We start from the raw sequence: 237897 nt of genomic DNA on the forward strand, positions 1-237897 counted from the left end.
GTGTGACATCTTGGACTCCTGGCGCCTTGATGGTCTTCTGCAATACCTGGACGACTGGGAGGGATATGGACCAGAAGAACACTCATGGGTCCCCAGAGATGGTATCCTTGATCCCACACTACTTGCTACCCAGATCGTCCCGCGCCCCATGAAAGAGGTAGACCACCACGATGCACTGTCACGGATCTGCCATGCTCTCACCTCAGCCAATCACAGCGCACTCCCTCACCAAAATACTAACCACCCACACCTGCACTCTCATCAAGCCAGCCATAAAAGCACACACCTCATCGCAGCTCGTTGTCCTGTCTCGTTTTCACAAAGTGGATTACTTACCTGTTCTGTACTCCAGTGATTCCCTCCAGCGATCATTCTCCTGTGTCTTCCTCTTCCTTGTGTCTCCTGTGTTCACCTGCAAGTAACCAAACCATCATACTTACCAACTGAGACGAGGTGTGTGCGCATTCCACCAGCAACCTGTCCATCCATCCACAATCTCCTGAACCTGTAAGACAAGAAGTCATCATTACCAAGTTTGTACTGACTGTTTGTAAGATTGTGCTGTGAATAAAGCTCACCATATACTGCATTTCTCTGTGTCTGAGTCTATATTCCGTAACAATCAGACACAATATAGTTACTTTGTCTATTTTTGCTGTGAATGCAAATAGTTCCAAATGAAATCACCGCAGAATTCCTTGTTGCGTGTCTCAAGGTGTCACGGGTAGCTGTGTAGTTTGTATCCAAAGATGGGATGCGTGACACAGAATGAACAAATAGATAATGTTAATGAACACCAAAATATCAAAGTACACAACACAACTATGATTAAAAAAAACACTTGACAAAGAACTTAATTATTTAAGGATTCACTTATAAACAGTCACCTGCTGAAACCTACTGGGCATAACGATGTAATGTGCAAAAAGAGTCCACCACTCAGGCACAGACTGACAGTCTGTCTAGATTTTGCAATCATACAGCCTATATTTCCATTTCATATGCCAAGAAGTCCTATCATGAGGTTTGAGTTTGCGTGAAAATGATTATTTTATATTTACTTAGACTAGTTTACTTAAATGATTCATTTCTCCCCACAGATCCACATATCTTCATCTCAGACAGATGTGCCATAAAGACACCACTGTTTTACAAAGCAAAGAAGAGGGAAGAGTGTCTCTAAGTATTTCACTGGCTTTTAAAAGACACATTAGTCACTGCTTGCGTGAGCCTTTGTACAAATGTTATTGTGTGAACTATCAAAAGACTTGTTTTTCCACAAATATATCAATGCTAAAGGGAGGTGCTATTCCGTGAGATCCCTGGATGTTTCAAAATTCAAGACAACTGGGAATGCTCAGAAGTAAGTTGCAGTCAGGACAGCCTGTCATTTTTAGCGTTTGAGTTGGATTCACAAGAGCCGATTGAAAGATGGTTTCAGATGCAATGTGGTTCTAATTCACACAGCCTGGATTTGGTCATGTCTGAGAATGGCCTTTATCACACACAGTATTCAAAGCCTTTGCATGCCAGACATGCCCTTCCAAATGTGGTCCAACAATTTCTTGGAGGACTGTGGGTAATTTTGATACCTTTAATCAACTGTGTTACAATTTAACCCTGTCTTGACTCTCTCGACTGATTTTATCAGCAATCTCAATACATGGACTTTAAAAAGATTTGGGCACAACCTTTTCAGACCTGTTCTAGTTCTTCATGGATGAAAGCAAAACCATATGTTTCTCACATTTCAACCTGGAGCTATTTCACTTTACAACAAATGTGCTAGACTAGTCCCACATAACCATTTCATCCACTGTGTATCAAGTAAATGTAAACTTCTTGAGGAGATAAGTTGTCATATATATATATATATATGTTGTGTATTTCGTACCCTAATTGATTTCCTGAAAAGTGGGATCTTGTCCACTTGGACACCGTTTGAATCACTCCACTTTTCTGTGACTTCTGCAGGTTACATCACTACGCCAGTTGGTGGCAACAAGTGACCATATTTATGAGTGATTATTAAATCATTCATTCCACAGATTCGTTCAATCACACTTATTTATAACCCACTTTAGAAAAAAACAAGTGACTTTCTCTTATGAGTAAGTCACTGAATAATTAACTCAACTGATTCATTTAAATCCATAATGCAAGCGTTTTACATTAAAGAAACTGTTTTATGTTCCCCGTGTCCTGTTTGGACTTTTATGTTACTTCCTGTCTTGAGTGCCATGTTTGTAGTTTTCTCAATGATTAATCTCATTGTTTCCAGGTTTGTCTTAATTGCCATTTAGCTGCCTGTGTGTATATATAGCACTTGTGTTGATGTGTTGATGAGTGTAGATTGTCCGTGTCTCTGCTCACCGTGCTCCCTTGTTTCCGGTTCTTGCGTTTGTTATTTTGCTTTATATTCAAATAAAATCCTTGGGATTTAATCGATGGGATGGGATGGCTATGCACATATACCTTCATGACTCCAGCCACTGGATCTGTCTCGAGGTAGACAAGACTAGCATCCAGTGTGGTGGATCCTCTGCTGTTGGTGGCGAGTGGCGGCATCCCAAGCCCGGTGCTCTCGCTGTTCCCGAGCCCAGTGGTCCCAGCGCACTCTAGCACGGTGGTCCCAGCACTCTCTAGCCCGGTGGTCTTTCCCGTCCCTAGCACTTCCAGTAATGACTACTGCCATTTTGTGTGTCTGAGCTGCACACACTTCCCTTAAGTTGGTGGCATCTGCCATGGCCAAGGAGGCCAATTCTGATAGCTCTACGTCCTCTGTCAACTCTGTTATGGACATGGAGACAGACTCTGAACTCCCTGTACCCCTTATTGGCTTTGCTATGGTCACAGAGGCCAACTCTGAACTCTCTGTGCTCCCTGACATGGCCTCAGAGGTCATTGCCTCTTTCTGTCATGGCCACCGAGGCTGCCCCCAAACTTTGTATGCTCCTTGTTTCTGCTTCGCCATAGTTCCCGTGACCCCCCTCATTGTCTTCTGTTCCACTGTGGTGCCCAGATCTGCTGGCTCCTCCATGGTGATCTCCAGATCTGCCAGCTCCTCCGTGGTGAGTTACAGCTATTTCCTCCTCATAGCCCTGGCCCTCCATCACTCCCCCGGGTCCACCTCCGCTCCACCACCCACCTGGACTTTTGTTGTTGTTCACTAGGGAGCCAATTAGTTCCCTGTGTATATATATAGCTCTTCTGTTTCCTTTGTTCCTCGTCAGTCAGTGTTTGCTATAGATGGGTGCGTGTCTCTTCTCCCTGTGCTCCCTTGTTTCTGGTTCTTTTGTTTGTTGTTTTGCTTTGTTCAAATAAAACCCCTGTACCTAGATCCGCATTACCACCCTGCATCTCTTTAGCACCTTTCTTGTTACAGAAATGACATCTCATGTGTTTTTATATGGTTAAAAAAATATGCCCTCATAAAGATAAAAAGGCAAATATGCAAAAAGGGCAAATTGAAATTTAGCAAAAAGGCAAACATTGCATATAAAAAAAAAAAAAAAAAAAAATCATTTTTTTAATTTATCCTAAGTGTACCCCACTCAATATAGTTTTGTTTATTAATAATAATAATAATAATAATAATAATGGTTTGATGCATTTGTTCATAATAATGTCATGTCAACAAGAAAAAAAGTTAACAGGAATCAAAACCTGTAAAAAAGTTTGTTTGTTTAAGCTGAGTGGCAATTCAGCATACAAAGAGAGACAGCAAAATTGCTGTTAAATATGAAATAAGACAAAGATTAATTTAGTAAAGGTAAAAATGTCAGTCCACATCTTACAAAGTACTGTTTTTTTTCTTTTGGCTACTGACTTTGAGGTTAATTGCAACAAGTTGCAAGACAAATTTAAACCATCTTCATTCTCTCTTTCAAGAGGCCTAATTCTAACATTGTGTGCTGGACAGACACCAAAATATGACAGGGCTTGCTCAAAGTTTAAACGCAATCTATATAGCTTATTATTTTGCTGAAGTTGTATAGTAATGAAAACATTTAAGCCTTATGTATTTGTTCATGGAGGTGCGCTAATTTGGACCACGCTGGCCAATATGTTTCCATTTTCAGTACAGCTAGATGGCTCAGTTAAAACAGAGAATTCCAGAAAAACCATAACAGGTGTATTTGTAGAGGCAAACCTGCCTATCATCTTATTTCCACAGGGATGTGTGGCCCAGATTTTTCCAGCCTTCTTCATCATGGTCCGCACGCAAAAGTCAAATCCTCTTATATCGAAAAGGATCTTGAGAGTAGTAAAATGAGAGGTCAGACACCCAACCTGATATCTGAGAGTCTGCCTATTGGCTCCCAAGATTAGCCGCCCATTAACTGGCACACGGATCCCTTTAGGCCAAATATGTCAGTTCAGATTTCATTTTTCCTTTTGACAGCACTTTAATCTTCACTTTTAAGTATACTGCAGCATTTTTACAAGGGCTGCTTGGAACCACATTTATTTGCACTTTTAATAAAACAAATCAGAGGTGGAAATTCAACAACTTTGATTTAAAAACAATGTAAAATTATTTTATTGGCTATGAGTTGACCAAACATTGTTATTGTCGCAACACTCTTGAAAGCTTTTTTGTCCAAATGACCTTTCAATAGGAAGGAATGCAAAACTTCCTTTGACTGACAGAAATAGGCACTACTTTCTGCCCTGAAGCTAATCTATGCCAACCTCAAATTCCCTTTTGATTGCGTACAGGTGCCAGAGTCTCTGGCCTGGGAGCCATCCTGCTTTAACACGATCAGAACCAGAGGATCAAAGATCAGAGATAAAAGCGTTTGTTGGAAGTCACTGCACGATTGCAACAAACAATCACCCCGGTGCCCCTTAAAACCATCAAGCCTGGTGCAATCAATTAAAACTTGGGCACAACAGGTCCCTACTTCTTGTGACTTCTGATATATATATATATATTTTTTAAAGCCACAAAAATCAATGGAGCTGCCAATGACACACACACACACACAAAAAAAATCTCAGTATGGCCTGAATGCTAATTGGAAAATTATCAGCATGATGTTTGGTTGCCACCAGCTGGGCGGCTCATTGTGTGTTTCGGATCAGGTGTGTTGTGAGGACACCCAAGCGGGGTGAGAGGTTTAAGCCGACATTTCAATGTTAGTGTTTGTCGGCCGTGTGTGTTATGTATAGGAAACGCGTCATTACCACAGATTACCGTTAAAGACCATCTAGAGACTGTTTATTTTCCATCATAAATCACAATGCAATTCACTTCAGTTCATTTCAAGCTTTTCGTTAATTGAGAAGTCTGGCTGAGGTTCCAAACGTTGAAGTCTGCTAAAACACAGCCAGGTTTCTCACTTGATCTCCCTTACAAGTGCTTTCCTCTTGACGTGCTAAGCCAAGCATGGCTAAAACCTGAATAAACAATCTTCCATCCAGTTAATCATTTAAGCCAAGAGCAGGGAAATGAGCAATATAAGGGGATTAATTGTATGGATTAATGAGATATAATTGCACCACTTAAAGCTGATCAGATATTCCAGACAGGGAAAATATGTTTCTTCTGCCAGCCATCTGAGAGTAACCACAAAATGCGTAAGCAGACTCACGTGTACCCTGTCTATACCACATTGACCTCACAGTATCAGTTCAATATTTACACAAATTCATCACAAAGGAAACCCCCCAGGGTAGGGCTGGGCGATTTGACAAAAAAATTAAATCTCGTTTTTTTTCAGAACGGTTGACCGATTCACAATTTCAATTTCGATTTTTTTAATTATTTTTTTTAACTAGTCAGCTTAAAAACTTAACTACAGTATGATTCAAGTAACATTCTCTTTATTAACCATCTGGTTAAGAAAAAGTTCTATTCCAAGTGCACCACCCCTGAAGTGATCAACATGCTGTAAATGTAAAACAAATGACTTATTTGTTAAACATCTTTGCAGAAAATATGCATTAAATATGAAGGCAAATGTTGTACAAACTTATCTTAAACATATCCTATATACGCAGAAATAATTTTAAAATAAGAAAAATGCAAAATATTTCTTAGCCAAAAAGTAATGGTAATAAATAACACCAGTAATAGGCTATTATTAACAGCAAATGCTTTCTAAAAACAGAAAATAACAGCAGCTTTCAGCCTGTCACCTTAATGCAAACATAAAATATATAAAAAATACAGTAGTAGTTCTTTACAGGTTTTTGCATTCCACTGCGCTATTTTTCCTGTTGTTTTTATGTTTGGCAGACGTGTTTGGGTGTTGCACTTGTGTCTTGCGTCCTTTGCAGCGTCTCACCCATGAAACGGCATTCTGAAAAAGCGGCGGTCAAGTTAAAAAAAAGTTCAACTTGCATTTAAAAACTTTGCTTTTTTTCCCATTCCACTGCCCGTGTCTCATTTTTTCAATGCAATAACGCATTTCTGAGTGAACAGCTGCTTAAGGGGCCGTTCACATATTGCGTCTAAAAACACGAGGAAAGCGGGGCCATGTCGCTTTCTCCGCCTTTCCACAAGCGCTTGCGCTCCTGTGGCGTCTGTCGTTGCTATGCAACCATGAACTGTGCTCTCCACGATGACGAGGAAGTATCAGCAAAGGATTAATTGATTTGCATTAGCTTTACTACTAGATATATTTACGGAGATGAGAAATAAAAACCCACCCTGTACAGCTATGTTCAGCTATTCGGCTGAGCTTTCAATGTTGTTGCGGAAAGGCCAAAGCTGATCGGTTGGTTCTTGTCACATGACCTGCAGTGCGCTTGCGGCATTCTGAAAAGTTGAGATGTTTTCAAGACTAGTGATGTGTTCTATGTTCACAGAGCATCACAAGAGAATGGTTAATCAGGAGCAGAATCGTGAGGTCGGATCATTTTCTTCTTTTAACGGTTATCATTGCTTGTATTGTCAACATGTCTAATTGTAATGTTTGCTAACATTTTTATTCAGAAAAGAAGAAAAAAAATCGAGGCAAAACTAGGGCTGGGCGATATGGCTGAAAACTGTATCACGATATCAGTGTTTCATATCGGTCGATATCGATAATTATTGATATTTTTTCTGACCCATTTAAAATAAGGACCAGGAGAAAAATATATTACATTTAAACATTTTTATTTTAAACTTAACCTTCCTCTGATCATAATCCCCTCAGTTATTAAGACAGAAATGTCAACAACCATGGAAAACTCAAATAATTAAAATGTTGTGCGGTGTTGCAGCTACAGATGTTGTTGGTTGAATACGGCTGTGCTCCAAAGGGTGAGCGCGGCTAAGGTGGTACATCAAGTTCGTGGTATTACCAGTCTTGGCGGGGACGACGGTCTTGCATAATTTGCAGACGACATTGGTCTGACTACGGTCAGACTTATAATATCCAAAAAACTGCCATACTGGCGAGCTGACTTTTCCTCTTTTATTTACAATTTCCTCGCTCGCTGCGGCACTCATTTTCTGCTTATCAGTTGCCGGTTACTGAAGAGGAATCCAGCAGACCAGCACGAGACAACGATATGGCGCAACCATACATGATACTGTTACACGATTGGCTGTTAGCGTGTCACTCCCTACGTTGCTAGGTTACCAGAGAGCGAGTGCCTTTGTTAATGCAACCAAACTTGCTTTGCAACCTCTGTTTTCTTCCGACGAAGGATAAAAAAAAATTGAACGTTTTATCGAACACATTTTTTATAGATATCGATCACGTGTCTATCGCGATACATATCGTTATCGTTTTATCGCCCAGCCCTAGGCAAAACATTAAATTCGAATTAATCGAGAAAAAAAAAAAAAAAAAAAATCGGAAAAATCGCCCAGCCCTAAAGGATGCCTGTGTTACACGTAATGAGCTTTTTTGTCTACAGGAGCCGTTAATGTCTAGCAAGTGGAAGGAAAGTGGAAGCACGAGTTTCAGGAAGTGAGTAGGGATGGGCATTTTTCCAAAATATTGTATCGAATATTTGGGCTCGTAAAAAACGAATATTCGAATATTCGTTTATTTAAACGATGTTAAACGAGAAAGACGTTATTTTTTTAATATTCATCAATATTTTGTAACCATTTCTGAACAAGCTTACGATTAGGCAATGTACACAACAAGCTTACGTTATATCTTAAGGTTTTCTTTTAGTTCAAAGCATTAAACAATATGTGCAAACAAAAAAAATATAAAAGAACAGAAGCATTTAAGCTCAAGCAGCGCAAACAGGAAAAACACTAATAAAGCAGACAGCAACAGTTATCGAACAAAACGTAACGTACATAATACACTCTAGTCAGTATATGGTTATCGTGTTTATGTTGTTTCACATGTTCATGTTGAGAAAAACAATAATATCCACAAGCTCGGGTGAGAAGACGAGCTGCGCTGACAGACGTTGCAGAGACACAGAGATATTGATAATACATAACGGTGTGCTAAGCTAAGTTTCTAACAGCAGCACTTTGTTTTCTGTACGTAAATATATCTCACTCGACGAAACTTAAAGGAAGCATATGTCTCGAGATCATTTCGCTATTACATAAGTTATCTTCTCGGCTCACTCGGAGTTAGCTATAGCTGTGCTTACCTCTCGTGAATGCTGTGATGGACAGCTGTCTTTCCTCATTCGACCTGTGTTTTGATTTCATGTGCTTTCTCATTATGGTGGTGGTGATATTATGATAACTCAGTTTAATTAATTTATTTGATCAAAAGTAAATTCCATTTTGTAAAATCATTTTCATCTAAGTAATTCCAAACTTCGTGAGGCAGGCGACAACATTTTGTGACAATCAAATAAAATAAACTTTTTAAACACGCTCCACAGCGCCACCAGGTGCATTTAGTTATATCTGCGAGTTTTAGTGCTTTATCATGGATTTACTGCATTTACGGCCAACAAAGCAACATAGTAAAATTCGAATAGTATTTTTATTTTTCGAATATTCGACTATTTGTGCACACCAGAAGCTGGATCATCTGGATCTTCACAGTGAGGTGAAGAAGTTTTGGAAGAATCCATATTTAGCTCACATATTTCCCTTTCAACATTCAAATTACACGAATGTGGAGGGATTGTGTGAGCGAGGATATGTGAAGATACCCCCTGTAGAAGAGATGGTAGCTAGACATCTCTCACAGAGTGAGATATCCTCATTGAAGGCTACAGTCTTGCTGACAAAGCCGTGCCAGACCACCTTGTGGCTTGTTGGTGAGGTGTATGTGGCAGTATGTCAGGCTGGTGGTGCCCTGCATACGATGGCGGTTTTGCAGGCATACCAGGCTGACCCGCTCAAGGACTTGGACCAGGGGCAGGGATTGTCTGCTGAGGCAGTTGCTGAACTGTGCCACACCACAGATTTAGTCCTCTGTGCAACCCGTTCCGATGGCGGCAATGGTGGTTACGAAGAGGCAATAAGAAAACTTTCCTCCTTGATGCTCCGATCTCACCCTCTGGACTCTTCAGTGCCTCCGTTGAGACAGTGGTGGAAAGATTCAGAGAGGCAAGGGCGCAGTCGGCGACATCCAGGAAGTACATCCCACACGGGTTCAGGTTGCCTCCTAAAATGGCCAGAATCTGGACTGATGATGTAAAGCGTTCCAGGGCAATGCTTGACGAGCACTGCTGAGGATAAGCCCAGATTTAATAAGGGTTGTTGCGGTGAGATTATGTGACCTCTACTTGCTGTGGCGAAATGATCCGACTCCTTCTCTTTGTTTATCTTCTTTCCTCCATCATAGCTGGCTGGTAAAAAATAATATTGAAGAAGTGATTAAAGAACGATCCTTCGTTTTTTTTGGAACTCCTCCCTCCATTGAGCAGCCGACCATGAGTCTTAGGGATTGGTGAGACAATGTGGTGAAAAAGAGAAATTATCATTTCTCATCAGTTCCCCTTTAGCATATTGGCTGAGACGTGGCGTGAAGATTGTCATATTGATAGAATGTGGGGACTTCACTATACAAACCCACATCATCATTCGAGGCCCCTCATTCGAGGAGGGTGTTGAATTTATTACACTTCCTTGTTGACTCATGGTATTTAGGCTTGGAGATAGAGCAGGTTATCGCTTTTGAAACAAGAAGCAGAAACCACTCTCTCTGTCACATTTCTTTATTCACTGAGAACACTGCTTATTTATGTAATGCATTGCTTTATTTTTATGTCTAATGATGTCCTGCTCCCTTCACCTGTCCCTCCAGGTTATGGACTGGCATTTGGAGTTGGAGGACTGATGAAGCAGAGGTAGATTGCCCCTCTTGCTGCCTAGGTCAGTCAGTCAGTTCAAGTTTTAAGTAGGGCTAAACGCTTCCCTCTAGATAGGTACCTACTTAGGGCTGATGCAAGGTGAACGTAATGTTGATTGGCAGTCCGCAAAGTATCCCTCTGTCTCGTTTACCCCCGTTCCCAACTATTTGGGGTTTGAAGTAGGGAATATGCTCCCCTTTGGATTGGTGCTCTCAATAGACCTCTTCTAGTATGATGAGTGCATAGAAGGGAGTAGATCATCTGAAAGTGTCCGTCTCTTTTAGTCTGCCGCCTACATTGGTGTAGCGCTGGAGATTGCTAGCCATAACAGGTCTCTGGAGAGTGCCTTTACTCAAGTCAGGGTATTAGCTTGGTAAATGAGAGAGTTATGGGGGGACTGTATAAGCGTTTCATTCTCTTTTTTACCGCTCTCCCCAGTTATTTATTGGGGTTTTCAGTAGGGTACAAGCTCCTCTACAATTACCTTGGGGAATAGAGCCTAGTAAATGAGAGTTATTTTGGGTGAACTGCAATGTGTCCCATTCTCTTGTTTGCCTCCATACCTGATGATTTTCTCTTGTAAGGGCCATATGCTCCCCCTTAGATGAGTGGCAATACTGAAGTTTGTAGCATGGGCACATAGGCAGAGTAGAGATGGACTGTATCATAGCGGTAGCTGTCCACTCCTCGACCTTTCTCGGTACTCTCAGGCTGGAGGTACTGGTTACTGAAGTTTTAAGCACCCTGCATGCTAGCTTCAGTAGGCTGCTCCCTAAGAGCCTCTCAGTTAATACTTACCGAGTAGGGGTGTATCGATTCACTTGTTTTCCCAATGCATAGTCAGGATTTGTAATCAATGCATTGATCTTGAAACGTATTTTTGAATTATTTATTTCAGTCAATAATAGGTTTAAAATGCTAAGAATCGAATTAATCACATTCGATAGAGATTCAGTGCTTTAAAATATATAAACATTAAATTACTACATTGTGCGCCGTAATTCGCGCCCTCACAGCTCTCCTTCACAGATATGCGCCGCACTCTTTCACTGGACCGTAGCTCTCACTGACACATTTTTGAGCAGCCCATGTTTGAGCTCTCCTCAGGATGGCCACTGCTACTCGTTTGATTGACATGTAACGCAACCAATCACAGTTCGTTTTGTTCTGCGTCATGTTTAGGGGCGTGAAAATGTAAAGTCGATGTCCCTACAATAACAGACCGGTGTGCATCTAATAAATTATTAATTCAAGAATGTTATGCAAGTTTACTGCAACAGTGGAGCCACAAACTTCACATACTTTTGAAAATCCAGCGTTTAGTTGATCCTGGTAAGTGCTCATTTTCACAGTTGTAAACACAACAGCGTTCTTCCACAAGCGAGTTTGGTGTCACAGCATTTGTTTCCAGGCGGACCGTGCACGACACACTTCTCCCAGACATCCTGTAGAATTCAACCAACCAGATGACGACTTTGAAAATCCTGAAGTGTTTCCAGTTAAGTGTGCCATATGCATCAGACGTTTAGCCAACGTTCCGTGGGTGTGACGTCTGAGGCTGAGACTATCGAGCCGTTAACAAAGCACACTGGAGCATAACTAAGGCTATGTTGTGTATCCCCCTTATAGCTCTGCTCTTGGGGCTCAAGGCTAAAGCCTGTCCTGTAAGAGGGAGTAAGGATGGACTAGCCTGAACTTTACTCATTTGAGGTAAGCATTACATGGAGCATACAAGCTTTCGGGTTTTTACCTAGCACCTGTGGACTCTGGCTTTAGGGAGCAGGGCCACTGTCTAACTTTTTGCACAAGTTGCACAGGATGCACCCTTGGGTATTAATGCGCTTTTTTGACTCCGGCTTAGATCCATGGAGTCGCTTAAGTGCTATGCCCAATCTGTTTGTGCACAGGCATTTCTTCAGCATGGCTTAATGGGTATTGCATTCCCCAAACACCAAGATTTCTTACATCTATCCATGTCCTATGTAGGATGGCCAATGTTACAGTGTCCAAATCATGCATATCTTTGGATTGTAGGGGGGAAACTGGAGAACCAGAGGTGACTGTGTACACGCCGATCCACATTTCTTGCAACAAAAATAATATGTTTTTGCAAACATTATGAAAATACCTTAGTATTACCTTAGTATAGGGGTATTTACTGATCGGACAGCAAATCTGTTCACACAACAAGCAATGTACCAGAACTGCCTGGTAACGTGGCAGTAAATTGTCATTATTCATATTATGTTCAATTTTCCATAACTTTATGAAAGAGACATTCTGAATGGGCACACAATGTTGTAAATTTCTCACTTGTGGGGCAAAATGCAGAAAAGGTAGCAGAAAATGCAGAAAAGCTAGCAACCTAAACCTAAACCTATCTCTCTAAACCACTTTGAGCTAAGTATTTAGATCTGTCAGTTTGTGGATTAATTCTGTTCATCACATCTAATTAATCTCTTGAAAATGCAATAAAACATTCTTAATAACAGTCCTTCAGGATGTATTACCATCTGCTATGTCCCATTCACTGCATAACAAATCAAGATGACATATAGACCTCTGAAATGTTAAAATATGAAGAAGCTACAGAAGCAGCGAATGTAATTGCTCCACAGATGTTTCCAAGTTGATGACAAATAATCTTTGAACAAATATTTCCACATCTGGTTTAAGCTGATACAATTGCAAACAGTATAACATGTACTAGTGTGAACATTGTGAACATATTAGCTTAGTATATTTTAGCATGTATTGCTTCCAAGTCTTTTTCCATTGTATGTGCGTGCGTTGGTTGATAGACAGATTACATAAAGATGTTGAAGAGCTCTGGCTTTTCAGAAAGTTTTTAGCTCTGGAAAAAGTTGTTATATCTCATATATCTATATCGATATCTATTATTTATTTTATTTTATAATCACTAAGAATTGTCAAAGCTGACAAAATCCAGATCACCTGAAATATTGTGGGTATTACTGAACAAAATATACCATGGGGATCTTTCAAGATCTTTCAGGCAGGGATCGTGACGGAGGAGGCTGAACAGAATAAAGTCTTTTACAAGCAGTTCCTGCTGCTGCAGCGTCTTTGTGACGGGAAACTCTGTCTTTTCATGCTGAAAAAAAGGAGACTGTACACACTGAATCTCTTTGAAAAGCACCTGTAGTGGCCAGACATATTTCCACCCACAGCTGTGACATTTGTACAGATGTGAAAGCAAAAGAAAAAGAAAAAATACACAGTCTCCCAGCCCTCATCATGCCATAATACATTCCAGGACCTATTCCACCACACCTTTCATATAGATACCACTGGATACTGTTATAAGGTATCTGTTTGACTGAAGCCTAAAAACAGAAACTGGAAAAACTACAGATTTATTGAAAGCACTACCCATATGATGTCCTGAGAAAGGTCGCTATCCATAGGTTGGCATGCAATTCACATAGGCCTACTGTAATTTGCTTTGTAAACATGACAAAAATGTTTGTACCTTGCACCTAGGAACACTATTAAGACAGAATTGTTCTTTATGACTCTGACAATGTAATTAGTTCAGAACAATTTAATTGTCAAATGAAAAACAAGCACATGCAGGACATTTCTCCATTTACAATTTTGCATTTGAATAAACTATTTAACCAGCTTCAATTATGTTTGACTGTTCTAACCCTGGAACGAAAGCCAAATGTTATCTTTCATTGCACATTCTCAAGGGAGTTGTGGTGTCATCAGTAAACCACCACAGAGCTGTGTATTGTGTTGTGAAATGCGTGGGCACTTTCATAACCATCCAAAATTATGGATGACACATGCAAGAGACCACAAAGGGTGTTCATAAAGCACATACAGTGACGCCAAAAAGTATTTGGACACATTTGAACACTTAAGTCACACTTTAAAATGCCTTAATGTCATTGCATTATATATATTTCATACATGATATTGCATAAATGCATATATACACACTACTGGTCAAAGGTTTTTGAATGGTAAGATTTTTTTTTAATGTTTCTAAAAGAAGTCTCTTCTGCTCACCAATGCTTCATTTATTTGATCCAAAATACAGCAAAAACAGTAATATTGTGAAATATTTAAAATACCTGTGTGTGTGTGTGTGTGTGTGTGTGTGTGTGTGTGTGTGTGTGTGTGTGTGCAATGCAAAGACATTGTGTGGCTTAAGTGTCTAAATATTTTTTTTAGGGGCCACAGTATTTATTTTAGTGCAGAAGTTATAAAGTTATAATAGTTTTAAAGTTGATACGGGTGTGGAAAATCCATAGAAAGTCCATAGTTTCTTCAATAACAAGTCTTTTTTTTTGTTCTCTGTAAGTGGCCATTATGGTGTGTGATACAACCAAGCTTAAATGTCCACTAAAATGCATATGATTGTAGTTGACAGAAAAAAAAACAATGTGTAATGTCGGGTTAAATTTTAACGGCATGTGTCACCTTGATTCATTGGAAACTGGTAATGTTTTAGGAGAAACTTTTGTAACTTCTATAAAGAAAAAAGATTTGGACAGGGAATTTTCCCACATGATGTTCTCACATTTATAATGTCAACACATGCACAGGGCTGTTCATTTCCTTGCACTTAGAGGCAAAGTGTAGGGATGAGGAAACGGAAAAAAGAGCTCCATTCAGACGTCTTATCTCAATTGCTTCCTGAAAACAGGTTAGAGGACCAATCAGTGTAGAGCTGGGGAGTCAGGTTGTTGCTGTCTAAATAGGAAGCGCTGTAAATTGCCAAAACACCAAGGACTTGCAGGCCTGAGACAGCAGACTTTAAGGTCCATGTTTCCTCTATATTCCTGTTTAACAAGCCAGCAATCCATCAACTCTATCTCAAGCTCTCTTCCTTTAGCAAGTTTTGTGTTTGCTTACAACAAGTAGTAATTTATCAGGGAAACTTCAATCCAAGCCCAAGATAAACATGAATTGTTTTGGATTTATTTATATTTATTCGCATTTGAAGAAAATACAATGTGATAAAATGTTCCTGGCTATCAGTTTATGAGCACCTCTATGCGCATACACAGCGCCTCTATGCACATGCATAATGCATCTGACTGTCGCCTGCCCATATGTGTGGATTTGACAGTACTAAATCAGTTTGACCACTAGGTGGCAACACACATTGTTCTTCCCTTGCATAAGAACTAGCTGAAGGCAGCGCGCTGGACAGTGCAAGAGATGGAAAAGAAGCATATTCTTGGCTTTACAACACATTACTGATTTCATAATCTTTTCTGCAAAATTTTGCCGGCAAAAAAGATCCATTGTCAATTGTCAATAGTGTAGCGGAGCTCAAACATAAGTCATAAGCCAAGCATCATTCTGTTAGTTAACGCGGCAAATATGCGTGACCAACTAGAACCAGTTGAAAAATCTGCAAAATGTGACCACACCTTATCACGCCATATTCAGTTCTGTAAAAGAGTGATGGCACCATAGAAAGCATAATAGTCTATCCTCTTCTAAATTATGATTAACAGTGACTGTATCTGACTTCTCAATTGGTGAAAGAATTTATTTGCCTTGTGTGAAGTGTGATATGAAACCTAATTTCTAAGAAAATGTCATTACTCAACTGAGATTTCTGGATTTCAAAAGAACTCAGCAGTCATTTAGCTATGGGACATTGCATGTGACATTAGCAGGGTTCTTGTGTCCTGCAGGTTTATGGACTGATGCCAGACTAGCAGCGCTCGTGTTTAATTTACAACCTCTAACAGCTTTTAACACAGACAGCCAGACTCAAGCACCTAAACTCACCTCCAGAATTAATGCATCTCTGAGAGCTCTCCAACCTTTAGAGCCATAAGCACTTCCAGGAAAAGGTGGTAATTGCAGAAGGTGCTGAAATCCGCTTTCACCTCTCTTGCTTACAGAAAGTGTCACAGCTCTCTAAATCTTCCCATTTACATTCTGTAAAAAAAAAAAAAAAAAATGGTGACAGATTTATGAAAAAGGGGGTACAGGTGTGAAAGATTGCTGACATATATGTTAACAGCATTTTCTGGGATCGTTCTGTCTCTGCTTTACTGTATGTGTCCTCCCACATAACACCATAATGCACACGCTTGTATGCTGCTTTGGTGTAAATGTTGAGAGAACTTGATTTACTGAAGCTTATTTTAAATTATAATGATTTTATTGCTTGAAACTAGTGGAAGAAAGAGAACAGTGAGAGAATTATTGAAATATTTTTCAAATTTTATGGCTTTCATCAGTTGTTTAATTAGATCTTAGCAATGATCCATCCATCCATCCATCCATCCATTCATCAACAGCAGTAGCCTTATGACCCTTGAGATGATGAGTGCAGTTAAGTGTGCTGAACAGAATAAAAAATGCCATATGATTTTCCATAAGAACATCAGAAAGGCTCTGTGTAATTATACATCTTGCTGATTAGAGCAATATCCTCAGCCGAATCCCTTTGACCTGAAGTATATACTTGAAGTAATCCCTGATTTTGAGTTAATATTTCAATAATTTAACTACACATTTGCATGTTTAAAGTTCTTTGATGTTGGTTAATGGTCACATAACATGCAGGTAGGTGAACAAATAAAATTGTTTTTGAAATATAAGTGTTTTTTTAGTTGTTGTTGTTTTTTTTTATTACCCTATTGTAATTGTTAAAATTTCCAAGTATCAGCATTCTCCCCTAAAAGTGATTGGGCAGACCAAACTGTAAGTCATAGAGACCTGAAACTTCGAGGGCTGGTAGTACTCACACAGTCTACAACGTCACTGAGGCTTGTCCCGATCGGCCTGACGGGGGCACTACAGCAGTGAAAAGTATGAAATCACTCATAACTCCTTAATCGTGTCTTATGTCATTGGAATCTTTGGCTCAAGACGGACAAACTGTTTTGAAAAACTACTTTTGCGAACTAGGTTTTTGACTCAATGGGAACCAAACTAGTGCAGCAAAATTCTCTTGAGTCTGATTGTCAATAATTATAAAAAAAGTTGAAATTTTGATTCACGGTCTCTAAGGGCTGCAAAAATGTTTGAAGTAGGCGGAGCCACTTTTACTATAATGGCTATAACTCGTGAACGGAATCAGATATTTTTACCAAACTCAGCAAAAATATGTAAGAGCCCATTCTGTGGTCGCGTGAAAAAGGACATGGCAACTGGCCACTTGGTGGTGCTATAACATGGAAAAAACCTAAAAAATGTCTGTAACTACGCAACCGTAAGTCTGATTGACTTGAAAATTGGCATGCGGTGTCTTTTAGGTGCCAAGACTGCCTTTGAAGACAATACACGGCCGGCAGAGGCGAATGAAGTTTGAGCAGCTATTAGACAAGGTTAATGGAGGCCAATTGGAACAAAACTCGTTGAGCGTGTTTGACTCCCTTGAAGCCCTAGAGGCCTGTGAGAAATTTGAAAGAAACTGACCACCGGGGGGTGCCTTCGTATTTTTTATGTACGTAGAGGATTGTGTATCTCGAGATTTTTCGCACACACCCACGACAAATATTTTATTTATTCGACATATTTTGTGATTTATATTCCGCAAAAAAATAACCCAGATTTAAGAGATATCCAGTTATTTTTAGATTTAGTTTTTTAGACTAGGTTTAAGCGTAGTCCCAGACTAAAATGCATGTTTGAGCTATTTTAACATATCTTAAAACTTATCTTTGATATTTGACATATCTAAAAAAAAATATGTCACTGCAATCGTTTTGTCTCAAGGTGCACACTAATGTTTTTTTTTCTAAGGCACGTTTATAAAAGCTACTTAAATGCCCTAATTGAACTAAGGCCTAATCCTGGCTTAATCCAGGCCATAGACTATTTACAGTCACATTTAACTTTATCTGAACTATACAATGCATTAATAAAAATACCAAATAATAAAGCACCAGGTCTAGATGGATTTCCCTCAGAATTTATAAAACATTTTTGGAATATAATGGCTCCACTGTTTTTTTAGAATGGTTACGGAAATAAAAGCTAATAGTCAGATTTTGTCCCACACAAATACGTCTCTAACAAGACTATTACCAAAACTGGATAAATATCCAACTTTGCCACCTAGCTATCGCCCACTATCTTAATAAACTCCAACATTATAATAATTTCTAAAGCTCTGGCATGCTGGTTGTATACAATAATTCCCACAATTATTAGGAGGTAAAACTGGTCTGTATTCCCTATTATGCATTTCGAATACATAGAGGTGTTAACAGATACTTGTATGTGGAAAGCAAAAAATAGACAAGCATCTATCCACAGGCAGCTGTCATGCTTCAGATTCAGCCCACATACAGGTTCGACTATACACGTACTGTAACTGTCTACATCTCCCTCACAGCCCCACTGATTTAGATCTTAATCACAAATAGGGAGCTTTTAGCTTGTGTTCCAGAATGATGAAGGAAATCATCTAGAGAGAGACCATGTGCAGGGCTGAATAATGACAGATCCCCTTAATATCCATGAGAGGGAGATAAATCATATGGTCTCTTAGCTCTAAGTGGTTTGTTAGCTGCATGAATAAATATCTGACACATCAAGTAGGAAAGCACATAATTTAATGAGACTATGTCACCCACTTGAAAAGCTGACAGATTGTGTAGCTGAAAACAATGACAGTGTTTGAAGCTTTGGTCTGTTTTCTTCTGAGGAGCAGAATTATGGTCTTAGCACTCTGCAACAAATAAATGTGACATCTTTGACATAAACACATTCAGGCAGCTGTAGAATGCTATGTGGTCACACATCATCAGTGGTGAAACATTTTGACCGTGCAATAACCAGGTCCATCTGCTTGAAAGCCTTTGGCCTCTCTGGTTCAGATGCCAAACGATTCTCTAAAGCAGCCTGACTAGCCAGTCAAGTGACTTCTTTTCATTCTCTTTCCTCATGGTAAAACTTAGTACATAGTCTTTAACTATGTTTGGAATAGGAAACTACTACACAACTCATAATATTTTTGCAGTATGTAAAATGTATATGTATTTTTAGTATTCATGGAATACCCAGTTAACCTAAAAAGTAGGGTCCAATGTACATGTGTTAATAATTTCCGTATTGATTCCCTGAATTTTGAATTATGCATTGTATTGTGTTGTGTTTTAAGGTTAAAGGAAATGTGAGTAAAATTAACGGAAAATGTCCAGCAATTTTCTACTGATTTGTTTTCCAAAAATTCTTTATTTCTGCACTCTTTGGACTGATATGCTCATCATCACATGAATCCAAGATTCACTGAATTTTAAGACAGAGCCATTTTATGGAAAAAATTAACAAAGTATGCTCATTTAAAGATGCACTTTGAAACTCTTGGCCCTCATGTGAAAAAATAAAACGGCATTCATCTTGCGAAAGTAGCTTGTTTTGGTTGCAAATGAATGTGGTTGGAAGTACCGGTGTAAACATAAATACAGAATATTTTATCAGAGCCGAGAGACAATTATATATAACGATGAATAACGGTGAATAGCTGGTGATTTACTTGAGTTTTTGCCATTTTGATCAGTGGTCAAATTTTTTTTTCTTTGTTATTTGTAGCAACAAATAGCAAGTGTTAAGCTTCACGCTACTCTTGCACCACATGTACCGCAGTAGTCAGAGCTACATTTCTCTGTGTATGGATGACATTACATGCACAAGTGAATGTCCTAATTATGCAATTTCCCACTAAATCTGTTGTGACAGCTTTAAAAAATAAATCATAGTATATCAAAGTGTATTTGAGTAAAGTAATAGTTTGAATGATGGATTTTTTTTTTTTTAAATCAAACAATTTCATATTAGCTTTAAAATGCCATCATGTTTTAATGAATTATTGTTTCAGGTGAAGAAAATGCTCAAACTATAGCTATCCCTGCATCCCAATGTGCACACTATCCATCCTAATAGCAGGGCTCAACGCTAAGGATTTTTTCTACTGGCCCGATTGGGCCAGTGGTTCAAATTTTTACTCGCCCCGCCAAGATTTTCACTGGCCCCACAACAAAAAATTAATAAAGTAAAAGAAAAGAAAATGGGCCTATAAAATAAGCCCAGTTAATGTTTTTGTTGTCTTTGTTACATTTAACCTTAATAAATAAGGTTATGACACCAAAAGCTACTAGATTAACTCACTTAAATTTTAAATAGGCCTATTGTTATTTGACAAATAAACAGTAAGTAATAAAATAGTAACAAATAATCAAATTACGAGTAATAGCACAAATAAATACAACAGAACTAACATATAAATGAAATAAACAGCGCTTTTCAAGTTTTTCATGTAGGTTTAAACAGGAGATTTTCAGGTACAGAAATTGTAATCTAATGTATAACTATTTAGCTATAGATTAAACTTTATTAAAGTTTATCAGTCAAGAGCAGTTACAGATGCATAAATAATGTTTTGAAATGTTGAAAATATAAAACGTTGACTAGCCTACTGTTATTTGAAATTATTTAAAAAATAAAGACACTTTAAATGTGAAATTAAACCCGCCAGTAGGTGGCAGCGAATCACTGTTAATGAGCGAGTCATTGAGATTCAACCGATTCTTTCAAACGGCTGATTCATTCAGGAAGTGTTGCTCAGAGACGCAAAACAATTCTGTGGACTTTGTTTGGAACTATTTTCGTTGTAAGTCACTTGATATTAAGTTCTTGTTTATTAAACTGTACGCTGTATAAAATCAATATCACATTTGTAATCATGCTGATATTTGGAGAAAAACAGCGCTCTGTGTAATATTGGTTAACTATATTAAATTATATAAATATAAAAGATATACAGGGTCATTTTTGCCCCTTATCTTGAATTCTGGGTTATTCTAAAGGCATTTTAGGAGACTAAATCACGCAGTGAAAGCGTGCACTCTAAATATGCACGCGCACTAGTCTAACCTAGACTACGTCACGTAGTGCATCCGTGCACTCACTGGATGTTTTTGTTGTTTTTTTGTAAAGTGAGGGACACACTCGATCATTTCATATCGTTAAATCAACAATTACGATATCATAGATGATATATATCGCACACCCTACAGCACTGGCCCGATCGGGCAAGTGACGGTTCCGTCTACTGTCCCGAGCATCGTTCACACTGGCCCCGGGCCATCGGGCAGTCCTTATTGTCGAGCCCTGTAATAGTATATGAGATTAGAATAAGTGTGTCTCAAAGCATAGTATGTTGAAAAGAGTATGCCATAAGTCTCTGTGTCCGAAAGCTTAAAGCAGATTGGGATGAGATCTGATGAGGATGTGTAAAAAGCGCCAGTGATCGAATGCAATAACAGCATCTTTAATAGCATTTTTTAATCCACTACATCCTGAAAAGTGAAGCCAAAGCATTTCGATTGCCCCCTGGTGACTGGCTGCAGTATAGGTCTTAAACCCTGAGCCAAACTAAAAAAAACCCAATTATATGTCAATTAATAAATAAAAAAAAAAAAAGAAGTTTCTATCATTTCAGGTAGTTCTCATCACACAGACGTAGTTCAAGTTTTCGTCTTCCCAATAAGTTTGCTTTTAGTTGTAGTTAGTTCTTTAGTTTTAATTTCACTACAGTGGAAGGAAGTGGAGAGAGCTGTCCATTTTTTAAATTTTTTTATGTGCCACCTACAGCCCTATTAAGTGTAGGCTGTTAGTAAAGAAGACGTGATATGTGAAATGACTCCTCTTGATATAAACATATATACACATATTATATAAACACTGCTTAACATTCCTGTTATTGCATTTGATCACTGGCGCTTTTTACACATCCTCATCAGATCTCATCCCAATCTGCTTCCAAGGATACTATGTAGTACGCTAAAACACTGAGTGCTGTGTTGTAGACCGGTTACTTAGACAACAAGAATTGCAATTAGCTGTGAACTAACCTGAAGAACCCAGTGAGGGTTTGCACTGCTTAGTTCCAGTAATGTTCAACTGCAAGAATGTGCTGTGTGATGTTGCCATCGCAAATCAAACAGCTCCCTTCCCGCCCTTGTTTAATTAGTTTGTCTTGTCTGAAACCTGCAATAACCTTGTTTCCAGGCAGCATTTCATTATAATCCTGACATATATATGTACACTGCCATATAAAACTAGTGTTCCTGAACGACAAGGTCTCAGTAAGAGATATGTCACATTTCCTCTTCATGAAAAGCCCTTACAATACTTGTCAGGTTTGTAAAATGTTGAAACCTTCATGAAATCCTTTAAAAAGTGTTTTATTGGCTGAGGAGACAAAAGAAGCAACAGTTAGGCAGTTATTTTTGCTGAATATCTAGTCAATATTTAACTAATACTAAAGGGAGCATTTCTATACCCCATGTCTATCATCAGAATTGCATTTGCCCATGTGTAATGCAGATTTAGAGTTGAAACATATGCCCCTGTTTTGTAAACTTTGTTTCCATAAAACCACAGGGGGACTCAGTGCTGGGCTACGAAACCTCTATTGAGAGTCATAAAGAGCTCCATTGTCATGAAAAAGGCAAATAGTTTGGAGAGGACTCACTGAAGTCAGCGACATAATGCTTGAGGGTATATGGGCTTGCTCGCAAACACTTATCATTTTAGACGGTTCATGCACAACCTGTGCCGTGCCGGACTACAGGTGGACCAGAGAAGCATCAGACTAGGATTATCTCAGTTCAGGATCAGCTCCAGATGTGCACGGTTTGCATTTATAAATGGCCTCCAGACGAATGCTCTTTATTAAACCGATTACCTCCACGTGGGATAAATTTGTTTCCGCAATGATTAGCTAGAAACGACCTGTGTTTACAGCAACATGGGTAGTGGTAGTGCAGGCTAATGTTTCTGTTGACAATACACTTTATTTGAGGGACGATTGTTCTGGTTTCGTCAAGTTCCAGCACTGAGCTCTGTAGTTACTGCATAGGCCCACATGTGTTTGAATGGGATCCAGAGCACCACATATTCCTACTCTATAAACCAGCTGACATTGCCTGACGTGAAATCACATCATTCTTGTTTGCTTTATTCTGAATATTCCACAGGGTGTTGTATGGAGTTCCGAAAGTATTGCATATCACTGCCCAATTTTCCAGATTTATTTCAAACAAATGTCAAAAGAGACTAGATTTTGAAAGATAAATATTAAATCACATTACAAAAAGATAAATATTAAATCTACATCTACATTTTCCATATCAATCAAAATGGTACATCTAAACGTTATATAAAGTACCCATTTAAAATGTAAATCTATAGCTAAATATTTAACAAATATTCACATTTGTGATGCCCTAAATTGAAAACCGGTGAAAACGTAACTGGGGTATTTTTCTCAGACACTTGTGGGATTGAATGAGTGCACTCGATAATGTCCACTATGGTTTTGGACACCATTACAAATGGTTGTCCCTTCAAATAGTGCCTTGTTTAAGAGTATAGGAGGCGATTTTGGACACAGCAAATGAAAAATATCAATATTTCGTTATGTATCGATACTGAAAAATCTGGAACAATTCCAATACTCCTTTCTTTGCAGTATCGATACCAGCTGCGCATTCTCACTTTCTCTTCTCTCCGACGACGAAGTGACACACCCGCCTCCTGTGCGTGTCCACTGGCGCGGTGCAGAAGGAGCTTTTTCAATTCATCCCTATGTAAGTTGAGCCTCACACTCTCGTGAGAAAATTAGTTTGAATGTCCGCAGAGGAATGCGATATCTTTGTCTTTGTCCTTTTAAAAGATTTCCCTTGACAGCGCTAAAACAACTTCCTTGTTTACAACCAGTCCCTTTCAATTTGCTACTGACTCACTCATAAAGACAGCCTTTGCTGCCATCTAATGGTGTAATAATGTGACTTTCACTGAAGTCGAAATCACAATCACTAACGGACCCTTTCTCACTACCAAATAAGGCATATTATTTATAAAAAATAATATTTATTGAACAATAATATTTAAATGAACAACAATAGCCATTAGACAATATTAAACACAAGCAAAACAATTCAGTCAAACACAAAAGCACCGGTCTAGAACAGCATCTAAATTAGCCTAAATATAAAGTTATGAAAATTAATTTTCCCCTTAACCCAAACCGATTTGCATCTGGAACAAGTAATAGATTAATAAGACCAAGGATTGCCCATTTGATATACCCCAAACAAATTATATCTCATGTTTAACCACTATGAGCCAGTGGCAAATTCCCAAAGGACTGGCCGAGATTAAGCTGTTCTCTGCGGGTACATGAGCGCTGAATGGCCGCTGACTGCCTGGAGCTCACATCTGCGAAAGCATCTAAACAAATTGTAAAATAAGCACTATGTTTATATATGAGTCACACCAGAATTCATACATCCACTAAATCAATTTGAGACCAGTTGGTTTAATGCAGTGACATTCATAATTTTTTACATTTAAAATTAAGTGTCTAATTTACATTTGACCCCAGTAAACAATGAATTACTGAATTCAAAGCAGGGCGGTCAATCACCCAAGTATACAGAAGCAGTTACCTTAATCAAACTGTGTCTTTTCTTAAAACGACTATAAGGCACTCAATGTATTTAACAACATTTAGAGGGCAGAGTAGTCAGTTACACCCCATAATCATTTGGCACTGCATGGCAATCGAATGAGATCAAGTAACAATACAGGTGCTGAACGGTTTGGCCGGTCTGAGCGCATCTATTGAGTGCCAGCAGTTTGTGAGATCATCAGGGGAAATAAAGCAAATACAATGAAAAGGCCTAAATGATGGCAGTACCTGTTTTGAGGGGCACATCTGACTTTTATTAAAAGCACTTTGAGAGGAAATAATAACAATAATCATAATCAAGGCAAGATGTTCGCTGCCCTATGTTGCGTCACTCACACTAAAAGCTAAGTGAGACAATCTGCTCTGTGCAAATCTCTTGAGACTGAGGCTATTCGCAGTGTTGCTTTGCAATGAAATTAATACTCAACACTGACACAAAGATACGTTAAAAATGCTAATATCTCTAATACACTGATACGGGTGCTGTGCAAGTCTACATCAAGCACTCTGTTAACAACACTTTTTCCCAGAGGAGTTTACCACAATCTCTTGTTTCTTGACTTGTTTCTTCCTGTTTTTATTTATTTATTTATTTTTTATCCCAATTAAAAAAAACAAAAAAAAAAACATAAATGTTAAGGGTCCTCATCAACATTGTTCTGTGGCTTTTTTAACAAGAAACTATTTAATACAGGCAATGAAGCTGTTGTATCCCAGTCTTGGCATGAGCTATGCACAAATGATCACAAGGGAAGCACTATTAGATGCAACATCCTTTTCAGAAAGAGATCTATTAAATTGAAATACTACCACTAGGACTAAAAGCACATTAATATTGATTTAGTTTGGCTTGATTTTTCCAATCTACTGGAAATGAATATGCAGGCAGTGCATTATTTCGAAGTAAGTTTTTGATTTGACAGATTTAGGCAGATGTGTATGCCATTACTGTTGTATCTAATTTATCTGAATTAAAAAAATGCAAAAAAAAAAAAAACATTTGTCTCTGACTCACGCTGATATTGAGGGTTAAAAGCCAAAGCCGCTCTGCTCTCTGGCCTGTTTAAATAGAGGTACATGCTTTCAATCACTCGACATGTTCAGACTCTTCTGCGTGGGGGATGCTGGTACTCCACAGGGGCTGAGGGCCTTGAGTTTGTCGGTGAGAGACAGAGAGAGAGCGCTTATCAGACACATTCCCATCGTCCCACTGCAACAGACACTGTCCATGGTTTCAGTATGTTTGTTTTCCTTGAGAAAGTTTGGGAATATAGTAAATCACGGAAGCCTATAATAGCGGTTTCTGTTTGTTTGTCAGATTTGTTTGAAATCTGACCTCTTTAGAACAGAATCATCTAATTTGTTTAGCTGTCCTAGATGGGTTGATAGAGTCGTCTTTGGCAAGAATGTCAATAGAAGGGCCTGTATAATAATAATAATGATGATGATTAATATTCACCATAACTGCAGTATATTATGTTTTCTGATTAGAGTAAAGAAGAAATTGTACATTCTACAACATTGTTGGAATGCTGCTTGACTAAGGACTAACAGTTACTGTTAGTCTTTGGTCGAACAGCGTTCCAACAGTGTTTATATACAGTTCAACAGCACTGGGACTTTTCACTGTTTGGATCATCGCTTGTCTGTGTTTAGGATTTTTCACTGACTCTTTCCTCAGGTTACATCAATATGCCAGTAGGTGGCAACAATGACTATGTTTTTAATTGAGTCAATGATTCAATAGATTTGTTCAAAACCACTGTTTCATTCAGAAACGAAAGCTGTCTTTAATGAACAAGTCATTGAATCTCTCACTCAAATGATTTGTTTATAAACATTGATTCATTCAGGAAAGCCACTACTGTGTAGTAGTACAAATTTGGTAGCATCCAAAGTGAAAACAAGTTTAAGCATCTAAGCATACCTAATGCATTAATATTTGGAAAAAACATCACAATATTTTTGTTTTGGAGATTTGCCCTTAATGTAAATCTTACTGATTATATCACCAACTTCATACTGATTATCCGTGTTACCTGGACTAAGAAATTCACATTTATTTGTCAGTAAAAGTCTGCCAGATGCAACAATATGTGTCATATGGCAGACTTTTGACAGATCCATGGCTTATGGGAAAACAATGAGTGCTTCTCAAATGGAAGGCTGCATCCTAGTGAGGCTGTATCCTCCAGTGCTTCGGAGACTTGTAGGCTAGCATTAAGGCTGAGAAGAAGACGGTCTAGTAAGGGTGCATGACTATGTCATGAATGTTTCTGCCCACACGGTCATAGCATGAAAATACTATTACAATTATAATTTGAAAAAAACTTTATATTAAAAACCTTTATGTTACCTGCCTTTCTAGTAATGCGGTAATGACAGGTAATGACAACTATCTGTGGTCTCCCAGTAGTTTACATTTTGCACAATTTAGCATTATGTGATTAATTTACAACAAAACAAAAGAAAACAATGACTTTATCTCCAAAATCTTCTTTTTTTTTTTCTTGCATTACATAATGAAATTGGACAAGCTCAGGGCCGATTTATTTTCTGTGAATTGTTTTTTGTGAGTTGGAATGTGTGCAAAGGACTGTGGGTAATTGGAGGACGCAAAGGATCAAGTGGTACTCACTGCAGAGTCTAGGATTGTTTGACTGCATGCAATCACGTGCGTTTCGTGTTTATTCTGAAACCTTCAGTTCCAATAATGTTCACAAATCTGTATTTTTATAACAGTAAAAGGTCTTTTCATGTAGTCGCGATGTTATATTGTGTCATGTTTATCAAAATTAAACTGATAAAAACGTACCACTTCTTTGGTATTTAAAGGTGCAATGTGTACATTTTAGGAGGATCTATTGAGAGAAATGCAATATAATATACATAACTATGTTTTCAGTGGTCTATAAAGATATTACATAATGAACCGTTATGTTGTTATGTTTTTATTACCTTAGAATGAGCCATTTCTATCACATACACCGCGGGTCCCGTTACATGCTGTTAAGTCACCATTTCGTGCCGGCATGTTTCAGTAGCCCTAAACAGATAAACTGCTCTACAGAGCGCGTTTGCTTGACTGGCAACTCTGCTGTCTCATACGACAACATCTTTGTCCTGTGTTGGCCACCGTAGCTTCTCTATATTGCAATTCACAACCTCACCGCTAGATGCTGCTAAAATGTACACACTGCACCTTTAAATAGAATATGCTTATGTTGAAATTTATTCTTGTACAAACAGACACTGTAAGCAGTAGACTACATAAAGTATTGAATGAAAATTCCAGAATTGTCAGCAAGCTTACTATCTAGATAGCATGGGGAATGTTTATATATTGTTGTCAATGAATGGGATGTCAAATATAATTTTATCTTTATCCACCTGTTTCCGCGGGGCGCTACTGTAAAAAAGAACGTGGGTACAACTTCCGGTGAGGCGGCGGAAGTAGCATACCAATGGTATTTTGTGTGCTAATTAGCAAAGAGGCTAAGTGTTTTTCGGATCATTGTTTACTTTGTAAAGTTGCAAACCTTTGTGAGAGATGTCGTTATGGCACTCAGGGACAACATTTCAGTCTAGTACATTTATTAGTTAATAATATCACAATACAACAAACAGTTTTCGTGCCCTTAATTGTCCTTTACTTTACTGACCTTCCACAAAAGTGCTGCTGCATGACTACAAGAGCATCTGAGCACTGCAATACATGAACAACCCGCTGTCTGTTCTTCACCTGTCACTGATGCTAGCTAGCACCAAAGCCTTATGATGTGATGTTTTACTCCTACTGGTGTCATGCGTGCCAGAGCCAGTCGCGTTTCCACTGTCATATATGCGATGCTAAAGGCTACTTATGTTAACCATTGCGATAATTAATACACATGTTTATGGAAACAATTCTTATATGATTATAATCGTGTATTTATTTGGTTTAATGTTTTATCTGTCTCTTCCCTGTGCCTTTGTTGATAGCGGACAAATGCATATGCGTCTTTCACAGATTCACACACTCCGGTTAACACGTATAACTCATAACTCCTGTTTTATTCTCATGAGCTCCCTCTGTTGCTCTGGCTGAAAGGATAACAGTATAGTGAGAAGGAGAGATCACTCAAACATCCTCTGAGCGCAATCACATAATTTACAGGAAAATTAATAGAAAAGCTCAGAAAAGTGACGTAAACATAGGGCATGTTATCAATATATTTCTAAATGTGTAAGCCTTGGACTTAAAAGCCTTAATGGAGTTGTTTTGTGCATTCTTGTGATCGTAAATAAATGGAAGCAGGTGCAACTGAATAGGTACGTGTTTTCTTTTTATGTCAATATAAATATAAGTTAGATTCAGCATGATTGATGTGCATTCCTGACATAAATAATAAATTACTGTTACTGTAACATTTTTTTATTGTAAAACATTGTTCAAATATTGATACTGGAATCTTAAATCTTTAAGTAAAAGCCAAACGTTTGCAAGTTTGGATCGCTAAATCTTGAATGACTGTCAACAGTTGAATAAATGAGTGTCAGGTATCGCTTGTTTACTTCGAACCAGAAGACACTCCCACTTTTGACACAAGGCCTCATGGGGCGTAGGAAACTTGTGGATAAGATTTTTTCAATAAATAGGCAAGAATAAACCTCCATGATTCCTGTTCTTTCTGACAACAAATCACTTGAATGTGACAGCCCATAATCACTTCAGAAGTGGTAAGTAGGAAATTTCGATAGCAAGTGAAGCATTACAGTTACTGTGCGTGTAGGTTTATCACTGAAAAATGTATCATGCTTTGTCTAACGTTACTCTTTAGACAACATAATTTATGGTTAAAAAATAAATAAATAAATGGAACAATATGGCAACAGCTTTCTTACCTGTAACTTATGCTCCGGCGTTTTGCTTCGGGATGGGGGTTGGCATTTTCTTTCAGTTTTCGTTAGTGGTAATCCAGTTTGAAATGTTGACTACAAACATGGAAGTTTTTCAGATTTTCCGTCGGGGTGTTCTCTCCATATTTTCAACTCTTTGCAGCCTTTAGCTACTGCCTACAACGCGCTGAATACTCGTTTAAGCTGCGGTCTAGACTTTGAATGTGCGAAATTTCATGCGGCAACGGTCGTGATATGACGTCACGGTCTACAGCAGCTTTTTTTTATAAACATGAATTCAACATATACGTTAACATATAGTAATACATTCAAAATGTAAAAATATACAACCTACTGGACTTTACTGCAAAAATATAATTTTTATTTCAGAGGTCATGCCGTGACGAATCGATCTGGTCGCACGTCTTCACCTGATGCGAATTCGCAGGTCAGAGTTCACCAAACTTGAACTTCGGAACGTAGAGAAATGCGAAACCAGAGTTCGTATTATTATAGTGAGATAAGAGGGTCTGTGTCTCTTACCATTGGAGAAAGCGTAACGGCTAACTTAATCACGTGCGGCACCTCTCAGCCTATCGTGTCGCCGTTCAAAACTCCTCCCTGCGTACCCCCAGTGCGTACCACCCGTACCGCCAGTTAGCATTAGCCGTTACGCTTTTTTGGCTAAAGGTTGCAGGCTTGTCTTCCAGTGGCTTTGGCAAAACTTTTCGCACGAGCTTGCGTTTCTGCATTCGCTTGCATATGAATGGAAGTCAATGGGACGAAAAGTGCAGTGTGACAGCACCTTTAAGGTCTTTGCACACCAGTCCGAAATTTTCGCACATTGAAAAATAAATACGACCTCATGTTGTGTCAATCACGTTTACACACTGCCTCCTAAACTTTTGTCCGTCATAAAAAAAAAATCGGATCAGGTACAATTTTCTGCATTTTTCGCATCCGTTTTTTTTTTTTTTTTTTTTTTTTTTTTTTTTTTGCTTTTTTACTCTATAGATAGCCACGTTTAATTGAAAGCCTATTTTGCCAGTGGTGAAGTACCTCTTTAACAAATCATTCAGGCCTCACACAGTGTTCAGGATTATGGCTGCCTGAAAGTGACATTCCATCTTCCAGTTGATCATCAGTTTGTGCCCCTTGTAGTTCATTTTTGAGCCACAATTATGTTGATAACAATCCGAATACCTCTGGGAATATGATGTTCAGCTGTGTTGCTCTGTGCAATAAATTTCCCTTTTGTATTTTGTAGATTCAAGTTTACCATAATAAAAACACCTTTGTTTTTCTGCCATTTAAGAGTGAATCAATCAATAGATGTTACCCTGTAATAAGATGAGATATAGTGAAGGTTAAGAGTTTCGTCTTGTTTTCAGGAACTTTGTTGGACACACATTGGTGAGCACATACTGTATACAGACATTCACCACAAAGCGAAAGTCTGGGAAATGTCAACAAACGCTAGACTTCTCAATAGTTACTGGAAAGGCCACCACTACAGTGATGTTTCCAAGCATTTCATTGAAGGCGCCAGTGTCACACTTTCAGTGCCATTCGTTTGAAATCCAGGACCTTTGCACAACAAGAGACAACCACTTTTCTGAAAGTCGTAAATTCCATTACAAAAGTTGTTCTGATTGAAGTCCTGACAGGGGCAAAAGCCTGTTGAGATACTTGTTAAGATTTTGTTGCAGATTACGGTTTATTTTATTCATATTGAAGAGTGTTATGTGATAAAATAATGATGATGTGAATGAGCAGATGTGTGTTTCAACAGAACTATGAGAAATCAGGAGGTCATGACAGCAAACAGCGCCGCTCACTCACATTTAATAGCTTGAATACTTTGGCAACATAAGATCAAATGACATTGCATGTGAAACAAGAATTTGATTTGTGTTTGCTTGGTTAACTGCAATAAGGATCAACTTAAAAATGTTTCAGCCAAAGCTGGTAGGATCATTTTCACATATGGGTCAAACAAACAATGGGTTGCCATGATATCTTGACATATTCACTTGAAGCCAAGTGCTCATGATGACATTTAACATCATTTGGCTGCATCATCCATTTTCACACCCAGTCATTGTGTCACGAATGAGCACAATGAAACATTTGCTGAGGAAACTGGAAAACAAAAAAGGTCAGTATAATATACATAAAATCATTTTCGAACCACGTTTTCACATAATTTAAAGATGTTTCATTTTCTCCCTGTACTAGCCTAAATTAACTTAAATTACCTTTAAAACACCATGGAAATTGATGCTTGTGATTTCTCTAACAAAAGTAATCTTTTTGTTTTTTACTGGATTGAACCACATTACTTTAACTAGCTGCTGTTCAGGACAGAAAGTAACAGTGATAAGTAACTCTTGGTCAAAATATGTGTCACTGTCTCTATAAAATATCTTAATATGTGTGTTTTATGTGTCTGGACAAGCCCCTCTCCACACAGCCAGACTTCCCTCATCATTAGACCTTATTTGAGCTGGACTGAGTTGACTGGAGCTGCTTTCTCTGGTTCATTTACACTCCTCATGAAGCATCACAAATCAGAGAAGACACATGTGCCGCCACTTTTGTTCTACACTTTGACAAACATATAGAAAGAGATTTACTTACTTTTTAGAGTATTTTTCTACTTTTGTATTCTATTAATTTTACTCTTAGGGATACACAATTTGTTGTAACCATATGGATTATCAGAAAATATTAGAGATTTTTTAATTTATCCGCATCGGCCGGTATTTGGATATATTGTACTTGCTCATTTCCCCTTTTTTTACATTTAGATTACCTTCGGGTTATCTAAATTTCATTTAAAGTTACTTAATATCTTTAATAACACTAATAATTCAACACAAATGTCTAAATCCACACAACACCATTTATAGAAAAGTTGGGACATTTTGTAAAATGCAATCAAATCAATAATCTGTGATTTGTTAATTATCTTCAACCTTTATTTAACTGACAAAACTACAAATAAAATATTTCCTATGTTTTCACTGACCAACTTAATTGTATTTTGTAAATATAAACAAATTCTGATTTTAATGGCTGCAACACACTCCAAAAAAGTTGGGACAGAGGCATGTTTACCACTGTGTCACATCACCTTTCCTTGTAATTACACTTTTTAATCATTTAGGAATTTTATCAAGTAGAATTTTTGCCCATTCTCGCCTGATACAAGAAAGCTACTCAACAGTCCATGATCATTGTTGTCTGATTTTCCTTTTCATGATGAATGATACATTTTCAAAAGGAGACAGATGTGGGCTGCGGGCAGGTCAATCAAGCACATCCACTCTACGGTGTAGAGTGTCTACAAAACCACTGCACTGCATGGGTAGATTGTTTGTCTTGCATTGTCTCGCTTCCCACGAAAGATATAATCTTGATGGCAGTATATGTCTCTGTACAATCCCAAAATACTCCTCCTTGTCAATGGTACTTTCACACATATGCAAGTCACCCTTGTTGTTTTTGTCTCAGAATTAACAAATCACAGATTCTTGATTTTATTGCATTTTACAAAATGTCCCAACTTTTCTGGAAATGGGGTTGTACTTCACAAATAACAAAAACTTTATGTAATTGTGAATTTGTAAGTTACAAATGAGATTGCTTCAGTCTCACTGCATGACTAATTCAGATGTTATGGACGCACATGAAATAGCTTGAATAATTCAAAGTCCATGAAAGACTGCTTGAGACTGTTTAGGACAACAGCAAATACAGAAATGTCCTCCTCAGTGTTACTGTATGATCTGTAAAATGCTGTAGGACATGTGTTAAAGTTACAAACACTTATCCAGGTGCTCATCAATGTCCCTGTCAGAGTTATGTTCTGTTTTGGTGATGTTTCTTTGTGTCTTTGTTTCTGTCATGTTTGCCTGTGTGTCCACTTAGGGCACGTTTACACGACAACGATATGGTTAAAACGGTTACGTTTTTCCTTTGAGTTTTCCGCGTACAGACGACACCATTGTCAAAACGATCCCCATTCATACAAATCCGTGAAAATGACTAAAAACGCTGTATTCTGCTGGCAGGCCATTAGATGGCGATGAAACACGAACATGTATTGCGCATGTGCGTGAGGTCATCGTTTTCACAGATTCGCGTTTTTGTTGTTTTACACGGAGACCGTTTTCAAAACCTTGCACTTTAAAACCCGTTTTCAAAAGTTTTGCAGGCAGTTGTCGTGTAAATGAAAGGCCAAAATGCATAAGTTTTCCGTTTTTAGTTGAAAATGGTGTCGTGTAAACGGCCCCTCATTTGACCCAGTTTCCCAGTGTGTCTGATTGTTGTATTCGATTCACCTGTTGTCTAGTTAATTATCTCATTAGTTCCTATATTCATGCTCCTTGTGCAGTCTTTGTCCAGTTTACATCTGTTTATCGTGGTTGTGCTATTTTGCCTGCCTTCATTTGTGTTTGCTTGTGGATTTACTATTAAAGTCTATTTTGATTCTTTATCTTCCTCATCATGCTCTTGACTGCAACCGAGCGTGACAGTACCCTGATTCAGAGAAAAATGAATGTGACGGAAGTCTCTTGGGAGTTTTAGCTCAGCATGACATGCAGAGGGAGAGGCACCTGTTCTGATTGGATCCGCTGCTCTTTTTAGCTTGTGTCATCTGAGTTAAACCAAATGTCTTATGCTACATTAGGTGGGAAATTCATCCTTTATCACCTAAAATACACAGCTAAAGATCCACCGTAACAGGAACTGAATTCTGGTGTGAGTGATTCTGATTCTCAGACATTTTGTCAATGTATAAAAATATTTAAGTCCGCTTCATTATGACTATCTAAAGAAGACTTAGAGCATATGATGTCCATGAGTGATACAGCTGAATGAATCACCCTAGTGATATATCAGGTGGTTTTTATCCAAACAATAGCAGAGTTTAAAAAACTAAAGGAAGAAATCTTTATTTCAGACCTGTTATGGATGAACAGAGATAGATTGAATTGAATAATATGACATTTTACAATTTAAACAAAAACTCTTCATACTCTTTAAGTTCTTTAAATTCTAAAATAACTTCAGCATCAGTGACATGTTGAATTAGGGTCCTGAGAATAATGAGCTATGTAAATTGGTGCACAAAATACCAGAGGTGCAAGTGTCATCAAATATGTGAACACATACATAGCAACATTTCACTTTCACACTCTTTCCCTGATGTGACTGGAATGCAAATATCCAAAGACAGGTACCGGGGAGACGGCATGAGCTATGTTTTAAAGAGTTGAGTTTCATGTTTTGAAAATATTTAACACATACAGAGTGCATTCTTCAATCTGGCCCCTCACAGCGCTGGATGTTTGGCCTTGTTGTACAGCAGACACCCCCTGTTGTTTCGTTCCTCTTCCTCTCAGAGCAATCTACAGTATGGGGTAACACATTTGGCAACATTCCTGTTTCCTTTTAAAAGAGGCCATGGCAGCGAACACATATGCATGTAAAAACAAACTCTCAGGGACAGGTTAATAGGACCCACAGTCCTCATAGGGATTAGAAGAGGCACTGTGCCCTCAAGTCTGGAAGTCAACTAGTCCACAGTCCAATATCCAATAATGGCTCATACGGACAGGCATTTGATTTTAGTAACAAAACCCAAGATACGGACACCTAGTAAGCGTAAGAGATGTTTTTAAAGCAGTTGAACGAGACTCTATAAAATTCAATCATAATAGACGTGTAAAACACATGGTGATTTTTATACAAAGCAAACAAAGTTGTTTCCCTTCAGCATTTGTATCTGTCACCTATGTGCAAATCAGTAACCGAATAGGCCCCAACCAGGAGTAAAGAGAAATATAAGTCCACTTGAGTCCAAATAAAATGAAGAATGTGACATCGTAAAAGTAATGATTTTCGGAACAAAATAATAACACGACCCAAGTCCATTACTTCAAATTGTGCTGCAGACATTCCACTAAACTTCCTTTCACCTCCGAAGAGCAAACGCAGCCTCCTTTCCCCTGGAGGACACATTAAAAATCCCTCCAAGTCGTTAGGGGTTTGTTGAAATCCAAAATATTCCATTTATTAAAGCTTTTAAAAGAGATGGAAATGTGAAGTGTAGAATAATGTTATAAATGGGGCTTGTGACTTAATTAAGTGTAGTGAGGCTTGCCTCTGGGCAGTGAATGACTTAATGGCCCGGCATGAGAGTGTGACTGACTGCCTACATTTCTTCTCACTGCTAACTGAATTAGTCAGCAATTAGTATTAGTGGATTAGGCAATCTCACATTAAGACGTTCCAAGCTAACAAGGAACATTCCCAGAACGTTCTTTCAAACTTGTGTGTGTGTGTGTGTGTGTGTGTGTATATGTATATATATATATATATATATATATATATATATATATGTATGTATGTGGGTCATTGACGAATAAGGTTTTTAAAAGTGTAAAAAAACATAATGGAGATATAATTAATTTTGATGTTTCATTACATGTTAACAATGTGATTATGTGGTTTTTATAATCAATTAACACTGTTTTTGTCATTTTTTACAAGATGAACAAAATTTTTCACCAAAAAAGTCAGTCAGTTTAACCAAAATTTCAGTTTTACCGAATGACACTTTTGGTTATACCGAATGACGATATTTTCAAACAGTGCTAACAGGCTGATATCTAGCTAGCTAGCTAGCAAAAGGACAATCAAACATTTTATGTTTAGTACAAATTTTTAAAATATTGCAACATTTTCCATGTTTTATAGCGGTTGTACCGAATGACCTGATGTTTCAGGACGTGTATGAGCAAGTGAAAATATGAATTTTTCAAGAGGTTAAGAGAGTTAATTACTTTGCTTCACGACCATGTGGTCCTTTGCAGGTGTCTGAATGATGTCACATCCTGTCACATGATACGGTTAAACTGAATGACCTTTTGACACTTCAAAATCTTTAAATACCTTTATATGTAGCAAAATATCATTAAAACCTTTTGATTCAATAAAAGAGATCTAGTTGTACTACCTTACATTCTTTGGATGTCATATCTTTGTTTTTATTATTATTAAGGCCTTTGGACAAAAAAATTACCTGTCTCATCATTAACCCATTTATAAAGCATCCTTAGAACATACAATTGTTAGTTGGGGTATTGTTTTTGGTTGTTTTTGCACTTTCATTGCAAACTGCTGCTTCATTTCATTGATATTTTGGAGCAGTAATGCAAGGATACGTATATGTATTAGCCTTATTCCATGTTTCTAATGATACTTTTGAGAATAAACCCATCCAAAAGAAAGGATTCAGAGTTACGGTTCTCCAGTATAATGAGGAGACCGGTCCAAACAGGGCTTGTCCTGGAATTCTTGTGGTCTGAGCGGCAGATAGGCTAGAGCAAAGAGACGAGCAGATCTCTGTTTAAACATCCTCCAAATGGCATGCTCTGACGTCCCACGGTTGAAGAGAAACACTACATGTTGACACTGCGTGTGCGGTAGATGCTTTTACGTCAAGAGATTCTCTACGTCTTTTTTTGCCTCTTCTGCAAATCTTTGTTTATTTGAATGGTGTATTACTGCTTCCCATTGTCTGGTCATGTCTACATTCTGTCCATGCTAGAAGAGAGACAGTGGGCAGACGGAGTGGTGTGAGGTCTGAAAAAGAGAGAACTGAACAAAAAAAACAAAAAAATCAGTTCTTACTGAGCACACGATCTGAAGTTAGTTAGATTGTGGTATTATGTGATCAATAAGTATCTTTCATGTCCCAAGTAATAAAGTTTTATATCTCTAAAGGGAATTGCAGAGCCATCTGATACAAATCTGTTAATTGGATCACAGTGTGAACACCACCGAAGCACATTTAATTTGATTTTTAAAAATTGATCTTCGCACTTTCATATGTGGAAATAAATCAGATACTCAACTGATTTTTTTTCTAAAGTAGCTTTAGTATGAATAGCCACAAATGTGGCCATTTGACTGCTGCATTCGTCACCTGTTCTGAGAAGTGTCTGATATGGGCCATATTTAAAAGGTCATGTGAACAGCTTCACCAAAAAATGGATTTGAGCAGGAAATTACATTTAGGCCACATTCAGCTGCACCCAAAAGCGGGTTTCTCATTAATAAGCAGGGAATGGACATTATGGAAAATGCCATGGAACCATTTCTGTTGAGAAAAATAAGTAATAAGTCAAATTTTGTATATAAAAGCAATATCATACTTACAATAGTGCTGGTCTCGGCCTCAGGCCTGCAGTCGAATCGTAGCCGTGCTGATTCAGTACTACAGCATGATTGTTTGTGTGATATTGCTTAAGAAAATCAGACTAAGCATGGCACAGATATATATATATATTTTCATATAGTCTGTAATGAAACAATACAGCTGGGGGCACCTAATGTAATGAGGAATTTTTAGTGTCCTTCGAGTCTTTAAGCTGGAAAAAGGGGGAAAAACAGGATATGAACAGGTCAAGTGGAAAACCCTCATCCCCGAAGTGATTTAACATAACCCAGCGCAAACACGGGAAGCACGACCATGAATATTTAATGACTGCACTATTCCAAAAACTTTTTTCCCTCATTAATCACAGTGAATTTTTCTCCAGTGCTACCTAGAGTCTTTCAGTTGATTGTATTTTCCACTATTAATGCAAACTAAGTGAGAGATGTGTGATATCATTATCTGAAGTCTGCACAGTTTGTTTGTTTATTAATAATTCAATCTGGATTGATCCTCTATAAGAAATTCCACTGTGGATACACCCAGGCACATAACAAGATGATTTGCTACAGAGACCGTGTTGTGTACACTAGATAAATGAGACATGACTCCTTGTATTTCCCCCCTTTGGCAAGACATTTCTCCGCCTGTGAGCACATTTGGACCGCTGCGTCAAAATTACAACCATGACTATCTTAATTGTGTCCGTGGGGAATCAAAGGAATTAAAGTATGGCTCAAGTTATGGCATTGCATAATGCTTTGCCACACAGCCATTTGCTGCAGCACACTGAGGGAGCATATTGGCGCACAGGCGGAATCAGTCCTCCCTGGGATGCAACTTTCTGTCCTGCTGTGTAGCATGCAGGTGTGGGAAATCTGGCTTATGTAAGGCATAATGTACTGTTTATTATATAAAACTCACCAAATAAATAAATATGTGGGTATGAAATAAGTACAGCTCAAAAAAAGTCATCCAAGTACAGCTCAATCTCTTTGAATAAGGAAACATCAAATTCTCCAAAGCTGTTCACCAAGTTTACAATTAAATTTTATATTTGAAATCACCAATAAAATCTGACAACAACTGTCTCATACATTTTCTGTATTTTTCAGGCAGTGCAGTCTTAAGGCCAATTCACACTGCACCGACAGACGCAGACTAATTGCGACCAGATTGCAGCACGTCACATCTCAGACATTATAATTCCAATTCAGCATGTTTAATTGGAGAAAACAAGCTCAGATAGATGCCAACAGACCTGACAAAACATGACAAAATGTCTGTTGCCGTCTGTCAGTGCGGTGTGAATTGGCCTCTAACCAGGCGACTCAGAACACTGACTGTTTCTTTAACAACTGGACCCACAGCTGCAGTGATGTGATGACTTTACCAATCGGCAATTGGCTCTTTTATTTAGAAGGCGGGACTTATTCTTCCAAATTGCGAGTTGCTCTTTCTCCCATTCATAGTAATATGAGTGCACTGTCTTTGTATATCTAAAGTCTTTGTATGAAATAAGAGAAAGCAAGTCAATGGTATGATATGAGAGACATGAAAGTAGTCTGTCCACTGGCACAGAGTGAGCGGAGTAGAGCGGGTGTTTTCCATTTATTCTTATAGGAGCCAAGGGGGATTGTGGGATTGACAGTAGGTGTACCATACACTGCCATAGCTCTGCTCAATGTCGCTCAAAATGCTACAACTCCTCCTCTTTGGGGTGTGTCTGTAGCGAGTGCGTTTAATAAATGTTTTTTTCAGCATGTGGCCACTATAATTATCATATAAACACACAATTACAATTAGAAAGATGCAAGCTTTGTATCTGAATTCCCAAGTCAAGATAAAGTTGTCAATAGGGGTTATGCGCAATCTAACTTCCGTATTCTGTAAAACAGATCAGATCGCTTACGGTTTAGGTCTTTTGTATGTGCTTCATGAAAAAATTAGCTGTTTTATACAATATAACTTAAAAGGAGTGAGCAAAGATGAGCATAACTGATGTCCCCCGCATATGCATTTTTTCATTTTTCTTCTTCACACTAACGTTTAGATATTTAATAGAATAAAACAGCTATAACAATGTGAACTAGGCAGTTTCGCTGATTACCTTAAAAGTCCATAGATATGCCATTAGTTCATACTGCTGTTAACACTTTCTCTGACAAGCAGATGCAATGAGACCAGTTGTCCGGTTTGGTCATGTGACTTTCGACATATACCCTATTTAATCAACTTTTGTAAGCTAGTCTTTTCACAATAAAAGTGTCCAAACAAGTGCAAATATCTCCTTGTTTGCATAATCTTTTTGATACTTCTCGGCTCCAACAGGAATTATTCCGCTCGCTCCATTTCAGCGTTAAGTGCATCATTGAAGTTAAAGTTGGGATGAAACTGCGTTAGTCTTTTCTTTCCTATTGTGATATATATGTGGTTTCTTGAAAAAGCAAAAAGGGCAGGACTTGATTTTGTCCATCGGGAATTGATTTGATGGTTGGATCCTTGTCATTTGCTATTGCTGCGATCTCATGTGAGTGACCGGCTGTCCCTTTTTTTAAGAGGGAGGGAAAGCTACTTTGATTAAAGGTGCAGTAAGCAATTTCTGAGAATGACTGTTGAACACTGTTGATATTTGAAATCAACCCAAACAAACACACTCCTCCCTTCATTGCTCTGCCCCCAAAATGCATGAACACACAATGCAACAAAAAAATGAACATGCAGTACACGAGTATATACACTAAATACAATTTGGATGCTTTCACTGACTGGCTGGGTTAACAAAAGTGTATAAAATTTTTATTTTAGACATTTGAAAATAAAGTGTGCACCATTCTGACTATAATGATTTAAATACATGATGATTATGTTGGCCGTGTATTAAAAACGACCACAGATTAAACACATTCACTAAAGACACAGACACATCATAAAACAGAAGCTTTCTAGCGTTTGGAGCGACACTAAGTGGAGTTCTCTTGCTGCTGTGGACATGCACCGCGGTGTTGCCATGGATTGACCAATCAGAATCAAGTATTCCAGAGAGCTGTGTAATAATGGCTGACACATTCCAATACCCTTAGGCACATTTAAACACTATTGACTACCCAAACAACTTGTCTGAGAGTGAAACTTAATCCTGGCAAACAACTCTCCTTCTGAACAATAAGTGTTGGTCCAGGACAGGCAGATTTACGAGGCGGCGTGGACAGTCAGGTCGAGGGCACCTCCAGCTAACCTCAGGGATGTTCTGCTCAGCAGGGTCCCGCAGCCGGCGCGAGGGGCTGTATAAACCCCAGCTGAGAGGAAAGAAGTTATCAACGAGCCCACTACATTCCTCACTGTTCTCCAGCCAACATGAGCAGCCATGTCTACATCTAAGCTCTGTGCAAACAATGAAACTCCCTATATGAAATATGAAATACACTTCAGCATGTGTTCCACTCCTGCCAACAGCACTTTGATCAGGACACAATAAAAGACACGAGTCAGGTTTTTGAATTTTACAGTTAAAGAGTACTAAAAGCTTACTTTTCTTTAACTGCAGATGTTTTATATTTCTCTGATGGATTTGCCATTCAAAACTCCGAGTAGTAACAGATCTGTAAGTATTTTCAGAAGAATAATCTACAAAAATATTTACTAAGAGATGAATTTGGTGTCCCATATAAGTCAGATAATCATTTAATGATAGAAGATAGCATTTACAAGAAGAGTTCTACGTGTATTTTTGCACCAACTAATAATTTTTATTTGATTTGAATCCATAAAGCTGAAGAGGAAACCGCGATCAAACAGAATCTTCCATAAACTGGAACGTCTGGACGTCTGTTTTATCATTACAGTCAGCAAAGCAGTATTTCATCTTATCCTCATGGTTGATTCCTTGACCACCTTTGGGGTTATACTCATTAATCATGAAAAAGGGCCTGTTTTGATCTATCTTCACTTCTGTGGCAGCTTCACCAAAACTGACCTCACATGTAAGCAGTACATATCTATGCCAAAGACAACTGCAGCCATTATTAAACTGACACTCTCTGGACATTCCATGAAACCAGCCAGGATACCAACACACTCTCTGCTTTTTAACTGTATGCTTAGCGCTATACACAGAATGATAGTAGGCCTATTTGGCAGAAATGCACCAGAACAAGAACACTTCAGCCAGGGTGAAGTCTAAGTGGACTTGTTTTTCATCTGACGTGTTCGTGATGAATGATTTTATCCTTGCCAGAGGGTCAAGAGGAGGGATTCTGGCCTATAAACTTCTTAATATAATTTGTCCATTGTAAAGATAATTCAACTGTAGACAAATTGGCAAGATCCGACCATAGTTCACAGCCAGAGCGGGTTCCAGCCAATACCATCCCTGTCACGGACAGGAAACTCAAGGCGCCCCGTAATCAATATGCATTTCACATCTCAATGGAAGAACAAATTCCTTCCATGAAACAGTATCCGTTATATTAGCCACCATGGAGTAAAACAACAGAGGCAGAGACATCCATCAAAACTGGGCTGAAAGGGTTTCCTCATGCGTTATTCTCTTCTGTAAAACCCACGCCGGTTTGATATTAGCCCAAAGATGAGCTACACGCCCCGGCATATTCCCATGTCCAGATGTAAACAGAACCTGAAACTCAAGCGCTGAAATATGTGATGCAATACTCAATGACACCAGAACCAGTCAAAGAACCACAGACACTGATGTTCAATCGGCAGACTCACAGCAGACCCTTCAAATGGAAGCAGATGTTGGACTTTTGAGGCATCGGTGACCTAAAGTGCTCCACTGGTAAACTAGTGCAACACACCCGCTTGGCTTCTCTTTTGCAGGATGTTCTTCATATTCCTCCATCCATCATAAAACCATCAAAGTAATATACAAGAAATCAAAGAAGACTCAGGTTGCATGGGCGATTAAAACCGCTGCCAGCTATCGGGGACATTCCACCGATTCCTGTTTAGTGGACAGATGGTAGAGATCTTGCGCTGTATTTGTGCTTTCATTAAAATGATTGCAGACCAAAGGACAACTTGTAACACGTTTTAATTGAGCAACTGAATGTGACTCCTCATGGCATCCACATTGCTCAGTTCACTGTGTTCATATGAAATATCTATCATGCACTGACTGAAAAGGAAATTCTTATGCATTTACAGTGTTTGATGCACTGCCAAGAGTTGTGAAACAAATTCCTTTCCTATCAGCAACTAACATGTGATGGAAAGAAATTCGCATCAGTAAGTCACAAACACACTGACTGTGAATTGTAATATTGATAGTAAGGTTATGAAGTAGAACTAAAGACCTTCAGTTTATAAAATGGAAATGTGTGCTCTTCAATGGTCAGTCATTTTAAAGAAACCTTTGTTTCATTGTTCAAAACGTTGACAGGTTGAGTATGTTTTTATCGTGCGTCTAAAAACTAGCAGGAGAAATTTTCATTTTAATAGAGCGTTGGTGCCACCTAGTGATAGCTTTCTATTTTGTATGACATGAGACTTTTTTTTTCCTTCAAATTGTGACAAATATAAATGTGCATGGTCCATTTTAATCCAAGGCACTTTACTGTATTAAACTCAGAACATTTTTAGCGAGGTGGCAATTAACTAGTGAGGTTATCAAATCATAAAAAAACACGCCAAACTCAGACTTATATACTGTATCCACCAATAAAATGTTTCAATTTCTTTTTATCGTGGGAATTTTGCACACTAACATTAGCATTAAACTGATTATCGATTGTGCGAAAGACATGCTCACGGTTTTAGAGCTTGATATTTTGGTCAAAGAAATTAAAGGTAAAAGTGTGAAATGCTGGTTCAATCTGAATCAAAACATGAAATTATTACCTCTCAGGAGCTAAAATGAACCTCCGTGGTTGCAATAGATCTCCATAGTAACCACCACCTGAAGTGCAACCAGTGAAACGGAAAAAGAAATATTCTTTTATGAGGCACAGTTTGATGTTCAAACCTTAGGCTGAGGATGCATTTGATACTTATGAAACAGTTATATATATTTATATGTATGTACACACACACACACACACACACACACATTCTACAGAAGTGGCGCAAATTCAGGTACGAGGCTGATTTCCAAATGTATTCTATATTTGTATTGCTTTGTTTTTGCAATGTATAAATTTACTATGGTTACACTGAAATCTTTTTATGCATTTTCAGAATTTTGGAACATTTTAAACAATGCCCCGAAACAATAGAAAATGTGCCCCAATCCGTACTTTTGCACTAAATGTCTGAAATAGGAATTTTGCTCAGTCAACCAATTCTGAAAAAATTTATATATATATATATATATATATATACAGTCAATCCAAAATTTATTCAGACACTTTGAACATTTCATCCATTATTATTCACTGTAGTTTAAAAATAAAATATGACAAGATCTCAGAGTTAAACTGTCAGAGAAAAATGAATCTTAATTATGTCAGATAACACTTAAGCAAAACATGGTCAGGTCAAAGTGTCTGAATAATTTTTGGTCCCAATTTTGTTTATCAATTTTACTGGTAGTTCACTGTATGAAGAATTTTTGGGTGTAATATGTCACAGTTTATTTTGCTATCCTCACTTACATAAATGAACTATAGTGTCCTGCACCCACTAGTAAAAATATATCAAACGTCTGAATAATTTTTGGTTTGACTGTATATATATATACATAAAGATAAATTCATTTCATCTTTATTCACATTGAACCTCTGCATTTATTTAAAAAAAAAAAAAAAAAAAAAAAAATGGTGCTCACACTGTGGTTACCTCCTACAGAAACAGTCTGAATAATGCTTGCTTTGCACGCAACACCATAAACCATATTGTCTCAAAGACATGCTGGTAATACAGTGGCTACCATGATTTAAGATTGATTTAATTTAGACAGCAAATGCAATTGATGCAAGATGGCTCTTCTGGACAGTCAAGTGAAAGGGCTGGAGTCTGGTCTATGTTTGAGTGGGTGTACGGACCATTATAATTCCTGCTCCCACGCAAAGGCGAGCAAATTACACACAAGCACTCAGAAATGGACACAACAAGCATCATAAAGTGCCAAACGCCTTCATTTTAGGTAATCCATTAATGCTCTGTTTATTGTCAGGATCACAACATGTTTGAGTTTAAAAATCTGCATTTGAACATGGTATAGGGAATTAAACATCATAACAAGGGTTAAATTTGTATAGCTAGTAAGTACTCTATATTTAAGTCATACTCAAAATGACACACTGAAGACTCCAAACCAAAAAAGCCTTTATTGTGTAGGCAGAGTATGAGAAGAACGCAGCTATTAGACTATTAAAATAACAATCACCCAGTCAAGACGTATTCACACACATCAAAATTTAACAGCAGACAGTTGGAAATTAACAATAACATAACAACAAAAGAAGTCTCTTCGAATTTAACAACATACATATAGTACAAGTTGAATCAGGAAACATTTTGTTAAAGTCCCCGTGTACCAAAGTATAGAACTCTAAAAAGAACCAGCCAACCATTCACTGCACAAAGTGATCTTACAGTCTTTTAACTGCGTCATCGATGTCTGACATTTGTTCCTTCAGCTGATTCCACTGCTCAGGATTCAATGAGATGCCTGAAGGTAATTCAATACAATTGATGGAACAAAAACAACTATGGCACAGTAATCAAATGAAAGAAATATTTGAAATGAAATATTTTACCTGCATTTAAAGATGTTTGACTAATATATATAAGAGAAAAATAAATGGCTGCATAGTTACCTTTTTTCCCAGGCTTCATTTCACCAGCTTGGTCCATCCAGTACTCTCGAATGTCAATCAAAACCTTGCCTTTGAAATCCCTGACGCTGACGTATCTCAGCTTCCCAATCTGTCACATATCAGAACATGAATGAGCCACCAATTCATTTGAAGGACAGCTCTACAATCAGTCATACTGAACTTTAGCTTACAGTCAAACGCTGAAGAATTAGACAATAAAACGTAGTAAAAAATACTGGTTCCAATGCAAATTTACTTCAGAACCTTTATACATATTCTTTATGCAACCTTTGTGTGTACAAACAAACCTCTTCCAGAAGCTCAAACGTGCTGCGTAACCAATGAGGTTCATTCTTGTGTGTTACGCAGCACGTTTGAGCTTCTGGAAGAGGTTTGTTGTTGTGCGTCATTCAGGTTCGGTTGAGCTTCTGCTTATGTTCGCTGATCAATGCTTACATGTGAGTAAAATTAAATCTGTTCATCATCTGTTCATCAAAGATCTCAGATTTCATCAAAAAGATCTTCATTTGTGTTCCAAAGATGAACAAAAGTCTTACGAGTTTGGAACGACATGAGGGTGAGTAATCAATGACAGAATTTTCATTTTGGGGTGAACTAACCCTTTAAAATAGAGGATAGGCTACAGCTAAATATGTTAGCTAACTAGTCCATAGAAAAAGTAAACTTGGACTACAGATCAATAATACATAAATCGTTTTTTCTATTTTTGCTAGCACAACTTTTGTATTACACTATTGCTCATAGATTAACTTAAGCTTTTACTGAAAGTAAGAAAGTTCATGTCAAATCAATATTACATGTCCATGTATTTATTTACTTGTAAAGTAGTTTTGTAGTAAGTGGGATAATGTATAGTCAGCTGATAATAATTTAAAAATAAATAATGGTTGGGCAGTTAGGATCCCCACACAAATTATTGGCTAAAAAAAAAAAAAAAAAAAAAAAAAAAAAAACACACTCAACCTGGAACATGTTATCATCACTGTTTCTGTCACTCTTAGCAGAGCCACCCGGTTTGGAGGTCTCTCCGCTTTTCTGTTTTTTTGCAGGCTTCTCAGGAGCACTTGCCTTCTTTCTTTTGGCCTTTGGTGAGAATTAGGACACGAAAACAAACATATGAGCCAGCAGTGCCAGCGGCAGCACAATTAAGGTCTAAATTAGAACTAAAAATCAGTAAATATAGTTTTAATTTTGCTGCATTCATGCAAATCAGTGTTCATACCTTTGTTTCTGTATCACTGTCTGAATCACTGCCAGAAGTGGAAGACAGCACTTCTTTAGTCTTAGGCATGCTGCTGAACACAAACAAGAATAATTTTTATGTAAACTATTATTCAACACTGCCCCCATATGGCCACTTACAATAATCTTTAAAAAACATGGACATTTCTGTTGTGAAAATTATGTTCATAGGCATAGTCAGCTTTATTTAAAAGCAGTCTCAAAAGTATTATTTTTTTTATATCCTTATCCAGCAGTCACAAACATTTAAAGAATCGGTGGAAATTCATTAGTCAAAAGGTGTGAGAAACCCTGTTTTATAATGTATATAATCTCTAGTCATCTATTCATTTTTGGTGTGAAAACGTTTTTTTTTACTACCTGCTACATAACAGAATTTAATGTAATTATCATCTAATTATCTTTCGATCAAAATTTAACAAATGTTAAGTAAATAAATGCTAAAAATCAGGTTCTTTAATAATAATAATACAAAATCATTAAACAACAACAAATGCCATATCTATATTAGCTACATTTGTCATCACTTCACAAGTGTCACACAATGTGGCTTCAAAGCAAAAGAAACAACACACATTTAAGTGATTACCCAGAACAAATTTTATAACTCCAAATTATTTAAAATGTTTACTTAATAATAGTAATAGTTAACTTACAATTATTAATCATATTGTAATAGGTGAAAAAAAGTCATACACTATAAACAGTTTAATGAGATTTTTATTACCTTATAATCTTTTATAATTTTATTGAATTTAGGGACTTTCTCTGACCTGTAACCCAATTGTAAGATTCCCTGATATTCCCAGGGTTTCCATTATTACTGTGGGAAACGAAATACTGGTTTATTGCTGGTTTAAGTACTAAATTAAACATTCTAAAAACGACCTGCAACACACATTTCCTAGCTCTAATGTGCTCCATACAGTCACGATTTTCAATGTTTTTTTTTTATCCTAGCCTACTTGAATTTTGCTTTGATTTGTAAAAGCTGCCAGCACTAGCTGCGCATCCCTTCCGCCGAACGCAGAGCACGAGAGGATTTTCATCTTGGTCGAAAAGATCCATAAAGCAAGACAAAGAATTGAGGCTTCCCCGAACAATAATGATTTGCCTTCACATAGGGGGACGGGCGACTTTAGACTGCTTTATTGGTTTGTTCAACCAAGACTAACTGATGTAGTTCAACACCGGCGAGTATAGCGGGCTGATCAAGGGCCTCTGCATCCCAAATCTAAGGTTGAAAAATAGGCCCTGAATGACACATGCCTATTATAAGCGTTTTTGTATGACTGGTCTTTATATGATTCTTCATGTTTGTGCGCTCATTTAACAAGTGAATGTCTAAAATTGACGGTTTACTATTCGCTTTAATATGAATTGAATAGGACTTACGTTTACGTTGTGCAGTGGGTTATAACAGTCAGTCACGCTTAGCGGCGGGAAGTCGAGGAATCGAGAACCAACCAAATGGCTAATAACGTCTCAGAGGGCATTGTGGGAAGTGTAGTTTTTTCTTCAATGACGGCACTGCGTCCGTTTGTAAACCACCTAGCAACTAATCTTTTGAGACAAGTGAACGAATCGTTCTCATTCGTCCTTTGAACGGACGTTTAAGAAGGCGAGAGAGTTTTAAAGTAGTGACGTTAATGAAACTCATAACTTATTTTTATATGATTGTTTGGCTGTTATAAAAATCATTCCCAGAAGTTGGATGATGGTGGAAAAATGACAAATCTGGGTTTTATAACTCTTATGTTATTTGTGGGGAAACACTTACAATGCTTAAAGTCATAAAATAAATTATACATTTTTTTTATGGATAGCAGTATTTATTATAAATGATTTATCTGTGCATATTATTTTTTTTTTCTATTCATGTGCCCTTGTAATCTTTAAAAGTACCTTACCCTCCCTCTTGCAGTGACATCTGGATGCATTCACGCCATGTCATAATTATGAGATTACAACTTAAAAAGCGTTCACATCCTCGTAGAACTTGTAATTAGAATTTGTAAACTTGGAATGACTGCTGTACCACCTGACTGCTGCATATTCATATTGGCTTTGATAGTGTAGAAACACATAATTACTAGTCTGAGGCCATGAACAGTAGCATGTCACTTGTTGTAATCATGGCAATTAAGACAGCCTGAATGCAGCATCTCTTCTCTGATGACGTGTTTACTGACGTGAGGGCGGGACAACCTGTCACTCACATGAAATCACAGCAATAGCAAACCACAACGATCCAATGAATTCCTGATGGACAAAATCAAGTCCCACCCTACTTTTTTTTTTTTGTTTGTTTAAGAAGCCATTTCACTTGGACATAGGCTACGCCACAATAGGGAAGAAAGAACAACTTCATCAAATCACAACTTCTGTTTCATGCCAGCTTTAAACATTCTTTCCAGAGATTGGAATAAAGCCTTTTTGTTGGCTACCTTTGAAATCCTGTCTACAGACAGAGCAATTTTCAATTTTCGTATGTAGACATTATATCAACTCAACATTTCTTAAAGAATTGGAATAATACAATTCACTCACTCGTAACAATAAGACAAAATACCAATGTAACCTGCAGATAAGTGAACACGTTTTTTAGTGAACAGATTCAAAATAATCGAATCATTAAGATTAATCAAAATAACAACAAAATAACAGTGTTAACAGTGTAAATAGTGTGGCTGCCTCTTTTCCCATGTCCTATTCAAAAATTAATTAATCTAAAATTAATACATTATGGCAAATTATTTAAATTAACTCAGCATATTAAGTATTTCATATTTTGTTTTGTAAATTTCAGTTCGTTTGTTTTCTATCACTTCCGAATCAAAATTATAGACAAAACGTCCATTGTTGTGTGTTTGGGTTAACAAGTTCTACTCAACGACCTTGAAACTGGATTTAAGAAAAACTACACTTCCCATCTCTCGCAACGTCCAACGCGCATGTGCGGTATTCGCTATATCCTGGTACGACCTTCTCATATAAAAAGGCAGGGTTACCAGTCAGAGTTCGTTAGAGAATAGGAAACCAATGATTCCCATATGTCCAGTAGTCTCCTTCACCTATGGTAAGTAAAATTGGGGTTTTAAAAGCACATTGTTATATCAATGTGCGTTTCAAACAGGGAGAGGATGTGTTTGGGATCATGTTACGGTTGTGCGGGGATCGTCGGCTTTATGTCGTCGTAGTTTCCTGCGTGTTTTCTTCCTCCGCATGATACGGCTCTTCATCATGGTTGCCATTTCACACACTCGCTTACCTTCCACAAATCTGTCTTTTTGCAGTGCCCAGCCGGCTTGGTGAAGATGCCAAAATGGCCACCGGCAACTACTTTGGATTTACCCATGGTGCTGCGGCCCAGTACAGGTAAGGGCCATGATGTTTAATGAGGATTGCGCTGATGGTGGTGGTACAGTAATGGTGGGATTTGGCCCCTCTGCCTTTGTTGCTGGATTTGGGAGGGGGTAGGAGAGGGAGGCGATTGGCTGTGCTTTATGCTTCGGGATGAACGGCTGGAGAGAAAATGATGCATTATCACGTACATTAATATACCGATGTATAAATGTTTTTATGTATATTTGTTTAATTTTCTTTTGATGGGGAGAGGCGCTTCAATTTTGGTTATCGGGGGACATCATAGGGCGAAACTGTAATTACTGGATAAACTACAAATAAGAGGTTATAATACCGCTATATAATTTAAAGCCTTTTATTTGTATATAAACATCCGACGTAGTGACCAGCAGGGGCACAATTTAAACCGGTGATCATAGTGTAAAATAAACAAGTGTTTTAATGTCTGTAAATTTTAGTTACAAATGTAATATTTTGGTTTGAAACTAATGGCAGAGGTTTAGTAACTAAATCCTTGTTTACGCTAACTTTAGACCGGTTTGCCTCATGAATAGACACGACTCCTATCTTTTGTGAATTTATATGATTTTTTTTTTTTTCTTCGCAGCACACGTTTAAGATATTACCCTGTTGTGAACTCATTCTGGTATTAACGTGTTCGGATAAACTGAGAATTTAGTCCAAACGGCGCGAGCAGACTGCAGCTGTCATCTCTCCTCCAGCTCTGCACTAGAGCAGCTCTGCGCATGTCCGTCCAGCTCAACGCTCTTCTTTACACTCTTGTTTTTAAGACGGAAGCGCAAAAAGCAAATTTACATGGTCGCGCTACACTATTTTAAACTGATTTGACACATTATCGTCGTTGGAAAATAACAAACAAAATTAAATCTAACCGAATAATTGACAAATAATGTGTGTGAGTGGTTCGGAAGGGCGATGTCTTGCGCCTCAAGGACTCCTTGAATGTCACTCCTGATCCACTCTTTAAAGGGTTTGGTTGGCCTAGGTGGACATTTTTCAGTTACTTGTTTTTAAAATAGTCTTTGTGTGGTATATATTTGAAAGAACCTGCCTCAATTTGTAAAAATAGCAGTGATATTTCTCATAAGCTGGATCATATTTCTGACCAGTTTTCCAAGGCCTTGGTGTTTGCTATTACATTGCGTTTGATGGGTTGACATTTTGGAAATGTTTGCAGTTTATACATGGATGGATAGTGGTTAGACTCAAGTTATTGATTAATTTAGCTCCTAGATTTTGGCCCAGTCTGCACCTTTTTTTGAGATGTCTCTGGTGTGGCATGTTAAAGCTCAAGATTGTGATTTCAGCTTTTAGTCCGATTGACGATTCCAGTAAGAGAGAACTAGTATTCTGATGATATTTATTTTTTTCTCTGCCTTTTATCAAGAAAATGCTGCACTAAACCATTTAATCCATCACTGATTTGATTTTCTTCTTCTACATGCATGTTCTTTGTCAAGCAAGTGGATTTGGTGCATAAAGTCCAGCAATCCAAAAAGACTCTTATGATTTTATTTTTAAGATAATATGGAGCAATGAACGTCTCAAATACATGGAAGGCCATTACTGTGCAATATCATGTACAGTATTCTCGTCTCTTTCAGTTTAGTCAAATTACACCATAAAGTTTTTCTCTGCATATAAAAAAATGTTAGCAATATTGTTGCTGTAGTGGATGCATGTGGGTTTTTTTTTTTTTTTTTTTTTAATGCATATGTGAATAATAAAGCATAATTGTAGCATCTCGTTAACTTCCCAAAAGTATTTTGTCAGCTACCCTTATATCTTATAGATATTAAGTTTATATGAAATAATTGCAAATGCTTCAGTTCAGCACAGACATTGGTAATTTGGCAGACTATAAGCAAAGGTAGCTGTCAGTGTTTTCATCTAAGACTCTGGTTCTCTCCTCTGCAGTCAGCAGCCGGCCGCTGGGGTAGCGTACACCCACCCCACTACAGTGGCCAGCTATACTGTGCATCAAGCACCGGTGGCGGCGCACACGGTGGCGGCAGCATATGCCCCTACAGCCGCCACGGTTGCTGTTGCTAGGCCTGCACCGGTCGCCGTAGCAGCTGCGGCTACTGCTGCTGCTTATGCAGGATACCAGCCAGCCCACGCTGCCACGGATTACGGGTATGCACAGAGACAGCCGGAGGTTCCCCCACCACCACCTCCTGTCACCTCGCAAAACTACCAGGTAAAAGAATGGAGCAAACTTGCTTTTTACTTTTAGTTCTAGTAGACTACTGTTCAAAAGTTTACTGCCAGCAAGATTAAAAAAAAAAAAAAAAAAAAAAAAAAAAAAAAATCTATTAAAGGGGTGGTTGATTATGATTTCACTTTTTTTAAACTTTAACAGCAACATTACACACTAACTAGAGCTAAAAACAATGTCTGCAAAGTTAGAATGCTCAAAGTCCAATGCAAAGGGAGATATTTTCTTTTGAAGAAATCACTTTTTAAGGACTACAACAAACTGCTGGTAGGGACTACAACGAGCTTCTTCCCGGGTTAGTGACCTCACTAACCCTTAAATTTACATAAACCCTGCCCCCGAGAACACGCAACAAAGGGGTGAGGCCATGTAATTATAATACAGTACGTAACACAAATGCAATAGTATGTCATAAAAGCAAGATGACCACATAAGTAAAAACCATAATTAAACTATACCTGTTCTATCTTCATGCAGCATATATTCTCTGGCTCTGTAGGATCTTACAGCAGTTCCTACATGAGCGATTTATAGATTATCATGACAGAATATGCTAATCAATGACTTTAAGATAGTTAACTCCACATCAGCTGCATAAATTCATCAACTAACCATTCAGAAACGTCCTGTTGCATTCTATATGTTGTCACTACTTCTTGAGTCTCTCCATCATTGTCCGACTCTGGTTTGAACATAAAAGGCTGAAAAGTTTCTGATATTTTCAGTGATCTGCTTAATCAGAGCTGCTAACATGAGCTCTTGAAACTCCGCCCTCTTCTTGGGAGCAGCAGCTCATTTGCATTTAAAGGGACACACAAAAACGGAGCATTTTTGCTCGCCCTGAAAAAGTGACAAATTTAACATGCTATAAAAAAGAGTTTCTCAGCTCCAGTCCTCGGGACCCACTGCTCTGCACATTTTGTATGTATCCCTTATTTAACGCACCTGATTCAGATCATCAGCTCATTAGGAGAGACTCCATGAACTGAACTGAGTGTGTCAGGTAAGAGAGACATACAAAATGTGCAGAGCATTGGGTCCCGAGGACTGGAGTTGAGAACCACTGCTATAAAAAATAATCTGTGGGGTATTTTGAGTTAACTTCACATACACACCCTGGGGACATCAGAGACTTATTTACATCTTGTAAAAGTGGCATTTATTAGTTTTATTCAGAAATGATGCATTAAATTAACCAAAATTGACTGTATAAAAAAAAAAAAAAAAATATATATAATATATATATATATATATATATACATTATTTATTTTATTTTTTTAACTATATTTTTCCATGTCCCTTTACTGTTGCAGGACTCGTATTCATATGTGCGGTCCACAGCTCCGGCTGTAGCATATGACAGTAAACAATACTACCAGCAACCTGTGGCTACACCAGCTGTGGCCGCTGCAGCAGCCCAGCCACAACAGACTGTGGCCGAATCCTACTATCAGACGGGTATGAAGGACACATCTTGGCATTTAAATGGAGAGAAAAATTCTGTAATTGATCAGTGATTTTGCTAGATCTGTTTTTACCTTTTGTACACCTTATAATTTTCTCATGTGACAGTTTATTTCCAAATGTGAAGGTATTGATCTGTATTGTAAGATATCCTGTACAACTTTGTTTTTACTCCTCCCTCTAGCACCTAAAACTGGATACAGCCAAGGCGCCACTCCGTACACCCAGACCCAGCAAACGCGTCAGGTTACAACCATAAAGCCAGCCACTCCCAGCCCTGCCACCTCAACCTTCTCCATTTACCCAGTGTCCTCTGCTGTACAGCCAGTCGCAGCTGCGGCTGCCTCTGTAGTCCCATCGTACTCTCAGAGTCCCACCTACAGCACCAATGCAGTCACATACTCTGGTAAGAACATCACGCTTCTATTCCAAAACCTTTGTAGACTTTCTCAGTTGAATTCACAGAAGCCATCAATATTGTTGATCTGACAACCTGAAATTTACACTGATCCCTGGAGACCCTAAGCTCTCGTTTAAAGGTTGAGTAGTTTAGCCGAATGCTTGATCAAAATTGAACCGAATGAAGTAAAATGTCTTTCTAGTACACTAAAGTTTAAGAGCAGAATTATTTTTCATGCCACTTGCTCTCCAGTTCTACTCCTTAAATTTTAGCTTTGATTCCAGCATAATTTTGAGTAGCGTTCATTGACAAAGCTTCCCTCCCCTCACCCCGCCCATATGTTTTAATACTGTATCAAACCCATGAACTTTTTATTGCTAGTGTCATGCACTACCAGTTGAGCCACCGGATCTAGGTTTATAGATTTAAAGTTCAAAATTACAGCACAATCTTGTCAATCTCTAATTGTACTGTGGCCAATAATTGCTCCTCTTTGTATATTCAGGAACATCATACTCTGGCTATGAAGCTGCAGTGTATTCGGCTGCCTCCTCCTACTATCAACAGCAGCAACAGCAGCAGAAACAGGCGGCTGTCGCTGCAGCAGCCACTGCCGCATGGACCGGCAGCACTTTTACAAAGAAAGCTCCCTTCCAGAACAAAACACTCAAGCCTAAACAGCCCCCTAAACCACCACAGATACACTATTGTGACGTCTGCAAGATCAGTTGTGCTGGACCACAGGTATTTTATAATTAATGAATTAATTTATTGCTGTTAGTATATTGCATTGGGTTTCTTGCAGGTGTTAGGTTAATTTTTATATTTATTTTATTTACTTTCTATTTTTTTGTAAACCAAACAGCAGAGGTTTACTGTTAAATTGAAACAGGAAAAAAATGATTCCTTAACATTAAGGTTTTTATTATAATTATTACTTTCTACTGTACAGTACTTTCTACTGTACAATATTAATATATTTTTCACAAATTTAAACCGAACTCTTATTTTGACGGGTTGTTGTGAAGACTTTTCAGAAGAGTAACTGTGTACAGTGCTTCCCACAGGTTTGAAATATACTTGCAGTGGTAGCCGGGTGAAAAATCCTCATTACCCACGGCACAAAAATGGTCTTCTACATGTGACAAACAAATAATTTGTGTGTATTTATTTATTTAACAATATTTGTTTATTGAAATTAATTTGAATTACATAGGCTACTATTACATTTAATTAAATACTAATATTATTGAATAATGTGTTAAATAATGTTCTTAGGCTTTTCTTCCTGTGGGGGAGCATCCCAGCCAGAGACTACAGTAGTTTACTATGAATTAAATGGATATCAAAATAAATACAATTTTTTGTGTAACCAACATACCAAAAATGCCCAGAAGAATAAAAACTTAGAGTGTGACTTTTAATTATAAACAATCCCGAAATACACCGGGACTCTTATTTTGAAATGTCTACACTTTTGCGGGCTGATTCTTCAGATGAGAGACCGTCTCTAAAACATTATATTAAAGTCATACAGTAGACATTGTCATAATTCATAAAACTCGAGTATATTAGCAAACGCTTGGCATAATGGTGCGCTATTCATTGATTGGGAATCTCTTTGAAGCAGTCTGAAACACTGTTGCGCGAGCCTGTAGAATGCGCAACAGCGCCGCCTTTGTGAAAATATCCACCGCGTCTCTGCTGCGCACGTGGGAATGTCAGAGGGAGTAAACAGTTCTCGCGCACAGCCGCACACAGAACCAGCAGGTAAGAAACATGTAGGGCGAGGGGAGATTTTTCACTAGTTAATCGATCGAATAATAAAAGCAAAAATGTGTCTCCAAATATACCTGGGTGGCCCGCCCAAGTAAAGTCTATGTGTGGGAAGCACTGGTGCATATATGATGGTTTTTATTAAATGAAATGGTGCAGTTCTCGTAAATTAAACTTTCAGAGCAGCTCTGAAAATGAAGATCATGTGTTCATGTCCTCATATAGTGAGGTGGCAGACACTGAAAACACCATGAGCATGTGTGTGTGTGTGTAGTAGATGAAACCGTGTCACTCATCCACACAGATGTGCAGAACATGCATACTTCATATTTAAATATCAGTATTTTTGCACTTTAATATTCACAGACACTAGTAGTCCATAATCGCAGTTTAAGTGTATAGTCCTACTTGTGATTTGTTTTTCCAAAATTTGCCACATTCCGTAACTTTCTACGTTATACTGTAAATTTCATTTTTAGTTGGTGTTTTTTTGCAGAAATCATAGTCCTGCTGGGTGCCCAGACACTATACAAATAAAGTGTTTATCTGATACTCATAACAAGTGGTCACATGAGCTTGCATGAATTGTGGCACCTATATGTCTTATCGCCTACTTTTCAGACCTATAAGGAGCATCTGGAGGGTCAGAAGCACAAAAAGAAAGAAGCCGCACTTAAAGTTTCACAGAGCAGCAGTAGCAGCAGTGGAGGCGGGAGCTCTGCCCGCGGCACACAGAATCAGCTACGCTGTGAGCTCTGTGATGTCTCCTGCACTGGGGCTGATGCCTACGCTGCACACATCAGAGGAGCCAAACACCAGAAGGTACATGACTCACTTTCTGATCCCGGCACGTTGTGTGTGTGTGTGTGTGTGTGTGTGTGTGTGTGTGTGTTTTTTTTTTTTTGTTTTTTTTTTTTGTTTTTTTTCCCCCTTCTCTCCAGCCTGTTTTTGGCAGCACTGTTTTTGAAATGCGTATGATTCTGGCTCTCTGTTGTAAAAAGGGCATCCTAGGAAATCTGTTACAATATGCTACCCAAAGTTGTTTGAAGGGGAATAAAGGTGCATTAGTACAAGCGCACTAGATTATGTAATGCCAAGTTGTAATAAGTCAATCTTCATAGCACTGGATTCTTTAAAAAGTGTTCATTAAATTCGCCTAATATGTAACTGCATTCTGTTTCTATAGGTTGTGAAATTGCATACCAAACTAGGAAAGCCAATACCATCCACCGAGCCCAGTGTTGTTTCCCAGTCCTCCACCTCCAGTACAGCAGCTCCCAATAAGACTTCCAGCTCCAACATCAACAGCTCCACAAGCACATCGTCCAACCTCTCAGCTTCCTCGGTTTCTGCCTCTTACTTAAAATCTGGCAGCATGGTCAACAACATGGCTTCAGCTGCACAGGGCAAGAGTTCAGTGACCAACAGTGTCTCTGTCAACAGCAGCTCTGTCAAGAAGGTCAATACACCCAAGATCAACTTTGTTGGTATGTCTTGAACTAATATTTCTTCTTTGACCGATCATATGGAATGCTTTTTTTTTTTTTTTTGAGATTTATTGAAATCATATTATATTATTTGCTTTGCATGGCCAAAACAGGTGGAAACAAGTTACAAACCACTTCTGTTAAAAATGATGAATCCAAGATTGAGGCAGCTAAGACGGCACAGTCCACTGTGTCTGCACCACAGCCGGATGGAAAGAATGAAATACCTGACCCTCTGTCACCTCAGTCAGCACTTGCAGCCCTGCAGAGTGATGTTCAGCCCGTCGGACATGACTATGTTGAAGAGGTATCAGAAGAAAATTATGATAAGGAAAAGTTCCTATGTGGAAAGAGAATAATTTATGTAGCTAAGTGCATACAATAAAATGTTTTTTTTTTTTTTTTTTTAAGGTTAGGAATGATGAAGGAAAGGTTATCCGGTTCCACTGCAAACTGTGTGAATGCAGTTTTAATGACCCAAATGCCAAGGAAATGCATTTGAAAGGAAGGAGACATCGACTGCAGTATAAGGTTAGTGGGTGATTTAGTGGAATTAGTTTTCAGTGATTCTTTCATGATTAATGCAGAAAATCAATGGTTGTGACATGTCAGTGTAGCTGATTGTATTTTCACCACTGTAGAAAAAGGTGAACCCAGATCTCCAGGTGGAAGTGAAACCTAGCATCCGAGCCAGGAAGATCCAAGAGGAAAAGATGAGGAAGCAGATGCAAAAGGAAGAGTACTGGAGAAGACGTGAAGAAGAGGAGCGCTGGAGGATGGAGATGAGGTGTGATGCCTTTTTTTTTTTTTTTTTTTTCCCTACTCCAATATGTCAGTAACTATATTTGAGCATTTTGAGTAAGAGGCCCTTAATATGATTGTTTTCAGGCGCTATGAAGAGGACATGTATTGGCGGCGTATGGAGGAAGAGCACCACTGGGATGAAAGGCGCAGAATGCCTGATGGAGGTTATCCACAGGGTCCACCTGGACCACCTGGTCTTCTTGGAGTGAGGCCTGGGATGCCCATTCCTCAACCACAAGGACCAGTAGTAAGTCTTAAACTACTATGGAGATAAAATGTGCTGGATTTGCCAAAATATGTGACTTGTGATTTGAGGTACACTACCATTCAAAAGTTTGGATCAGTGTTTATTCATTTCTTTAAAAAAAAAAAAAAAAAAAAAAACTTTTATTCAGCAAGGACACATTAAATTTATCAAGTGTAGGGCTGCCCCCAACTAAAGATTTTTCTAGTCTACTAGTAGTTTTTAATATATACCAGGGGGCGAGAGGTGGCATCAAAAGTTTCAGGGCTGAGAAAGAATATTCTATGTAACATTGCTAACCTTGTTCTACGTTACAGAGAAATACTAAACCATAATAATGAACCTTTAAAATATAAATTAAGTGCTCAAGCGTGCCACATAAAGCTTAGTGCACTGCACCAGCAAAAGTAATGATTATGAATGTGTGAAACAAAGGAGACTGTCTGAACATTTTAGTTTATTAATAAACTTTTGTTTTCTGAGTCATCGTCTGCTCTGCTGCAAGGATGAATTTGATGCTCACTTGATTATCTCTGCAGTATAGTGGATACGCCTATAGAGAGAATTGCACGTAAAGTTAAACATGTTATGCAGCAAGCATGGTACTAATTTAGCTTGCACACTCCGCACTGGATATGCGCCTAATAATAGCGCACATTTATCTAGGTTTACATTAGCTGCTTTTCATGGCCGCTAGCTCTAATGTCATTAGGCTACTAGCATGTTTCATATAATGTTTGAATTGATGAATGATTTTTGAATGTTTGGATTTCCTGCCCAACTCAATTGCCACATGGACCAGCTGTGTTAATGATCTGTCTGTCAGACTGTGACCTCCAATTCCTGGGGAATAATTTTTTTTTTTTTTTTTTTTTTTTTTTTTTCTTCCTGCAACTAACCAGCTAGTCTCTTGTTGACTATTAGGGAGCAGCCATACAAAAGTGAGAGGCTTTTAGGTTCATTTAATTTCAAATAAATGCTTGAACTTTCTACTCAAAGAATGCTAGAAGAAGAAAAAAAAAAACTTATTTTTATCAATGTTGAAAATAGTTTGTCAAATAAGTAATGAGCACCAAATCAGAATTTTTAGAATGATTTCTGAAGGATCATGTGACTTTAGAAGTGTAGTTGGCTGCAAGTAAACAAAATATGGTAGGTTTTGATGGAAAGAATTGACTATGAAGGTCTACACAGATTTCTACAAATTTCTTTAGTGTTAGTAAAGGCTTTTAAGGGACTGAACTGATAAATGAGATTGTTGCACAACAGGCTTTTTTTTTTTTTTTTTCTCCCCTTCCCTTACTGGTCAAATGACCCTTTCCCATCTCAAAGTAAGATGTTCTTGCATGTCATCACAACTCTGGTTTATAACATCTAGTTTTTGTTGCAGCCTCCACGTCGCCCTGATTCTTCAGATGATCGTTATGTGATGACCAAGCATGCAGCTATTTACCCATCTGAGGATGAGCTCCAGGCCATACAGAAGATTGTGTCAATCACTGAGCGAGCACTTAAGCTTGTCTCTGACATCATTACTGACCAAGATACAAGTGCAAAGGGCAAAGAAGAGGACAAAGAAAAGAAAGAGCCTCCCAAAGACAGGTGAGAGAAGAGCGCTCTAATGTTTCTCAAAGCAGAGAGGGGGGGGGGGGAAAGGCCAAAGCTATACATGACCTCTTGTGCATTGTAGGGTGCTGAAAGGAGTGATGCGAGTTGGCGTTCTCGCCAAGGGCCTGCTTCTGCGAGGAGACACGCATGTCAACCTGGTCCTCCTTTGTTCTGAGAAGCCGACCAAGAATCTGCTCACACGCATTGTGGAACATCTCCCCAAACAGCTCACGGTACTGCCTCAATGCAGTGTAAACTGAAAAAAATATTAGTTTTTCCCACAGATTTTCCTTTGATTTTTACTAGCAATATTTATTTCAAATGCTTAAGGATGTGGAGTATCTGCACCATCTGTTACTGTGGGTCAGGGTTTGCCCAGTCTCAAATAGATAGTTGTGACTGTTTTCTGCTAACCCATGTGTTTTTCAGATGGTAACGCCAGAGAAATATGAGGTAAAAGGCTCCATTCAAGAGGCTGCCATTATTCTTACCTCCTGCACTGAGCCCAAGATGCAGGTGACCATCACCCTTACCTCGCCCGTCATCCGAGAGGAGAACGGCCGGGATGGAGGTTGGAAAAGACGTTGCTCACATTAACCGACTACCTATCAGATTAATATTTTTATGCTGATTTTGACAACCTAAAGAGCCCATCTGTTGGCAGTGTGGAGATGGAACTAGATGTTAATACTGGCACAATTATGTTTGCACCTTTTGGACTTAGGAGCATTTCATTTGATATTTCATTTCATGTGAAAAAGATATAGAATTGATAGTAGGACAAATTAAACCTGGTATGTGCTTGAGCTTGGCTGTACATAAGAAATGACACACAGTTTTCCTTTAAATGTTACAACATTGAGGTAAAGTGCCTCTCTCTCTCTTTATTTATACTTCAATTATTTCATTTGAAGTCTGTAATGTGTTAATACTGTAACAGGATTGAAGCCAGTTCAAGTGGCTTTAAGTTGCTTTAGAGCCGAGTTCAACACTGCCAGGTTTTACCCAACCATCTCCGATGCCGGCAGTGGTGCTCCGGGTCTTCTCTCTGTAACACTTTTCCAGTGCTCTTGAAGCTCTCCCCAAAACAAGCATGATAAGTGTTTGCATTGTGTAAGTCTAGTTAGTCCCGGGTAAGATTCATTTTTGTTTCCTGTGTTCAAGGGGATTGTGTCTTATGCAAAAACATATTTTCTTTCCCACGGGGTCATAGTTTGTTCAGGGGTAGTATTCTGTGCAAACAAAACTTAATTCCTGATTTAGTTCCTGAAGAGAAATGCTTGAGATGGGTCTTAGACCTTAGGAGTAGTTGGAATGCCTACCATGTCCCCACAGGAAACAAATCTTATTTTTGTCTGGTGGTGAAAATGTTCACCATTCTGAGGTCCCCTGTTCCAAAATGAAAGTGCTCCCCTGAGAGAAGCAATTGAATATATAGAGCTTGATAAATGGCAAAATTTGGCATTCAAACAGTGTTACATTAATTCTTCCTTTACATGGGGGGAAAAAAGGAATTAAATGACTGCATTTCCCCAAGTAGTAGAGTAACTGCACCAACAACCGGTTTATTTTTTTATATCTTTACAACGAAGAGTATTAGTTGGTAAGAAGTCACTGAAATGAAGTTTTAAATTCAGGCTTTGCGGCCATGCCACCATTCCTGTTTGGCTCCTTAGGGGAGTATCAGTCAGCTTTTGGGAAGAAAGCTTTGATAGAGGAATCTTTGGTTGGACCTGGGGTTTTACTGCCTTCGGTATACATTGAGATATGGGGGTTCTCCAAAGCCAATCATGACAGGTATGCATGCAGTGATGTCCTAATCCTCTTGCTGGGAGCTTCATATTTTCTTGCCAGCACGCATTGCTGCCTTCATGTATACAAAGCTTTTCAAGTCCAGCCCAAAGCCTCCTTGCATTTTCAGCAAATTGTCTCCCATCTGAGGCTACGTCTACCAGCTCCGGAAGGATTTTTGACCAAGGTCCCCCTCCTGAATACCTTCAAACACTTTGCCACACCTACCATTGCCATGTTACTGTAGTGGGTCACTACAAATACTCATCAGCTGTTAACATTACACATCTCCCTTGATACCTCTGTTTTACATCATCACAATTTACACATCAGGTACCATTTGCAGCCCATCATTATCTTTCCAATGTTTCTGGATCAGTACAGTGACTCTTCAAAGGAATTCTCAAAGTATTTTTCATAACATTAAATACCTCCAACTTTACTTTATGTAGATGCTGGAATCCACAATTTGTTGTTGCCCAGAGCAAAAGAGAAGGACTTTAGCCTCAACTGTTAAGTCAACTGGTTAACCAAGAGATGCGGGAATGGTACACTTCCCGAATGCATTCAAATTAGACTTGTGGTTTAAAATTCCTCATATTCAACATTTGATACTAGAAACCTAGAGCAACCAATTTTTGGATTTTGGATAGTTTTTGAATTTTATTAGCATTAAAAAAAAAAAAAAAAAAAAGATTAACGCATCCTTTTTTTTTTTTTTTTTTTTTTTTTTTTTTTTTTTTCCTATTATAAGGAATTAACAGGATGGTAAGTAATTGGCAAAATGGCACAATTTGAATTACATAAGATGGCTGTTGTACTTTGTGTGAATTTGCCAATAGCAGCAATTACGGATCGTGACAGTATGACTACTTCTTCTGCTAGGCTAGTCCACTAACTATTAGCATTTGAAACTAACGTATTGTCATTCCCAGCAATTTCAAATGGTGGATTGCAGAGCATTATGACGGCCATAACTGAAATGGTCTTTATCAAGAGAATTATATAGCTAGTTAATTATAAGTATCATGTTCACTATATGCAGAGTACCCAAAAAAAAAAAAAAAAAAATCATACACTTCCAACTCTAATTATGAAATCCTACATCACTATGCCACATTTTCTAGTGATTTTTCTCTTGCATCCCTGACAAAGGCCTTTAATTCAAGACTCATCTGTCCCTATCCTGTTTCTTTCAGCACCACATCACAGACTAAATAGAAGTGCACCCAATGGCAAGTGTAGCTGATCCATAATGTTGTTGAAAAGATCTGAAAGATTCTGCATATGGGGTGAAATGTGAAATGCATATACAGGTTTTTCTTTTTTTTTAATTTTTATTTTAATATATTTTTTTTTAACACTTGGAAAGAGATTGGTGATCAGGAACAGACTGGTATGTGTGGCAATGTGTTCTTGGCAGTCTCTCTGACCTGGTCAAACACCCATTCCTCACCACCATTTGACAATTCGATCCATTTTTAGATGTAACCTCGAGTATGGTGAAAGACCCAGCGGACGTCTTGGACAGGCAAAAATGCCTTGACGCTCTGGCTGCCCTACGCCACGCTAAGTGGTTCCAGGTTCGGAACATCATTTTACTTTCTTCTTGTAGCCTTATGAGATGTATTCCTTTTTATGTTCATTTAAGTTGTTTAGTCTTTTGTTTTTAAATTTTAAACCTCAAAGTTGATTTTGGAAGGAAAAAGTGATACAAGGATGCAGTATAAAATTTGGTGATTATGGTACTATATTGTTTCCATTCTGTTTTTGTATATATGAGCTGATTTGATCCTAAATTAAGCATCCTTGCATACATGTCATTTATTCGCAAGTCTTGTATTAAATACTTAGCATGTAAAATGATTCCATAAGGCTGCAGAATACCTTTGCATAAAGTGTCATCGATAAGAGCTTTCATGTTGAGCGTTTGTTTTTTTTTGTTTTTTTTGTGTTTTCTTTATTTTTGTTAATGATTTTATATTTATTTTTTCTTGGGAATAGGGATTGAGAGGAAAGGAATATCTGATTAGTTTACTGTGTTGCAATCTCCGCAAATACACAGGCAAAGTAAAGCAGATTTCCTTGACTGCTTCAGTTCCTATGCAACTACTCTTGCAAACTGATCTTTTGTAAAATGAAAGTATATGTTTGTGAAGTATTTGACAGTTGAGGTCAAGGTTTACAAGATTACAAGGGAGTCATTCCAAGTGAATCTTGCAAACTTTGAACTCTTGTACTAATGGTGAGGTAAAATACTGCTGGAAATGGCAGCTTTATATATTTAAAAAAAAAAAAAAAAAAAAAAAAAAGTAAATTGGTCCAGCGGTTTTTAAACCAGTTAAAAGCTTCCATTGTGAACAGTAGTGTTGCACCTCTCTGAACTCTGCCATGTTGTATGTCTTTGCTCTTGTGCATTAACTAATCTTGACTTCACTGCACTGAAGGCTAGGGCTAATGGGCTCCAGTCATGTGTGATTGTCATTCGAATACTTCGTGACCTGTGTCAGCGGGTACCCACCTGGTCTGCCTTTCCTAGCTGGGTAAGTAAAGCCAGAAATACATGGTCATTAAACATTTGCACATTTTTCTGTTCATACATAATTACGCAGTGTTGGGGACTAGACGCTTAAAAGTGTGGTCACATTTGTGAAATTTATGTGGAATATTTTGCATGCAATAACAGGTCCTTTTGTCTATTGTTTATAGTGTAGTGAACAAGTCCCTTTCAAACAAGCAGCTCTGTAAATCCGTGTGACCAACTTGAACCAGTTACGAAATCTGCGGGGGGGTATTCTTTTCACCCTAATGCAAAAATTACTGATTGTGTGGATTCATACTTGGATTTTAATTTGTTGAACAATGATAAACGTGACCACACTTTAAAGGATTAGGTAACTTCAGAATTAAAATTTCCTAATAGTTTACTCACCCCAATGTCATACAAGATGTTTGTCTCTTCTTTTTTTTTTTTTTTTTTTTTTTTTTTTTTTGGTCAAAAAGAAATTTAAGGTTTTTGAGGAAACAATTCCAGGATTTTTCTCCATATAGTGGACTTCAGTGGGGTACAAAAGGTTAAAGGTTCAAATTGCAGTTTGAGTGCAGCTTCAAAGGGCTCTACACAATCCCAGATGAGGAATAAGGGTCTTATCTAGCGAAATGATCAGTCATTTTCTAAATAAATAAACAAACATTTATATACTTTTTAATCACAAATACTCGTCTTGCACTGGTCTGCGATGCGCCACGCGTTACATAGTCACTTTGGAAAGGTCACGCATGACGTAGGCGGAAATACCAATCCTGTTTCTACAAAGTGAATGTGCAAAAACCAAGTCAAACGCCCTTTACAAAAAAAAAAAGAAAAAAAAAAAAAGGTAAAACGATGTCGAACGATTTTGAAGTTGGTGGAGAAAATGAGATGGAGTTTTTCGCCCTACCGTGGTACTTCTGCCTACGTCACGTGTGACCTTTCAGTGCAAGACGAGCATTTGTGGTTAAAGTATATATATTTATTTTATTCTTGGAAAATGACCAATCGTTTCACTAGATAAGACCCTTATTCCTCGTTTGGGATCGTGTAGAGCCCTTTGAAGCTGCATTGAAACTGCAATTTGGACCTGTTGTACCCCAGTGAAGTCCACAGAAGAGAGAAATCCTGGAATGTTTTCCTCAAACCTTCATTTCTTTTTGACTGAAGAAAGACATAAACATCTTTGACTTGGGGGTGAGTAAATTCAGGACATTTTAATTCAGAAGTGAACTCATCCTTTTACTTGATGTTAGCTGTTTTTAAAATTGTGTTAATGCCAAATAATGTACCTTACAAGCAACTTAGCATTTTGATACGCTTTGCTGATCACTGGAAAAACTACACCATGCTTGGATCTGCTGACTTGAGTAGATGCAAGTACAGTTCCTGTCTACATTACTCAGGATAGCTTTCCAAGCTTGCTTTTTAGTAACAGAATCTTACAAATGTAGTAAGAGGCCTTTCCTACAACCACCATGTTGATTTTTGGATATTTTAGGGGATTGTTTCTCCCCATTTCATTTCCTCCTCTATATTGTGATTGTCCTTAGGGAAGCTAATTTAAATTACAAGTAAAAAAGCTACACTAAGACTGTTGCTCAATGCTGCTTTTCAGTCCTACTTAATTTGATCATTCTCCAGTCTTCATTTTATGAGTAAACTGCAGCTTAATGCCATTTTAAGAGCAAGTGTTTGATATTGTAAATTCTATTAAGTTACTGTTTACTTTTCCAAGGCTATGGAGTTGCTGGTGGAGAAGGCCATCAGCAGTGCCTCTGGACCAATGACCCCTGGAGATGCTCTGCGACGAGTCTTTGAATGTATTTCCTCAGGCATTCTGCTGTCTGGTAAGAGGGCACTCAGACTTCAGCTGTTGATGTTGATCATCAGAAAACTACGGATATTATCAAATTTATGCATTAGTAAATGTTCTTAATGGAATGCATTACTAAGTTATTTTAATTTACTGACAATTTAGTCATATATTGTTGCATAAATTCAACTTAAGAATCTAGTGCTCAGTATCTTGTATGCTTTTCCTTTTGTAATGCAGGTGCTCCAGGATTGATAGACCCCTGTGAGAAGAATCCAACAGATACACTGGCTAGCATGGAAGAGCAGCAGAGAGAGGACATAACGTCAAGCGCTCAGGTGAAGTACACAGTAACTACTTTAAAGAATATTTGCATCATATACTTGACGTCATGCAGTGACTCCATTTTTAAAAATGTTTCAGAATGTGTAATACTTATTATATAAATATGCATGCAGTTTTTATGGTCTCGTATCAATCGAGAGGTAAATGTACACGGAATAGTTTCGGTTTGTGTATTGACCGGTCACTTTCTCCACAGTTTGCCTTGAGGCTTCTGGCGTTCCGTCAAATACACAAGGTTCTGGGCATGGACCCCCTGCCCCAGATGAACTCGCGCTTCAACGTACGAAATAACCGCAAGAGGCGTCGCGATAACAGTGATGGCACTGATGGATTTGAAGCAGAAGGAAAGAAGGACAAGAAGGACTATGAGGGGTTCTGAAGTGCACTACAGTACAACTAGCCCTGTTCTCCCTGCACCCGTTTCAAATTCTGTTCATTCCTGGAATACAAAATGTTATTTCTGTTGTTCTCTGTGCATGCCGATTACTACTCATTAGAAATATTTTTAAGAACTGGTAAAGACCTAATTATGGCCACTTGGGGAAATGCCAGGCTTTATATCCTTGACACAGACTCTAGTCCACCTCAGTTGTTTAGTCTGGTGTCTTGGCATAAAGATTTGAGATGCGCACAATCTAGAGAAGTTAAGCCTAAGTTCCATTTAGCACATTGGAGTAATCTTTCACCATCTTCAGATCTCTTACGAGTTTCAGGCTAGGTGTTTCTTGAAGTCTGAGCTGTGTATTTATGTCAGTGTGGAACAGATTCTTCTTTAAAGTCTATCTTATCCTTCCAGTTACACATGTAAAGTAACTTTGACAATGGCTTCCTTGGCTTTGCAATAAATTGCTTAGGTGTTTTCGTAATTTATTTTGTTTAGAGACATTCCTCTTAAAAACGCAAGATCAAAGATAAGATGATTGATTCGTGCGATGGGTTAGTCCTGTTGTGATGAATGTGGTGATATTGTCTGGACGTGGATTTATACAAGCATGTATTTTCCATTGCTAGTGCATTCTGAAGGCTGGGTTGTCTTTTAACCATTTGTAAATTTATGCCATTGGCTAACTAATACCCTTGAAACCTCTCTAGGACCTCATTCCTTCTATATGCTTAATGCAAGTGATGTAAAGCTGCAGTTGTCCCAAAGTTAGGCTGTAAGTGTGCTGATAGCTGTGCCTCTGTGGTGTAGCTCAATCACATTTCTAAAGACACCAACTGTTGAAATCAGACCTGGGCCAAATACCAGTAGTATCTACCAATTGTCTCGGTGAGTTTAATAAGGAATCTTGAGTTACCGGCCCATTTCAGATTAGTTGTTCACACAAGGAAGTACTGTGATCATCTGGAGTATTTTAAGGTCAAGGACTTTTTTTTTTTTTTTTTTTTTTTATCTCTTATAGACATTGTAATTGACCCAGGTCTGCCTGTGTTTTGTGTTCATAATATTGTAAACCCTAAATGTATCTTTAAATGTGATCATATAACTGTATGATCTCTAATATATGATCATTTAATAAGCCTGTATCTAATCTTGCAATAGGTCTTCAAAAACAAATGCCTGTATGGTTTTAAAGCACAGGAATGTTTTTTTTTTTTTTTTTTGTATGTTTTGTTTTTATGGATTTTGTTTTACTGGTTTGTAGATGCGTAGTTGCTTGCCCTTAATTTTGGTTTCTGGTTCAAGTTTGTTGAAATAACTATTGGAGATGATGGGAGGAACAAAAGTGAAATATCTGTGTTGTAACTGCAGATTGATGTAGACTTACCCTTTGATGCTTGTCATTCACTGTCAAGGTACTACTGCATTACAATGCTTATAATAAAGACGTTTCCGAAACGATTGTTGTACTTTCTGTTAAATATGTTTTGTTACTTCTAGATTGCCTCACAGTTGATTATGCTAATGAGGAACTACTGTAGTCTGTGCACTGAGAAATACAGTGCGAGTTAGGAAAATAAGTAGATGTGCAACCACAAAGCAAAAAAAAAACTTAATGTAGATTAGAAGTATAAACACGAGCCCTAATTACTTCAGGGCGTAGGCTATTTTAAATACGGCTGCTTATTAGTTCAGCAATGAGGAAGCACATAAGATTGACAGCCGCATCATCCAATGAGCAGTAAGCGGCTTTCTCTTGACCAGAGTAGAAAATGGGCCGTTTGTCCATAAAGCGCCAATGACGTCGAATGGGCGCGGTTTGCTGTCAGAGCAGGTTTTTCTTCCAACCAAAGGAAATCGCGCTTGTGAAAGGAGAGGTGGAGAGAGGAGAGGAAAGTTGTGTTCGCACTCTCCCGGATTTCCACCTGACTGTTCGGGAAGCGGGATACTGGGACAGGCAAAATGTTGAGTTTGGGGAGCGGAGGAGCGAAGTCTTCAAAACCGTCATTTGTGTCTTATGTTACACCCGAGGTAAGCGAAAGCTTTCAAGCAGTATTACACGTACGTTGTTTTCAAAACAACCCGGAGACACTGGTTTTGACTAAAACGAGTTTAAACAGCGGACAGTCGTGCACTGGGCGGGGTTAGTGTGCCATGCTGAAGTTGACATTGTTGACTAGTTCTAAGTTTAGAGTCTAACAGGGAAATCTGAGTTTTGTGTGCGTTTCGTTCACATGGCAAAATGCATTAAAAGAGCAACAATGAGTTTTCATTCAGTTACATCTATAAGTTGACTGCCTCCGCACTGACGACTAAAATTCAGTTCTGTGGACTTTCAAAAAAGTAAAAAAAAAAAAAAAAAAAAGTCCAACATTACAATCCAGTCTGCTTGGAGGTTGGAATCCAGGTTATTGAATGATTTTTGTTTATTGACATAAGTCACGAGTGTCTTCACCTGCCTCTGGCATGTGATGTGTTTGAAGTTCATTCTTGGTTGTGTCTGTAGAAAGCTGCAGTGTTGATTTGCGGGTGAGAACGAGCAGGGCGTCCTATTAGAATACATGTCATGGGTTGTGTCTTGATCAACAATAGAGTTCACATTCTTGTTTTTCATTTATGAAAGCATGATGGTAAGAATTGTTGCACCCAATATTCAAACAATAGATAGGTAAACCCCTTATTTTCATCCATTTTATTAGAGAGATTAGTAAATGAAAACATTACAAGACTATAAAATTAGAGGTGTAGACTAGGATAGTTCACTCAAAAAATAAAAACTGTTCTTTGGAGTACAAAATGAGAAGCTAGTTCATTTTGTGTAGGTCAAACTGTACAGCATGGTACTAGCAAGCCAAAGTCATGGGTTCGAATCTTAGGGAATACCTGAACTGATTGAATTTGTACCTTGAATGCAGTGCAAGTCACTTTGGATAAAAAGCATCTGCGAAATGTAAGTGTTGTCACTTTAGGCAGAATGACAGTTTCAGTCACTGTTAAATTTTATTGTATTAAAAGAAGAAAAAAAAAGAGTATTCTTTGCAAAGTAAAATAAAAACCTGTAGCTGTAGTTTGCCTTTTTTGCTTTTTTTTTTTTTTTTGTCAGATAAATACCGTAACCAAGTGTTTTGTTCTTCCCTAATAATTAATTAATCTAATAATTCCCTAATAATTAATCTAACTAGGGTCAATAAATACATTATTTTTGGCCACTACTGTATGTTTGGTGTGGTTAGTGCTACAATAGTCCTATTTAAGATGGTGCTTACTGTGAACTGATAAGCCCAAGTCATCACTGGTGCACTGCTGCATTTTTTCAGTTGCCAAAAAATGTCATTATTAATTTTATTTCCACAGTTTTAGCATTGATTTGTAGAGAGGGAGAAGTTATTACATTTCTTACTAGGTCAGTTACAAAAATAATACATTGAAGATCAGTGTTGGGGAAAGTTACTTTTAAAAGTAATGCATTACAATATTGCTTTACTCCCTAAAAAAAGTAACTGATTGCGTTACTTAGTTATCTAATAAGTTATGTGTTACATTACTTTTGCGTTACTTATTCTCACCTGGGCTGGGCTTGCTTTTTTGTTTTTAATAACAACGAAAAAGTTATATTTTTGGCAAAAGTAAAGGCCCTTTCGCACCAAAAGTGAAATGAATAGGCCTAAGCTTCAGGTTGATCACAAATGTGATGTTTATCTAAAGTCATTGCTTATTAGTATGGCTGAATTGGATCATCGAAGGTCAGCAGCAAAGACATTGATTAATAAAGTGAGATTGAATACATAAAGTATATTTGTTTAATTTAATATATTTAATTATTGCAGGTTTGTGCAATATTCTGAGATTGCATTTCACTGTTTTTATTCATTTTGAGGAATACTCTGTTTTTGTGCAAGTGAGATGAGTCAATGCTCACATTTAGTCTAGATCTGCAATAACCGTTATGTTTACACAGCGCACACCACACCTCTGCACTTTATTTCCCTTAACATGGGGGCAGGAGAGCTGTCAGTCAATAAATGTGATAAAGTAACTTGCGTTACTTCTTTGAAAAAAATAACTGAGATATTTTGTTGTAAATTTATAAGTAATGCATTACATTACTAGTTACTTGAAAAAAGTAATCTGATTATGTAACTCAAGTTACTTGTAATGCATTACCCCCAGTACTGTTGACGATCAAGCTTGTATCGTTTTATCAACTCCCTGTCATCATATAACTCCAATATATTATATCTTTTTCGGAAAGTGTGGTCTCCTCGTCTCTGCTGCCATCTTGTTACTTCTAACAAGGTTAGGATACCTCTCCAGCACTCTTAAATAATTAAGGAGCTGAGATCTAGTCTTAACATATAGAAACCTTTATGAAGCACACTTATTCTTAAGTCTAGGAATAAGACTAAAATTACATCATTCTTAGAATATTGACACACTTAAAAATTTGCTCTGTGCGGTTTTATACATATGGCCCCTGGTCTTATGTGAACACTGAAGAGTTCAACTAATTCTCTTTCTGAAGATCAGAAACTGGGGCATGGTCAGATCTCACAGCGTTCTTCCCATTTTTGTTGGCTGGATATTAATGAAGACCTACTGTGATCCATTGTTTGTCTTGCAACATTTACATAAATGGCAAGAACATGTGTATTTAACGTCTCCGGTTTCAAAAGCAAATTTTAAGAGAATGTTTTCACCCTGAGGAAGTCATTACGGAAAGGAGTGTCCAAGATGCTTGGGGCTGTTTGTGAAGTTTTAACCAGATTTTTTCAGCTGGCCTCACGGTAGCCAGGATGATTGATGGCTTCCTTTTCTTTATGTAGCCTATCCTGTTTGTTTTGACTGAACTTGTATAATTTTCACACATTGGCATTAATTTATTGATTTTGTAGTTTTCTAATGCCACTTTTATATGTTCTAGCCAATAACAAAGTACTTTACCTAATTTAAATTTTAAAGTTAAATAAAGTCTAAAATTCATGGTACCAGAGACAAAACTATTATGGCTAGACAGTCTTGGTGTGCTGATGTTGCTGAACACTGCTGATGTTGTTTAATTTTGACTCCGTTCTCATTATATTAGGCTACATTACTCATATATAGTATTACATTAAAGTCATAATGTTAAAGGGATAGTTTACCCCAAAATGAAAATTCATCATTTACTCATCCACATGTCATTCCAAACCTGTATGATTTTTTTTTTTTTCTTCTGTGGAACATAAAAGAAGATATTTTGAGTAATGTCAATGGTCACCAAAACTGGTTACCAGCATTCTTTAAAACATCTTCTTTTGTGTTATAAATATAATAAAAGAGGCCTTACAGGTTTGAAACAATGTGAGGGAGAGTAAATGATGACAGAATATTCATTTTTTGCTGAACTATCCCTTTAATGTAAGATATCATGACAGTGTAGGTTTCTCATACTACTTGTATTCTTATGCCTATGCCATGCAGCAGTTTGATTTTTCATTACAGAGCAGATGTCCCGTGGAGGCATCTAGATTTCAAATATTCACTTACTTAGCATCTGGCACTGTGTGAAATGCGACATGATGTATTTGGCATTATTTTGCAATATGGTACTTGTGAAAATGCCATTTAGTAAAATATTTTATTAGATAATCAATCAAGTTTACAGTTTATATTAGAATTTTATTGCTTCTGTCTTCTCTAGGAAATAAAATTGGAGAAAGACCTGCCAAAGAAAGAGAAACATCCTGATTTGCTACCAGGTAAATATGAAATCCCTCACACAATGTTCTGCTATCTCAGGTTTTTCTTTGTATTATTGTCAGTTAATCTAAAATGCTTTTTGTGTCAGTGGTACACAGGGAGGGTGTAATTTTCAATTCATACTTCTAATTGCTCTTTAATTCAGACTGTAACTTCTAGGGAGCTCATTTAATGTTATCATCATAGTTTTGCAGATACAGAAAAATGGGTAATATACTAAAACACTGACAGCATTTCTTCAAAGCTTTGCACACCACAAAACAAACTTGTACCGTCAGCCTCTGTTATTGGCATTGTGTTTATGTCTGACATTGTGTTATTGTGTCTAAAGTCACACTGTCTGTTCAAATCCGATTATTTGTGTAGATTAGAATCAGATCTAAATGATTGACTGTCCACACTGTGTATCGCAACTGTTCAGATCTGATTTGTGTGTCTCATGGCTTTTTTTCATTTTGTGGAATATCTGTGTTGGTTTCCATGGCAATGATGTTGCGTTGGAAGGACTATGTCAAAAACAACATGGAGGGGTTTGCGATGTTGTGTCTTAGAATATGACAATGTGTAGCTGTATCGCTGGACTTTATTCCATGCTGCCGTTTCTGCCGCACACCTCATCACTGGATATGAAAAATTGGATTTGGACTGACTGTCTGAACAAGGCTTATCTGACATGACTTTGCTAATCTATTGCTTCTTAGGTGAAGTGGTGTTCTGTAGTGCCAACCACATTCTCAAATACACTCAAGATGACCTCTCCCAACGTGGCGTTTTTGGCACGTTGTTCTGCACCAATTTTCGTGTTACATTCATTAGTGATGAGTCGGCACAGGAAGAGACGGTAAGGACACATGACAGAACTGTAAAACCATTCAAACCCTACTGTTCTGATCCTATTTCATGAGAAAGTGGAACTATTTTAAACAATTTTGTAATTTCATATGCAATTTGATTTGTATGAAATGTAAGAATTTTTTTTTTTTTTAAAGCATGAAGGCCCGAAATCTAACCCTCTGTGGGGTCTAAAACAACTCAAATGAAAATGTACGAATGCAAACTCACCACAATGTAAAATAGTAACGAATTGCCGTGAGAGTTTTCCTGTTCACAGTATAAGAAAATAGTCAACATATCAACACTGTATTCAGAAAACAAAATGGTCTTAGGTAATGCTCATTCACATCTACTGAGTGAATAGCAGAATGCTATCATCTAAGGAACAATGTATAATTTCTAATTCAGGCTTACCGACCAAAGAACCACAGTGCTTTTTTTAAAGACATCATGTACTTCCTGTGTGTCAACTGCAGCGTTCTTGTACACAGTGTGGTTTGAAGAGAAGATAATATGTGATCTAGATGTTTATTTAATGGTAATCTTAATGATAAATACGCTATTTATTAGAACAATTAACATTTTTATTTAAAATCTATGCAGGTGAGGCTTGGCGAGGTGCATTGCCTGTAGTAGCAGAGGGCATGACTAAATGTGTTATTATTTTTTTTTTATAAGTCGTTATTGTTTTTATTTATAATTGTGCTAAATGAACGCATTAAATTGGCAGCCATACTACCATTCCAAAACAGTTTCATGTGCATGCAAAAGATTGGACAAAAATGGCAGATTATAGAGAGATTGGGTAAATTACAGCGTACAGGAAGATTTTGTTGCTTCATAAGCTTTATAGCCTAAATAAATTAAGTACTGCAGATCTGCTAATATTGTTTGCTCCTGTACGATACATACCTTTTCCTCATTTGTAAGTCAGGTTTGAATAAAAGCGCCTGCTGAATGAATGAATAAATAGAAAAAGTGTGAATACAGTCTAACTTTGTTGAAACATTGCTTGCCAAACTGGGTGACCTTGCATGAGGAACTGTGCTGTGAGTACTCTCGCTTTAGCTGCCATTTCAGGAACTTGAGTGTCTGACTCACTGGCAGTGAAATTCTGGTGGGAAACCAGTGATTTACAGCAGGCTCAAATGGTCAGGTATTCACGAAGTGCCAGGTATTTTTGTTTTCGGTTCGTTTTTTTGCTTTTTTGCATGTTGACTAAGATCGGTATATGAAGACGTAACTAATCTAATCAGTAATCTTAAAAAGCTGCAAAACAATGCTGCTGAAAGCTATTGGTCAGATGTTAGTATTGGTTGATATCAAGAGGTTTCATCGGCTACTTTCAGATGTATATTTGGAGGTGGCTAAACAAGAAGTAAAGTGTGTTTCCTTCTTGATTTCACAAATAAAATATTGTGTGAACGTTTGATACAGAACACTGAACAAGGCAACAGCGTCCGCCTTTCCTGTTAGTTACTGTGTGCTGTATAAAAATGCACCTTTCACAGCCGACTGAGCATTTGTTAATCACTGTCTTTCGCAAGCCTTGTTTGCTTTGGTACTATAGTCTGCTTTGTGAAAGTACAATAAGAGGCTATTGTGTCACTTACCTTACCACTTACTGTTTCAGTCCAAGGCCTTCAAGAACAAACTCTATGGAGAAAATGACATTCCATTAATGTGTGTGGATCACATCTATGGTGGTAATAATCGTTTTTACTTTTTATCATAAATGATTATAGATATGTTCATGTCTAAAAAAGGGAAAGTTTTTGGTTTGAATGTTTGAGTTCTGACAAACATTTCATTTCTTTTACAGTTTATGATGAAAAAAGGAAACTGATAACTGGAAGCTTCGTGAAGAACAAATACCCATCCAAAATGATCATTCACTGTAAAGATCTACGTGTCTTTCAGTTCTGTCTTACATTCACCAAGGAGGAAGATACCAAAAGGGTAATTTGTTTAGGACTGAAATGTATGTACATTTTAAAAAGTGTTACACATCTCCTTGTGCATTTGTTTGTTTGTTTTGTCAGATCTTTCAGGGCATTGCTCACCATTGTTTGGAGGAGAAATCTCTAAAGTGCGTCTTTGCTTTTTCCTATGCTGGGACACCAAGCCCAGGTACAGATTTTAACTCATGTAGGCTTTCCTTGTGTTACTATTGATACATTCCATAGTTTCACTTGTTGGTTAAATACAGCTGTTGTCTGAGTATCAATAATCCTATAATCCACTAAGCACATTTAACCACTAATGCAACATGAGGGAAAACATCACCATGAGAAGTTCATGAAGTCACACTTATGCAAAACATGAACTTTGCACACGCCTGAAATGTAGACGTACATGCAGCACTGGACGTCTAGCACCGGCTGCTAAATTCTGATCATAGTCTATGCAACTGGAATTCAACAGATGGTTGCAAGAACAACAGCCAGACTCTCTTTATAGACATTATATGTTCCAGATTATCTTTCTGGATTCTATTTTATAAATATGCTTACATATCTTTTTAAAGTAATTTTTTACAGTTACTGCAGCCTCATCCTGTTATTATTCTCTTCAACAACTGTTATATCACTTAAAGCTGCAGTCTGTAACTTTTTTTGGGTTAAAAATGATCCAAAATCAATTTTTGAGCAAGTACATAACCAGCAAGTGTTCAAAACTATCTCCTTACCTTAGCCTGATTCACAACGGTAAGCTTGTAATAATGTGTTCTAATCCGAGTGGTACTGGTGGGTTTCTGCGGGAAATTCGAGCATGCGGCCATTCGTCTTTGCGTCATTACGTCACGTCTGTTTACATAAAGAACGAGTCCCAGCTAGTAGACTATATGGCATGTGAGGATGCTGCAGGTAGATCATTTATAGCCTTTTCTCACAGCAGCTGCAATAATTAAACTTATCATTTTGATGGCGGATTGTATGGTATGACAAATTAACTTTAGAGATTAGACTGTAAAGAAATCGAAATCTACATTTAACACTAATACACACTAAATACACAGTCACGCAATGCTGATGTTGTTAACATTAACAATTTGAGAACAAAGTATAACAATAATCATAATAACATCATTGGTAGCACGATTTATTCTAAAGTTTTTTTTTTTTCTCAGTTGGTCAAAACAAAAGTGACAGATTTGTTACTTACTTATTCAGATTAAATTTTCCATTGAAAATTCTTATTTTGGTCATACTTCCAAGACTACAATCTGTGATTCTGAAGTACAGTATCCACACCGGTGCATGACTGACAGCAAACATTAGATTACAGTAAAAAAAGTGGTTTTAGAGTGCTCAACAAGGATTTATATGTACCCGGAATTTTTTTTAAATTAAATTACAAAAAAATGACCTGATATTTAATGTGCAGTAATTTGATGGAAAACAATGGCATTATTAATTTCTAACTCAAGCTTCTTAGAATATCCTAAGTCTTCATTTCCACAAAGCTCTTTTGTCAGCTAGCTAGCAAAGTCACTTCTTCTACAGCATTTATTAATCTTAGTCAATGTTAATTTCAACATTTACTAATACATTATTAAAATCAAATGTTGTATTTGTTAACATTTAGTTAATGAACTGTGAACTAACATGAACAAACAATGAACGACTGTATTTTTATTAACTAACATTAACAAAGATTAATAAATACAGTAATTCATGTATTGCTCATTGTTAGTTCAAGTTAGTTAATACATTAATGTTAACAAATGAGACTTTATTGTAAAGTGCAGACTTTATTTGCAGAAATGCAGAGAAAACAGGAGACAATTATGTTTGACTCACCAGAGGACTGGACACAGGAAATGAAACGGACCAAAGCGAAATGTAGATTGGTCACAGAAAATGAGAACTTTGAACTCTCTCAAAGGTACTTCATGCTGTTGTTGTTGGCTGTAGAGTGTCTGCTGATAATGTGTTATTACTGTTTTTATTAAAAGGTAATGAGATAATCTCTAATCTATTATAGTCTTTATGTACTACTGACCTAGATTTTTGTAAGATCAATCCGACACTGTTTATATTTGGGTAGTTCAAAACTGCTGTAAATAGTTTTAGATTGTGTAACTTATTTTAATCTGTTTTTTTGCAGTTAAATAGTCCTGCAGTGAATATATGTGCATTTTCAAAAGAACAAATGTATTCTCTCAATTAATATAGGGTAAAAAATGTATGCATCTATTATAATTATAAAAGAATTAGCAAAATAGTTTTCAGTGATCTATAGCATGTCACGCATTGAAAATGTTAATGTGAAATAAATGTATCCACCAAAAACACTGCTCTGACGTGGTCTTTAGGTTACCGAAGTACTTCGTCATCCCAACAGCACTAGAGGATTTATTCAGCTATCAAGGGAAGGGATTACCAGTGAGTTAAGGATTTTAATTATTTTAACAGGATATAAACATTTAAACAATTTCGTAGAGTTGAATGTAACTGAAGTCGGATGCCTGTTATTTTCCTCTTTAGATCTGGTGTTGGTCTCATCACAGTGGTTGTGCTCTCTTCAAAGCGTCTTTCCCGCTTATGACACAGGAAGACGGGGATTTCCAAAAACACTTGGACACGTAATGGATTACAGTTTTTGACTCTTATTTATCCTCTAAAATAAGCCAAACTGCTGTGATATCCTCGTGGTTTTATGTGCCCTGAGTTTCTGTGTGTTTAGGTGCTGATATTCAAGGGCACTGTTCTTTATCAAAGAACAACATGCCTTATCTAGTAGTGCTCATCAGCATGAATCAATATAACCTTTTTTGTGTTTTGGTCATGTAAAATGGTGTCCACAGCAAATAAAATGGTCATGTAACATGGTGTCCACCATGTATTGTCTTATTTTGACTGACAATGGTACCTTCACATTGACAAATTCTGTTTTTTTTTCTTCTGTTGCAGAATGATAAATGCAGTCGCACATAATTACCTTTACTCCGTAAAAACAGAGGACCTCTCAGTATCCCTTCCTACAATCCTTGACATCCAGCAGTCATATAACAAGTTCAAACAATTCTTTCTTATCGGTGAGTCACAGAATATACTGAAGTCTCTTTCACAAGAAAAGGTGAAAAATCCTCAAATATTAAATGAAAGGATATGTATTTTGTTTGCAGTCATTTTGTGTAACTCACTTTCTCATTATTTGTCTCTTAGATAATTCAACCGATTTTTGGATGTCAGATATGAAATGGTTCTCTTCCCTTGAAAGCTCAGGATGGCTAGACATTATTAGGTCAGGTTACATTAAAAAAAAATCCTGAATTGTGTGATTTACTAGTATTAGACTTTGAAACTATTAACAAAGTGTATTTAATGTCCTCAACAGACAATGTCTCCAAAAAGCAGTAGAGGTGGTTGAATGTATTGATAAAGACAACACAAATGTCCTTATAACAGGTAAGTCAAGTGTGTTTCAAATATATTGTGTTATATTGTGATTTTAAAACATGGTTATGATTGTTTGAACATTCTGGCATGTCAGAAATGGGACCACCTGTTTGTTCAGAGGTGGTTGAAGTGTCTGAGAGAACTACAGTACCTCACCTTTAAAAATAAAGTACTTTTAAACCTCGATGGATCTGTTTTTTACTTTGAAATTGTATCCCCTGATGTTTTATGTTGTTATTGATTGATTGCAGAGGAAGAGGGAACAGATCTGTGCTGTGTGATCTCCAGTCTGGCTCAGATAATGCTGGACCCTTATTACAGAACACTTATGGGTTTCCAGAGTCTGGTGCAGAAGGAGTGGGTGGCTGGTTGCCATGCCTTCCTGGATCGATGTAATCACCTCCATCAGAAAGACAAGGAGGTAATTATTGCATGCTCGTTCTTGCCTGTTGTTTCTTCATAGGCTTAGTGGAAAGTTACTGTTTTATATTTTCATGTTTTCATTATTCATAACCTCTGAGAATTAAAGTTTTTTTTTTTTTTTTTTTTTTTTTTTGCTGCAGAATAATGAATTATACATTTGTCACTTCAACCAATCTCCTGCACTAGTATCATGTTTTTTAGTTCCACTCTGCAGACCTTTTCTTCTCATATAAAAAAACCCCCCCTAAAGTCAATGCCCATTTATTTTCTTGTTTACCAAGTATCCATGTGATAAATGGGATAATATACAGTCAACCAGTCACTATTCGTAGTTTTCCGTTATGTTACTGGCGCAGACTCAGAGACCTGGAGAGCAAAACATCTATACAACTGCAGCACAGGCCTGTAAATTTCCCATCTGTTTCAAGCCACGAATATTTAGATCACCTTTCAAAAGAAGAAAAACAAGATATGTGAACAAAATGCAAGTTTTGCGATCCATATAAAGCACCCGCTTTATATGGATCGCATTCACTTTCAATTTCATTGTATTTCAATCACTAAAAATTGCTGGACATTCTAAGAGCTTAATGTGAAAAACACTTATAGTACCTTAATGTACTAAAACAGTGATATTAAAAGACCAAATTCAGTATGTACCTTACTGATGATGCATACTATATACAGATGAGCATATGAACTCAGAATATGAATGCAACACATTAAAAGTCTAAGAATTTTCTTTATAATGGTTTTCTATGGGAAAATACTTAAAAACTGCATGTTGCATTTTTATATTATGGGTTCATCCGCTTGCCTGTACGTAGTATGCATTATAATATCACTGTCTTACTACATTAGTGCTTATTACAAACCTGGTAAAAATAGCTGGCAAGTAATGGAGGAAAGCCCTGTTTTGCCCTCAAGGTGGCCATTCCTATTCAGCTTATTTTTCACATAAGAGCAGGCACGGGCATTTGTAATTTGATTGTGTCTGGCTTCCGGTGTCATTTGCTTCCAGTTATTTTAGCTGTACAAAAACAGCCTGTTATACAGCTTTATATTGCAAACTTTTAAAGGGTTAGTTCACCCAAAAATGAAAATTCTGTCATTAATTACTCACCCTCATGCCGTTTTACACCCGTAAGACCTTCGTTGATCTTTGGAACACAAATTAAGATATTTTTGTTTAAATCCGATGGCTCCGTGAGGCCTACATAGGGAGCAATGACATTTCCTCTCTCAAGATCCATAAAGGTACTAAAAACATATTTAAATCAGTTCATGTGAGTACAGTGGTTCAATATTAATATTATAAAGCGACGAGAATATTTTTGGTGCGCCAAAAAAAACCCAAAATAACGACTTATTTAGTGATGACCGATTTCAAAACACTGTTTCTCAATTTGCATTCTGAAGATTAACGAAGGTCTTACAGGTCTGGGACGGCATGAGCCTGAGTAATAAATGACAGAATTTTAATTTTTGTGTGAACTAACCCTTTAATTGTTATCATATTATTTTAAAGGCACAATACGTAAGATTTTTAGATTAAAATATCCAAAAACCATTAGAACAGTGTTATATATTTTGTTGACTTGTGTACTTACATTAACCCGAATGTTTCCAACAATGTTTAAATCCAGAGAAATAAGCAATTTTAACCAGGACACAGAGCATGTCATTGCGTCGCCTGTCAATGACGTTATATCCGCGCTACCTTCGATTTCCAGTTTTACTAATATCGATCTAGATTACGGCAGCCACCAAGCAAACGCACAGAGTAACGTTATAACTTAGCTTTAAAGACACCCAAATGTATTTAGTATGATTGTTTTAACCATGTAAAACAGCACTGCGTTGCCCCACATACGCAATGAAAAGAGCGGAAGTGGCCGACTGCAGCAAAAACATAATAAAAGATCCACTGAACTCGAGACCGGTGTGCATCGCAGGTGTCCATAATATATTTAGCATTTGCTCCAGCGGCCTTGTCCCACTCCCACGGCTCTCAAGCCGTCCTGCTTCATACCACCGTAACATTAGTAAAACTTGAATACATTAGCTCATCCATAAACATGATTTCTGCCCGAGTCCATCAGATTCCTTTCCATCAGCTGTGGAGGTGAAGACAACAACACCCATAATTGTACGTTCATTCACAGTGTCGTCAAGCTATGCCTTTGTTTTGAATAAGCGGCCTCTAGCGGCAAAAATTACATATTGTGCCCTTTAATTTCATTATCATAATCATAAGCACATCGGTTTATTGCGCAGATAGTTTTATAGTTTACGTCACTTTGTTATTCTTGTAGTGATTTGCCTGTGGTCGCTAATGAATTGGAATTCTCGCACATAAAAAAAAAATAGTTCACTTCCGTGCTGCAAAATAAGGTGGATAAGGATGTGACGTCACATGAAAAATATGAATTGCTAAATAAATCCCTTCAAAATTGATCTCCCTACTAGAATTTAATTTGCAATCATCAATTGTTCATTTAATTATGAATGATTGATGATTTGTCCTCATCCTCGTTATCTTTTTAATTTGATTCCTGTTTCTCAATGCCTAGTGCCATTCTCCGGTCTTCCTCCTGTTCCTGGAGTGCGTGTGGCAGCTCGTTCAGCAACATAGCCCGGCTTTCCAGTTCTCCGAGACTTACCTGACTGTGCTGTCCGACAGTGTTCACGTGCCAATCTTCAGCACCTTTCTGTTCAACTCTGCCCATCACAGAGAAAGTGTTATGAAGGTAGAACTTATGTATTTTATGTTTTTTTTTAAGAACTATTTTGTTGAGATTAATATTATTTTGATGTTGTGATTGCAGCTTAGAGTCAGTTTGCTACACTATTTTCAATTTTGAGTACTGCATTCACCATTCTGCTAGGAAGTACAGTGGCTAAAAAGAAAACAGTCAGCCCTCTGTAATGTCATTAGTCTACATGTACTCAGGAGTTAGTGGCCATTGCCTCCCTGACACAGTCGGCACGCCTCCTGCTGACTGCCTGTGCTTAATTGTCTTGGCAGGCCGAGTCACCACTTGCACAAAGCGGGCCATTGAGCTGCCCTACAGTGTGGGACTGGTCTGTGCAGTTTGACAGCAAGGCCCAGAATTTCTTCTTTAACCCACTGTATTCAGAGAAGGTGAAACATGAGAAGACTGCACGCAAAACTCACAAGCCCAAGGTGAGAGTATGAAATGCTTTAGTATCTATTACCCGTCTTAGGGCCTGTTTACAACTGATCATTTCATGTGTTTTTACTGATAGGATAGCCATCAGGGGCCGGATTCAAATTTACGAAGTATTCATGTTCCCGAAAAGAATGTTCTTAAAAATCATCGTAAATAACTTCTTAAAGTTAGGATAACCTCCAACCTGTCTTAAGTAGATGCTCAGTGAATTTAGTGGGTCGTTTCAAATATTAAGCATACAACATAACACTAGCTAGCTAAATATAATACATATTACTTGTACCCTAAATGTGGACGAGCACTATAAAGTCTGAAATTGTTGATCATTTGCGCGTACCTGTATATGATGCGCTCACTCAAGCTTGTATGGAGAACGGCACAAGACGTTAGCACGATTTACTAATTTGTTTCCTCGATTTATAAACAGTGTGCACGATTTAGCAAATTGAGGGAAAGAATTAGTAAATCATGAGCATGATTTAGCCTACTACTTTTCCTGCATGTCATGTGCGGTGCTCCGTAAGCTAGAACTAGCGAGGCAGCACACACAGATACAGGATGCATTCACTCTAGAGAGAGCGCAAAAAAGACAATGTACAAATGAATGGGAAAGAACGTTGCATCTTGAGACATCTACTCTCATTACGCTCATTATGATATCTACGGTAGCCTAATCTACAGGCAGTGACAGGCTTTGCGGTGTTTTTTTATTCAGCGAGTCTTCAGCAATTACCCCCTTTCAATCAAATAAACACCTTTCATTTTCTTCTTAAGTACAAACCCGATTCCAAAAAAGTTGGGACACTGTACAAATTGTGAATAAAAAAGGAATGCAATGATGTGGAAGTTTCGAATTTCAATATTTTATTCAGAATACAACATAGATGACATATCAAATGTTTAAACTGAGAAAATGTATCATTTTAAGGGAAAAATAAGTTGATTTTAAATTTCATGGCATCAACACATCTCAAAAAAGTTGGGACAAGGCCATGTTTACCACTGTGTGGCATCCCCTCTTCTTTTTATAACAGTCTGCAAACGTCTGGGGACTGAGGAGACAAGTTGCTCAAGTTTAGGAATAGGAATGTTGTCCCATTCTTGTCTAATACAGGCTTCTAGTTGCTCAACTGTCTTAGGTCTTCTTTGTCGCATCTTCCTCTTTATGATGCGCCAAATGTTTTCTATGGGTGAAAGATCTGGACTGCAGGCTGGCCATTTCAGTACACGGATCCTTCTTCTACGCAGCCATGATGTTGTAATTGATGCAGTATGTGGTCTGGCATTGTCGTGTTGGAAAATGCAAGGTCTTCCCTGAAAGAGATGACGTCTGGATGGGAGCATATGTTGTTCTAGAACTTGGATATACCTTTCAGCATTGATGGTGCCTTTCCAGATGTGTAAGCTGCCCATGCCACACGCACTCATGCAACCCCATCAGAGATGCAGGCTTCTGAACTGAGCGCTGATAACAACTTGGGTTGTCCTTGTCCTCTTTAGTCCGGATGACATGGCGTCCCAGTTTTCCAAAAAGAACTTCAAATTTTGATTCATCTGACCACAGAACAGTTTTCCACTTTGCCACAGTCCATTTTAAATGAGCCTTGGCCCAGAGAAAACGCCTGCGCTTCTGGATCATGTTTAGATATGGCTTCTTTTTTGACCTATAGAGTTTTAGCCGGCAACGGCGAATGGCACGGTGGATTGTGTTCACCGACACTGTTTTCTGGAAGTATTCCTGAGCCCATGTTGTGATTTCCATTACAGTAGCATTCCTGTATGTGATGCAGTGCCGTCTAAGGGCCCGAAGATCACAGGCATCCAGTATGGTTTTCCGGCCTTGACCGTTACGCACAGAGATTGTTCCAGATTCTCTGAATCTTTGGATGATATTATGCACTGTAGATGATGATAACTTCAAACTCTTTGCAATTTTTCTCTGAGAAACTCCTTTCTGATATTGCTCCACTATTTTTCTCCACAGCATTGGGGGAATTGGTGATCCTCTGCCCTTCTTGACTTCTGAGAGACACTGCCACTCTGAGAGGCTCTTTTTATACCCAATCATGTTGCCAGTTGACCTAATAAGTTGCAAATTGGTCCTCCAGCTGTTCCTTATATGTACATTTAACTTTTCCGGCCTCTTATTGCTACCTGTCCCAACTTTTTTGGAATGTGTAGCTCTCATGAAATCCAAAATGAGCCAATATTTGGCATGACATTTCAAAATGTCTCACTTTCAACATTTGATATGTTATCTATATTCTATTGTGAATAAAATATAAGTTTATGAGATTTGTAAATTATTGCATTCCTTTTTATTCACAATTTGTACAGTGTCAGAACTTTTTTGGAATCGGGTTTGTAAAAAATTAAGATCTTGCCCTAAGTTCTTAAGAAAATATTTCAGAACTTCCTAAGAATTTTTCAAGAATTGCACTTAGGAACATTCTTAAGAACGTCTTAGAATTTATCTTAAGAATTTTCTTAACTTGTTTCTTAAGAAGATGTTTGTGAATCCGGCCCCTGATTTGTTAAAATGGTTCCATTTACACTTGGCCACATAAATGTGTCTCCGCAAAAAAAAATCTAAATCTGATGTTCAATTCCCGTACTATATGCAAATTTAACGGAGTTCACATCAACAATAGCAACAGATATCAGCTGCATTTTATTTATCATCAGCTAATTTCAAGATCAAAAACCACAATAGGAGAGAGAGCGCCATCAGCAATGGTAAGATTAGTCTTACTACTTTTAACAAAGATGATTGTGTGTTACTTTCAATTTTATTTGCAGCAGTTTGCACTTTGGCTTGCTGAAGAGATACTCATCTGCAGCACATGTTGCAGTAGCGCTGCCATATCTAGCTATAACATTTTATATAGCCTATAACGCGCTGACAATTGACAATTGTCAGTAACGGTGTTCAGCCTTACATTGTTCAAACCGGAGTCAGACACTGATGGAGAGACTCAGGAAGAATTTACATCTTTTAGAATGCAACTGGACATTTCTGAATGGTTGGTAGATAAATTTGCTGGCCTTTGCAAATAAACATAGTGTTTTTAATATCTTGTCTTTACAGAAAACCTACAGTTTTTCAAGACAATCACCTTTTACACTGCTCTTTACAAACGTGTGGTTATAAAGTATATAAAGGTTTAAAATAGACGACAGACTGGCTAACAGGCACATTGATTGAAATGGCGATTTGCTCAAATTAAAAAATAAACAGTGTAACACTACTTCTGGAGGATCGCGAACAGTTGGTACAGATCCATCTAGGAGTAGCAACTTTATAGCAAAGCCTGCCTTGTATTGCCCCTCGTTCACAAAGCAGTGGAGTGAAATTATTTGCGTAGACATAAACGATTATACGTCGATTTTGGGGCATATTATCTTCAAAAATAAAACTAATCCACTGTGTCGTCAGTGGCTCAGATGTTGGGAGAAAATGAAGAGTCTTATGTTCAGTCTTGCATCCAAAAACAGAACACCAGGATTGCTTACGAGACATTGTTGATGCTACTTTTGCTCGAGCATGGAGAAAATGGCGGACAGTGTACAACTCGCTGAGGGCGGAAACTATTGTAATGCAGGATTGTCATTCCACGGCCGTGGGCGGGGCCTGAACAGTGTGATGTCACACTGCTCAGAGAATGAAAACGGCATGTCTAATGAGACTGCTTTGGTTTAATGGGGATTAAAAAAAGGAGTGGGTGGATTTTTATTATTGTAGGGTGGAAACAATAAGTTAGAAACAGTGTTTATTTACTGCTAAATTGTAACATTTAGAAATTAGTTTAGCATGTACAGGATAATGATGCATCATTCAATATATTATTAAAAGAAATAAATAGAAACAGTTGCACATTTCAGTTTTATAGCACTAAAAAAACATCTGATATCATGTGAATCATAATGATGTTTTGAAATTATTATTAAATATTTAAATATTCTGTATTTGTTAATACTTAGTGACATCTGAATTACACTGTATAATCTGAATTATGTACAGACATGTATTTTAAAATGTAAAATATTTAAAAAATTTAAAAACTATATTTAAATACTGAAATATCTTTAAATATTAATAATAAAAAAAACAATAGATAAGAATAGCAAGAAACTATGAATTTAGATCAAATGATGCCACTGAATTAGCCTACACTTTATGATTAATAATAAAACATCTAAGCCATTGAAATTATTAATTTTATATGAATTAATAGTTATTAAAGTCACCATGAAATCAAAATTGTCGATTCTTGTTGTTTATGGATTGTTGCAGTGTTTATTATAAATGATTTATCCATGAAAAAAAAAAAAACAAGCATGTGACCACATAAAAAGATCGCCTTTTTTTGTGTTTGCAACACCCATTTTCTATGAGCCAGTCATTCCTTTGGACAAAAGAAAAGGATAAACAATTTTTATTTATTTATTTTTTTATTTTATGCTTACTTAAATAATAAAAACACTTAAATCTTCACTTTTATACCTTTTTCTTCCAAATAAAAAACAATATTTGTTACCATACAAATCTATGAATTACTATTCAGATGGAATAAATCTCACAAATGCTGATGTTCAGATAAAAGGTCAAGCTTAAGAGCATAGCTATTCAGCAAATCTGTTGAGATTTAGTGACATCTATAGTCAAGAGGAAAATGAGATGTGAGGGGGGCATCTTACCCAATTTTGCCCTAATTTTGTGTTTTTGGCTTATTTTGTTTGTCTGACTTTTGTTCTTATTGAATAATATAATAGTTGAATTTGTTCTGTGCATAAATTGTTTGCATACTAATATTTAAATTGTTTTTATTTTAAAATGTATAGCACCAAAGACAGTTATCCTTACCCAGCACAGCCTTCAAAACCCCACCCAAGAAAGGTTTCTTTAAGGATGAGACAGACAGCCTTAAAAAGATGCTACGAGTGAAGCGTATCAGTCGCTGGATGGGCTCTCCTGACTCCCCCGTGGCTGCCACCCGTGAGTTCTACGAGTCCTGGCAACAGCGTCCTCTGGACTATCACGGCCTCCTGCTCCCCTGTCTGGATGGACCGGCTGTCCGCGTCTGGATGCAGCGCTACCTGCGCTGGATACCTGAGGTGCACATCCTGGGCGGAGGCTCCATGGCTGTCATGACCAAGCTTATGGAACTTCTAAATCAGGTGCAGGATCTGAAGCGTGTGCTGGAACAGAGAGACGCATCGCAAGCTGCTAAATTTGATCACTGTCCACACCTTCAAAACCGGCTGTTCTCATTCGGCACCTCAGGACGATTGTCATCCTCATTCCCCTTTGCTTACAGCCGCAACCGATCTTTCAAGCCCATCATTCCTACAGGTCTAATGCAAAGCTTTATGGTAACTGACAACCTAGCTAGTCAGGAGGACGAGGCCAATTAGGTTGTGAGTTTGATTTAACAGGAAATCTGTCTTCACCCATATGTTAAATATTTGTCCGTATATTATTAAATTATAATATTTTTCGGTAAATACAGGATTATATTGGCCTCGTCAGATCCAGATTAAAATCCTGATGATGGTGCTTAAAGTGCCTTTGGTGCTAAAGCGGGTCCTTTTGGAAAGTAAAATAGGCTTTTGTCTATCCAAATGTGCCCTATTATATTGAAAACACAATATGAGCCCTCAAACAGGATGTAAGCTTTTATTTTAGGTTTTTTTTTTTTTTTTCATTTTCCTCTTACTCATCACAAAACAGGAAAAGGATACAGCCGTGAACTTCCAGCCTTTCCACAGTGTGCAGTGTTACATAAAATCTTTACCAAGTAACAATCCATGCAGTATTCCATTCCAATGATCTATGGGTGAATGAATAAAAGCAATTATATGAGTAAAAAATACATGTGACTTCCACACCTCTCTGACCCCTCACATATTATAACTTCTGATACATCCGTGCACTCAGCGGTCGGTCTGTACATCCCGCTGTAGTGCTTAAAAGTTGGCAGTGTTCACTCCAGTATGTTTTCAGCTATTTATAGCAGTGAGATTTGTCTAAAAAAGGTTAGGTAATGAAAATAGTGTAGAGCCGTCTACATGTATATTATGGTTACTGCTGCATTTAAAATCTATTGAAGATTAGACTATACTTACTGTGGTCCAATGTGATTTCTTTCTTCTTTTTTTCAGAAGCCATGTCAACCTTTGGGGTATATATATGTTTAATGTGTAAATGGGGGCTTATGTTTTGTTTTGTAAGAAAATGTAAGAAAACAGGAAGTTGAGAACAATACATGAGATCAGCTGTCTATCACTGTGTGACTCTTATCCGTCCAATGACCGGCTGACTGTAATTTTATTGAACTTTTAATTCTGTAATTGGTAGTACATTATGAGACATTATTTTTTTTAAAGAACACAAAGCAGAATATTAATATCATCACAATTAATTTGTAACTCTAAGAACAGAATAATGGTGGAAACCATTGTTTTTATGATGACAAATGCATCAATCAAACATAGACATCACCACAGGATGTGAAAGTTTCAATCAGCACTTACACAGCGAGATTCAGCTTTAAGAGTAAATTCTCATAGTAGACTGCAAGCCTTTGCAAATATAACTATTAAGACATAAGCTAATTTCATACTGTATCTGCATTTGTGCACATTTTTCTTATTTTCCTTTCACTGGTGTCTGCGGAACTACTGCCACAAATCAACAGGCACTTCAGTCAAAAATTGTGTTGTTCGATGTCTGTTGCCCTTCCCCTCCACCCCATAATAATTCTATTGTAATGAAACTGATGTAAGCATTGCACTGAGTCGTTATTTGTTAGCAAAGGTGTGGAGAAAGCAGTTTCCTGACCATTTTGTTTTTGTTAACAACCCTTTCATCCTTGTTTTGCACTACTGCTCCTTGCCAGTCAGTCACTGTTACTTGAACAGTCAGTCCGCTGTCAGTCTGATCCTGTTCACTTCAGTTCAGCACTGCTCTTGTGTTTGACAAGTGAAGGTGAGCTGGATAAGAAACTTATTACTGTATAATTGTTTTGTATTTTTCTGTAATCAACTTTAGAGTTCACATTATCAGAGTTTGGCTGTGAAATATATGAAATATGTCAGATTGCTTTATTTTGGACAGTTTACTTAAAAAGTATAATTTTCATGTAAAAGTAGCATTATATACTTTTATATGTGCACATGGGAAATATGTAACTTGCTCTTTTTGTCCACAAAATATGATTTAAATAAAAGACTTGATCAATGCTTTGTGATCATGATCAGTGATTCTTGTGACAAATAACTTTTAATGCAAATTTTTTTTCAATAAATTTTTCAACAATCAATTTTTCTGTGGTCTCTTAATTCTCTTGAAAGTGCACATTTATAAATATGGAAAAACAAAACAGGCTGAAAAGAAATGTACAATACAACTTGGAAAGTCACCTAAAAAAATAAACATTTTATATAAATAATACAAAATATTTGAATATATTAATAATGGTACCAGCTTAAAAGTATAGTTCACCCAAAAATGAAAATTCTGTCATCATTTACTCACCCTCAAGTTGTTCCAAACTTGTATAAATTTCTTTGTTCTGTTGAGCACAAAAGAAGATATTTTGATGAAAGTTTGTAACCAGGCCACTTTGGGGCACCATTGACTTCCATAGTAGGAAAAAAACTACTATGGAAGTCAATGGTGCCCCCAAACTGTTCAGTTCAACACATTCCTCAAAATATCTTCCTTTGTGTTCAACAGAAAAAAGAAATTTATAGAGGTTTGGAACAACATGAGGGTAAGTAAATGATGACAGAATTTTCATTTTTGGGTGAACTATCCCTTTAAGTCTGTCTCAAAACTAGTGTGGTATCCATTGTTATTTTAGCATCTTTGAGATACTATTAGTTTTTATTTTTATATTTTCCCTATTTCTTTCATTTTAAAGTTTTAGTTATTTTTAAGTGTTTTGTCATTTTTATTTTATTTTTTAATATTTCTATATAGTCTATTATTTTTATTTTATTTTAGTTATTTTACAAGTTAAAATAATTGAAAATGAGAAATGTTGCCTTGGTACCTAGCTGAAATTAAAAAATAACAATAATAATCTTTATTTGAATAAACGTTTTTATTTTAAGTAACGCAAATGTTTCTAACATGTTTTAGTAAACGATAATAACCCTGGTGCTACCTAACTGTAAATGCTGTCTCTATGCACCTCAGATACAACCTGAGTGTTGAGATGCCACATCCACTGCTGTACTCGTCACGGCTGGTCGCCATATTAAACCTGAACTGAATCAGCGACGGTCCGACCGCGGTAGGGATCGCGAGGGGCCCCTCTCTCCCAAACAAATCCCGAATTACACCTTTATTCCCCTTATTCACCCCGGAAATCATTTATGCATTGGACTGAATAATCCAGTCTGTTCTCAGACAGGAGTCTGGGAAGGAGGTTTTGTTTTAGTGTGTTTGAGAAATGAGTACTTTGACCCAGCGGAGTTCCGGCCTGGTGCAAAGGCGCACCGAGGCTTCGCGCAGCGCTGCAGCCGCAGACAGAGAGCGCGGATCCGGCGACGAGGACTACGAGCCTCGCCGTGGAGACGAGCAGGACGACGACGACAGCGGCGATGCCAAGGAAACCAGACTGACCCTGATGGAGGAAGTACTGCTGCTGGGCTTGAAAGACCGAGAGGTTGTTGTTGTTGTTTTGCTTTATTTTTAGTAGTTGTCTTTTGTCGATGTTGTTATCTCTCATCATCGTTTACCACGATCGCGTGCTTCATAGTTGATATTTTAGCTCTTTAAAGAAAAATGCAGATGGAATCCTTTTTTTTTTTTCTTTTTAAATGGGCGACGTTTTGAGTCAAAAGCAAATAACATTATTGCTGTGATGCAATGTAGCATTTAGCTTGTCTTGCATTGCAGTTACAAGTTCTCTTTCTGACCCATCAGACTGTAGTAACACATCGACATTGCGTGAAGAACATAGTTTAAATAACAGAGTAATGCATTTAACTGTCTAACACTACAATTATAATCCATTTTTTTTACTATACCATATGGAAACCAGTGTGACATTAAGATGCTATGACATTATCATATCATATCCACATTAAGCAAAATATGACCGTATCAGATACAATGCTGCTCTAAGAAACTGAAATTTGAAGCTATCTTGCAAGATCTATAGTTGAAAGATTAATGAATAGAGTTAAAATGCCTTAATCACCTCCTGAGATCCTTGTCGCTAGTCACTCACATGTACACATTCTTACAAAGCATGTAAATCCAGATACACTTGAAACAACTCATGACAAGAAGTGTTTTGGAACATATCCAAAGTTTATTTTTTTTATAGTTTACCTTTTGATGCTGATCTGAAACACATCTTGAAACCTCTACTAATGAGTTGACATAAATCAACTTGGTTCAATAAGGAGAACATCCAAAATGTTTTGATAATCATTGTTGTAAGCTCTATTAAGTCGTTGGATTGGACTGCCAAATGTTAAGTCATTTTTAGTCAAAAAAAAAAAGTTATTTTAAATTAATAACTTGACATCACTCTCTGAGTTAAACATCCAATGCCTTCTGTTTCATTTGCTTTTAGTAGTAGGCAAGTATACAGTCTGTACTGTACAGTATTCAGTAAGCTAGTATTCCATAACCATCCACTGGGAGGGAGCTCATCAACATGGAGGATCTGTTTGAAAAGTGAAGGAAACTGATTATTATCTCCCCAAAACGATGTAGAACTTTCTAAATGTGTTTTATTGGTTGTTACACTTCTAGATGTCATAATAGTAGAGCACTCCACTTTAAGAGGGAAGGTCATAATTAAAATTTAGTTTAAAATTTGGGGGATCAACTAATATGACTGTCCTCAGTAAAGGGAAAGAGGCAAAGCACCTAAAATTAGCCGGTTTGGCAGTTTGATGTATTGACTGACCCTTAATTAAGGTTTATAGTAGGTAGTGAATTGTACCTACCTCATTGTCTGGCCTTTGTAGTTAGATTGTGGGTGAGCAGGCATTTGACAGGGCAGTGCTACTGAAGACGCCTCTCTTTACAGCTCTTTCATGTCAGATTACTGCCTGCTTTTATTTATGCTCTCAACAACAATGGCTTTTGGGTACTATTCAAAATAAATTGTAGCTTTCAGAAAAATGGCCAGTCTTTTACTCAGGCAGTATGTCTTGGATCCTTTTGCTTTGTCCAACCTCAAACAGCGGGTTTCTGGTTGTGTTTTACATGTCAAATATAAGGTTTTGGAGTTTATGTTTTTGATTGATCAATGGTTACTTGCATGACAGATTTCAAGACACACCATGTGTCAATAAATTTGTAGAACACTGCGATCAAATTGAAACATTTTTTTCTCTTTGCCTCTCAAACCTGGAATCATTGTCATATTTTTCCACAGCAGAGATTTCTAACCTATTGACTTTTAGATGGATAAAGTTTCTTTCCCTGTTTGATGTTTATGGTCAGTTCAACATCTTACATCGATCCTGTAAGTGTCATTCTGCTGTACATTTTGTTCAGAATATTAGTTTCACAAAAGTCTTCCTTGTATTTTTAACAACAGTGTACTGTTTTGCGCAAGAACAATACAGAAGATCTTTAATCCGGAGGGTGCATTCATGTCGCTTGTTCACAAAGCTTTCATGGGTTTTACATTACTCCCATTTTCAGTCATCGAATATCATGTCGAGGCTTCACTAAGATTTGCTTATCTGTATGGAAAGTAGCAGGAAGGATACATGGATTAACATAACTTATTCCAGGTCTACAGTTTGCTCATGCTTATACTTAAGTTCAAACATTGTCAAAAACACTTCAAAGTTTTTGGACCTTTGAGATTTTTGTATCATGCTTAATTGTCATGAAAGAAATGTCACATTACTATTATTACATTATACTAATGCATTTTAGTAATGTGAATTTGGGGGGAAAATGTGTTTGACATGAAAATAACATCACAATGAAGAACCTTAAAGGTAGGCAATGTTTTTCATAAACACTTTGTTATACTGGTTGAAACTCTTCACATCCTGATAGCAATCAATAATTGAAGTGTTCTAAATATTAAAAAAATGTACATATATCTTCTGTGGAAGTCTCAGGACCAAAAAATGTTAGTCCAATCATTGCATTCGGTCCGACTGAACAACAGGCTTATGCTGATTTCACGCCTTGGCGTAATTAAGCGTAGAGATGCATCGGTTGACCGGCCATAAATCGGAACAGGCCGGTTTTTACTCCAAACAAACAATCGGAAACCGGCCGGTTTTTATTATTTTAGCCAATCTCTCTTCTGGACTTGGACACAAACTGCATTGCAATCTTTTCCCAAAATGTCATGTGGAAATATTACAAAGTCTGTAAGCAGGAGGTTAACACAGGCCAGAGACGGGACACGCTGAAGACAGTTGCAAAGAAGAGAACACATATGTCAGCAGAGCAAATACTGTACTGGGCACAACAGGCTCAGTGTTTGCAATGCTGAGAATATAGGAAGCAAAATATTCATTTGAATTGGGGGTGGGGGTTTATATGAATGTATATCTGAAGGGAACTGACTATCTTCAGAAAAGTTTCGATGGCATTTAATTTTCCTCTTACCTCCCTGTAAGTGTTTATAAGCGCAGCGCTACTGTGTGTACAGCAGTACCCAAAGAAACTGCTGCTGTTCCATAAGCGAATCATGATCAGTGCATCCCCAATTAAGAGATTGCAACCCGTGACGTTCTACTCGGAGCTGTTTACATCCTTGGACGTAATCAGAGCTCTAAGTTGTTTACGTTCATTATTATTGTAATGTTATGTGCTTTGAAACATGAGGTAAATTAACGGCGTCTTTCATGAGGCTTTGCAGACTCTGTTGTGCACGTTCATGTGTTTTGGAGGAGGCTTTGGAGAGCGTTCTGAAGGGAGGTTGGGATCTCATGCTTTTAAAGCTAGCTTGCTATTGCTAGCCTCTCTGAAATTACCTACCCTACCTTTAATGTGTCCTTGTTACTCATTACTTGTATTTACTATAGTAGTAACAAGCAGCTAAAACTAAATCAAACCTTAAAGGGTTAGTTCACCCAAAAATGAAAATAATGTCATTTATTTCTCACCCTCATGCCGCTCCACACCCGTAAGACCTTCGCTAATCTTCAGAATGTAAATTAAGATATTTTTGTTGAAATCCGATGGCTCAGTGAGGCCTGCATAGCCAGCAATGACATTTCCTCTCTCAAGATCCATTAATGTACTAAAAACATATTTAAATCAGTTCATGTGAGTACAGTGGTTCAATATTAATATTATAAAGCGACGAGAATATTTTTGGTGCGCCAAAAAAACAAAATAACAACTTATATAGTGATGGCCAATTTCAAAACACTGCTTCAGGAAGCTTTGGAGCGTTATGAATCAGCGTGTCGAATCATGATTCGGATCACGTGTCAAACTGCTGAAATCACGTGACTTTGGCGCTCCGAAACGCTGATTCGACATGCCGATTCATAATGCTCCGAAGCTTCCTGAAGCAGTGTTTTGAAATCGGCCATCACTATATAAGTCGTTATTTTGCGCTTTTGGCGCACCAAAAGTATTCTAGTCGCTTTATAATATTAATATTGAACCACTGTACTCACATGAACTGATTTAAATATGTTTTTAGTACATTAATAGATCTTGAAAGAGGAAATGTCATTGCTGGCTATGCAGGCCTCACTGAGCCATCGGATTTCAACAAAAATATCTTAATTTATGTTCCGAAGATTAACGAAGGTCTTACGGGTGTGGAACGGCATGAGGGTGAGTAATAAATGACATTATTTTAATTTTTGGGTGAACTAACCCTTTAAACCTGTAGTATTTCCATATTGTTAATTAATTTTACGCAGTACCTTTTGTGTAAAAGACACATTCAAATTAAGTGTGACCATTGTTTGTCTTTCTTTTGGGTCTGGTGTGAAATGTGACCTGGACATGTCTTACCACATTGAAACTCACAAAAAGGTGAGGAAATATAAGATAACATTAAAATAAGTAATGGTCTACTGTGACGTGGCTCAGGAGTAAATGAAGGCCTCTATTTTGCATGTGATTCATCTCCTCCAACAGTTGTGGAAATACAGCTGCCTTTGCCTACCGAGCCATTATCATGACTGTCTGCTTGTGTGTCAGCTCTTACTCTGGTTTTATGTTGTTGTCAGAGCACAAAATTTATCTAGTGTACTCACAGGACAGAGGACTTACACACGGTGTCAACAAGAAAATCATGACAGACCATTTGTGAGCTTGAATGCTGTCTTTTAAAGTAGCAATGTTGTCATATGAATTAATTTTGATATCTTATTAACCTGTCACAGCAAAAGCAAAACACAACAATCCAATCAATTCCCAATGGACAAAATCAAGTCCTGTCCTACATTTTTTTTTTTTTTTTTTTTTTTTTTTTTTCTTGCTATAGTTTTACTCCTCGGATATACATTGGAAAGAAAAGACAGTGTAAATGCAATTCTTTACTGTCACTTTTCATCTGTTTAATGCATCCTTCTTGCTGAATGATATTAATTTCTTTAAGACTAAAAAACAAAAATCGTACCGACCCCAAACGTTTGAACGGTAGAGTAGGTCTTTAAAGTATAAAGTGGTTCTTAATATGATCTATTTTTTAATAAACCAAGCACAATTGCAGCTGAACTTGATCCTCATGCACTATTGTTGTATGAAAAAGCAGCTTTGACATTTGATGATTCTTATGTTCCACTAAAAAAGGACATGAGATTCAAGCCATGTGGGTGTGTGGTGATGACATCATTTTTAGTTTGAAGCAAATTATCTGTGGAAACTGAATAAATTTGCACAAAAATTAGATGTGATTTCTGTTTTAAACTATTCAAAATGATTTATTAGATTATTTACTCATTGTGCATCACTCTGGGATTTTGCATGTGCTTCACTTCACGTGCAGAGCGTTGCCTGTGTTGCCAGTACCTTAAAAAGAGGCCTGTTGTTTCCCAGTAGTGGCCTCTGGGACAGGGAGGCTGGACCTTCACAAAGCAGGCCTTGTTAGTGCTGGAGTGATCCATCGCTCACTTCATCCACTGCTAAACATGACACTGCAGCAGATGGAGCTGCAAAAATGAAAAATTAAGTCAAAACTATCCCTCTGTGTTGGGGAAAAGTCCCCATTTTATTTCATTAATTCAGTTAAGGCATTGAAATTTGAATTTCATTGGCCACACCACACAGGAAGTTGAACTGGCATAATTTCTGGTATGTAATATACCATACATTATCACTTGAACTGATTAGACTAAATTCAGTACTGTCGAAACCATTAACAGCCAACAATATTACCTCTTCAGTTTTAGCATACAGCACTACAAAATGTCCGCTATGTGTTCAGATGACTCTAAGTGGCTGTTTAAACTACACCGTTTTCAACTAAAAATAGAAAACTGTTTGTGTTTTGGCAAAGTACAATAAAGCTGTTTCTTTTTTGTTTTTTGTCTTATTTTTGCTGACATAAATTAGATCCTTGTGTGATGACGGGTCTTTTTCAAAAAAACAACTGGAGTCCATATTAACAGTGTTTATCATTTTGAGTCATCTGTAAACTGTTTAGAAAATTTTTCTTTGTTCACAAACCATTTGGATGGAAGTTGTAGTTGCACTGAAGCTCTGAACCTCGATGAGGCCTGTATACTGACTTTCTTTGGTTTGTTTTTGTGCAAGGGCTACACCTCCTTCTGGAATGACTGCATTTCATCAGGCCTGCGGGGCTGCATGCTCATTGAGCTGGCCTTACGAGGAAGACTGCAGCTGGAGGCCTGTGGCATGAGGAGGAAAAGCCTGCTCGCCCGGAAGGTAAGTTAAACTGTTCAGCACTCTGGAAATGATCATACGATAGGGGAGAGGCTTCCTGTTTTGGATGCCTCCTTCAGCTGTGTTCATGTTCTGTGTGCATTTAAAGGGATAGTTCACCCAAAAATAACAATTCTGTCATCATTTACACACCCTCATGTTGTTCCAAACTTGTATGACTTTTTACAAGAAGTTGTTTTGAAGAATGTTGGATAACATTGGATCCCATTGATTTTCATTGAATGGACCATAAAGAAAATACAGAGACTTGTTTTTAAAAATATCTTCCCTGAACATCTGTACAGGGTCAATTGCACAGGTTTCTACAAACACAGCTGGACTGAACAAGTTCAGAGGATATATTCTTTATGTCCTTGTAGAATTCAGCACTCTGGTGTCACTACATTTACAATTGTGTAGGACACTTTCTACCACAAGAGGGAGCACTTTGATATTAATTGTATGTCAGGAGGCCACTTTTTGCAGTTGGTGTTGGCTGTTGGAAGTGAGAACTTTTTATTATTAAACCAGGCTCAGATGTATCCCTGGAAAATGCATTAGATTTAATACATGAAGTAAAACTCTTTGGTCTTCAATTGAAGTAGTTCATCTCCTTCATATGATTTTACCCTCATGAGTTCTCTGCCTTGATGTCAGTGGTGCTTTTGTGCAGTAGAATGCATTAATGTGTTTAGTGACGTTTCACTCCTCCTTTTTTTTCTCAGGTTATATGTAAGTCTGATGCTCCAACGGGGGACGTGCTGTTGGACGAGGCTCTGAAACACATAAAAGACACTCAGCCGCCCGAAACCGTGCAGAGCTGGATAGAGTTGCTCAGTGGTGAGTAACCACAGATCATTTGAGATCCTGAATCTTGAATTTTTTTTTTTTTTTTTTTGAATACCCCAGTAATATCATAGATTGGCTTTAGAGAACAGCATAAATATTTAATAGTTTACTATTTAAACTCTTAAACTTTAAAAACTTAAAAGTAAGATTAAAGGGTTAGTTCATTTCTGTCATCAAGTACTCACCCTCATGTCATCCCAAACCTGTAAGACCTTAGTTTATCTTCGGAACACAAATTAAGATATTTTTGATGAAATCCAAGGGTATCTGAACCACACATAGGCAGCAACGTTTTAAAATGGTCAACGTGACTACAGCGGTTCAACCTTAATGCTATGAAGTGACGGGAATACTTTTTGTGTGCAAAAACAAAACAACAATTTGAACAATAGTGTAAATAGATTACATGAAGAAATGACATTTAATTGAACCATTTTAACATTTGCTACCTGCTAATTATACTGTGCCTGGTGCACATAAAAAAAATCTGTTTTGGTCCAAAGATCGAGAGAGATTTCTGAAGATTTTCTGTTGACCTACTGTGGCTATGAGCTCAGTTGGAAATGTCTCAGTATGGACAGCCAAAGAGTCAAAGAGTAAGATCAAAGCGTCTGAGAGAAGGAGCTGCCATCCTCGTTTAGAGAGTGTATAAAAATGTGCTCAGAATTAGATCAGAGCCATAAATTACTGCAGGCTGATGACTAGCAAATGCTGTAGCACAGTCTGCTTTGATCCTGTTACGTCTGTTCTTCTCTGCTTCAGCACAGGAGCTGATCAACTGAGTTGGTGGCACTCACTCAAGGGACTGTAGCATGACTTCGGCATTCAAAATTCCTGTCAGCAACTTGTAAAAGACTCAAAACTTGTCAAAAATCTAGACAAAAACATGTTAAAACTATTAATAATGCAATGGTCCTGTAGGAGAAGCTATCAATAAATGGGACTATACTACTGAAATCTAGCATAGGTATGCACAGTATAGCAGTGATTCTTTTTTCTCTTTTAGGTAGTTTTTATATAGGTATTGGTCGATATTAGATATTTAATTGTGCATGCTCATGTATCCCCGTTTTTACATTTAGATTACCTTTGCTGTCATCTAATGCTCAATTAAAGTTAACCATTAAAAGCACTAACAATTTAATGACACTGTTAAATGTAATCATTCTCAAAATAAATGTCCTTTTTCATACTGTACATTACATTGTTGTTATGCCTAATTACACTTGCATTTAAATACATTTTAATTTTTTATTTAATTAGGCATAATAATGTTAGTTATATTAGTTATATACCGTTTATCAGTAATTGGCCATAATATGAAAATAAATAACAGCTTACTGATATCGACTAGAATTAGAATTATTGTGCAACCCTTAATTTATTATTACAATAATAATTATAAGTTAATTATAGATTTGTCCGACAGCTGTGCCATTAATCAGAATAGAAAATGGTATTTTCAAGAATAGTGAGGCCCGTTCAAGGAAAGCACTCATATCTTTCTTCTGACCTCATCTTGTGCTGCTGTTGTCTAAGTAGAGATAAAATCTTACTTAGTTACATTTCTGATTTTAATACATTCCTAAAAATTCCTAATTCCTAAAATAAATGTAATACATTTTTGCAACAACTGCACAAGGTTCCTTCTCTGTCCTTCACAGTGAAATGTCACAAATGTACAGCCCTTATGGGAGCTGTACCTCTTACGCCAGACTTTTTAACGGCTGCTACGGTGCTTTTTCTGTCAGTTTTTATTATTTTCTTGATACTTTTTGGTATTGTAAGTTATAGCCATAGCAATTTAAAAAAAAATTATCATCATATCACATATTTGTGAAAGAAAACCTCTACTATAATACTACGGTCACAAATTGGGCATAATTAGAAAAATTAAAGGGTTAGTTCACCCAAAATAAAAAATTCTGTCATTAAGTACTCGCCCTCATGTTGTTCCACACCTGGAAGACCTTCGTTCATCTTCGGAACACAAACTAAGATATTTTTGATGAAATCCGATGGCTCAGTGAGGCCTCCATTACCAGCAAGATAATTTACACTTTCAGATGCCCAGAAAGCTACTAAAGACATATTTAAAACAGTTCATGTGACTACAGCGGTTCAACCTTAATGTTATGAAGCGACGAGAATACTTTTTTGTGCGCAAAAAAACCCAACTAAATAACGACTTTATTCAACAATATCTAGTGATGGGCGATTTCAAAACACTGTTTTTATTAGCTTTCTGGGCATCTGAAAGAGTTAATTATCTTGCTGGCAATGGAGGCCTCACTGAGCCATCGGATTTTATCAAAAATATCTTAATTTGTGGTCCGAAGATGAACGAAGATCTTACGGGTTTGGAACAACATGAGGGTGAGTACTTAATGACAGGATTTTTATTTTTGGGTAAACTAACCCTTTAAATATTTCAGTAGTCATATTGAATCCAATAGATTAGTTTAATCTCAGTCCTTGTCAAATAAAGTGAATGTTAGTAGATGTCTGGTACTGAAAGTGCTTGTCTTTTGCAGGCGAGACATGGAACCCGCTGAAGCTTCACTACCAGCTGCGTAACGTCCGAGAGCGCCTGGCCAAGAACCTCGTGGAGAAGGGCGTCCTTACCACAGAGAAGCAAAACTTTCTTTTGTTCGACATGACTACGCACCCCCTTACCAATAATAATATTAAGCAGCGCCTTATTAAGAAGGTGCAGGAAGCCGTGCTGGACAAGTGGGTGAACGATCCTCACCGAATGGACAAGCGTATTCTGGCCCTTATATTCCTCGCCCATTCCTCTGATGTACTAGAGAACGCCTTCGCCCCGCTGCTGGATGACCAGTACGATCTGGCCATGAAGAGAGTACGGCAGCTGCTGGACCTGGAGCCTGAGGGCGAGAGCATGAAGAGCAACACCAATGAGCTGCTGTGGGCTGTGGTGGCCGCCTTCACCAAATGAAGCAGGTTCAGTTCTGATGGACGTGCGATGGAAAATAAAACGGTTGGACTGGTAAAATGAGGTTTGAGAAGTTTTGACCTGGTGTATCAAAATGGTTTTCTTGTAGATATCACCCTTCCTCCCTACTCTCTCTGCAAGATCTATCATTGGGTTTCTCTCTTTTGTTTGAAAACGGGACCGGTGTATTTTAATCGTTTGTTCATTTGAATGCAATTGGGTACTTTCTCATCGTAGACTGTTGGAACATTTACATTTTGCATTGCTGCACAAAACAGCCTGTTTTTCTTTTCTTTTTTTCCCTTGCCTGGACATCCGTGTTGGGTACCTAACAGATTTTTACAATGTTTTGTCATCAGTTTCGTACATTTAATTGGAATTGATTCTTTGTGACCGAAGTGGTGTACGCCAAAGCAGTATCTGCATATATGACTCAACAGATGCTCAAGAAAATAAAATACACTTCAGTGTATCATATTTTTTAATTCAATTTGTTTTCATACTAATAATGGGGCCTAAAAAGAAACCAAAAATGTTATCAAGGATTAAATCCTGTTGTGGTAACAGATTAGTGGTTTGTGGCAAGTGTGCTAGCATTAGCAACTTCACGTTCACACTACTGAAACAAAACAAAAAAAGAAAATAGTGTTTTAATGGCTAGTAAATACAAATTTGGAAAGGAGACACAAAGTTCAGGCTGTTAGATGATCTGTATTGTATTTACTGGATGGATTATCAGCAGTTTTTATAACAGCTGTACCATTGCGATTCCTTCCGTTTGGTCCATAAACACCCCACAAATGATTCAAACTCTACCTCTTCACACATTTATTGTTGTGATTCCTCATTAGCTTTCTCTTATGTTAGTTAAAGATGGATTTAAAATGTACTTTTATGTGCCTGAGATTGGTTACAGGATGCATAGCTCTCAAGGTGCAGGATGTACTGTAGCTCTTTGTTAAATGGCATTAATGGAGCTAGATTCAGAAAGCGTTTGTTACTCAGTTGCTCTGTAGTCTCCCTTTGTATATGCCTACCAGTAAATAAATTCGAGGACCTCAAAGAGTTTAATTTTAAGGAATCTGTGTCCTCCCAGAAAATAAACACATCTGTATGGCATTGAGCTTCATTTTCTTTAAATATTTTTCCATTGATTTATATAGAGGTTAGCGCAAGTCCTCAAGGTTTTAAGAGATGTTTTATGGAAACTGTTTTGAATGTCGAAAGATTTTCAATTCATGTACTCACACTTCTAAACAAACATAAGATTAAAAAAACTTATATATATATATAGTGACTTTAAAATGTGACTTTTATATGTAAGAGCAGATTCCTCCATTTTCTCGAGTCAGTATATTTTTGATAGTATTTTATTATCATTAGCTGATTGGCGGTAGTATGGCTTGACATTGCATTCTGTCACAATCTAGTTTAATCTGTATCTAGTTTATGTAATCATGCTGCTTACCACATGAGCAAACTCTGTATCAAACCTGTTCATTTTGCCTGGCATGTAAAAGCTGGCACAAGCATGTCTTAATTTTGTTTTTACACTATGAATATTTGTTGAGAAAGCCTTCATTCAATCAACATATTCTAATGTTTGTTTGTTTGTTTGTTTTTTGTCATTATGCTGATTTTTATTCAGTTTTATAGCAATAATTTAAATCAACATGCTTTTGTTTTGCTTCTTATTTTCTTCACAATGATGCTAAATGCTTGCTTCACAATAGTTAATTGTATGTAGCGATGGTCTGGGAAATTCACCAATTGTTTGGAAGAGTCAACCTAAGGGATTTTCACGTGTCTGAAAAGTGTCTGATTGAAAGAAAATTAAGATCATGTGTGTAGCTTTAGGACTCACTATTAAGGGACCCCAATGTATATACTTTCTTATTACAATGAAATAAACTATGGTCTTGAAAGTGCCTCAAACATCATCTGTTATTTATTTTGTGAAGAAATAAGTGCTGATGTATCAGATTAGTTGCATGGTGTTTTTGTTTTATTTCTAACATAAAGGGGGCAAATTCAGAAATGTAAAATTTGTACACAGTGTCTTTCACATAAATGCATTTACATGCACTTTAAAATTTACATTTTTTTTTGTACCAAAACAATCTTTAGTTTTTTCTGTCATTCAAAAGTTTGCAGTCATTAAGATTTTTTAAAATGTTTTTTGAAAAGTCACATATTCTCACCAAGGTTGCATTTATTTGCTCAAATACAGTAAAAAAAAAAAAAAAAAAAAAAAAAAAAGGCCGCTGCCACCCGGTGGCCTTAGGAAAACAGTGAACAGTGGGTGACATGCATTTTTAAGGGGGTAAATACAGGAGAAATATGACAGTCATTTCGACATGCCACATTTCCTGTTGCCAGCAGGTGACGCTTTGACTACAACTGAATAATATTGTAGTGTAGATGTGTTCAGGTCAGGACTATTATCAAATCTGTAAAATTTGGGGCAGATTGGACATTGTATGCCTGAGTTACAACAAATTCCTGTTTCGCGTACATTTAGCACTTAGCCGAGTGTTGCATGATTTGCATGCCATTTCCTGTTGCCAGCAGGTGGCGCTATGACTAACTGAATATTGGCATGTAGATGTCTTCAGACCGGGGCTGCGTTCCAGTTTTTTATGCCCTTCCCTCGTTAACTTCCCTCAGTCTCGTTGACTCGGATGCACATCATTGCTTACGTTGCACGAGTGCCAACTACTGGCGGAACCCTTGCAATGGGCTGAATTGGAACGTCCAAAGCCCTTGATCACTTGGAATCTGCTATTGAGTTGATTTATTATTTACATTTTTTTTCCTTACGAAACTGTTTAATGCAGCATTCTTTATGTATATAGTTGTGTTTGGGTTGTTTTAGATATTTAAAAATGTTTGTGGTGGGGTAAATTAAACGCGATATGCAGTGACGTCACAATCGCGTTGCATTGTGGTATATGGAGCTGCCTGAAGTGTACATATGAAGTAGACTCGCTCCCTCGATTTTGACCGTCTGTCCATATAAACTTCCCTCGTCCACTTCACGAAGTGGAACGCACTTCAGCATGGAGGCAGGGATTCCCCCGAGGGGAAGTGCTTAGGGAAGATCGTGAGTGCGTGTCTAAAAGTGGAATGGAACGCAGCCCAGGACTCCTATCAAAAGTGAAGTTTAGAGCAGGTTGGACATTGTATGCCTGATTTACAACAGCTTCCTGTTTCAAGGCGAAACATCACATTTGTCAGGCCGCCACAGACACGACCTTCAACGAAAACTCAAGATCTTTGCAATTTAACATCGCTAAGGCCTAAAGATTAGACTGACCAAATATGATGTTGATCTGATAAGCTCTAAGAGGAGCTTGTTAAAGTACATCATCTGGAAATGGCAAAAACTGCAAACATCTTGCAAAGAAAATTAAAAATATCTGACTTCCTGTTGGTTTTCACATTTTGCTCCAAGAGACTTTTTTGTATGTATTGGGCTGTTACATGTGTCACTTCGTTGAAATTTTGTAGCTGGCGCTATCGAGCCATTTTGCCACTCCTAATTCTGAAACCAATATCAGATATAAATTTTTGCCACTTCTGGCATGTGTGCAAAGTTTTGAGCATGTTTAGGCCCTCAAATATGCGATTCATTTCGGAGAAGAATAATAAGAAACAGAGCAATTCAAATAGGGTCTTCACACCATCGGTGCTTTTCTATGTTAACATATTTTAAAATGTAATTTATTACTGTAATGGCAAAAAGTATTAATTTCTTAAAAAAAGTCCACAAACTTTTGAACGGTAGTGTAGACAAAGCGATTGCAGCTCAGCTTCATCCAGCATGTCAGATTTAAGTTGGCCTCTGCATAGTGTACATTTCTCTGAAGGAGGTATTTACTCTTAAAGTTAAGCATTTGAAACTTGTCAGTTATATCACTGAGTAACACTGAAATCCCAGACTAACTACTTTAGCATTTAAACCACTAATGAGCATTTCAGCTATTTAAGTCAAAATATGTTGGCTTGCTAACAGTTTTTTTATTTATTTTATTCCATAGCACATCTATTTGCATGAATAAATCATTGACCTAATTCTAGAAAATAAGAAAACCTAAAGCTGAAATGCTCATTGAGAATGAGTTTGTGTTTACCCTGTTGAGAGTAAACAGATTTATTCCACATTAGTTTGTGAGCAGGTTTCTCTTACGGCAGGGTTCTTGTATTTACACACACTTCTCATTTGATCATTTTTCAAGAAGTCTCAGAGTGGTACTTTTCCCATAGCAGTGGATGTTTGTTTACAAACAATATATAGTGTTGAGTCTGGTCTATTCTTGTGCCTGGCCTGGTGTGCTGTCTGGTTTCTGCAGATCTTTGGCCATCTGGCCAGCTGTGGTGGAAGGTTGTATCATGTCTGCCTGCACAATAGCCTCACTGCATTAACATTTCAGCTGAGCTCATCTCTTAACGCTGAAAGAAAACGCTCAGCCAAAGGGCCAGAAGCGAGCATAACACCTTCATCCTTCAATATGGTTGAAACATGTTTCTCTGGCATTGTCAATGATGACTCATAGTTATGTAAAATTCTGTCTTTTCCTTAAAGGGAAAGCATTTGACATGCACAAACTCACCTTAAAATGTTGCAGCTTGGAAACGTGATTATGTTGACTAATCCAGTGAATAAAAATCAGTCTCTGCTGATTTAAAACATAGTTCACCCTATTAGCTGACATGATTTTGTTATACTTGGCAACTTTCTCAGAATATTGATTCATAACTTCATGAAAATGTGGTCGATCTGATTTATAGACTTGCAAGAATTGCTTAAACCGATGCTGAATTAAGTCAGCCGCAAAATGTGAGTCCCAGAGAGATAAGAATCTAGGCAAAGTTGTGAAATATGTGTTTTGAGGATTAGATACAGAGTAATCTCTTTGCTGTAACATAACAACATAATAAATATTTATAAATCATTATCCGTTTTGGCAAAGCTGTTGTGTTTAACTGCTTGATTGCACAATTAATATCACTGACTAATCATCGTTAGTTTCAACAGATCAGAATATAATTTATAATCCTCTAGAAATGTAATTTAAAACTGCATGTTGCTACCAAGATGCTGAACACTCATTTATTTGATCTATTTACAATCATTTATGCAGTAAATAAATGCATATATAAATTTCAAAACCACCGAAAAACCACTTTAAAGGTTGGGGTTCTTTGTTAAAGGTATAGTTGACCCAAAAATGAAAGACGCAAAAACAAAACAAAAATAACAACTTTATTTAACAATTTGAATGTAAACATGGAAGCCTGCCCTTCATTCACTACGTCAACTGAATATGACAAAAGTTCAAATTGTTAAATAAAGTCGTTTTTTTTTTTTTTTTTTGCGCACAAAAAGTATTCACATCACTTCATAACATTAAGGTTGAACCACTGTAGTTACACTGACTGTTTTAACAATGTCTTTATTACCTTTCTGGACCTCAAAAGGTGCAGTGACTTTGCTGTGTGGTTCAGAAACACTCGGATTTCATCAAAAATATCTTAATTTGTGTTCCGAAGATGAATGAAGGTCTTACGGGTGTGGAACAACATGACGGTGAGTACTTAATGACAGAAATTTCATTTTTGGGTGAACTAACCCTTTAAAGTGTGTAGAACGGCAAACCTTCAATCGCATGTAGAGTGGAAAGTGTATAACAAAATCCCAAAAGGAAAAAGTTTAGGAAGAAAACTGGTCTGATCAATAGACTACAGATGAGTCTAAAAGCACCATACTGACCACAAACCAAAGACACAAACACCCTAGTAAAACCATACATCTACCATCAGACTTGATGTTGGGAGCAACATATTCTGGATTTAATTGAAGCTTCATGTTCCAGCAGAACGATACTAAAAACACTCAGAAAAAGTATGATGGAATGGTTTAAATACACTTATAATTCTGGAATGGTTTCGACTGAGCTGAGACATTAATCCAATTGAATATTTTTAGGTATGACCTGAACATTGCTGCAAGCCAACACTTTCTAATTTGGCAGAGATGGAGTGAATTTGTGTTGAAGAATAGAAATGTGGAAAGCTCATGCAGACATAACTAAATAGACTCATACTGTAGTTGCTACTAGAGGAATATGTGCACAGCATAAACTCATTGGGGGTGATTGCTTTGTGTTAAATTTATTTTTATTTCAACTTGCTAAAATTTGGGAAAAAAAAAATGCAGAAATAAAATCAAGGGGTGAGTACTCTGTAAATGCACTGTATGCCTGTTCAGTTTTCGATTGCATGAATGTCTATTCCATTCCAATAATTTCCCTTTATGATGAAATTTATCCCACACTTGCCAAAACGTCTCCTCAACTTGGCAGGACCAGTGTGGGTGTCCAGCAGTCTGAAAGTGCAACATTGTCTTCATAGTTAATTTCACTTCCCTTGAAATAATAAATGACCTAAAGGCACATAAGCACCTCCCAAATCAAAACCACCTGGGCCCAAGAATGTGAGTTCATTGTTTCTATGGACTCCTGCAGTTGAAGAGCACAATATTTCATCTGCAGAACAGCCTTCTGAATATTAGTTCTGTAGAAAAAGCCAAGGTTTGAGCACAAATGTTTTTATGGTTTGATTCTCCATCTCCATCAGTTGTATTAAGTGCCATATCACATTTGAAGGGACTCAAAATCAGTTCAGCCAAAAATGAAACATTTGTCACCGAGCAAAATTAAAAATAACGATTCAACAAATCTGTGCTAATCATAACATTTCTAATCACTATTTGGATCATAAACAGAAATGTTCACATGCAGTTGTGTTTGATAGCAAACGAAAATATCAGCAAGTTTTTGTTCTGAGACATTTTTTTTCTTGTTCCTGTTTGAAACAAACAGTGAAATTCCTTTAAGCATTGAAAAAGAAATCACTTTGTACATTCAACAGAGTTCCTCACAAAAATAATGCTGCTTTTAACAAGGCATTTTGTGTATTTAAGTTTCTAGGCATGTGATACTGAATGAGATAGTTAAAAGCATGCAGGGCAAGTCTGGTCTGAAAAGGAGTTGAGAGTCTTAAGCCTTTCAAAAAAGACTTTTATGATCTGATTTGCCATGCCCAGACAAAACTCAGCTGGGGATTCCCAGAAGTTATGGTTAAAAAAATGAACTTATATGTAAATAAATAAGTACTTGAACAGAATCAGTTAGAGAAAACTAATCTATGTTGCCAACGGTTGCTGTTAATGATAAAACCAGAATATAACAGATTAACATTATAGTAGAATATCAACTGTTCGAACAAAAACACAGAAAGTCTTCATCTTTACCCTTTTACAGCACACAGTTCAGGAATTTAATGTTAAAAAACTGGGCTCTCAGTTTGACATGGATAATTGGAGGGAATATAAAATTATAATTCCAAGTGAAGCTTAAAATTGCTCTAAAAAGACAAATCTACCACAAGGCATTTAACAACTGCTCTGTGTTTATAGACAGATCCAGCAGCAGCTAATTAAACAGCAGCAGCAGCGATGTTGCTCCGCCCACTCCCTGCGTCACTCCACACGGCGAATCGCGTGCATGTGTTAAAACTGAGCCTTTACTGTTACTACTGCATCCTTTGTGGAAGAGTTGTCAAAGTTGACCAAAAGGGAGGCGATTTTTTACAAAAACACACAGAAGAAAACAGCTCAGCTGTTAAATATGCATGCGGTACTTTTCTCAGATTACTACAGGCGTTTCATGAGGACTCGACATGTGAATCGCAGTGGATTTCATTGATTTGGATTAACATTACCTCTGGTCATGGAAATACAATCTGTTTACATTTTTTAATGCAGTTGCACGGATGGTAAGTTTAAGTTTATATAGTTTATAAGCTTCTCTGAACTCCCTGAGTCTCCCTTCACTGAACTTCTGTCGCATTTTTGTCTTGTGGCTGGCTGTGCCAAGACATCAATGAAGAAAAATGTTGACTAACGGATATCTATCCTGATTTATTTTCATACTGGGTTATTACTACCAAATAAGAGCATGTTACTGTATCTATTATTATGATGAAAGAATCTTTTTTTTTTTTTCTTTAACCAAGTATTTTACCTTACATCTGTGATTGTGAATGTGCCAACTTTTAAAAAGAGTCAGTTAACAGTCAGTTTTCAGCACTGGAATAGTTAATCTGAGCCCTGAGTATTTTAGCTAATTTGTGCATTGTATTTTTATTTATTCATTTATTTATTTTACCTAAATAAAAGTTTTACACTTGAAAAATAAGGTTAAAATTATGTACATTTACATGAAATGACTCTGGTCATATCAGTCTTCTAGAAAAAAATAATTTTATTCTACATAGAGTGGGTCACCCCCTATGTGTGCCACCATGTTGACATCACATGACCAGTCATATCATGCAGTTGAACTTAGTAAAACTAATTTTTTAATTTATTAATACTGTGATTAAATAAAAAAGAATAGCAGAGTCCACACCACAACTATAATGATAATGGTATAGAGAAACAATATTGTTGGAATCACTTTAACAATAATTTTTTTTTCCAGCTGATAAATGATAAAAGCATTGACAGCCAATCAGAATCCATCCTGCTTTACAGAGCTCGAGCATTTAAAGTGGCAGACAACATAACTGCAGCGCGTGCTTATAATAAACAGAATAATATTGTGCGTTGGTGTGGACGCTAATACAGTTATCGTTATAATTATCATTTTTGGTGTGAATTGGTCTTTAGTCTCTTCCTTTGTTTGTCTGCTTCTGCTGAGGTGGGAGAATTACACACTGTTGTCAGTTATGACAGTCAGCATTTAGACCTCCTATTACCATTGTACCATTGTTCCTATCCCAAAAAGAATAAATATCCACTGATCTAATGTACACAATGACCTGTCTTTCATTGTGTTTATATTAGATGCAATATGCACTTTCAGAAGTACCATATAAGGTAAGAAACAAGAAGAAAGCTGATCATGATGACTAAACTTCTGAACCAGATTGAGCCATTGCACTCACTGGCCAAATTAATTTCTTTGCAATGACTTGTTAGCTGATTGTCAACACATATTCATATTTTAATGTCATATTCCCAAGTTCCCAGTAATGTTTTGATCCATTGTATGAGTCATATGGAAAGCGAAAAAATTCCAAGCCAAAAGCCTCAACTATCAGTATCTGCAATATGACATGGTGAATTTGAAGCCATTTATTCATTGTCCATCGTAAAGGTTATCAGCTAAAAACTCACTGACACGTGATCCTTTTTATTTATGTAGTTTTAAATTCATATGACAGTAGGCTAATTGTTTTGTGCACTGTGTACACACTAAATGTAGTTGAAGTCCACACTACATCAGAATGTTGCTGACCTGGGGTGCCCCTGCTTGGTTTCTTCATTTGATCACTTCATGGTAGCTATGCAGATCATGAAAAGACCAAGTTTTAATGCCGTCTTTTTCTTCTTAATGCTTCGTAATCTAATATCATACATGAACCCACCAGCAACATCCTTTAGTGTTACAGCACTGAAGTGAACTAAAGTGTGTCCTGGAAAAAATGAACAGCAGTGTGTATAGTCTAAAATAAGAGACCGTAATGGTGCATCTAGAGAGAATGGTGAGCAGGGGAGTGTCAGTGGGTTGTGGTACAGTTGTTGTTTTTGGGTTAAGCTGGACAGCATCTGGCACCCCGCCCGACAGCAATGCATGGCTCATCCAGAGGGGAGACCACAGGACTGAACCAACCCGCCCCCTCTAGATCAAATTCTCATCTGGGGGATTACATCTCTACATCCCATGCTGCACCGTTAGGCAAAGAGTAAGGAAGGATGGCCAGTTTCATAGAAGAGATTGCAGCTTCTGGATGTGATGTAGGGCATCAAACCTTTGTTTTTGTATCATTAATATTAGGTGCTTTACATATATTTTGCTAGTTTGGTTATCTGTTTAATGAAGCTAGCAAGTAGTTAACGATGGTCAAAGTTCAGAGATGAAAGGAGTCACATTTGAATGGATCCTTGCTGGTATGAAATTTAAATGTTTATCTTTCTCTTGTGGTGCATGGGTCAGGATGCTTGGGTGCAATAAATTCTGAAAATGTCAGATATGTATATATACGAAAATACAGTGGACCATTAACTTTTCCTGGGATGTGTTTGAACACATTATTCTGATTACCATATCCAGTTTAAATCAATATTTTGGTTTCTAGAATCAGATTAAAACCCCTAACTTATGCATATTAATCAGAAAATATTTTAAAGGCCCCCTGTGGTGAAAATCAAGTTTTTAATGTTGTTTATATGTTTTTGTGGTGTTTTTAATATGCTTTAAGACAAACCATGTGCAAATTCATCAGTCAACACCATTGCTGAGTATTTTCTCTTTAAAACTGCAGTGCACCAAAGACCAAAGTGTACCAAAAACGGCGTTTGAAACCACCCGTTTCCTACTGTCACAAACACGTAAACCAATCTTGTAAGCGTGCGGGGCGAGGCTTTTCTCCACTGACTTTCTATGATGTTCAAAGCGTTTCTGAGGATGCTGATTTTTTTGAAGGCAGCTGTCTGACTCTGAGATGGCAAAAGAGAACATTGTTTGTGTAACATTAGCAATATATTATTAGCTGTTTGATAACGTATTCAAGCCAAAGGCTAATTATATCAATTACCGTTATGCTGTATAATTCGCTCTTCCTTTTCTTCTTCTGAGGGGCCGTTTACACTACATCCTTTTCAACTAAAAACAGAAAACTTTTTATGCATTTTGGCTGCCATTTACACGACAACCGCGTTTTTGGGGCCTGAAAATGCAAGCTTTTAGTTTTTGAAAACGATACCTTTATTGTCTTCACGATACAACAACAAAAACGCGAATTTGTGAAAATGGTGACATCATGCGCATTACTTGTTCAGTCTATAGGCGTGTAGTGTTTCTTTACAAAGTGACGTCGCCAGCTACTGGCCTGTCATGCATAATACAGATTTTTTAGGAAAGGAAAAAATTTTCAGTTTTTAATACATCTTTGTTGTGTAACATACACTGAAACAGTTTCTTGTTCAAACATATATGGCTGAATTAAAACAAAATTTCGATTTACCATTGTGTAGCCTTTACTACAGTTGAGCGAGTGGATCAGGTAGTCCGAACTGGTGTGAGGCGCTAATTTGCATATTCATGGTTCCACGTATACTAAATGAAGCAAGGGTGTAGAGTTACATTCAAGCTATTTTAAGGCATAAGGTTATTTTCACAGGAAAATAAATATGTCATTTTGTTTATTAAAGATGAGTTTTAAGGGATAAAATTATTGACTACAGAAGACTTTAACAAAACATTCAAAACAAAATAACTTCTGTGTAAACATGGTCTTTCATTTATTTTGAATGTTCTGATAAAGTCCTTCTGCAGTCAATAATTTTTAAGAAGAAAAACTGAAGTAGTATTTTCTAGGGCTGCCCTCGACTAAAGATTTTTCTAGTCGACTTACATTTCTTACATTTCTAGTAGTCTTACATTTAAGCGATTAGTCGACTAATTGCACGTTTATATTTATAAACCAAATAAATAATAATATTGAGCATAAAGCTTGCTACAGCACACCGGCAAACGTAATGATTATGAATGTGGCGTGAAAAAACAGCAAATAGACTGTCTGAACAGTTTAATAATTTATCAATAAACTAGTGTTTTGTGTTTTCAGCTGCAGAGATGAAGATTGCAGAGATTGTTTTAGATTTGAATCGGTTCATTTAAAAGTAGACATTTCAAGCTTTCCATAGATATATTTCTCATGTTTGTGAGGCAAGTATACACTGAGTTTTGATTCATTTTTGTGACGCACTCAAGTTAACTTGAGACCGAGACGGCAGAAAGCGTAGTCTACAGAAATAAAAGGAAACCATTTACAGTTTCGAATGTTGGATTACTCTTATCTGTATGAGCGAAAATGATGAACTATTTTAAGGTAAATGCAAGTGATCACACCGGCGCCTCCATGTCATGCAGTAAACACGCTCTCCACACAAACACTTGGATATGCGCTAAATAATAGCGCACATTTATCTAGGTTAATGTTACAGTGAGCGGATGTGTAAAATTGCTAGTACTTGTATGTTTCAAGTGAGGTTGATATAATGATGAATGACAGGCAAATGTCTGGATTTCCTGCCGTTAATGATCTGTCCGTCACGGACTGTGTGATTTCGCCACTTCCTGTGGAGTTTTTTTTTTCTGCGACTAACCGACTAATACCAATTTTGGTCGACAAAGCCTCTTGTCATCGACTAACAATTAGTCGACTATTAGGGGGCAGCACTAGTATTTTCTTATAAAACATACTTCAGTAATCTTGTTTTATTTACAACTTAGGAAACTCAAGTTTTACAGTGTAGTCCCATTTGTTTTAGTTCACAGACCATTGTTCAAAGTTTAATATCAGGATTAACATTTAATAAAAACAAATTTTTGACTAAAAAATATACAGCATACTACTGTACTGTACTGTACATGTTTGTGTACTCTGAGAAAGAGTGTGCACTTCCAAATAAGAAACAAGTCCCCCCTCCCCCCACTTGGCCAGATCTGAAGGGTTTATCCTGTTGACTTCTGCTGACATCAGAAGGGTTTTGCATCATTATTGTGTCACATCTTGTGTAAGCTCGCACTATTACTTTTCTAAGTGGCTTCCCTAACCTCTCTGGAAAGCATGGTTATAGTAAACATAGATATATAGCTGTATGCTGTGGTTAACTCATTTGCACTGAGAATGCCTTGAGAATTTTCAGTAATAATCACTGTACCTCAGTGAAATATTACTGATAAATTCTTGTCTAACAATGAGATTACTTTATTACAGACCTTAAATATGGAGAAATATGAAGTGCTTGTGTCCCATTACTGATGAAACGCTAAAAACTCCCCTGCTTTCCAGTATTACCTTTTCTTGAAATGGCAAGTGTTCAAATTGTCTTTTTCTTTTTAAAGATGTTTTATCTTAAGTGCAAAAAATCCCCAAAACGCTATCAATTATATGTAAGTAATAAAATTAAAACTGATGGAAGACTAAGAAACAATATTAAACTAAATGAAAAAATCTTAAAACCAAATGTATTACCAACGAAGGGCCCAAAAATAATCAGATTTAAAGCTTCCTTTGAAAGTCCTTCCATTCATTACTGCCCTATTTTATTCCGTATTGGCATCATTGTAAATCGTGTTGAAAACAACCATTCATTTGTGGATGGCCATCACTATATTGGTCTTTATGGCAAGTATGGGTACTTGATGAATTGTACCCTGTGTAGGGTTTCATTTACATATGAGAGCCCCCTGTAAGTGCAATTCATTGTCCTCAATGAGAACGGAGAGTGCATGAATGAATCTGAATGAGGGGGTCTCACTCCTACAGTGTCTCACCTCTGACATCTGCGTATATTACACTGACACCCTGCCCAGCCCCCACAGCCTTCACACACATTCGACTGGAAAATGCCCCCCTCGGGTTTCAGTTCTTTCACTTCTTTTGCACTGTAAGTGTTTCACAACATTTGAATACATTAATTGGCAGGTTTGTTTGTGCTATTGCTTTAAGTCAAGTCATTGAATACCAAAAACGGTTGAACTTTGTTTGAATTTTACTTAGAAAACCATTCCCTAGAGGTGACCTCACTAAACCTTGACAACTGTGGCAAGCATGGGCGCTCGATGGCACCGCAGATTTCCCACAGCGGCGAGTGCTCTTTAACAGTGCGTTCCTCCTTTCTCCCGGGTTTCAGCACCACTGTAACAAAGATTTGTTGATAAGGGAACAAGGAGGCGAGCATCAGCAAATATTAAACATAACTGATACTGAAATATCTGAAACGCTTCCAATACTCATTTTCCATAGATTAGATACACGATACCAGCTGCGCTTTCTCGTTCTCTCATCTCTCCGACTGCGAGTTGACACACAAACCCGCCTCCCCTCGCTCACTTGTTTCATTTGCTCCGGATGAATGTTGTTGTTGATACAGTCTGAATTTCGGCATTGGATTGCATGTATTGCGCATGATTTTACTCATTCCCACAGATTGCACACCCAAAGTGTTCGCGCATAAAGCCGCATCTCAGTAATAAATTGAGTTCTTTTTCGCTGCTCATCGCGCTTAAACAGTCAAATACACACAAAATAATATCAAAATGACGGTCTTGGCGAGTATTCCCATAAACACAGTCTGTTATAGTATAAGGGGTCTGTGCGTCAGGTCTTAAAGTGACAGCAGCCTAATATATACTTGCTGGCAAATTATGAGATAATATTAAAATCTCTATATGGCAGTTTTCCCCCATGGTGTCGATGTCAAAATTGTGGCCAGTGAAAATACTGAGTGGCTAGTAACTTTGGAAAACCACTAGCCACAGTGGCTGATGAGCAAAAAAGTTAATGTCAAGCCCTGGTTGTCACTACTCCTTTTATCCTTCCAGAGCTCCTGTGTGGGACTCAGTTCTCACGGCTCTCGGACCCGCTCTAATTGCCACAACAACCATATGTTCAGAAAGACTACAAATATGGCTCTATGGTTTTGCTATACAGTTTTTGCTTTTTTTGTAGCAACTAAAAATAGTATTTTAGCAAGCAGATAAAATGTTCCTGTATGTTTACGTAAAAAAAGCAATTACTGAAGCTTTTCAATAGGATATTATGATCTTGAAGTCAAACTCTTTCCTTGAACAGCTCAGATTTTCTGTAGGCTATTGTAACTGTAGCTTTCTGTACAACTGCCAAAGACACGTTTTGAAAACACCTGTCAAGTCTTTCTGGAAAAATCCAAAGATGTTTGTGTTAGTGAGGTTGAAGGGCTATTTTGGGAAGTAAACCACAAAGTGCTTGTTGACTCGTGAGATGTGAAGAACATGCCTTGTTTTGTAGCAGTGTGTTCGCTGACAGGACTGAATGAGCTGGCAGGTGTGTGGAAGGCTCCAGACTGCACGGCTCCAGAGGCTGCTGCCTCATGTTAAACCATGGGTATAACCAATGAACACGGACATTACCAGAGAATAATCTCTGACATTCCTCATGCATAACTTTATTCAAGTGCAGCAGTATTCGTTTTATAACAGTGGTCATTAAGGTTGCTGATAACAGTACTCTTAGAACTCCTTATTCCCAGGTGAAAAAAAAAGTACACTTCTATAATGTACTTAAAGTGCTCTATTTTTGCGTACTAATTTTGTACTAAATATACAAAAAATTCTCCTTTAGCACTACTTAAGATAATCTTAAGAACATCTAAGTGTACTCAACTGTGCTATTTTGAGACACCATGAAATATGAACTAAATAAAATGTGCTTTTAACATACTATCTTTGTATTTAAAAAAATTATTTAATTACCACTTATAGTACACTTGAACTCATAGTGTACTACAAGTGGTAACTAAATACATTTATTTAATACAAAGACAGTATATTAAAAGCACATTTTATTTAGGTCATATTTAATGGTGTCTCAGAATAGCACAGTTGAGTACACTTAGATGTTCTTAAGATTATCTTAAAAAGTGCTAAAGAAGAATTTTTTGTGTTTTTAGTACAAAATTAGTGCGACGGAGATAGTTTAATTAAGGACAACTTTTTGCCACAAAAAACTACAAGTGATATTAAAAACATTATATTCTGCTTAACAGAGAATGATAACTTTTTATCTAAAAGTTCATTGTACATCGATAAATAGGTTTACTATATAATTTGAGTTTATACACTAGCCTACTGCTCAAAAGTTTGGGGTTGGTAAGCTTTTTTTTTTTTTTTAAATGTTTTCTTTTTTAAAACAAAAACAGCTCTCATGCTCATCAAGGCTGCATTTATTTGATTTTCTATTTGAATATATTTTAAAATGTAATGTATGCTTGTGTTGACCAAGCTGAATTTTCAGCATCATTACTCCAGTCTTCAGTGTCACATGATCCTTCAGAAATCAGTTGTGCTGCTTAATATTTTTGTGGAAAACATGATACGTTTTTTTAATAATCTAAATAAAGAATAGAAAGTTCAAAAGAACTGCATTTATATGAAATCGAGATCTTTAAAAACATTATAAATGTCTTTACTGTTACTTTTTATCCAATTTCATGCATTCTTGCTGAATAAAAGTATTCCTTTCTTTCAATAAAATGTTATTGACCCCAAAACTTAGTATGTGAAATTAAGAAAAACATGTATTTTCTCAACTAAACAGATTGTAGCCATGAGGCGTTTAGGATGAGTTAAAATGGGGGTTCAGTAATCTGTAGCCATATGTCCTCCAGGAGGAAGGAGGGATGTGTCGACTAGTAGGGAAAGGGAAACAAAGGTTGATAAACACACAACACTACTCATCAAACAATGACATTGGTCCTGTTCAAATATTCTGTTTGCCCTGTTGTCGTTTAAATAACATCAGCTGGGATGGTGAAAGTGTAGCAGTTAAAAACTGACCTTGTGATATATAGGTCCTAATACAAGGTATTAAAATAACTAAGGTTGTCACTGTATTAAGTCATTATTTTTTGTTGCTAAATACTAATCAAATACACTACAGAAGACAAGGCTAACTTTACTAAAGACCTTAGAGAGAGGTGACAGAAGTGTGACTTGTTTACTGACAAGTGTTTGCGGTGTGACGATGTACGCAGCTGAACCCAAGTGCAGCATTTTAATGTGCTACTGTAACATTTAATGAGATTGATAAAACACATTTTGTTTCTTGCATACTTTAATCTAATTTTTTCATCTGTTGTTGCTGAGGAATGTCATACAGTTGTCAGCTGACAACTGTCTTTTGTTTAAATCATAAATAACTCCTGTGTGTTTTGTGTTCATTCTTACAATTTTGGGGATCCATTACTACTACTTTGGGCTATGTTGTTTATTAAATGGTCTATAATTATAATACAGTTGTGTTTAGTTTTCTGGTCAAAATTTGGGCAATAATCTGTATGGAGTACCACAAATTCTTTCCATTACTGATTCAATGAGAATAAACGAATCAGATGATATTTGCTGCAACTACCACATTTAATTTGAAAAAATGCAATAGAAGAAATTGAAAGTCTATCTGCATACTAAACTGGTGTTTCTCTTTCTCTGCAACTTTTTCTGGCTTATCTTCTGATTCTTTCTTTTGTCTCTTTCTCACTGTACTTTATAGACCACTATTCAGTCCATGACTTCAGATCCTGGAGGAACTGAATGGTCATTGAGAAAAGCTGTTGTGAAGCAGTTGGCTGCTGAAGAAAACAAATAATGAAATGTTAACTAATTGTGACTGAGTTGCATGAAGCCATTCTATAAAGCTATGGTCAAAAGTGTCTGTATAACATGGAAAAGTGAAACTCTAATGCTGTCAACAAACCTGGATCAGGATCAAGAAATCAACAATGCCTTTATTTAAAATATATAATAAATACATAATATAAAATCTTTAATAAATCCATATTGATTGTTTTAACCATTAATGCTATAGCAGTAGCTCATATTGATCATATATAATTATAAATTTAATTAAAAATATAAATTATAACTTATATAATAACTAAAAATTGTCATTTAAAGTATACATTTGTATTTTAATAACATACATGTATAACATTTTAAATATTAAAGGTGCAATATATAAGAATTTTACAGTAAAATATCCAAAAACCACTAGGCAGTGTTATATATTTTGTTCACTTGAGTACTTACAATATCCCAAATGTTTCCAACTATTTGTAAATCATGAGAAAATTGCAGTTTTAACCAAGGCTCCGGGACGTGTGAGGAGTCGCCTGTCAATTGCGTCATACCCGTTATCCTCGGTCTGCCTCGGTTTCCGGTTTTATTTTGTAGAAACCATGGAGACACCAAAGACGCTTTAATATATTACATGTTTTAACAGACAATGAAACAACTGTTATGTGATCTATTTATAGACAGAAAACTAATTATTGTTATATAGCTCAGCACGTTTAGTCTTATTGTTTAAATCTAATTTTCTTGATTTTTTGCGAGTGCCATGCTTTACCATGCCACAGAGAAAAACACTATTTTGTGAAGTAGCTAACATAGCATAATCAGATGCAGCTTTATTTTTAGTAACAGTAATACAGCATTTTCTCCATCATACAATACGTTTTAAAATTAATTGCATGCCATTTATCAACACAAGCCATCCAGCATTTAATATGATATTCTAAAATCTATCTATCTTACTGCAGTGTGTAACAATGTCTCACAGCAGCTACCACTCAAATGTATCTAATATGATAAACAGAGCTGCGTTACCTCATACTCCTGACCGGAAAAGCGGAAGCAGCGCCGGCGACTGTGGCATAATAAAAGTTCCGCTGCTCGCGAGGCGTGTTGCATTCGTCTCTCGTTAACAATCGCTCCAGCGGCCTCGTTCAGCTTCAACAACACTCTGTCCTCCTCTGCTTCATACTACAGTAACGTTAATAATCGCATCCATGAACATGATTTCTTCCCGAGTCCTATCCCGATTATTTTCCACCAGCCGTTGAGGTGAAGACCACATGTCCCAAGATCCCGCACTCAAACTTGGCATCATCAAGCTACGCCTTTGTTTTGAATAGGCCTCTAGCGGCAGAAAATCCTACATATTGCACCTTTTAAATATAATTACATTTAATCACTAAAAAAGTTTTAAATAAAACAAAGATTATTGGACTATATTTTACAAGAAAATACTATATTTTAGTCTTTCTACATTAAAATGTCATGTTTAATTCAATGTATTACTTGCCACTTCTTTGCAATTGTTTGTGAAACTTGCTAGTAATTTCAGAGGGAAGATTGTTTTAAAGACTTACAAATCCTACACCAGTTTTTTTTGTCAGTGGATACGGCTTAAGCTCGAGTCGTTTCTGCCTTCTTTCCACCTGCAGCCCTCCCCCTACATTTTGGTCAGTCCTGGGGTAACCCCTCGACCCACTGTCCAGGATTAGAGCTCCATACCCTGAGCAGATTGCCCACAATGTTGTCCATCTGCATTCACATTAATAACAAACAGCAATTGGGGGGGATTTCCTCTGGACTCAGCATGCTTCTCAGTCAGTGTGCTACGTCTTCTCAAATAAGGGCTATTAAAACGAGTGGTTTAAATGTGGTCTGATGCCGCTGGTTGCTGACCCAGTTTCTTGTAGCCACTTTGAAGCTGCGATTTGTTGCTCTATTAACCAGTCTTTGTTGGCGATCTGACTGTAGCGTGTGTGAACTAGGGTACAATCGCACAACTACACTATATCTTGTACATCTAGTGCCTCATTAACTAACAAAACATACTGTTTGGCATTATAGCTCAGTCCCATGAATAGATGCATGTTGTTTAGCAAAATCTATTTATTTTGGCAGCACAAATATTTTCGTCAATAATGGTATCCATTACTTAAGTCGTAAAGGATCACATTTGTCAGATCAAAGAAAAAATGAAGTCCACCCCATAATCGATTGCTATAGATTATAAAGCACTGACATGGGCCTGAGGGCAGAACCTCATGCAGGAGGGAGCCCATTTATGGCTGCTCTCAGAAAGACCTCTGTGATTAGTGGCAGTACGGCCCTTCTTTAGAAAACTCAACTTAATTCATGTTTCCACAATTGGCATCCAACTTTATTATTTGTCAGTCAGTGTTCTCCGACCACAACGTTCATTTTTCAAAATATTCCTCCTTTTCAGGAATATCTTCACAGCGTGAGCTTGCTTGATTTGTATGTCAAGTGTGTGTATGCAAAGTGAAGGAAAGTTTCAGGATGAAAATATCCACGTTCATGATAAACGGTTCTATTAAATGACGAGAGAGCTTGGTAATGTGATCCTAATGGATAAAACAAAGAGGAGATGAAAGACCACCCTTATAGAGTGACAAATGCTGTTGGACTCTGGAGTTCAGTGCTGGATTGGTGTTTTTCTTTGAAATATGTTCTCTAATTTCTTTCTTCTTATTTTGAATGTATTTACAGAGCTCTGAGCTCAGGCGGTTCAGCTTCCATTATGTCATTGTTTGGCTAAGCTGGAGAAGTGTATTGTTTTAGTATGATCAAAACTAAAAAAGTTACTTTTTAATTCATCTGAAAGACCTGAGCATAGACATTAAATATGTCTTATATGGCTAATAATGACCATTTATCCTTTTTTCATTGTGCTTTTTTTAAAAGCAATGCTTGACAGATTTACATGATACTGAAGGGCTTTTCACACTGTGCATAACCCCGGGTTATCGTTGTTCTAAACACCACTTTTAACTCCGGGTAAAGGAACGTTTCACACTTGTTATTTAGAAGTGGGGTTAGTGCTGCTTTTGTGGTGTTAACCCCAAATTGCGGTGCCAAAATTGTACAGTGTGAAACGATGCAGTGTTAGAATGTTACAGCTAGACGCTTAGCAACAGAAAACCAATTGCTTACTCATATTTGCCTGCATTGGACCGTCATGGAAGCACTGCGCATTGTATGTAAACAGTAAATGTCAAATCCTGACAGAAAACTCAACAATTTGAGTGAAGAAGAGATCGTTTTATTCTTACCTTTTATAGTCCGAAATGTCCATTTAGTATAAACTTGATAGTACAGCCGGCAATACGAGGATGCACAAAGCTAGGAGCTATGTAAACAGGTTGTGTGCTGCGTTTATCCAACCAGTGATACTGACACCGCAAATATGCAAATAAGAACGTTAACCCAGGGTTTAGGAATGTACAATGTGAAGTGTCATCTTATGAATACCCAGGATTAATTGTTAACCCTGGGTAAATTATGAGCAGTATGAAACATGAAGCAAGATAACGCAGAATTCTGTTTACCCGGGGTTTAGAATGACCCAGGGTTAACTATTTCAAGTGTGAAAAGCTCTTAAGTCTTGTTTGTTTTTAAATGAAAGGCTTCTTTATTTCAACCATGTGGAGTTCATGGTTTTACAGCCATAATCATCCAGCATTGATCACGTTTTTTTTTTCTCAGTTTTTACTAGTGACACATTTTTCTCGTCACACAATGCAGTGCATTTACTATTATGTTTCTTTTCGCTTTAATCCCTTTTCTTGGGCTTTCAATAGGAAACAACATTCAATGGGAAACAACAGCTTTCTTTATCATGGGGATGTTGTTGTTGGCAGAACCCACTGGCTTAAGAATGTTTACCAACACTTCACTGTCGCTGGACTGGAGAAAGTATAGCTGCTGATGATTACCATTCATTTTAATGGAACAATTACACACACACACACACACACACACATACTAGTTTATGTGGTTTACAGGGACTCTCCATAGACGTAATGGTTTTTATACTGTACAAACTGTATATTCTATCCCCCTACACTACCCCTACCCCTAAACCTACCCATCACAGAAAACGTCTGCATTTTTTGAATTTCAAAAAAACACCATGTAGTATGTTTTTTTTAAGCCATTTGGTTTATGAGGACACAGGAAGTGTCCTCAAAACCATGTTTACATTGTAATACCCATGTCATTATACACATTTGTGTCCTCATAAACCATGTATACAAGAAAAAATATAGGATAGATATTCTATCATTCAGTAAGATTTTATTTTAAAGAAATTAATACTTGTGTTCAGCAAGGTTGCCTTAAATGTATTAAAAGTGGCAGTAAAAACATTTAAATATATATTTAAAAATATATATATATATATTTCAAATAAATTTTGTTTTAAACTTTCTCTCTATCAAAGAATCCTGAAAAAAGTATCAGTTTTACATGAGTTTTGTTTCTTGAGCACCAAACTAATGGCTGCTGAAAATTCAGCTTTACCATCACTGGAATAAATGATATTTTAAAGTATATTAAAATAGAAAATAGTTATTTTAAATTAGTTTTAACAGAATATAATAAAAGCATTTTCATTTTTCTTAAACTAATCCTTAAAGCTTTTCCCACTAAAATCTCATTTAATGTGTGCCAGTGTTTTATATATCTGCATTTGCTTTGTTAAAGGAATTGTTCTTATGTGAGGAAAAAAAACATCAATAATCATAAATGACATGATGGCAGAAATATAAACACTTGAACTGGCCATTCAGCAACTCAACCAAAGAGAAAATGGGAGGTCATTGTGTGTTTAAGTGGCACAGGGGAGGGGTGAGACTAATCCTATTACATGTGGGTCTTTTCGGAGGGTGAGTCTGGGGTCTGCAGACCTTCTGTGTCACTGTGACAGCGCAGCGCGGCGAGAGGCGTCTACGTGCTTGAATGGAGTAAGATAAAAAATCTCAAAAATGTGAAAAGGTAGGAGGAAGATGTTGATAAATTTGTTTAATAAGGGGCGGTAACTTTTCGGGTTTCATTTTAATGTAATGTAATAAACTGTAGGGAACTGTTGTAGTGTGTATAATCTCTTAGACAAATAAGTGTGTCACATTCTTGTGGAAAGACAAAGCTTCACTGTAAGCATGTTTTCATATTCAATACGGTAATTTTTCTTTCATTACTCACATTATCAATGACATGATTGTATATTGCATGCCTAGTTGTTGATAGAAATGTTTTAGCATTGCCATTTATAAATTGCATATGACTTATTGAGGTTAAACTCTTGAAATGGGTTCTGTCCTCTGGTATTAGCTGTCACTTTACTTTTCTAGTCTGATCTATATGACTTCAGCTGACAGTTGGTTATACATCCCCCTCTTGTTTATATAGCTGCGCTAAGTAATCTTCTCACAGTTTAATCTATTTTCCCCCCCCAGTAATGGACATTAATGCAAAGTTAATATATTGTTACACATAAATGCTCCATTATCTTATATCACAGAAGGATTTTGAACTCATATGGAAGCCATAGTAGTGTGTGTGATGCTCACAGAGGCCAAAGTCGTGTTATTTTGAGCAAAACCCCAGAGTAGCAATTTGATTGTGGTCTTTGTCTAGAGCATATACTTAAATATGCCAGAAATGTGGTCTGCAAGTCCAAGAGTTTGAGCTACACCATCACAACATCTGGCTGGCAGTTTCAACATTTATTGTCAGGTTACATTCCACAAGGTTAAGGTGAATAAGAATTGAAAGGAAGTTTGCTTTTCCTTTCTGTCTGCTCACTGTGCATCGAATAATGTCAACCTCATTGATTCTACCCTAACTGAATGTCTGTATAAACAGCCAAATGACACATCTGTAAAAAGCCCATAAGACTATTATTGGAACCTTTTCCAGTTCATGAATTCTGTCAGTCAAATGAAACGGCTGGTATATAGGAAGCTTTCTTTGTTGTCATACTTACGCCAATTTCTGTTCTTGTGCGTACTGAGGTTGAGTAGCAAATGAGCCATGACTGCAGTGCTTTAACATGAGTTCATGCCTGCTGACTTTCTTTGTAATGGCAATTCTATTTATTTTCTTTCTGATTAGGTGGACGTCTGTGGCGCCTGTGAGTCAGGATAGATTTCGACTCCCAACGATCTGCTATTTTCCACTTTAATGGTATTGGAAATCAGATTTGGCACGCACCAAGACGACCAGCTAATGGCACACGTTCTCTTGTTACCCCTCAAAGCATAAACGTGTCCGTCTTCCTCAATCTCCGTGCTTTCCTTTTGTTTCTGTGGATGACATCATGGACCTCTGTGGTCTAAGAGTATCACGAGTGGACGCCGGTGTTCTGGATCTGAAGTCTGTGAGGTCACTGTGTCATTTTGAGAGGAATGTGAAGCCATTTTAATGCGTCTGATTACAGCCACCACTGGAGAGCCTTGACTCAACATGCAGGGGCGGCCCAGGCAGGCCCAGCAGCAGCAGCTAGGATGCCTATCACCCAAGAAAATGCCCTGAGCCATCTCCTCCTGCTGGAGAACTGGCTCAGGGCTCAAGAAAAGAACCGAGACGAGGGCGATGAACCTCGGATGAGCGCAGGCGGTGTTTGCCAGGCCGCCATCTGCAAGCTTGTGGAATACATCCAGCTAAACTTTGCTGATGTTGAGAGTCCTTTGTACGGTAGTAGCCCATTTAGAGAGGAAATCGATGCTGAAGTGAGGACGGTCTACCTGAACAAGTCTAAGGAAGATGGACCGGAGTTCGGGCTCAGCTTTGGAAATATTCCGATTTTTGGAGACCCTGAGGGGAAGAAGAAAGGGGTCAGGAGGAGGCGCAGGAAGGGCGATAAAGGCCCTGTGTTGGATGTCGGGTGTATTTGGGTGACTGAAGTGAAAAAGAACAGTCCAGCAGCCCGTTGTGGAGATATTAAGCTGCGAGATGAGCTGCTGTCACTAAACGGACAGCTGATGGTTGGGGTCGACGTCACTGGAGCCAGGTAAGATGTCTGAATTTGTTTACAATCAAGATATAGCTTGCACTATATGTCAGTCTGTCTTAAAGGGTTAGTTCACCCAAAAATGAAAATTCTGTCATTAATTACTCACCCTCATGTTGTTCCACACCTGTAAGACCTTAGTTTATTTTCGGAACACAAATTAAGATATTTTTGATAAAATCCATTGGCTCAGTGAAGCCTGCATTGAAAGCAAGTTAATTTACTCCTTCAAACACCCAGAAAGGTACTAAAGTTTTTGCGAAAAAATAACGACTTCATTCAACAATATCTAGTGATGGGCGATTTCAAAGATGGCTTCATGAAGCTTAGAAGCTTTACGAATCTTTTGTTTCAAATCAGTGGTTCGAGCGTGTATCAAACTGCCAAAGTCACGTGAACCATTGAAATTTCGAAACATGACGTAACGAAGGGCTTGTTCGAGATGCATTGGCACTGCGCAAACTGATAGGCGTTTGAAATCAAAGTACAGCGAGAGCGTTTCAAAAGCATAAGGAGTCATACGCTCTCCAAACGCTCTCGCGGTACTTTGATGTGATACGCCGATCAGTCTGCGCAGCGAACAAGCCTAATGCCTCGTTTACTGAAATCACGTGACTTTGGCGCTCTGAACCACTGATTCGAAACAAAAGATTCATAAAGCTTCGAAGCTTCATGAAGCAGTGTTTTGAAATCGGCCATCACTAGATGTTGTTGAATAAAGTCGTTATTTTGTTTTTTTGGTGCACAAAAAGTATTCTAGTCGCTTCATAACATTAAGATTGAACCACTGTAGTCACATGAATTGTTTTAAATATGTTTTTAGTAGCTTTCTGGGCATTTGAAAGTGTAAATTAACTTGCTTTAAATGGAGGCCTCACTGAGCCATCGGATTTTATCAAAAATATCTTAATTTGTGTTCTGAAGATGAAAGAAGGTCTTACGGGTGTAGAACGACATGAGGGTGAGTAATTAATGACAGAATTTTCATTTTTGGGTGAACTAATCCTTTAAAAAATTAGTTTGGTTAACAAAATAAGTAAGCATAGAGTTGAATTTCTCTGATATTCAAGCCCATGCTGTTGACTTAATGAGTTTTTCTTGGCTTTGAATCTCTTTGTGTTTCAATAATTGTGAAAAAGTGTGCACTGAAAGCATTTCTCTTTCATCCAGTCATCATGCAAAGTAATTTGAGTGTGCTTGGACATTTTAAATGAGCACACCAGGTTATTTACAACTTAACATCCATTGACAGTGTATGTGGTGTACCCTCATAATTTAAGATTTCCCCTCAATCTGTAAAAGCCAATGGGAAATGGGTCTGTGATAACTAAAATGAACCACAGATGACATTGCCTGTTTGGGACTGAACTTGTGTGAAAGACATGGCGACAGTGACAGCATTGTACATTGCCATACTCAAATCTGTGGAGAATGTAATGAAGTTTTGAAGAGTTGACATCAAGTTGTTAAGGTCTAAGATGGACTAGCAACACCCTAGCTGACCAAAAAAAAAAAAAATCATCTCAGCAGTGTTGTGCACAAGGAGGAGGGGCCAGGGGGGTTTGAGGCCCTGCCTCTTAAATCGTGAAAGTGAACATGCCCTTTTTGGTGGCATTGCGGTGCCCCCCAGAACTTGATTTCTACCGAGGGGGACCGCGGAGGTCTGTGCACGCCACTGCATCTCAGTTTAAATCAGGGTTTCCCATACAACGATTCATGATGGAAATGCAGGGATAATTATAATATCAGCAATTATAATATTAATTATGATAATTAATAAGATAATTATGTTTTTTTTTTACCAAATAACTGAATTATTTATTTGTCTACCTGCATGTCATGTGACCATTAACCAACATCAGAGAACTGTGAACATGAAAATGTTGGTAAATTGTTAAAACAATTTTTTTTTGAAAATTTTACATTTTTTAAATATTAGGAAAGTATTTTAGGTTAAAGGGGTTTGGCTGACAATAAGTTTGGGAATCCCTGGTTTAAGCCATTGAAAAAAATCCAAATAATTAGGCACATTCGGCAATGATGTCAGTGGTCTGCAAATAGAGAAAGAAAAAGCAGATGCCCATTTTTTTATCAAAAATAAAGTAAAAACAGCCAAGAAAGGTGCAGTGAGTGAAATGAGTTAGGGTATATATCTACATTCTACATTCTAAAAGCTGGGTTTCACATTTATGACTGTATAGTATATCACACCATTTTCTGAATAGCTACTCGTCTGACTGGGTGGCAGCTTCTTATTTGGGTATCAGGGTGATTCACAGCTGGTCAGAGAGAACAGGGTCTCCTGTGTGTTAGTGTTCCTGTGTCTATGTACAGCGTGTCAGCATGTGTCCGGGGTTGTCTAGTTTTGCCCCAGAGCATGGTACTTGGATCAGGGCCAGTGGGTCTTTTCCTTGTTTGTTTCCTCATGTTGACAGCTCTGACAGACGGCTGCATGTGTCAGTGGTGTAGACAGTTTCGTGTCTGTCCGTGTTTGGCCTCCATCTGGACCGGCTGACACGCTCAGCTTTCACTTAGACCGCCAAATGTCTGTCTCTAACCAAAACAAAGGATGGACCTGCACTGTGAAGTTCACCATGTTGCAGGGCCATGCTTTTTTTTTTTTTTTTTTTTTGCCTTTTCCTTTCTTGGCAAACAGAACCTTGGAAAATGTGTCACATTACCAGTACTTTTGTGTCCCACGTTGCCAATGACTTTAAAAACGCGTTGGAATGTTTTGCACCATTTTTCTTCATTTCAAAAGCACTATTGTCCTCTAAGAAGAACTATTTTAGCTGCTAATGTTGTTATTTCCAGATTTGTAATTCAGTTTGCAAACCTTTTTCTTCAGAATGAGAATATAATAACATTGCAGCTAAGTTATTTTTTCTGTCCAACCATGATAAAATCTTGTACAGCTTTGGCTATTTAAACTTCAGACAGAAGTGCATTCAAAAGACTTCTAAATGACCATTTTAAAGGGTTCATTCACCCAAAAATGAATATTCTGTCATCATTTATTCACCCTCATGTCACTCCAAACCTGTATGACTTTCTTCTGCAGAACATAAAAGATGTTGGTAACCATGTTTGGTGACCACTGACTCCCATTGTATGGACCAAAAAAAAAAGATATGTTCTGTCCTGGACAGAGGAAAAAAAGTCATGCAGGTTTGGAGATATGGGTGTGTAAACAAGTCATTTTGCTTGAACTATCCCTTTAAAGCTTAAAGCTTTGTGACCACATGTTAGGGATTTGAAAAAAAAAAAAAATGAGACCAAAAGAACTGGCATATAGATTTTAACTGGTTTAACTGGAAACTAAAATAGTGCACAAATTTGCCCAATTGGCTTTATGTCAGGAAAAAAAAAGCATCCAGTGCAATTAGCATATTCTTCTTATTTCTAGAGTGTTTATGTCAATGTCTCATATCCTATCCAGTCCTATATATACCCAAGTTGAAGACTACTTCCTTTGAAAGTCCTTTGAATGTTGTGGTCTGTCAGGGTTGACTCCATCCTTGTAACTTAAGCTCTATAATTAGGTGTTGTATTGTGTGACTGATAAATGATAGGAAGTTTTGCAGTGTTCACACAGAATCTAGTTTGGGATAACTGATTCCTGTACGGATGGACAGCGGGATACAGAAAGGGAGGAGGTTCCTGGGAGTGGCACGTGGTTTTGACCAAGAACAGACGTATTATTTTCTCAAGCTAAAGAAAAGCTGTTGATGTCAAGACGTCTCTGGGAGAGAATCAACGGCTGTATTTCTTCTTGTTATTCTGATACGAGAGAGCAGTCTGTTTCCTGTTGGTATAAGCTTCTTACCCTTTCTAAGACCTGGAAAACAAATTAATGCTTTTGGTTGTTTTATTTGTAGATGTTTGTTTTGCTAATATATCTCCAGGAAGATTTGAAATATCAGACTTTTTGCTTAACTGTTTATTTTTTAAAGCTTAACTCTATTCTTGCAGACAGGGACTAAGGAAACTCAAGTTAGAGAGCAAGAGATTTGTGTTTTAAAAACAGGCCTATGAGATTTGTGAATACTGGATGATGAGGTGACGTACTCAAATGAAGTAACATTCCACTAAGGATTTTTTGTTGTTGTTTTGTTTGTATTTTTGAGTAAAATTAACAATTTACTTTATTTAGAGAGTACATAAGAAATCAGTGCTCAATACTGTTCTTGCATATTCTTGATTCACTGTAGTAAGCCTTGTGATTAATATTTTGAAAAGTCGGTTGGATTCGGCAGGAAATTTTGGATTTACTTTACTTGTTCTTGCATGTTTATGTCATCATGTATGACAACATTTTTCGAATATATATGCTTTATAGGAAGCACAACTGAGTTAAAAACAAAAAGTTTTACAATTTTATGTTTCAACTAGATGGCGATAGAGATGTCTAAGTTTTGAATTACACCTCTACAAGTGCGAAAGCAGTTATTTTATAATGTATATAATATGGTCATTTATTTCCTGATAAAATAGCATAGCTAGTAATCAGCATACACTACTGTTCAAATGTTGGGGGTCAGTAAGATTTTTTTTAATGTCTCTTATACCAAGGCTGCATTTATTTACAGTTTTTCTCAATCGATTTGACACATTTCTTCAAACTTAGGTCACTGTTCTCAAAACAGTTAACACAGTAATCTGAACACTTTGTAACTGTCCTAAACAGGTTGTAAATTTTCCTTCATTTCATGCAAATTTTAAATCACATGCATCATTTTCTCAAAACACTGTGCACAAAATTCCCAAATGTTTTCACAGTAGTTCATACATCCAACCAAAACTTTAATATATCAGGCGAAAACAATTGCAGCTCTTTTTATTGGTTTTACAAAAATCACAATCATTTGTGCACCATTTTTCCAAACACAACAAACAAAACTCCGTTATTTGTTAAAATCTCAGTTGTACTTGGAATGTTCTCAATTAGCCCCAAATAAATATCTGCTGAGTTAGTAATACACACAACACAGGAAATGCAAATTTCCTAATTGTTTACACAGCTATTTCAATTACAAAAACTATAAAAGGGGAAAGAAAAACAACAACAAAAAAAAAAAAAAAAGAAGAAGAATGGAAAAGGAAGAGATGTAAGAGTGAGAGGTTTTGGAGAGGATAGAGGAAGGGTAGTACCGAGAGGGAGAGGAACAGTGGAAGAGGTAGAAAGAGATGAGGGGAAAGGAATAGATAGTATAGGAGGAGGAGAGGAAGCAGGAGAAGCAAGAAGAGCTGAGGATGTAGGAAGACGAGAAGAGGCCGGAGTAGAGGGAGAAGATATGGTAGAGTGCAAGGCAATGGTATTAGTGGAAAGAGCAAGAGAAGAAAATATAAAAAGACATGGACAGAGGTAAAGAGAAGAGCAAGGTGTAAGAGGAAGGAGGAGAGGTAGAAGAATAGGATACAGACGAGTTTCAAATGAAATAAGAGCCAACCTAATTGCCCATGTCATAAATTATGGTTTTTCAGCTTGAGAGAAGCTGAACAGATAGTTCAGCCCAATATAAGCTTTGTGCCACAGTCAATGTCTTGGGGCCGCACAACACAGAAAGGCTTCTAAATTGTTTAAACTCCCTCAATGAAATTAACTTTCCACAGGGTGATCAGGAGCAAACTCAGCAAAATTGTGTGGTTGTGTGGGACAATGTCCACTTTCACCATTCAGCACTGGTACAAGAGTGGTTTGAGTATCACCCACCCCTTACAAAAAAGAACTGCAGTATATTGAAGTACAACTGCAGTAAAACTGCAGTACAATGTAGTATAACTGCAGTATAATTAAACACAACCATAGATTTGCAGTATAATGAAGTATAATCACAGTGCAACTGCAGTACACTGAAGTTTAACAGCAGTAAAACTGCAGTTGTGTTGCAGCTATACTGCAATATTGCAGTTTTTTCGTGTCCAAAAAACTTTACCCACATTAACCAACTAGGAAATTCATGCTAGTCAAATCTGTCTGCTACCCAATCTTTACTGAAGACACCACAGACTAATTTTCTACAGGTCTAGCCTCCATTAGCCGTTTCCTTCCTTTACTCACACAAACCTTTGGTTAAATTTCAGTTTAAGTGAGTTTTATGAGTCTGCCTCAGGGTTATGTTTGCTCATTACTGCATTACTCTTATTTCCTCTCTCAGGTAAGGCCTGAATCTGTAAGGGTGCAAACACTGAGAACTGTTGCAGTAGAAGGTCTGGTGTGAGTGGAGAGATGAGGGTTGGACACTGTTCAAACAACAATGGACCAAAGCCTTCAAACACACACACAAAAAAAGACACGATGGAAACTTTATTTTTCATCAAGTGCTTTTCATGTTAATGATTTCAATGCAAAATTTCTGGGCCTGAATGCAGCTCACCACAAAAAGCCTTGTCGGTTTAATGTGTCTTCTTGTAATTTTGGTCCTGCCGTATTCACCCCCCCCCCCCCCCCCCCTTTAACAGCCTGGCCCAGCATCTGTCTGTGGGGAGCATGGAAAATAGATCAGTGGCGCTGATCCAACCGGCCCATGCAAAGTGTTCTCCACGTGCTCAATGAGAGAGTATTGGAGAAAACAAGGTTAAGAATGATACACTTTACTTGGATTCACTGCAACAAAGAAAATCAAAGCTGTTTGATTCGAAAGCTAGAATCAGCTGATTAGCACTTCCATTTTAATCTTAAATTAATTTAAAGGATTTTTCCAGAGATTTTGGGATCCAGAAGCCACAAGTATTTGGGAGTCTAAAACAGAGGTGTGAAGAAATAAAGGACCGCACAGAGTGAACTATGAACCGTGCATTTTCCTTCCACAACTGTTTTTACAGACATATACTGTGTCAAAGTGATTAACTGTATTAGACTCTCCATCTGTCCTATCAAAACCACTGTGAAACATTACACATTTCAGCTTAAGTCTGCCTAGTTCCTGTCAGTATAAAGATCAAAGCCTTTTAGTCTATGTTTGCTTTAAATTGAATCTCAGAGTCCTGAATTGGCAAGGCAGCTCTTCGTGGTTGTTAACTTGCCGCTTGGATGAATGAGAGAAAGACTGCCATCTTTTCCCTGGCATTAACTATGTCTGAGTTTGCACTTTTCTCTTCAGCAAAAGAAAGCTTTGGCTCTTTCGTCTTAAGTGAAGAGATTGGTGCCATTTTCCCACAGTAATGGATATGAGAACCTCAAATCAGGCACTGTGGTCTAGTTAAAACAGTACAAGAATGTTCCTTGATTGAAAATAGCTTGTAATCATCAGATCAAATGTTTTGTTCTCATTCGTTTTCTTAATTATAACCGGAGGACTTCCAAGATTGTGAGGGTGTAAATAAAATATGCATTGAAATGATTTAAAATGCCAAGGACTTTCAAGAATTTAGCGAGACATTTGGATGAATGATTCATTCATTTAAAATGTAAAATATTAAATATTTAAAAAATGACACTGTAAAGAATATCCAGTTAACTTTACGGTAAAAAATTGGCAGCTGTGGTTGCCAAACAAACAACTGTAACAATGTTTGCTGTATTATGAAATTCCTCAACTGTATATTTCATACAGTTAAGTGATATATAATGTTAATATACCAATCTACTTGAACTACCAAGATCTAGGTTGATCTTTACCTTAAAATGTGCTGATAAACACCATATTAATGCTGTGGCCAGTTACTTAAAGGGTTAGTTCACCCAAAAATGAAAATTAGATCATTAATTACTCACTCTCATGTCATTCCACACCTGTAAGACCTTTGTTTATCTTCGGAACACAAATTAATATATTTTTGATCAAATCCGATGGTTCAGAGAGGCCTCCATAGACAGCAATAACACTCCCTTTTTCAATGCCCAGAAAGCTACTAAAAACATATTTAAAACAGTTCATGTGACTACAGTGGTTCAACCTTAATATTATAAAGCGACGAGAATACTTTTTGTGCTCCAAAAATAACAAAATAGCGACTTTATTCCACAATATCCAGTGAAGGGCAATTTCAAAACATTGCTTCATGAAGCTTCGATTCTTTACGAATCATAGGTTTTGATTCAGTGGTTCGGAGCGCGTATCAAACTGACAAAGTCACGTGAACTATTGAAGTTTCAAAACACTTATGACGTAACGAAGCCTCGTTTACTTAAATAATGTGATTTTGGTGCTCTGAACCACTGATTCGAAAACAAATGATTCGTAAAGATTCGAAGCTTCATGAAGTGGTGTTTTGAAATCGCCCTTCACTGGATATTGTGGAATAAAGTGGCTATTGTGTTATTTTTGGAGCACAAAAAGTATTCTCGTCGCTTTATAATATAAGGTTGAGCCACTGTAGTCACATGAACTGTTTTAAATATGTTTTTAGTAGATTTATGGGCATTGATAAAGGGAGTGTTATTGCTGGCAATAGAGGCCTCACTGAGCCATTGGATTTGATCAAAAATATCTTAATTTGTGTTCCGAAGATAAACAAAGGTCTTACGGATGTGGGACAACATGAGGGGAGTAATAAATGACATAATTTTCATTTTTGGGTGAACTAACCCTTTAAACTGCTTAGACTAGTTAGTCATGTAATTGTTTTGCTTTGACACTAGTCATAACTTTTTTTTTTTTTTTTTATGTCAGTTACATAAAAAAGTAGATTGGTCTCATTTGATTCTGAAAAGTAAGACTGAGTGATTAGCCAAAAATGCTGGATTATCCTTGACAAAATGCTGCTTGGCCAGACTACGTCTTATTGTGACTGTATGTCACAATAGAAAGCCACATGATGAATCAGAAATCATTTCAAGTGGTCTGTACATAAAACCTGACCAATGACTGTAGATTGACGTGCACAGGTCATACATAGACACAACACCATCAGAGTAACACACAAAATAATGCAGTAAACATTAACTAAATGTCATAAATAAACACAAAAATGAAAAGAATCAAATCTGTTTTAAAATATAATCATATGAGATGTGTCATGTAGAGGTTTCTGCAAATGTCCTTTTATGGTTTTCCCCCGTAATTTATATGATAATTTATAGTTTTACTTCCAAAAACCATAAATATATAACCATAACCATAAAACACCCATAAATGTGATGTTAAACCATTTACAATTTCCACTGTATATTGTAAGGTAATTTACAGTTAACCAATTACCATGTTTTGACCGTTGCATTTTTACTAATATATATATATATATATATATATATATATATATATATATATATATATATATATATATATATATATATATATATATATATAATTTGTTAACATTACAAACATTTTTACTGTGTAGAATTGTTCAGTCTTGAGATGAAAGATAATAGTGCTCAGAAATCATAATTTATCCAGCAAGTCAGCCTATTGTTATGTTATGGGCAGAATATAGTCATAACTTCACATGATAAAGTATAATAAAGTATTTTATCTGTCTCAAATTCCCAGTTGCACTTGCTTCTTTGGAAAAATGCTTTTATGACATTGGTTCAAAATCAAATCATTCATCTACTGTGCATAAACCCTGTGCCATGAGAATAACACAGAGTCTCATGGAACCCCCAGATTTCTCTGGTCACAGATGGGGTTGAGGATTAACTCTGTTCAATCCGGATATTCAGGTAATACTGTCTGGTTTATGGAACTAACCATTTTGAAGCCCCACAAATTACATTCCACCATGTCTGGCTCTGTGATTTTCAATCATGCCCATTTTGGCTTTTTTTGTAGAAAGTGGTGGTTTACTGAGCAAGGTTGATCTGCCTACACACAAGGCCATGTGCACGCACATGACAGTGCCTCTTTACAATTTTAAGATCCTAGCTCAGTCTGGAATTACAAAATTGAATTTTAAATAAGTGAAAATATTTAGAAAGTCACACATGTCCTATTTAAGGTAGTAAAACACAGGGTTTCTGTTCTTCAAACTCTTTCATGTTTTAATTTTATATGAAACCCTTTTCAATTTAACACTTATTTTTGGAGCGTTTCTGATTGGTTAGTTTTCAGATTGACTTATTAGGATAGACTCCTCCCCTGACTCTTTTATTGCTGTTTACTGAGTCTAAGTATGATTTCTCAGGACACATTCAGTGATATCTGTAGAGACATTTATGTGTGGTGAAAAAAGGCTGTGCAGTTAGGACTGTACAGTTGTGGCTTTGTCCACTAGAGGGCAGTAGTACAAAACTTTCTAGTTATTCCATACAAAAATCCTTTTACTTGCACTATTGAAATGAACACCATGAAATGTGATGAACATAATGTAATCAAACTAAAATAAATTGAGCACCAGGCAGCAAGTAGATATTTGACATTTGTATGAATATGATTGTGAGAGAGAAAAAAAATTGTCACATTTCTTCTTAATTTTACTTTTTGTCTATCAGTATAGCTAATTTACTATGGTCAGAACAGCAACAGCAGAAGATATGACATGTCCATTTCAAGTCTGTGAATATTGTGGAAGGCTAGGGTGCTGTGAATGATGCTACTGTCTTTGGGACGTTTCCCCACAAACCCCTCAGAGCTATGTGAAGAATGTGTGCCAGACTGCTGCCCGCCACCGGATGTCTTTCATAATAAAAACAGGCTTTAGGAGGAGACGCCCAGCCAGTGCACACTCAGGTGCAGTCTGTTATGATTTATGGTATTTATTTGTTTTATTTATTCATAACCTAGTGGAGACAACCTTTCCCTTCAGCAGTAAAAGATGTAGTGATTAAGTGTTTTTTTCCATCTGTTTTGTTGGAATATTATGATCCTGCCAGGAGGGAGGACAGCACAGTGAGGCTGCTTTTCTGTCTGAATGGATGATTAAAACATATAAAACTAGTGAGTTAATAATGAAGTATAGCTCCAGGCTCAAAGTAAATGCTCACCTCATTCAGAATGACTAACGCTGCTCAAGGTCACATCTGTCAACAAACCAGAAAAAGTTTTTTCTTTATGAGCTGTGATATGACAACTACACAAAGCCCAAATCCTTTGTTTAATACTTTCCGTATAAGTAAACTAGCTACACAGCATTGCACAGACCAAGTGAAATGAACTGTCTAATGCCTTACATGTTATTTCCAAAGGCCACTCCAAAATAAAAGAAAAATGCAGCTGTAAATCTCAAAAACATATATCCTTTTTAACATGATTTGAGAATCTCGACTATTATAGCCGTGTTGAACGTTATGCTCGCGAGAACAACAGATAAATCTACCTGCTGGTTGTTCGTTAGGCCTATAACGTAGTTAAAGATACACATAATGAGTTTTGTTGTAGTCAATGGTTATTTATACATATATATATATATATATATATATATATATATATATATATATAATATAAATGAATGAAGTAGACCTATTAGTAAGCTATTTTTAATTAATGAATCGGAACCGTCTCTAAACATAGGGTCACTATGCTTTCTATGTAGGCAGTTCACTAGTTCACCGCCACAGTGGTATTCCTTCCTTCGTGTGTCAATATCTGAGATTCAGCTGTGAGCGTCTTCTGTTGGGAGTTTGAAGAAGGGGCGGGACGATCCAAACAATCTCAACCGCTCAGATGCAACGCGCTGGTTAATGGATCCCAGACGCGCATGCAAAGTTTGCGAGCGCCGAACCGACCCGTATTTTCATTTGACAATCTCAGAGACACGAACACTGTCCATATCGACAGGCTGTCCTGTGGAAAAAAAGCAGCCATGGACTTTAATCAAGCTCTGAGTAGATCACATGAAAGGGGCGAGTCGCTGGAGCTGTTAGAAACATTTCCATGAACATACAGAGTCACTCAGGGACTTTATACGGATGATTGCTATGATCATTGAACTCACGGGAGCCCAAACAGCGCGTGCCAGCTGTCGGGAACTGACCTCACCGCAAGAATGATGATGAAGGGGTGTAAGTGAACGTTTCAGGTAGGCTACAAAATGCGCATTTTCATAGGCATATGGCTGTATTGTGCCTGTTATATTATATACTTAAATGCTACGTATCGCGTGACGTGTTTTAATATGTTGAGACTTGATATTTACAGCTTATTGAATGAATGAGTAATCTAGTAAATCTTACGGATAATCTTGCAATAGCAAGTTTCAGTAATAAACTTTTTGTTGCATAGGCTGACAGCTAGGTATCATATAATTATTGCTAATGATATTTAAGGGGGTGAATATCAGTTTTCAACAACATTCAACAACTTTTCATGCTTCTTGTTTTGACAAATATCTGAGAGTCCCTGGTCAGACATCATAACCTGCATGTACATTTTTGCAGCAAACATGGGTGGACAAACATGCTTACCTTTACCCATTATATCTGGTTAAATCTCTGCCAATAGCATTCATTCACTACCCAGATCCTATCTCACTGGTGGCAGAAAGTAATAATAAATACTGCTTAATAATTAAAAAAGATTTGACTTTGGTTTAAATGGCACTGTTCAAGCTGTGTTTTAATATCTTTCATCATATCATCTTCATGTAGCCTGTTGGTCTTATCTGAACTCATAGTGGATGAAACCAAAGGGAGAGCTTCAGCTACTGCAAGTGCTGCTCTGTGAATGGAAGTGTTCTATTTATGAGGAAGCGCAGCGTAAATAGAGACTATAAATCTACTTATCTCTGAGTCACATAAGCTCCCTTGCAGCACTACACAAAGAGGGATACTCTATGTCCTCACATGTCTTAAATTGCTTTCTGAAACTGGCTTGACACAGGCTCGAATTTATGAATGAACAAAAAGTGCTTTGGTCAACTTTTTGCACTGAATATTCCCTCCACAAAATGTGTTACTGCAATTCTGCATCCTGAGACTTCAGTTATATTTACAGAAGGGAATGGGGTTGTACATGCCATATTCTGTGGAATAATAATGTTTTTCTTCGCTTTTGACATTCTTTATGAATTGTTTTTGCGCTGCGTTGAAAGACAGAATCCCAATGCTGTTTCAGAGATATGGAGATGAGTGTATCCCCGAATTCCTTTGAGCCCCCAAAGGGAATAATAGATTTGAGCAGCCAGTTGAAATGGGTTTTGTGGTAACTAAGCACTATTTAAAGCAACGGGTCATGTTTGGGTTGTTTGACTGTTGTCTCTGTCCTAAACAAACAATTTTTGTTGTGGCTTCCGCAATGCTAACTGGTTTAGAGGTGGATGACCATCTGTCTCTGTGATAATCTGAGGGAATATGGTTCCCTGTTTCAGTAACTAAGTATACACAACTGTTCAAAAGTTTAGGGTCAGTACAATTTTTTTTTTTTAAATACTTTTATTCACCATTGCATTAATTTGATCAAAAATAACATTAAATATATTTAAAATGTTTCAAAATATTTATATTTTCAAAAAAGTCTGTTGAACTTTCAATTTGTCAAAGAATTAGGGATGCACCGAAAATTCTGGGCCAAAACCGAAAATCCAGGATGCACTTGGCCGAAAACTGAAACAGAAAATAAATAATAAATTAATAATCAATTAATTAATCAAACTTATTTAATAATCAACACTCAAGTTGTACAAGAGTTGTATAAATATTTTAATTGCACATAAGGCATTTTTTCATATCAATTTTTTAATAACGGAATTGTTTCTACTCTAGTTTGTTGGTGAAATATAAACATTTAAATGACAATAAACTGTCATTTGTTTTCATGACATTTATTCAAACATACATTAAATAACGAAGACATCACTAACAGGTTAAGTAAAAATATAATGAGTATGTAATACAGGGCATAATAAAATGCTCTTCTATAGAGTTATTTTTTTTCTAGCTAACTAACAAGTATTTGGACATTGAATAGATTTCTTGAGGTGAATGTAACGTTAAATGACATGTATAGCCTGCCCTACAAGATTTTTTATTAACGTCTTTCCACAGTTGAAACACTGATTGAGCGATTACATGAGACAGGATTCATTTAGACAAATTGTTATGTATCTTTCAACATACCCTCTGGTGTTCACCCATGAACAAGAGTGCCAAAAAGACATTATTGTTTGAATTTAGCAATAAAATCACTTCATATTAAAAGTAACAAAGCACAAAGCTTTTTGCAGTTTATTGGATGGCAGGCAAGCTACAAACGTTTAGTGCTTCTAGTTTTGTTTATGCATCAACAGAAAAGAGAACAGACTAAAAGATTTTATATTTAAGAAACTATTGATTAAAATCGTAGTGAAGTGATGTGTTTGTGGGAAAAAAAAAAAAAAAAAATCCATATAACAAGTTATGAAGTAAAATATCTAGCTTCTGCCAGACCGCCTTCGGTATTCTACTTTCGAAGAAAGTGTAAAACTCTCGCAGTTCAAAATGCTTAAACTACGTCCTACGCCTTCCCTATTTTTTTTTTTTTTTTTTACACCAACGCATTGCTTTGCTTCAGAAGGCCTTTATTAACCCCCCGGAGCTGCGTGGAGTACACGTTTATGATGGATGGCTCCCGTGCGTTGATCATTGTAGCCAATCACAGACATATCCGATGAGCGCTTCAACACAACGGCCAATCAGAGGTGTTTACGAATCCGCTCAATAGCGCTCAAAGCATCACATTTTTAAAATTTCAGCATCCACTGGTACCGAAGTCGTTACTTTTGACAACTCTGTTAAACAGAAAAACTCTTTTTAACATTGATAATAATAAGCAATGTTTTTGAGCACCAAATCAGCATATTAGACTGAATTCTGAAGGATCATGTGACTATATGAATGGCTGTAATTATATTTTAAAATATTACTGTTTTTACTGTATTTTAATCAAATAAATGCAGCTTTGGTGAGCATAACAGACTTGATTTTAAAAACATTAAAAAATCTTACCGCAAACTTTTAAATAGTTGTACATACCTGGGCTTTTCTGGGCTTTTGAAGATGTTTGACGAAAGACTGACCCTTTATAATTGTAGCTTGAGAGTTTTCTATAACAGATAGAAAACATGGACCTTAATTTAAATCAAGATAATGGAAACTGTATATTTCAGAGCTACCAGTATGGTAAACTATTTTATAAACCAGTCTACCCACAAACTAAAACACACACTCACAAAAATGCTATATAGATGGATGCAAAGATGCACACATAGAAGAAATGAGAAGCTCTGTGTTGTCCTGACATCTGTCTCTCCATCTGAGAGCGTTCAAATGCAGAGCCGCTTGTGGTGGGCTCTATTTCCCCTCTGTAGGCTTGTTCATGGGGAGATTGCTGACTGAGGTTATTACTTCAGCTCTCCACCACATTGTGGAATGTCTTTACTAAAGTATTTGCTGCCGTATTGCCTCCAGTTGTAACCTGGGAAGTGAGTTAATACCCTTGTTTTAAATTGAATCAGGAATTGTATTTACATTGTATATACAATAAGGGTTAGTTCACCCAAAAATGAAATTAATTAATTACTCTCCTCATGTTGTTCCAAACCCGTAAGACTTCTGTAAGCGGTTTAGTCCAAATTTTCTCGATCGAGTCTCTTCAGAAAATTTAGACTAAACCACTCAATTCATATGGTTTAATTTTACAATCTCTTTATGAACTTTTTGAGGTGTCAAAGTGTCAGTTGCATTGCTGTATATGGAGGGACGAAAGCTCTCAGATTTCATCATAAAGATTTTCATTTGTGTTCCGAAGATGAACAAAAGTGTTACGGGTTTGGAACGACACGAGGGTGAGTAATTAATTGTAGAATTTTCATTTTTGGATGAACTAACTCTTTAATGTGGAAGCATAAAATATGATGTCAACAACAGGTGGATGCTCAAATCAGGATTTTTTGGGAATCATTTCATAGGATTTGTCACATGAGTATAGGTTTTGAGTTTGTGAATATATGCTCAAAAGCCTCTCTTCTTCATATTACAGAACTCATAACTGTTTCAAATGCCTTAGGAAACGAAGTGTAAATGTCTGTGGTTGGACATTTGAACCTCTTGTTAAAAGCTAGAGGCATATCCTCATCCTTGCTTAGGTCATCTCATTAGCCCTTTTGGCTTATTAACAAATGTATGGTGCATATTTTAGAGAATTTAGTTTAGATTATTATCATTTGTCTCTCTTATCCCTTCAGTCTGTTTAGACTCATAAATGTTTCTATTTCCTTGATTTTTTTTCCCTCACAAGTTGGTCTCATGCTCTTTTTTGTAATCCAAATCACTAGCTAATCAGCCTAGCGAAAGCATAATTTTCTTCATTTTCTGGCCAGCATTGGCTTTTGGATTCTTACTAAAGACCTTTTTTTCAGTAACCTGGATGAGGCAAGAGGGAAGAAAATTTCAAACAGTATTTAAAAGATTATTATGAATGCAGCAAACTTTTGGGGTCATACTTAGTTTACAATGTTCATGAATAACATGAATTACAGTTTAATGATTGTGGCATATTTTGTTGACAACTGTTATAACAACGCATTTGAAATTCAGATCATGTAAAACTTAAATTGATGCTTTAGTGTGGTCCTTCTTCAAGCAAACAATTTGAAGTTGCATTAACTTTTTATATTGTATTTGGACTATTAAACCACTTTAATGCCTGTGCAGGTTTTCTTTTTAGAAATGCATCTTCTAGGAAACCTGTGTGAACTTGAGAAGTTCATGCATCGACTAAAAAAATCTCCATTACTCCAGTTGGGTAAAAGTCATTATATATTGGTTCAGAAAAGTTAGTTCTCATGAAAGATCAAGCATAATTTTTTTTTTATGGTTTGAGGTTTTGTTATATAATGCATTCAGATATTTTTAAGACTGATTTGAGTGTCCAAATAATTTTAGGGCTACTAAATGACCTAATGTGATTTATTACATGAATCAAATGATACTGCATGAACTTCTTCCTTGTGTCTTCACACACATTTAAGCTTGCAAAATAAGATTATTTGTTTTATAATCTAATTTTTTAATAGCTTTATTGATGTCTGTTTCTTGCAGCAATTGCAGGGCATGAGTCTAATCTTAATCCTATTTTTCTAGTGCTTGTTAATGTGACTGTTTATTTACATGTTGTTCCCTTCAAGTTAATCTTCCAGACTTCAGTGTAAAATCTGGGTCCTAAAACAAAACCAGTCAAGAACCACTAAATGCAGTTGGGCAGATATTTTTAAAATAGTATTTAGAGAAATGTCAGTGTTTTGGTCTTGAGTATGTGCTGAGTCAGACCTTTAAGATCTTAGATTGTTTCTAATTTGTTTACTTGAATTTATATTTCAAAAGTCTTTTGGAGGATTAAATACATCTCAAATACATAAATCAGAGTTGTTGTCTGTACCCTGACCCTTCAAATACATAAAAATAATATGAAATGGAGTGTTGAAACTTCTTTCAGCATCTGGATAGAAGCACTTATATAATAATTCTAATAAGTCATTGCATAATAATCATTGATAACAGAAGTCCATAAACCAGAAATCAGTTTATATAAATTTGCTCCTACACTCTTCTTCTCTTTTTATGAGGTCACATATCTATTTGTTATATTGCCATATATGATCTTTTATTTTCATTACACATATCATGACAAACACAAGACTGTGGGTGTGAAGTGGTAGAACGATTTTCTCCCTTCTCCTCTCCAGCGGACTGATGGAATTCATTCCACTTGGCAGGAACTCTAAGTGCATCTGCTTTAAGACTAAAAACATCATCCTGTCATGGAGCCATTGCTTTATAGTGCTTTTTCATTTTTATTCTTAATTTTATTATCATATGTCTTGTTGTTTTTGATTATTATATGTGTATACTGGAAGAAGAAAAAATTCTTTGAGTGCAAGCACACCAGGCTTCTTTGTATTCCTCTTGTGCCCCTGTAATCCAATGTCATAATGTGACAAAATATCATACACCTAACCCTCAGTGGTATTTCTGTGCAAGTCGTTATGGTTATGGCAAATAAGTTGGAAAAGTATCTAAATCCAACCCAAGAAATGGGATTTCCTTACTTGGCCTGTCACAGTATCGGTTTGTTCTTGTGAGTATGCAGGATCTGTTGCAGCATATGATATCCAGGTGTAAACTTTTATGCACGTCTGCAGTCGCTTGGCTCACAGCCATGGGAAAAGTCTTTTCAGGAGGTTTCAGCTGTGGATATAAATGAGCATCTACTCAACCTGACGTCTGCACCTACAATACAATCCAGGCATAGGCGCCACTTTGAGGAGTCTGCCAAATCCAAGATTGCAGAAAAGCAAACGTAGTGCTTTAGAGGGAGACGTAGCTCTGAATTATTAAGCCAACACTGTATGGGAAAGGTCTTGGGCGTCCTCCACTCCACGACAACAAATCACTCCACGTCGCTCAGAGAGATGCGGGCTTCGAGCCTGCTTCAGCCAATCTGTGTTGGTCACCGTTCTGCTTAAATTGTGTTTGGCTGGAATAGATGGATTTCCCTACTGCAGCTGTGGTTTAGGCTGAAAGAGGCAATGCAGGCCTGTTGCTGGGTTTCTCTGAGACCTATTAGCTTTTACAGCAGCTTAAATTCCTTGTCCTTGTGCCAGAGCTGAGATCATGGCTTGTTTTTCTTCTTATTTGGTCTTTATCAGATGCTGATTTGCATAACGGGTCTTTAGAACGGCAGGTTTTTATCTCATTTTTCACTTCAGTTGTTTCTCTCGAGTGTAATAAACGTGTCTGCTTCGGTGGGACACTGATGTGGGCGATCGTCTGACAGTGCTCCATTAGTGCATGGCACACACCTGCTGAGATAGCAAACCACGGCTACAGGGCTGAAGGAGGTTTTTTCAACCATTCATCTGCATCCATGTTCCTTTTTCCCTTCGTTACCTCCACTGATAACTTTTTCGTTCCCTGCATTTTGCTCTCTGGTTTACATCCATCACTATGGCTCAGAGATGCAGATGGTAGTTGGCTAAATGTTTGATCAGTGGCCTGAATGAAAGGAGTTTATGGCTTTTGATTGATGTGAGGTTGATGAGTGCCATTACAGGGTCTTGTTATATCACTTTATTGTGTGGTAATGTAATGTTTATGTTGCCCTCTGCTCATGATCCCGCATGTGTGGGTTGGCAAAGCATGAGTTGAACAGTCTAGCAAGATTAAGTAATGACATGGACTGAACCTAAGTCATGACATCACGTACATAAATCACGTTTAGAACCACAGACTCACTCACTGCAGACTTAAAAAACTCATTTTCCCTTTCATTAAAGGGGAAGTTCACCCAACAATGAAAATTGTGTCATTATTTACCCTCATGTTGTTCCAAATCCCTTTGACTTTCTGCCGTGAAACACTAAGTGTGACATTTTGAAGAATATCTTGGCTGTTTTTTTCTTTCTAATGAAAGTCAAGGTCAAAAATTATGAAAACAGTATCATTAGAGACTCTTATACACCTGTATGTCTTCTGAAGCCATACAATATAGCCAAAATTTAGGTTATTTATTGAAAATGTCTCGCTGTAGTTCACAAATCATCAGGTTATATTTAAGTGTGTTTCTTCACACCTATTTTTCAGTCTGGTCCTTTGGAATGACATGAGGATGAGTAAATGATGGGATTTTCATTTTTAGGTGAACTGCATTAAATTCAAATTTACCCTGCCTATTTTTTTAATGCATGCTATTGATCTCATTGTTAAGACTTGTTACTGCCACTACTTCCATTTTATCATGACGACAAACAACGTATCCTCAAATATTTTCGTCTTTTTCCTCTCTGTTGGCACGATGTAAATACAGGTGTTGGGACATGCATGCCAGTTGTCCACATGTTATCTGAAAATAAATCATCAGTAGTATTTTAATGGTTTTATGGGCTAAGATAACGGCGTTGAGGCACACAATACTTTTTTTTCCGCAGCCGAGCCAGACAATGTATCATCTATCTGCATCTTTTGGAATGCATTGTAACTTTTCCAGTCTGCCATTGAGATTGGAACTATCATCAAAATCTAGGAAAGCAGATTCGGATTTTACATGTGGCAGATTTGTGCCAAGATAGTTTCAGTTGAGTTATGTCAAGATATTTTCTCCTTTTTCCGTTGATTTTCATGTGGGACGATTTTTGTCTCGAGTCCCACAACATTACAAACTTTGTTCTTATCGAAAAGGAAAGCTCAAGGAAAACAGATCATGACAGAAATAGGTCAGACACTTTTCATTATCAGCTAGATGACTGAGGGAAAGAAACGCCACAAAAAAAGGAACATTAGAGGCCGAAAGTCCGTTCTCTCCTATTGAACAAAAGCGAGACCACAGCTGCTGTCAAACCAACAAATTCCACAGATGTGCTTTCTTACCTTAAAACGTCTAAACCTTACAAGCAAGCACGCTGTCAGATACTGCATAAATACTATGCCTCGATCTTCTTCAGGGAATTCATCGACTTGCCGTTTCCTGAACATTTCTCGCTTTGTTGTATTTTTAACTTGACAGTCCTTTCAGTACTTTCAGCATGCTTTACTTCCAGGAGATCTAATGTGAGTGAATTTGCATACCTCATTGATCCTGATCTCTAGAGAGGATCAGACCTGAAGCTATCATGCATGTTGTTTATTTGAAAACAGTTCTTGCTAATCTTGATGATGAATTCATATGGTATGTTTGCATGTCCAGGCCCTGTAATCATCTAAACAACAGACTCGGTTGACCTCGCTCTGTCATTAGCAGCTGGCCAGAGTGCAGAATGCATCATTTTGACAGATGATTTGAGCTGAAACTCAGAGGTTGATATATACATGACTACCACTTTAAGTGAGGTATGTCATGAAACATACATGCTACTGAATAACAGTAGCATATACTGTTGCATATTATTTAACTGATGGCACGGCACTGGATAAAGATGTCAACAAGCAAACATTCAAAGATGAATAAAGACTGTCATTGAGATTCCTCGATGTCTAAGTATAAGGGTGTTGAGACTGAATATACTGCTGTTGATGACAAAAAAAAAAAAAAAAACATTAGCATATATTTATGATATTCCATTCATGACACATTTAATCACTCTCTTTCACTCTTTGTGTCTAAAACACCTCCTCTCGCTTTCGTTTCTTTCATTAGTATCTCCTCCATTGTCTGGCTTGCTATTTAGGGGATGTAAGCAAATGCTTTGTTGGTGTGTTACATCAGCACTGTCAGTATGTCTAGTCAGGGGGACATTGTCATAGATGGTCCACTCTCACATGCCTTTGTACAGCTGGAAGCTAGGAAAACTGGGGAAACATATCAGTCAGCCACAGTTGATTAGACCTGTGTGCGGCATTAGATGTAGTCTTGCCATAATATTGAAGGACATTGTTCATTCATTTGACCCTGGGACCCTGACATCAGTTAAACTCAAGGTGTGTGCACTCTTTTGACCTATTATTACATTTCTTAGGACTAGATGGTTGTTCTGAAGTTTGTCTACGTCTTTATTTGGCCAGTTTTAATGCATTAATGGGATAGTTCACCCAAAAATGTAATTCTGCCATGTCGTTCCAAATCTGTATGACTTTCTTCTGTGGAACACAAAAGTTTTCCATTTTATGGACAAAAAACACTCTGAGACATTTCTTTAAATGTCTTCTTTTGTATTCCACAGGAGATAGAAAGTCATACAGGTTTGGAAAGACATGAGGGAGAGTAAATGATGACAGAATTTTCATTTTTGGGTGAACTATCCCTTTAAGGATATCAGGATGAGATGAAGCATTTAAAAGCTTTATTTAAAATATATAAATCCTTCATTCTTTGTACTTTGAGGTCACCTTTTATATGACATCATTAAAACCAAACTCTGCAAAACAAGAAGAACAAATGATTAACTATAATCATTTTAACTTGTTAATGTATAATGACATAAGGTCTCAACCAGCTGAGATTGTCAGACATGTTCAGTATACAGCTAAATGTCAATCCAAGCACTCTTTATGAGAATCACATGAGAGAAGAGCTAAAATGGAGGTCATATATGATAAACCATATATGCAGTGTTTTCTGCAGCTAGCAGTTAAACTTCTAAGTTGCATCAGCTAATGTGGAATGTCTCAGGACATGTCCCTCAGGTACCATATATCAGTTTCTTCTGTCATGAATCTGTCTTTGGACATGTCTAGACATGGTGTCAAACATGTTCTGTATCAGTGCCCTTCCTTATTTCAAAAACTCTCAGATAATCCCACAACCATTAATTATGGCAGATTTAGAAACTCCTTTGTTTGCTCTCTGAATTATACAGGTTAAAGGCATATTCACACAAAAAATAACATTCTTTCATTTACTGTCCCTCATGTTGTTCTTATGACCTTTCATATAACACAAAATGTGATATACCCTATCGTTCAAAAGTCATGGGTTGGTAAGATTTTTACGTTTTTGTTTTTTAAAGAATTTGGTCAAAAATACAGTAAAAACAGTAATGTTGTGAAATATTATTGCAGTTTAAAAGAACTGTTTTCTATCTGAATATATTTGAAAATGTAATGTATTCCTGTTATGGAAAAAGCTGTATGTTGCTGCGTCTGTTTTAGCAACCACTCTTAGCAATGTAAACATATGTTTGTTCTCTATTGATTTTGTTCATTGAAGCTTACTGCATTATGTAGAAGAGTATTGCGAGACAGATATCGAGTGACCGAGCGTATTACCTGCATTCAGATTTAGCAATTTCCTTCAGGTCAGTCCTATGTTCATAATAAAAAAAATTCCGTTTGAATGTCCGCTGCGATCTTGTCCTTTTAACATTTACTGGGTTTTCCCGTGCCCTGCTGACACTGACAGCGCTAGTTAAAGCATTGTCATTTGCTTCTTGTTTCGTGTTCAGAACAAGTGTCAATATAAAATTCTTTGCGACTGAGTGACTCGCTCATAAAGACAATCTTTGCCACCATCTAATTGCATAATAAATGTAACTTCTGTTGCTGTTCAGGGTCAGGGACTATTTTTTTCCGGCGGAAAGAAGGCTTTTATTGATTTTATTTCATGAAAGTTGCATTGACACATATTTTTTGTCTTTAATATTTGTATTGTGTGATAAATGTTTTATAAAAGCAATAAGCTCAGTGAAGCCGTGGTTTACAGTGAATTTATAATAGCTAAAGAGGGTTTTCAACAATGCCCCTTAGCTGTTATAAATTCACTGCAAACCACGGCTTCTTGGGGCTTATTGCTTTATTTTAGCTTTGCAGCCCCGGTCTTCATTCACTTTCATTACATGTAAAAGAGTGAACAAGATATTAATTAAAAAATTCACCTTTGGTGTTCCACAAAAGAAAATAGGTCATTTGGGTGTGATCTGTAAACATGTACAGTATTTGACTAGCGTATTTAATGTGATTGTAAATGTTTGATTTGATGGACAGCTCTGTAATCCCTGGTAATGATGCTAGAAAATGTGTTTTTTTTTTTGCTACCAAACGGGTTAATTTACATTTGTGATCATGTGTTCTAGCAGTTTGTTCATTTTTTTTTTTTAATCTTATTTCTCCACAGTTACTTGGCAGACCAGTGCTGGAATGGAGGCTGCATCTACCTGATCATGTTGCGAAGAATCAAACGTAAGGCTCCTCTCCCTCCATGCAATGGCAGCAGTGGGGGCAACTGTGTGGACGTCTCTAATGAGCACCGGCGCAATGTCTCCAATGAGCCTGTTGGCAGCCCCACACAGAATGGGCAGAATGGAAAACGAACTCGCAAATTTGGCGTCATTTCCCGCTCATCGTTCACTCGCGACAGCAAAGACAGTAAAGATAGCCGGGACTTTGAGCATGAGAATGGCTACAGCTCCATGGAGGCAGAGGTCACGTCCCCAGAGAGCAGCACCCCTCAGGACACACCGACCGATGATAGTCCATTCATTGGCTCCTCGGAGGTGATATCCAATCACTTGAAGTTGGGGAGCACGGCCACCCTACCCAGCCGATTACACTCACGCCTGTCTGAATCCTACAAAACTGAGTCAATAAGCAGTGAACCTTCCAGTCAGGTAAGAATTATTAAGTATTGTAGAAATATTAAAAATATAAAATGTTATATTAAAAATATTAGATTAAAATATAAAATATATAACTTAAGTTACACAGATTATGGCCATAAAATGTCAGCATAAAATTTGATAAATAAACAAGCAAACAAACAGAAAAGAGGGCACGTTAAAATCTTTGGAAACGCCCTTTAAGTGCACAAATTCAAACATTTGCCATTGACTTTGCTTTGAGGATGAGTGGTTGGTTGATGCTCATCCTCATCATGTAATTAGAAGTTTGGACCCCACAATGCGGCTAACTGCACATGTTTCCGATTTGATTCTCCGTTGGGACCGCTAGTGTTCCTTGGAGCATGTAAGTCTTGTGACCTTAAACTGAGTGGCTCACTCAAAATAACCATAAGGGTTCTTCTAGATGTATCCATGTGCCAGTGGTTGGAAGAACTGCTTGGAGGGATCATCCCAAAAAGCTGTATGTGTCTGATTTTGAACAATCACACAGGCCTTTTAAAGACCGACAAGGTGCGGGTTCCATGAGATTCTGCAACAAGCAATTTTCGGAAAGCCACTTGAAAGGACAACAGACTGAATCCATATGCTTAATTGTATAACTGTCCTTAACTTCCATTTAAAATGAAATTTTAAAAAAAGTTTTCCCACACACAGATTTAGCAAATACACGCTCTTTGAAGGGCTTGAGGCGGGTTATACTATTTATTATAAAACAGTTAGTTCCTGTCCTTGATTCTGATTGGTTTTATTTACGATAAAACACGGCTATGACCGCTTCACCCAACAGTTCTGTGTATCACTACACAACACCCTTAGCAACCACTCTTAACAATGTAAACTGTATGTTCTCAATTGATATTGTTCATTGAAGCTTACTGTATTATGTAGAAGAGTATTGTGAGAAAGAGATCGAGTGAGCGAGTTTATTACCTGCATTCAGATTTAGCATTTTCCTTCAGGTCAGTCCTATGTTCATAATAAAAAATCGATGTATTATCTTGTCCTTTTAACAGTTAAGGGGTTTTCCCGTGACTGACAGTGCTAGTCAAAGCATTTGTCAGTTGTGTCTTGTTCCGTGTTCACAACAATTCAGTCTTTTCAATATAAAAGTCTTCGCAACTGACTGACACACTCATAAAGACAGTCTTTGCCACCATCTAATGGTGTGAAAATGTAACTTCTGTTGCTGTTCACGGTCAGGGACTATTTTTTCTGGTGGATGGATAGCTTTTAGAAAAAGTTTACTTTATGAAAGTTGCACTGATACATATTTCTGGCTTTAATATTTGTATTGTGTGGTAACTGTTTTATAAAAGCAATAAGCAATAAGGTACTCAAGGCTAGTGCTGCTCCGCTTCGCGTCGTGCCTAACAACGCCCTTCAGCCATGACTTATTCACAATACAGCACAGCCTCTCATACCTTATTGCTTAAATAGGGATGCACAATATATTAGTAACATATTGGTTTTAGGCAGATTATTATTTTTTTTTTTTTTTTTTTTTTTTTTTTTTAATAATTATTATTGGTTGTTATTGGATATTTAACTGTGAATTCTCATTTCCGGTATTTTTATGTTTAGACTGTACCTTTCTTAATCTTTTAAAAAATTAAATCTTGATTTTAGTTCTTAGTGTTTTTATTTTTAATTTATTTTTACCAAAATGGTACAAGAATTTTATTAATGGACATTTATCGGTATTTGCCAGAATTTAAATATCAGTGTATTCTTATTATTAATGTAAAAAATATCCACCTTATTCCCACACCCCATGAAGTTTTGCAAGAACTGTGGGTGTAACTTCCGTTAACACAATAATAATTTTTTTTTTAAACTAGGTGCAATGAGATGACATTATTCTACTCACCCTTCAACCATCGAACATTAAAAGGATATTTAAAAGTGTAAAAGCATCAACAAGGTACTTTCAACAGACCATGAATAACCCCAAAAGCATGATTCTTTAAATATCACTGTAGTAATATATATCTGTATTATGTAACATACATTGCCTTAATCAAAAATATTTATTAACTTCAGCATTGCGTGATACTATTTCAAAGTGATTTCCATCATTTTGACAGATAATAAATTGTATTTATCAGTGAAAACAAACCTGGAAAGAAACGTGAGGATTTGAGGAGAACAATTAGAGACTCTTCATGCTTTCCAGTGAATTATTTATGGGATATATCGTGAATTTAAATAACCACAAATGTGCAGCATATGTTATTGTTTTTCATACTATTTCTGAGGAAAAGAATTCAGCGACTGAAAAAAGCTCTTGCCATAGATATTCTTGTTATAACAAAATACCAATCGTTACGTTATTCTCATGTTGTCTAAAAAAATAAAACAAGAAGGAAAATGACCGCTCATTCAGTCAAACTGACGGATAAGCTTTATTTATAAGGCAACCTTATGATTTTAAATTATTCGGTTCATGCTTTTTGAATGGAAGGTCCCCAAACCAGAACATTAGTCTACTTAAACGAAAGTTGATTTTTAGGGTCAATTTAGACAGAAATAGCTTTTTAAGAGAAAATCTGCACATTTTTACCATTTTCAGTGGATTATCTAAATGGTTAGAATCATGTCACATAATGCCAGTTTTAAAGCAAATCAAAAATCATTTTGAAGTTACACAATAACACACTGAGCCACTGAAATGAGTCACATTACCTTGGAGGAATGTAATATCTCAACCAGAATGTGTGTCTCCATTATGTTGCACCTCACCAACCACAATATCAAAGAACAATTCACAGTGTTTTAATCTTTGTAGTTTATACACACTGATGACTAATCAGTTATGACTGACTTCACAACCCAGTTGACAGGAAACATAATCTATGTGTAACATTAATTACAGTTTATGGACTTGTTCCCTCTCAAATACACTTTTCCAAAATGTGATAAAATAAATTTCCTAGACATACAGTGAGATTACCGTGAGAGTAATTAGTAGCATTAATGTGTCTATGCAAGCGTGTTGCGAAGGAACATGTCAGAGGGAGGATGTGTAAGCTTATTTTGACAGTGAACAGGAAAAGCGTGAGAAAGTCAGAAGAGAGGCAGCAGACCATCTCAGTGAGATATCCCATGTCGGTGATTCACTCCGCCGACAGGCTTTCCTTGAAAACATGCCCCTCTTCTAGACAGATTTCAAAGGAAATGTGAACAAGTGGCAGCATGTTTGTAGTTCAAAGGTGTGTGCTAACCCAACTGCCATGTGTTAAAGGTGAAGTGTGCATCTGCGCCACAAGAGGCAGCAAGCAGAATTGCAAAAATAATGAGTTCTTCCAAGCAGGTTACTCAGGTTAATCAGACATACACTACTGTTCAAAAGTTTTGGGTCAGTAAGATTCTTTTTATGTTCTTAAAAGAAGTATCTTATGCTCACCAAGACTGCATTTATTTGATTAAAATAAACAGTAATATTGTGAAATATTATTACAATCTAAAAGAACTGTTTTCTATTTTCATATATTTTAAAATGTAACTTATTCCTGTGATGGAAAAGCTGAATTTTCAGCATCATTACTCCAGTCTTCAGTGTCACATGATCCTTCAGAAATCATTCTAATATGATGATTTGCTGCTTAAACATTTTCTTATTATTATCAATGTTGAAAACAGTCATGCTGTGTAATATTTTAATGGAAACCATGGCATTTTTTTCAGGATTCTTTGATGAATAGAAAGCTCAAAAGACCAACATTTCTTTGAAATAGAATAAAGTAGCAGTGTAGTCTTTACTGTCACTTTGATCAATTGAATACATTCTTGCTTAATTAAAGAATCAAAAAATCTTTCTGACTCCAGGCTTGTGTATGGTAGTATATTTAGCTAATACCTAAAAAGTACGTTTTAGCAAGTGTGGTATCTGTGAAGAATCCCCCCCCCCCCTTTTTATTTTTTATTATTTTTTTTATTATTATTTTCCATCTTGTGAACATCTTGCCAGTGTTCACTAGTGTTTCACTATGTATTCGGCCTCTTTGGCAAGCCTTCTGATGTTGGCTATTGTTTCTGGTGATAGAATAAATTATTTTAACATTTGAAAAAAAAAAAAAAAAAAAATCTTTTAACTTTATACATACAGACATAAAACTAAGCTTTGAATTACAAAATACAACTCTGTTGACAGAATTTAACAATATGAAAGGTTATATAAGATCAAATTTGCATGCTAAGGGAATCATTTTCTGAATATTTTTTAAAATATATTTTTAGGCTTATTTCATGACCCATCTTTAAATTAATTTTTTGAAAATTCACAGACTTCTGTGTTAGCGTTACTGTTAGAAAAGCTTTGATGCCAGGCACAATAGCTATAAATGACTCAGTGGCTAAAATGAATTCATGCATTTGAAGCCTGACTGAAAAAAAGGACTCTGAATGTCATGACATTATTGTATGTAATGGACTTTTAAACCATATTGTACATATATGAAGTACAGTTAGGAAGATGTCTGTTTTTCTGTTAAGAAACAGGATCAGGTTCATGTAACCTTGTAATAAAGCTGTCACTTATTTTGATTTTCATTCAGAAGCAGAGAATAATACATTTTTTTAGTTGTTTAGCCATCATAATAGGCAAAAAAAAAAATAAATAAAATAAAATCACAAAAAGTGAATGCAAGAACAGACAGGACATGAGAACAAAGTTCACAGTCTATTATAAATATATTTTATAATAGTCCAAAACATTGACATTTAAAATGTCTGTTCTGTTGTTTGATGAACTTACTATCTTCATTTTTGTCTGATAGAAGGACAAAAGCATAAATGGTATTATATAAGTATAATAATATATATTAACGGTAATATATAAGTGATTGTTGAAGTGCAGCTCACACAGTGAGAGAAGAGGCTCTTGAAACTGTGAGAAACAGGTGCTCTTAAAGTTTCCCTTCTTCTGATTTATGGCCTTTCCAAAGGAGGAAGTAAGCCTGGATTTAAAGAAAAAAAAAAAAAAAATTAATGGAAAATGCATCAGTTCAGTTCTTCCATTTACCTTTACAAAACCTTTTTTCTTATTTGAGAGAAATAGGCTATAAATTTACTGAAACAGTCTGTTCAAAGATTATTATTCGTTTTTTTTTTTTTTTTTTTGTTTTGCATGAAACACAGCATAAAATGGGTAACAGTTTGGGAACTGTAATGTAAGTTAAAATCACAAAACAGCTGCTGCAGGAGTTTTGGTATTATAGTGTTATATAATACAGCACATTCCTAATTGTTCCAGCATACGGATAAATATATCCCCCTCTTCTTATCTACAGCCCTGTGAGGGCAGCCGGATCTGGAAGATGCACATGGTGAAGGGTCAAGACGGACTGGGTATCCAGATCACGGGCGGGCGAGGGTCCAAACGCTCTCCTCACGGTATCATCGTGGCCCACGTGGAGGAGGGAGGAGCTGCACAGAGGTAAACGGCTTTCATTAGCAAAGGTTTTCAGTTGCTGCCGTGGCAACAGTAGGTGCCGTGGTGATACTGCTCAATCAACATCTCATACATATGCAAGTATCAGCGAGTCTTGAGTGCCCTCCGTGATACTCATTAATCTTCAAAGCCATTGTGAAACCCTTATATGGATGCACAGAAAATATCCAGTCACGCTGCCAATTGTACGATAATGACCAGTTCACAAGGTATCAGAAGATTCAGTAGTTGTAGTCGTAGTGCTCTGTATTACTAGCGTTTGGAAAGATTTCTGGTTTTGCTGTCCTGTTGACATTATGTCTAATATGTCTAATTTACCAGTGAGTAGGGGTAGTGAAAAATACTATTTTACTTTAAGATTTGCATCATTTTACATCACTATACTGTGATATTCACATGCTAAAGAATCATCACTTTTAGTTATATTATTTCTATGAATGTTTTTGGTAAAAGTACAGTGTATTAAGTCAATGTACACTCGATTGTTGTTTTACTGAAACAAAGTCCCAACTAACCCTAATCCAAAATACAGAATAAATGAAAATATTAGGGATGTGCCAATATTAAAACTCTGGCCAATACAATAAGCTGATAATTAATTTCATGATATGGTCCATAACGGAAAATTGGCCGATATTAATTATTAAAGGTGTTATTAAATTATCGGTGTTTTTAATGATTAATGTTGTAAACTTTAGATGATGACATGTAATCTAAATGTAAAAACAAGTAAAATGAGCATGCACAATAAAATACTCAATATTTACAGACACTGTTAAATTAAAAATAATCAGTAATAATGATAATTTAACAGTATTGGCAAATATTAATTTTTAATTAAACTGATATCTGTGGTTTAGATTTTTTATTTTATTTTATTATTTTTCCAATGCAGATTAAAGAGGGGGAAAATTAGAATTTTGAATAAATATACACTAAACCAAAAAATTAGGATATTATCATATCATAACCCAGATTTCGGTGAAATACCATATCGCTGGATCCCTGGTGATCAGAGGTGTCATGCCCATATTTTTCAGCCAAATGGATTTGAACGCAGCTTCCAAAAGACAAAAAAAATTATATTTTTACATTTTATAATTAACCCTTTGAAGCGTAGATCACCGTGTGATTAAAACATTCAGTGCGTGTCATGTTATCAGCTGCTAAATTCAAATCTGTGTTCGCGCTTTGGCTGGAGCTGAGCCAGAGACGGACGCGCTCAGTGCTCATCATATATCACAACTGTTCAGTGTTTTCAACCATATATGTCTTCTTTTTTTTTTTATGCTTCTGACATTTAAATTCAGATAAATACTACCAAAAAAACATTTATAGTTTGTTTTCATCTTTTGGTGTATTTATTAGTTTTTAAGCTAAAATATGTCACACAGCCTAGGTGATTTGTGCAGAACCATCGAGTTTTCATGTGCAGGTGATTGGGGGAATTCGTTCAAAATTTGACTAAATATAAATTTTTAGCCTTCTGTTAAAATGGCTTTTACTGATTGACCAAACTCAGTGTACACTAGGTAGTTGAGGACACTAGGTTTGAAGAATAGCCGCTAATTCACAAAATGTGCTCAAACGCTGAGATAGGCCTTGCGGTGTCAGTGCTTATAAGCTTTGAATTAGTTTGTTTCTGAAAGCTACAGAACACGTGGAAGACTGAATCTATGTAGGAGTTATAGGCCTAATATTCTTTTTTTAAAGATTTATTTTTGCTGTTTTTTGCCTTTATTATTATAGGACAGTAAGCAGACAAGAAGCAAAATGGGAGAGAGAAAGGGGGATAATAATTTATTACTATAATAAAAGTAAAGTTTTATTATAAAGAAGAATAGTTATTTTTATTTGGGGGTTGTTGTTTTTTTTCACATAAAACTCAGAACAGTTCTGTTACCACCCCCAAATGTGCTCCCCTCAAAAATACTAATTGCCTGATGTCCCTGCTGGTGATTTTCACCTCGAGTGATTTGCGGTACCGGTATATTTAAGCAAATAGCTGTCATTTTGCAAAGCTAGGCAGAGCCAGCATAGGATTCTAACATGATATATCCCTTTACTTTCTACAAACACATAATAAAAATTGTGGGGTCTTTTTTTAATACTGCAGAAATCATTCCCTCCCCGTCTACATGTGCATTGGCCCTTAAACTGTGTGTTTTAAGCTGTAACATGTTAGAGAATTTGCTGACTTGCTTCCCCTTGTGATTCATTAATGCACACTTTAGCAAAGTTTAAAGAAAGCACAACAACCTGATGGTAATGAGCCAAAAGCTGAAATTAACCCTTATTGCCTCAAAGAATTTGAATTACTCCCATTAGATGATGTGCTAAGTTAAATAGATGTGTTCAGGGAAAATGAGCCCTTGTGACTTTGCCTTGGGACCCGAAAACATTAATTGATTACAGGATATACAAATTCATGAGATGTTGCAGATCTGTTGTAAAATACATAGGCAGCTCCCCCACAGCGCCTACAGTCAGAGCGGGCTATTTTTGGTATGACCAGCACTAGGGTTTATTGTTATAATTTAACAATCCTACATTTCCTCCCTCACAGTTTTAATGGGGGCCGTTTCGGAGAAACCTATAGACATGAATCATGCATATTGGACAAACTGGCTGCTTTCCAAATCTTTCTTTTTTAGTGTGGCGCAAGAGGTGGTCAGATTCAGGGCCATCAGTGCAGCATGATGTGGGTAGTTATGAAGTTTCCTGCTCTTATATAACGGCTAACACTGAGATAACCTCAGATTCCTTCATCTGTGACTGAAGCCCTGAGGATTTTGACCAGTGAGAGGCTTTCAGATTTTGAATCTTTCTCTCTTCACTGCACACTGTTCATCGTAATGAAGCCTCAGTTGAGTGGTCAGGCTGGAAGGATCCAAACTGTCTGAGGACATTTGGAAATGGAAGAATGTAGCAGAGACAGAGATGTCTTTGTAGCGGTGTTACTTTTGATTTAGTTTTAGTCATAATCTTTTGACTAAAATGCCATTTAGTTTTAGTCATATTTTAGTCATCTGAATTATTTTAGTCTAGTTTTAGTGGACTAAAACTTAAGTTTGTCAGATAGGTCTAACAGTAGTATTCAGGTAAGAAATATTACAGAAATTGAATAAAGTAATCAAATGTAAAAATAGTGCATATTATTCCTTGTATAAATCATTATTAAAGCTGCTAAAGTTACTCAGTCAAGAGCAGTGAGTGATTTTTCTCTTTTTCTTTTGTTGTTTGAGTTGACATTAAGGACAGCAGCAGGTTTATTAGGCTACTGTACTGTCACTTTAAGAACTAATGCACGGCTCCAATGATACACATCCGATTTTCTCCCAACTATTTACTTTCACTTAAGACAACCGACTCTGTTTAAATTAATACTCACCAAAACGGGCAGTTTGATATATTTTTGTGTAAGTTTCCTTTTAAGCGTGAAAAGAAACGAAAGGAAACTCAATTTAGCACTCGTACACTGTCAGAGAGGCAGCTTTCTGTGTGCGCGCTTCGGATGTGTGTGCACAGAAAACCGTACATCAAATACTGGTTTTTATTTAGTTATTGTCTTGTTTTCTTCAGTGAAAAAAATGTTGTTAATGAAAACAGTGGCGATAATTATTCATCAACAAAATTAACACTGCTTTGTGGGATATCATTGTCATAAACTACATTTTTTTTTTTCCTTGATAAAAGCATGATGAAACTGGTCTCATTTCACTCTGAACACAATGGCTAGTGCATCATTTAGATATTTGCACCTTGTAGACAAATAGATGATCCAGAAATTATTTTAGACAGTTTTGAAGCTCCAAGAGTAAATCCCTGCTCTAGTCCCACGACACACAGGCATCAAGGACGTTAAGTTTGAAATATGTTCTGTATTTTTTTGGTTCAAATACATTTAGGTATTTACTTTCTTAAAACACATTCCTGGACTTGTTGTGATTGATTTAGTATAGCAAGTTGACATTATTTGCATCAAGCTTCCTGTCATATAGAAACCACTTGTAGTGATCCAATCAGTTCCTGATTAACATTCATTAACATCCAATTAACATTTCACTGTAATAGCTGCAACGTGACATCAGGAGTATATGCTGCTTGTTTTTCATGTAAGGGGATGACCTGGTCATGCTTTCCGTGGTTCTTTTTTTAATTTCAGAGATGGTCGTCTGAAGGCAGGTGATGAGTTACTAATGATAAACGGTCACTCCCTGGTTGGTCTCTCACACCAGGAAGCTGTAGCCATCCTGCGCTCTACTGCTGGACTCGTGCAGCTGGTGGTGGCCAGCAGGGTGAGTTTGAGTTTGCAAACAAATTGGCCTCATACCCTATAATAATTGTGTGTCAAGTGTCTTCACACACAAATCATGAGCTGTTCTTGATGTGTTCTTCGTATAAAGTGTGTCAGCTGTTCAAGCACATAAAGATGTCACAGGCAGATGCTTGTAGCAGCTAAAAAATTGAAGAGTGAAGCGCTGATGGGCTCGCCGCTCGGCTTTCCGAGATAAAGTTAAAAATACTCGCAGGCTGCTCAACGGCACACAACATGTTCTCTCCAGCTGCTCTTCCTTCCTTTCCCAGGATGAATCCGAAGTGGACTTCCACAAGTACCCGTCCACCAGCTTGCCCGACCTAGTGAGCACGTGCTCTGGCCCGGACGCCTCTCCCTCCCCCGGGGAGGAGAAGGAGAATATGGAGCCGGACATGGAGGACGTGAGGGCCAGCAGCCTTTCACTGCCCACCCAGGACTTGGTACGTACGTTTGCCGCCTATCAGCCTGATTATCTTCCACTTTCATCTGGTGCTGCCTCAGCTGCCCTCAGATCGAGCTAGAACAGACTGTTTTTCTGTTTTTGTTAGAAGAGAATGTTTATGATTAAAAGTTTGCTTTGGGGATAAATGCTCAGTGCTTTATCGTAATCTGTTTTTTAGTGCGAGTATGTGTAGTTGTTCTCCGTTAAACTTTCACTGGTGCCTTGTTGAGGTGTTTGATAAAAAGCGAATGCACTTCCATGGTTTGTCTGATAAGAACAAGACTTTCCTGATATTTTTCAGCAAAATTGAAATACCCGCAGCATGTTGTGATTTAAAATACAGCGTTTCCTTTTAAGGACAGCACAGTTGCTTTATCTGTTTGCTTCTTTTGATCTGTGTGCCAGGGCCCCATTTATGTTCTTGAGGTTTTATCTGTTGTTTTGCCAGAAAAATATTAGTGCCACTGCTTACCAAGCAGCCATTGGATCAGCGTTTGTTTGTTTCATCACAGATAACAAATTATTCATTTGTTCTGCGCAAGCAGGCGTGCATCAAATCACTAATGCCACATAGCGTTAATGTTTAATCATACAAAATGAGACGTTGCGCTGATTTGTTGATCAGTGATGACAACACGGCTAATGCCGGCCATTAGCTGTTTCAGTGGCGCACTGACAGGACCACACAACTGAGTGTATTAGGGTTAAACTCTTTTGGAGAGCAGCGCCCATGATGCTCTGGTTGAGATGTTCTGTGGTGCAGAGTAAAGTGGGTCATTCACCACCGCCCCCCACTGCGTCTATACTGCATACACGTTCTTGCTTTCGGGATAAAAAAATGAAAAAGAGCAACCGTCCCGCCTGCTGTCTAATTACATTAGCATTCCACGGTTCCTGCTGAACATAGCTGTGAATCTGGGGCAGTAAAGCTTGGATTTTTTTTAACTGTAGAACAGAAAAATTTTGAAATATTTTGTTATTTTGTGATCTTCTAGTGCCTATCAATAATTTACTCATAGTGGCAATATTTAAGCTTAAAAATAGCAGACAGTAACAGATACAGTATAGTTCCATTTAAGGCACTAAATGTACATGACTTGATGGGTGGATGGATAAGTAAGTAGGTTGCTAGGTATATAGATTGGTGGATGGATGGATGGGTGGATGGATGGATTTGTAGATGATGGATGGATGGATGGACGGACGGACGGATGGATGGACGGATGGTTGGATTTAACATTTAGTCTGTGCTTTTCTTTATTTTTAGTTTAGTGAATTTAACTTCTGCTTTAAAAATCGTTGTTGTAATGTTGTAACAATGTAAGAATGTAATGTGATTTTTAACTCTTTTGCACATAATATATAGCATAGCCTACGTGGTTACATTTACTATATTTGTTTTCATAGCCTGTAATGTTCAATGAACATTGTTTGTTGGTCAACACTGGGCAGGATTTGAAATAACATTTTTTTTTTTTTAAATAAATACAGAATTTTTTTTTTTTTTATCCAAATAGAAAAAAGTAGAAAATACAGAGATGTTTTTCTTTTTTTTTTTTTTTTGTCCATATTGCTCAGCCATACTGAGAATCTTTGTGTCGCTAGACAAAGACCATCTTAGCCTAGTTAAACCTCAATAGGATTCCCTTCGCCACTGCATAGATGAACACTTGTAAATAAAGGCTTATGGGACATGATGAGGTTTAAGGAGCCTATAGCTTCCTCTCATCCGGTGTTCTCTAATCTCTCCTTTCAGTCTTCAGTCTTTAATGAATGACAAAGTGGGAGATCTTAGAGAGTGATGGGGACTGAAGGAGAAATAAACAGTATAGTTTTTTGCTCTTGTTCTCATTTCCCATGATTTATTGACCTGGTACTTATCATAAGGACTTCCTGTCATGTGCTATGTTTGTTTTTACTATAACTTTCTTTGCAGATGTTATTTTTCATAGGTCCTATGATTTTGAAGCAACACTTTGTGGCTTTTTTTTTTATTTTTATTTTTTTAAGTTTGTTCTTTATAGGGATCACAACGAAAAATTGTGATTTCCAGACCTGGAAATTCTGATTGTGGAATTACAGAAACTACAACATCCGCACTAAAACAAACTTTTTGTTGTTGTTGCAGTCACTGCGCGTAACTTTTTTGGCAAGTAAATGACAAATTAAACCTTTCCTTGGTTTAATAACAAAATGCTTCGTTTACTTTAGGTGACAAGTTGACAAATCGAATAGAATCCATAAATTGAATACACTGCTCATCTTTTACAGGACTGTGCTAGAGCTCAGCAGCATTCACACCTGTATGGCTTTCACTCATAGCTCTTGGTTGCAGTATGCAAGAACAACGATTCATCATGATCAGCACATTATTTTCCCCTCAGTATGGCCTGCTTTCAAGTATTTCACCAGCTAGAAATGGCTCTTTATGAGTGCAGTCTTGATAAATGGGTTTTAAAAATCCTTATTCAATAATAATGAATGCCTGGAAAAGGCAAAGCCATGGAAATTCATTGGTCTAAAAGTGTGAGAGCCCTATCATTAAGTTAAGCAGAAAATGAAATGGGGAGTGTAATTATGCCAATTAATTTTTCAGTTTGCCATATGTTTGCTTTCCCCTTTCAGTTTTCCCTTCCAAACCCAAACACCTGTCCAAACTGTTCTCACACTCCCTTTCAGCACCCTGCCATAGCAGAAGAGAGCGATGAGTGGTTGCTATTATGTGGGCGTCCAGTGCTGACAGTGTTGGGTGTGTCTCCAGATCTGTTCTGAAGTGTCAGGCTCAGTGGTTTTGATGAGACAAAGGGAGGGAGGGAAAATCATTTTCAACAAAATAGGGAAGGGAAGGATCTGGAAGAAGAACGCAGCTGTGACTGTCACGTTGTGTCCTGTGAGGCACGGAGGTGTGGGGTTTGAGGAAGCCCACGGGCTCACCTGCAACAGTGTTGCCTAGCTTGTTCATGCAGGAGACAGATCTCATTTCTGACAACGGAGGGAAGGGCTTCCTGTCTGCATGCCTGAAAAGAGAGCAGTGGATCTTCCCCCTACATGTTGCTGTTTAAACTTGTTTCAGGAGCATTGTGATAACCCGAAGCTCATTCTTAAAGCTCAGACGGTTGGAAGGGGAAAACACTTTTTTGTTGTTGTTATTGCAGTATTGTTGTTAGTGCAGTATTAAAGTGGTGCAATAACACACAAGGCTTTCTGACTTCAAAATGCCATTGACATCTGTTACAGAAATAAATGCACAAAAAAATATTTAAAAACCCCCAAGTCAATGTTATATCAGTGTTATGCAGAACTGGGCCAAATATCTGCAATCGTAGCTAACAAAGACTTCTCTGCACATGTAAAGTTGACTATATAATCATAGTTAATTAACATAATGACTTAATTGCATTTTATGTTTATAGTTATTAGTGATCATTTAAGCATGCAGAACCTTTTGAATTTGGCCCCAAATTTTCTACTGTGAAGTGCTTTGACAAGTTAAGCTAACACACCTTCTTATTTAGCACATTTAGTGGTTACCATTTAAAACCAGAGATAGACGCAATCGTCTCACGCTAATTAAAAAAAAAAAAATGCCATCAATTATTATTACATTTGCACATGTTGGGCTGCCAAAAACATCATTATGCACTACCATTCAAAAGTTTGGGGGTCTGTAAAATTTTTGGATGTTTTTGAAAAAGTCCCATACTCATTAAGGCTGTACTGTAAAAACTAATATTTTGAAATATTATTACAATTTAAAAGACTTGTTTTCTATTTTAATATATTTTTGTTAAATATAATTTATTCATGTGATGGCAAAGCTGAATTTTCATTACTCCAGTCTTCAGCATCACACGATCCTTCAGAATTCATTCTAATATGATGATTTGGTGCTCAAGAAACATTTCATATTATTATCAATGTTGAAAACAGTTGTTTTATTTATGTATTTATTTATGTTGTGGAAACCGATTTTTGTGGAAACTGTGATGCATTTTTTACCAGGATTCTTTGAATAGAAAGTCCAAAAGTACAAAATTTATATGAAACTTTTGTAACATTATAAATGTCTTTATGTGATAAAAGTGAAATATCTTGTAATAAAAGTATTAAAAATCTTAATGATCTCAAAATTTTGAATGGTAGTGTAGGAAAACTTGTTTTTTTACATTTTATTTTATTAAACTTTGCAGAAACTACAACCAGAAATCAATAAATATAATTTAATATGTATTGAAATTGGATACTGGATCACTTGAGCAAGGGCATGTGGCACATTTCCATTCCACACCTCCAAGAGGTCTCCATGAATACACTGGCTTTCATGTACACATGAGATTTGATCTCCCTCTGTGAAAATAAGAAAGCATTCACCAGCACGAGTGTGCAACATTCCTACAGTCCTGCACAGTGAAGGACAATCAAATGTTTATGGCTTACAATTTTAAGAGGAAATGTCACAGGAAATAGAGGAACGTTTACTCCATTTGCTTTCTCCAGTGTTTATCATTCAGAGCCAGTCTGATGTCTTCTGTCTCTCTCTGTTCAAGGCATGTTCCTTAATTCCTTCTGCTTCCTGTCTTTCAGTTTACAGATCTTGACAGATTGGAGGAACGTGGCAGGATTGAGGGTCCCAAGGGATGTTGCCGAAGCCCCACACCGATGAAGTTCCGTAGCAGATCCCAAGGTCGAACATGTCCAGTTGTATCAAGTCTCAACACTGCTGAGCATGAAAATTTTATAATGAGATTAAAATGTGTTGGATTATGGCCAAGGGTGGATCCACCAATTCTAATTTCTTTATTATAGATTCTGGTACCAGATCAGGGTGTACTGAAATTGTTCACATAGACTTTTTTTTAAATTATGCTTGTTAATCAGCATAGAGACATTCAGACATATGGAGATCAGTTTCTCCCGCTGTGAATATAAATGACTGATTATTAAGTGTGTTTACATTTCAAGTTAATGTCTTGATGTCAATATGATCAGGTGGAGGGAGCCGCCTGGAGTCTGTTGGCGAAGATGATGAGCTTATCGTGGAAAATGGTGATACAGGAAGTGACGTGGCAGAAAAGCCAGCGCGAGGAGGACGCAAACATTCCCTCCCACAGCAGCTGGATACAGTTGGAGTCCGACAGGTCACTGCAGCATTCAGCTCATTCGTTTTGATTTATTGCCTTATTCAAACTGTTATTCTTGGAATAGTCTATAGTACATGGTTGAAGTTCCATGTGCTGTGATGGCCCAAAACAAAAATTATGTGGCACAGCCACTTCAAATGCAAATACAACAGTCTTTACATGTGGGTGGAAGGTTTCCCTTAGCTGTGCTAATTACAATGCTTGTCAAAAGTAAATGGAAAGATGTGTGAATAGTTTAAACCTTACCTCAGAGCTTCATTTTTTGTTATATTAATAGTACTTGGTAGTCTCTGCCTTTACGCAAGTAAGGGACAATGTACATTTTCATTTTTTATTTTTGCAAAATAAACCCTAATAGGATGATCAGATAATGTGTAAAATACACTGCTCAAAAAAATTAAAGAAACACTTTGAACACACATCAGATCTCAATGGGGAAAAATATCATGCTGGATATCTATACTTATATGGACTGGGTAATGTGTTAGGAACGAAAGGATGCCACATAGTTTGATGGAAATGAAAATTATCAACCTACAGAGGACTGAATTCAAAGACACCCCGAAAATCAAAGTGAAAAAATGATGCAGCAGGCTAGTCCATTTTGCTGAAATTTCATAGCAGCAACTCAAAATGGTACTCAGTAGTTTGTATGGCCCCCACGTGCTTGTATGCATGCCTGACAATGCCGGGGCATGCTCCTAATGAGACAACGGATAGTGTCCTGGGGTATTTCCTCCCAGATCTAGAGCAGGGCATCACTGAGTTCCTGGACAGTCTGAGGTGCAACCTGGCGGCATCGGATGGACCGAAACATAATGTCCCAGAAGTGTTCTATTGGATTTAGGTCAGGCGAGCATGGAACTGCCTGTATACTCTCACCACATGAGGCCGGGCATTGTCGTGAACCAGGAGGAACCCAGGACCGACTGCACCAGCGTAGGGTCTGACAGTGGGTCCAAGGATTTTATCCCGATACCTAATGGCAGTCAGGGTGCCATTGTCTAGCCTGAAGAGGTCTGTGCGTCCCTCCATTGATATGCCTCCCCAGACCATTACTGACCCACCACCAAACCGGTCATGCTGAACAATGTTACAGGCAGCATAACATTCTCCACGGCTTCTCCAGACCCTTGCACGTCTGTCACGTGTTCAGCGTGAACCTGCTCTCATCTGAAAAGCACAGGGCGCCAGTGGCGGACCTGCCAATCCTGGTGTTCAATGGCAAATGCCAATCAAGCTCCACTGTGCCGGGCAGTGAGCACAGGGCCCACTAGAGGACATCGGGCCCTCAAGCCACCCTCATGAAGTCTGTTTCTGATTGTTTGGTCAGAGACATTCACACCAGTGGCCTGCTGGAGGTCATTTTGTAGGGCTCTGGCAGTGCTCATCCTGTTCCTCCTTGCACAAAGGAGAAGATACCGGTCCTGCTGATGGGTTAAGGACCTTCTATGGCCCTGTCCAGCTCTCCTAGAGTAACTGCCTGTCTTCTGGAATTTCCTCCTTGTTCTTGAGACTGTGCTGGGAGACACAGCAAACCTTCTGGCAATGGCACGTATTGATGTGCCATCCTGGAGGAGTTGGACTGCCTGTGCATCCTCTGTAGGGTCCAGGTACTGCCCCATACTACCAGTAGTGACACTGACCCTAGCCAAATGCAAAACTAGTGAAAAACAGTCAGAAAAGATGAGTTGGGGAAAAAAAAATGTCAGTGGCCTCCACCTGTAAAACCATTCCTGTTTTGGGGGTCGTCTCATTGTTGCCCATCTAGTGCACCTGTTGTTAATTTCATTAACACCAAAGCAGCTGAAACTGATTAATAACCCCCTCTGCTACTTAACATGTCCAGATGAGTATCCCAGGAGTTTAACTGACTTGATGCTATTCTCTGATTAAAAAGTGTTCCTTTAATTTTTTTGAGCAGTGTATAATTAAAGATTGTGAGGGGGAAAACACAATATAGAAAATCAGGTTCCAGAGACAATATTCAAATATACAATTTAGCGTCATTATTGGGGGAAAATATATATATATATATATATATATATATATATATATATATATTATTCACAGAATGCCTCTTTTGACCAATCTGAATAAAGTATTCCAGAGAGCCCTGCAATAAGCCTAAATATAGTATAGTATATTTAACATAAAAGTCTGTTTTTTTTTTTTTTACAATAACATTAGCACAATAGCATTTACATTTACATTCTCTTAGCTGTTGCTTTTATCCAAAGTGACTTACAAATGAGGAAAAACCTTTACAAAGGATTTCATAGGTACAAATTACTGACAGTAGCTGCGTATTTTCTCACAGTTAAACACAATAAAAATAAAGCTTATTTTATCATCTCATTGTTTATTCATAACCTCTTTTATCATCCTCTTCAGGAATATCAAATCGTGAAGAAATCGGCTCGTTCCCTGAGCACTGTTCAAGTGGAATCTCCATGGCGACTGGCACAGCCATCCATAATCTCCAACATTGTCCTGATGAAAGGACAGGGCAAGGTGAGAGAGGCCCTGCACCCAGGACAATACATGCTGTCACCATGAGGGTTCACATATATAGCATTTTACATATAAACTGCTTTGATCTTGTTGGTCTTTATTTATTTAGGGGTGATTCACTCTCTATTTTGAATTGTAATAACTGGGATATAGAGGTGGACAATGAAACCTCTGTGCAGGGAACATTTCATATACCAGATACATCACCACCTGTACTATTGTAAATCCAGGCTCATAGAGATGTGTCTTTGAATGTGTCTAGGGTCTAGGCTTCAGTATTGTCGGTGGGCAGGATTCAGCCCGGGGGAGGATGGGTATATTCGTCAAGACCATTTTCCCCAGTGGAGCAGCTGCAGCAGACGGGAGGCTGAAAGAAGGTAGACGGACACTCCTGATCATGAAACAGTAGCTCTAATGCACTTGGAACAATTGTCATCAAAGCACTTGGAACTCAACCACATGGCATGAGGATTTTCATTGTCTTTGGCTTTTATCTTGAGGTTTTTCGCTGGTGAACATTTCTTTCTCCACCTTTCAGGTGATGAGATATTGGAGGTGAATGGAGAGTCTCTCCAAGGCCTCACGCACCAGCAGGCCATTCAGACCTTCAAGGTAAACTGCTCAGTCATCCTCAGAAACACCTGCAGAAGTGCATGAATCCTCAGAGAAGAATTAGCTCTAGACTTTAATTTCAGGCCCATTTTTCTAAGGTATTAATCCCATCCAACATTAATGGATGACATTTTCCTCCTTTTCAGCAATTGAAGAAGGGGGTAGTTACTCTAACGGTGAGGACCCGTCTGAGAAGCCCCAGTCTTACACCCTGTCCCACGCCAACCCTGCTCAGCAGATCCAGCTCTCCAAACTCAAATGCCAGTGGTGGGACTCCAGTCCCTACTAGCTTTGAAGATGGGGACTCTCGTAAGGGTCCTGGTCCCAAGGATCGCATTATCATGGAGGTTACATTAAACAAAGGTACAATCATGTCTTTTGCTAAAAAAATAAATAAATGCTGTGAGTTGCAGAGATCTTTTAAAAGTTTAAAAAATTTGGGGTCAGTAAGATTTTTTTTTTTTTTTGTGGAAAGAATTTAATGCTTTTGTTCAGCAAATATGCATTAAATTGATCAAATGTGACAGTGAAGACATTTATCATGTTACAAATGATTTCTATTTCAAATAAATTCTGTTCTTTTGAACTTATTCATCAAAGAATCCTGAAAAAATGTATCACTGTTTCCACAGAAATATTAGGCAGCACAACTGTTTTCAACATTGATAATAATAATAAATGTTTCTTAAGCAGCAAATCAGCATATTAAAATGATTTCTGAAGGATCATGTGACATGATACTGAAAATTCAGCTTTGCCATCTGAGAAATAAATGGCATTTTAAGATATATAAAAATAGAAAAGTGTTATTTTTCAAAAATACTGTAAAAATTGTAATATTTTCATCAAATAAAAGCAGCCTTGGTTAGTATAAAAACTTTTTCTTTTTACTTTACAAAAACATTTAAAAAATCTTACTGACCCCAAACTTTTGAATGGTAGTGTATATAACATTTTTGTAAATTTAGCATTTTTACATTTTAATGTTCTGACCAAAAAAGTCTTTAGAAGAAAACATTATCTCCATATTAAATTTTCCTATCAGCTTCGAAGTTATTGCAACACTCCTTGCCATTTGAAATTGACACATAATATTTTGACACATAATATTTTTTTTTATTTTAAGGAAATTGAATTATTTTAACATTATTTTTATTAGCGTAGACACACACCTGTGCGTCAATATGAATGTGTGTTTAAGTCAAGGGCTCATAATGTGTCCAAAATAAACCGTCCTGCCAAAATGAAAACTTATTCTTGGATCGTAATTCTAATAAATAGACCCTCCAAGCGGCTTTTTTATTATTTGAGTTTTGTTAACTTATTCAGTTCAGGGACACCACATATTTTTCTGACATGAATTATATTATTGCCGTGTATAGGCAAATTATAAGTCTTTTAAATTAAAGACACCCGGCTTGATTTCCTTTTGGTTCAGTGGGTAATTTCACCTCAACAGGTTTTGGATCTATCTGAGGAACCATTAAAACTTTCCACCTGTTATGTCAGAATATCTATAATACCTTTTAACCAGGATAAACACCAGAAATAAGACTCAGAAATCATGCATGAAGTGAACTAAAGAATTTGGCATGTTGTTTTGTGTGTGTTTTAGAGCCAGGTGTGGGGCTGGGTATCGGTGCCTGCTGTCTAACACTGGAAAACAGTGCTCCTGGGATCTACATCCACAGCTTGGCGCCAGGATCTGTTGCCAAAATGGATGGCAGACTCAGGTAGTCTTTTGGTTATATAGTGTTCAATTCCCGCCCAAATTCACGTCTCATGTACAGTAGCTCAATGGTGAAATAAAAATTCATTATTTCTTATTCAAGTCTGTTTGTCAATGTTTAACAGTGGTTAATCAGTGGAAAAATTGACTCAAAGCAAATGTGCTTTTTTAGTTCAGGTACTTTTCTAAGAAAAAATAAATACATTTCTAAGAAAAAATAATAAAATGACTCCATGGCTAATGCAGTGAAATGTCCTAAACGTTTCATGTGGTTAAGAGTGAATGGTGCTGGTTTGTCCGAGTTAGCAGACACTGGACCCCTTTGAGCAATCATCTTAAATTCTTCACTTACAGTTAATTAAGGAAGGGAGCGGCAGGAATGAGACCCCACTAGGGAAAACAATCGCATAGATCTTCATTTTCCCTACAGAGCCCACGATGTGTCTGTACACGTGTTTGCAGCACATTCTTTTTTCTAATGTGTAAAACATCCAATAAACCTCATTTGGGCTTTGCTGTCTACATGTTTGTTTGTGATTCGCTAGAGTTTGTGTGTGTGCGCTTACTCCTGTTTAGATGAAACACCTCACAGACTGAAAAAGAATGTGCAAAAAGCGCCAGAAACCCATGAATGGGGGTCTTTATGGAAGGAGAATGTGGTCCTGAATGTTGGATCTAGTTGTGAAAGTGGTTGCAGCTGTCTGAAGGGAAAGATAAGGCTGTAGTATACTTTCAGACATGTCTATTTTTACAACAAATGCAATTGGGTTGACACTTAAAATACCTTTGGACAGCATACATCAACGGTAATCTCCATTATCATATGGTGTATATTATACTCTATTGCTCAATGATCTTATACTCTTATTGAAAATAAACAGAATAAATCTCTTAAATTATTAGGATTGAGTTGGCTAAAAATACCTAGGTTTCACTCCAATATGGTGAGACGGCGTTAAGTTATTATGCCACCCACAGCTGGAACCAGCATCCAGAAAATATCAGATGTTCCCCTGTGGTACATTCAAGTCCTGACTGAAAGCATATATGTTACATTTGCCAATTTAGGTTGGTAAGATTTCATTAAATGTTGTTGAAAGAAGTCTTTTATGCTCACCAAGGCTGCATTTATTTGATCAAAAATACAGTAAAAACAGTAATATTGTGAAATATTATTACAATTTAAAATAAATGTTTTCTATTTTAATATATTTTAAAATATAATTTATTCCTATGATGGTAAAGCTGAAGACAGTCTTCCGTGTCACATGATCCTCCAGAAATCATTCTAATATGATTATTTGGAGCTTGAGAAACATTTCTTATCAATGTTGAAAACATTTGTGCTGCTTAATATTTTTGTGGAAACCCTTTTCCCTGTGAAAAATACTTTTTTGGGGAAAATAGTTCTTCCCTTAAAACAATTTTTTAGTAGCCCCTCACTGCAGAACACGAGATCCATGGGGCGGAGACGAGTAGGTTTAGGGGGAAAAAAAGGGTAAAGTGGGAGGAGTTGGATCCAGATCCAGGGGGTGGAGATGGGTAGGTTTAGATCCAGGGGGTGGAGACGGGTAGGTTTAGGGATATGTAAAGTGGGAGGAGTTGGATCTGGATCCAACCTCACCCCCTGGATCTCGTGTTCTGCAGTGCGGACCATCTCCAATTTTTATCAGATCATTGATTATAATGGCTAATGTGTGTATTTGTGTATCAGTCGAGGAGACCAGCTTCTGGAGGTTGATTCTGTGAGCCTGAGACATGCGGCGTTGAGTGAAGCCTATGCTATCCTGAGTGAATGTGGACCCGGTCCGGTCAGCCTAATCATCAGCCGACATCCGAACCCCAAAGTAAGAGTCTAACTCAGACACATGTGGAGCCCCATTATGGTATCTTATTTAGCCTCTATATAGAAATTACTGTATATACAAACTGTCATTAACACTTACTTTGTAAAACCACTGTAGCTAATAGTTTAGTTCAGCAGGTGCAACTTCTTTACGCTCAATTCTCAATGGAAAAACAAAATGTAAATAAATATGTTATGTCTGTAGAGAATAATGTAAACGACCCCTAGTTTTTCAGAACCTGGTTTAATTTATGAATAAATACACCTCAAACATCAGTTTGGTGATGTGGTCACACTCCTTTAGTCACAAGGGCCGCTTCCTCTGCCAGACTGCTGCAAGTGGAAATCAAAAGCACCATACACCTGTTAAGCTGTAATTTGCTCCTAGTATGAATCATTGAAGCCCGACAAAAAGTAAACAACATTCCTCTCCCCCTTCTGCTAGCGCGACTTGGTTTTCATCCACTTAATGAATCAAGATGTTGAAAAATGTGCACTGGGGTGGGGTCCAGCGGGAGGTTTTGGTGGTTAGAATATGCTGACTGTTCACTCAACCTGATAAATGAGTGGAGAAGTGTTAGGACTAGCTTAATACTTATTGTGTGTGACACGAGGTCAGAAGCATTTCTCAGCAAGATCATTAATTACTTAAATCTGTATCTGACATATTTTATACATATTTTATGCATGTGTCTGCATGTAGCCTGTGTGTGCAGATGGGTTTTTATGATTGCATTATTCTGTTATATCTTCCTGTAGACTGTAAAGGCTCATGACTCCAATTCAGATGAGCTGTAAAAGTGCTCCTTGGGTGGATTTGTTGTTAAAGACGACCGGATTTTTAAGCATGTTTTTGCCATACAGGTGCATCTGGCGTGAAGTGTCTGTTTTTTGCACTCAAGATGTAATGGGTTTCTTTTATTATTTTACATTTAATCGGTTTTGTTGAATTGAGAAAGACTTGTATTGAAGACAACAATAAAAGTCAACTGAAATAGATCTGGTAAAACCTGATCTCATCTCAAATCAGTTAAGCCTTCTCTAGAAGAGTTGTATAAAGGTAAACAGGGATCTACTTTAAGTGTAGTATCAAAACAACTAGGCTAAATGGTTTACATTACTTAAATGTAATCCTTATACTTTAATGTGAAATGCCAGAAACAGTATCACACATTTCTTCCTTTTTTTTTGTCATTGAATAATTTAATTTGACACCTGAATTTATATTAATTTGTAATTTTATTATTATTCAAGAGTCTCTATTGATTGTAAGGTAATGTTGGCATGGACATGACTAAGAATGGTTACATGAGGTTACATTACTAAATATTGTATTTAGTACATATAGAGCAGAATTATGAAGCAGATTTTAGGCAGGTTATTCTGCTTAAATCACAGTGCCACCTGGTGGTCAGAAATGTTAAATATCAGATCAAGATATTATACTTAATATTTAATCAAGACTTAAACTCAGGATATAGCAATGTTTTTGCATGGTCCATGAGATTCAATGGCTGAGTATCTTATATCATCATCTCTCATCCTCAGGTGTCTGAACAGGAGATGGATGAAGTGATCACTCGCTCCACTCACAGAGATAGTCATTCTTCCCACACACTTGGTAAAGTGCCTTTGCCCTGGTCTGACTGCAGCCACTTTTGACCGTGCTTGTTCTCAGGGCTTTAAAAGCCACATGGTTTAGTTTACAGCTAGTCAAATTCTGAAAAGCTCAATTTGGCTTTGATTTATGATGTTTTGGACTTCATATTAAGTTTCCAAATATTTGTTTTGAAATTCTGATTCAGTTGTAGTCTCTGATTAGTAACTGGAAAATATTGATTTGTACCACATCAAGAAGCACAGCTCTTTTCCAAGCTGAATAAATATAACTGTCATTTTCTTTTGTGCTTTCTTTCACAGGCCTGCCGTCCAAGAGTCCATCTCCCACTGTTAAAGTCAAGCAGGGTGAGGGTAATCCTGCTCTCAGCTGGACCATGAAGAGATTCCTAGAGCCAGCCAGCAGGGTAAACTAGAAGCTTTAGTCTACAGAGGACTCACCAATAGACTTGAAATTTATCAAATCCATACAACTTTCTTTATTTACTTGAAAATGTCTTTGCATTATATAACAAAATACCAAAAAAAGTGCAAAATCACACTTTTCAAGTGAAATATTCCACAAAAATTTACTAGATTTCGAATGATAAAACAAGATATATTGTTTAAAATTAAGACACTGACTTTTTAAATCCACTAAAAATCCCCTTGTGTTTTCTGTCAAAGTCAAGTTACTTCTGAAAAAAGTATTTTGCGTCTAATGCAGTGACATTCATACATTTTTAAGTTTAATCTAAGCATCCAAATACTTTTTGGGTCCATTGATTACACACTACTGAATGATGTTGATCTTCAGAAAGATTTGATTTTGTGTCTTCATCTGACCCTGGCAGCAAGGCTCATTGAGTTCAGAGGCAGAGCTCTCTCAGTATTTCTCAGTTCACGATGTACCCAGCCAATCTTCCCTCTCTGAGACCATGGCGATGGGATCCAGTGACGACGACATGCTGCACTGTAGCCGGAGCTGTAATACGTCCATGGAGGAATCAGCAGCACCTCAGTCACATGGTAACACCACTGAATCTAGTGTCATGCTGATTAAAAAGATCAATCACAGTTTGTCACTAAAACAGTGTGTTTTTCTGTCCTCTTATCGTAACAGTCTTTCGGGATGGTTCCTGTAGAGGTTCAGATAGTAGTCCCACTACCCCAGAATGTTGTAAAGCTTCTGCTGGGGCTGGTCGCACAGTAGACGCGGCCCAACAGCCCAGCGTGGGAAGCAGCCCGAGTTCTGTACGTAGCCCACTTCTCCGTCAGCGCCGGGTTATCTGCTATGAGGATGAGCCCAGTGACGACGAGACTGGTCTTGAAGAGGACAGTGGCCCTTTCCGTCGCCTTCTCCGTGGGGTCTCAGAGAGTGGCCACCATCACCACCAGGAGGAAGACTCTGGTATTGTAATAGCCACATCATCTCTTGAAGTTGATGATGAAAGCCAGGATAGCAGCGAGAGCCACAGACAGCTCGGCAGCGAGCCAGCCACTCCGATCTACGGCAGCTCGCTTGAATCTGAGGAAGGACCTAGCGGCCCTCCTGGTGCCGAATCTCCCTTCATGCCCATTCGCTGTATGGAGGCAGCCGGAGGAACAAACCTGGGCATCAAAAAAGAGCCCCATCGAGAAGGGCAGGAGGTTAAACGCTCACCCAAGCTGGAGCACAAAGCCGTGACTCGTGTCAAAAGCATGATGAGCATTGAGTGCCCCAGCCCTCCACAAAGGGCCAAGGGTGAAGAACCACCTTTACTTCCAGCAACCCCTGCTCAGGTTACACAGAATAGCACACGGCCACCTTGCAGGATGCTGCACTGCAAGAAGGGTGAATCCAGTGAGCTAGCAGGGGTCTGCACCATTGAGACGGTACTGCTCCAGCGTAGTGAGACCGAGTCTTTTGGACTGGATCTGGAGATTAAGTCCACTCCACTCAAGGTGCTGATCACAGGGCTGAGACCAGGAGGTGTTGCGGAAAGGGTAGGTTGGAAATTTTGACGTTTTGATTCATTGTCATGCTTTTTAACATTCAACTGATGCTGCATCAAAGACAGACACTTTTTTTTTTTTTTTTTTTTTTAAGTAAAATGTAAAATCATCATTTGGAAAGTAAATAGCATTCACTTATTTTTCTTTATTTATTTTTCAATATAACCATTAAATTCTTTACAATTCCTATCCCTACTGTTGAGATGATACTTGGTGTCAGGCAGGTGTCCAAATACACACGGCTGTATGTGCTTGGAGGCTTGGATGAAATATCTCCAAAATAAATCTGAGGAATGTATTTCACCCATTTCTTTTCTATCTATTCCTTCAGGAAGCCTCAGGGAAGATGAGCGTTGGTGATGAGATTGTAACAATTGGTGACACCCCTGTGTGTACATCCACCTATCAGGAGATCTGTGACCTCATGCACAACCTGCCAATCACATTGACCTTAGAGATTAAGAAGCCAGTCTCAGGTGAGTAGCCAGCATATCTATTGCTTCCTGGAGTTAACTGATGATAAGTCGATAATAGCTTTGGTGATGGATTTTTTCGATGTATGTCTGGTCATTTAAATGTTCCAAAAGAAGGATGATCCCTTCAAAGGGATAGTTTACCCCAAAATGAAAACTCTTATTTACTCTCCCGTATGTTGTCCCAAACCCGCATGATTTTCTTTATTTAGTGGAACACACAAGGAGAATTTCAGTTACAATGAATGGCGACTGACATTTAATTAAATCTTAAAAAGAACACAAAATAACCATAACAGCACCATGAAACTGGTCCAATATCATTTCTCTCACAAAGAAAGAACTTCTAATAGTGCACAGGTCGTATAGACTGCTTTTATGGTGCTTTTGCATTTATGTTGTCTCTGTTCATTGTAATTGAATATAAATCAGTCTTCAAAAATTCTTCTTTTTTTGTTCTGTGGAAAAAAGAAAGTCATGAGGGGTTTGAAACAGCATGAGGAATTTCATTTTTGAATAAACAGTTCCTTAAAACAATCTATTTTCCCTAATCTGATCAAACATCTTCTGTACACGACACTGGCACACTATACTCACACAGGTCCCAATTTACGTAACCAATCTAAAAATCAACATATGAATTTGCTATGATCAAGAATAGTAGTCGGTTGTTATGTATAGTGTCATAATGCTCTAGATTGCTTGTTAAAGTATTGTCCATATCCCCTCCTCCCTTGCTGCAGACTGTGGTGCTATAGCAGAATCAAAGCTGATTCCTAATTGTATAAACAATATATCACAATTTAGCAGGATAAACACAAGAGATCATTAGGGCAGGTAGATTTGCCACTGCAATAAAGAGATCAGTCTGTCTTTTCCCATGCTGCCTTAAAGAGGTAGGAGTACTACAGGCTTCCCCTTTCTGGCAGTACCCTTCACCAGCTCAAAGGGAACTGCAGACTGCTGGCTATTTGTCAATGGTGACTATTGATTACTTTACTACCGTAGCCACTGTAGATGTGTAGAGTAACAGCGCTAATGCTTTCTAGAGGCTGCTAGTCAATTAGTACCTAGATTTGGTGTTATTGCTCTGACGGCCACATTAAAATTTAAAATGAAAGAAGTAACACATTCATAAAATTTAATTTTGGTCAAAACATTTCTACTATCTCATGCAGAGCAATAGCCTCAAGGAACAAGTGATATACAGTGTATTAACATCATGTGTCTGTCATTGTCTGTCTATACCTGCCGTCATCTCATGGTTATATATGATTGATCATATTCATCATATACAGTAGAGCAAATGCTCATATACATTTATGTAAACATGAGCATTTATCAGCTGTGTGTATGATATTTAGAATAATATGCACGTTGAATGTACCATAAGGTCTACGTTTTTCAGTTATACCCAGTGAAATGCCTTTTGAATGCATGAAATATTTCAGAAGATGTTACATATTTTACATTTGTCTTTTTAATTGTGAATGGAATTTTCAGAGGTGTCTGCTTCAGGTAAAACTGAATAAAGTCTCAGAAAATATGCCTCCAGGATGCCAGTGTTGCATCATTGGAAACAATAAAAAAAAAATCTCTGAAGATTGTCTTTGTTGTCCCCACCAATCCCTGGGTATGAGTGAGACTCACCTTTTTTTCCTCTCAGAGAAATTGTTTCATACTAGAAGTCCAAAGTTGATGGCTTTGAAAAGCACTAATGATCAACAGAATCAGAACCAGTTTTGAATCAATGAAATATCAGACTATGGAATGAATTTCAAGGGTATTGCTATGGTTTTATTTTAATATAATTCTATACGCATATTTGAAGGAGACTGGAAAAGGATTAGTCGAATATTTTTCGAGTGGAATGTTGATTTATAAAACAGGCAATTTGTAGCTTGTCTTGCAGACCTCAGTGGTGCACTTGTGTGGTAGGACTTATCTTGATGTAGAGTCATATCCAGTGATTCTCTTTTACTGTTCTGCCAAGGTTTTTAACTACCTATTATTGATTTGAAGTTGGAATTGTCCTATGTAACGTACTGTGTTGATTAATTGACCTGTACATTTGTAGTAATTGAAAATGGTTTTTGTAATGTCTAACTATGTTGTATTTTTATCCACATTTGCAGCTGTAGATCGACTCTCTAGCCTGATTATGTCCTCTGGCTGTGAGGGCTCATCTAAATTGGAGGCACCTAGACCTCCTCCTGAAGAAAGGAATCATATGGACAAAACTTTAGTTGTGGCTCAAGAAAGCCCTTCATCAGAAACAAATATAAAACAGGCATTAGCAATCCACAACAACATGCCTGTCACTAATATTGATGATGTAATAGCTGAACTGAACTCATCAGAAAGCAAAGAAAAAGACCAAAATGTCTTGGAATTCACAGACACAATTGCAAAAACAGAAGAGTGCAGTAAAGTAGACGACAGAGAGACTGCAGCGCCATCACAACCAAACCTTCTGGATTTCTCTGCACTGGATGTGGGGAACAATGCTTGCCATTTTCCTGTAGGAAAGACATTTTTAAATAGTTACTCAAGAAACTTTAGTAATCTGGAAGAGGATGTTGTCCCTCCAGAGAAAGGACATGGAGAGAAACCAAGTATGTACAGTCTGGTGGAAGATAGTGACTCTGAAAGCGACTCTGCAGACAGTGCTGTCAAAAGAGAGATGTCTCAAGGTCACTGTGAGGGTCCTCAGGACACTGACTCAGATGAGGAGGAGGTTGAGCTCTGTTTCAGCACTGTCAGTCAGCCTGCATTCAGCCAATCAGAGGGCAGTTCTCTGCAAGATAGAAATAGCATTGACAATAGCCATAGTGTTAACAAGACTTTTGCTAGTATAGATTGCCACAATCCTCCATCACTCTCAGCGCAAGACAAGGATTCACAAGAGAACAATCATTCACCCCTTAAGTTACCAGAGACACTTTCCCCTCAAGTTTTAGATGATGTTCTTTTAAATGGGGATAGTGGACATGCTCCCACACAACAGGAAGCAATGTGTGCATCTCAGAGAATACTATCAAACGGCAACACTGATGAAAAATGTGAAACCATTTCAAAGCCTGTTCAAATCTGCCAGACACCAACAGGTGTCACTTGTCCCCCTGTAACTCAAAGCAATCGCCACGTCACCCCGAGAAGTCAAGAGAGGACTGCTAAGTTGCTATCAGATGCATCACTATTCACAGAGAAACTTAACACTGGACAAGTGCCACTGAGGTCAACTGTGTTAGACCCTAAGGCATCAAATTATACCAGTGGCAAAACTAGTGGGCAGGTCTCCTCTACGCTTGCTCCAAAAGACAAGGAGAGAGGGACAGTTCATCCCATACTTGACTTGAAATCATCCCTCTCCCAAAATCAGAGTAAATCCACCACTTACTGTGTCAGATCTTTGGGAACTAAATCCCCTAATGACACCCCTGTCTCGCCCCTGCTGAGAAGTAAACTCAAAGTTGATGATAAAAAGTCAAACACCTCTTCTAAACTCAAGGGTCTAAGTATTAAAAGTAAATCCAAAGACCAAGAACAGACTGTCTGTAGATCACCCAGGGCTGAAAGTCCAGTACACAAGAAAGCTCTCAGCTCCCCAAGTCAGTCTCCTAAACTCCACTCCAAAAGAACCACACCAACTGGTAGCCCTAAATCCACCAGAGCTTCTGAGAAGATCAGGGTTTCTACTTGTAAAACTGACCAAAGTCAGCCAACTGTGACCAGTATTTTGAAGGCAAATCCCATCAACACAACCAAAGAAGAACTCAAGCCTTCCAAGAAGGAGCAAGTCTTGGATCTAAAGGAGCAAGTCTCGAAATCGGAAGTCACCGTCAGCACTCAAAGAACTTTCATTGAGGTGCGACTTTCATCCTCTTCATCGTCCACACCTGTGCTTACACGCAAGGAAGTAGTGAATGCAAGTCACTTAAGCTTGGCCTCAGTACCGGTTGATCAAGTCGAGTGGGAGGAATCCAGTTCTGAACCCTCTCTTGGAAGGCACACCATCCCATTAGAATCGACCAGTTCTTCATCTAGTTGTCCGCAGCATAGTGGTGCTAATAAGTCAAATGAAACTGATGAGGAAGTGTATTGCAATGGCCAGGAAGAAAGTCTCATTAGGAACTCAAATAATAAAGATGCTCCTTCTAGTCTTAAGGCAAGCAAATCCAAACTGTACCTAAGGGGACTAGAACGGAGGAGCTACTCTACAGACACCAGTGGGACTCTTGACCCAAACCCCTTCTCAGTTCGTCAAAGAATCCAGTCCTTTGAGAATCTGGCCAGCTTTGATCGATCTGCCATAAAGTGTATAGATATTCCGTTTTATGCTATTAACTCCAAGCCACCTCTAAACCGGAGGTTGTCTGGGTATGCTGGATCTGTTAGCACTCAGTCCAATGACAGCCGTTCTTTGAGAAGGAGTTTCAGCTCATGTGTAGACAATTTGAGCTCAACTCCATCTCCACCATATTCACAGAATTTGTCTTCCAGTTCCACCAACTCTGAACCAACTCCTTCGACCCAAACCACAGAAGATGTAATGAAAGAGAAGGTAAGAAATAAGGCCTCTCAGAACCAGGCCACCGTCAACATGCCACCAGTACTGCGCTCCCGCAATGCCCGTGCCCATGGAGGCCTGTCACGCTCCAAATTGAGAGAGATAAGGGCACTGAGCATGCCTGAACTGGACAAGCTGTGTACTGAGGATTTTACCAGTGACCCTGGAAATGTGATCTTTAAGACGGAGCTGGAAATCCACCCTCGCAGGTCCATAGACCCAGCATCACATGGCCTGCAGTGCACCATGATGACCAGGGTGAGCAGTGTTGACACTGGGGCTCTTGATTCAACCAGTAACGGGGAGCAACATGAAGGCCAGGTCACAGGGCTCTCATGTTGGTCTATAAGGTGTGTAAAGACCTGTTTATAATGTGCAATGAAAAGAGTGTGTGTAAAGTTGATAATAGATGGATATTTTTAACAACCATTGGTTGATAACGTTTTAACACATTCCATACATTTAGCTGATATCGGTTTCTCTCCTACGACAGTTTGAAAGACCTTGAATCTTCTCCTTTGGACCAAAATAAAGTGCAAGATCTTCTGTGTTCCCTCACAACCAAAGTGGATGTGACAAGTCTCATACAGGAAACAAACAGTCTTTCAGAGGTAATTTATCAGGTCTTCAGGCTTCAGTTTAGAGAGCTAATATTTTAAGCATAAAGACCATCTGGCATTCTGATGTTTCTTTTTAAGGGATGGGGAAGATATGCCTTCAGATGTAGCACAAGCAATTACAGAAAATCTTTTGTTTTGGCTTATTAATATTTATAAAGCTCACAATTGTTACTTAACTGTCACTTTTTTGTCACTTATTTTGCTTTATTTTGTCAGTGTGTTTTCAGTCATTGTTTTTATGGGCCATATTCATAGCTTCATATATTTCTTTTAATTTCAAGAATATTAACCAGTCTTTCGTTAATCTTTTTATCTAGGTTAAAGATGACATTTACTTTGTGATCTTAACCAAAGAGCAGGGATCTGGACTGGGTTTCAGCATCGCTGGAGGAGTAGATCTTGAGCAGAAATCTATTACTGTAAGCTTTTTTTGCTTAAAAATAAACCTAAAAATAAATAAATGGAAAATTCAGTAGCCATTTTCAGTAGCATTTTTAATTACACATTGTCACCCCCTTGTGGTATTTAAATGAACCAGTAGTTTTATATAGAGTCAACTATTAAAGTTACCTTCTAAACTAAGTTAGACTGAAATGTTACGTTTCTTTTGTCGCAGGTCCATCGGGTGTTCACTCGAGGGGTGGCAGGGGTGGAAGGTACCATTCACAGAGGAGATAGGGTTTTGTCGATAAACGGGACCAGCTTGAGTGGGATCACACACGGAGAGGCACTGTCCTGCCTTCACCAGACCAGACTGCCGAGACAAGCATTAGTTATCATCCAGAAAGGCAAGAACACTGAGCCAATATCAACTAGACAAGAACTTCCTCTTCAGACTGTAGTCTGCCCATCTCCTGGCCATAGAGTCAGTATCAGGGAACATAAAACAAGTGAGTGTCTGGAGTCATTATCACTCTCATGGCAAACATTAACTCGTTGTCAGTCATTAACTTGTTGGCTGTTGTTTGATGAATTTTATAATTCGGTAATCTCCAGAAAAATGACTTTTTCTGTTACTAATTGGCTGCTTGCTGTGTTGTAGGTGTGGAAGTGGGGCCAGACGGGGCTTTGAGTGTGGAGTTACAGAAGACTACAGCTGGTCTAGGGTTCAGCGTAGATGGAGGCAAAGCATCTGCCCATGGAGATCGACCTCTCTACATAAAACGCATTTTCCATGGTGAGTGCTCTACTTAATCATTTAAAGACGTCCACCAGGGGGAGACAGAGGGTGTAATCTATGCATCAAGAGAAAGCTTAGCGCTAGCCCATCCCTGAGCACAATAAATGAATAGTGAAAAAGGAAAGGTGAAAAGTTCAAATTGTGTGTTCTCTGTCTCCACTCAGGAGGAGCTGCTGAACAGTCCCGGGTCATTGACGTCGGAGATGAACTTCTAGCCATCAACGGCAGGTCTTTGCAAGGCCTTATGCACTATGATGCCTGGAACATCATTAAAACGGTCTCTGAGGGTCCTGTTCAGTTAGTCATCAGGAAACCCAGGACTTCAGTATGACATCTGATCTATCTGCACGTGTTGCACGTTTGTGAGATGCCAAACTGTGGTGGACTCTAATTGTACATAGACTTTGCATTGCTTTTATATGTGTTTGTTACAGGATCCCTATGATGAAGAATTTGTTGCACATTGATTTTTATACAAACCAAGGCTTCTGCAGATTTGCGGTGGACTTATGTGGGCTTAAGGTGTTTTAGTATGTCTTTGAACTTTGTGCTTTATGACTTTTTAAAGACGTTTAAAGCCTAATTGTTAGAATTATGAATTTTGTTAATAACTGCATCCCTTGTATAATATATTTTGATTCCAATATTACAAAAATTGTTTTATACGTACAGCTCTGATTATAATGGTGATAATGCAAACCACTAAAGAGTTTGTTCACTCTGCCTAATCTGATGATTAAGTCAACATATATATCACACTATGTGAATCATAAAGTGAGCTTTTGTTTTGAACTGGTTTATGAATTATAATGGATTTGTGGAAATTTTTTTTTTTCTTTAATCTCTGTTATCGTAGTAATTTACGAGTATTTTTATTGTTCCTCTTGATGATTCCATTTTTGGGAGGGGGTGGGGGGTGCTATTGATTAATTATTTTATCTTAAAGGTGAAGTGTGTAATTTCCCAAACAGGTCTCCCAAACACTCCTATCACCCCCATCTGCCAGGCCATTGTACAGAAAAACAGGGAGTCCAGTTTACACTCACTTCACCTTAAATACTTGAATTCAGTCTATTTGTTAAAAATACTAATTCACAAATCTGGTCATTCAAAATACAATCATACAATGAAAATAGTCACCTAAACACACTTTAATTTGACTGAAATAAAATCATGACATTTCAGGTCTTTCGGTTATGTTTGATCATATTCTTTCAGCTGTGAATATTTTCAACAAAGTTGTCTCCTTGATAACATGTATTAGTGCTGTTATTATATTTTACTTGAATTGTCTGTGTAAATATTAAGGTTCCCACTGATATTATTGTAATTTAATTTCACTGAGTGTTAAGCACAAGTGTATTAACTAAAGTGTATATGAAAAAAGCAATCATGAATTTTTCTGTTGTCAGACTTTCTGCCCTTGTGAATAAAGACATCAGATATTTTGTAATATGACTGAAGTAGTGTTTGGTGCTAAACACACTTTTTCATTGACATAACATTATCATAAGCTAAAACGGTCTATGCAAATGATCCCCCCTTCCTATGAATGTTTTTGCTTGGTACAAAAGTTTAGTACACTGCAAATGTCACAATCTTTTTTCCTCATTGGCTGCTGTTTATTTGGCTCAGACTTGAATATGGCATTTGTGCTATGGAATTCCATATAATATTCCATAGATATTTTACTATTACAAAATGATAACATTTACATTACTGTTTAAAAGTTTTGGGGCTGTTAAGATGTTTTTGAAAAATGCTCACCAAGGATGTGTGTTTTTAATCAAATATAAAGTAAAAAACTAGTAGTATGAGATATTATTACTATTTAACACAACCGTTTTCTGTTTTAATATACTTTGAAATGTAATTTATTCCTGCGATGGCAAAGCTGAATTTTCAGCATCATTACTCCAGTAATGAAAATGCATTTATTTAAAATAATAGTTTTTTTTAATAACATTATAAATGTCTTTACTCTCATTTGAGATCAATATATGTCCTTGCTGAATAAAAGTATTTTTTTAACTCTAACAGCAAACTGACATTTACAAATGTGCTTTAAAATATTTAATCTTGAACCTTTCTCTTGATTGCTGCTGCAATTTTGGACATAGTTAATAGCGTCTTATAATGGATGAAAAGAGAATTTAATGGCGTGATGTCATTTTGGTAGAGGACAGTACTCGACATTCTTTTCATCAGCCTGAGAAAGCATTTATAGCTTAAAACAAAATGGTAGGCATATTTATGCCACTAAATCAGACTGATTGGAACATTAGCCACAATATTATTTTTCAGTTTCACTTCATTTCTACTTCTTAATGCAAGACCAGCACAGCAGCACACAGGGACTCTGTGAAGGGGGGACTGTTTGCATCTCTTTCCAGCCCAGATGGTGGCCACAGTCTCCTGGGAACCGTCGCTACCTCAGTCTACCTGCCAAGAGTTCAATAATCGCTGGCAGACATCAATCTCCTCATAATACACAACTGTTTTCTGTCAATGTCCTTCTATGATTCCACTATTGCAAAAAGATCTAAACATGGAAACTGCTGCTGTTACTGAGTTGTAGCCAGTTTGCCAGCAGACAGAATATGCAGGGCTATCACAATACACAGCAGGTTGATGTAACCATTGAAACAATTGTCTGTAAACACATGAATATTTATCTTCTATACTGCCAGGTGTCAACAATCTGATCAAAACTGTTTTTAACCAGTCTCTGATAGGAGAGATTTACATTTAACGATAGCTAGTTACATAGCCTAGTTACATAGTGGCTTGTGGTACACACTTTCACATTTCACTTTTCACATTTTAAAGACATTATTCAGCTCTCCAAGAGAAGTAATATAACCAATATGTTCAGTTTGTGTTTGGTAATGATGTTAATTATGCCACTTTTGTCATTTAACAGTGTAAGGTAGCAAAACTATTGCAGATTTGCATAGCCTGAGGCTCCATGGGTTCAACTGTCAATTACAAATAAGCTGACACTTGTTGAAATGTCACAAGTTTCAGTTCTCACCCATTTCCTGTTCTCCATTTAAAAATCATGTGATCAAAAGCCACAAAAAAATGTGTCAAATTCCAGTCAGCAGAGGAAAGTGTGACATATCATGCCTAGGCTGCAAACTCCAATAGATAATATACATTATTTTATTTATGCGCGACTTAAAATCCATGCATTTTGACAAGACAGCGGTGAAACCTTCGATAAATAACTTTTGGATGTGACATGTATCACAAATCAGACAAAGAGATGAAATGGCAGCTGTGTGGGTGGGTACAAACTCTTTGACAGGACCCTTAGAATGGAAAAAGTGAGTAGGCTTATAAAAAATGAGGGGTGTTCAAAAGACCACCAGACAAAATGCTCACAAATTTGTTTATGAGGATAGTAATCCTTAAATCTTAAAGCTTTCTGTTTATTTCCAAGTCTAAATTAGGTTTTAAATCCCAGATTTTCAATGTGATCTTAGACTTCAATGCAGTCTTAGAAAGAAAAAAACAAAGAAAGAAAGAAAGAAAGAGAGAAAGAGAGAAAGAAAGAAAGAAAGAAAGAAAGAAAGAGAAAGAAAAAGAAAAAGAAAGAAAGAAAAGAAAGAAAAAAAGAAAAAAAGAAATTGTTGCTTGTTTTTGTTATGGTTGACTTGTTTTTAGCATGCCCTTACAAAAAAGAAGTTTATTCAAGTGTGCTATTAGTATACTTCTTTTAAACTAAAAATAAGAAAGTATGCTTTTGGTCTACTTTTTATGTACTTCTGAGAAATATACTTAAAATTACAGTTAAGTATACTTGACTTATACTGACAGAAAAGTCTAAATATATTTGGCCTATACTTGTACTCAATCTTTTGATCAAGATATAACCTACTTAATAGTATAATTAAGTAGCCAATTCTAAGTATACTTGGCTTGTAGTTGTGTTTACTCTTTTAATTGAGTGCCTATTAAATACTTTTTTTCACATAATTTTACATACTGTCTTATAAACTTACATTTTTTAAAAAATATTTATTTATAAAGAACATAGGCTATGTTCCTAATTCTGATTATGTGAATTTTTGTGTAGTCCACTGGTAGTGTACATAGGAATTTACTTAAAATCTACTTAACTCTTTCCCCGCCATTGACTGAATTTTCTGGCAATCCATGTTTTTACTGTTATATGGTATGGGGCTCTATTATTCATCTTCTGAAAGAGTACAGAATCTCGGGTTCAAAACACAGGATAAGCAGAAGCAGAAACAAGCGAAAGAAGGCCCTCCCTTGGCTCTACCTGGGACCATTGTCCTTGCTGCTCCACCAGGCTCCCTCATCCCTCCAGCTCCACCTTGGTCAGACATTGCTCTGCCTATACACTACAGACTTCCTAGCCTTCAGGTATGCTTCGTCCCTCCACCCCTTTGTCTCCATCAGGCTCTGCCTTCCCTTCAGCGCTGCCTTGGTCCTCAGTCCCACTGTCTCCTCCTCAGTCCTCTGGTACTCTGGCTCTACCTCGGATGCTCGTCGCTGAGGCTCCAACTAGGTTTTCAGAGCCATCGGTGTCACTTAGTCTAATCGGCTGTTCGTCTTCACATGGGTTTCCATCTCCATCAGCTCAGTCTCCGTCAGTCACCCCCCCAAAGTTTAGCCAGACATGACTCCACCATGGCTCCTCCCTCAACTCCGCCACGGGCCTTCGTCCTGGCTGTGCTCTGGGTCCCCGCCTGGATACTCCTGCTTTCCTCTCCTCCCTGGCTCCTCCCACTGTCATCACTGCCCTGTGGCCAGTTGCTTAAACTGCTACTAGTCTTAAAAGTAAGCCAACTCATTTTTTCCCTCAAGGCTGAAAACATTTTTAAAGTCAGCTACATAAAAAGGTAGTTTGGTCTACTTTGAAAAGGAAAGGTAAGACTGATTAAGACTGATTGTGTCTTAAGAACTAGTTTGACCAGTCTTAACATAGTGGCTAAGTTTATGCAACTGGCCCCTGGTTTTTCCCACCGTCACCTTCTCCTGTTCCCTGCCTGCTTCACATTCACCTCTAGAGCCCCACCCTCAGTTGGACTATTACAGCACGAGGACGTTCTTTTTTTTTTTATTTTATTTTTTTTATTCACTACCATGTTCCCTTTTTGCCTGTTTTCTTTTCTCCCTGTTAGTTTCCTTGGTTGTTAGTCCATGCACCTGTTTCTGTTCAGCTGATTACCACTCCTTGTGTATTTAAGCCCTTAGTTCTCCCCAGTGTTTTGTCTTGCGTTAATGTTGCATGTTTGGTTAGTGGTTATCATTCCTGTTCCTGTATTTTCCTGAGTGTCAGTTTATTAAAGATTATACATTGAATTCTCCGTTGTCATGTTTACTGACCAGCATACAGTGGGTACGGAAAGTATTCAGACCCCCTTAAATTTTTCACTCTGTTATATTGCAGGCATTTGCTAAAATCATTTAAGTTCATTTTTTTTCCTCATTAATGTACACACTGCACCCCATATTGACAGAAAAACACAGAATTGTTGACATTTTTGCAGATTTGTTAAAAAAGAAAAACTGAAATATCACATGGTCCTAAGTATTCAGACCCTTTGCTCAGTATTTAGTAGAAGCACCCTTTTGATCTAATACAGCCATGAGTCTTTTTGGGAAAGATTCTACAAGTTTTTCACACCTGGATTTGGGGATCCTCTGCCATTCCTCCTTGCAGATCCTCTCCAGTTCTGTCAGGTTGGATGGTAAACGTTGGTGGACAGCCATTTTTAGGTCTCTCCAGAGATGCTCAATTGGGTTTAAGTCAGGGCTCTGGCTGGGCCATTCAAGAACAGTCACAGAGTTGTTGTGAAGCCACTCCTTCGTTATTTTAGCTGTGTGCTTAGGGTCATTGTCTTGTTGGAATGTAAACCTTCGGCCCAGTCTGAGGTCCTGGGCACTCTGGAGAAGGTTCTCGTCCAGGATATCCCTGTACTTGGCCGCATTCATCTTTCCCTCGATTGCAACCAGTCGTCCTGTCCCTGCAGCTGTAAAACACCCCCACAGCATGATGCTGCCACCTCCATGCTTCACTGTTGGGACTGTATTGGACAGGTGATGAGCAGTGCCTGGTTTTCTCCACACATACCGCTTAGAATTAAGGCCAAAAAGTTCTATCTTGGTCTCATCAGACCAGAGAATCTTATTTCTCACCATCTTGGAGTCCTCCATGCGGGCTTTCATGTGTCTTGCACTGAGGAGAGGCTTCCGTCGGGCCACTCTGCCATAAAGCCCCGACTGGTGGAGGGCTGCAGTGATGGTTGACTTTCTACAACTTTCTCCCATCTCCCGACTGCATCTCTGGAGCTCAGCCACAGTGATCTTTGGGTTCTTCTTTACCTCTCTCACCAAGGCTCTTCTCCCCCGATAGCTCAGTTTGGCCGGACGGCCAGCTCTAGGAAGGGTTCTGGTCGTCCCAAACGTCTTCCATTTAAGGATTATGGAGGCCACTGTGCTCTTAGGAACCTTAAGTGCAGCAGAAATTTTTTTGTAACCTTGGCCAGATCTGTGCCTTGCCACAATTCTGTCTCTGAGCTCTTCAGGCAGTTCCTTTGACCTCATGATTCTCATTTGCTCTGACATGCACTGTGAGCTGTTAGGTCTTATATAGACAGGTGTGTGGCTTTCCTAATCAAGTCCAATCAGTATAATCAAACACAGCTGGACTCAAATGAAGGTGTAGAACCATCTCAAGGATGATCAGAAGAAATGGACAGCACCTGAGTTAAATATATGAGTGTCACAGCAAAGGGTCTGAATACTTAGGACCATGTGATATTTCAGTTTTTCTTTTTTAATAAATCTGCAAAAATGTCAACAATTCTGTGTTTTTCTGTCAATATGGGGTGCTGTGTGTACATTAATGAGGAAAAAAAATGAACTTAAATGATTTTAGCAAATGGCTGCAATATAACAAAGAGTGAAAAATTTAAGGGGGTCTGAATACTTTCCGTACCCACTGTATATTAACAGATATACCACATATATTGGACAGTCACCTCCGATACCAGTTTCTCTAAATTGTAATGTTGACATGCATTCTCTGTAAAGCTGCTTTGAAACGATATGTATCGTGAAAAGCGCTTTACAAATAAATGTGAATTGAATTGAATATTAGTATACTTACTACATAAAGTATACTTAAAAATATACTTGAACCTTACTTAATAGAATGAACTTGAAGTGTACTTATTTTTTTGTAAGGGATTTTAACACCACTGCTAAATGAATGCATATTAATGACCATTTATACTAACAAAATAAACTTCTAAAACTAACATGTTTTTCCCCACTGCCAAGCACGAAATAGTCCAGAGGGAAACAGCCCTTGAAATTTTCCATTTCACTGTCTCACGCTTTTAAGTTATCTGACATGTGAAGTTGACTTCATCCTTCCCCCTTGGGAGTCCTGTGCCCCTACTCAATCTCCTTTGTTCCTTTTTCAAAGAAAGACTTTTTTGTCATTCAGCAAATTAACTTTCCCTAAAATCTCTTGCTCTTTCTTGATGTGTGCCCTCTTTGGTCCTCAGAACATCAAACAGAGCCCGTTTTTATATTCAGATTTTAACCTCTTGGTTACAAGAGATGTTATGTGAATGTTTTGTTATATCAGGAACACTATAAAAGAAGGTTTCTAGGGTAGTGGTTTTCACCTGGTTTTGCTTCATGACCAATTGACAGTGGTGACCCAAAATAGAAAAGGTAAAATTGCATTGCATAGGCCCAACAATATGCAAAATTATTAACATAACATAGATTAAATAGGAAAATGGACAATTTTGTAAAAGCATAAAGGGTGATTTACCTGGCTAAAACAGGCAATTGACCAAACACTATTAGTATAAGCCATATTACCAAGAGACAAAATAGCATCAGACAGAAAGCTGTCTGATTGTTGTTATTTGAACTTGGAAATGAACAGAAACATCAATATACCTTTCGCTAAAACAAAGCAATGAAGACTCCCTCTAAAAGGTCAAGCTGATTTATAGATGATCATGAACTTTAAATGTGAATCAAGACTTCTCGAGGTTGACATACAGATTTGTGTAGCAGGAAAAGTTTTAAATCAAAATGAGATGAGTCATTTTGGAGTCATTTACAGTTTCGGCTTACATTGTATACAGTATCACAAACTCCATCAGGAATCGTCCTGATGATCAATGTCTCTGTCTCCTCACTGTGTGTCACAGATTGGTGCTTCCTGCAAGCTAAGCTAATGGATTACATCACTTGCAGTCATGGATATTTGGAATGCTGGTCTCATTCCAGAGTCAGTCTGCAGGGAGGGAGGGAAGGGAAATGAGACCATCTCCGGCAAATAAATGAATCCCTAACACATTATACACATGCATACCCACTGGGTGAGAAGTGGCTCTTTGCCTACCTAACCGTGACATCATTGCACATATGGGATCTAAATGCTCATTCAACATATTGTTTTTGGATAAAGGGTGGCAATTTTTTCACCAGTCCCTTCATCCTTAGACTTTTAATTTTGCGAGACATCAAGTCCCAGATTGCTAATGTTGTTTATGCCAGAAATATTGTAGAACTGAGCCACCTGAATAAAAAAGGTCCGTCACACACACATGCACACACATTTACTTAGCTATCTACAGTAAATGGGGACATTCCACAGACGTAATGGTTTTTATACTGTACAAACTGTATATTCTATCCTCTTACACTAACCCTACCCATAAACCTACCCATCACTGAAAACTTTCTGCATTTTTAAAAAGCCTTTAATTACTTTATTTTTACACCAGTTTTACAAATGAGGATATCCCTAAAGGGAGGTTTTTGGAAATTTGGTCAGGTTTTCGTCACTTCTGGGTACAAATTTGTCCAAATTTGTTTTTAAACCTTTCGGACACACTTCCCGTGTCCTCGTAAACCATGTTTATGTGGAATTATGTCATTATACACATTTGTTTCTTCATAGGTGTTATATTAGACAGCAACTTGTCCTTTGAAAATCATATTTCATATGTTACAAAAACAGCCTTCTTCCACCTCAGAAACATTGCTAAGATACGGAATATGTTATCTGTTTCTGATGCAGAAAAGTTAGTTCATGCTTTCATGATGTCTAGACTAGATTACTGTAATGCATTACTAGCTGGTTGCCCTGCTTCCTCAATAAACAAGCTACAATTAGTACAAAATGCAGCTGCTAGAGTTCTTACCAGGTCAAGAAAATATGATCATATAACACCAATTTTATCATCTCTACACTGGTTACCTATTAAGTTCCGTATCGATTATAAAGTACTGCTAATGACCTATAAGGCTCTAAATGGTTTAGCTCCTGTGTACTTAACCGATCTTCTATCGCCCTACAATCCTTCACGCTCTTTAAAATCACAAAACTCTGGACTTCTGGTTGTACCTAGGATATCTAAGTCCTCTAAAGGAGGGAGAGCGTTTTCACATTTGGCTCCTAAACTCTGGAATAGCCTTCCTGATAATGTTCGGGGCTCAGACTCGCTCACCCAGTTTAAATCTAGATTAAAGACACATCTCTTTAGCCAAGCATTCACATAATCCATCTCATATCAGATCAATTGCACATGACTATCTTTGCTTAATGTTATGAACAGCAGCTATGCTAATTATTCTCCATTTGCTTTTTTTACTTCAGAAGATGCAACATCTGGATCAACACGCACATTCGCAAATTTCTATATATCCTAATTATTGTTAATATGTAATTCATTTTTCCAGGAGCTCTTTGCTTCTACCTTCAATTAAATTGCTAACAGTGATTGTATATTAATTGCCTAAATTATTACATTATTAGCTAACTGCATTCTCCAAATTGTAATGTTGACATGCATTCTCTGTAAAGCTGCTTTGAAACGATATGTATTGTGAAAAGCGCTATACAAATAAATGAATTGAATTGAATTGAATTATGCAAGCATACAAATACGCTGGGTTTTTAGGGACTTTCCGTAGACATGATGATTTTGATACTGTACAAACTGTATATTCTATCTTCTAACCCTACCCCTAATCGCAACACTCACAGAAAACTTTCTGCATTTTTACATTTAAAAAAAACATCATTTATACTCAGAGGAAACTCATAACTGATCATAATTCCCATTACATACCAGGGCAATAAAGTTTCCTGGAAAAAAACAAAAAGGTTATTAAATGAAAAGATTCATTATTTCACATAAAAAGCCAATTTCCTGGGTGCTGTTGATAAGGGCAAATGCATTAAATATGTGTCAAATATAAATTTATAAGGCAAGAAGTCTTTTGGAGCTGAAGTGACTTACCAAAACGGACCTGCAGCAAATATTCTGCTGAATGATTAAGTGCTGAAGACAAACTTGTGTCTCAAAATATCCATCCCAAAACCTTTGATGGTGATGGAGAAAGAGGATTATTGGTAAATTGGATGTATCCAGCCTCTTAAGCACTTTATCTAGCATGCAGACCTGATAATAAAGAGCATCAGAGTGCATATGCACTCTCACAGTCACCAGCTGTTTGACTCACTGTGAAATTAGGATTAATGAACTGATCATGAGTTCAGCAAGGAGTCAACTCAAATATGTGGGTCTCCCCACAAAAACAGGAAACACTGCTCTATTATCCACCTGCTTCATTTGTCCATTTTTCAAATTCTTTCTTTATCTTCAGCCAGCTGGCAGTAGACACATATACTTATCTCGTATGTGTTTATTTTAACACAGTGCTTCCTGGAGGGCTCTATCAGTAGAATTCCCCTTCAAAATATGTTGCTTTGAAATTCACCAGGGCTCTTTTATCACCCTCATAATGGTGAAATCATCGAAAGGAGCACTGAATGATGTGTTGATGGCGGTGCAGAGAAGAATCATTAACAAAGTTCTGCAATGCACATCAGCGGCGCTGATTCCATCAACACTGCATTGAGAAGAGGTGCCATTTAGGTGAAAGAGAAAATGATGAGTGTGTTTGTGTTTGTATTCATCAGAACATGCACTAAATCCTCAATCACACAGTGTATGTAGAAAGGGGAAATACATTTGAGGCTCAATGCAGGAAGATGGATTTTCCTGCCACTGCAGTCATCAGCCGAGGCCTTGCCTGCTTCAGCACAGCTGGGCTAGTGGGGTCTCCTTGGAGCAGCTCCAGACTGGTGAGCCACCAGCCAAAGTCCGGATAGAACTGTTAATCAAAGTGCCACTAACACAGCCATCCATCTTCGGGCTGGACGAGCTGCTGTGGCCTAAACCGTGCCCCTCTACAGCTTTTCCTCTCTGGTGTGAACAGAATCTCATGAGTTTCATGAATGCAAATGCTTGACGCTAATTTAGAAAAACTAAAATAATAATAATTTATTGCTATTATTCATTATTGAAGATGGTTTTTTGTTATTATTTCTATTAGCTGTGATCAGTGATAAATAAAAACAATAATATAGCTGTAAAACAATGCAAATCTGCAGTTTCCCTTACAAAAAAAGTACTGTGGCACTATCAGATTATTACCATATTATCATATTCATGTAACATGTTATTTCTATTTAAGTGTACATGTACCAAAAACCCACCTAACATGCTATTACTGCAACACCATTTTGTTAGTGACACATTTTTCTGCATGGGAGAACCGTGTAGAAATTGTATATACAGACTGGAATGAAACTGTTCAGTGTTCATAATGTCAATGTGAGAAGAATGATGGGTGTGAGCACAGCGAGAGAAGGGTGATGAAGTGTGTTGTGATCTGTTCATATTGATCGCATGACCCATTCCACATAGTGGGTAAAAGCTTTGTTGCTCTATAGTCTAAATGCAATGTTTAAACAATGTGTTTGGGGTGATAGTGTATGCCAGATTCATTGTGGACAATGTGGAAACAGCTCGTCACATAATGAATGCTTGTTTGCTAATTCAACCTGACTTTTATTTTGGAGTTATCCGCTGTCAAATAAAGACGTTCAGTTCAGCAAGGAGTCAATTCAAATGATGTGGGTCTCCCCCCCAAAATGTGATCTGCTATCAGATAAAGCTGTTTTATATGAGAGGTCACACAGACACTTGTGACAGGTAGGATTCACTTATGGAACTTCACACTCAATTCTATAGAATCTACAAATGAGACTGTTAAAAGCTCTGAAAGTGTTCAATGCGATCAAGGTCATTATATGATTGTTTTACGAAGCACATGTGATTCAAGTTGACAAGTCGGCTTTCTCCAATGATACAAATGCCAAGGTTGTCATTTCCTTTAACAGTTTCTGGTAATGACACCACTTTACTGTGTTCATGCAGTGCAGGATGGAAAAAGAGCACACCTTTTTTCTTTCTTTCTTTCTTTTTTTAAAATGTATTTATGAAACATACTTAAAAATCTTAATTGCCATTTTCTTCTTATTTCTAATTTAAGAATAATAATCTTATTTCTAATATTGTATTCCTTAAGAACATTACCTAAAAAACATGTCTGTATTCCTAAAAACATTCTTAAGAATGTTCTTATCTTTGTTTGTAAGCTTGTTCTAAAATTTAAAAAGAGTTCCTGAAAAGAATATTTTTGAACATCTTCGTAAATAAGTAGGTATTTTTTATTTCTCACTCTAAAAAATGCTGAGTTAAATATGGACAAACCCAGTGATTTAGGTTGTTTTCACCCAGCCATTTTTTTTAACCAATTTTGGGTTCATTTTAAGGCAGCCATATAGTAATTTTTAATCAATAGTTGAGTTAAATAAACTGCTTCACAAACGAGGGTCATGGATTTGCATAAAAGATTAACATGACGGCACATGCTAGTCGATGAGTTGAATCAACTCCACAGCAACTACATAAATTTATCCACTAACCATTCAGAAACGTCCATTCGCACTTCTTCCTGCAGTCTCTCCATCAGTGTCCCACTCCAATGTAAGGCTGAACACCGTTACTTACAATCGCCATTTTGACTGTGTGAGATTTTCCAGCTTTGTTGTTGTTGAGCAACCGAAGCGCGAGCTGTTAAAGCTCCGCCCTCTTTTGAAAAGCGGCAGGGAGCAGTAGCTCATTTGCATTTAAAGGGACACACACAAAAACTGCATGTTTTTGCTCACACTCAAATAGGGGCAAATTTGACAAGCTATAATAAATTATCTGTGGGGTATTTTGAGCTGAAACTTAAGACAAATTCTGGGGACACCAGAGACTTATATTACATTTAATATTACATCTTTAACCGAACCACTGGGTTTGTCCATATTTAACCCAACTTGGGTTGTTTTTAACCCAGCATTTTTTAGAGTGCCATAGCACCTTTCTAGAGCAAAGTCCTTTACATAAATATATACAGTAGGAGTAAAATTCCTCTCTAAATATACAACATAAATCAAAATAAGAGTGACAGACATGAAAAATAACCTTTTAAAGTTAGAATAACACACTCTAACTTGTCTTAACCCCTAAAGGTAAAATGTTTAATGAATTCATTGGGTTGATTCAAATATTAAGCATTACAACACTAGCTACATACAATACATATTACTAATTGAAAATGTAAACAATGATCGCTCATGATTATGTGTGACATGATTTTTTTTTTTCCTGGATTGAAATTCAGTAACTCAGGCTCAGCATTTGCCTCCTGCTCTGAGCAGGGTTTCTCTCATCAGTGTGTGGAGCGTGTGAAATGCAAAGCCCGGAGTGGATCGAGCTTCAGCCGATTGATTACAGAAGGCAGAAATATTTGTCGCTCCACTCATCTATTCAAGTGCGGATTTCAGTCTGTGGGTTGATAGGCGACACACAAATAAATTACTTGATTTTAGTAACTGTTTATTGAACTGTTGTATAAAAGAAAGATCACACTTGCATTGTTGCCGTTGTTTTTAATAAGAACGACAGTGTTGCTCGTGTGATTGCTTAAAAACCAGCAATTAAAAATCAGTATCCTGATTAATTGTTTATTAGTAAATAAACGGCTTTTTATTCCATGGCTAAAAACCATGTTTCTCCTCAATCTGAAGCCTGAGCAGATCCAGAGTGCTGGACAGTAGCAGCAAAGTGGGCGCGTGGGGAGAAAAACACGTCCATGACATCATCCGCCTTGTTGTGATTCCCGATCCCACTGGGTTCCTCTCGTGGATGCAATCACAGGATTCCCACACTGATTCCCCCCGTGTGCAACTTCAGCTCTTCAGTAACGGTCTGATGCTCACGCCCGCGTTGGTTTTACTTTAAGACTTGCGATATCTTTTTGCGCTCCTTGCCTTTGCTTTCGACATCGCCATTGTTGGGTTCAGCAGAGTTATGAGGACGACTGAGAGATGCTTCCGGTGTAAAAGTGATATCTTTATGAAAGCTGTCGCGAGGAAGAGCTGTCCGCTGTGCTCATGCGATCGAGGCTATTGTTAGACGAGATGAAACGGTGTCGGTTGGCGTGACACACCTGGGATTGTTACAGCAGACCTCCAAGCACGTATTTCTACTGTTCCCCACATCCATCGTGCCTGCAAGCGGAAAGGATTCGTTTGTTTCGCCGAATATTAGTTAGAGAAGCCATTCTAGTGTATGTTATTTCATGGGGATGTGTTCAAGGCAAGAGAGGATTCAAAAAGACGTCGACATCGTAATTCAAAGGTGTAAGGCAGAGAAAGACTGCCTGTTTTCTGGTGAGTTTCCATTGTCTCTTATTAAGAGTGCTGTCTTCCTTTAACAATTGCTATAGATTTACTCAACACAACTGACAGGCTGCCAGGCTCACTGCTGATGGCTTTATTTCCTCTTTCACACAAAAGCCCGATATGTTCAAAAACACGTATGTGGTTAATGTGCCCCAGCGTTCGCGATTTAATCTTTCCCGGACATTATAAATTATGCAATAATCAACTGCAACCGAGGGCCTAGCAAAACGTGAGCTGCCATTATTATTACCACATATTCTGCTTTTATCATCATCATCTTCATCATAATATAAACATTAACATGCCTCTCAGGTGTTGCTTTGTGATGTGAATGTTTTTTCAATTAGCTAATAAATACAATACTATTGTTGACCATCACACATTTATTAGCTATCAATTTAATTCTCCTATATTCATTGTCAGTAGACATTCCCTGTTGATGTTGCCATGGAGACTACACTTGTTGAAAGGGACTTTTTTTGTGGTACAGTGTGTTATATTGTTCACATACCTTAAGTTTGTGTCATCTTGGTTGTCTGTTTGTTTCAGACTTTAGATTCTCCGACTCCACCTTCACATTCACCTACTCCAAAGGACCTAAAAGGTAAATATAACACAGGCAGCTGTGCTATCAATGTAAGCAACTGCTGTACACTCACACGCTTACTGGGTTCATGTTTTGAGTTTGTTTATTTTTTATAAGCATATTTATCAGTACTCCGTTTACAAAAATGTACATCCCGTCATCATTTTATCACCCCTATGTTGTTCAGATCCCAATTTTCTTGTTTCTGTGAACAAACAAAAGAAGCCTGTTAGGTGGAACAACTCATCCATTTACTTTCATTTTTGAAAAAAGATGCTCTGAAAGTTAAAGGAGAGAAATCTGTCATCCTGTCTAACATCTCATTTGTGCTATACTGAAGAAAGTTATAAAGGTTTAAACAACCTGAGGGTGAGCAAACGATGACAACTTTCTTTTTTGGGTTGGTGGGTAGGTGGGGGGTTGAACTGAGCTTTTAATAGGTGTTTCGGTTGTGATGAGCGAAGCTTAAAAATTATGATTATATGTTGTAGTCAGTTTAGTTGAGGTTCATGTATGTTCTCTTTTCACCTTATACCCCCTCAATAAGGACAATAACCTAATTTCCTTCGGCTCTGCTCGCTTTTATAGCGGTCAGCAGTGCTTGTGAAATCCTGTGCATTGATAAATATGTACCGCCTTTAGAAGCATGCAGTCTCTTAGCTGCACTAGATTGTATTTACATATAATTAATTACCTTGTACTCTGTCATTGACATATTAGACATTGACTAATCACTTTTACAGTGATGAATAGGCAGCTATTTTTAGCTGCTATTCCTCATATAAAAAGAATAAACTCATTATTGTATGCTAGAAAACAATGTGGAGCACAAAGAAACTGTCTTTTGGAGATGATCAAGTCATGTGCTTTTCTTGTTCTCCTTAACAAGAATCTGAATACCATATACTCATCGCTCCATTGATCATGAATGCTAGTGTTTTCAAGTGTGGTTGTTTTATTTACATGTCACTCTCCAGGGCTCACACTTTTTAGTGTAATGATTTCGCTGAAAGCTGTGAAGATTTGATAGATGGTCTTTGACATCAAGTTTAAATATGGAGATATTTGATATGTAGTTTGATATGTTGTTTGGACCGCTATGTAGAGCTGATTATATGTTGTGGAATGTCATATCATTTACTTAATAATCTTAACTAGTCTTGACATAAGACTACAAGAAAAGCGTGTTTTGACAATGTCTGTTTTTATGAACAAAAGATTCTTTCTTGAAGGGATAGTTCACACAAAAATGATAATTCTGTCATCATTTACTTAACCTCAAGTTGTTCCAAATCTGTATAAATTTCTTTGTTCTGCTGAACACAAAAGAAGATATTTTGAAGAATGTTTGTAGATCTGGGGCACCATTAACTTCCATAATAAGAAAACATAATACTATGGAAGTGAATGGAGCCCCAGATCTGTTTGGTTATTATTAACATTCTTCAAAATACCTTCCTTTGTGTTCAGCAAAAAAAAAAAAAAAAAATTGGAACAATGTGAGGGTGAGTAAATGATGATGACAGAATTTTCATTCTTGGGTGAACTATCCCTTTAACTACTTGTAGTTAAGAATTTGCTTGCGGAAGTTCTTGGTACTTTCAGTTAGGAGTGGTTTTGGGTTAGTCTATGAAAGCTTGACGTCAAGTGGCCATGTCTCGTCTTACCCACTCTAGTGTCTAATGCACAAACATGAGAAGAACACCATTGCTCTAATTCTCGAAAGGGCAGTCTTTCCAATCTATTGACCTGTTTACTACAAACCTTCAACTATGCCAACATATTGTTTAGACTTTTTCACCAGATTGAAATGAGAGATGGATAATAGTTTTTCTTTGGCAAAATGGGGCTTGCAACCTCATTTAACAATGAAGTCAGATGAGATACCAGACTGAAATTTTAGCTTGAGGCCATTTAGATGAGTAATACCTCCAAAGCTACCAGACCTTGGTAGAAACGAGCACTGGTATAGTGCTTCCCTCCTTATAGTCATGCAAATTTTATGATAAGTATGCTAATTAAAAAAATGAGTTGTCCAGGAAAGCACTTTTGGCTCACTGAAGCATTACCAGTACAGACAAGAAGGTCCTCGAAAGATTTATAAAAGCAGTGTGGTGGATCGCGTCTTCTCGCCTTTAAATAAGGTCTTCAAGTTTCAATTGGTAAAAGTGGTTGGTTGTATTCTAGTTATTACTGATTTGTTTTTTTGTTTTACAACACCAAATGCAAACTCTTAATGCATGTACGTGTATTTGGCAATTCTTAAAAATATTTATTTTTATTACGTATGTGCAATAAATTTGTAGCACTGCTGCTCACTTGGTTGTCTCAATTGTAATCCATTTAGATGTCCTGAATTAAAAACAGGGAGTTCCTTGTCATTTTTTATGTTTGAACTGGTTTGCAAATGTCACTCTTGTTCTTAGAGGAGGTGCCTTGCATTACAAGCAGGAAATGAGCTGACAGGCTCTCTATGAAAAATCATTGCACCTAGCCTTATAGAGGAAGAAGCACATTTCCTCCTGTTTGTAGAGCTGCGACATGCACTCAACATCTTTCACTGATAGATCCACGTCTCATTGTAATGTAGACATGGCCTAATTTTTTGCACCTTTTATGTATTTTCTTCACAGAAAACAAGGTAGCTCTAATATCTGATATGCCAGATAACCCCGATATTTGATACAGCAAACTATTCAAAGATGGATATTCGCACGGAGATCACTTTTGTTTGATGTTCCCAAACTACTAAGTAGGTATAAGATATTTCACGAAGTGAAAAGAACAGACAAGCCCATAATCCCAGAGATGCAGTGGTTTCTCATGAATAATCCATCATGGCTGAGATCAACACAAATTATGTTTGATTTTCATCATCTTGGTGTAACTGAATTTGCATAATTACCATGAGTGCTAAATTGTGACAAGCTCTAATTCAAACAAATGTTGTTGCATTAGATGCGGATGCTGGCCGACCACTGAATTAAACTTTGGGTCATTTGGTGTACTACATCAAAAAGATGTAAACTATTAATTCAGTGAGTAGATTAGGAGTAGATCCTTATTATTTGAGATCTGGCTAACCTTGTAGGTGTTGTGTATTGCAGAAAGTAAAAGCACAAAAGCAGAAGTAGTTTGCCATGCTCACACCACGTTGGGTTCTTATAACGGTTTTTATGCCAGTTTTGGGTTATATAAACCACAGCATCTGTCAAAGTGCAGACTTCACAGTTACAAACTAAGCTAAATACATTGATATTTGTTTACAAGTGTGGGTATTTATGTATGTATATACACTACCGGTCAAAAGTTTGGAAACATTACTTTTTATAATGTTTTTGAACGAAGTCTCTTATGCTCATTAAGGCTGCATTTATTTCATAATAAATACAGAAAAAAACTATTTTGAAAATATTGTGAAATATTATTACAATTTAAAATTATGGTTTTCTTTTTTAATATACTTTAATATATAATTTATTTCTGTGATGCAAAGCTGAATTTTCAGCATCATTACTCCAGTCTTCAATGTCACATGATCTTTCAGCAATCATTCTAATATTATTTTAATGTTGAAAACAGTTGTGTTGCTTAATATTTTTTTGGAACCTGTGATACTTTTTACAGGATTCATTGATGAATAAAAGGTTAAAAAGAACAGCATTTATTCAAAATATAAATCTTTTCTAACAATATAAATCTTTACTATCACTTTTTTATCAATTTAACACATCCGTGCTGAATAAAAGTATTAATTTCTTTCAAAAAAAAAAAAAAAGAAAAAAAATTACTGACCCCAAACTTTTGAATGGTAGTGTATATTGTTACAAAAGATTACTATTTTAAATAAATGCTGATATTTTTAAACTTTTTATTCATCAAAGAATCCTGAAAAAGTATCACAGGTTATAAAATAATATTAAGCAGCACAACTGTTTCCAACATTGATAATAAATCAGCATATTACAATGATTTCTGAAGGATCATGTGACACTGAAGACTGGAGTAATGATGCTGACAATTCAGCTTTGCATCACAGAAATAAATTATATTTTAAAGTATATTAAAATAGAAAACCATAAATTTAAATTGTAATAATATTTCACAATATTATTGTTTTTTCTGTATTTACTATGAAATAAATGTAGTCTTAATGAGCATAAGAGACTTTTGTTTTTGAATGTCAAAAACATTAAAAATAGTAATGTTTCAAAACTTTTGACCGGTAGTGTAAGGTCAACCATATATATATATATTATGTAGACTATATAAGTGGTAGGTTCTTATGTGGGGAGAATACTTAATAATTGAATTAAATTGTATGCAACTGATGCAGAGAAGCTTACATGCGGTTCTTCCATTAGCTGCCCAACTTTTTGTAGTTGTGTACGGCTACTGGTGACACCTTTGAACTGTATGTCAGCGGTACAATTGTAGCATCATACTGAATGCTGATTTCATCATGCATATGTCCAGTTGCACTTATTATCTTGTTGCAGCACTACTTGCATATGACCTCTATGCAAACCACAAGGGAAAGTTTCTCTCTGTGTGACAGGCAGTTGAAAAATGACTATAGATGCACTGCTGAGACCTGCCCATAAGGTTTTGCTCTCCTATGTTGGGCCATTCACATGTAGAGGTTGTTTGCTTTCACTGAAGTCTATGCATTTCAATACACAGTAATGCTTTGTTTCTTTCATCTTTCTTTACCCCAAAATCAAGCCAACCAGGGCTGGAGATACCAGATGCTAGCTGTAATTACCTGGTAATTTTCGGATTCAGATAAATGGTGGTCTGTTCCCTGAAAATCTGTACATTTGACATTAGAAATGGACTCTTGTTACCTTAAAGCACTATTTGGACCCTTAAAATGTACTTTCATTGGTGTAGCCCAAAGTACTTGGGTAGTTTCCAACCTAGGCTCATTGGAAAAATGTGCCTCTACCTACAGTACATGTTTGCAAAACTCCAAAAACGTACCTATACATGCATACAATTTACTGCAGTTTCTAGCTGAAATAAACACCAGTGGCAATAAAACACCAACAACCAACAACAACAAAAGTTTGTCCCTTTTCTCAAAAATTATGATTACATGGGATTATCGATTGATAAAGACTTATTTTTGCACTGTTACTCGTGCAATATATGTTATGACCTCGAAACACTTTTACCATAGTGCATGATTTGTAAACGAATACATTTTTATGTTTGCTCCATATGTATGGTAAAATTTCATTTCCAAACTGCCACGATGCATACAACAATGAACTTAATAAGATATTGCCACAACTTGCCAGATTCATGTTCATCCATTTCGGATAAAACTGAACAGCATTTTAGCACAATTCACTGGACATGTGACTGTGAAACATGCACGAATAAATGTAATATTTCACGTAATGGTGCTTTTTTGAGCTTGGGTTGGTTGTTTCAGTCGTAAATATAAATTAAATATTATTTTTTCACTTAAAAACAATTAATTTAGATGTTATTATTGTAATTGATGCAGTAAAAATAAATCAGATGCATTTTTAAGATAAAAAAAGAACATTAGATATTGGGGCAAATATGCATTTTTGGGCCTGTGAATATTAAGAAGGCTTTGTGTGATCGAGCATAAGCATGAACCTTATACACCCGAAATTAACTAATGCATTTTTGCATAGTCATTGGCATTTTGCAGGTGTTTGGTATGCTTGAGAAAAATGTGTTCATGTGACCAAAGGTAAAATGTGTTTCACACAATCCAAGTTATTTTTAAACATTACCAGGTGTTATTGTGAATAAATGCTTCCTGTGAGTGGCACCATCCTGTGTGAGACCCCAGGAGGGGTTTCACTTCCACTGAATCAATCTCTCTTCTCTGTGTTGTCATCACATAATTACTTATGGGCTAGTACCGCTTTCTATTCCAGTAGTAGTCAGAGTCTACATACACACAGTATGGTTGTGTGGGGTTTTCTTTCATTAAGTTATTTGCCGTGATTTGTAATGGTATGTATAAGGTCATTGACTCCATTAATTCCTTAATATATTTTCTCACATTGTGCAATGGAGCAAAAAAACATAAGCACATAAAGGTCACCTGTGTGATATTATATTTTCACTGTTAGCAGATATCAAGGTAATTAATGTGATTTTGGTAGATTCAGGCTGATTACTAAAAGGCTTTTTAGCAAGCCACTTAATCTCCACGTTAATTCAAGGTACTTCACAGGAGACAGTGTCCTGTTGTCAACGCTGTTCGTTGCAACCTTATTTACTTGATTGCGTGAAATGGAGACCACACTTTCCTTAATTACCTCTTACTTAAGTGTTTAGATTAGCTGTATTCAGGACATGTGGGCAACACCCTTGTGGGACCTGTTAGTCTCTTCTGTAAAGTGTTTGCAAAATCCCTTTTGTCACTTGGAATTTATATATTCCATCTGCTCATTTCTGTCAGGCACCTTTGTGCAACTGTGAGAGGATTTTTTGAGCCTTTTATTTTTTTATTTTTGATTGCAGTTATGCTTCTATTTAAAGTTTCCAGTGTCAACACTAGATGGGGGTTCTGTCTTTACAGCATTACATTTCTGCACTGCACAAAAACATAAAATGATTTTTTATTTGTAGCTGACCATTTGTATTCGTAAGCCTTTATGTGAACAGTTTAGAGTGTGAGCTATCAAGTAGACGGGGGGTATTAGAATTGGGTTTCTGTGAGCGATGGACAGGTGCAGTGGGATTCCAACATCTGAGACCTCTCAAAATCTAATGTAAATTTTAAATGTACCCAAGTTTCGTAAAATTTTAAAGCTTGTGGAGTTCATGCAGCTTGAGTCCTGCTGTCATTAAAGCAAAAAGGAGACGAAATTATGGTCCATTGTCTATTTGTCAAAAATGTAGTGATGTAGTATAAAGCACAGCTCATAAAGAAATCACTTTCAAAGCAAGCAGCATTCTGTTGGTAAACACAGCAAATCTTCACTTAAAACCACTGCAAAACCTGTGTGGGGATATTTTTCGTCCTTGCGTGAAGTTCCTGATCGCGTGTGAAAATTGAACGGTAAATGTGACTACACCTTAAGACAAAAATATAATAATTTAAGTTCAAAATTTCACTGTATTTCATGCTAATAATAATATAATTGTAACAACAACAACAAAAAACGTATTAAATAAATATTAAGATAGAAAGTGCATTTTCGCTGGTGGTCTCCAATGATGATGTTGTATATAAAAAATGAAAAGTGTTTGGCTGGATTTTGTACTTTTATTAGTTATTTGCAGAGTCTTTGCTGTGGTAGTATTGCTGAGTCAGGTACAATAAATTAAATTATGACTTTATTACACTGAGATCGAAACAAACAAAAAAAAAACATCTGGACTTTTCTGTTGTAAATGTTGGTCCAGTAGGTGTCTGTCACAATATGTAAACTTTCAATATTCAGACTGTGTCTAAATATTCAAACTGTTTCTGCATGTTGATTCAGTGTGATGTGTCAACTACTATATGTACAGCATGAATGTTTCTGAGAATCAGTATAATGCATTGCAGTGTTACATACATCCTGTCTAATGTTAATATTTGTGTTTTTTTTTTGTTTTTTTTGCAGGGTGACCTACTCTGTTCATGTCTCTGATGATTATCCAGGTATTGCAAGTAATGGATTATTTAATAATTTGATAAATGATACCCCCAAACTCTCACCAGTCCTCCCATACCATTGAGATAGAGATTTACTTTATATCTGTCACAATAAGGACCAATAATCATAACACGAACATAAAACACTATTACTACTGCATACTTGGGATTTAGAAAAATCCATAACCCTAGGGATATTCAGATTTGCCTTGTAACTCTTGTTGGGACATCTGTGCTGTGTGCTCTAGACATGAATGATTCTTCAAATAAGACAGATTTTTGCAATTAATGCCTTAGACTTTCATTGAAGGAGGGACACAGGTCAAATCTAGGGACCAGAATATCATCGAGACTTGGGGGTTGACTCTATTTGGACCAGTGTGGAACCATCCAGAACACCCCAATAGCTTCCTAATAGAAATGTGCTAAAACCATTGAGAACACATAAACAACTGCATAACAACATCTTGCCAAGCACCACGACACTAGCACTGTGGCAGTCCACTTTTCTGTTAAAATTTTAAATTGAGTTCAAAATGTCATTTACTCAGAATATAACTGGCCTCAAAGGAAAGATGACGTCGCCGGGTCTACTCTGTAAAGCGACTGATACCTCTGTGGCTGATACCTCTGATAAAAATAAACCAGTACTAATAATAAAGCTGAACTGCATCATTCTCAGCTTCAGTATGATGAAGTGCTCTACCGCAGCTGCTTTATACTCCTAAGTCTTTTCCCATTGTCTCTTTTCCATCACATAATTATAATGGCACAATACATTAAAGTGAGCAGTAGTGTTTGTTTTCATTCCCTTATCGGCCATATAATGACACAACACAATGTTGAAGCTCGGTGGGTTTTATGGGTATAGTGATTACACTGGATTTTTACTTTCAGGTAGAGTTGCCTAGTGCAATCTAAAATCAGTTTGACTGAGTGTAGTGAGAATTTTTCTTCTTCTTCTTCTTTTTTTTTTTTTAATTGCAAACAGAATTTGAACATTTATCCCCCTCAACACACACACAATTTAATTTTGTTGTGAAGCTGTGGCATTGCTCTAAGCCTAAGATTGAGCTTTGATGTTCTGATTCAACACACAAGAGTTGTCCCCTAAATCTAAGTCTAGAAGATGCAGACCTCCCTTTTTTGAAGGACTTAGTCTAGCCTGATTTACAGCATAGTGGCAGACATTCAGCTTTGCATAAGAATGAGGAATTTGCTTGGCACAGTTTTAGGCAACATTGCCAAAGGATGCGTTAACCTGAAAACAGTGGATTGTCCAGAAACTGCACATATTTCAGTTTACTCTCATTTGGAGTGTTTCCATTAATTATGTATAAGCTGCAATTTGGTTTTTGTTAGCAATCATTGGTGGGTTGATTACATTTGTTAGTTTTTCTTCAGGTCTGCGTTCCTTTGTGTTTCAATAGCACATGCTTGTCTTTGTCATTTCAGATAACACTTATGTGTCTAACTCTGAAAACGATGATGAAGTGTTAGTCACCAGGGATCCAATACCAGTGATTTTCCATAGAATTGCAACAGGTAAGAGACATTATCATCTAATAGTGAATCATTAAAGAGCTGCAGCTAAAGAAAACCAGTGAACCAGTTGAACAAACAGCCATTTTAAAGTCACACCTAAGTGGAAAGGAAACTAGCTCCTTCCAGAATCAGAGTGTACTTCACAGAAATACTTCAGTGGTTTTCAACTTTGGTCAAGGGCCCAATTGGCTGAATATTTTTGCTCTATTCACGAACTAGCACCCATGATTCCACCACCTACACAATCTGATTTTTTTGAGTTAGTTCAGAGTTTGATCCTTAATGTCTGACAATAATGATATTCATTAGACCAATCATTAAAAAAAAAAAAAGTGCAGTGGCATAGTACAGCAATGGTATCAGATGGTAACACCATGATACTTTGAAATATAACATGGTACTGAATAATTACCATATGGCATTTACAGTGTACTCGAATCCACCTCAAATATTGCCATGGTATACACTACTAATGTTCAAAAGTGTGGGGTCTATATATATATATGTTTTTAAAGAAGCTTCTTATGCTTACCCAGACTGAATTTTTTTAAAAAAATTTTTTTTATAAAAATATAGTAAAAGCAGCAATATTGTAAAATCTATTACAAATTTAAAATCTAATCTCCATTAATCTCCATTTTTAAAATATATATTTCTATTTTTAATAATTTAATGCTTCCTTGCTGAATAAAATAATTTATTTCAAAAAAAGAAAAGAAAAAAACTTTCTGTAAATTGTGTATGTCCCCCCTTCCCCCCCAAAAAATAAAAAATTAATAAATAAAAAAAATAACCATGGTAATGCAGTGGTACATTTTGTTTAGGATAATCATTTAAAGATCCCATTATTACAGTCTTAACATAGTGTTAGCCAATCCCTCTCTGTTTTTAGAGCTCTTTGATTACACTGGCAGTAATCCTGGAAATAAATTATCCTGGAATTGTACTGCATGTCTTCTGCTCCTATTTTTAGGACCGACCAAGACATATGTGCCAAAACAAAGTGGCAAAACAGCAGCGATCTTCACTGATTTCCTCCAGCAGTTAGTTAGATGCTTAATAGAAGCTTATCATGCATCCACGCATTTAAGTCTTGACATCTTCCGACACAGTACATTACAACTAATGAGCCCGTACATTCTGCTGATCTTTGCACACTTTGTCAGTTTTAAAATGTTTTTTGACCTCTGCATAAACAATCCATTTTTACTCAGAGGCGTAGAGAAATGCAAGTACAGTGCCACTACAGTGGTCAAGACATCACAGTTCTCTTATCACTTTAATGTGACGGTATGTTATCCCAGCTTTTACAGATTTGTAATTCTGAACAGCGATAATTCTAAAATTGTAGGTTTTTGTGGTTTGGAATTATAGTGGAATTAACAATAACAACTAGTCATGTAGTAAGACCTAGAGTTATTTAGTTGAAAACAATTGTTTTGCTGTCACCATACATATCATATGATCTGCAGAAAACAATGATTAGGAAGTTAGATTAGTGTGCTGAAGGTTGCATATTCAGGAACATGATCAGGCCTGTCACAGAAATTATGCCATTAATGGTCTTTTTTTTTTTTATTATTGTTTATTGTTCCATCTGACATTCTTCACATTATCATGTCATTCTCACACATCTGTGCATTCACTCTGTCTTTAGAAATACGCATAAATAATGATGCCACCAGCTGTCTGTCTATTAAATCAAAACTTCAAACCGACAAAAACTCGGTAAGACTGTATTCTTTTTAGCTTTATTGTAAAATGTTTTATTTTCAAATGTCAGGAACAACAATGAATCGCTTGTATTGTGACTAATGCCCTGTCATGCTTTTGAACTCTCTCCAGTGCCATTATGCTATAGAGGAGGATTCAGAGGGTGACAATGATTCTGAGGAGTTCTACTATGTTGGACAGGTAAGTTCAGCTACAGAGTCACTACATTTAATGTACATAACATTTTTATCTGTGGAATATGTGTGGTCTTATTCACTAACCACCCACAATCCAACTTAACCAAGTGTTACATAAATTGAAATTGCAACTGAGCCATGATTAGTTAAGTTAAATTGTTGTCATAATTTAAATTACATGCCGCCTTTGTTCTTTCTATACTACCGTTAATTTTTTGGGGGGAAAGAGATTAATACTTTTATTCAGCCAAGGGTGCATTAAATTAATCAAAGGTGACTGTAAGGATTTCTATTTAAAGGTGCAATATGTAATATTTTTGCAGTAAAATATCCAAAAACCACTAGGCCAGTGTTATATATTTTGTTCACTTGAGTACTTACAATATCCCAGATATTTCTAACTATTTGTAAATCTTGAGAAAATTGCAATTTTAACCAAGGCTCCGGGACGTGTGAGGAGTCGCCTGTCAATTGCGTTATAACCGCGTTAACCCTCGGTCTGCCTCGGTTTCCGGTTTTATTTTGTAGAAACCATGGAAACACCAAAGAAGCTTTAATATATTACACTTTTTAATAGACAAGGCAACAACTGTTTTGATATATTTATAGACAGAAAACTACTTGTTATATAGCTCAACACGTTTAGTCTTAACTTTAAATCTAATTTTCTTGATTTTTTTTTTTTTTTTTTTTTTTTTTTTTTTTTTGCGAGTGCCATGCTTTACCATGCCACAGAGAAAAACAAAATTTTGTGAAGTAGCTAACATAGCATAATCAGATGCAGCTTTATTTTTAGTAACAGTAATACAGAATTTTCTCCATCATACAATACGTTTTAAAATGAATTGCATGCCATTTATCAACACAACCCATCCAGCATTTAATATGATATTCAAAATCGATCTAGCTTACTGCAGTGTGTCTCAAACAAGTGTCTCACAGCAGCCGCCGAGCGAACGCACAGTGTAACGTTATAACATCATTTCCAACACACTCAAATGTATCTAATATGATAAACAGAGCTGTGTTACCTCATACTCATGACCGGAAAAACGGAAGCGGCGCCGGCGACTGTGGCATAACAAGAGTTCCGCTGCTCGCAGCATGTGTTGCGCAATCGCTCCAGCGACCTCGTTCAGCTCCCACAACACTTGGTCCTGCTCTGTTTCATACTACAGTAACGTTAATAATCACATCCATGAACATGATTTCTTCCCGAGTCCTATCCCAATTCTTTTCCACCGGTCGTTGAGTTGAAGACCACATGTCCCAAGTTTCCGCGCTCAAACTTGGCGTCATCAAGCTATGCCTTTGTTTTGAATAGGTCTCTAGCGGACAATTTTTACATATTGCACCTTTAAAATAAATGCTGTTGTTTTGAATCTTTTATTCATTAAAGAATCCTGTAAAATATGTATCACAGTTTCCACAAAAATATTAAGTGGCACAACTGTTTTCAACATTGATAATATATAAGAAATGCTTCTTGAGCACCAAATCATCATATTAGAATGATTTCTGAAGGATCATGTGACACTGAAGACTGGAGTGATGGCTGCTAAAAGATTCAGCTTTATTTTCAAAGAAATAAATTACATTTTTAAAATTTATCAAAATAGAAAAGTTATTTTAAATTGTAATAATATTTCACAATTTTTGTGGCTATCAAAATTCATTACTAAATTTCCCCACAAAAGTCTAATATTAAATGGCTTTTTTATGGCACTTATTGGTGCAGAATGAAATTTAAAAGCACACATGTGGAAAGGTGACCTTTAGGTAGAAAGTGTTAAAAGGTAATGGTGAAAGTTTCAGAGTTGGAGTTTGATAAACAACGTCCTGTTCACCATGTGAACATCAACGTCACATGGTCACTGCAACTAAACTTCCTAAGGTCTTACAGCTATAAAGCCAGCTTCAAACCTGCAGCACCTGGGGCTTCAGACTTTTCATTTCATGGTAAATTTGCTTGCAGCTCATAAAAAAAACTTTATAACTCTCTTTAACTTTTAATGATTAGTCCCTCACTCTTCTGAGAAGGTTTCCATCATGAGAATGAATGCTTGCACACACGGCTTGTGCTTAAATTAATCATCTGACCATCCACTGGAGCAAATCCATAAACCTGGAGTCAGTGAGTGAGTGAGCTTTGTGCCCTGTGAAGACCAGTCCAGAGGTGATGAAGATTCGTGCACTAATGCCTGTGTCGGGTTGTGAATGCTCCCTGGCTCTTGCTCATTGTAATGTGGCAATTTTGCAATCCTTTGCCGTTCTGATGATCTCAAAGCCTTCGGGAGACTCTTCCATGCCACATGCTGGCAGATTCTCTCTGAACTTCAGAACAGCTGGTGAATTTTCTTCATCTCTGCTGTACAGAATTTCTAAAAAGACTGAACGTTATTAATCATTTACATCCACCAAAACGTGATCAATGTACATAATAGACCACATTTGTTTCATTTTTATGTAAAGACCCCTTTTTACTAGCATATTAAGAAACAATTAGCCACCAATGCCGCTAAATGGAATTACAAAAATGTAATTCTGTTTTAGGTTTAATAATGGCAGGTTTTCCTACACAATACCTCCGTCTTCCATTGGTTGGACTAACAGATAGTCCTGCCAATCTCTCACCATTGGTTTGAGCCAGTGTTTCTGTGATGGTCGATGCTCAAACGAACAGATTAATACTTTGATAGTGCCACGCTTTTGATAGTGTTTACACTTTTCTTGGAAATCAACCTACAAATTACTTATCTTATGAGTTATCTTTATATAATAAATTAGAAAATAAGAAAGTATTTGAACAAATAAAACAATTTAAAAAATATTCCACTCTTAACATACTCCGTAGTTAAAGGGTTAGTTCACCCAAAAATGAAAATTCTGTCATTAATTACTCACCCTCATGTCGTTCTACACCCGTAAGACCTTCGTTCATCTTCGGAACACAAATTAAGATATTTTTGATGAAATCCGGTGGCTCATTGAGGCCTCTATAGCCAGCAAGTTAATTTACACTTTCAGTGCCCAGAAAGGTACTAAAAACATATTTAAAACAGTTCATGTAACTACAGTGGTTCAACCTTAATATTATAAAGCGACGAGAATACTTTTTGTAGCTTTCTGGGCACTGAAAGTATAAATTAACTTGCTGGCTATAGAGGCCTCACTGAGCCATCGGATTTCATCAAAAATATTTTAATTTGTGTTCCGAAGATGAACGAAGGTCTTACGGGTGTGGAACGGCATGAGGGTGAGTAATAAATTACATTATTTTCATTTTTGGGTGAACTAACCCTTTAAGGACAGCTAATCTAAACCTGTCATTCATATATTGCCTGTTCAGTATCACCATTCCTGTTAATCCTGTTAAGTGTTTGCAGCATATCCACCAACTAGGTTTGAATCAATATTATGATTACCCTCCCTCTTGAGAAAAAGTGTCTCTGCATTCTTCTAAAACGCAACATCTCTGCATTTTAATCAGTTCAGCGATGCATTAGAAAAATAAAACCAATCAGAGATAAAATCTAATACCCTAAAGATGCTGATATGGAAAATTAACTTTCACAAGAAAGCCAGACAGTTGATTTTGGACACAGTCTAAAGAGACTGGTCTTACAAAAGAGTAATCTAAAGTGTATGACGTGTATTGATTGTTAAGAGAGAGCAGAGCCTCAGTCATCAACAGTGATTGATGTTTAGAAGCTTGTTTGAAGTGTCCTGGATCTTATACTGATTAAAATCTCACTGCTTAACCAATAGAAATGCACCTCTGAAGTCTCAAGGTAGAAACAAACATGAGCGAAGAAGTGCTGTTTTCTTCATTTTTGACTAAATACTCTGGTGCTCGTGTCTGTAACCCTGGGTTCTGTGTATCGACCCTTTGACCTGTGTGTTTATGTGGGCAGGTAAATTATGATGGAGAGCTTCACAAACACCCCCAGCTGGAGGCTGATTTGGCAGCCGTGAGGGACTTATATGGCCATCATGCAGTATCTCTCAGGTAACTGACCATTCATTTTTCTTGATGTTGAAGTGAGAACTTGAAACTTTAGCAAAATGAAAACACACAGATCTAAGTCAGTGAAAGTGCAAACATTTCATCAGCTCAGAAAAAAGTATTGAAATTGTGACTTCTTTCCTGAACTCTCTCCACTACCAGCGAAGTGTTTTATGGGAAACGACACCTTGAGCAATCGTTCTTTAGTGTTCTGGCACAGTTAACCCACTCAAGGACGTCCTCTGCCAGAGCCAGGTCCCATAACCCTCAGGTGGCCATTTCTCCAATCTGTCATTTGGGGAAACGCTATGTGATCAACTGAAGGACGGTCTGTGAGAGTCTGAGTGGATTCTGTTTGATTACAGGGCTGTAATGGTGTAATGATTGCTGTGGGGTTTATCCTGACAGAGAGGCTTTCTTTTACCTAATCTGCTCTGCAATCAGCAAATTTATAGCAAGATATAACACATTTGAAACTGTGGACAACAGCAAAACATATACATGCTTGTGTTTGTGCTTAATAACTCGGATGAAAAAAAGAACTCATGACAGATTGTCGACAAGAACGTGATTCACCCCGCAAAATCTGCCAATCCGAATGGTGTTTCATGCGACAGCTATTAAAAGCTTCGTCCTTGAAAGTTTATCTTGTCAAGCTGCTTTTGATAACAGCAGACCGTCAAATGAAAGAACGCCATAAAAGACTCTATTCATAGCAGCGGAAGTGTGTTTTATATTCTGTCTAGTGTGTGATCTTTGTGCATTTGCCCTGAGTCATAGACAGAAAACCATTTTGAGTATTTATTCAGTGTTCTGCTTGAAAAATGACCTGGGCCGGTTTTGCTGCAGTCTCTATGAGTGGGTTCACCAAGGCCCCCTTTAATAATTCCAGAACACGTCCCACTAAATGCTTTTGCCTATTTGTTGACGTAGAATTAATTGGAAATGCAAAACTGCTTTTAGGTCATCGTACAACGTGTTTGGTAAACAGTATAACACTTGCTATATAAGTATAAAGTTGCTCTGAATTTCTTTTACCCTAGTAAATGTGTAATTTTGTGTGTTTACATGTGTCTGAACATGAGTGTGTGTTTATATGCTGTGTAAAAGCTGTTTCCCCTTGACAGATCAAAGGGGATTATTATTTTCTCAAACCTCTTGCTTTTGAGAAACAGCGGCTGCATTTGGGAGTGAGGTGTAACCATGGTAACAGTTAGCCCAGAGCAACGCAACAAACTCATCACAGTGGTTTTATGAGAAATAAATGCTTTGAGTGAAGCACAGCAACAGAGCTGGAGCATCAAGCTGCGTCCCTTCAACATCGTGTACCTGCGTATTCATTTAAGAAATAAATTAATCTGGTTTTATATTTGTTTCTGGAATCTTTCTTATTAAATATCTTCCTAACATTAAATCAAAATTTAATTGAAAGTGTTTATGCACATTTGCGGTCTTATCGTGAATGATAACAACATCCTAAGAAAACAAAATTATTTTTATTAAATTATAATTACTTACTCTTCATCTAAGATGACATTCCTTTTTCTCACCAAGGCCACACAGGCTATTGGATGGTAAATTTGCATTCAGCCTCTTTTTTTATCCACCAGTTCCTGATGGATAAAAACCAGTCATGTCTTATTTTGCTTTCTTTGTCCCAAGCTATTAAAAATAGTGTGCAAATGACAGTTTTCATCAATTTTCAAGCAAAATGTTTTGTAAGCCGTCAGTATAAACAAAGAGAACTACTTCATCATATCTAAATTTGTTGTGTATTCCCTTCAAATCCCTAAAAGCTTTGTGCTAGACTGTCAACAACATATTCTGCTGAGTAATATATTCTTGTTATTTTCTAGTCTTAATGAATATGTACTATAAAAGCTGCTGTAAACAAAGATTAGTCACACTAGCAGAATTTATTTTGTCCAAGATGAAGTCAGGAATTGAATTTTTTTTTTTTCCTTTTCTACAAAATATAGGGAATATGGTGCAATTGATGATGTGGACATCGACCTACACATTGATGTAACTTTCCTAGATGTAAGTGTTATTGTTCGGTGTCTTATTAAAGAGGAATAAGCCATGACCATTGGTTTTTTTTAGATATTTATTTTTTGTGTGTCTATTATACTTTGTGAAACTGAAATGCAGCATTTGTTCATAGGAGGAGATTGCACTTGCCTGGGATGTGATCCGGAGTGAACCTGTTATTGTGCGGCTTCACTGCTCCCTCACACAATATCTGAATGGACCAGGTTAGATCACACATACAGTTGTGTTTTTGTGTTTTATGAGGACACTTCAATGCTTTTTATACTGTGCAAACTTTACATTCTATTTCTAAATCCCTACCCTACTTCTAAACCTATCCCTTACAGAAATATAAAAAAAAAAAATAAAAAAAAAATGCTGGAACGAACACACACGCACACTCATACACATCATCATAATTAATGGGATGGCACATTCAGTTCTGTACTTATTAAAGAAGAAAATATATGTACTTTTTCCAATTTGTGTGAATAACATTGTATTTGCGTTTATATATAGAAAGATACATAGAGGTAGATTTTGGCAGAAGAGTTCAGATTTCGACATTTCAAATTTTTTTTTCTATTTGCATACTATCAAGTGTCTCAAATTATATAATCTAAGATTCACCCACAACATTATTTTTTTTTAAAAGCTAGACATTTGTAATGATGCTAAATGATATCCAAAACAATATAAGGAAAATAAACGGGTACTTGAGCTTTACGGATGGGGCTGTGAGGGTAATGAAATGTTGAGAAACACTGAATTGAATTGACCATAACAGTAAATGCATTTAACAACTCTTTAAGAAGATCATGCAAATCATTGTGCTGTTAACAACATTAGACTTGTTTGGCCCACTTACCGTGTTAGATGGGGTTTCTGTTGTCTCTTTTGCATAAATACAATGTGAATTGTTCGGTGTCAGTGAGAGTGTGAGCTCTCTCTGTTGATTGTAGATTTGTTCAAAATTGCTTGCCTCAAGAACATGGCTACTTCAGCTCAGATTGCAAGAGAAAGAGAGACAAGTTACTTGGACATGGCTGTAATGCCTGCTCTTGTTCTCCTGCCAAGATATTACTCATTATAAGTGGCTCATTTCAGAGTGACCTTCTGTTCCAGTGTTTTTAAAAAACTCTGAAACGCTTTGATGGCTAAATCAAACGTCTGTAGCAAATGGTTAGATTATGTGGTACTTTATTTTGCAATACTGTTCTTTTTTTTCTCATGGAGAATTTAATGTCCCGTTTCCAGTTCCCACTGTTGATGTGTTTCAAGTGTCTTCAAAAGACAGATTTGGACTTGGACATCAGTTGAAAAAGTAAGAAACTACTGGAAAATGTTTTCTAGTGTTATATCAGGTTTTCTAGGTCTGTTGAACTTCATGAGTGTGCTGTCTCTTGGCAGGATAATGCAAACCTTTGTCACACAGCAGTGGAAGTGTCAGAGCAAAGATAAACTCATCAGCCCACACAGCAAAAAGCAAACCGAGAAGAAGGTGAAGTCTCCCCTGCACATTTTTTCAACTCTACGCAGGTAAGAAAAAAGTCACTCAGCTACACCAATACTGGGTAATCCTGAGTTTAATATCCCCTTTGAAGCCCTTTAAAACCCATGACTAAAGGCCTGTTTGCCAAGAAAATTGGTTCTGGTGAATGTTAATATTTAATTAACCTCACACATTAAAGCAGCCATTTTTACAGCTCAAAAACTCTCTCTAGAACTTTTTTCTGTTCTTACGTATTGGTGTTGTTGCTTTGTACATGCCATTACTTTGCCAATATTTAAAAACACTTTGCCAACATTTTTTAAATATTGAATCATGAGTCTCAGAAGAAGTTTTTATTTTCATTGCCAACATTAGACAGCCTTAACCTTACTCTTAAACTTGTTTGTGTGTTGTTTTGTTTGACCATGCTATTACCGTAATTAAATATTAGAAAAATAAGTCTTGCAAAAAATAATTGTAATCTGAATATAAGGCTTGTTTTGAATAACCCTCAATGGATAAATGTTTTTTGCCCACTTTTGTACTGGAGAAAATTTGTTTGCTAATCAGCACCACCTATTGTGAATTTGGTGATTAATTTATCCATATATTTCACATTTGGTGTGAATAGGCTGATTTTATGTGTTCAGGACCAGCATTTACTTTTATGCCATCAAGTGTGTCATCTTAAAGGGTTAGTTCACCCAAAAATGAAAATTATCCCATGATTTACTCACCCTCAAGCCATCCTAGGTGTATATGACTATCTTCTTTCAGACAAACACAATCAGAGATATATTTAAAAATAAAAATATTTATAATGGTAGTGAACGGGGGGCTTTTTTTGAAGCCCAAAATAAATGCCTCCATCCATCATAAAAATAATCTATTTGGCTCCAGGGGGTTAATAAAGGCTTTCTGTACCGAAGCGATGGTTTTTTGAAAGAAAAATGTCCATATTTAAAACTTTATAAAGTAAAATAACTTGCTTCCGGCAGACAGCCATACGCATTGATTTGCGGCGGACGAGTGAACTCTGACCTGACGCATGCGCAATGACGAACGCGGACGCACAGAGGATTTAGCAAAACAAAACACCGGTCACGAATTAGAAATTTTAAAGAGAAATGACTGAAGATTTCGATATAAGAGACGAGGAGCTTCAGTTTGTTGCACAGCCCTATTTGTTTGAACCGTGAGAGGCGTCTAAGTTTACAATACTCCCACATCGTGTCAGAAGTTACTCTTTTGGCGCAAGTCGACTTGCACAGTATGCGTACCGTCATCTAGCGTAAGCCAAGTATTTTAAAGTTTTAAATATGGATATTTTTCTTACAAAACCCCATTGCCTCGCTTCAGTAGGCCTTTATTAACCTAATGGAGCCGTATGGATTATATTTATGATGGATGGATGCATTTATTTTTGGCTTCAAAACAGGCCCCCCATTCACTACCATTATAATTCGTTGGAGAGCAAGGATATTTTTGAATATAGCTCCGACTGTGTTTGTCTGAAAGAAGATATTCATATACACCTAGGATGGCTTGAGGGTGAGTAAATCATGAGATAATTTTCATTTTTGGGTGAACTATCCATTTCATGATCTTTGACCATTATGTCTCAGACTCAAGCTGGTCTGATGAACTCAATGAATGGTTATCAAACTGTAGGAACAGTTCACACAAATCTTATGTTTCATTGAATTGGAGAGACTCCAAGGTGGCAAGCAGTTTTGAACTGGACTGTAATGTTGAGGAAACTGATTTCAAGAATATAGCAATGGGTTTGGCAATTTACCTCTTGAGTCATAAAGAGGATATCTTACCTGAAATGCCTTACCTGTTTTTTATGAATAGTAAAATTATACAGAAATTAAAAATCAAGATATGCAGAAAACCTGTAAAGCAATTTGTCAACAATGCTTAATGCTTTGTATCTCATTAACTCTGGCACGACCTACTGTAGTTCATTAGCACAAGAAATGCGCATTCCCACTGCGAACTATGCAGACCTCAACATGAAAAATAAAACTGGTGTGAATCAGCCAATAAAGCATTCTGAAATATGCAGGATTTGCACAAGCGTAATTGCACAACATCTTTTTGTGTTCCTTAATTCTCGTAGTTTGATTAATGTGTTGTGCTGTGCTTGTGCAAACTCAGATCCCCCAGCTACCCTCCTCCTGGCTGTGGAAAGAGCAAAAAGAAGCTCAAACCCGAGCAGGATGGCGTGTCAAAATCCCACCGTCTGTTACGGCGAACATGCTCCAGCACAGTGAAGCCAGAAATGGATGGCTGTGTCAGCAAGTCGCACAAGATTTTGGGTCACTCCCTTTCCAGTGACCCACGGATGGAGCAACATCAGCCCCTCAAGCAGCCCCACCGATTGCTGCCGAGGCCCTGCTCGACCGCTGTGAAACCAGAGGACTGCCCGCCACTGCGGCCTCATAAGCTGTCACCGCGGTCGAGCACGGCAGAGCCTCGCTGCGAACATGCTGCTGGCAGTAGCGATGGCGGTGCTTTAAAGCCCCACCGGCTCCTGGGCCGCTCCTGCTCGGGCAGTGTGCGGACTGAAGAGCTGGATGGCCTGAAGCACCACCACCGTCTGCTCAGCAGGTCCTACTCCAGCAGCACCAAGATTGACAAAAGCGACATCTTTAAAGAGCCTGTCACCGAGAGCAGACGCCTCTCCCTTACCTCAGGGCTAATCGGCATCCTGGCCCCATCACTATCTTCCACACCTCAGGTAAGGATGCTTGGGATTGTGTCTTATGAACATACTTCCTTGAGGTTACATAAGTTAGGAATTGCCTAATTTGTTTGGCTGTTTGATTTGGCTTTGGTCAAGATACCTGATTGAGTGTTTTGGATATGAAAGAATTTATTTACAGCAAAAATAAGAGTGAACACATTCACAGTGAATTGCAGGTAGAGATGAGTGAATTTAACAGGTTGAGGAGAGAGTGATCTATAAAAAAATGTTTTTTATACAATGTCATTTTTGGCTCAAGGCAGTGAAAACAACTTTGTGTATTTAGCCAACAAAATTTAGAGGGAGTTCAAACATTTTTTTTGTGTTTCTGCTCGAGTAGCCAAACATCGGAGCCAAATCCATTCCAATAAGAGACAGAGGCTTCCTTGTTCAGGTAAAAAAAAATATCTACACTTCGCCCTTTGCTTTATTTCATTAATCAAACAGTATTTTACAGTCTAACAGTCTTTTACTTGCAAATATATGCAAAATCCTTTTTCCTGAAGCAACCTGATTTTGAGAGCATGTGATTGGTTGCAGTAGTTGACATTTTGTAGTCATTAGTATTCTTGTGAACAAAATTGAATGTGCAACATTGTTTACTCACTGTCAAGTCATTGCAGATGTTCCAAACATGATGAAAATATTTTTATTTTTGGATGAACTGTCCTGTTTGTATTAAGGTTTGGGTGGAATTCCCGTTTATGCTGTCAAAACTGTTATAGAGGAGGCAAATGTTGCTACACGCTTGCTACATGTTGACTTGATGTGTAATTGCAGACTATGGAGTATGCAGAACAGCGTATCCCTGTACTGAATGAGTTCTGTGTGGTCTGCGATGAACCTCACGTGTTCCAAAATGGACCAATGCTCAGAGTGAGTCTCTTTGCTCTACTAGCAATCTTGGATTGGTTAATAGGGCTGCACGATTCTTGCTAAAATGTGAATCACGGTTTTTCTCCATGGGAATTGAGATCACGATTCTCTCACACAATTCTCATTTTTTTCAACCAAACCATTTATTGCCAAGAAAGAAAGAAAGAAAAAGTGCTGTCTACACAGGACTTTAATTTATAATAAAGTGCTGGATTAAAAGTAACAAAAAAAGTCTCTTTTCCTTATTTTAGACCCCTTGAAGTGAATAAATTAAAATCTATAAGCTGTTGAACATAAACAATAGAATGTTAACAATAATAAATAAAAATAATTAAGAAATAGCACCTGTGCTTTTTGGACACTCCAACTGGCTAAGAACCTTTAAGGTGGCGGCTGGTATTTGTATGTGTCTCACTTGTCCTTCATGGCTAACTTTTACTGTATTTTGTGGTGACGTTTGAGGTGGTTGTAGAGATACTTTACGGTGCTACGACGATGCCAAAGCACTTAACACCGTGTCCTAACAAGACGCGATGCGATGCCGCGACACGTGATAAAGGTATCTTTTGTCCTAACTAGCCGCAACGGCGCGATGATTCTATTTCAGAAACGGTTTCTATCTTTCTGCGATGTCGCGGCTGGAACAACAACACAAAGTATGACAATGATGATCTCCGGCGCAGTTTATGTGCTTTATTTAATGTGAAAAGCGTCTAATATGCGTTTGAATATGATTTTGTGTCTTTTATAGCCATACTGAAAGCAACCATGGACAATTCACCGCAGCTCTTTAAAATAAATGAAAGGAAACAAGAAAGTTTAAACGGTCCACTCATTGTGAACAAACAAGTGAATTATATGACAAAAAATGTTTTGAATGTCTGAATCTTTCGCTAATCTCTGACCTGATTGGTGAATTAATAGTGTTTTGTTTCACACTGTGTGAGTGTGACCAATAAATTTGACTGACATAGCATCTTGGATTGTTGTAAAGTAAATAAGTGAACACATGAATGCAGCGTGATCTGAATACAGGAAAATCGCCATCATCTAGAAAGATCGCATTTATGTATGAATCAAGATCGTGATCTTTTTTTCGATTAATCGTGCAGGCCTATTGGTTAATGGTGTGAATACTCTGCATCATTTAAGGCAACTGTGATTTACTGATATTTTCTCCTGAATATTTTAAATGATACACTACCTTTCAGAAAATGTTTCTGTTTTCTAAAGTGGCTTATTGTATGCTTACCAAGGCTGCATTTATTTGAAAAAAGCAACAGTCTAAAAACAGCTCTCAAAATCTTTTATAACATAATAAATATCTTTATCATCACTTTTGATCAATTTAATGCATCCTTGCTGAGTAAAAGTCTTAATTCTTTAAAAAAAAAAAAAAAAAAAATCTTACTGACCCCAAACTTGAACTTGAAGAGAAGAGTATTTTAACACGGCCTGTGTTCTTTTCTATATTTCATATTAAACAACCTCTGTTTCTGTTTTGAAATAGAAAAAAATTATTTTAACTAGAAAATATTTAGAAATTGTCCTCATACCAAATTATGCTTTCATGTCATATGCTTTCATGTGCCATATTATTCTGCGGATAAACTAAAAGTGAGCCAGTTTATGTTACATGTGATATTATTAATCCAGGATTAATAATATCACTTCCTGTTCTAATGAGCTTGTTTATATGTGTCCTGCAGCCCACAGTGTGTGAGAGAGAGTTATGTGTATTCGCCTTCCAAACTCTAGGGGTCATGAATGAGGCTGCTGATGAGATTGCCACTGGTGCTCAGGTACACAAACAAACACAGAATTCATAGTCATTCTGTACAGAAAATGACATGTTTTTAACCAAATGCCTTAACAATCTCTGTTTGTAACAACAGGTTGTAGACTTACTGGTCTCCATGTGCCGATCCGCACTGGAGTCTCCGAGGAAAGTTGTCATTTTTGAGCCATATCCCTCTGTGGTGGATCCCAATGACTCACAAGCACTTGCCTTCAACCCCAGGGTACTTAAAACACTAAGAGCATTTAGCTTTAGCTTAACCCATCTCTTTTGTGTAATGCTGCTATTCAGAAAGGAATATTATATTGAGTGTTTGTGTTCTTCTTCAGAAAAAGGACTATGACCGAGTGATGAGAGCTCTTGACAGTATCACATCTATCAGAGAAATGACCCAGGTATCAACTAGCAATTTACAACAAGAGCATGTTTGTTCTAAGGTTATGTTGTTTTTAAGTCTGTTAATCAATTAAAATTGAGCAATTTAATGGCATTAAAATATATAATATATTCCCCCGGTTTCACAGACCAGGCTTAAGCTAGTCCTAGACTAAAATGCATATTTGAGCTGTTTCAACTGAAAGTAACTTGCACTGACATATCTTAAAATATGTCAGTGCCATTGCTTAGGTCTTACGGGTGTGGAACGGCATGAGGGTGAGTAATAAATGACATTATTTTCATTTTTGGGACCAGTAAAGTTTTTTTCTAGTGAATGTTTATAAAAGCTACTTAAATGCCCTAATTGAACTAAGGCCTAATCCTGGCTTAGGCTAAGCCCTGTCTGTGAAACCAGGCCATAGAATATTATGTAAACTATATTATAAATATTTAATGTATTTTTATAATAATTTAATATACTAATTTGGTGGCACTTTATTTTGCAGTGTCTTTGCTACACATTACATGCAGTTGCTATAGTATTAATTATAAATTATGCATTATTACATGCAACTAAGCCTAAAATAAGTACATGTAGTTAATTAATATACTCAGTACTAAAATGTATAATTACACTCTAACAAGCAAACCTTAAAATAAAGTGTAGCCATTAATTTATTTTACAGTTTAATATAATATTTTATAAATGTATACTTATTTAAAAGTATGTGTGTGTGTGTGTGTGTGTGTGTGTGTATGTATGTATATGTATATATATATATATATATATATATATATATATATATTATATATTATATATATATAATATAATTTATTTTTTTTATTTTTTTTTTTTTTTTTTATAATACAGCAACACTAAAAACAAGTGTTCTGTGTAATATTTTATTAAACACATTACATTGACAGCCCTAGTGTTTTAAATCACAATCCCTGTATCTTCCATAGCATTTGTCTTCAGAGAAATCAGCAAGTGCTTTGATTCCTGATGGAGGAGCATTTTAACATTTTAACCGTTTCTGTTTCTTCTGCACAGGCTCCATATCTGGAGATAAAGAGACAAATGGACAAGCACGATCCTTTGGCTCACCCACTACTGCAGTGGTATGACTGAATGACACTTCAATCATTATCTACTCCGCTCCTGCATTTTAATGATGTGTAAATGTGACGGTCAGCTTTTATAATAGCTTTAATTAGATAGTCATGGAGAGTGTATGCATCCATCTTTGTAGTACCTTGGGCAGTCAGTGTGATCATGTGACATACAATCACTCATATACAGTATTTAAATGCACCTATACAGTCCTGAAGTGAAGGGTTTCAAACCTAATGGGGTATCTGGTTGATAAATCCATTTTTTTACAGGGTGATATCCAGTAACAGATCACACATAGTGAAGCTTCCTGTTACTAGAGTAAGTCTTGTATCTATCTTAAGCATTTGTTATGATTTCCCTAAATGTTTCTGCTTGCACATGCCACAAGAATGTGAAAATTTCTGAGATCTAGATTAAGATGATCTCGGTTAGACACATGATGATTAATCTTTCTTAGAATTACTGGCATTACCTCCCTAAGAGAGAATCATGACTCCTTTAGAAACCATCTTTCAGTTCTTCTGTATTTTTCAAGAGAATTTTGAATTCACAGGCACTGTGAAACTTTTCAAAGTTTTAAGCAGAGAAAATGATTAAGGCTTGGTGTCTCAAGTATATGCTCTTATATCTTGTTTCTATCACAACAGCAACTGAAGTTCATGCACACACCCCATCAGTTCCTCCTGCTCAGCAGTCCGCCAGCCAAAGAATCCAACTTTAGAGCTGCCAAAGGCCTCTTTGGGAGTACCTTTGCTTTTCAGTAAGTTCCATTTTAAACACCTAAGAAACTGCTCTCTTTTTTTTTTTTTATCCTCGAGTCAAATTTGACCCACAGCATTATAAATTCATGATTAGGGTACAACAGGGCTTAAGAAAAATGTGTTTTATCCAGTCTCAAAGTATATAACAATATCCATCTGGCTGAAGCTTGCCATTTTTGGCAAGCTCTGGGCAGTTTTGTGTGCAATGTGAATCAGGCAGTCTGTGGGTGTGCTGAACAAATGTTGTAGCCACAAGCCAGGTTTGCACTGTAAGACCTACTGTATCAGAAAAAACACCAATTCTCACTTTAAATGCTTCACGGCTTTGTGATTTTTCCACTAATATCAAACACTAAATTTGGAAGTGCATTTCACTGCGAATAAGAGGACATCCGTTTCAGCTGTCTTAATTAGTTCAGTTGCGATTCAGCTGTGCTGAATAGAATTGGTTTCAGATCTGTCTTTTGCACAAATCTAATTAAAACCACAGCTGTACAGGTGTGAAGCTTCTTGCTGACTGAACACTGGTTGTTGATTTTCCAGTTTTAAAAAAAGACAAACTGACTGGTTCTCTCTTTCTGTCGCTTTCAGCGGATCACACATAGAAAACTGGCACTCCATTTTGAGGAATGGTTTGGTCGTGGCATCAAACACAAGGCTTCAGGTACTCACTTTTAATTGTGATGCAGATACAGTACATTACGTTATAGTACATTTAAAGAGGCTCATCATAAAAAGGGTTGAGGGGATGAAGTTTGGATGAAGCCAGTGGTTTTATAGTGGAAATACAATGTAATAGTATAGTATTTATGCATAATGCATTATGTAAACATCTTAAACATCTGAGCAGACTGATGCACACTGCATTTTTAACACCACATCTCTTAAAATATGTGAGGAGGAACTTAATAGTTGTGAATTTCCTGTACACTCTATAAGAGGTTTATTAGATGATTCTCAGAAAATCAATCAGCTCCCTTGTTCAGTAGTCAGGGTGCTGATCAGGGAGTCGGCCATTTTAAGGGCTGTCTCAATTGCAAAATCATACCAGTGCACTGAAACGTTTGCTCCCTAAAAAGTCCCATAATGCACTGTGAAAACCAGGGTGCATCAATGCTCGTTACGTTCCCTTAATGTGTTCTAAAGTGCAAATGAACATAATCTAGCTAACATTTATAATTTGTTTACAGCTGAAATGTTGCACGTATATGAAACAAGCAAAGTATTTATCATGATGTACTTTAAATGACATTAAGATATCAGTTCTGCTGTTGTTCATAAATACCACTACTGATGTTATGTCATGTTGCCAAAAATAGAGTCATCAGTGTCCCAATGTGTAGTGAGCCAGGGTCCTTAATGTCCTTACCAATTGCCTGAATTCATGTACATGATATACTGGTTCACGACCTAGGGAGCTAGGGAGCTGATTGAGATGCACCCTAAGTGTGTCAGAAAAGAGAGACATACAAAATGTGCAGAGCGGTGAGTCCCCAGGACCAGGATTGAAAACACTGGTGTATGGAAACCGAATGAAATTACTGGGTAGTTCAGCAGACACATTTCACCTTTTGAGAACAAGTTAAACATGGTTGGCATACTAAATCATTGTTTTGTTTGCAGCTCCATGGCGCTATCTATGGGAGTGGAATCTATCTCAGTCCATTATCAAGCATATCCTTTGGCTACTCAGGTCTTAAAACCTTTAAAACTTCCAAAAACTTGAGATAATTGATACTGATGTTTCATGTACTTTCTACATAAATATATGCACAATAAAACAAAAAAGTATTATAAGAAATAAAATTAAAAAAAAACTTACTTGACATTCTGTGGCTTTTTCCCATAGGGATGAATAAAAAACAGCAGAAAGTTGCTTCAAAAGATGAAACTGCTGCCAACAAGTCCAATATTCATTTGCAGGTATTGAATGTATTTAGTACTTTTTTTTTTTTTTTTTTTTTTTTTTTTTTTAAATATTATTATTTTTCAGCACCTGACACAAAGTCATAACTTGAATGACGTTATCAAACATACTTGGTATCTGAAACCTGTTGGTCCACATTTTTTCTTGTTTTCAGTCACAGAAGAAAGGCCAGAACCCGCAGTTTCTGCAGAGTCGCAACCTGAAATGCATAGCCTTATGTGAAGGTTCATGTTTGACCCTACTGCCTTTACACAGATTCACATCATCATCTGTAATCTATAAAAAAAATAAACAAAAATAACCTCTCTTTTATATAACAGCTATTACATCTCCAGACCTGCACAAGCATGGTGACATCTGGGTAGTTCCAAATACAGATCATGTCTGCACACGTTTTTTCTTTGTGTAAGTACATTTAAATCTATCTCAGCATATATATATCTGTGTTGATAAATGTGTATCTGTAAAAATGTTAGTGGAAGAACTGAACTGAAATTGAACCAAAACTCTCCTTTTTCTCTGTTTTTTTCTTTAAACCGCTTGTCAACTAGTTATGAGGACGGACAGGTAGGTGACACGAGTATAAACACACAGGACCCTGGTATTCATAGGGAGATCCTGCGAGTCATTGGCAATCAAACTGCTACTGGATGAAAGAGTTTGAACACAATACGCTGCCTTGACCTCTTTCCCAAAGCTGGACATTTGAGCGTAGGAGGCCAATACCATGTATTTTTTGGTAACCACATGAACACACACATAAACACACACACACACACAACAAAAAAGATATTCGCAATCTTCAAAATACACTATTTATACTGTTCCCCTGGGATACATGCATATTTACACTGGTTAATCAAACTATTACCATTTTGCTAAGTTTATAAATACAAGGTACATTTTGAAAGAGCATGGTATGTCTCTCAGTTCAACTGATGGACTACTTATTTTTTGTAAAGATACAAAAAATGAAAACACTTTGAAGAATATAGTATTTTAAGACTTTCCTGGAGAAAATACAATATTCCTGTGTGGATATGCTCCATCTGACCTTGTTTACTAAGAGTTGTACTTGTTAAAGTACATTAATTTGTGTATACAAAAGGTGTCTACTGTATATGCACTTTATTTTTCTTAATGTATGATAGTTTCAAACTTCCATATAATCTTAAATGCCTTTCAGAGACAGACATATTTATTGTTTGACAGTGCTGAACACAAGTGAGCAACTCCTGATGTTGACTGCATTTACAGCTGATGGAGAGCTTTGACGAGTGTAGTTAAAAAACAAAATCCCTGTGCTACAGCTTATATGTCATGCTACTTAATAGTAGCTGTCAGTTTACAATTTCTAAAGGCCTCAGTTTAGAATTTGCCCAGATTTACCGAACCTGCCACTTCATTAACTTTATCATTTTAAATATACAGTATTGCTGTAACATTTTCATTGGTGAGTGACTATACCAACTATATATAAAAAAAAATATTAAAACATACAAAAAATTAAAAAACTTTATATATTCGGCAGCAGCAACTAAACATAAGATGCATGCTGCTTTCCTTACATTTTCAAATAATTTGTTTTCCTGGTATGGTTACAGAATTTTTTGATAAAGGACAAAATCGGCACCCAATTGTAAAATATCTTTTCAATATAAATCTTTTTTGTAAGGTGATTTTAAGGCAGAATAAATGTTTGCTGCTTGTTGTTTTTACATTGTAATGTATTAACAGAAGGTTCAAATGTGTGAGTGTTCTGTTTAATTTTTGCAATTCTTTATAGTGATGTTTAGACACCTGTGTGGTTGTTAACTTTACTTTCTAAACATTAATTTGTTCAGTTGTTAAAATCACTAAATCATTTTTGAGAATGATCACCCAATATAGATATTAGGAATCTGTGCATAAAGGTAACACATTTGGTTAAAATTTATTAAAATTGTTTTAAAAATACTATTTGAGGAAATGCAACTTTTACATAAAGTCAAGATGTAGCACCACAACACTTTTCTCACTTATGGGCAGAATCATGGGTTTTATTAAAAACGGGCACATTAAATATGTAGTACTGATCATTTTGTGTGCAGAAAAGTATTTTGTATTTTTCCATGGGACTCTGAAATACTGGTAAATCCACATGATATTCACTTGCAATATATTCCATTTTATTCCATTGTAGATTCAATTGATCGAATGGCAACAGCTTAATATTACATTTAATCTAAAGTGAAAGTTTACGTAATCATTACGCATTGTCAAGTTTGTCATTACTAAAAAAAAGGGATGTAAATCAGATTTATTACAATGAGTATTCCTTCAAATCCACAATCTAAACAGTTAATAATATCTCTTTGAAGGATTAAAATAGGGGTTAGTTCTTACATGCATGTACACATAACTGTATATCATAACCGTTTCAAAACTTAGTTTTATTTTTATTTTACTTTACCTTCATTATGATGGACTATGTTCATATGTGATAGTTCTGTTTGTATAGTTTTGTACATTTTCCGCACAAATTGGTAAAAAAAAAAAAAAAAAAAGAGATCATGCTATTAGCATTTGGTGCCTTATAGATAAGGATTTAATGGCAAATTTGACAATACTGTCATATGTGAAAATACTGTATATATTGTAAATAATGCCACAGCAACATGGAGGCCAAATATTTTCTGTAGTACGTTTTTACTTTTTCCTTATTTTGCGAACAGATCAAGCTTTTTGGCTTTTTACAAGTTATGGAAATAGTAGCTTATGTATCTGTTTATGTTCATTAAATTCAAATTTGCCTATAATTTACACATTTTTGTCTTTTTTTCCTTTTAACTGATGTTTTCCTACTATCCGATGTAAACCTCTAAATACTGCAGAATACCAGTTCATACACAGAAGTGTGCAGCCTTACTAGTCCCACTCAACTTTGATCCACAGTCAGTTTAGAAATGCAAGAGCCGTTCATTTTTAACTACCATAAAATGATTGAAAGAAGCGGTGCATGACATTAATTTAGTATTACGTTGTGGAATAGAGGACTTAATTTTATTTCACATGTCTGTCCTCTGAAGCACAAATAAAAATTATTCCAGTATTCCTATTGTTGTTTTTTTCCCATAAAATCTAATACGTTACTAATTTAGCCATATCTCTGCAAATCAGTGTTAGGACAGGTCAATCGTTGACTCAGGCTGGCCGAAAGCCAGGACATTTGGCACAGGTAAGTCGGTTAGACTTTTTTGATGGTCCCCTTTAGACATTCTGTTGACTATATGTAATGTTGCATAAAGTGTTAGCAGATATTAAGCAGACAGTCTACTAATGTTCTACTAATACTCGAGGAAGTGTGTCTGTATCGTTCTAATGCATGATGAGGATGAGAGTTTAAGTGGCCAAAGACTCTTCACAGGATCACAGCTGGAGAATTGCAGAGATTAATTGAGTCTTGGGGTCAGAAAGCCTAAAAATATATCAAACAGCACCTACATCACAAGTTGTTCAGGAGGGTTTCAAGAAAAATTCTCCTTGCTCATCCAAAAACTAACTCCAGCATATTCAGTTGTCAGACACGACTGGAACTTCAAAAGGGACCTGGTTCTGTGGTCAGATGAAACTAAAAAAAGAGCTTTTTGGCAGCAAACCCACCAGATGGGTTTGGTGCACACAGGGATAAAAAAAGTACTCCAGGCCCATGGTCAAATATGCTGCTGGATCTTTAATGTGGGCCTATTTTTTTGCTAGAGTTCCTGGACATCTTGTTCAAATACATGGCATCATGGATTCTATCTAATACTAATAGATAAAAAAAAATCTAAACCTGACCACTTCGGGTCGTGGTTGGATCTTCCATCAGGACAATGATCCAAAACAAACATCAAAACCAACACTGAGCACAAAATGAAGCTTCTGCCATGGCCATCCCAGTCCCCTGACCTGAACCCTATAATGAGTGGGATGAACTGGAGAGAAGCACCACCAATATGGAGCTGGGAATCTGAAAGATCTGGAGGGAATCTGAATGAAGGAATGGTCTCTGATCTCTTGTCAGGTGATCTCCAAACTCATCAGGCGTTATAGAAGAAGACTCTTATGAAGCTGTTATGTTGGGAAAAGGATGTTACAGTAATTGGATGCCAATAATTGTGGCATCCAAGAAAAACATTTATTTCATAATGAGATTTTTTTTTTTTTAAGCTCCCTTTGATCATATTTAACAAGGGTGTCAATAATTCTGGAGTTGACTGTATTATGAAAGTATAATTTGATAAAAGTTTATTTGAAGTTAGATTTTGAATAATAATACAAGGACTGATCTGACAAACAGAACACTAAATATAAATATAAATATAAATGTAATCCATAAAAACACTGTAACTTACAAAGGTAAACAATTAAATGATCAAGATAAAATTCAGTTAATAATAAAATGCAGAATATTAATGAAGACTGGCTCTTTAATCTCTGATGACTGAAGGGATTGTCCATGTTTTTCAGAATAGTTCATATAATTTTAACAGCAACAAAATGAAACAAAAATATGTTTCTATAATCAGTCTCATTGAACCTTACCATACATGACACCTGATTTAATTACTGCATCTATACAGTTATAGAAAATCTAATGATAATATAAAAATACAGGAATGGTGATTACAGGCACAATCTGTAAAAAATTTTTAATTGAAATATCAATCCCATGTCATTGTGTTGCCCTCGATTTTCTGTATTTACTTCTGTAGAAACCATGGGAAGATGTTTAATATGTTTCATTAGACAGGTGAGCAAATGCTTGGATACCTTTATCGACAGAAAAGGAATCATTGTTATATAGATCAACACGGTTAGTCTTGTTGTTTGAATCTCTTGTTTTCTTGATTTGCCACAAGTAACATGTTAGTACCATGCCTCAGAGACAATGCTATCTTGTCAAGTGGCTAACATAGCAAAATAACAGCTTTATTTGTAATGCGGCATTTTCTGTACCATTCAATATATTTTCAAATTAATTGCATGCTTTTATCAATTTAGCTTACTGCAATGTGCAACAAGTAAAAGTAATAACATAACTTTCAACACATTCAAATGTATTTTTAGTATGATTGTTTTGACCAAGTAAAACAACGCTGCGTTACCCACCAGTCTTAATTGTCAAATAAAGTGACCTGTATGAGTAGTAATTCAGCGCTTGCAGCTGTTTCATTAGAATGAAACAAAATAATGTGATTTTAAATGATCAAACCTAACTGTAACAAAGTTCAATATCAGGAAAGAGGCAGGAACCAGTGAATGTTAAACAACTTTAATCGTAAAATAAACATAAACAAAACAAAAGGAGCACATCTGTCTCTCATTAACATTTGATCCATTGTTCTTGTTCTGTTCCCACGTCTCTCAGCATTAATGTTAAAAAACCTTTAATACATTTGCTCTTCCATGAACATGATTTCTGCCTGAGTCCCGTCGGATTGCTTTCCATCGGTTACGGAGGTGAAGATGACAACTCCCATGATTCCACACTCATTCACGGTGTCATCAATAGGGTTCAACAGGGTTGGGAATCGTGAGAAATTTTCCAGTTCTTCCTAACGATTCTGGTTCTGGTTCCATTAAAATAATTAAACAACTAATAAAAAATCGTATTAAGGGAAAAATGCACAATACTCGACTCAAACAGTCCTTTTTGTGTTTATTATTCTTGTAAAATGAATTTAACAGACAACAAATTCGCTAACACTTTACAATAAGGTTCATTAGTTAACATAAGTAAACTGCATTAACATGAACTTATAATGAACTGCATTTCTACAGCATTTATTAATCTTTGTTAATTTCAAAATTTACTAATACATCATTAAAATCAAGAGTTGTATTTGTTAACAGTTAATGCACTGTGAAGTAACATGAACGGCTGTATTTTTTTTTTTTTACTAACATTAACAAAGATTAACAAATACAGTAACAAATGTATTGCTCATGGTTAGTTTATAAATGAACCTTATTGTAAAGTGTTACCACAAAATAGATAAGATGCTTCAACACACATGTAAGATTCAGACAGATGAAACAGAATATTTTTGTAAGTTGGATTCATAAAGACTTGTTTCTGAAAGAATGATTCAGTGATAGACACATTTTTAACAGTAAATTTGTTGCCACCTAGTGGCGTAACAATGCAATCGATACAGTCGTTATTTGAAGTCCAGTTACTTTCAGAAGGTAATTTATTATACATAAACATCAGCGTTTCTAACTGAATAATAAACTTTTGTATACTTCTGTTATAATTGGAATAGGCCTATTTGTCACACAGAAATAATGATACTGTGCGTTAGAAAAGATTGTTTGTAAAGCTGTTTATATCTACTCATGACAACTCTCTTTAGATCAACGGCAGCGTGAACGCAGATTTGAATGTCGCGATTTTATTTTTTTCAAAGGTTTAATATACACGGGCGAATCGTTGTCATTTAGGAATTAGATCACGTGGGTGATGAAATCGAGAACGCGATCTTTTAAAGATTAATCGTGCAGCTTTGGGCACCTCTCTCTCTCTCTCTCTCTCTCTCTCTCTCTCTCTTTCTGCATTGAAATCTGATGTATATGAGTAGCGCGAGGGATTTTCAGTGCATTCATTGCTATAATATTCATGATGTGAGATGTCTCTATTAAAGGATACGCTCCCCGCACTTCGCCCACCCATCACACCAGAACCGTTTTCGGAACCGAAACTTAGAAATCTTGCACGGTTTCGGATGAGAACCGGTTCTCGGTTCCCAACCCTAGTCATCAAGATATGCCTTTGTTATTGTTTTGAATAATCAACCTCTAGCAGCGAAACTTGCTTACTGTGCCTTTAAAATCTAATTCTGTAGCTATGATCCTTTATCGTATTGACATGAAATAAGGTTTACAGTTAAAAGAAGAATGTGATTACTGTGACAACTCATACTTCTGTTTCTCTTATGCTGCTTTATGATATTAAAATGTTACAAACTAAAACATGGCAATTCAAACAGTGCATTCTAAACTGTGTTAAACGTATAGAGTGGCTGTAAAAAAAAAAAAGTGTCGTAAGTGGCTGGTCATCTTGAGACTGTAATACTTTTTGTATTATAACTTCTGGTTATTGAAATTACATAGTGTTTGTACTGATTACAAAGTTAAGTCCATAAAATCAGTAAATTCCTTTTGCTTTCAGTTCATCTTGTACTCGTTTCAGGTAGTCTGGATCTGGGTAACCATAACTACAAAGGCAAAAAAGCATTGTTACAACACTATAATTTTAGATTAGACTGTGCTGAAAATAAAAGGGCTTGTCTGAGATTATGTAACAACCAGAAAATGTTGACAACGCCCAAACTGTTTACTTACTGCGTTGGCCCTCCATCGCGAGACGTCTTATGGTGAATGTCATTCCAGGTCACCACATTGTTCTTTCCAGTGGTAGACGAACACCCAATAGTGAAAGTGAGTCGCTGCTCAAACGCCCTCTGCAGAAGCTTCAGTACGTTGTTCCCCTCTGTTGAGTCAGGGAGGTAAGCTATGCGGGACGCACCCTGGTATGCCATGCCTGGGTTCGGGTGTTCATTCTGCAGAGTATGTGGTAATCAAAAGACTCAGAGGTGTAACTGATTGTTGTCATATTGAACAGCTCAAAGTAGAAGAATGTCTTATAATTCATTGCATTCATAAACTCACCCCCTGGTAGCCACTTGGTATGTAGTAGCTAATTACGATTGTTCCATATTTTTCGTATCCAGGTAAAGAAGATCTGTCCCTTGAGACAGTCATGGTTCCTCCTTTTGGTTGCGTCCCTGTAAGATTGCCGTATATCTCTCCACACATCGGACAGGCTGGTTTCAACTGGAAAGCCCTATCTAAACAGTCTTTACAAAATTTGTGCTGGCATTTACTCAAGACTCTGCAATCAGGTGTCTTGATTGTATCCAAACAAATTGGACATGTCTCATCTTTGGCTTGGTCTATTGATTTCTCTTCTTTCACAGGTTGTTTGTAAGGTATGTCATCATATTTTGTTTTTCTTGGGGTTTGGTGCTGTGAATACATTCCCATGTCATCATCTTTTGTTTTTCTTGGGGATCGGTGCTGTGAATACATTCCCATTCTGTGCTGAGCACTCCCATTCAAAAACGTCTCGAATCTTTCAAGGCTAATGAAGCTGCCAGTCAGTTCCATTTGATTTCGACCTATATTGATTAAGAGTTCTGGAAACTCTGCCATGCAAAGTGTAGTTATTTTTGGATTGTAAACGTATGTCCTAGTTTGCAGCCCTGTTGCAGTCTTTTGATATAATGTTATAAACTGTTCTCGTGCAAATTGAGCGTGAATGTTCTTACCAGTATTAGACGTAAAATTCACATGACTTTTATGCTGATATATGAAAACTGCATTCCTATTTTCGATTGTGTGAAGTTCCTTAGATTTCTTTTCTTGGATGTAATGCATAACAATGTCATCAACCTTGACTGGTTGAACTACTAGAGAGTCACTTTGAGCTTGTCCCAGACCTGCTGCAGCATGGTCCTTTAGACTCATTTCCTCTTGTCTTAGATCACTACTTCCATCATATGTTGTTCGCGTAATCGTACACTTGTCATAAATATCTTTAATATCTTCAAAAGACCCGCTGGCAACTGTATATACACCATCACGTTTAAGTCTCACTGTCTTGCCGTGAAGTAAGCTTGAAACTGAATTTGGCGGTATGGTGGCTGGAATCTTAAGTCTCACTTCAGTAAATATCTGCAATGAATTAGAAAGTAACAATCATAGCTGACGTATTAACAGGGTATCTGCAAATGTAAGACTTTTTAACACCTTAAATTTGATCAAACTGATGTCACGCTTATGTCTAAAGACTATTAAACAGACATTCAGGAAAAAACAGGCTTTAAGAAACTCACAATAGCTACACCTAGGCTATATACGCAGTATAGACAGATGGCAGATGTAAAGTTTTTAATTCTCTGAAACTTACTGCCCTGATAATAAGTCCATAAACGATAAAGACAAGTACAGTTAAACAGGTTTCAGCATGACTGTCAATAAACTTACCTTTGGCGGGCTCGTCATCTCTTATCTGTGTCGATGGCGTCTTTCAGTTGTCAGGGAAATCCAAACAATATCCAGTGTAGCTTACACAAAACGAGACAATTAGCCTAGCCTACATATCGTAACCGTCAAGGAACGTGTTTCAGAAAAAAGTATTCATTCTTGTCAAAAGAGAAGCACAATATAAATTGCTCTTTTGGTCCAATATCACAGTCTCACTCAGAACAATGTTATCACTTTTTGAACGTAAACACTGCGATTTAGTTTCAGTTTTGAAGCAGGCACTCATTGCGTAGTAAGATGTTCAGGGTTGCCAGATCCCAGAAAAGTTTCCAGACTAAACTCAAACTACTGATCTATAATTAGTAAATCAATTCTCTCTCTATTATAGATGAAAGGATCATAAAATAAACGTTTTGATTTTATTTATATGATTTTAGCTAGATTTGTGTAGTATGTGCATGTTTAATTATTTAATCTGTATTTTATTAATTTAGCCTACTTATTTATTATTTTTTTTTGGTTCTTTTATTTCTTTTATTCTGTCTTTGATTTTAATTTTAATTCTAATTTTAATTTTCAGCATTTTTGTATGAAATTGTTTAAAATGTGAGCTATAGACCTTGATCTTGAATTTAAGGCGGATCAAAACAATGCTGTGAGGGACGATAGGCTTAGTTTTTAGAATGACACGCACTGTATAAAGGTCGTAGATCATGTAATTTTCACAACTCACAACTTGTTTTATGGAGTTTTTGTCAAGTGGAAGTTTTTTCTTTTCCTTTTTCAGAAAGATGTTTTGTCAGACTGTAATTCTATCCCTCATTCCACTCAGAAATTAAATATGGTGCTACACTGACTAAGGTCTGTAGGCCTAAACATGAATAACATTGTCACAGTGTGATAAACATGCTAACATATAGCCATAAAATGCTAGGCCTACATCTTTAGGCTAGTTTTTGCCTTAAAACAAGTATTGGCCTTTCACTTCCCCAATTCTTTGAACACAGTGTAGTTTGTACACATCTCCATACAATAAATGAAAAACTGATCTCAACTAAGACCATTATTAGGCTAATAGTCTGCATACACTTTTCATTCACTAAGGTTGCCAGGTATTAATTCCAAGGATTGATGCACTTTAGTAAAAGGATCTATTTTCATTTTTATTTGTCTACAGAAGCTTTTTGGTTACCACAGTATATTATAAAAGTAGCCCAAAATCTTCAACCTGAGACTGCATTTTCAAAATAGCCCAATCATGGAGGAAAACCACAACACTGGTAACACCAAAAGTGTTAAAAATATATGGAACACCAAAGGGTGCATTTTTTTTGCATGCATTTTTTTTATTTATTTTTTTATTATTATTATTTTTTATTTTTATTTTTTTACTTGGGGAGGTGGTCTGGGTAAAGTGAAGGGGCACAGTGACTGGACCGGGCCCCTATGGGCGGATCGATCCTTATACATAAAAATATAAATCTTACGGTGGTTTTTTTAACTAGTGATTTTATTTATGTAGCACAAACTTCAAGGTATATTCAACCCAAAAATGTAAATTCTGTCAACGTTTATTTACCCTCATGTCAATCCAAAAAAATATGGTCAAAAACAGAATGGAAGTCAATGGGAACAAAAATGTTTGTCTTCCACAGAAGAAAGAAATGCTTACAGGCTTAGAACAACATAAGAGTGATTAAATAAGGGTGAGTAAATTCATTTTTGGGTGGACTATCCCTTAAAATGCATTAAAACCACAGTCACCACAAATGTACTATGGTTACCACCACAGTAACCATATTTTAACTATGATTAACTATGATTATGGTCTCATAATGGAATTAAAATAAGCGGTATCTCTCATTCCTCATTCCTCTTGGTGCCAATGCTGTGTGTAAACTGGGAGTAAATTACAAATTAACTACACATGCTGCCAGACCTTTAGAACGAGACATGTTTTTTTTTTTTTTTTTTACAAATTAAAAAAATAATAATAATAATCTATACAGTGCCACTTGAAAGTTTGTGAACCCCTTGCAGAATCTGTGAAAATGTGAAAAATTTTAACAAAATAAAAGAGATAATACAAAATGCATGTTATTTTTTATTTAGTACTGTCCTGATTAAGATATTTTACATAAAAGATGTTTACATATAATTCACAAGACAAAAAATAGCTGAATTTATTAAAATGACCCCGTTCAAAAGTTTGTGAACCATTGATTCTTAATACTGTGTGTGGTTACCTGGATGATCAAAGACTGTTTTTTTTTTTTGTTTTTTTTGTGATGGTTGTTCATGAGTCTCTTGTTTGCTCTGAGCAGTTAAACTGAGCTCTGTTCTTCAGAAAAATCCTCCAGGCGCTGCAGATTCATCAGTTTTCCACCATCTTTTGCATATTTGAACCCTTTCCAGCAGTGACTGTATGATTTTGATATCCATTTTTTCACACTGAGGGCAATTAAGGGACTCAAACACAACTATTAAAAAAGGTTCAAACATTCACTGATGCTCCAGAAGGAAACATGATGCATTAAGAGTCAGGGGGTGAAAACTTTTGAACAGGATGAAGATGTTCAAATTTTTCTTATTTTGTTTAAATATCAATTTTCTTCATTTAGTACTGCCCTTTGGAAGCAACAGAAGATACCTACATGTTTCCCGGAGACAAATTAAGTACAATTTACCTTGATCTTCAAATTCAAAAAGTTTTCACTCCCCGACTCTTAATGCATCGTGTTTCTTTCTGGAGCATCAGTGAATTTTTAACAGTTGTGTTTTTAATAGTTGTCTTTTTTAATAGTTGTGTTTAAGTCCCTCAATTGTCCTCAGTGTGAAAAGATGGATCTCAAAATCATACAGTCACTGCTGTAAAGGGTTCAAATATGCAAAAAAATGCTTGAAATTTGAAGAATCTGCAGGACCTGGTGGATTTTTCTGAAGAACGCTGGGCAATTTAACTGCTCAGAAAAAACAAGAGACTCATGAACCACCGTCACAAAACAAAAAAACAGTCGTAGATCATCCAGGTAACCACACACAGTATTAAGAATCAATGGTTCCCAAACTTTTGAATGGGGTCATTTTAATAAATTCAGCTATTTTTTTGTCTTGTGAATTATATGTAAACATCTTTTATGTAAAATATCTTAATCAGGACAGTACTAAATAAAAAATAACATGCATTTTGTATTATCTCTTTTATTTTGTTAAAATTTTTCACATTTTCACAGATTCTGCAAGGGGTTCACAAACTTTCAAGTGGCACTGTATATCAGGGTATGCAATTTATTTGTGATTTTTACTTGAATACATAATGCACAA

General features: G+C 37.1%; 7 protein-coding genes across 15 annotated transcripts; 5 read left to right on the top strand and 2 right to left on the bottom strand.

Moving 5' to 3' along the window:
- Positions 1-45084: 45084 nt before the first annotated feature.
- sub1b (SUB1 regulator of transcription b) lies at positions 45085-48373 on the bottom strand. Of its 2 annotated transcripts, none has more exons than XM_051892506.1 (5): positions 48254-48373; positions 46839-46908; positions 46580-46699; positions 45596-45704; positions 45085-45447 (listed from the first exon to the last, which is right to left on the bottom strand). In XM_051892506.1, the coding sequence occupies exons 2-5, from the start codon at positions 46905-46907 to the stop codon at positions 45368-45370; spliced, it is 378 nt and encodes a 125-aa protein (XP_051748466.1). In that variant the 5' UTR covers position 46908; positions 48254-48373; the 3' UTR covers positions 45085-45367. The 2 variants fall into 2 exon arrangements, with proteins under 2 accessions (XP_051748466.1, XP_051748467.1); XM_051892507.1 differs by having other exon boundaries at positions 46839-46911; positions 48254-48348.
- Positions 48374-49807: 1434 nt separating this feature from the next.
- Positions 49808-68572, top strand: zfr (zinc finger RNA binding protein). 2 transcript variants are annotated; one of them, XM_051892502.1, is made up of 20 exons: positions 49808-49937; positions 50155-50236; positions 52163-52445; positions 53778-53922; positions 54113-54334; positions 54834-55072; positions 56726-56926; positions 57291-57591; positions 57705-57898; positions 58003-58122; positions 58233-58378; positions 58480-58642; positions 60030-60241; positions 60330-60480; positions 60677-60818; positions 63524-63621; positions 64486-64581; positions 66307-66418; positions 66625-66722; positions 66926-68572. In XM_051892502.1, the coding sequence occupies exons 1-20, from the start codon at positions 49901-49903 to the stop codon at positions 67106-67108; spliced, it is 3225 nt and encodes a 1074-aa protein (XP_051748462.1). In that variant the 5' UTR covers positions 49808-49900; the 3' UTR covers positions 67109-68572. The 2 variants fall into 2 exon arrangements, 1 of the variants encoding a protein (XP_051748462.1); XR_007930109.1 differs by lacking the exons at positions 63524-63621; positions 66625-66722; positions 66926-68572 and having other exon boundaries at positions 66307-66424.
- A 344-nt stretch (positions 68573-68916) lies between these two features.
- Positions 68917-90028, top strand: mtmr12 (myotubularin related protein 12). 3 transcript variants are annotated; one of them, XM_051892503.1, is made up of 17 exons: positions 68917-69142; positions 72792-72849; positions 73552-73691; positions 75318-75390; positions 75507-75643; positions 75727-75814; positions 77449-77572; positions 78003-78072; positions 78175-78272; positions 78601-78725; positions 78856-78934; positions 79028-79098; positions 79341-79510; positions 82086-82262; positions 82541-82699; positions 85392-85442; positions 87549-90028. In XM_051892503.1, exons 1-17 carry the CDS (start codon positions 69074-69076, stop codon positions 88119-88121), a joined length of 2262 nt encoding a protein of 753 aa, XP_051748463.1. In that variant the 5' UTR covers positions 68917-69073; the 3' UTR covers positions 88122-90028. The 3 variants fall into 3 exon arrangements, with proteins under 3 accessions (XP_051748463.1, XP_051748464.1, XP_051748465.1); XM_051892504.1 differs by lacking the exon at positions 85392-85442 and having other exon boundaries at positions 68922-69142; XM_051892505.1 differs by lacking the exons at positions 68917-69142; positions 72792-72849; positions 73552-73691 and adding an exon at positions 73716-74858.
- An 882-nt stretch (positions 90029-90910) lies between these two features.
- On the top strand, positions 90911-103290 carry golph3a (golgi phosphoprotein 3a). The gene is made up of 4 exons (XM_051894327.1): positions 90911-91381; positions 97429-97560; positions 98283-98397; positions 100941-103290. The coding sequence occupies exons 1-4, from the start codon at positions 91166-91168 to the stop codon at positions 101363-101365; spliced, it is 888 nt and encodes a 295-aa protein (XP_051750287.1). The 5' UTR covers positions 90911-91165; the 3' UTR covers positions 101366-103290.
- A 5631-nt stretch (positions 103291-108921) lies between these two features.
- Positions 108922-183485, top strand: pdzd2 (PDZ domain containing 2). Of its 4 annotated transcripts, XM_051894998.1 has the most exons (25): positions 108931-109201; positions 124744-125641; positions 149041-149533; positions 154834-154979; positions 159160-159292; positions 159582-159752; positions 164339-164438; positions 164744-164892; positions 167290-167409; positions 167672-167786; positions 167948-168021; positions 168168-168384; positions 169637-169754; positions 171465-171597; positions 173145-173217; positions 173517-173620; positions 174047-174221; positions 174316-175178; positions 175519-175663; positions 177796-180580; positions 180724-180841; positions 181168-181269; positions 181467-181740; positions 181893-182027; positions 182195-183485. In XM_051894998.1, exons 2-25 carry the CDS (start codon positions 125136-125138, stop codon positions 182359-182361), a joined length of 7416 nt encoding a protein of 2471 aa, XP_051750958.1. In that variant the 5' UTR covers positions 108931-109201; positions 124744-125135; the 3' UTR covers positions 182362-183485. The 4 variants fall into 4 exon arrangements, 3 of the variants coding, with proteins under 3 accessions (XP_051750960.1, XP_051750958.1, XP_051750959.1); XM_051894999.1 differs by lacking the exons at positions 108931-109201; positions 124744-125641 and adding an exon at positions 137149-137542; XM_051895000.1 differs by lacking the exons at positions 180724-180841; positions 181168-181269; positions 181467-181740; positions 181893-182027; positions 182195-183485 and adding an exon at positions 176555-176640 and having other exon boundaries at positions 108922-109201; positions 177796-177934.
- Positions 183486-195585: 12100 nt separating this feature from the next.
- On the top strand, positions 195586-228299 carry parp8 (poly (ADP-ribose) polymerase family, member 8). Of its 2 annotated transcripts, none has more exons than XM_051893095.1 (26): positions 195586-196674; positions 197236-197290; positions 204877-204914; positions 206364-206453; positions 208111-208181; positions 208299-208367; positions 212278-212372; positions 214349-214409; positions 214534-214624; positions 215637-215724; positions 215811-215939; positions 218056-218638; positions 218985-219038; positions 219425-219520; positions 221230-221322; positions 221416-221541; positions 221648-221713; positions 222751-222818; positions 223083-223131; positions 223461-223573; positions 224166-224238; positions 225198-225267; positions 225424-225497; positions 225656-225725; positions 225822-225906; positions 226053-228299. In XM_051893095.1, exons 1-26 carry the CDS (start codon positions 196584-196586, stop codon positions 226153-226155), a joined length of 2601 nt encoding a protein of 866 aa, XP_051749055.1. In that variant the 5' UTR covers positions 195586-196583; the 3' UTR covers positions 226156-228299. The 2 variants fall into 2 exon arrangements, with proteins under 2 accessions (XP_051749055.1, XP_051749056.1); XM_051893096.1 differs by having other exon boundaries at positions 195593-196674; positions 215658-215724.
- A 2482-nt stretch (positions 228300-230781) lies between these two features.
- Positions 230782-234885, bottom strand: si:dkey-3h3.3 (uncharacterized protein LOC100144568 homolog). The gene is made up of 4 exons (XM_051893097.1): positions 234574-234885; positions 233197-234261; positions 232870-233087; positions 230782-232742 (listed from the first exon to the last, which is right to left on the bottom strand). The coding sequence occupies exons 1-4, from the start codon at positions 234589-234591 to the stop codon at positions 232673-232675; spliced, it is 1371 nt and encodes a 456-aa protein (XP_051749057.1). The 5' UTR covers positions 234592-234885; the 3' UTR covers positions 230782-232672.
- Positions 234886-237897: the final 3012 nt, after the last annotated feature.

This window comes from Ctenopharyngodon idella, chromosome 5, assembly GCF_019924925.1.
Source record: "Ctenopharyngodon idella isolate HZGC_01 chromosome 5, HZGC01, whole genome shotgun sequence".
NCBI lineage: Eukaryota > Metazoa > Chordata > Actinopteri > Cypriniformes > Xenocyprididae > Ctenopharyngodon > Ctenopharyngodon idella.

What these genes read in the sequence shown, in the direction of transcription:
- sub1b (XM_051892506.1), bottom strand. Translation starts at nt 46,907, where the DNA reads ATGCCTAAGACTAAAGAAGTGCTGTCTTCCACTTCTGGCAGTGATTCA. An exon ending in ACAGTGATACAGAAACAAAG is followed by an intron (nt 46,700 to 46,838) that starts GTATGAACACTG and finishes TTCTCACCAAAG; the next exon opens with GCCAAAAGAAAGAAGGCAAG. An exon ending in GTGATGATAACATGTTCCAG is followed by an intron (nt 45,705 to 46,579) that starts GTTGAGTGTGTT and finishes GATATGTGACAG; the next exon opens with ATTGGGAAGCTGAGATACGT.
- zfr (XM_051892502.1), top strand. Translation starts at nt 49,901, where the DNA reads ATGATTCCCATATGTCCAGTAGTCTCCTTCACCTATG. An exon ending in ATCTCCCCAAACAGCTCACG is followed by an intron (nt 60,481 to 60,676) that starts GTACTGCCTCAA and finishes TGTGTTTTTCAG; the next exon opens with ATGGTAACGCCAGAGAAATA. An exon ending in CTCAGGCATTCTGCTGTCTG is followed by an intron (nt 66,419 to 66,624) that starts GTAAGAGGGCAC and finishes TTTGTAATGCAG; the next exon opens with GTGCTCCAGGATTGATAGAC.
- mtmr12 (XM_051892503.1), top strand. Translation starts at nt 69,074, where the DNA reads ATGTTGAGTTTGGGGAGCGGAGGAGCGAAGTCTTCAAAACCGTCATTT. An exon ending in TCCATCAGAAAGACAAGGAG is followed by an intron (nt 79,511 to 82,085) that starts GTAATTATTGCA and finishes CTCAATGCCTAG; the next exon opens with TGCCATTCTCCGGTCTTCCT. An exon ending in ACAGAGAAAGTGTTATGAAG is followed by an intron (nt 82,263 to 82,540) that starts GTAGAACTTATG and finishes TTGTCTTGGCAG; the next exon opens with GCCGAGTCACCACTTGCACA.
- golph3a (XM_051894327.1), top strand. Translation starts at nt 91,166, where the DNA reads ATGAGTACTTTGACCCAGCGGAGTTCCGGCCTGGTGCAAAGGCGCACC. An exon ending in TGGGCTTGAAAGACCGAGAG is followed by an intron (nt 91,382 to 97,428) that starts GTTGTTGTTGTT and finishes TTTTTGTGCAAG; the next exon opens with GGCTACACCTCCTTCTGGAA. An exon ending in AAAGCCTGCTCGCCCGGAAG is followed by an intron (nt 97,561 to 98,282) that starts GTAAGTTAAACT and finishes TTTTTTTCTCAG; the next exon opens with GTTATATGTAAGTCTGATGC.
- pdzd2 (XM_051894998.1), top strand. Translation starts at nt 125,136, where the DNA reads ATGCCTATCACCCAAGAAAATGCCCTGAGCCATCTCCTCCTGCTGGAG. An exon ending in TCATTCTTCCCACACACTTG is followed by an intron (nt 173,218 to 173,516) that starts GTAAAGTGCCTT and finishes TTTCTTTCACAG; the next exon opens with GCCTGCCGTCCAAGAGTCCA. An exon ending in CAGGAGGTGTTGCGGAAAGG is followed by an intron (nt 175,179 to 175,518) that starts GTAGGTTGGAAA and finishes CTATTCCTTCAG; the next exon opens with GAAGCCTCAGGGAAGATGAG.
- parp8 (XM_051893095.1), top strand. Translation starts at nt 196,584, where the DNA reads ATGGGGATGTGTTCAAGGCAAGAGAGGATTCAAAAAGACGTCGACATC. An exon ending in GAAAGACTGCCTGTTTTCTG is followed by an intron (nt 196,675 to 197,235) that starts GTGAGTTTCCAT and finishes TGTTTGTTTCAG; the next exon opens with ACTTTAGATTCTCCGACTCC. An exon ending in CATCAAACACAAGGCTTCAG is followed by an intron (nt 224,239 to 225,197) that starts GTACTCACTTTT and finishes TTTTGTTTGCAG; the next exon opens with CTCCATGGCGCTATCTATGG.
- si:dkey-3h3.3 (XM_051893097.1), bottom strand. An exon ending in TACCAAGTGGCTACCAGGGG is followed by an intron (nt 233,088 to 233,196) that starts GTGAGTTTATGA and finishes CATACTCTGCAG; the next exon opens with AATGAACACCCGAACCCAGG. An exon ending in CGCGATGGAGGGCCAACGCA is followed by an intron (nt 232,743 to 232,869) that starts GTAAGTAAACAG and finishes TTGCCTTTGTAG; the next exon opens with TTATGGTTACCCAGATCCAG.